At 41.9% G+C, this 288,358-nt stretch overlaps 4 protein-coding genes across 23 annotated transcripts; 2 read left to right on the forward strand and 2 right to left on the reverse strand.

Annotated features, from left to right (window-relative positions):
* Positions 1-20,170: 20,170 nt before the first annotated feature.
* LOC112225103 (ly6/PLAUR domain-containing protein 1) lies at positions 20,171-67,922 on the forward strand. The gene is made up of 3 exons (XM_024388743.2): positions 20,171-20,482; positions 24,497-24,631; positions 67,302-67,922. The coding sequence occupies exons 1-3, from the start codon at positions 20,434-20,436 to the stop codon at positions 67,556-67,558; spliced, it is 441 nt and encodes a 146-aa protein (XP_024244511.1). The 5' UTR covers positions 20,171-20,433; the 3' UTR covers positions 67,559-67,922.
* Positions 67,923-76,025: 8,103 nt separating this feature from the next.
* On the reverse strand, positions 76,026-104,967 carry LOC112225104 (G-protein coupled receptor 39). The gene is made up of 2 exons (XM_024388745.2): positions 103,631-104,967; positions 76,026-77,963 (listed from the first exon to the last, which is right to left on the reverse strand). The coding sequence occupies exons 1-2, from the start codon at positions 104,415-104,417 to the stop codon at positions 77,461-77,463; spliced, it is 1,290 nt and encodes a 429-aa protein (XP_024244513.1). The 5' UTR covers positions 104,418-104,967; the 3' UTR covers positions 76,026-77,460.
* A 1,928-nt stretch (positions 104,968-106,895) lies between these two features.
* Positions 106,896-144,262, reverse strand: LOC112225105 (solute carrier family 35 member F5). 20 transcript variants are annotated; one of them, XM_024388751.2, is made up of 17 exons: positions 143,225-143,504; positions 142,704-142,794; positions 142,201-142,273; positions 141,936-142,077; positions 141,272-141,421; positions 141,043-141,108; positions 140,809-140,890; positions 133,348-133,538; positions 132,672-132,753; positions 132,329-132,416; positions 132,177-132,241; positions 131,684-131,788; positions 112,339-112,498; positions 111,414-111,504; positions 111,064-111,221; positions 110,630-110,730; positions 106,896-109,652 (listed from the first exon to the last, which is right to left on the reverse strand). In XM_024388751.2, the coding sequence occupies exons 4-16, from the start codon at positions 142,068-142,070 to the stop codon at positions 110,649-110,651; spliced, it is 1,455 nt and encodes a 484-aa protein (XP_024244519.1). In that variant the 5' UTR covers positions 142,071-142,077; positions 142,201-142,273; positions 142,704-142,794; positions 143,225-143,504; the 3' UTR covers positions 106,896-109,652; positions 110,630-110,648. The 20 variants fall into 20 exon arrangements, with proteins under 20 accessions (XP_024244519.1, XP_024244522.1, XP_042162333.1 ...); XM_024388754.2 differs by lacking the exons at positions 142,704-142,794; positions 143,225-143,504 and adding an exon at positions 143,512-144,261; XM_042306399.1 differs by lacking the exon at positions 143,225-143,504 and adding an exon at positions 143,512-144,261 and having other exon boundaries at positions 141,936-142,273.
* A 49,814-nt stretch (positions 144,263-194,076) lies between these two features.
* On the forward strand, positions 194,077-215,840 carry LOC112225107 (actin-related protein 3). Its single transcript, XM_024388760.2, has 12 exons — positions 194,077-194,266; positions 197,512-197,567; positions 197,928-198,040; positions 199,282-199,392; positions 200,056-200,151; positions 200,377-200,484; positions 208,412-208,555; positions 210,985-211,158; positions 212,389-212,481; positions 212,697-212,822; positions 213,893-213,976; positions 214,762-215,840. Exons 1-12 carry the CDS (start codon positions 194,223-194,225, stop codon positions 214,855-214,857), a joined length of 1,245 nt encoding a protein of 414 aa, XP_024244528.1. The 5' UTR covers positions 194,077-194,222; the 3' UTR covers positions 214,858-215,840.
* Positions 215,841-288,358: the final 72,518 nt, after the last annotated feature.

Raw genomic sequence — 288,358 nt, forward strand, 5'->3', positions numbered from 1 at the left:
ATTGTTATAGTGTTATATTGACCAAAGAACATTTGTGTGTTGTGTAAAGTATTTATGTCTGTGTGTGAAGAGTCGATCTGGTTTGTGAGGGCATTAGTAGATACAATTGTGATATACTGTACTTACGGTGTAAACTGTGTGTATACTGTACATAAGACTTACAAAGCTGTCACATTGCCTTAAAATCATTGTTGAGCGTTAAGTCCATGGGTCAAATAATCATTGATCACCTAAGGCCACAAGTGACCCGAACCTCACCTTTGCAAAAACAACCTGTCTTTTCTCCCAACTCTGTCTCTGAATGTGGATCTACTGCACTTCCAACTAATCCTCCAAAAGTAAAGGTGCCTTTAACCTTGAGCAGTGAGCGCTGTCAACGTGTTATTAAGTGGATCTACCACTGATCGGATTGAATCTTGGCCTTAGTATCATTCTGCAGCATTAATAATAGGGATAATAAGACAAAGGACAACACCTCTACATTTCACAAAATGTTAAATATGAAGCGAAAGGTTCAAAACCCCGAGCTGACTAGGTGAAAAAATATGTTGATCTGCCCTTGAGCAAGGCACTTAACCCTAATTGCTCCCGGGTCTAAATAAAGGCTGATCCCTGGCTGTGACCCCACTCTCCGAAGGTGAGTGGGATATGCAAAAAACACATTTCCCATTTCACACCACACACAGGTTACACACTTGAGTTAGAGATGAGGTTATTTTAAACTTAATAAAACAATCTTATTTTTGTAATGCCCTAAGGGGTTTATTTCAAAAAGTAATATGAATCCCCCAAAATACCTTAACTTTTGTTCTGGCTTACTGGGGCTAATTAACAGATTTTGAGCTCTGCTGAAGCAGGGTACTCATAACAGTCTCTCGATGGGAATTGTGGAGGAATAAATAAAGGTAATTAACTAATCTCCGTAGCCTATGTCAAGAGTGAATCCTTGATAGCGCTCTGATCCTCTATGTCAAGAGGTTTAGATGGAGGAATGTTGGGAGTACGCTGTAGTCTGTCCCTGCCTCCACACTCCTCCCCCACATCACCATGGCAAGAGTGCGGTTGCCATGCTCACAGTTAAGTCAGGGGACACAAAATTTCCATGCCATTTCACCCAGTGGGCTGTGCTATACCTCACGGTGGGCGTAGATTTCAATGCGCACACGGGTGCCCACAGCTTCAAGAACAAGCCGAGCACTCACTCAAGGGTTAGTGCTATTGGAAATCCTTGGGACGTCCCTACCCTAAACCATAACCTAACCTTAAACCTTGCCTTACCCATTTTAAATTTAAACTTCAATGGGTGAGTGCATTCGGAAAGTATTCAGACCCCTTGACTCTTTCCATATTTTGTAACATTACAGCGTTATTCAAAAATGGATTAAATAGTTTTGTTTTTCCTCATCAATCTATACACAATACCCTATAATGACAAAGTAAAAACATTTTTTTTAACAAATAGAAAAAATAGAAAAAGCATTCAGACCCTTTACTCAAGTACCTTCGCAGCGATTACAGCCTCATCTTCTTGGGTATGACACTACAAGCGTGGCACACCTGTATTTGGGGAGTTTCTCCCATTCTTCTCTGCAGATCCTCTCAAACTCTGTCAGGTTGGATGGGGAGTATTGCTGCACAGCTATTTTCAGGTCTCTCCAGAGATGTTCGATCGGGTTCAAGTCCGGGCTCTGGCTGGGCCACTCAAGGACATTCAGAGACTTGTCCCAAAGCCAATCCTGTGTTGTCTTGGCTATATGCTTAGGGTAGTTGTCCTGTTGGAAGGTGAAACTTTGGCCCAGCCAAATAGTTGTGCAGCAACGCTCCCCATCCAACCTGACAGAGCTTGAGAGGATCTGCAGAGGAGAATGGGAGAAACCCCCCAAATACAGGTGTGCCAAGCTTGTAGCGTCATACCCAAGAAGACTCGATGCTGTAATTGTTGCCAAAGGTGCTTTAACAAAGTACTGAGGAAAGGGTCTGAATACTTATGTAAAGGTGATATTTCAGTTATTTATTTGTAGTAAATTTGCAAAAATATCTAAACTCTTTTTGTTTTGTCATGATGGGGTATTTTGTGTAGATTGATGAGGGGGGAAAAACTATTTAAAAGAATTTTAGAATAAGGCTGTAACATAACAAAAATGTGGATAAAGTCAAGGTGTCACGACTTCCGCCGAAGTTGGCTCCCCTGCCTGTTTGGGCGGTGCTCGGCGGTCGTCGTCACCGTCCTACTAGCCGCTACCGATCCCTTTTTCGTTTGTCTGTTGGTTTTGTCTTATTAGTTTCACCTGTGTGTATTTTGGTTTAATTAGCTTCCCTATATGTAGTAGTTTGATCCGCCCTTGTTTTGTGCGGGATTGTTTTTTGTTACTCTGTTGTTGGTTGTGGTTTCATGTTTGTATTCTCCGGACTGTTTGGTCCTGTGTTTGGGGCTGGTCTGTGTTATGCGCCCTGTATGTTGGCGTGACCGTTTTTTGCCGGAGAATAAATTACAATTTACCGAACCCTGTTCTCTGCGCCTGACTCCAACCCACCACTCCTAGTAGGCTGTGACAGAATCCCGCACCACTACATGGAATCAGCAGGAGCAGCCGCATCTCCTCTCCCATCGATGGAGGAAAGGGTCCTCCATCATACCAGCGTTCTCCATAGGATTGGTTCGGCCATGGACCAAATGATGGAGAGGATGGATCGATGGGAGAGGAGTGGCCATACCACCTCATCTCCAGCACCCCCTCCGCCAGCACCTCCTGTTCCTGCTACCGCATCTGGCTCCGGGGCTCTTCGGCTGACGCTCTCACGGGAGTATGATGGAACGGCGGCTGGGTGCCAGGGTTTCCTTCTACAATTGGAACTGTACCTGGCTACCGTGCGTCCTGCTCCCTCCGGAGAGGAGAGCGTAAGCGCCCTCTTCTCCTGTTTGACTGGGCGAGCTCTCGAGTGGGCCAACGCAGTGTGGAATGGTCCGGACTCGGCGAGGGATCATTACCCCGAGTTCACCCGCCGATTCCGAGCTGTGTTTGACAATCCACCAGAGGGTCGTGCGGCGGGTGAACGGCTGTTCCACCTGCGTCAGGAGACGAGGAGCACGCAGGACTTTGCCCTGGAGTTCAGGACCTTGGCCACAGGAGCAGGGTGGAACGACAGGGCCCTGATAGATAATTTCCGATGCAGTCTCAGGGAGGACTTCCGCAGGGAGCTAGCATGTCGGGACACCACCCTCACACTGGATGAACTCATTGACATGGCTATCCGTCTCGACAACCTGCTGGCTGCCCGCGGGCGTTCGGATCAGGTCCTGTCGTTTCCACTTCCCAGCCCTCCTGCCCCTATCCCTACGGAGTTAGGAGGGGCGGCTTCGAGGGGGACCGGAGGAGGAGTGTCTTCCTGCACCAGTTGTGGTCAGCGAGGGCACACGGCCAACCGGTGCTGGAGGAACTTGTCTGGGAGTCGGGAGGGCAGGCGGAGCACTACTCGATCACCCCCGGTGAGTAAGCACCAGACTCACCCAGAGCTTCCTGTCGGTCATATGTATGTGTTAACTTCTTTCCCTGGGTTTCTTCCCTCTCTACAGCATAAGGCGCTAGTCGATTCAGGCGCAGCTGGGAATTTCATGGATCGTGGGCTCGCGTTAAGGCTAGGGATTCCCCTGGTGTCGTTAGACCTACCTTTCCCCGTGCACTCCTTAGATAGCCGACCATTAGGGTCAGGAGTAGTTTGGGAGGCTACGGTGCCGCTGGACATGGTAACGCAGGGGGGTCATAAGGAGCAGTTTAGTCTGTTCCTTATAGATTCACCTGCGTTTCCAGTGGTGGTGGGCATTCCCTGGCTAGCTCAACACAACCCGGTGATTTCCTGGCGACAGGGGGCTCTTAAGGGGTGGTCAGAGGAGTGTTCAGGCAGGTGTATAGGAGCTGCCGTTGGTGCGACTACGGTGGAGAGTCCAGACCAGGTTTCCACCGTGCGCATTACCTCTGAATATGCCGATTTGGCTATCGCCTTCAGTAAAAAGAGAGCGACCCAATTACCACCCCATCGTCGAGAGGACTGCGCGATAAACCTTCTGGAGAACGCTGCACTTCCTAGTAGTCACGTGTATCCATTGTCCCAGGAGGAGACAGTAGCGATGGAAACATATGTTGCTGAATCGCTGGGACAGGGGTACATTCGGCCCTCCGCATCACCCGTCTCCTCAAGCTTCTTTTTTTGTGAAGAAGAAGGATGGAGGTCTGCGTCCGTGCATTGATTATAGAGGTCTAAATTCCATCACAGTGGGGTTTAGTTACCCACTACCTCTCATCGCTACGGCAGTGGAATCATTTCACGGGGCTCGCTTCTTCACAAAACTGGACCTGAAGAGTGCGTATAATCTGGTACTTTTTTGGTTTAATTATTTTGGTTTAATTAGCTTCCCTATACGTAATAGTTTGACCCGCCCTTGTTTTGTGCAGGATTGTTTTTTGTTACTCTGTTGGTTGTGGTTTCATGTTTGTATTCTCCGGACTGTTTGGTCCTGTGTTTGGGGCTGGTCTGTGTTATGCCCCTGTATGTTGGCGTGACCGTTTTTGCCAGAGAATAAATGACGATTTACTAAACCCTGCGCTCTGCGCCTGACTCCAACCCACCACTCCTAGTAGGCTGTGACACAAGGGGTCTGAATACTTTCCGAAGGCACTGTATGCTGCTGGTAGTTGCTCGCAAGTATATGGTAGTGTCTATAATGTTACCTCGTCAGTTATTATCTGACGATATTCATCGTTACTCATTGTCACTTCATTCTTAAGTTCTGCTTGCAATGTAGCCTTTCATAATGTAGCCTTTTTAGCGGCTATTGTGCCTGCACAATTCGATCTAATCAAATTGTATTGTCATATTTACAGGATAGATGTGGTGTAGGCTTCACAGTTCAATGACATGCTCTTTCCCCTTAACATGTTGTGCTGTTTCCTCTTCCCTCGCTATTGCTCTCTCCTCTCTATTAATTCTATTAGAATGCTATATAACACCGGAATGCAGAGTGCGGATTACACCATTACATTTGGGGGGAGGTGTCTCTACTGAGTGCACGTGCTAGCACAGCATTTTTTTCATGGGCCTAATAAAGATGTAATTTAAATGGTAAAAATGCATTACCTTTTAATGTTGCATGAACACAACCAGTTGTCAAACAAATCACTTCAAAAAGTACGTTTCCTGTGCATGTTCGTCCACTCCAAAATATTTCCAGCATCCAAACTACATGTATACTCTCAACATTCGATGAATGGAAATAGACATCTGGTACAAAACACCATAGTGTGCCTAATGACATTCCGCGATTGCCATTGATTAGCCATACATTAATTGATGAGTCTTGCTGACAAATTGACCTTTTTTTGTAGCCTGATAAGTCAGGATATCTGAAATGGGGCTGAAACTATCCCAGGAAAAACAGGATGTTCACCATAACACACAGTCAACTTACTAGACTCGTCTATAATGTGTATTACCATGAACTTCAAATGGACCTACTGGTAGTCAGTGATGTAGTGGTAAAAAATTAAAAAATAAAAAAATAGGTGTATAAACTCTGACTTCTGGTCGCTGTAAAAAAAAAAGTTACGCTCCCTATACTTTTTTTCAAAAACAAGGTGGGTCACCGGCATTTACTTGCATTTAATCTCCACGAGGCATACACCACTGCCTGTAGCCTACCCTCTCAGCCGAGCCAATTTCTATGATGGTAAATTAATGTCATAAGTGTACAAGCATGTAAAGTATGATTTGCATATGTAAAAGATGAGTTGCGCCTATAATAACATATAATATATTTGCAAACATGTAACTTTTGAGAATAAATGCAACATAACTAGCAAGCAGGTGATGCGTGAATATATACAACACTTGCAAAGATCTAACTTCATATGTGAATACAATAACATTTTGCAACTGGTAAATCTTCTGTGAATCAAAACTACAATTGTCTGTGTTGAATCTGTTTTGGCACAAATTTAGCGACTAAGCTGTGCCAAAAGTTTTGTAGTTGTCAACAACAACAAAAAATGCTTCTAAGAGCTGCTCTTGCAAGCAACAAATCGAGAAAAACATGAGAGCTCTGGTGGGTGGGCTTTTTCTTCCGATCAACCAGGTGAGGTGTTATTCTGGAACATTGTTTCAAACAGAGGGACAGGGCTCACCTTCAAAGCATGCTTTCCACTATGCTAAATATGGATCAAATCTGTTGAAATTACTAAATGATATTCACAGAATTTGAAAGTTACAGCAAGACATTGGTGAGGAAGATGAATTGAAAGAATTAATGTTTCTACATAGCTAGCATCACCTTTGTAGCAGTTATGCTAACGTTAGTTAGCTTGCTAGCGATGTTTTGAGGAGAACAGGCTATCTCTGTAGACATTCAATCATCTGTATCAGTTACATTCCATTTTATGTTTTAATCTACTTGTACTGTATTGCTATCTGTCTCGAGTTGTACCAATCATCAGCATGAATAATAATGAATTCTGTTTAATTTGTCAAGTGGACTGAATTCTCTTTCAAATAATGTTGTGCCTCTCTTTTAGATCTGCCAAGCACAACTCTGCCTCTGCTAGTCACACTACCACTGCCTCAGTGGTAGTGTTCCTCCTTCCTGGCTGGCCCAGTCCAGGGTTGACAGTGGACGGGAACAGAGTGTCTCCCAACTCCCCGGTCTCAGTCCCCAGTAATTATTCTGCAATTGCTTATGTGTCAGGGAGGGCTAGCATCAGCTTGTCAAATCTGGACCCAGTGCAGATCTAGAATGATGTAGGCTGTCCTGATTAATGTGAGACAATAGTCAAGCATTTGTAACAAGAACATTGAGTGTTGTGTTGGAGTTGAACATCCTTATTTTGCAAATGTGGATGTTTAGCTGATCTGCAGTGGACTACATTTCAATTTAAATGATTCTCTAGGACAGTGCTCAACATCCTTTTCTCAAGGTTGTCAAGATCACTTTCGCATTCAAAAAGCAAGCTGAAATCTACTGCTCAGATTTTTTATTTTACATGAACCAGACACAAACAGTTTTGTAGGAATGAGGTTCGGGCAGTAGGCCTAATACATTATCACAGCATGTTGGTTATATGATTGGCCTGCCAATATTGTTAATAGTATATTAATAGTATACTAGTATACTAATAGTATATTAGTATATAGGTCATAGTATATTTCAAAACTCAATCTTTGATAACAAAATAGATCAGTTGGTTTAGCACTGTGGAGCATGAATTGAAATAATTAGCATTTTCATTTTACTGGACTGATGGTACCTGTATCTGATGGTCAATAAGATCAAATTACGACGTCAGTGATTATCAGGTCGAAAAGTCGGAGCTCTAGAAAGATGCTGAGTTTCCGACTTGGAATTCCGAATTGGATGAAATTCCCAACTGCCTCTTGCGGTCCCTGCTCTCCTTCCTTTCCTCCGGTTAGACTGACCAGAGAGAGGGGACACCATCTTCCACCTGATGGCGAAACTCAACTCGCACCGCATCTGCCTCATGCACAAATTCATGTTGTTCCTATGACCAGAGAAAGTTCAATAATAATATTAAAGTGCACCTACCGGAAACAGCTCAACACGATTTTTAAAAAGGAGCACAAGCCTTTATCGTTCGTTGGCTTCTATACAGAAATATCTGGTGATCGACGAGGAATGCCTTAAAGATAGACCAGTTGATCACGATCGACCGGTTGGCGACCATTGCTCTAGGATGACTATCACCACTATCTATGACTAACCATGCACATGTAGTCCACCACCCCTTTTCTAATAAATAGACCTCAATCTATTGTAAATGGAACAACAAAGTTTTCCATGTATTTATGATTCATATTCCCTTTCGTCAATAACAGCTTCTAGACATTATGGCAATATGCTTGACTGAAAAATCTTGAAACATGTCTAGACTTTGAGGGTGATGTGGTTACCCATTTTTTCAGTGAGATGTTGACTGTCCCACCCCTATCCCAACCATTTTCTTTCCCTCTCAGGATCTTGTTTGACTTCTTCCTGGTTAACCTGATCTTGTGGGTGGAGGGCTTCAAGGCAGCCATCCCCTTCGGGCACGCTGGAGGCCATCTTGGCTTTGTGGTTTGGCATCTCCGTGCCCTTTACCTTTGTGGGCGGCTAGCCTACTTTGGCATCAAGAGGCCTGTGAGTTTCACCTATTAATAGGTCTGTATGAATAACTCTTTCAGGTCATCTTACATCATGTGCATTTCCCTCGTGTTTGCAACCTCTTTCAAACTGGCATAACAGAGAAAACATGGCACACTAAAAAGCGTCTAATGTGTTTCTATGCTACTCCCTGTGCTCAAGACGATTGAGCAGCCATTGAGAACCAAGGAGATCCCTTGGCAGGTCCATGAACATTCTTTCTTTACCAAGCCCGTGCCCAGTATCGTCATGGAGACATCCATCCCTTCGGCTACATCTTCATCCTCAACAGTATCTGGTTTGGGTTCCTGTTCCTGGTGTTCATAATTTTCCTCATCACCTACTCCAAGGGCACCATCCTGCTGTGCTACTTCCACTTGTGGGTGGAGCCATACATGCATGGATATGGTTATCACAATATTGGCATGCTGTGCTCTCTTTGCATGTAAATGCATTGTGTAATACCTGTAAAATGGATTTCCAACATTTCCAGTTTGACAGATTATCTGTGCATTTTATTTAAGATACCAAGTGTGAAGTCTTCGTGTTAACAGTAAATCTATTTTAGTTTTTTTGAAAACATACCAAATGATGCAACTGTTTCTTTCTCATATCACTCCAATTTCTCTGCTCATTGATCCATGCACTTAGACCTCACTAGTGTCAAAAATGTCTATTGAGCCAAACCTAAAGAGTGTGTTGTATAGGACTCACTGGTGGTGGCACTCCTTCCTGAACATCTCTTCATGGCAGTCTACCTGTTGGTACATGCACTACTTCTTCTCGATAACTGCAGATCATCAGTGCTGCCACTACCATCCTCTACTTCAACATGATCATCATCTTCACCACCACCACGAGGCTAGACAGTAACAGGTTTTTGCAAATGAGTTCAAACAAATGGGGTATCTACTGATTTTCAATTTAACAAACAAACTGGAACTTTTGGCAGACTTGGGTCAATTTGTCAGTTGTTTCCAGCCACCTTTCTCAATAGGAATTTTATCCACCTTTAATAAATAGAAATTGGTGGTGCTGTAATAACGAGCCGAGTCAGTTGAAAGTATTGATGACAAGGATATTTGTTGTGTCTGTTTACTCTTTCATTAGTTTCTGCTTTTATTTATTTATTTCTGGTACCCTCCAACCTGCGTTGCATTGCATTGTTAAAATCATCCCCGTGTTGAGATGAAACACATGTGTGTTGCAAAGCCATATGCTCTAAGTCCTCTCTGCTCTACCTAGGTGGTTTAATGGGTGGATGTGGGTAATACTTATACAGAGAACCATTATAAATATATTTTATCCTCTTTAATGCTTTTTAAACCATTGTTTACCATGTCAAAGCCCTTAAATCTGTAGTTTGAAGCATATTTAAAAACTTTGTTTCACTATTACATATCCAACAAACATATCACACAACACTTTTGCAAGGGTATCTGACAGAGGTGTGGACTCGAGTCTGACTCTATTGTGTAGGGCTCTTTAGGCCTACTGTCATTAACATACAGTAGTCTACTTGTTGGATGGGGTGGATGAAAATTGGTGTCAAGCTGTAGCCTAGTTGTCTAGTGATATTGTCGAACATCAGCTGATCCAGGAAAGAAAACAAATATTGATAGAAAACAATAAAGATAAATGGTCGACTACTTCTGGCCACTGATGGCACGGAGAACACCAGTACCTGCGCGCACCTGAAAAACAAATGAGTGCTCTAACAGCTGATTGACAAAAGCAAAGAATAATAAATCAACATATAAATCTAATGCATTGGAATGAAGTGGGGGTGTGCGTTTCAATTGAGAGGTTTTATTTTCATATTTACCACTGTATTTTGAAGTAGGAGAATAGGTAAATTAGCATTATTTAGCGACTCCACAAAGTTATACTTTTGTTGCATTTAGGGGAGGTAACATCTCATTCAGGGGAGCTGAGCCCCCCCACCGAATGACTTGTAACTAGGGTGCGGCAATTAACTAAGGCCATTAAAATTAACAAGTGTGCCCTCTGCGGTCAAGACGGGCAAAATCAACACCATTACAATGAATATCTTTAAATCGCTCCGCCATTTCCTGGTTGTTCAAATTCTAATAGTAAGCCAAATGGGAGTGTGAAAAAACAAGCAATTTATAGTGTAAAGAATCATTGTACCATCTAAATATAACTCACATTCCTATGTAAATTGGGTCGGGTTGCCCAAAAAGTTACATATTGCAGCTTTAATATGGCTGTTTGCTGAACAACATGTTGTCTTGTGTCAAACTTTCTTTTGCAATTTAGCTATCCTCTAGGGACAAGGGCACATCTATGCTGTTGGCAGTGGGTCACATATGGAATGCCATATAACAATGGCGTTTGAACTCTACTAAGGTGATCTCGAGAGCTCATTGAATGGCCTCTCCAACAATCCATTGCATGTATAATAATCAGAGACCACATGTTTCATAAGTCTGTAAGCTAGTAATTTATATTTGATATTAATTTGGCTGAAATAATCGTAGCCTTGCTCAAGTGATGCTTCGCAACATTAGTAATTTTATCAATTGATTCGTCAGTGATTTATATGGAATATGTCATCCATGCTTTATGAGCTCAGTAGACCTACTACTGCCTTTAAAACTCTTCACTCTTGGCATTATTATTTTATTTGTATTTCATCTCCTCATAAACAAAATGTATTCTGTTTACTTGATATGTCGTGTCAGTCACTGCAATCAGTTCTATCTCGAATAATGGCGATATTCTTTAGCAGCAAACTACTATACATGTATATGGCAGGGTGGTCATCAACAGTAATATGTCAATTAAGAACGGTGGCTTACAGCTTCAGTTATGTTGCGCGTAGCTTACTAATTCAATTTCACAGTTTTGTCATTATTTGTTACAGGTGGAGCTTCAGTCCCGTAAGAACAGGTGACACCTTGCCGAACTGATCAGGGCGAAATGCTTCTTTATGCAAGCTTCAAACATCCTGCCCTACTAACAACGGTTTGGTCCCATAGCCGCCACCTTAAAAATTAAGGCTATGTAGCAATGGGTCCACCATTTTGTTTCCTATACTGCTACTGCTCATCTGGCACCTGCACGGGTTTGGGTAGCACTCTGTTTTTTATATCACCTTTACTCAAGTGCCTTTTTTAAGGCTGGTCCCACAGTTTCTATGATCATGTTGCAATATCGCTTGATTTCAGATCTCATTATGGGTTAGACCACATGTGCCAAACTCATTCCATGGAGGGCCAAGTGTCTGCAGGTTCTCTCTCTTCCCTTATACTTGAATAATGGTCACTAATTAGTAAGGAACTCCCCTCACCTGGTTGGCTATGATAAGCCAACTGACAATTACTCTTGAGGTGCTGACCTGTTTCACCCTCTACAACCACTGTGATTATTATTTGACCCTGTTGGTCATCTATGAACGTTTGAACATCTTGAAGAACGATCTGGCCTTAATGGCCATGTACTCTTATAATCTCTTCTCGGCTCAGCCAGAAGAGGACTGGCCACCCCTCAGAGCCTGGTCCCTCTCTAGGTTACATCCTAGCTTCCTGCCTTTCTAGCGAGTTTTTCCTAGCCACCGTGCTTCTACATCTGCATTGCTTGCAGGGGTTGTAGACTGGGTTTCTGTATAACACTTTGACATCTGCTGATATAAAAAGGGCTTTATAAATACATTTGATTGATAGGTCTTAAGTGAAAGTAAAAACCCGCAGATACTCGGCCCTCCGTGGAATGATTTTCCCTAGTTTGGCTCTGAGTACGGTTTTACTACAGACGCTTCCCATCAATGTACATTTGGGGGAATTTTTAGACTAGTAGTCTGCAGTTAATCGGTTTTAGGTTACGGATAACTGGTTCATCTTTAGGGGTCCTGACTCATAGGCCCAGTGTCAGCATATCACACACTAGGCGAATCACATTAGTCAGGCACTATGTCTAGTTGCGTCGTCTCGTTCCCATTTATTTAATTTTCCCATTTATATCCAATCAGAACGACTGTTCATTGCAACAGAACAATTTTAAGGCAAAGGGTGGGTACTTTGAAGAATTGGATTAACACTTTTTTGCTTTCTACATGATTCCATATGTGTTATTTCATAGTTTTGATGTCTTCACTATTATTCTACAATGTAGACTTTTGAATAACTTAAAAAAAAAAAAAACATGAGCTGGCGCACACCCAGAATAATAGTTTGTGTTGAAGGTGCAGACTAACGGTGAATAAACTATAAACTATCAAAATAAAGTCACTCACTCCATGTATAATCTCCCAGCAATTTAATGGGTATTTACCAATGTTTTGGCATCACTGTGCCTTCCTCAGATCCTGATGCTGAAACGTTGGTAAATACCCATTAAAATTGTTGGTACTGTATAGTTGGTACTTTATACTGAACAAAAATATAAACACAACATGCAAAAATGTCAAAAATTTTACTGAGGCACAGTTCAAAGGAAATCAGTCAATTTCAAATTAATTAGGCCCTAATCTATGGATTTCACATGGCTGGGAATACAGATAAGCATCTGCAGGTCACAGATTCCTAAAAAAAAAATGGGCCTCGCAATGGGCCTCTGGATCTCATCATGGTATTTCTGTGCATTCAAATTGCCATCAATAAAATGCAATTGTGTTTATTGTCCGAAGCTTATACCTGCCCATACCATAAACCCACCGCCACCATGGGGCACTTTGTTCACAACGTTGACATCAGCAAACCGCTCGCCCACACAACACCATACACATGGTCTGCAGTTGAGAGGCCGTTTAGACGTACTACTAAATTCTCTAAAACAACGTTGAAGGCGGCTTTATGGTAGAGAAATTGACATTCAATTCTCTGGCAACATTATTAGTGAACATTCTTGCAGTCAGCAAGCCAATTGCACATTACCTCATCTTGAGACATCTGTGGCATTGGGTTGTGTGACAAAACTGCACATTTTAGTGTGGCCTTTTATTGTCCCCAGCACAAGGTGCACCTGTGTAACAATCATACTTTTTAATCAGCTTCTTGATTTGCCACTCCTGTTATGTGGATGGATTATCTTGGCAAAGGAGAAATGCACTTTGTGACATTGGCTGATGTAAAAAGGGCTTTATAAATACATTTGAATATAAATGCATTTGATTGAAATGCTCACCAACAGGGATGTAAAGAAATGTGTGCACAAAATGTGAGAAATAGCTTTTAGTGCATATGAAACATTTATTTTTTCTTTCAGCTCATGAAACATGGGACCAAACGGTTACATGTTATGTTTATATTTTTGTTCAGTGTAGTTACGAAAGTTCAAATCAGTAAGGCTGGTCTGAATGGATCGTCACTTTTCATTAATCTCGTAAAACTCATAATTTACATGACTTCCTATTTCACTCATCAGCATAGCTGGTATTTGTATGGTAGTGTCTATAATATTACCTCGTCAGCTTAGAATCACGTCTCTCTTCCTTCTTTCCTATTGCAAGCGTGTGGAATGTCATTCACATAATAAACTGCAGCCTATGAGAATGGCACACTAATGCAATTCTACCATGGTTGCTGATTAACCAATTGGCTCACTCGTGCAATAATCACTATCCTTTCTTTCAACCAATGGGCATGAATCTAGAGGAGTATTTATATGTCAACTCAAACCTTGTCTCCCACCTTGTTGTTTTGCAGCAACAGTCTTCCAATGACCTTCCACTTCCCCACTACCACCAGCATAATAACCTTAAGGCCTGACATTGGAACACCTTTCCCCCAGCGAGGGGGTTTCGATTCCAGCTGCCCAGCATAGGGCAACCTGTCATCAGCATCTGACTCGGAGGAGCATTCCTCAGAGACGAAGCCTACCCCAAACTATTCAATAAAATTCCTTATTATATACTGTCTCTTGTCATTCTCTTGTCATTCAGTTAAGCCTGTACTCGATTGAACTGTGGGACTAACTACCTCGACTAACTGGTACCGGTACCCCTTATATATATTCTCATTATTGTTATTTTATTGTGTTACTTTTTATTTTTGACTTTAGTTTATTTTGTAAATATTATCTTAACTCTATTTCTTGAATTGCATTGTTGGTTAAGGGCTTGTAAGTAAGCATTTCACGGTATTCGGCGCATTCAGCATTTGATACATTGGCGTCAACATGGGCCAGCATCCCTCTGGAAAGCTTTCGACCCTTTGTAGTCCATACTCCGACGAATCGAGGCTGTTCTGAGGGCAAAAGGGACACCATACAGCTTATGTAGATGGGTCTACTATAAAACTCACACCATATCATACACATCATAGATTTCTTCAGCTGGATAAAAGTCTGTTTTGATAGTTGAAGTTATTGTGTAGATAAATTAATATAGTTTAATAAAGGAAATCTGAGGAAAAATCTACCGAAGTTCTATCAACCCATCTCATGTTCTACTGACGCATCGAGCACTCTTGACCATTGCTACTCGCCCTTCCGGGATGGCTACAAGGACCTTCCCCGCCCTCATCAGATCACACCTCCATTTCTCTACTCCCCTCCTACAGCCAGAAACTTAAACAGGAAGTACCCGTGGTACACCATTGTTCCTGTACCCAAGAAAGCAAAGGTAGCTGAACTAAATGACTATTGCTGGAAAAAAGACTATCTCCAGGCCATCAGATTGTTAAATGTATTTTTTCTTTATTTAACTAGGCAAGTCAGTTAATAACAAATTCTAATTTTCAATGATGGCCTAGGAACAGTGGGTTAACTGCCTTGTTCAGGGCCAGAACAACAGACTTTTACCTTGTCAGCTCAGGGATTCGATCTTGCATCCTTTCAGTTACTAGTCCAATGCTGTAACCACTAGGCTACTTGCCACCCTAAATAGTCAACATTAGCCTAGTGTACCCTGCCCTGAACCTTAATCACTGATACTAGCCAACAGAGACTGCTGTCCTATGTATGTAGTCATTCAACACTGGTCAATTTTTACATACTGTTTTTCCCACGTATATACTGTTTTCTAGTCAGTGTTCATCTTATATAACTACTGCTGTACACACTTTTTCTATTCATATACTGTCTATTTCACACCATTATATATATATACAGAGCATTCAGAAAGTATTCAGACCCATTGACTTTTTCCACATTTTGTTACATTACAGCCTTATTCTAAAATCGATGAAATACTAATACATTCTTATTAATCTACACACAATACCCCATATTAACAAATTGAAAACAGGTGGAGTCCACTTGTGGTAAATTCAATTGATTGGACTTGATTTGGACAGGCACACACCTGTCTATTTAAGGTCCTACAGTTGACAGTGCATGTCAGAGCAAAAACCAAGCCATGATGCCGAAGGAATTGTCCATAGAGCTCCGAGACAGGATTGTGTCGAGGCACAGATCTGGGGGAAAAGAAATCTGTAGCAATGAAGGTCCCCTTGAACACAGTGGCCTCCATCATTCTTAAATGGAAGAAGTTTGGAACCACCAAGACTCTTCCTAGAGCTGGCCGCCTGGCCAAATTGAGCAATCGGGGGAGAACGCGATGGTCACTCTGACAGAGCTCCAGAGTTTCAAGATTCCCTGGTCTGATGCAAACAAGATTGAACTCTTCGAATGCCAAGCGCCATGTCTGGAGGAAACCTGGCACCATCCCTATGTTGAAGCATGGTGGTGACAGCATCATGCAGTGGGGATGTTTTTCAATGGCAGGGACTGGGAGAATAGTCACGATTGAGGGAAATATGAATGGAGCAAAGTTCAGAGAGATCCTGGATGAAAACCTGCTCCGGAGCGCTCAGGACCTCAGACTGGGCAAAGGTTCAACTTCCAACAAGACAACGACCCTAAGCACACAACCAAGACAACACAGGATTGGCTTCGGGACAAGTCTCTGAATTTCCTTGAGTGGCCCATCCAGAGCCCAGACTTGAACCCAATTGAACAGGTTCAGGTCTCTGGAGAGAACTGAAAATAGATGTGCTGTGATGTTCCCCATACAACCTGATAGAGCTTGAGAGGATCTTCAGAGAAGAATGGGAGAAACAGACCAAATACAGTTGTGCCAAGCTTGGAGCGTCATACTCAAGAAGACTCGAGGCTGTATTCACTGCCAAAGGTCCTTCAACAAGGTACTGAGTACTTATGTAAATTAGATTTCATTTTTGTAATTTTTATAAATTAGCATAAAAGTCTTAACTTTTTTTGCTTTGTCATTATGGGGTATTGTGTGTAGATTGATGAGGGGAAACATTAATTTAATCAATTTTAGAATAAGGCTGTAATGTATCAAAATTTGGAAAAAGTCAAGGGGTCTGAATACTTTCCGAATGCACTGTATTTCACCAGTATTACAGTGCCTTCAGAATGTATTCATACCCATTGACTAATTCCACATTTCGCTGTGTTACAGACTGAATTCCTTCTGTTTTAGGTTATCCTCCTGAAAGGTAAATTCATCTCCCTGTGTCTGGTGAAAGGCAGACTAAACCAGTTTTTACTCTGTTTATTCAGGACATAAAGTGAATTTCTTTGGCACATTTTTGGAAGTTTTACTTTAGTGCCTTATTGCAAACAGGATGCATGTTTCCAAACATGTTTTATTCTGTACAGGCTTCTTTTCACTCTGTCATTTAGGTTAGTATTGTGGAGTAACTACACTTTTGTTGATCCATCCTCAGTTTTCTCCTATCACAGCCATTAAACTCTAACTGTTTTAAAACCACCATTGGCCTGGTGAAAATCCCTGAGCGGTGTCCTTCCTCTCTGGCAACTGAGTTAGGAAGGACATCTGTATCTTTGTAGTGACTGGGTGTATTGATACACCATCCAAAGTGTAATTAATAACTTCACCATGCTGAAAGGGATATTCAATGGCTGCTTTTTTATTTTTACTCATCTACCAATTGGCGCCCTTCTTTGCGAGGAATTGGAAAACCTCCATGGTCTTTGTGGTTGAATCTGTTTAAAATTCGCTGCTCAACTGAGGGATCTTACTGATTTTATGTGGGGTACAGGAGGTAGTGTCGTGGAAATTTCCTCTATTGTAGTCATTAAAAACGCATGTTAAACACTATTATTGCCCACAGAGTGAGTCGATGCAACTTATTATGTAACTTGTTAAGCAAATTCTTACTCCTACATTTACTTAAGCTTGCCATAACAAAGGGACTAAATACTTATTGGCTCAAGATATTTTAGCTTTTGATTTTTTATTAATTTGTAGAACTTTCGAAAACCATAATTCCATTTTGACATTATGGGGTATTGTGTGTAGGCCACACAATCTAAATTTAATCCATTTTAAATTCAGGCTGTAACACAAAATGTGGAAAAGGACAAGGGGTTTGAATACTTTCTGAAGGCACTGTAAATACTGTTAATCCCAGTTGTTTGGTTACATAAATTTCTGTTAATGCATGTATTACTTAGTCATTTACCGTTCTCATTCTTGGAATGGAAACATTGGTTTCAGAGTTCACAACAAAACAAGTCTTGGTTTATTTCATAACCATCATTTACTAGATTTGTAAATGCTTTCATTGTCTTTTGTTTTGAGTGCATGTGAGCAATGAGCATATGTCTTGTTTCTCTGTCCTGATAATGTTGAGGGACTGCGTCCCTAGTAAGCTATTTGAAACATCTTTCCAGCAATCTCCCCTTCGACAATCAACCATCCTCGGTGTGAAAGAGCAATGGCCGGCAATTTATCACGTTGTATCAAAGTGTCAATATGGCAGAAGTTGATGATCTAGCAAAAGTGTACTTTTAACTTTGAGATTTGGGGCGGCAGGTGGTTAAAGCTTTGGGCCAATAACCAAAAGGTTGCTAGATCAAATCCCTGAGCTGACATCTGTCGTTCTGCCCCTGAACAAGGCAGTTAAACCACTGTTCCTAGGCTGTCATTGTAAATAAGAATTTGTTGTTAACTGACTTGCCTAGTTGAAAAAAAATCAGATTTTTTTGATTAAACACATGACAATGATTAACATTACGACCACAAGTGGTCACAAATGTATTTTCCCAACACTTTCCCTGGCTGCCACTGCTATTGCTCAACAAAAAGGTCCTCTGTGTCATCACAGTTTGTGGACAAAAATATAGTATTTACACTGAAATGTTAAACATGCTAATTGCTAACCCGTTAGCTAACATTTTAACGGACCAATAATCACAAAACGTTGATGGCTTGATTACAACATAACACTGTTGAAGGTAATGTATTTTTTAAACGCTGTTGAATAGGCCGATAATACGGGATGCTACGCTAGATAGCTAGCTACGTTTTGAAGACAGAGCTTTCAATTGGTATCGCTCCTCCTGTTTTCATTCACAGGTGGGGACTGGATTAGTTGTGAGCAGTGTAGTGGTGGACTCATGAGTTGGGATGAAAATTTACTGGGGATAGCTTTATTTGTAACCTATGTACAAATTAGCATCGTGCAATAGCAGAGCATAAGAGAGTTGCCACATCAATGTTACACTGAGTTAATTAGTTAAGTTATTGTTATTAAATGGTATTCCAATGTAATTTAATGCTATTAGTTATATTCTATTCCAATATTCTATTCCAATTAATATTTTTTTAATGAATTAAAAACAACTATTGGAAACATTTTGTTCCTGAACGTCATATTAAAGACGTCTGGATATAAACATTTTTGTCACGCCCTGATCTGTTTCACCTGTCCTTGTGCTTGTCTTCACCCTCATCCAGGTATCACCCATCTTCCCCATTATCCCCTGGGTACATACACCCGTGTTCTCTGTTTGTCTGTTGCCAGTTCATCTTGTTTGTCAAGTCAACCAGCGTTTTGTCTCAGGTCATGCTTTTCCACAGTCTCTCTTTTTCTTGCCCTCCTGGTTTCCACCCTTGCCTGTCCTGACTCTGAGCCCGCCTGCCTGACCTCTCTCATGGGAGGCCTTTGCAGAGCAAAAGGAACAACTACTTCAAGGTCTCAGAGCGAGTGACATCACCGATTGAAACGCTATTAGCGCGCACCCCGCTAACTCGCTAGCCATTTCACATCGGTTACATGTGCATAGCCTCCACGGGTAATAAGGATGCTGAGGGTGCTGCAGCACCCCCTGAAAATATGAATCAGAAAAAATGTATGTACTGTATATTAGAAAAAATCTATTTTCACAAATTTTCACTGGGCCTGTATTAGCAGAACGACGTAGCCATCTGTAGTGTGGGCAAATGTATTTTTTTGGGGTGCCCATTGTTGTGCCATTCATCTGCCGCCATTACCTCATGTTTCAGCATGATAATCCACGGCTCCATTTCGCAGGGATCTGTATACTCACCAGACATGTCACCCATTGAGCATGTTTAGGATGCTCTGGACTACATGTATGACAGCGTGTTTCAGTTCCCGCCAGTATCCAGCAACTTTGCACTGCCGTGTTAGAGGAGTGGGACAACATTCCACCGGCCACAATCAACAGCCAGATCAACTCTATGCAAAGGAGATGTGTTGCACTGCATGAGGGTCACACCAGATACTGACTGATTTTCTGATCCACGCCCTTACCTTTTTTAAAGGTATATGTGACCAAGAGATGCATATCTGTATACCCAGTCATGTGAAATCCATATAGATTAGGGCCTAATTTCTTTCTTTCATTGAATTGATTTCCTTATATAAACTGTAACTCAGTAAAATCTTTGAAATTGTTTCATGTAGCGTTTATTTTTGTTCAGTATATTACTGCATGTTGACTAACCAATTACAGTAAAATTAGATTAAATATAGTCATGATCAGTTTCATGTATTTCATTCGGGTAAATTTAGTAGATTGGCTTGATAGCAGCATTGACGTTGTTGGTTGGCTCGCATGCAAAACTTGATGTTTATACACATCGTTCACTTTTGGGAAAACGGGTCCAGCCACTTGGTAGCTATCGTTAGTTCAAATAAAGCTGAATTGTGTACTAATATTAAAAGTGCAACAGTAAACTATAAAGCATGAACCCACCATAATGATGTCGGTGAAAAAGTTAGGAAAGACCGCACAGTCAGAGGGTTCTAGGTTGAACGTGGACGCGCATCGGACAGTCCTTGCACTTTGAAACCCACGCCCATCGTGACGTGTGGCACCGCATGAAATGGAGTGAAAAGAGTGTGTCCCCTTAAAATCAGAGGTTTCCAGCGCTGGACGTGTATAGGAGGCTACCGTGGACCTTCGTCAGATCCATGTATGAACTCTAACTCTGAGCTCCTCGCAACTTTGCCAGGTCTAATGTTTCCTGACCAAGTGACACCAGCGAGAGAATGCGGCTGCTTACTTACGCAAGTTTGTTCTGGTTTATGCTCAAGTCAGGTATGTTACCCCCGGGATGTGTTAATTGCAATGACAAGCGCGTCTCTTGCAGTTTTGAAACACAATAGCTAGCCTACCTAAATTATTTGTAATAACATCAATGTACTAATTGTTTGTTTTAACGATCTAACAATATTTGGAGAGGAAGAGAAGCTCAGGGTGGGTTATTGATGGCCAGTAGGCTACCATGCAGGGCAGGCAATGCTACTTGGTTATTTGTTTAGATAAAACAACATTTGGGGGACATCCGTTGAAACCGTTATAACAGCAAACTTTTCGGTACTATTTTGTGACATTTCCTACTGCGTCTACGCACGGTTTGGAACGGTTGATGTGTGAACGCAAAATTATTTTTTCACACCAGCTTGTGGATGTGAAGAGAACCATGGGGGCTTGATTTCAGATGGAAACATTGTTCGAAAATGTTTCACAAATAAGGGTAAGCTACCCGTAGATTGAACGTGGTGTGTATTGATATGTACATGATGGTATATCTGTTTTTTTGTTTTGTTTGAGAATAGATTATGGGTAGTTCAACATATGAATGTGTTTTGCTCACAAATACAGAAGGAGTTTAATGCTAATAGAACTGCGCTGTGCTACATATGAAATAGTTCTGTCTGCCTGGCAATAATGTTTGATTTATCCCTGGAAGCTGGTTTGACTGATTTAGTTGAGGAATCCCCATGTACAGTGACATTTTGCCTACTGTCTGTCATTTACTAACAGTTTTTAAGATGTATGTTTACCCAAGCAGAGCTCCAGAATATGTGTGACATTTGGATTGGGTTTTGGCTACTGTTGCACACTGGATGATGGAAAGGAGGATACCTAGTCAGTTGTACAACTGAATGCATTCAACTGAAATGTGTCTTGCGCATTTAACCCAACTCCTCTTAGTCAGAGAGTTGCGGGGGGCTGCCATAATCGCATCAGGTAAATGTTTCTTTCCATGTCTGTCAGTGTCAAGGTATATGGTTTTGGTGAATTACAACAGATACTTTATGATTATGACTTAACCACAGTAATTGCAGCCACAGTTAAGTAATTCAGGAATATTGTCAACTCTAATAAGCCACTTGCACATTATCACCATTATCTATTCATCAACAGTGGTGTAAAGTACTTAAGTACTACACAAGTTGTTTTTGGGGTATCTGTACTTTACTATTTATATTTTTGACTACTTTTACTTCACTACATTACTTAAGAAAATATTGTACTTTTTACATGACACCCAAAAGTACTTGTTACATTTTGAATGCTTGGCTGGACACGAAAATATTTCAATTCACGCACTTATCAACCGAACATCCCTGGTCATACGTATTGCCTAAACACATGCTTCGTTTGTAAATTATGTCTAAATGTTAGTGTTCCCGTTGCTTTCCATTTTTTTTAAATGGTGCCATCTGAAATGATTAATACTTATGTATCAAAAGTACATTTTAAACCAAATACTTTTAGACTTTTACTCAAGTAGAATTTTACTGGGTGACTTTTTTACTTGAGTCATTTTCTATTAAGTTATTTTCTATTTACTCAAGTATGACAGTTGTGTACTTTTTCCACCACTGTTCATCAATAAGATTGTCCCTTAATTTCTTCATCAGCTATGAATCATATTATGAAAAGGTATGCCTACATGCATTCACCTAAAAGGGTTCTTCTGCTGTCCCCATAGGAGAACCCTTTGAAGAACCCTTTTTGGTTCAAATTAGAACCCTTTTTGGTTTCAATTTAGAACCCTGTTTAATGGGTTCTGGTATTTAATGGCGCCGAAGGAGATGGCCGCTACTTTACAATCCCGTAACCTATTGTGTATGTTTATTTTGAACATAATGTTTCTGCCACCATGTCTTATGACCAAAAAGAGCTTCTTGATATCAGGGCAGCGATTACTCACCCTGTACTGGAGGAATTCTTCTTCAACGAGTCGGACAGGAAGGATTTACACCAGACACCCAAAAAGGCCCTCATCCCCGTCATTTGCAGGAGGAAAAGATGAAGATATCATGGACGACGGTCCGGGTGCTTTGTAAGGATCTATCACAGAGAGGATAATCTACCTTTACCATTGGTCTTATTAGCCAATGTACAATCAATCGATAATAAAATAGACAAACTACGAGCACGTATATCCTACCAACGGGACATTAAAAACTGTAATATCTTATGTTTCACTGAGTCGTGGCTGAACGGTGACATGATTAACATACAGATGGCGGGTTTTAAGCTTTTCCGTCAGGATAGAACAGCGGCTGGTAAGACAAGGGGTGGGGGTCTGTTTATTTGTTTGCTGTTGCATGAAATCTAAAGAAGTCTCGAGGGTTTGTTCGCCTGAGGTAGAGTATCTCATGATAAGCTGTAGACCACACTATTTACCAAGAGTTTGCATCTGTAGTTTTCGTAGCGGTCTATATTACCACCGCAGACCAATGCTGGCACTAAGACTGCACTCAATGAGCTGTATACGGCCATAAGCAAACCGGAAAACGCTCATCCAGAGGTGGCACTCCTAGTGGTTGGGGACTTTAATGCAGGGAAACAAATCAGTTTTACATAATTTCGATCAGTCTGTTAAATGTGCAACTAGTGAAAAAACGAGGGAAAAAAACTCTAGACCAGCTTTACTCCACACAGAAATGTGTACAAAGCTCTCCCTCGCCCTCCATTGGGCAAATCTGACCACAATTCTATCTTCCTGATTCCTGCTTTCAAGCAAAAACTAAAGCAGGATGCACCAGTGAATCGGTCAATAAGAAAGTGGTCAGATGCTAAGATACTAGCACAGACTGGAATATGTTCCGGGACTCTTCCGATGGCATTGAGGAGTACGCCACAAGGCCTCCCGGGTGGCACAGTGGTCTAAGGGCACTGCATCGCAGCGCTAGCTGTGCCACCAGAGACTCTGGGTTTGCGACCGGGAGGTCCGTGGGTCGACGCACAATTGGCCTAGCGTCGTCCGGGTTAGGGAGGGTTTGGCCGGTATGGATATCCTTGTCTCATCGCGCACCAGCGATTCCTGTGGTGTGCCGGGCGCAGTACACGCTAACCAAGGTCACCAGGTGACACAACCAAGGTCCTCCGACACATTGGTGCGGCTGGCTTTCGGGTTGGATGCGCGCTGTGTTAAGAAGCAGTGCGGCTTGGTTGGGTTGTGTTTTGGAGGACGCATGGCTTTCAACCTTCGTCTCTCCCGAGCCCGAACGGGAGTTGTAGCGATGAGACAAGATAGTAATTACTAACAATTGGATACCACGAAATTGGGGAGAAAAGTAAAGTTTCTTTTGTTTACCTCATCTTGGGCAAATTTAGTGGGTGCCCATGGTGGGTCTCTTTTTTAAAATGTTTTATTTTTTTGTGGGTCCAGTTGTTGTTGCTAGTCAACTTTCAGTGGACACCCCATGAGTGTCTTTCAGATCCCCTTCTAAACCCCCATGTCACGTCCTGTCCTTAGTTGCTTTTGTATGTTTCTATTTTAGGTTGGTCAGGGCGTGAGTTGGGGTGGGCATTCTATGTTTTGTTCTTGTGTTCATATTTCTATGTGTTTGGCCTGGTATGGTTCCCAATCAGAGGCAGCTGTCAATCACTGTCCCTGATTGAGAACCATACTTAGGTAGCCTGTTTTCCCACTCTTGTTTGTGGGTGGTTATTTTACGTTTCAGTGTTTTTCACCATTCGGGACTGTTAAGGTTTTTATTTGTTCGTTTGTTTCCTGTGTTCAGTGTAATAAATATGCCGAACACTTACCACGCTGCACCTTGGGCCTCTCCTTCTTCCACCTACGAGAATCGTTACACCCCATCTGTTTCGTTTTGGTTGTTGGTCCACTGACCTTCAGATCATTAATCTGTTTGAGTGACAGTTTTTGCTTTTCTTGCTGGAGAATGTAACAATAGGTATACCAGTGTCTCACTTTATTACTTTTGTATTGTACTTTGTAATTCCTGCCGGTAAGTCAATTAAGAACAGATTCGGAATGACAACCTGTGTTACTCCTGTATGTTGTAGGGCTGGCTCTGCAGATCCAGTGTTATCACTGTGAAGAGGTCACTCAAAATGACTGCTCCACACCTGAGTTCATCGTCAACTGCACTGTCAACGTTCAGGACATGTGCCAGAAGGAGGTATTAGTGACAGAAGACGGTAAGCCAAATGTGATATGAATTTACTTGACTTAAACCCTTCCATTCTGTGAGGAACATACAATAGGTCTTCCAAGCTGAGAAAGAGTTGTTTTGGTGGTTTGTTCTTGCTGACGAATGTGTTGATCTTTCTGCAAGATGCCTTCTATCTGTAACCTGTACAAAAATTATACATAAATAGGTGGATATATGCTCTGTCTTGAATAAGAAATAAATGCATCCAAATGCAAGAACATGAAGGACTGTCCGGCCTCAACCTATCCACCTACTTCTATTGTTTATTGGGGTTCACAGACCCAGGATCAGCAGAGTTTGAATTAGCCCACGGTAGTCAATGGTTTTGATGAAAGGCAAAATGATTGCAATGCAGCATTAAATCAGTATTCAAAATCATAGTCAGTTAACCATAATGACTGTGATGAATGTGAAATTATAATATTAAAACATTCATCAGAGCTATTATGGCCAAGTCAGAGTTGTAATCTCAACTAACACATGACCCTTTGTATTCTTTAATTTGTGTTTTTATAGCTTTGAACAAAGAAACATTCTTAAAAACTAAGTAGTGAGTAGAAGGTAAATCATGTTTAACCTTTTCACGTGTGAGTTCCAAATTACTCTAACGGTCACCCCAGCGCTAGTTTTTTTTAATATATATGTGTGATGTCAATGCACTCGATGTTCCAAAATGTGTTTGTTATACAATGGGACAGTTAACCCGCACTGCTCTCAAACCAAGGTACGCTGCCTGCTAATTATCTATGTTTCAACTTGTCAATTTCAAATAATTTTCTAACAGTTTGAATTGAGGTGTGTTCCGCCTCATTAATTCACATAACAAGTATTCTATTCCACTGTTGTGGACCATTTATTTGATGCTTTACTGAGCCTGACAAACTTCTCTCTTCAACGATAGCCCAAGCACTTCCCAAGTGTTTCCAAAGATCAAATATGAAGACAATGCGCAATCTCCAGTCAAAACAGGCCTTGCACAAACTTTTTCCACCGGCACATTTTCTGGATGGCGCCCACATTGCTTTCATTGTTTTCCTTACAACCTGGACTTTGGCTGTGTGGTTCTATCAAAGTAAGAGGCTTATTTTCTGTATATCGTGTTGTCGTTTCTACAGTATCAAACCAAATGTATGTATGGATCATAATGTATTTGCTGTTTAATGCATGTGTTTTCAAGTACTGGTGACAAAGCATGCATTCCAATTCTTGCATAGATTGTAATGGACACGTGTGTGTGTGAGTGATACTTTTTTGAAAGTTGTACTGCTTATGATGAGCTAAGCTTTTTGCCAGCTATGTGCGGCGCCATGTTTGTTGACATTATACAATGCATTCTGGTTGTCACGCAAGCATCGGTCAGACCAAAGATGTTATAACAAGGGCTAGTTCACTCGACTGATATGGTGCATTTCAAGACAACTGGGAACTCAGAAAAATACTTGGTCAAATCATGACGTCCGTGATCGTCAGAGTTCTAGATTGTGGCCCGAGTTGGATGACTGTTCAATACAACCTTTCCCAGTCGGAGCTAGTTTTCAGATTTCCCAGTTGTCTTGAACCCACTGAAGTCAGATTTCCAAGTTCCCAGTTCTGAACGTGCCATCAGTCTAACTTTGGCACCTCAGAGTTACCAGCTTAGACCCTCCTTTATTTTATTTAGCATACACATTTGTGTTCGTACGCTACAGGGACCACTCAACAGTGATCACAAATATGTGATCGTATGCGTCAAAGGGTTAACAGTGAAAAAAAATTAAATGTTATTCGTATACACATGTGTAGACTAACAGGGAAATGCTTACTTACCAGCCAGTCCCAACAATGCAGAGTGGAATAAAATAGAGCAATAAGTAATATCCCTTTCTAAAACAAGTAGTAATACACAATGACTAACTCTGCTATATACACGGGATACCAGTACCGAGTCGCTGTGCAGGTGTATGAGGTAATTGAGGTAGATATGTACATAGGAATAAAGTGACTAGGCAACAGGGTAGATGATAAACAGTACCAGCAGTGTATGTGGTGAGTAAACAAGGTTCATTGCAGATAACCAAATATCTATACAGACTAACTATTTAGCAGCAGTCTTATGGCTTGGGGGTAGAAGCTGCTCAGGGTCCTGTTGGTTCCGATTGCCGTGCGTAGCATAGAGACCCATTTGTGGCTGGAGTCTTTGGCAATTTCTAGGGCCTTCCTCTGAAACTGTTACATCATTATCTCTGGTATAGAGGTCCAGGACGGCAGGGAGCTCGGCCCCAGTAATGTACTGAGCCATGCGCTCTACCCTCTGTAGCGCTTGAAATGGGTTCACCTAGGGGTCAGGATAGGGGCTGTACCAAATGTTTGATGTATTATAATAATTTGATTATGCTTATGTTGTATTCATAGAAGGGGAGGGGTTATAAGAGATATATATATATATATATATATACATTGAGGTTTAATATTGTTCCACAGTACTATTCTACTCTCTGACTATGATGAAACTGTCTGAGAAATGTGACTGTGAAGACACACTCCCCTGCAGAGTTCAAGAGATTATTAGTCAGACATTCCACTATAAATCAACTTGGACACTTACTGCTAACCTTTTAGATAACACTAAAACACTTATTTATATAGCTGAGTAGGCATGGTTTTGGTCTCATAAGTAGAAGATAATGACGTAAGCAGTGACATCACTAGGGCTGGACTTCGGGTATAATAAAATAACTTGACCTTTTCTTTGATGCAGAACTTGGAAACATGCGTTATGTTCCTGTTGTCAACTTCTGTCTGCAAGTCCATTAATTAAGGTTTTTGAATGATTTCATTAAAGATATTGTCATAATGCTAATTTCACCAATGAGCCAATGATTGACAACGAACAAGGAAAACGAACACCAACATGCTTTGTGGTTGGATGCCAAGCAGTTGACATACTGGCTGTTGATGCAGCCTGTCAAGATGCTCTCAATGATGCAGGTGTTTAACTTTTTGAGGATCTGCGGGCCCATGCCAGATCTTTTAAGCCTCCTGAGGGGGAAGAGGTGTGGTCGTGCCCTCTTCAAGACTGTGTTTGGTGTGTGTGTGTGGACCATGAGAGAGTAATGTGATGTGGACACAGAGGAACTTGAAGCTTCCGCTCCATTACAGCCCCGTCAATGTGAATGGGGGTGTGCTTGGCCCTCAGTTTCCATTTTTTTTCATAGCTGTTGCAACTCGAACATCTCATTTGTGCATCAGGTGGTTCCAATGCTTTGACTGAGTATAATAAACCCTGGCAAATGTTTAAAAAAAATATATATATATTATATTTTTCAAGTAAAAATATTTGTTGAAGTTAAAACGGAACCATGTTACAGTATTCAAAATTTAAACCACAGACACCAAAGGACTGGTTACAGGGCACCCAACGTGTTAAGAAAACATTATCTTCATGCAATGCAAACCAAATGGTATTTTTATTCAAGGACTTCCAATGTTTTATTGCTTTGTTGTTTGCCCCCTTGAACTAATTTTGCCACCACCTATCTGTGTACAAAGTCATTTACTGTATAACATAAGTCTTCTGAGCCACCTTGAGTATGCAGTACAAGTCAAAGGTTTGGCCACTTACTCAATGGTTTTTGTTTTTTCACTACTTTCTACTTTGTAGAATAATAGTGAAAATTGCAAAACTATGAAATAACACACATGGAATCATGTAGTAACTAAAAAAGTGTTAAACAATGGTGGGCTGTTTCTCGTTGCTTATTTGAGCTGTTCTTGGCATAATATGGACTTGGTCTTTTACCAAATAGGACTATCTTCTGTATACCACCCCTACCTTGTCACAACACAACTGATTAGCTCAAAGGCATTAAGAATGAAAGAAATTCCACAAATTAACATTTTATTAACAAGGCACACCTGTTAATTGAAATTCATTCCAGGTGACTACCTCAAGAAGCTGGTTGAGAGAATGCCAAGAGTGTGCAAAGCTGTCAAGGTGAAGAGTGGCTACGTTTTTGAAGAATCTCAAACAAATATTTTGAAATAAACAAACACTTCTTGGTTACTACATGATTCCATACAGTATGTTATTTCATAATTTTGATGTCTTCTACAATGTACAAATAAACAAAACAAAACAAAACTTGGGTAGGTGTCAACTTTTGACTGTGTGCTTTAAACAAATTCTTATTTACAATGATGGCCTACCAAAAGGCCTCCTGCGGGGACAGGGGCTGGGCAATTCTTTTTTTGACAAAACCCACCACGACAAGAGACACCACAACACTACATAGAGACCTAAGACGACAATAACACAGCATGTTAGCAACACAACATCACATCAATATGGTAGCAACACAACATGCCAGCAGCACAACATGGTAGCAGCACAAAACATGGTACAAACATTATTGGGCACAGACCACAGCACAAAGGGTAAGAAGGTAGAGACAACAATACATCACGTGAAGCAGCCACAACTGTCAGTAAGTGTCCATGATTGAGTCTTTGAATGAAGAGATTGAGATAGAACCGTCCAGTTTGAGTGTTTGCAGCTCGTTTCAGTCGCAAGCTTGAGAGAACTGAAAAGAGGAGCGGCCCAGGAATGTGTGTGCTTTGTGGACCTTTAACATAATGTTACTGGCAGAACGGGTGTTGTATGTGGATGATGAGGGCTGCAGTAGATATCTCAAATATGGGGGAGCATCAACCAGTGGGTCTTGCGACGGGTATACAGAGATGACCAGTTTACAGAGGAGTATAGAGTGCAGTGATGTGTCCTATAAGGGGCATCTGATGGCCGAATAGTAAAGAACATCTAGCCGTTCGAGAGCACCCTTACCTACCAATCTATAAATTACGTCTCCGTAATCTAGCATGGGTAGAATGGACATCTGGGTTAGTTTGACAGCTGGTGTGAAAGAGGAGCGATTTATGATAAATCTAGACTTGGTTTCCTCTAAATTTATCCTGCAGCTTTGATATGTGCTGAGAGCAGGATAGTGTACCATCTAGCCATACTCCCAAGTACTTGTATCAGGTGATTACCTCAAGCTCTAAACCCTCAGAGGTAGTAATCACACCTGTGGGTAGAGGGGCCTTATTCTTACCAAACCATATGACTTTTGTTTTGGAGGTTTTCAGGACAAGGTTAGGGCAGAGAAAGCTTGTTGTACACGAAGAAAGCTTTTTGTAGAGCATTTAACACAAAATTCAGGGAGGGGCCAGCTAAGACCCTATAATCTGCATATAAATGGGTGAGAGCTTCCTACTGCCTGTCACTATGTTGTTGATAGTGACAGGCAGTGGTGACAGGCAGTGGCTGAGACAGCAGATGTTCTGACTTTATACACTGCACTCTTTGAGAGAGCTAGTTAGCAAACCAGGCCAAAGACACCAATACTCCTTAACCGGCCGACAAGAATGTAATGGTCTACCGTATCAAAAGCTTTGGCCACGTCAATAAAAATAGCAGGGCAACATTGCTTAGAATCAAGAGCAATGGTGACATCATTGAGGAACTGAGGACCCCGGTTGGAGACCATGTCCACTGCGAGTCCATGGATCTGGAAGATGTGCTGCACCATGAGCTGGGCCATCCCTTTGGCAGAGGGTAGCTTGGAGAGAGGAATGAAGTGGACGGCTTTGGAAAACAGGTCCACTACTGTCAGGATGGGGATGTTGCCATCAGACGGGGGAATACTCGTGACAAAGTCCATGGATATGTGATACCAGGGACTGTGAGGAACAGGGAGAGGTTGAAGGAGACCAGCCAGGGAGTCTTGTTCTGCGCACAGATCGTGCATGCCGCGACGAACGCTGACACGTCAGGAACCTGGTAGGCCACCAAAAGCGTTGTCGCACAAAGGCCAGGGTCCGACAGGAGCCCGAGTGGCAGCAAGCTTGGAGGAGTGGGCCCACTCCAGAACCGAGGAGCGCACAGCGTCAGGAACAAACATCCGGTTAATAGGCCCTCCACCCCCCGGGGTTTGGCTGGGAATGCTGCGTCTCATGAACATGCTTCCCTATGCCAATACACCACCCAGGAACCCAGGAAGGGGATGATGGAGCGGTGGAATTTGCACTCCTCTGCTTTCACAAAAAGCTGGTTCACCAGGAGGCGTTGGAGAACCTGTCGGACGTGGCGCACGTGTTTTCGGAGAAAACGAGGATGTCGTCGAGGTAGACAAAAACGAACCGGGTCAAATTGCATGACGAGATACTTGTAGTGACCACTGGCCATGTTGAAGGAAGTCTTCCACTCATCCCCTTCTCATGTTCACACTAGGTGGTAGGCGTTCCATAGGTCCAGCTTGGAGAACACGGTGGCCCCCTGGAGCGGCTCGAAGGCAGAGGAGAAGAGTGGTAGAGAGTAGCGGTTGTTCACCGTGATGTCGTTGAGGTCCCGGTAGTCGATGCACGGGCGCAGGGTTTTGTTCTTTTCCACAAAGAAGAACCCTGTGCCGGCGGGGGAGGCAAAAGGACAATGAACCCTGCAACTAGGGAGTCCTCAGTGTAGTTCTCCATAGCCTTGGCCTCCGGACCCGACAGAGTACAGTCGTCCCCGGGGTGGAGTGGTGCCTGGGAGAAGGTTGATCCTGCAGTCATAGGGTCGGTGCGGCAGAAGCAAAGTGGCCCGGGCCTTACTAAACACCTCCGAGTTCCTGGAAAATCCCAATACCACGGCAACCTGAGGAGACTTAATAAACAGGAACTGGATTGTGGCCACAATGACCAGTAGTCCCGCAATACAGGCAACTCTTCGTGTGATGCCTGTATAGCCTTTCGGCTGTGGACAGTCTAGCTCTGTCTAGTTGCATCGGCTCAGGAAGAGGTACTTCGGAGACTCTCGGGGTAACTCGGGTAGCCTCGGATTCTCTCGGAAACGTAGACATCGGGGACTTCCGGGATGCCTCTGAGGCGAGGTGGAATACTTGGGTGGGCGAGGGGGACAGGAATCGGACCTCTTCTCCTTCCCATCTTCCCGTACCTGCCCACCGATCCGGATGGTCAAGGCGATGAGTGAGTAGAGGTCCGTCGCCAGTTCCCGGGCTGCGAGCAGGTTCTTAACTTCCTCCGACAATCCGTTTTAAGGATCATGTTGAACAGGGATTCTTGGTACCAGGCACTCTCGGCAGCCAACGTGAGGAAATCCACCGCATAGACTGCCAAACTGCAGGAGTCTTGCCAGAGTAACTTTCGTGCAGCCTGTCTACCGGACAACGGAGAATCAAAAACTTTCCCCTCAGCCACGAACTCCTCCAGACTGAAGCACACGGCAGACTGTTGTTCCCACACTGCTGTAGCCCAGACGAGAACCCTCCTGGTCATCAGCGAGATGAGGTATGCTATCTTCGAGCGGTCCGAGGAGACGGAGGGCTGCAGCTCGATGAGGGATCCCTGAGAGAGAAACTCCCGAGAGGTTCCCGACTCTCCAGCGATGTGTTCTAGGGGAGGTAAGCGGGGTTCTCAGGAAGCCCGGGTGGCCGGGAGAGACGAGCTGCTGACAGCTGGGTTACTGAGGGGCTGGGAGTTTACAGTCGTGGTAAGGTTACAGTCGTGTCTGACTAACAGACAACCCACGGAATTGCTCCAGCAAAGTATTCAACGCGAGGTCATGGCATTCTGCCAAGGTCTGGAAACCTTCCATAAGACAACGAAGCAAGTCCTCGTGCCTTCCAATAGTGGCTCCTTGGGAGGAGATGGCGTTGTGGAGCTGGTCCAAGTTTGCTGGGTCCGCCATGGCCAGTTCGTACTATCACGACTCAGGATAAGACCCAGATACAGACAGTTCAAATAACCAACGTTTATTATAAAACAGAGCAGGCAGAGTCCGTAAAATACAGAGTGGCAGGTAGGGTCAGGGAAGGCAGAGGTCAGTAATCCAAGGCAGTGTCAAAAGGTACAGATCAGCAGGGTCAGGGCAGGCAGAATGATCAAAACCAGGATAACTAGAAAACAGGGGCAGGAAACAGGAGTAGGAAAAACACTGGTATGCTTGACAAGACGGACTGGCAACAGACAGAGAACACATGTATGTTCGGACTGGCAACACACAGGGGATAATGGGGAAGATGGGTGACACCTGGAGGAGGGTGGAGACATGCACAAGACAGGTGAAACAGATCAGGGTGTGACACTAATCTCTTTTGACCTAAATTGAGTATTGAATTTCATGGCCTCTAATGGCACATTTAAAAGTATCCCATAAAAAAAGGGGATATACTGTACCTATGTTATGCAAGGAAAAGTCAGTTTATAAATGATTTTGTCTTGTTTAATTAAGTGCTGCTTGTCATCTAGTAGGCTTTGATCAAATTAAATTCCCCTACCCATGTGGAAATTCAATAACAGTTACAGTGCCTTCAGAAAGTATTCATACCCCTTGACTTATTCCACATTTTGTTGTATTAGAGCTTACATTCAAAATGGGTTGAATCTTCTTTTTTTCCCCCATCTACACACAATAACCTATAATGACAATGTAGAATTGTTTGCAAATGTATTGAAAATGAAATGCAGAAACATGCCATTTACATACGTATTCACACCCCTGAGTCAATTCATGTAAGAATCACCTTTGGCAACAATTACAGCTGTCTTTCTGGGTAAGTCTCTAAGAGCTTTGCACACCTGGATTGTACAATATTTGCACATTATTAAAAAATTCCTGTCAAGTTGGTGGTTGATCATTTGTAGACAGCCATTTTCAAGTCTTGCCATAGATTTTCAAGCAGATTTAAGTCAAAACTGTAACTCTGCCAGTCAGGAACACTGTTTTCTTGGTAAGCAACTCCAGTGTAGATTTGGCATTGTGTTTTAGGTTATTGTCCTGCTGAAAGGTAATTTCTTATCCAATGTTTTCCTCTAGGATTTTGCCTGTGCTAAGCTCTATTGCATTTTTCTTTTTTTATCCTGAAAAACTCCTCAGTCCTTAACGATTAAAAGCATACCAACAATTTGATGCAGCCACCACTATGCTGAAAATATGGAGAGTGATACTAAGTAATATGTTTGGGGCTAATCCAATACAACACTTTGTATTCAGGACAAAAAGTGAATTGCTTTGCCACATTTTGTGCAGTTCTACGTTAGGATGCGTGTTCCGGAATATTTTTATTCTGTAAAAACGTCCTTCTTTTCACTCTGTCAATTAGGTTATTATGGTTGAGTAACTATGTTGTCTATCCATCCTCAGTTTTCTCCTATCAGTCATTATACTCTGTTTTTAAAGTCTCAATTAGCGTCATGGTGAAATCCCTGAGTGGTTTCCTTCCTCTTCAGCCACATAACAAAATAAAGGAAAAGGGGGAATGAAGAAGTAAGAACCTATTAAATAGAGAAAAATAAATTAAATAGTATCGAGGACAATAACACCTAAACCAGATTCCAAGATGACTCCAACCCAATTTTTTTTGCTGTTATCTTTCCTATGGGTATGTTGTTCTTTTGGGTTGTTTGTTTCTCCCTGGTGTTTGGTCTATCATCTGTTTCTTAGCCTTGGGTCTGCTTTGTTATCACACTCCTTGAAATTGGGTAATTTTGTTAGGGGGCATTTTCCCCTCCAGATGAACAAAAGCAATAAGCGCCTGTCTTTGAATGTACAGATGTAGGATCTTAATTTGATCACTCTTTTTGGTGCTGAAAATGTCAGACTTGATTTGCCCTAATGAAAAATGTGTCAACCCCTACTGAAAATGTCCATTAATTATAATCTACATACTAATTCACATTTGCTGTTGCTGCAGGATTATTTTCCTGCTGTAGCAAACTGGCTCAAATTAAGATCCTACATCTATATGACGTGATTCCAGATCCAAAGGACATGAACATTGTACTGCGGAGTTGACAGCTCTTTTAATAAGAAAATGTCCACATGAAGGCTCATGTATATTTACGCTTTTATCATTATCGGCTCTGCTGTGCCACAAGGTTCGGGAATTCCTCTGACCAGCTTAAGCCTTATCACTGTTTGAAATGTAACACATACATTTCCAATTTTGTAGGACTCTCTGGGGCAACATTAATTAAAAACCACAATCAGTCTGTTTGAGTTAGGTAAGTTAACTTAGCTCCAGCATTTCATTGGCTTCCTAGAAAGAGCTTCATAGAAAGATGGAAGTGTCTGAAGTGTGTGTTCTAACATAGATTGAGTACCTGGCTTGGGATCTAGTCCTTAATCTGTCTACTTCCATGAACAATCCCAATTCTTCTCAGCCAAGTGGCTGATGGTAGAATATTGGACATCGCCCAAAAGAGCCATCTATGAAGAAAATCCATCTGAAGAAAAAATCAACACTTCATATTCAAAGGATGGTCATATTCAGCCATGCTCCCTCCTTGCCCACCTCTGATTAGGTCTTGAGAAATGACAGGGTGTGCGACTGCTTCACTTGGCCTGGAGTGCTTTCTCAACTCTCCTGGCTGGGATGATGATTGCTTGTCTCTGCTTGGTAGCAGTTAATTTCAATGGCTGCTTGTTCTTTTGTGGAGCGCTTCAGCCAAACAAGCATGGACTACTTGAGGACTTCAGTGGCTGAGAAATTGTCTCTCCCCTGCGTAGATGGTTTGTCATTAAGAATGTATAATATGGCCACCAGGGTTGATTCCATTAATTACATTCCCGCTCCATTTAATTCAATTCAATTTCCAGGTCAGTCTCAATAATTAAATTCCATTGTTAGGTAAATTCCAATAATTAAATTCCCAATTCAATATTTTCCCCAACAATTTCACAAATTCAAATAAAATTCCCTCAGGCTTTCAGGCTGATCATGTCACTAGACAGCCTAGCTATACAGGAAATATAGAAGTTTAAATTATTTAAAGTGACTCTTGCAGTCAATTTTTTGATACCAAGTGCATTCATTCCATTAAAGCTGCAATATGTAACTTTTTGTGCGACTCGACCAAATTCACATAGAAATGTGAGTTATAGTTCCGTCATTCTCATTGAAATGTAAGTCTTAGATGTTCTATGTGCTCTATTTCTAAGTTTCCTGTGTTTAAGTTTTGTTTTTGCGTCTTTTGGTTTTGTAACCCAGCTTCAAATGGCTAAAAATACTATATTTGGGGAAATGCACTCTGAAATGTGCAAAAATTGAATTCCAAAAATACAGATTTGTTTGTATTGGAAAAAATATAACTTAAATTCCATACCTTGAATATTATTGAAATTTTAATTGATTTCAACATTTTCCACTTCTTGGGTTAATTTAATTGGAATTTCTATTTAGGAGAAATGGCCACCCATCATACAGTATGTTGGCAGCCATCTTTACAATAGCTTGTAAATAATTCAGTATAATCATACAAACAGGATGGGAAATCAAGGCATAAATGTAAAATTGATGGACGCTGCCTGCCTCTCTCTGAGTGGGCATATTGTTAATAGTGGTTCCACACAGAATGCTCATATAGTGGGACATGTATGTATTATTTTTGGACAGTATACGACATTACTGAAAGATCATTTGATTGCCTTACTACAGGGTAAACATTCCTGACAACCATTCGGAGCTGTAGGCTACAGGTTTACTGATGTGGTCCATTAATTACTTTTATATGGTAGATCTTGCTATGTATGTACTCCACATGCAGTAAAGGTAGCATAACATATGAACATTAACGTGTCAACTCCTTAATTCATACAATGTGATTTAATGTACATGGTAAGCAGCAGTAACATAAATTACGGCTGTTTCATATACGTTTTATGACATACAGACCAGTGATATGCTTACAATTAGTCTGCCTTATTTGCTGTGTATACAGTATGTCACTTGTTCAGCTTGTCTATTCTAAGGGATCTGTTCATTCTATTGTCACTTGTGAATATTAACTGGGAGAGGCGGTGTGCTAAGCGCGGCTTTGATGACAAGACAAATAAGTTTAATGTTTCCCTTTCGATTTGGCTGAAGGACAATCTGAATACCAAGCAATAGCAGTGTGAATCACTTGTGCTTTGAGGCTTTCCAGGTGGTACCGGTATCCATAGAGAAGTACCGTGCCACCAGCCGAGCAGAAAAAAAACATGTTATAAAGATTTGCTCCATTCAATACGTTTTCAATGAAAATGATAGCTATTATGACATAGATTGTTCTGTCAATAATCAGCTGTAGGCTTACCTAAAAGGAGGCATTTTGGTTCAAAATACCATCTGATGTGAGAAAAGCTTCTGTATATTTTGTGTTGGTCCTGTAATCCGATCCAAGTAAAGAGTAATGCACAGAAGCGAAGGTCCCCTTGTTGATAGTTATGTATTTGGGGAAGCATACATCCTCTTTGTGTTAATACAATTTACTATGCACTCAGAAAATGTTGTATCAAATCAAATCAAATCAAATCATTGTTCCTGTTCCCAAGAAAGCTAAGGTAACTGAGCTAAACGACTACCGCCCCGTAGCACTCACATCCGTCATCATGAAGTGCTTTGAGAGACTAGTCAAGGACCATATCACCTCCACCCTACCTGACACCCTTGACCCACTCCAATTTGCTTACCGCCCAAATAGGTCCACAGACGATGCAATCTCAACCACACTGCACACTGCCCTAACCCATCTGGACAAGAGGAATACCTATGTGAGAATGCTGTTCATCGACTACAGCTCGGCATTCAACACCATAGTACCCTCCAAGCTCGTCATCAAGCTCGAGACCCTGGGTCTCGACCCCGCCCTGTGCAACTGGGTACTGGACTTCCTGACGGGCCGCCCCAGGTGGTGAGGGTAGGCAACAACATCTCCTCCCCGCTGATCCTCAACACTGGGGCCCCACAAGGGTGCGTTCTGAGCCCCCTCCTGTACTCCCTGTTCACCCACGACTGCGTGGCCATGCACGCCTCCAACTCAATCATCAAGTTTGCGGACGACACAACAGTGGTAGGCTTGATTACCAACAACGACGAGACGGCCTACAGGGAGGAGGTGAGGGCCCTCGGAGTGTGGTGTCAGGAAAATAACCTCACACTCAACGTCAACAAAACTAAGGAGATGATTGTGGACTTCAGGAAACAGCAGAGGGAACACCCCCATCCACATCGATGGAACAGTAGTGGAGAGGGTAGCAAGTTTTAAGTTCCTCGGCATACACATCACAGACAAACTGAATTGGTCCACTCACACAGACAGCATCGTGAGGAAGGCGCAGCAGCGCCTCTTCAACCTCAGGAGGCTGAAGAAATTCGGCTTGTCACCAAAAGCACTCACAAACTTCTACAGATGCACAATCGAGAGCATCCTGGCGGGCTGTATCACCGCCTGGTATGGCAACTGCACCGCCCTCAACCGTAAGGCTCTCCAGAGGGTAGTGAGGTCTGCACAACGCATCACCGGGGGCAAACTACCTGCCCTCCAGGACACCTACACCACCCGATGCTACAGGAAGGCCATAAAGATCATCAAGGACATCAACCACCCGAGCCACTGCCTGTTCACCCCGCTGTCATCCAGAAGGCGAGGCCAGTACAGGTGCATCAAAGCTGGGACCGAGAGACTGAAAAACAGCTTCTATCTCAAGGCCATCAGACTGTTAAACAGCCACCACTAACATTGAGTGGCTACTGCCAACACACTGTCAATGACACTGACTCTACTCCAGCCACTTTAATCATGGGAATTGATGGGAAATTATGTAAATATATCACTAGCCACTTTAAACAATGCTACCTTATATAATGTTACTTACCCTACATTGTTCATCTCATATGCATACGTTGATACTGTACTCTATATCATCGACTGCATCCTTATGTAATACATGTATCACTAGCCACTTTAACTATGCCACTTGGTTTACATACTTATCTCATATGTATATACTGTACTCGATATCATCTACTGTATCTTGCCTATGCTGCTCTGTACCATCACTCATTCATATATCCTTATGTACATATTCTTTATCCCCTTACACTGTGTATAAGACAGTAGTTTTTTTTTGGAATTGTTAGTTAGATTACTTGCTCGTTATTACTGCATTGTCGGAACTAGAAGCACAAGCATTTCGCTACACTCGCATTAACATCTGCTAACCATGTGTATGTGACAAATAAAATTTGATTTGATTTGATTTGATTTGATTTGATTTACAATTTACTATGCACTCAGAAAATGTTGTAGTTTGTGCCATTGTGAAATCGTAGACTCCTGGACAGAGCATGGACTAGCTTCTCAGCAGAAATACCCCACCTTATTTTGCAGTTTATCTAAATTAGGAATTACTATTCATAAGGATTCATTTACCGTATAAGTCAAATTAGAATGCAGTTAGTCACAAGGTGTCAAGTCCGCTGTTTACTTAGGTTGTAAAGACCTGAAATGATTATTAAAGTTCACCCTGTGGTAATGTGAGCACAGTACTTTGTAATTTAGTCTGGTTGAGATTCAGAATTCTATGTCCTTGTGAAGGTTGTTGATAAGTTGTTTTGGTATATTTGATTATTCAACTAATTCGCTGGGGTAGTTTGTTTGAAAAGAGTCATAGATAATACAAATACCTTTTTAAAGGGCGACTTTACTTCCTGATTTGGCCTTCTTTTTCATCAATGCTCACTAAGACATGCTAGCAGCCACGACTGACTACAAACCAGAGTTGTCTTGAATGTGTTTTGATGTGGGTTTTTCTAGGGTGTAACTTTGCCATTCAATCTCAACAAAAGTAGTAAGTACAGTACAGTACATCTTTGCTATGGAGAGAATTCAGTTTTGAAGTTGAGGACTTTCTCCTCCTGACTCGCCACCTCAAGATGGTCAGCTAATTCAATTCTATGAAGGCTCTAAAAGCATGCGCTGATCTTGTTTCGCCAAGTTGACTTCAGCTAGCTAGCATAGCTTGGTGATAGCTGCATCTAGCTATCCTAACTAGCTGATATCTGTCAAACCGTTATAACATTCATAAGACACTCGTTCTACAACACCTTGCTAAAAAAGTAATTTGCAACTTAGTTTCAATGTTTCATCACGTCACATGTTACTGTGGAAACGGTATAAACTGCAAATTGAATGCCCGCCCTTACCGAAAAAAACATGCTTCTTGGCAAACAGTCGTGGCAAACCTTTGGCCAATTTGCGGCAAGCTCATATTTTCGCATGCAAATTAGTTTTGTGGCAAACTGTTGCGGCAACTTGTGAACTTTTGGCAAACAATTCTGGGAAATTTGTGGCGAACATTCTGTTTGCTGCAAACGTAGTATGAATTTGCCAACAAAATCAGTGTGTTAACGACATTGAAATGTTGTATCTACATAAACCAAATTGCATAACTTTAAATTAATTTACACTACATGACCAAAAGTATGTGGATACATGCTCGGCGAACATCTCATTCCAAAATCATGGGAATTAATACGGAGTTGCTGTAGTGTTAAGTTTAATTTCACTGGAACTAAGGGGCCTAGCCCGAACCATGAAAACCAGCCCAAGACCATTATTCCTCCTCCACCAAACTTTACAGTTGGCACTATGTGTCACTGGTGTGTAAAGGAGAAGGCAAAAGGCAGTCGCACGTTTAGAACTACTGAATTTATTTAAGCACCATAGATCAAAGCGGGACGAAACCAAAACTCTGTTGTGCTCAAAATATATCTTCATAAACAAAAAGGCACAGGGTGAATGCAAAGTGCATATTATAAAATATTCAGGACATGGTAGGAGAGATTCCTCTCAGGAAAACAAGTAACATTTACAAAGACAAATGGCAGAGGGAGTACATATACAGTGATAGAGTGGGGATTGGAACCAGGTGTTTGTAATATGACGATCCAGGATATCCCGCTCGGGAACTCCATACCACTCTTCGGGACCGTACCCCTCCCAGTCGACCAGGTACTGGCGAAGCTCCCCACAACGCCGTGAGTCCGACATGCTGCGTACGTCATGGGGTCCAACACTAGCCAAGGGACCAGCTGCTACCGGCCTGAGAGATGCATGAAATGAGGGTGAGATACGGTAATTGACAGGGAGCTGTAATCTGTATGTCACCTCATTGGCTCTCCTCATGACTTTGAACAGCCCCACAAACTGCGGGCTCAGTTTCCGGCAGGGCAGGCGGAGGGGTATGTCCTTCATAGAAAGCCAGATCCTGTCACCGAGGTGAAAGACCTGGGCCGCCGGAGACGGGTGTCCGCGGTGCCAGGGCCGGCTGATAGCCTAGAACATACTGAAAGGGTGTGAGTTTAGTGGAGGAGTGACGGAGGGAGTTTTGTGTGTATTCTACCCAAGGTAGAATTGCAGGCCACTCCCTCAGCCGGTCCTGACAGTGACTACGAAGGTACCTACCCAGTTCTTGATGTACCCTTTCCACCTGCCCATTTGATTGGGGACGGTAACCAGAGGTGAGGCTGACCATGATCGCCAGTCGTTCCATGAAGTGAACTGAGGACCACGGTCAGTCCTCCGGGATCCCATAGTGCCGGAAGACGTGAGAGAAGAGAGCCTCTGCGTTCTGCAGGCGGCATAAGGAGACCAGGTAGAGGAATCAAACGACAGGCTTTGGAAAAACCGATCCACAACGGCATTGTGGTGTGCCCCTCCAAGGGGGTGAAGGTCTGTGACAAACCCGGATATCCCGGGCCAAGGTGGGTCACCAGTACTTGGTGGAGAGACCGTCGATAGCATGGGCTATACCCGGGTGCCCCAACACAGGTGCTGTGTGTGCCCAGGCAAGGAGACGGTCCCGCACATCAGAGGGCAGGTAGATACGCCCCTTGGGACAGTAGTCAGGTGAGGGCTCCTGTCGCAGGGCTCGACGGATGTCCACGTCCACATTCCACACAATAGGAGCCACAATGCGGGACAGGGGAATAATGGGTATGACTTTCTCCCTCCGATCCTCTGTGTCATGCACCCAGGACAATGCATCGTCCTTAACATTCTTTGATCCCCGGCCGGTAGGAGAGGGTACAGTAAAATTTGAATAGGGCCCACCTGGCCTGACACGGGTTCAGCCTCTTCGCTGCTCAAATGTACTCCAAGTTTCTGTGGTCCGTCCAGATAATGTATGGGTGTTTAGCACCCTCCAGCCAGTGCCACCATGCTTCCTGCGCCTTCTTGACTGCCAACGACTCACAATCCACCACGTCATAATTCCGCTCCGCAGGAGACAGCTTCCTTGAGTAGAAGGAGCGTAGATGGGGTTTAGGCGGTGATCCAGTGCATTGGGAGAGAACAGCCCCTACTCCAACCTTGGAGGCGTCCACCTCCACGATGAAGGGCAGAGACGGTTCAGGGTGAGCCAGAACAGGTGCGTTAGTAAAACGTTCCTTGAGCACACGGAAGGTTTCGTTGGCCTCCCTAGTCCAGCCCAGCTGTCAAAGACCTCCCTTCGGGAGGGAGGTGAGAGGGGCCACCACTGTGCTGAAGAAACCCCTAATGAAATGCCTGAAACATTTTGCAAAACCAAGGAAGCGCTGCACCGCCTTGATGTTGGATGGAACAGGCCAAGACCGTACTGCACTGACCCTCTGCTCTTCCATCTCCACTCCCGCAGTGGATATCCGATATACCAGGAAGGAGACTGCCTGCTGAAAGAAAAGGCACTTTTCCACCTTGCCGTACAGGTGATGCCTTATCAGCATCTCCAAAATGGACCAGGCATGAGTCATGTTGCTCGCATTTAGTGAAGCACACCAAGATGTCGTATATGTACACCACTACACAGCTACCCAACATGTCTCTAAACACCTCGTTAATTAATGATTGAAACATAGAGGGTGTACTTGTCAGGCCGTAGGGCATTACTCTGTATTCGTAGTGCCCGGTGCTGGTGCTGAAGGCGGTCTTCCGTTCATCCCCCTCTCTGATGCGCTTCCAGGTTGTAGGCACTGCGTAAGTCCAATTTAATAAAGTACTTACCCACTGTGATCGAATAGATGCACAATGCTATGAAAAGCAGGGGATAACTGAATGTAGCAGTAGCCTTATTCAGTGTCCGTTAATCGATACAGGGCGGAGACCTCCCTCCTTCATGACAAAGAAGCTGGAGGTGGTAGGAGAGTTGGACGGATGGATGAATCCTTGGGCCTGCGCCTCCTGGATGTAGGCATCCTGGCTTTGGTCTCTGCATGTGAGAGACGCCTGAGCTGGCCGGCGGGTGGGAGCCAAAGCGAAGGCTGGTGTGAAACTATGCATTGGGTCAGGTAGCGTTCTCCTGGCATCCGCCAATCCCAGATTTGTCCATCAGACTGCCAGGTGTGAAGCGTGATTCATCACTGCAGAGAACGCGTTTCCACTGCTCCAGAGTTCAATGGCAGCGAGCTTTACACCACTCCAGCAAAGACTTGGCATTGCCCATGGAAACAGCCATGGAAACCCATTGCATGAAGCTCCCCATGAACAGTTATTGTCCTGACGTTGCTTCCAGATGCAGTTTGGAACTCGGTAGTGAGTGTTGCAATCGAAGACTATTTTTACCAAAATGCGCTTCAGCACTTGGCGGTCCTGTTCTGTTAGCGTGTGTGACCGACAGTTGAAGTCGGAAGTTTACATAGAGTTAGGTTGGAGTCTTTAAAACTTGTTTTTCAACCACTGCACAAATGTCAACCACTCCACATAGTCAGTTAATAGAACTACCCATCCCGGATCCGGGAGAATTGTCATCAACTACACTAATTAGCATAGCTCTACAGTCAAAAAATATTACTAGAAAATATTCATATTCATGAAATCACAAGTGAAATATAGTGAAACACAGCTTAGCCTTTTGTTAATCACCCTGTCATCTCAGATTTGGAAATTATGCTTTACAGCCAAAGCAAGACAAGCGTTTGTGTAAGTTTATCGATAGCCCAGCATAGCATTATGTCCAGCTAGCAGCAGGAAGCTTGCTCACGAAAATCAGTAAAGCAAACAAATTAAATCGTTTAACTTTGATGAGCTTCGGATGATTTCACTCATGAGACTCCCAGTTAGACAGAAAATGTTCCTTTTGTTCCATAAAGATTATTCTTATAGCAGAAATACCTCTGTTTCTTGTCCACGATTTTTGAGAAATCCACCGGAAATTGCGGTCACGACAACGCCGAAAAAAACTCCAAATTAGATCCATAATATTGACAGAAACATGGCAAACGTTTTTTATAATCAACCCTCAAGGTGTTTTTCCAATATCTATTCGATAATAGTGGGCCAAAAAAGTATTTAGTCAGCCACCAATTGTGCAAGTTCTCCCACTTAATAAGATGAGAGAGGCCTGTAATTTTCATCATAGGTACACTTCAACTATGACAGACAAAATGAGAAAAAAAACCAGAAAATCACATTGTAGGATTTTTAATGAATTTATTTGGAAATTATGGTGGAAAATAAGTATTTGGTCACTTACAAACAAGCAAGATTTCTGGCTTTCACAGACCTGTAACTTCGTCTTTAAGAGGCTCCTCTATCCTCCACTCGTTACCTGTATTAATGGCACCTGTTTGAACTTGTTATCAGTATAAAAGACACCTGTCCACAACCTCAATCAGTCACACTCCAAACTCCACTATGGCCAAGACCAAAGAGCTGTCAAAGGACACCAGAAACAAAATTGTAGACCTGCACCAGGCTGGGAAGACTGAATCTGCAATAGGTAAGCAGCTTGGTTTGAAGAAATCAACTGTGGGAGCAAATATTAGGAAATGGACGACATACAAGACCACTGATAATCTCCCTCGATCTGGGGCTCCACGCAGATCTCACCCTGTGGGGTCAAAATGATCACAAGAACGGTGAGCAAAAATCCCAGAACCACACGGGGGGACCTAGTGAATGACCTGCAGAGAGCTGGGACCAAAGTAACAAAGCCTACCATCAGTAACACACTATGCCGCCAGGGACTCAAATCCTGCAGTGCCAGACGTGTCCCCCTGCTTAAGCCTGTACATGTCCAGGCCCGTCTGAAGTTTGCTAGAGAGCATTTGGATGATCCCGAAGAAGATTGGGAGAATGTCATATGGTCAGATTAAACCAAAATATAACTTTTTGGTAAAAACTCAACTCGTCGTGTTTGGAGGACAAAGAATGCTGAGTTGCAGCCAAAGAACACCATACCTACTGTGAAGCATGGGGGTGGAAACATAATGCTTTGGGGCTGTCTTTCTGCAAAGGGACCAGGACAACTGATCCGTGTAAAGGAAAGAATGAATGGGGCCATGTATCGTGAGATTTTGAGTGAAAACCTCCTTCCAATCAGCAAGGGCATTGAAGATGAAACGTGGCTGGGTCTTTCAGCATGACAATTATCCCAAACACACCGCCCGGGCAACGAAGGAGTGGCCTAGCCAGTCTCCAGATCTCAACCCCATAGAAAATCTTTGGAGGCAGTTGAAAGTCTGTGTTGGCCAGCAACAGCCCCAAAACATCACTGCTCTAGAGGAGATCTGCATGGAGGAATGGGCCAAAATACCAGCAACAGTGTGTGAAAACCTTGTGAAGACTTACAGAAAACATTTGACCTCTGTCATTGCCAACAAAGGGTATATAACAAAGTATTGAGAAACTTTTGTTATTGACCAAATACTTATTTTCCACCATAATTTGCAAATAAATTCATTAAAAATCCTACAATGTGATTTTCTGTTTTTTTTAATGAAAATGACAGGCCTCTCTCATCTTTTTAAGTGGGAGAACTTGCACAATTGGTGGCTGACCAAATATTTTTTTCCCCCACTGTAATTGCACAAAGTCTACTGTCTCAGTTTGTATGATGGCAATTTGCATATACTCCAGAATGCTATGAAGAGTGATCAGATGAATTGCAATTAATTGCAAAGTCCCTCTTTGCTATGCAAATGAACTGAACCCCCCCCCCCAAAAAAAATAATTCGCTGCATTTCAGCCCTGCCACAAAAGGACGAGCTGACATCATGTCAGTGATTCTCTCGTTAACACAGGTGTGAGTATTAATGAGGACAAGGACACTCTGTCATGCTGATTGAGTTCGAGTAACAGACTGGAAGCTACAAAAGTAGGGTGGTGCTTGGAATCATTGTTTTTCCTCTGTCAAACATGGTTACCTTCAAGGAAACATGTGCCGTCATCACTGCTTTGCACAAAAAGGGCTTCACGGGCAAGGATATTGCTGCCAGTAAGATTGCACCTAATTCAACCATTTATCGGATCATCGAGGAGAGCGGTTCAATTGTTGTGAAGAAGGCTTTAGGGCACCCAAGAAAGTCCAGCAAGTGCCAGGACCGTCTCCTGAAGTTGATTCAGCTGTGGGATCGGGGCACCACCAGAGCTTGCTCAGGAATGGCAGGTGTGAGTGCATCTGCACGCACAGTGAGGCGAAGACTTTTGGAGGATGGCCTGGTGTCAAGAAGGGCAGCAAAGAAGCTACTTCTCTCCAGGACAAACATCAGGAACAGACCGATATTCTGCAAAAGTTACAGGGATTGGACTGCTGAGGACTGGGGTAATCCCCTTTCCGATTGTTTGGGGCATCCGGAAAAAAGCTTGTCACGAGAAGACAAGGTGAGCGCTACCTTCAGTCCTGTGTCATGCCAACAATAAAGCATCCTGAGACTATTCATGTTTGGGGTTGCTTCTCGGCCAAGGGAGTGAGCTCACTCACAATTTTGCCTATTAACACAGCCATGAATAAAGAATGGTACCAACACATCCTCCGAGAGCAACTTCTCCCAACCATCCAGGAACAGTTTGGTGACAAACAATGCGCTTTCCAGCATGATGGAGCACCTTGCCATAAGGCAAAAGTGATAACTAAGTGGCTCGGGGGAACAAAACATCGATATTTTGGGTCCATGGCCAGGAAACTCCCCAGACCTTAATCCCATTGAGAACTTGTGGTCAATCCTCAAGAAGTGGGTGGACAAACAAAACCCCACAAATTCTGACAAACTCCAAGCATTGATTATGCAAGAATGGGCTGCCATCAGTCATGTGGCCCAGAAGTTAATTGTCAGCATGCTAGGGTGGATTCCAGAGGTCTTGAAAAAGGGTCAACGCTGCAAATTTTGACTCTTTGCATCAACTTCATGTAATTGTCAATAAAAGCCTTTGACACTTATGAAATGCTTGTAATTATACTTCAGTATTCCATAGTAACATCTGACAAAAATATCTAAAGACCCTGAGGCAGCAGACTTTGTGAAAATTAATATTTGTGTCATTCTCAAAACTTTTGTCCACGACTGTATAGTGAAAACATTAGTTTTCCTAGAACAGAATTTTGAGGAACACCAATGTACGTACCATCCACAAAGACAAACTTATTTTTTCAACAAATAAGATGTAAATCAGGGAAAAACAATTAGGGTTTCCAATCTCTCCAAAATAATGTGATCGACGGTGTTGAAAGCGGCACTAAGGACTAGGAGCACCAGGACGGACGCAGAGCCTTGGTCTGACGCCATTAAAAGGTCATTTACCACCTTCAAGAGTGCGGTCTCAGTGCTATAATGGGTTCTACAACCATACTGGAGCATTTCGTATTCATGATCTGTCTTCAGAAAGGCAGTAAGTTGCTTTTAAAAAGGGAGTTTGGTTACACATCTGGAGGATAAGAGAGCAGTTTTATGTTCAACATAGGAGGGCCAAGCACAGGAAGTAGCTCTTTCAAAAGTAGGTGTTGGAATAGTGTACAGTAGACTGGTAGGTTTAGAGGCCATGACTATTTTAGTTAATGTGTCGAGATATGCAGGACATTTTTTTAAACTTGTCTTCATTGATCCGTGTTCCTGGCAGTTCTGTGCAGACGCAATACAACTGAGTTTTAAAATATGCATATTCAAAGAGTCCGCAATTAGTTTTCTACTGATCATGATATTTTCGTCATTAATTCATCACTGCTGAAGTGAAGGCCATCTTCACTTGGGGAATGCTGCGTTTTAGTTAGCTTTGGGACAATATCAACATTTTAAGTTTTGAATTGTTTTTATCCTCCTCAATCAGGTTGGAAAAGTAGGCTGATCGAGCAGCAGTGAGTTTTCTTTTTAATTGCACGGTACGGGCTTTCCAAGCTAGCCGGAAGACTTCCAATTTGGTGGAGCACCATTTCCATTCCAATTTTCTGGAAGCTTTCTTATGGGCTCCTGAATTTTCTGTACACCAGGTAGCTTGTTTCTTGTGACCCTTTTTCTTTTGTTTTTAGCGATACAATCACATCTAGATTATTATGTTTATATCCTCGTTTAGATGGCTAACTGATTTTTCTACTCCAACGTCCTTGGGTAGCTGAAGGGAGTCTGGAAGGGCATCTATGATAATCCTTGGTTTGGGGTGTAAGCAAATGATTTGTTGCGATTGAAAAGATGGTTGTTCGATAGTCCAGGATTATGAGATTTTTTTTTTAGATCCACACTATCTATTCCACGGACACAACTAGATACAGAGTGATGGAATGATGGAAAATGATAGCTCTCAGCAACTAATATTGCATAACATGAACATTACAGTCAGCTCAACACAGATAAACGGACATGACAAATCAAGACACCGTAAAAAAAAGTCCAATCTTTTACAGTTAATTACTTTAAATGTACAGTATATTCACTGTCTCCAAAATTTACAGGATGATACTGTCAATATAAAAAACAGTAAGTTACAGTATTTTATGAATTTACAGTATTCCTGGCAGCACAGTATAACCTTTGTTTAGAATAACTACAGCGAAAATAGAGCACATGTACATATCAGTCTAATGTATTTTACCACACAAATATGGAGAGTCTGTGGACACGTGAATGACCGGTACATTTTTATTTAAGGCAAAAGGAATAGGCTGGACCACAAAATGAGCTATGCAAGAGGACTCTAGACAATAACATCCAGTTGAGCATATAATTACTTGTTTGCCTTCTCCTAAAATAATAAAATAGGATGTTGGCCTTTTCGAACATGCAATCATAACATAGGCATTAAAGTCACCCATTCCAAAACATGTAAATCTGTTTATCAGAACTAGAGTTAATACAGATGCAATGGTTGCCTCGCTCTTGCCTGCCCTCCTCCTCTCGTGTGTGTTTATATTCATCCTATTTCACAAGTTTGTAATTCATACATGTGTATTCGAAATGTGTTTTTTGCATCTCTCACTCTCCCTGAGACCCCCTCAGAGAGTGTGGTCATACCCAGGATCAGCCATTATGAACGGCACCACTGCAGAAATTAGGGTTAAGTGCCTCAAGGGCAGATCCTGGACAGATTTTTCACCTTGTCGGCTCAAGGATTTGAACAAGCAACCTTTCAGTTACTGGCCCGGCCCTTTAACTGGGTGCAAAAAAACACAAATGAAAAGGATAGAGGTTCCACTCTTGCGTCTTCAACAAACTGGGACGTCAAATGTTTTTTTTAAACATTTCGGTCCTTGAAGCCTTCAACCAAAATATAGAAGCCATTATGCAGGTAACTGAAATAGTCTGCTCTCAACATTGCAATTGTCCAAATGTATACTGTGTGTCATTCATACCTTCAGAACCACATAACAGAACTCCAGAACAGCATTCCAGAAGCGCCCCAGTCCGCCGATCCTTTTTGCCCAGGTCTCCCCTAAGTTCATCCCAAAAATTCAGGCACTGAGAGAAACAATAACAAATCATATACAGTATGTTACTTCAACCAATTACATTCAAATGAGCATACTGTATATAGTGCCTTCAAAAAGTATTCACACCCCTTTTTCCATATTTTGGTGTTACAGCCTTAATTTAAAATGGATTAATGTCGAAGTGAAATTTTTGTTTTTAGAATTTTAATAAAAAATCAAAAGCTGAAATGTCTTGCATAAATCAGTATTCAACCCCTTTGTTATGGCAAGCCTAAATAAGTACAGGAGTAAAAATGTGCTTAACAAGTCACAAGTTGCATGGACTCACTCTGTGTGCAATAATAGTAGTGGTTAACATGATCACCCTATCTCTGTACCAAACACATACAATTATGTGTAAGGTCCCTCAGTTGAGAAATTAATTTCTAGCACAGATTCAACCACAAAGACTAGGGAGATTTTCCAATGCCTCACAAAGGTCACCTATTGGTAGATGGGAGAAAGTAAAAAAGCAGACACTGAATATCCCTTTGAGCATGCCTGAGACGAAGGAAACCGCTCAGGGATTTCACCGTGATGTGAATCAATGGTGACTTTAAGAGTTCCAGAGTTTAATGGCTGTTATTGGAGAACTGAGGGTTGATCAACAACATTGCAGTTACTCCACAATGCTAAACTAAATGACAGCATGAAAAGGAAGCCTGAACAGAATGAATAAATATCATGCATCGTTTAATACTGCAAAGAAATGTACCTTTTTGTTCTGACTACAAAGTATTGTTTTTGGGGCAAGCACAACACATCACTGACTACCACTTTTCATATTTTCAAGCATAGTGGTGGCTGCGTTATTATGGTATGCTTGTCATCAAGGACTAGGTTGTCATTTTTTTAATGTATGTATGGAATAGAGTAGAGCTAAGCACAGGCAAAATCCTAGAGGAAAAACTGGTTGTTTGCTTTCCAACAGACAATGGGAGACAAGGACAATAATCTAAAACACAACGGCAAGTATACACTGGAGTAGCTTTCCAAGACAAAAGTTCCTGAGTGGCCTAGTTACAGGTTTGACTTACATCGGCTTGAAAATCTATGGCAAGACTTGAAAATGGCTGTCTAGCAATGATCAACAACCAGTTGGTCTAACCAACATGAATCACTCATGTCTATCAACCAAGATTGAGTGGCCCATAATGTTGGCTATATTTCTCAGACTAACTGACACTTCAGAAGGAAAACCAACAACAACCATTTACAAACAATAGAGGCACAAAAACCAGTATCTAGCTTGCTAGCTCAATAGCACAGCAGAGGGTAGCCAAATGTCAATCTAGCTAGTGATCATAAAACATGCATGCAAATCGATTGCATGCATGTATTTCAGCTTCCTGCGTATATGTATTTCAGCTTCCTGCATATACAGGCTTTTATAGGGGCTAGGGGCTTTTCAAAGGGTTAAAAAGGTTACTCCTCCCAAATTGTACATATTTGTGACCAGGGGACCCGACATATGACATTTTGAGAGCCTTGTTATGAAGAGGATATTGGCCACATTGTTTAAGACTGACTTGAAATTGTTTGCCTGTCTGTCTGGGAGAGGGGGGAGAGAGAGGAGGGGAGGGAGGGAGAGAAGAGAGGAGGAGAGAGACAAAAGTGAGAAGGGGGAGTGAGAGAGAAGACAATGAGGGGATAAAGAGGAGGGAGAGAGACTGACATGAGAAATGTAAACCATGTGACACTGATCTTTTCCAATTGACTTCAATGTATTGATAAAAATGTCAGATAATGTGCAAAAAACGTGCCAGGATGACATTTTCCTATGATATCATGTTGTGTTTTGTTGTTTACTTGAAGAGAACTATCAAAACTCGAAACCCGCCTTTTTATAAGTTTCCAATGCATTGTGTGGGTTTGAAATTCCCAAAATGTGTGCAGTGACTTCTACTAGCTGAAAAGCCGAAATGAGTATAACATACTGGCATTTTAAGCATACTCGATTTTTGAAATGTCACATACTATAAAACAAAAAATGTGTGTACCCAAAATGTCTACTATTTAGAATGCAAGTACGTGTATTCAGTCACGGCCACTATCTCTCTGCCTGGTAAAGAACCTTGAGCCAGGAAGTTTCCGACCCTTAAATTTGTTGAACAGTGACTGTAAGATATTAGCCAAGACCCTCTCCCCAAACCCTTAGAGACGATAATCCATCTAGACCAGTTTGGATTCATCCCAGGTCGTCTCTCTGCGAAAAACATTTGAAGGCTACTTCATGTCATGTCAAAGGCTAACTCTCTTAAAACCCCAGTGATGGCAGTATCCTTGCCGAGAAGACCTTTGGCAGGATAGAATGGCCGTACCGGTTTCATATGCTCACCAAATTTGGCTATGGTCCCATGTTCATTAGCTGGGTTAGGGCCTTATACAGCACCCATATTAAAAGATGGGCAACTATCCCCTTAACTTTATGGGGTAGAGCTGAAATCTTGATGATTAATGCATTGCCTAAGCTAGCCTATGTCATCTCTTCCATCCCTATCCAGTTCGGGCAAACTCTCTCCTTGCAGTTCTTATGGAAGAATCAGAAACCCAGGTTAAGGTATTGGAAAGTAACAACCTATATTCAAAGGTGGACAAGAGACCTATTCGCATGGGGCTAGTATTACTAAAACATGTTGGTTATGCAATTATTACTCCAGAGTGTTGCTATTCCAATTCGGATGGGACTTAAAAAATAAAAAATAAATGTACAACTATGACGAAAGCCTGGAGGTTTTTATTCTAGGCGTGAGGCTATTTCAGCATGTCCAACAGGCTACAAAGAACTCAAGCTTGTCTCCCAAGTATCTAAAACATACCAAACCATCTTTGGGAAAGTTTCGCCATAATAGTTGAATTGAAGAAGTGTGATCATAATCATTAGGATATTTTATCTATACACAATACCTCCATAATTGTAAAAAATTTATTCAATTAAATGCACGTCGCATTTACATACAGTGCATTCGGAAAGTATTCAGACCCCTTGACCTTTCCCACATTTTGTTACGTTACAGCCTTATTCTAAAATGTATTATATTGTTTTGTTTTCCTCATCAATCGACACATAATACCACATAATGACAAAGCAAACACAGGTTTTTAGAAATGTTAGAAAGTTATTAAAAAGAAAAGACTGAAATATCACATTTACATACAGTGGGGCAAAAAAGTATTTAGTCAGCCACCAATTGTGCAAGTTCTCCCACTTAAAAAGATGAGAGGCCTATAATTTTCATCATGGGTACACTTCAACTATGACAGACAAAATGAGAAAAAAATTCCCAGAAAATCACATTGTAGGATTCTTTTCTGAATTTATTTGCAAATGATGGTGGAAAATAAGTATTTGGTCAATAAGAAAAGTTTGTCTCAATACGTTGTTATATACCCTTTGTTGGCATTGACAGAGGTCAAACGTTTTCTGTAAGTCTTCACAAGGTTTTCACACACTGTTGCTGGTATTTTGGCCCATTCCTCCATGCAGATCTCCTCTAGAGCAGTGATGTTTTGGGGCTGTTGCTGGGCAACACGGACTTTCAACTCCCTCCAAAGATTTTCTATGGGGTTGAGATCTGGAGACTGGCTAGGCCACTCCAGGACCTTGAAATGCTTCTTACGAAGCCACTCCTTCGTTGCCCGGGCGGTGTGTTTGGGATCATTGTCATGCTGAAAGACCCAGCCACGTTTCATCTTCAATGCCCTTGCTGATTGGAAGGAGTTTTTCACTCAAAATCTCACGATACATGGCCCCATTCTTTCCTTTACACGGATCAGTGGTCCTGGTCCCTTTGCAGAAAAACAGCCCCAAAGCATGATGTTTCCACCCCCATGCTTCACAGTAGTTATGGTGTTCTTTGGATGCAACTCAGCATTCTTTGTCCTCCAAACACGACGAGATGAGTTTTTACCAAAACGTTACATTTTGGTTTCATCTGACCATATGACATTCTCCCAATCTTCTTCTGGATCATCCAAATCCTCTCTAGCAAACTTCAGACGGGCCTAGACATGTACTGGCTTAAGCAGGGGGACACGTCTGGCGCTGCAGGATTTGAGTCCCTGGCGGCGTAGTGTGTTACTGGTGGTAGGCTTTGTTACTTTGGTCCCAGCTCTCTGCAGGTCATTCACTAGGTCCCCCCGTGTGGTTCTGGGATTTTTGCTCACCGTTCTTGTGATCATTTTGACCCCACAGGGTGAGATCTTGCGTGGAGCCCCAGATCGAGGGAGATTATCAGTGGTCTTGTATGTCTTCCATTTCCTAATAATTGCTCCCACAGTTGATTTCTTCAAACCAAGCTTCTTGGTTGCAGATTCAGTCTTCCCAGCCTGGTGCAGGTCTACAATTTTGTTTCTGGTGTCCTTTGACAGCTCTTTGGTCTTGGCCATAGTGGAGTTTGGAGTGTGACTGTTTGAGGTTGTGGACAGGTGTCTTTTATACTGATAACAAGTTCAAACAGGTGCCATTAATACAGGTAACGAGTGGAGGACAGAGGAGCCTGTCCTCCACTCGTTACAGGTCTGTGAGGTCTGTGATAGCCAGAAATCTTGCTTGTTTGTAGGTGACCAAATACTTATTTTCCACCATAATTTCCAAATAAATTCATTAAAAATGCTACAATGTGATTTTCTGGATTTTTTTCTCATTTTGTCTGTCATAGTTGAAGTGTACCTATGATGAAAATTACAGGCCTCTCTCATTTTTTTAAGTGGGAGAACTTGCACAATTGGTGGCAGACTAAATGCTTTTTGGTCCCACTGTAGGTTTTCAGAGCCTTTACTCAGTATCTTGTTGAAGCTCCTTTTGGCAGCGATTACCGCCTCAATTCTTCTTGGGTATGACCATCAGACCAGAGAATCTTGTTTCTCGTGGTCTGAGAGTCTTCAGGTTTTGGGCCTTTTGGCCCTTTAGGCAAACTCCAAGCAGGCTGTCATGTGCATTTTACTGAGGAGTGGCATCCGTCTGGCCACTCTACCATAAAGGCCTAATTGGTGGAGTGCTGCAGAGATGGTTGTCCTTCTGGAAGGTTCTCCCATCTCCACAGAGGAACTCTACAACAGGTGTAGTAGACCTTACAGTGAAATGCTTACTTACAGGGTCTAACCAATAGTGCAAAAAAGGTATTAGGTAAACAATGGGTAAGTAAAGAAATAAAAACAACAGTAAAAAGACAGTATAAAAGAGTAGCGAGGCTTGATTCAGTAGCGAGGCTACATACAGACACCAGGTAGTCAGGCTGATTGAGGTAGTATGTACATGTAGATATGGTTAAAGTGACTATGCATATATGATGAACAGAGAATAGCTGTAGCGTAAAGAGGGGTTGGCGGGTGGCGGGACACAATGCAGATAGCCCGGTTAGCCAATGTGCAGAAGCACTGGTTGGTCGGGCCAATTGAGGTAGTATGTACATATGTACATGAATGTATAGTTAAAGTGACTGTGCATATATGATAAACAAAGAGTAGCAGCAGCGTAAAAGAGAGGTTGGGGGGGGGCACACAATTACAATCATGTCCTATCAATTGAATTTACCACAGGTGGACACCAATCAAGTTGTAGAAACATCTCAGGGATGGACAATGGAAAAGGGATGTACCTGAGCTCAATTTCGAGTCTCATAGTAAAGGGTCTGAATACATATGTTTATAAAGTATTTCTGTTTTTATTTTTAATAAATTCATGTCTAAAAACCTGTTTTTGCTTTGTCATTATGGCGTAATGTGTTGAGGAGGATTTTTTAAAACATTTAATCAATTTTAGAGTAAGGCTGTGACGTAACAACAAAATGTGGAAAAGGTCAAGGGGTCTGAATACTTTCTGAATGCACTGTAAATGTTATTCACACCCCTGAGTCAAATATATGTTAGAATTACGATAACAGCAGGAAGTCTTTCTGGGTAAGTCTCTAAGAGCTTTGCACACCTGGATTGTACAATATTTGCCCTTTTTTTAATTCTTAAAGCGGTTGATCATTGCTAGACAGCCATTTATGTCTTGCCATAGATTTTCACAACGATTTTAAGTCAAAATTGTAACTAGGCTACTCAGGAACATTCAATGTTGTCTTGGTAAGCAACTCCAGTGGATATTTGGCCTTGTGTTTTAGGTTATTGTCCTGCTGAAAGGTGAATTTGTCTCCCAGCGTCTGTTAGGAAAACAGACTGAACTAGGTTTTCCTCTAGTATTTTGCCTGTGCTTAGCTCTGTTCGGTTTCTTTTTATTATTAAAAAATCTTGCCGATGACAAGCATACCCATAACATGATGCAGCCACCACAATGCTTGAAAATATGAAGTGGTACTCAGTGATGTGTTCTTGGATTTGCCCCAAACATAACGCTTTGTATTCAGAACACAAAGTTAATTTCTTTGCCACATTCGTTGCAGTTTGACTTCAGTGCCTTATTGCAAAAAGGATGCATGTTTTGGAATCATTTTATTCAGCACACACTTCCTTTTCACTCTGTCATTAAGGTTAGCATTGTGGAGTAACTCCAATGTTGATCCATCCTCAGTTTTTGTCCTATCACATCCATTAAACTATAACTGTTTTAAAATCCCCATCGGCCTCATGGTGAAATCCCTGAGTGGTTTCCTTCCTCTCCATCAACTGAGTTAGGAAGGACGCCTGTATCTTTGTAGTGACTGGGTGTGTTGATACACCATCCAAAGTGTAATTACTTCACTATGCTCAACGGGATATTCAATGCCTCTTTTGTTTGTTTACCCATCTACCAATAGGTGACCTTCTTTGCGAGGCATTGGAAAAACTCCCTGATGTTTGGTTTAATCTGTGTTTGAAATTCACTGCTCGACAATTATCTGTATGTGTGGGGTACAGAGATGATGTAGTCATTAAAAATCATGTTGAACACTATTATTGTACATAGTGAGTCCATGCAGCTTATTATGTGACTTCTGAACTCACATTGGCTTGCAAAGGGGTTGAATACGTACATTTTTTAAGAGTTAGTAAACATTTCTACAAACTTAATTCCACTTTGACATTCTGGGGTATTGTGTGTAGGCCAGTGACACAATCTCAATGTAATACATTTTCAATTTAGGCTGTAACAACAAAATGTGGAAAAAGTCAAAGGGTGTGAATACTTTCTGAAGGCACTGTATAGGGCAGCACTTTGTTTTAAGCATCAATTTATCAAATCAGTTATTGTGTTCTTGCTCAAACCATGAGCAACACCTGTCAAACTGACATTTTCTCTTAAAACACAGGATGTAGATTCATATGGGACTAGTATTATCAGAGGACCTTGTAATTATTACTTTCCTGCTTTGTAAAAATGACTGTCATGGCAGATTCGGACAGGATATAAGTTACAGATATGGTGATTAGTGCTTGTGCACATACCGTAGTTACATAACCCTATCTCCCCCGGTAAAACTAATCCTCCCCGGGCGCTGAAGACTTGGATGTCGATTAAGGCAGGCCCCGAACTTCTCTGATTCAGGGAGGTTGGGTTAAATGCGGAAGACACATTTCAGTTGAATACATTGTTGGACAACTGTCTAGGTATCCCCTTTTCCCGAATAGGGTTTTAAGCCCCATTTTGGTCTGAAGTAATTTTAGTTTTGTCCGAAATGTTTGTTTTTTTCTCGAATTTCTACTGTCTTATTTCATGTTTACTCAGTCAATACCCAGAAAATATACTTTCTAACATCTCGTATCATTAGGTTGTCTTTCAGGCAAAATAATTATTCTCCACAACTGGAAGGAACGTAAGCCAACTTGCTATTCTGTTGATCATTGACTACTTAGACCTCTTATACATGGAACGTGCAGCCTGCCTGCTCAAGGACTTTGGTAGAGGTTTAGACACTGGGACACTGTATGCAAGTTCTTGGACTCTGGGAATGTACATTTGAAAGTTTCAATCCTCTAATCTCTACTTGAATATCGACCAAACTCAGTGACTCTGACACACCTTCCATTGACATGTGACTGTCCTAATATGGACACTGAACTCTGAAGATCTGAACGTGGTTGTTGTTCTTCCCTCAAATCTTAATAGGCAGCCATTGTCCCAGAGGAAGACCCATCTGTCTTCAAGTCTCAGGAGTAGGCAGTGCTCATAAGTGAACTTGACTATTTCAATACCTGCCTAAACCTTTGTAAAAAATCCCCTAATAACATCAATTAATGATTTATTTTAAAGTTTGAGTTGGCTACTGTGCTTGTTGTATATTCAGTCCTTATTGCTTTTTGTAGACTTAAATCTTTGCAGCCTTGTCCATCGTGTATGATTTACAATTGGCGGATCGATGTGCAGTTGGGTTGTGAAGTGTCTGGTCCCAGAGACAATGAAGCCTTATCAGCCTATTTGTGAACAAACCTTAATTTGGTCTAACTACAGAATGTGCCGCCCTCTTTTATTAATTCCCATACAGACTGTACATGTCAAGATTACAGATTTGTATTGATGTAATGTAATTAATGCTATATAATTTTAATGCTTTGTCAAGATTGATATAAAACTGATAGTAAACACTTGAAAGTGTGAAATATAGCCTTCCAAATAATTTCTGGGGTCCCTGCTCATCTGTGTGTACCTGCCTTAGGCATGCTGCAAGGAGGCATGAGGACTGCAGATGTGGCCAGGGCAATAAATTGCAATGTCCGTACTGTGAGACGCCTAAGACAGCGCTACAGGAAGACAGGACGGACAGTTGATCATCCTTGCAGTGGCAGACCATGTGTAACAACACCTGCACAGAATCGGTACATCCGAACATCACACCTGTAGGACAGGTACAGGATGGCAACAACAACTGCCCCAGTTACACCAGGAACGCACAATCCCTCCGTCAGTGCTCAGACTGTCCGTAATCAGCTGAGAGAGGCTGAACTGAGGGCTTGTAGGCCTGTTGTAAGGCAGGTCCTCACCAGACCTAACGGCAACAACGTTGCCTATGGGCACAAACCTACCGTCGCTGGACCAGACAGGTGTCACGCCCTGGTCTTAGTATTCTGTGTTTTCTTTATTATTTTGGTCAGGCCAGGGTGTGACATGGGTTTATTTATGTGGTGTGTTTTGTCTTGGGGTTTTCGTAGGTATTGGGATTGTGGCTTAGTGGTGTGTTCTAGCATAGTCTATGGCTATCTGGAGTGGTTCTCAATCAGTGGCAGGTGTTTATCGTTGTCTCTGATTGGGAACCATATTTAGGCAGAGACTGTGAAGGAGTTCATGGGGAAAGTGGAGGAGAGAGTTATGAGGGAGTTGCTGTGTTGGTGCTTTAGGTACGGAATTCGCCCGACGGAGCGTGTCGGGGATTTGATGGCACCTGGGTCAGCGCTCCATACTCGTCCTGAGGTGCGTGTTAGTCGGCTGGTGAAGATTGTGCCAGCCTCACGCACCAGGCCTCCTGTGCACCTCCCTAGCCTTGCACGTCCTGTGCCAGCCCTGCTCTCAAGCTCTCCAGTACGCCTTCACGGTCCGGTCCATCCTGTGCCACCTCCACACACCAGTCCTCCGGTGGCAGCTCCCCGCACCAGGCTTCCTGTGCGTGTTCTCGGCCCAGTACCCCCAGTACCAGCACCACGCACCAGGCCTTCAGTGCGCCTTGCCTGTCCAGCGCTGCCAGAGCCTTTCTCCTCTCCAGCGCTGCCGGAGTCTCCCGCCTGTTTAGCGCTGCCAGAGCTTTCCTCCTCTCCAGCGCTGTCGGAGTTTCCTGCCTGTTCAGCGCAGCCAGATCTGCCAGTCTGCATGGAGCAGCCAGAGCTGCCAGTCTGCATGGAGCAGCCAGAGCTGCCAGTCTGCATGGAGCAGCCAGAGCTGCCAGTCTGCATGGAGCAGCCAGAGTTGCCAGTCTGCATGGAGCAGCCAGAGTTGCCAGTCTGCATGGAGCAGCCAGAGTTGCCAGTCTGCATGGAGCAGCCAGAGTTGCCAGTCTGCATGGAGCAGCCAGAGTTGCCAGTCTGCATGGAGCAGCCAGAGTTGCCAGTCTGCATGGAGCAGCCAGAGTTGCCAGTCTGCATGGAGCAGCCAGAGTTGCCAGTCTGCATGGAGCAGCCAGAGTTGCCAGTCTGCATGGAGTTGCCAGTCTGCATGGAGCAGCCAGTCTGCATGGAGCAGCCAGAGTTGCCAGTCTGCATGGAGCAGCCAGTCTGCATGGAGCAGCCAGTCTGCATGGAGCAGCCAGAGCCGCCAGTCTGCATGGAGCAGCCAGAGCCGCCAGTCTGCATGGAGCAGCCAGAGTTGCCAGTCTGCATGGAGCAGCCAGAGTTGCCAGTCTGCATGGAGCAGCCAGAGTTGCCAGTCTGCATGGAGCAGCCAGAGTTGCCAGTCTGCATGGAGCAGCCAGAGTTGCCAGTCTGCATGGAGCAGCCAGAGTTGCCAGTCTGCATGGAGCAGCCAGAGTTGCCAGTCTGCATGGAGTTGCCAGTCTGCATGGAGCAGCCAGTCTGCATGGAGCAGCCAGAGTTGCCAGTCTGCATGGAGCAGCCAGTCTGCATGGAGCAGCCAGTCTGCATGGAGCAGCCAGTCTGCATGGAGCAGCCAGAGCCGCCAGTCTGCATGGAGCAGCCAGAGCCGCCAGTCTGCATGGAGCAGCCAGAGCCGCCAGTCTGCATGGAGCAGCCAGAGCCGCCAGTCTGCATGGAGCAGCCAGAGCCGCCAGTCTGCATGGAGCAGCCAGAGCCGCCAGTCTGCATGGAGCAGCCAGAGCCGCCAGTCTGCATGGAGCAGCCAGAGCCGCCAGTCTGCATGGAGCAGCCAGAGCCGCCAGTCTGCATGGAGCAGCCAGAGCCGCCAGTCTGCATGGAGCAGCCAGAGCCGCCAGTCTGCATGGAGCAGCCAGAGCCGCCAGTCTGCATGGAGCAGCCAGAGCCGCCAGTCTGCATGGAGCAGCCAGAGCCGCCAGTCTGCATGGAGCAGCCAGAGCCGCCAGTCTGCATGGAGCAGCCAGAGCCGCCAGTCTGCATGGAGCAGCCAGAGCCGCCAGTCTGCATGGAGCAGCCAGAGCCGCCAGTCAGCCAGAATCTTCCAGATCCGCCATTCAGCCAGGATCCGCCAGTCAGCCATGATCTTCCAGATCCGCCAGTCAGCCAGGATCCGCAAGTCAGCCATGATCTTCCAGATCCGCCAGTCAGCCAGGATCCGCCAGTCAGCCATGATCTTCCAGATCCGCCATTCAGCCAGGATCCGCCAGTCAGCCAGGATCCGCCAGTCAGCCAGGATCCGCCAGTCAGCCAGGATCTTCCGGATCCGCCAGTCAGCCAGGATCTTCCGGAACCGCCAGTCAGCCAGGATCTGCCAGAACCACCAGCTAGCCAGGATCTGCCAGAGCCAACTACCTGCCTGAGCTTCCTCTCAGTACTGGGCTTCCTCTCGGTACTAGGCTTCCTCTCAGTACTGGGCTTCCTCTCAGTGCTGAGCTTCCCCTCAGTCCCGAGCTACCCCTCAGTCCCGAGCTTCCCCTCAGTCCCGAGCTACCTCAGTCCCGAGCTGCCCCTCAGTCCAGTAGGGTCCTTGGTGAGGGTTATTAGGCCAAGGTCGGCGGCGAGGGTCGCCAATCTTAGGACGCGTTACAAGGGGACTAAGACTTGGTTGGAGTGGGGTCCACGTCCTGAGCCGGAGCCGCCACCATGGACAGACGCCCACCCGGACCCTCCCCTATGGGTTTAGGTGTGTGGCCGGGAGTCCGCACCTTGGGGGGGGTTCTGCCACGCCCTGGTCTTAGTATTCTGTGTTTTCTTTATTATTTTGGTCAGGTCAGGGTGTGACATGGGTTTATTTATGTGGTGTGTTTTGTCTTGGGGTTTTCGTAGGTATTGGGATTGTGGCTTAGTGGGGTGTTCTAGCATAGTCTATGGCTGTCTGGCGTGGTTCTCAATCAGAGGCAGGTGTTTATCGTTGTCTCTGATTGGGAACCATATTTAGGCAGCCATATTCTTTGAGTGTTTCGTGGGTGATTGTTCCTGTCTCTGTGTTTGTTGTCACAAGATAGGCTGTATAGGTTTTCACGTTCCGTTTGTTGTTTTTGTATTGTTCGTTTTTTTTCATCATTATTAAACATGTATGAAAATGACCACGCTGCATTTTGGTCCGAATCTCCTTCACTGGAAGAAAACCGTAACAACAGGACTGGAAAAAAGTGCTCTTCGCTGACGAGTCGCGGTTTTGTCTCACCGGGGGGATGGTTGTATTTGCGTTTATTGTCGAAATAATGAGCGTTACACCGAGGCCTATACTCAGGATTGGGATCGATTTGGAAGTGGAAGTTCCCTTATGGTCTGGGGCGGTGTGTCACAGCATCATCGGACTGAGCTTTTTGTCATTGCAGGCAATCTTAACGCTGTGAGCTACAGGGAAGACATCCTCCTCCCTCATGTGGTACCCTTCCTGCGTGCTCATTCTGACATGACCCTCCAGCATGACAATGCCACCACGCACAGAATGAGCAGTATGATTGATTTCCTGCAAGACAAGAATGTCGGTGTGCTGCCATGGCCAGCGAAGAGCCCGGATCTCAATCCCATTGAGCACATCTGGGACCCGCTGGATCGGAGGGCTTAGGGCCATTCCCCCCCCAGAAATGTCTGGGAACTTGCAGGTGCCTTGGTGGAAGAGTGGGGTAACATCTCACAGCAAGAACTGGCAAATCTGGTGCAGTCCGTGAGGAGGACATGCACTGCAGTACTTAATGCCTCTGGTGGCCATACCAGATACTGACTGTTGTGTTTGTGTTTGACCCCCCCCCCCTTTGTTCAGGCACACATTATTCCATTTCTGTTCGTCACATGTCTGTGGAACTTGTTCAGTTTGTCGCAGTTGTTGAATCTTATGTTCATACAAATATTTACAAATGTTAATTTTGCTGAAAAAAAGCAGTTGACAGTGAGAGGACGTTTTATTTTTTTTGCTGAATTTGTTTTTACACAGTGAGTCCTTCAAGGATGTCTCAGCCAGCTCAGAGATGACAGTTACTATAACTATTGAATATTGATTGTTTGTGCTGAAATACATTGCAGTGCCTTTATTAAACCACGGTAGATGTTCTAGCCACATGCTTTTTTTGGGGGGGGGGGCTAGTTTGGCCATTGAGTAGGGGTGTCTGCTTCTCTGCCTTAATGAAACAGCAGAACTCTCATGTAAAAGTTAAATCCTACCGATCTACACAAGGGTTGAGATGTATTGTTGTTTGCTGCTGTTCGCACAGCCAACCATAGCATTTCTCATTAGTGTTAGGGGGCACTTGGTTCATTTTTTTACTCTTTGCCAACAACACCTCAACATTATATTTTAGACTGGGTAGTGCTACAGACACTTTGGAGTTCCACTCTGAAATTGGAAAGAAATCCCTCTAGTGGAAAAATGGTCTAAACACGATTGCTTCTAAAATCTTTATGGTCATTCATGCAATATGAATTGAGTGTTTCACCGTTGCCTTGTGTTGTGAGATTTATTGTAATGATATTGACCAAACATACCCGGCTCATCAAACACACACTTTTTGAGTTACAACTGCATTACTGGTGGTATGGAATACAATCATAATGCATAATACATAAAGGTGTAGTGACTTTAAAGCGTGTTAACCTTCGCAAGGCTGCCAGCCCAGACGGCATCTCTAGTCGTGTCATCAGAGCATGCGCAGACCAGCTGGCTGGAGTGTTTACGGATATATTCAATGTCCCCACATATTTCAAGATGTCCACCATTATTTCTGTACCCAAGAAAGCAAGGGTAACTGAACTAAATGACTATCGCCCCATAGCACTCACCACTGTCATCATGAAGTGCTTTGAGAGACGAGTCAGGATCATATCACCTCTACCTTACCTGACACCCTAGAATCTCTTAAATTTGCTTGCCGCCCCAATAGATCCACAGACCATGCAATCACCATCTCACTGCCCTATCCCATCTGGACAAGGGGAATACCTATGTAAGAATGCTGTTCATTGACTATACATTTAGCTCAGCATTCAAAACTATAGTACTCATCATTAAGCTTGGGGCCCTGGGTATGATCCCCGCTATCTGCAACTGGGTCCTGGACTTTCTGACGAGCCGCCGCCAAGTGGTGAAGGTAGGAAACTAAAGCCAAATCCTCAACACAGGGGCACCACAAAGGTGTGTGCTCAGCCCTTTCCTGTACTCCTTGTTCACCCATGACTGCGTGACCACGCACGCCTCCAACTCATGAAGTTTACAGACGACGCAAAAGTAGTATGCCTGATTACCAACAATGATGAAACAGCCTACAAGGAGGAGGTGCCAGGAAATTAACGGCTCACTCAATGTCAACAAAACAAAGGAGCTGATCATGGACTTCAGGAAACAGCAGAGGTTGCACTCCCCTATCCACATCGACAGGACTGCCGTGCAGAAGGTGGAAAGCTTCAAGTTCCTTGGCGTGCACATCACTAACAAACTGAAATGGTCCACCCACACAGATAGTGTGGTGAAGAAGGCTCAACAGCACCTATTCAACCTCAGAGGCTGAATAAATTTGGCTTGGCACCTAAAACCCTCACAAACTTCTACAGATGCACAATTGAGAGCATCCTGTTGGGCTGTATCACCGCCTGGTACGGCAACTGCACCACCCGCAACCACAAGGCTCTCCAGAGGGTGGTGCGGTCTGTCCAACGCATAACGGGGGCAAACTACCTTCCCTCCAGGACACCAACAGCACCGGATGTCACAGAAAGGCCAAAAATACCAAGGAAAACAATCACCTGAGCCACTGCCTGTTCACCCTGCTATCATCCAGAAGGCGCGCTCAGTACAGGTGCATCCTAGCTGGGACCGAGAGAAGCTGCTTTTCAGTCTATGTCAAGGCCATCAGACTGTTAAATAGCCATCACTAGCACAGCGGGGCTGCTGTCTATATACACAGACTTGAAATCATAGGCCACTTTAATAAATGGAACACTAGTCACGTTGATGTCACTTTAATAATGTTTGCATATCTTGCATTACTCATCTAATATGTATATACAGTATTCTATACTATTGTACTGTAGCTTAGTCTATGACGCTCTGACATTGCTCGTCCATATATTTATATATTCTTAATTCCATTCCTTTACTTAGATTTGTGTGTTGGGTATATGTTATGAAATACTTAGATATTACTTGTTAGAAGCAGAAGCATTTCGCTACATCCGCAATAACCTCTGATAAACATGTGTATGTGACCAATAAAGTTTGATATGATTTGAATTCACCTTTCAGCAGGACAGTAACCTACAACACAGTCAAATCTACACTGGAGTTGCTTATCAAGAAGACAGTGGAGGTTCCTGAATGGTTACAGTTGTGACAAAAATCTGCTTGCTTTAAAATTGCTGTGTAGGCATGAGCACCAACATCTTGACAGAGCTTGAAGAATTATATTGCATAATCCAGGTGTGTAAAGCTCTTAGAGATTTACCCAAGATTTACCCAAGAAGACTCACTGATGTAATCGCTGCCGACGGTGTTTCTAGCATGTATGCAATGACAATTTTAGTTAGTTAATTTCTATCAATCTTTTAAAAAATAAATAGTAATCTTCCACTTTGACATTCAAGTATTTTTTTGTGTACATTGTTGACAAGAATTACAATTAAATTAATTTTAATCCAACTTTTTAACAACATTTGAATAAATCCAAGGCGTATGAATACTTTGGCAGGCACTGTACTTTCTGAATTCCTGTTCAGAGGAGGGCAGAGAAAGTTGACCGGTTGTTTATTGCACTCCTGAGAGTATACTTTTTCATATCTCAAGAAAATATACTTAAATATACTTTTTTGAAAGTATACTTAAATGTCCACTAAATATATTTAAAGTATATTTTCAGAAACGTATGTGCACAAAAATGAGCATATTCCCCAGCATCCTTTTCTGCAGCTGAAGTTTTTATTTATAATATATTGTTCCTCATATTTAGCTTATTCAATATATCGTAATAGGAATAGTTTCAAGTCTTAGTTAACCATTTGTCACTTTGCGAGACAGTGTTTTTTATGTGTCTTTTCTAACATATTGTCATCTGAAATGAAGTCTCCCTATAGGCATAGACATCAGTTCAACGTCTAGTTTTGATTTTTATTCGGTTGAGTTGTCAACTAATGTGAATTCAACATGAAATAACCAAAAAATATCAACATGTCATTGGATTTAGGCTAAAAGTTGGGTGAAAGAAAATACTAAATTCCTTTTACGTTGATTACTTTTTGCAAATCCAATCACTTTTCCAAGTTGATTCAACCATAACATTTCTTTTTTTTTTTAAATGACGTGGAAACAATGTTTGTGGTTCGTCAATAGATTGTGTAATGGTGACAGTCATAACAATTTAGGGCTTAGGACTTTAAATGAAAAGACATATCAAATGTTAGAAATTCACCCACTCAGCTGCTTTTGCCAGAATTGGAGTCCGAAATATGCCGCCACTAAGTACCACAGAACTTCTCTCTGTGAGTTAAATGTGAAGGTAAGTCAACAAGTTTTTCAAAAAGATGGTTTTAATAAACTGGGTCATCTTTGGTGTGGAGTCTGTAGCCGCAGGATACTTTCTATTCAGAAGAATAGATAACCATCAAATAAGAGCAAAAGATCTCATGATACGTTTTGACATACTTTTTTGGGAAGTGGAACAGGTCTGCTATAATGATAGGTAGCTGTAATGATATTCGTATTTGCAAAATAATGCTATTTTGAGACAATAAGGGGATATAGTGAACTGACAGGAATTTAAAAATGTTTTTTTTTTAGTAAAATGCATCTTTAAAGAATGTGAGTACTGGAATAAGAAATATCTATTGTTGCCTCTTTCAAGTCAATTTTCAGATGCCTTGTTTTACTTGACTGCCGTTTGCCACCGTTATAGTGCAATTAATATATTGTTTAGTGTTGTGTTGTGGCTTTGCTGGCATGCATCTCAAACCATTTTTTTTTTTAGATTTCCCCACGAAGATTTACATGCTAAAATCGCCACTTTCTAAAAGGAGAACGCTATTGTCTTGCATTTAAGCACAGCGTTCCACCACCTGACAGCTCTGCATGTAACTTACACTGATGTGTTCGTCCTGTTAAGATGTGAGTCAGGTTTGATGACCCAGTGTCTTTGTGTTGTCGTAGGATATCCACTTGTTTTTAGCCCACAAAGCCATAATGGTGTAGGCTATACTTCATTTGTTCAGAATTGAATGTTTGATACCAGTTGGGGAGATAAGTGGATTTACAATAGTATCTTTAAATATAGCTGCCAACTGTGAACCATTTCTTCATGACATTGTTTTGCGTTTTAGCAGTGGTGATTTTAGCATGTAAATCTTCGTGGGGCAAACCGATTACTGCATTTCATGCTTTGCATGTACTGTTAACACTGGTTATTCCCCCATAAGTATCAGTCTGATATGGCAAATTGTCTTCCCTACATTGTATGCCACAGGCCTACATGTACATTGAGGTCTAAAAGATAAGCATTGTCCTCTCACAAAATGATTATACTACAACTGACTATGTGTAGCAAATTAATCCTGACAAAATGTTTTACTAAATCATTCTCAAGAGCCCGATATCATGAACATTGCAACATCATTCTTGATAGCCGCAAGCCACTGGCAGCATCGGGGTAAATCTCTGGAATGTAGAATGCTGAAACATAAGTCATGTTGCGCTTGTTTGTAATTAGCATAGCCAGACACAGAACATAACATGGGCATGTGACAAAATTTAGAGAAATTTCCCCCAAAAATTGCCTAGAGAAGAAATTAGATTATTGTGTTGTAAAAGTAAACAATGCCATCATCCAAGTTTGTGGGCACGTCCCATCTAGGAGTGGTATATCTGCATTCGTTACAAATGCCGGACTTTGTGGTTCACTATGAGCAGCCAAATACCTAAAAAGTCGAAACATCTCGAATCTTGCAATGAAATGATAATGTGTTCGTTCTAGGTTGTGGTTACGATCATTTTTATGTTTATGATAACGTAATAATGTTAATATAGTAATGACTATATGCCGTGGCTGAGCCAGAGTGAAGTTTCCCTTTAAATAGTATTTATTAGTTTTACTAGCTCTGTGTATCCTCAAATTTAAAAAAGTGAGGGAGTGCCACTCCCCCGCGCTCTGGCAGCACTACACCCGTGCTGCGCAAACAGCATCTAATGGCTACGTTTCTGTTCTTGTTCCAGGGAAGCACTACCGCAAGTCCTGCGCATCGTCTGGGGCCTGCCTCATCGCCTCCTCTGGCTACCAGCAGTTCTGCACAGGGAAGCTCTACTCAGTGTGCATCAGCTGCTGCAACACTCCTCTCTGTAATGGACCCCGTCAGAAGAAACAGAGTTCCAGAAACAGAGTTCCCTCTGCCGCCTCGTCCCTAAGCCCACTACACAGCCTCTCCATCCTTTTTCTTCCCTTCCTCCTGCGCCCACCCTCCATATTCAGCTGAGAGGCTATGATTGGCTGGTTTGGTCTCATCAAGACTGTGGTTAAAATTTGAGGCTTGATACGGTGTCCATATCGTCAATGGATGTATGACGCTGTCCTAACATAGACACTGTATTTAGATGATGTCTTAATAAGGAAAGGTTCTGAAGGAATAAAGAAAGGTTCTGAAGGAACCTCCCAAATATGTTTATAGTGTCAGTCATATGCACCACAGGAAAGGACTTTGTAGAGTGAAAGTGAGGTGGCCATGGAGCAATATCACTTCTAATGGGTCACATTTTACCCCCTTTTTCCTCCTAACATAACGATGGTCATTATGGCCAAACTATTTTTGTTTGATCAGACCAGAGGACATTTCTCCAAAAAGTACGATCTTTGTCCCCATGTGCAGTTGCAAACTGTAGTCTGGCTTTTTTATGGCAGTTTTGAAGCAGTGGCTTCTTCCTTGCTGTCCGGCCTTTCAGGTTATATCAATGCAGGACTCATTTTATTGTGGATATAGATACTTTTGTACCTGTTTCCTCCAGCATCTTCACAAGGTCTTTTGCTGTTCTGGGATTGATTTTCACTTTTCGCACCAAAGTACGTTCATCTCTAGGAGACAGAACACGTTTCCTTCCTGAGAGGCATGAAGGCTGCGTGGACCCATGGTGTTTATACTTGCGTACTATTGTTTGTACAGATGAACGTGGTACCTTCAGGCATTTGGAAATTCCTCCCAAGGATGAACCAGACTTGTGGAGGTCTACAAAATAATGTCTGAGGTGTTGGCTGATTTCTTTTGATTTTCCCATGATGTCAAGCAAAGAGGCACTGAGTTTGAAGGTAGGCCTTGAAATACATCCACAGGTACACCTCCTATTGACTCAAATGGTGTCAATTAGCCTATCAGAAGCTTCTAAAGCCATGACATCATTTTCTGGAATGTTCCAAGCTGTTTAAAGGCACAGTCAACTTAGTGTATGTATACTTCTGACCCACTGGAATTTTGATTAAGTGAAATAATCTGTTTAAAAAATTGTTGGAAAAATTACTTGTCATGCAGAAAGTAGATGTCCTAACCGACTTGCCAAAACTATAGTTTGTTAACAAGAAATTTGAGGAGTGGTTGAAAAACGAGTTTTTATGACTCCAAGCTAAGTGTATGTAAACTTCCGACTTCAACTGTATATTTGTAGATGAGCTGGAAGAGGTATATTTGTACAGCAAGGGCTCTATTCAATCGGTATCGCTGAAGTGCTAAATTTTGCGTGCTACTGTACAAATGTTCATTTCTGATTGAGTCTCTGCGACAGCGGGAACGTTGTCTCTAATTGTGAATCATGCTTTAAAGCTGAACTGGACTACAGACACAATGAACAAAAACACAAATAAACCAACAAAGAGTAACTGACCATTTTTTGTATTACGACATCCATTTTAGGAAGTCGTTAACTCTGTCAGTTGTCAGTTATGGATGCCATGCAAATCAATGGAAAAGAATACTTTGGACACAATGTACAATGCAGTCACCAGGTCATGATGAACAGTGTTGAGAGAATTTTGTGAATGTGATAATATGAGTTACAGTATGGAGAAGTGTTTATCTCTTGTCAAGGAAACAAATCACTGTAATCAACACTTCCAATACGAACCTTTTCCAATGCTCCAACTTTTAAAATGTACAGTATGAGATGAAATTGGTAAAAATGATCCTGACTGTGCATGACTGCATGTAATATGTTAGACTCCTCACGTCTTTAGTCTGTAGAGGCACCACACTTATCAGCTTGTGACAGATTGTTGCAGTCTTTGTTGGAGGATATGCTGTATTCCTCTCCGATTGATTGATTGAATACTGTAATAGAGAAGACAGCTTAGTGGCTCTCCTTGGGTTCAATTTTCATGGTCACCTAGAAGTCATTCTTGACTGTGTTTGACTCACCCGATCAATTCTACTTCATAACCGAAGCCAAGAAGCATATTTTGTCACGTTTATCAAATCAAATTGTATTTGTCACATGCGCCAAATACAACATGAAATGCTTACTTACAAGCCCTTAACCAATAATGCAATTTTTTTGAAAATAAGAGTTAAGAAAATATTTACTGAAATAAACTAAATTTTAAAAAAGTTACAATAAAAGAACAATAACGAGGCTATGTACAGGGGGTACCGGTACTGAGTCAATGTGCGGGGGTACAGGTTAGTTGAAGTAATATGGGGGATCAATGCAAATTGTCCGTGTAGCCTTTTGATTAATTGTTCAGCAGTCTTATGGCTTGGGGGTATTTTGCAGCTATCAATAAAGTGCAGAAATTGTCCAAACTAATGCGTAAAAGCACATAGCTTTTTGTGAGCATGAGTGCGGCCACTGTCTAATATACGCTAATGTAGGCTTCAATATAAAGGAAACTTTAGATGACTTTTAGATTTACACTTTAATCCTTTTATAAATCCATTTGCAATGCATGCCTGCTCCTTTGCACTTTTTATCGATTTGACGCTACTTTCCATGCATTTTCATAATGTGACCACATGCCGACAGTAGGTTATCATATTAAGGTTCCGTTAGTGAATTATCAATGATTTGGAGGAAAGTAAAACCACGTCGTTCTCCCAACATGTCACTTTTTTTTCTTTCTTGTGGGTACTCTTTAGGTACAGTATATACTAAAGTTTATTCTCAAGACAAGATTACAATAATATAAAGACAACGTACACTACTGTTCAAAAGTTTGAGGTCACTTAGAAATGTCCTTGTTTTTGAAAGAAAAGCACATTTTTTTTGTCCATTGAAATAACATCAAATTGATACATTGTTAATGTTGTAAATGACTATTGTAGCTGGAAACGGCAGATTTTTTTAAATGGAATATCTACATAGGCGTACAGAGGCCCATTATCAGCAACCGGTGAAGAGGCGACTCCGGGATGCTGGCCTTCTAGGCAGAGTTCCTCTGTCCAGCATTCTTTTGTCAATCGTAATATTTTATTTTTATTGGCCAGTCTTTTTCTTTTTCTTTGCAACTCTGCCTAGAAGGCCAGCATCGCAGAGTTGCCTCTTCATTGTTGATGTTGAGACTGGTGTTTTGCTGGTACTATTTAATGAAGCTGCCAGTTGAGGACTTGTGAGTATCTTAAACTAGACACTCTAATGTACTTGTCCTCTTGCTCAGTTTTGCACCTGAGGCCTCCCACTCCTCTTTCTATTCTGCTTAAAGCCAGTTTGCTCTGTTCTATGAAGGGAGTAGAACACAGCGCTATACGAGATGTTCAGTTTCTTGGCAATTTCTCGCATGGAATAGCCTTAATTTCTCAGAACAAGAATAGACTGAGTTTCAGAAGAAAGTTATTTGTTTCTGGCATTTTGAGCATGTAATTGAACTCAAAAATGCTGATGCTCTAGATAATCAACTAGTCTAAAGAAGGCCAGTTTTATTGCTTCTTTAATGAGCACAGCAGTTTTCAGCTGTGCTAACATAATTGCAAAATGGTTTTCTAATTATCAATTAGACTTTTAAAATGATAAACTTGGATTAGCTAACACAACGTGGCACAGGAGTGATGGTTGCTGATAATGTAGATATTCCATAAAATATCTGCCGTTTCCAGCTACAATGCTAATTTATAACATTAAAGATGTTTACACTGTATCAATTTGATGTTATTTTAATGGACAAAACATGTGCTTTTCTTTCAAAAACAAGGACATTTCTAAGTGACCCCAAAATTTTGAACAGTAGTGTATGTAAACATACATGCGTAAAGAACAAACGTGTCCAGACCTGTTTGGATAATGCATTGCGTCATTTGGAGATACACTTTGTAGCCTATTCTACTCTGTGCATTAGGTCCTAAATGTCATTTTTATTTATACTGTGCAGTAAATTGTACTTTGTACACACACCAGATACTCAGCTCATCTGTGTGGTGAATTTTTTTATGGATGGGAGAGATACTCTGAATATTTATTTGCACGGCTGTGGACAGGTCGAGGTTATCGGGACAGTAGCCTCGCACTGGGCACAAACTGGTTGAATCAACATTGTTTGAAAGTAATTTGTCAACGCATTGTGACGTTGAATCTGCTTAGCAAATGTATTGGATTTGAAAAAAGTATATTTAGGCCTATAAAGCATTTGCACAGCCATCAACAGCTATTGTTTTAATTCACCCCAGAATTCAACTATAAATAAACAATACAATAGGCCTAGGGTTTCAAATTCTGGTTGATTTTAAATTGAAGGATATTTAATTATATTTAATTGTTTGGTTGTCACTGCAACCAAATATCAACAGTTAAAGAATAGCACTAAATCAAATCAACCTTTTATTTAAATTGCATTTCAAGTTTGATTTGACTTAGTCCGACTCCTTCAAATGTTGATATTTGGTTAAATTGACAAAACACAATTCAATATAACTTATGAAATTCAATAAATAGCCTACTAACTTGTTAACCAATTATTTGTTGGATTAACGTCTCCAATTTAGCCAAAAAACAAAGGTTAAAGAATGGGATTAAGCCAGTGCCTCAGATGGTACCATCTAAGCAGTAGATAAATCTTCTTTAAATGTTGATAGTTGGTTGTGTTAACCAAACGCAATTCAATATTACTTTTGTAATACAGAAAATAGTCTAAAGTTAAGACTAATGTAACATTCAACCTTAAAATGAGTAACACATCCATGGACACATTTTGAGGTCCCTCAAACTATTAATTTCTTCATAAAGCGTGCATGTTCACGATAGCATGCATAGGTCATCGCAGGTCTGTGGAGATCTTCACAATTGCTGTAATAATCTGTAGAGAATCTCAAAGGACAATGATCACTTGTACTATGTCATTTTAATTTAATCTCAACTGCAATCATGGTTCTGCTATTTGATGACCGCTTTGTTGTTGAATACTCGTTTCTGATTGGCTAGAACGGCAATCTAGAATGTACATTAAAGCAAGATAACAGGACAGTTCGAAGAGATATTGGGACATCTTGCAATCATGACGCAATAAGTGCCTACACGCAGACCGTACTTGCTACAAAATTACAGAAAGCTAAACCAACAATCACACAAACTGAAATTGGATACATTATAAACGCAGGTCCAACGACTAAAAAATGTAGCTAAGCTAACATAGATTTCGTTTTTGCAGAGACATTGTATCCATACATTTAGAACAAACGACTGGGTCACGTCTCAAGCAACCAAAAGATGAAAATATCAACGGAATGTTTTTATTTGTATTGGAAAATGTATGCTTATAATTTTGTTTTCTTTGGCAACTGTGTTATAAGCGGGATAAAAGCTTAAACAAACGCAACAGAATAAAATATACTGCTATTCTGGCTGAAGAAGTTGTGTAGCTGTAGCTAGCTAGCAGCAAGCAAGGGATATGAACATTGCCACTGAGCATGGCAATGGAACATACAGATCGAATGACTGGGTCGCATTCACAAATATCGAACGAATGACTGGGTCGCATCTCTAGCAACCAAAAGATAAGAAGGCATGAATTCGCTTATATAAATAAATAAAAAGTATTTCTACCAGTAAATGTGTGCTTTCATATTGTTTTATTTGGCAACTGTGGTACAAGCGTGATAAATGCCACCATTCTGTACATTACTTTAGAAAAATGAACTCCGCAAAGGGACGAGGCGGTCATCATCCATTATTTTCAAGGTAATGTAGGCATTTATCCCATAAATAAACAAAACATCTGACATTGTATTCCCATTTGAACTTTGATGTGCTTTTAAATGGTTGAAAGCACAAAAAATAAATATGAATTTGGTTGTGAACACTGCATACCATGTCACATATGTGCACCACGTCATTGCTCTCTCTCTCTCTCTGTTGTGTCCACTGAGCCGTTGGGTCCACCCTGCAACCTCATTGGATAACGCAGGGCAGGCCAACTTGTCACTCAAAATCGAGGTGCTGAAGCCCATTGGCTAGAACTGAAATTGCTAGGGGCTGGCCCACGTGTGGGGAAATGTAGGGAGAATGGCGTGGCACAGCTTCAAGAAAACATACTCTTTCAAACTAGGATTTTTGTGGCTAATTGAGATAAAACACTAATTCTGCTCATGGATTAGGCATGCATGTATGAACTACACATTGACACATCTAGCACAACGCAGGAGGTTTAAAAAAAAAAATTCTTAGACGCCGAAGTACCGGAGCAAGATTTTAGATTGGTATTTGGTATTTATTAGGATCCCCATTAGCCGCTGCAAAAACAGCAGCTACTCTTCCTGGTGTCCACATGAAACATGACAGTACAGAATATTATTAGTCAAGGACTGAACTATATACATTTAAAACATTTCACACAACCTACATATTTAGGCAGTCCCCTTTTTGTGCAGTAAGGTTCTTTTATCTGTTTTTTAAATCTGGTTTTATTGCTAGTTTGAGTTACCTGGGGTGGTAGAAAGTTACATATAGTCATGTCTCTATTTAATACTGTGCGTTTCCCAGCCTCTTCTGGACCTGGGGACTGTGAAGAGACCTCTGGTTGTATGTCATGTGTTGTACCAATGAGTGTCCAAACTGTGTGCTAACTGCTTGAGCAGAAAATTCGGTACCTTCAACACATCAAAACCTTGCACAGAGACCAATAGTGATGCAGTCAATCGCTTCACAACTTTGAGCAAGTAGAGACTGACATGTTCCCTTCGTGTACATCTAAGAGCGATATGTGCTGCTTTGATCTGAACCAACTGCAATTTACCTATGTTCCTTTTTGCTGCACAGTTGGGCAGTAGTCAAGGTAACAAAACTATGGCCTGTAGGACCTGTCTGGTCGACTGAGATGTCAAGAAGGCATCTACGCCCTAGGGTATCATGGACCAACCTCTTCCCATTTTAGCAACAATTGAGTCTATATGTTTTGAACATGATTGCTTGCTATCTAGGGTTACACCCAGCAGTTTAGTCTCCTCAACTTGCTCAATCGCCACATTATGCAATAACAGATCTAAATTAAGTGATTTATCCCCCAAAAATATGCTTCTAGTTTTAATTTAACACCAGCCGATTGTTAGTTACCCATTCTAAAACTGACTGGAGCTCTATTAAATTATTTATTTTACTTTTGCAGCCGACGTGTATACTGTTGAGTCGTCAGCATACATAGACACACAGGCTTTATTCAAGGTCAGTAGAAGGTCATTACTAAAAACAGACAACAATAATGGCCCTAGCTGGCTACCCTACGGTACACCACACTTAACTGAATTTACATGAGAGAGGCTTCCATAACGAAAAGCCTCTGTGTTCTATTAGATCGGTAACTCTCAATCCATAAGAAGGCAGAGTGTGCTCTGGGTGTTCGTAAACTCAGAGTGTTTCGCTCTTGGAGTGTTCAGAGCACACACTGGATGCTCTGGCCGAGGAGTAGGGTTGATCTGAGCGTTCTGACCAAACAGCAGTCAAGCACCCAAGCTAACTGGCTAACCTTAGCTAGCTTGATAGCTATTTCCAGACACAAATGAAAGAACAGCACAAGCTGACCATTTTACTCTCCCTAGCAGAGCTGGTTGGGTAGTTTATATGTTATCCAGAGCATTGGTGACTGTAACTGTGCTGCTGGCAACAATTTAATTACACTTTTTTTTTACAACGTTTACTGACACCGGCCATATTCAACAGGTGTTGAGCGTTCATAAATTCATCAGTTATTCTGTGCTCTGGCACACTCAGACGAGACTGCTCTTAGACTAGATAGCCAGAGTGAATTTACCAGCTACGTCTATCGACAGTTGTCGCAGTGACATCATGAACATTCTATTGAAATAGTTACTGTCATAGTGGAGTCTGTAAAAAAAATAGCTAGCTAGCTAAACAATGAACCATAATCCCAGCATGAATTTGCAGGTAACTAACCAACCAGGTTCAATGATAGCTAGCTATCTAACATTAGGCTATAACTAGCAATGCAAATGGCTCTGAGATAAGAATAATATTACTACACAGATCATACACGTAACGATAGCTAGTGAGCCAGTCAGCTAACGTTAGCTAGCTAGCTAACAGTACGCTTTAACTTGAAATGAAATAACTTTCTGACAAAATTAGAAATATGTAATATCTGAAAATGTTGCTAGCTAGTCTATCTTACCCGTTTACATGTGTGGACGCTTCTCCCCATCTGTCTCCGATGCCATGGTTGCCCTTAGTTTGAAGATGTAATCCGGAAACAGGTGTTTTATACAAGACAAGAACCTTCTATGTGTTCTATTTTCGACTCCCTCTGCATATTTGCAATCAAACGCCAGAATTTTCTCCATCTCCTTAGCTATCATACTCCAATTCCACTGATTTCAAAACTCATGGCTAGCAGGAAGGTTCTTGTCTTTTTCTGAAACTTGTAATTTAACAATTGTATTCGTATTTACAGATGGCATAAAAGTTTGTTATTAAGGCACACAAAAGTTCACATGTTCCAGAAGGCATTTCTGCCCAAAAACGCATTTTGATAAAAATTTAAAAAAGGTTTACATTCAAATGGCTCTCCTGTGAAGTAATGACATATGCCTAGTTTCCTGAAATTAATCACAATTTGAATTTAGCGAATCATCAGTCATTTGTGTCAGTTTGCTATGCACTTGTAACATGCTAATTGGTCAGCTGTTTGAACCATTAAAGGGTGTTCTGCTCTTCTTGAGTAGATGAGTGACCTTTTCCTCCCTCCATGTCTGAGTCTTCTTGGCTTAAATTGAAGATGTGGCAAACAGGAGTCACAATTTATTTTGCTACCAACCTCAGCAATTTACCATCCAGGTTGTCGGTACCAGGTGGTTTGTCCTTATTTATAGATAGGAACATTTCCCCCCCTCTTCCACACCCAAATTGTGGAACTCAAAACTACAGTGTTCATCTTTCATTATTTGGTCCATTATGCATGAATATGAAGGCTCAGCATTTGTTGTTTGTCATGCCTATGTTTGCTAATCTTTCAACAACAAAAAAGTTCTTACTGGTAGGTAATATCAAAAGGTTTTGCTATGAACAAGCCACCTGCCTCAATGAAGTATGGAGCCGAGTTTGCTATTTTGCCTAGAATTTCATTTTAAGTTCTCCAGAGCTTTTTACTATCATTCTTTATATCATTTATCTTTGTTCCATAGTATAGTTTATTTGTCTTTCGGTTTAGTTATGTGATTTCTCAATTTATTGTATGTTTGCCAGTCTTCTGTGTTGTCAGACTTATTTGCTATTCCCTTTGCCTCATCCCTCTCAGCCATACAGTTTTTCATTTAATCATCTAGCCATGGGGATTTATCAGTTCTAACAGTGTTTCTTGATGGGCCCATGCCTATCATTAACCAGAAGAAGTAGTTTCATAAATGCTTCAGGTGCATTACACTCATCAGACTAACAAATATTTTTAACATCTTTTCGATGTCATTGCAAAATTATAATTTATACACAATTTTAGGCCCAGGCTTTGTAACTCTGGTTGGTTGATTGATAACATGAACCCGATTGCAGATGGTTGAAACCATAGTGATAACACTGGAAATTCAACTGTCTTTGGAGTGGATGAATAAAGGTTGCAATCTCATTGTTCAACGTCTCAACCAAATATTACCCAATTATCCATGTTGAAATTACGTGGTTTGCCCAGTGGGCTATTACGCTCAGTCTTGAACTTTGGATAACAAAATTAGGCTGTAATGATGAGAGTATAAAACTATTGACTATAAAAGTGCGCTGTTTTGTCGATTTGTACAGTTTGTGTCATATCGGCAGGTTGGATTAATTTGCATACAGGGAGGGAACCAGGGAATCTGGTCACAATACGGACTAAATGTTATTACCATGTGTCGAAGCAACAAATCTCAATCAGATAGTGATCGGATCATCTCGTTCGGATTTGAATAATCTTCAAAGCACCGAATGCGTCCCCTTATATTTCAGTCTCATCAGGCTCATTTCCCTTTCGCACCGAAATCGAGCGTGATTCATCGGTTGTGGGAAGGGCCTCCTCAGGGCTGGGAGCTGGAGTGTCCTTAGGAATATGTAAGGTAGTGAACGTAGGCATCTTGAACTCCACGCTCTGAGTCTGAGTAGACCTGCCACCATGACCACAACGCAGCGACTTTAGCAGGGGCCGCAACGAGCGGGTCGAGTTTTCCTCTGAGCTCCTCAGAGTCCGTTTGTTGACATGCTCAATGGTGAGGCGGCAGCGCAGCATCTGGACAAAGACCTGTTGGAATTGGCTGGAGGAGAGGTTGTACAGGAAGGGGTTAAGCACGGAGCTGAGGTAAAAGAAGGTGTCGGCCACAGGGTGCAGCGCCACATAGCTGCGGAAGTAGGGCATGGTCCAGCTGGACTTGGGCATGGCGGCGGTCATCAGGCGACGCACCTGGTTGGGAAGCCAGCAGACGGTAAGGGAGCCCACAATTAAACCTGAGAAAAGAGGGATAGTGAGAGGGAGTGAGAGAGGGGGAAGAAGAGAGAGGGAGAGTAAAGTAATTAAGAATAGGGAAGTAGACTAATGAATAATGCTAATAAATGTCAGTGCATGGAGGTCTGTGCTGGTGTACAAAAATCAGCCAGTTAGTTCTTAGGGGATTGTGTTGATTTCAAATTACATTTCAATAATTTAGTTGTATTTATATTCATATTGGCATACTACTAAATGGTCCACTGATTATGAATTGAGGGCTTGAAATGCTGTGAAATCCGAAAATAAATTATGAGCTACGTAAATATTTTATTCAGCCCTGTGTCACAGTGAAGTGGAGTTGAGAGTAGAAGAGGTGCATTATAAGTCGACAGTGAGTAGTCCATTAGAGAGGGTAATTAGACATTCTTACTGACTCCTTGATTGTTTTAGTGAATCTCAAGACTACAACAGTACCCATTCTAATGGTAAAAATTATACAACATATAAAGAAAAAACATCAACGGGGAAATGTCTTTTTATCCAATTTATGTTTTCAGTCATGGGGCTGTTATTTGATGTGTAACAATTATTTTAAAAGAAAACCCCAGAATAAAGGCAACTGCTGAAAAACATTGTTTGAACATTATCGTTGCCAAAATAAATAAAATGGGGTTTTAATAAGAATGAAAAAAACAAACATTAATTGAGTGTATAAGTTCTCTGTGATGATGAGGTTCAGGTTCTAGAAACATTCCTCCCTGGCTAATGTTGTATGTACTCTTTGGGGAAAACACTGATGAATAGGTTATGCATGAAAAAGTGGTAGAATAACTCCCGCACACACAGTTACCTATCTTCATAATTGATTTTTTAGTGTTTCAATTAAATAAGTATTAAACATACTGTAGTCTAACTATTTTTAGGTGTTACAATGCATGTTTAACACTGTTTAATTAACTAACACTTTTTAAGTGTTGAAATAATTTAAACTGTTTAGTTTGCTTACCAACATGTACATGAAGTTGTTGATTCTAGACATACATATCTGCACTGTTCTTATTTCGAGTACATACTATGCTGCTTATCTAAAAATTCACATGCAAATTGGTCAAATCTCACTGCATATGGGTCCCTTTGGCTTATACATCTTTTTTTTGTGCAGACTTGAATGCAGATTGATCTTATAGAATTATTCCAAATTGTGAATCCACCATGAGGCAAAGTCATACAGTAGCAAGTGTCAGGAATGGGACAACATTCCTGTGTCCTCTCACTATGGAGAACCAACCTCAGAACATTAAACATGCAATAAAGGGACTTTGGAACAATGGTTTCCGTCAGCCACAATGGATAGATGGAATATGACAATGTATGTCATTTTTGTTTTGTTATTAAAGGTTAATAGATGACTTTATTGCGAAAACATTGTAACTGTAAGAGTTTTCCTAAGATATGCTTGATGTTTATACATTGTACGTTGTGTGTAAAATGTCCAAATCAAAGAGAATGTTTTGGTAAAGATGAAATGTGAAGTTAGTTGTCTAAAATTGGATTTGAGTCAAATCTAGACCTTGCCTATTAACTTGGTACGCCCAGAGAATTTCCCTAAAGGCGGTTACGCCCACTTCTGACCCGAGGGTATAAGTCTGCAGCCGAGGGTTAAAAACTCAACGAACCCAAAACTCAACCCAAGATTGAAGACAAAGAAATATTTTTCTACCCATGCTACTGATGAGTAGCTGTGTCTAAGCGAGTGAATTCAAGCCAGACCACCTAACCTCCACTATCCATCGAATCGTGGTGTCTACACTGTTTCATTCCTATGCTGTGAGCCCTGAGCTACAGAGCTGTCTGTCCTCAGAAGAGCCCTCCCGGAGAAAGGGTGAGGAATCAGACCAAAAGGACACTGACATTGTGAGGACGACCAGAGAGTTGCGCTGGAGAAGTGCGTCATTGAGAAGCCTAAACGGCCCGCGCGGAGCTTCCCATCTGAGACCTCCCACACGTAATTACATCATTATATTCTGACCCATAAGAGCGGCAGTTTGGGACAAGGCTAGGGTTAAAATAAGCGAAGCTGACAAATGCATCCAAATGTATATTTCTCTCGTGTACTTTCTCTTTTTCTCTCTCTTTTAAATCCCCATTTTGGGTAACACGCGCCATAGTGTGTCGGCCCATTATACTAAGTTCTAATCAATAGCCTAGAATGTGTTTTTGTGTATATGTATCTTTGATCATCATTTTAGCTTTCTAGTACATAAATACTCAACTAAGATTGGTGTGGTACGAACTCATTGGTGAGACCCGGGCCCGTGCAGATTCCCGGATTATGCAACGTTCAGAATGAGACTGTAGAGGAAACTGATTAATTAGCGACTGTTTTAAAATCGATATTCTGATATTCTTTGAGTTAATTTGGGAAATAGAAACTCAATAAAACTAATTTTCCCATGGTGCCCCAGGTTAATAATTGCTTGATTCAGTTAATCACGCAATTAGAAACCTTTAATCATTCGATGAGCAACAGTCGTCACATTAACTAATACAACGCCACGACAGCGGGAACATATGAATATCAAAACTTTCAAAGCAGGATTTGCTTATTTCATCAAAAAGACTCCAATGGTGTTAGAAACTTTCTTACATTTTGAATATACACATTATTAATGAATGGATATGAATGCTGTTATGAGTCCTAATGTAAGACAGTTTTGTCAAAATGTGTCAAGTTTTTCAGTGTGTACGGCTGTGCATTAATATTTAAGAGATATCTTGACATTATTATAACAAACATTATGTTACATTATATCCAAGGGTTTTGTGGTAATTTGACGATCAATAATAGATCTGGCTATTTGTTTTCCGCAGACCAAGTTGTTCTTGTGGAAATTGGCCTTTACTTCGTAATTTAAAATTAGCTTTATAATCCCGAGAGGCGTTTTTCATTCCTCTCATTCAACTGTCATGTGGTTTGAGCCAATTTTTACAGACAAGTAATGAAATTAGAGAACAATGCCTGAACTGGAACGAGTCTAATCTGCTCATAAAAGCCACTACTTGACTTATACTTTCCCTCCTAACAGCAAGGTCCTGAGCTAGTCAACAAACAACATGCAGACAGCTACCAAATGCCATCAGTGGCCACCCTTCCAACAATGCAGCAAAGGGACAAATGGGGCTGGAATTAAAGCACTGTATACACTGCTCCTGTGCTTTATTCCAACACATACACACATTACTCATCATACATTTGGGACTGGAGCTTGGCATAAGACCCAGTGAAACTGCTGGAGGTGGGTTTTGGGACATGGAAATGCACCACTCTGTGGTACATGTTTGATGGAACATAATTATTCATTTATTTGATTGTGGAGACATCTATGAAGTCTGAAAATGATTTAACCCCCTTTGTGTGGAATATTTGTTTTTGTTAGTTCTGCACAGGCTATGAAATACCAAGGCCACCTATTCAGAACAACATGGCTCTGCCAGTGCCAGGTCCAGGTGTTGGCACACTATTGTCAGACAGAGCCCCTTGGATGTCAACACTGGTTCTCCCTGACAGGTTTACCATTCTTGTAGAATCGATTAAGTCTATCCTTCGCATGACCTTTTAACTAATACCATGTCCAAATGTTGAGCAGAGAACCATGAAGACAATTCCCGACAGATATTTGCTCCAAATTCCCGGGGAGGAGATCGATTCGAGTTTGGTTCTTCCTATCCCAAGGCTTCCTCATTCTAGAGTGGCCAGTCACCTGGAAAATTGGCATTGGGCCAGCATGGATTGGTGCAGTAAAACCATAATAGAATTAAACTGTAAAACATTAAAATGTTATAGCTTCCATAATGGTAGTTGTCAATGACTGTTGATTGATGTTTTATTTTTATGTATTTTTTTGTTGTGAGTCTTTGGTTGAATACAGTGTCTAGTATCTGTCTTATGCCATAACAATATAACACATAATGCCAAAAACACACACACATACACCTCAAAACATTTGTAGTAAGATTTGGTTGTCAAGGCGCATACACACACACACACACACACACACACACACACACACACACACACACACACACACACACACACACACACACACACACACACACACACACACACACACCCTCCCCCCACACACTGTACACCACCACCATTCACCATTATCACCCTTTAAAAGCGAGTACTTGGCGAAACACACACTCATATTCTGGCTCAGGGTCTGTTTTTTCTTCAGCTATCTTGCTGGGCACTCCTGCTGCCTCACACTGCATATGAAAGAACAGTCTGGACAGCCTGGTCCCCTGACACACACACAGGCATGCACAGGGTTGGGGAGAAACGGATTACATGTAAGTAACTGATTTGCTAAAAAATTGTAATCCAATTACAGACACTTTTTAAAAACCAAATTATTACTTCTAGGATTACTTTTATATTCAGAATTTTTTTTCTCTCTCAATGACATTCAAATCAGCATAAAAAAGGTGCAAGTTTAAGTTTGTTCCAAGAGTGTGTTTTATATACTAGATGACTGATAGGGAGGTGCTGTGTTGAAGCCACAATGCCTCCATATTAGAAAATCAGTGTAAAAAAATATTTTGGAAGCTATAGAAATGCATTTATTGATGTCTACATTTGTTTTAGCCAAGCGCAACATTCAGCGTGTAACTTAGCTAGAAAGTTGTGTTGGCATCGAGTAATTGTTCTGGCCCCCTCCCAGTAAGAGGGAGTGGTGAGCTCTACAGCAGCTCAATCGCTGATTGAAAACTGTTTTTCTGTCCCTCCCAAAAGAGAGAATATGTAGATAACTGGCCTGCTGAGGAGTGACAGACTCCATCGCAGCTGGAGGGGTGTTCTCATCTTATCTATCAACATATATATGGGTCTAACTCCTATATGGGTCTAGCTCAACAATGATATAGGGTGCAGGCCAGGCAGCAGGCAGTTAGCCAGTCTGCCAGCTTAATGGAGCCTGCCACTAGCACAGTCAATGTAGTCAGCTCAGCTTTCCCCATTGAGACCGTGCCTAAGCCTCGATCTAGGTCGGCAAAACTAAACATGGCGGTGTTCGACCTTAACAATCACACTGGAATAAAGACCTCCTCCATTCCTGTCATTATTGAAAGAGATTGTGACAATATCTCACGTCTCAAAATAGGACTACTTAATGTTAGATCCCTAACTTCCAAGGCAGTCAGTCAATGAATTAATCACTGATCATAACCTGATGAGATTGGCCTGACTTGGTTCAAGCCTGATTTATTTACAGTGTTAATTGAGGCCTCCCCTCCTGGCTACACTAGTGACCATATCCCACAAAGGCGGAAGTATAATATTTACGCCAGTAATTTTTTTAATGGACGGTTTTCGTCTTTTGAGCTTCTAATCATAAAATCTATGCAGCCTACTCAATTACTTTTTATATCTACTGTTCAAAGGCCTCCTGGGCCGTATACAGCGTTCCTCACTTCTTCATGGACCTTGTAGTCATTTTGGTGACTTCAATATTCACATGGAAAGTCCACAGACCAACTGCAAAAGTTTTGGAGCCATCATCAATTCATTGGGTTTTGTCCAACATCTACTGTAGTTTTGTCCTGTGGAATAAATATTGTGTATTTAAATGTTTTTCTCATAATCCTGGACTATCGGATCACAAATAACAAATAATCCAACTAAGAATTATCAAAAGCTGGGACAACCAAATTCTTGACAACCTAAAGATTCCAAGATGCCCTCTTAGACTCCCTCCACCTACCCAAGGACGTCCACATACAAAAAATCAGTTAACCACATAACCAAGGATCCAAATTAAGCCTTGCGTAATACCCTAGATGCAGTCACACCTCTAAAAACAAAACATATGTCACAAGAGATTAGCTCCCTGGTATATAGAAAATAACCGAGCGCTGAGGCAAGCTTCCAGAAAATACTTTTAAAAAATGTTTTATTAGCTGTAGCCAGCTAAAAAAATTGAAAAACTAGCTGTAACGTCTGCTTCCAACTCACACTCTCAACAACGTAGATCCCCCGAACGCAGCTCACTTTCCAACCCACTTTCCAACTCACACTCTCAAATACATAGATCTCCTGAACGCAGCTCACTCTCCAGATCCCAATCAACTGAATTCTGATCACCTGTTCACACACCTGTATGTCATTATCACACACTATTTAGTTCAGTTCTTTGCACCCCATCATTGTGAGGTATTGTTTGTTTTGTGACACACTTCTATTTAAGGGCGCTGTTTTCCCCATAATATAATCTTCCTGTGTATGATAGTTTTTGCCGCCTCACTAATGATGCCTTTTGCCTATTCCCTGCCTGTACCATAGCCTATCGGATTTCCTGTTATCAACCTATTGCCTATTCTCCCGGACGACATTACTAGCCTTTCCCTGCCTGTACTGTGGCTTTGTTGTGTATGACCATCTGCCTGCCCCTGGACCCAGCTACCTGCCCCCTGTGGTCCTTTACAACATAGCTGCTGCGCCCTGCGCTTAAAACCAGCTCTCTGTCTCCCATCGTGTTCATTACACTAGCTTGATAAGACAGTACGTGCAATATCAACAAGCCCTCACTGCTGCTCGATCAGTCTACTTTTTCAACTTAATAAAACTTAATCAAATCAACAAAACATTTATTTTTGATACTGTCGCAAAGCTAACTAAAAAGCTGCATCCCCCAAGATATGATGGCCTTCACTTCAGCAGTGATGAATTCATTCATTTCTTTGATGAAAAGATCATGATTATTAGAAAGTTATGGACTCCTCTTTGAATCTGCATATGAATCCAAAACTGAGTGTCCTGAGTCTGCACAGAACTGCCAGGATCTAGAATCAATGGAGACACTCAAGTTTTTAAATTCTGTATCTCTCGACACATTCATGAAAATAGTCATGTCCTCTAAACCTTCCAGCTGCCTACTGGACCCTATTCCAACTAAACTACTGAGAGACTACCCTCCTATGTTGACGATAATAAACGGCTCCCTTCCTCCATATGTGTACTAAATTTGGCAGTAATAAAGCCTCTACTGAAAAAGCCAAACATTGACCCGGAATGTATTAAAAACCCCTATTTATTTACTTTTCTGCTCTTTTGCACACCAATATCTCTACCTGTACATGACCATCTGATCATTTATCACTCCAGTGTCTATCGGCAACTCACTGCCTTCCCTAAGACAAATAATGTATATGAAATGCTCCAGTCTGGTTTTAGACCCCATCATAATACTGAAACTGCTCTCACGAAGGTGATAAATTACTTTTTAATGGCTTCAGACCAAGGCTCTGCACCTGTGCTCGTAATCCTAGACCTTAGTGCCGCTTTCGACACCATCGATCACTTTATTCTTTTGGAGAGATTGAGAACCCTAATTGGTCTACGCGGACAAGTTCTTGCCTGGTTTTGATCTAGCATCATCACCCTGGATGGTTCCGACCCTAGAATATGTGGACATCTATAAGTACCTAGGTGTCTGGCTAGACTGTAAACTCTCCTTCCAGATTCATATCAAACATCTCCAATCTAAAATCAAATCTAGAGTCGGCTTTCTATTCCGCAACAAAGCCTCCTTCACTCACGCCGCCAAATTTACCCTAGTAAAACTGACTATCCTACCGATCCTCGACTTTGGCGATGTCATCTACAAAATAGCTTCCAACACTCTACTCAGCACAGCCCCCTCTGCTGCACACACACACACGACACCACAGAGCCCTGTAAATATGGACAATATGCCAAGCTACTAATTAGAAAGCAATTAAAGCTGATTATTCAACCAATTCATTCCATGTCTCTTCTGTAACTGGAATCTCTGATTGAGCCTTTTGTTTCTATTGTGTGGCCAGACATCGCTCTGTGGTGGTTACACCACTATTGTTACGTACTGCAAACAAGTTATAAAACCTGTAAGCAAATGTGAGGTGTAGAGATGCATGCAAATAACGGTTTGTGTTTAGGCCCTAAAGTTTGTAAGTGCTTGAGTATCACAGTGTAATAAAAAGCATAATATGATAATAAACAGCAAACTCACTGTGTGTGTGTGTGTGTGTGTGTGTGTGTGTGTGTGTGTGTGTGTGTGTGTGTGTGTGTGTGTGTGTGTGTGTGTGTGTGTGTGTGTGTGTGTGTGTGTGTGTGTGTGTGTGTGTGTGTGTGTGTGTGTGTGTGTGTGTGTGTGTGTGTGTGTGTGTGTGTGTGCGCGTGCCTGCCTGTGTGGGGAAGATAATATGTCTTCATTATATCTAAGTCTATGGATCCAGTAGGGACACTTATAAGCCTGGAAAAATCTCCAGTCTTTTTCAAGTCTGTCAGTCACAAATGTACTGGCTGCCCTAGCTACCGAGTGTGAGCAAATTAATTTGCTAGCTAGTAGAATATCCTCTGACGTTAAACCACTCCAGCAACTTCATTCATTCCGAAGAGGATATTAGTGATATTGTGCTGATCTTTTAAGAGATTTTCTCACGCAACTGTTTGTTTTGATAGACCATCACTTTTTGTTCTCTCTATGTTGCATCTTTTCTCCAGACTTACTCAAGCAATGATACTGGACTGCAACGTCCAGAGGCAAACAGAGTTTCTACATTTGCTTTGGCCATGTCCAAAATCTGTCTTGCCTACTACTTACTAAAACGGCATACTGTGCTGTGTAGTAATCGTGATACATATTATTTAGAATGTAATGCTTAGCAGAAAAACGAATACAGCTAGCAACAAATATCAACATGCTACGGTCATCCATACTGATAATTTGTATCTAGTGTGCAATTTAATTGATTCCCGCCATTCGTTCATTTTGAGAACCCTTCCCCCTCTCTGATTATCAGCTGTTTTCAAACATATGTGGGTCTGGAAAGATGATTCTCTTATTTTATAGTGTGCAGCGAATTTTACTTGATGAATAGCCGAACTGAGTATGACATCCTGGCATTTAAAGCATACTACATTTTTCAAATTTCATGCTACAAAACATTCTATTTTTGCATACCCAAAATGTCTACTATTCAGAACGAAAGTACTGGTATTTGGACACGGCCTGTGTGATTTCTTCGGAAGAATCACTAGGCATTGGAACATTTCAGAATCGGATCTGAAAAGACTGGTAGTGTCATGTCATAAAAGATGTCATACCACATTAAAGTGTTTTTGATCCAGTTTACAACTGGCATAGCAGGCAGGATGTGACTACATAAAAGGTATAATGACAATACTGTCTCATTACAATGCCACAAAGCTGTTTTGTCAAGTTGCCTCAAGCCAATCGAGTTTCCGTGGATTCGGTGGTGCAGCTATATAAAGAAGGGGTACCGGTAGTATCTGTGTCATAGGATCACCAATCACGGCTACTGGCACTGGCACTGACACCTAACTACCTCACACCTCCAAATGAACAGAGAGGAGTAATGGCTCTGTATTAATCATGCTAATGCTGTAGAGGGAAGCTGGGCCCTGGCTTCCATTGGTTTTACCCTGATTAAAACAGGAGGCCCATAACAATGCTTTATGGAAAACAATGACTGCGGGTTGCTGCAGTCCAGAGCAAAAAGAAGAATGCCTCCCTTGCTCCATCCATTCATCTCTCAATATGACTCATGCTGGTCCTCAAGGCATTTTACAGCTGAGTGGCAATAAGGAACAGATTCTTATTTCCAGGTCATTTCACAGTCACAGCCTGAAGGCGAAAGGGATGTCAGGAGCGAGAGAAGGAAAGAAATAAAGAGTGGATAAAAGTTGTTTGTAAGTTTATCTTGCTAGATGCTTCTGATATGCCAACTGGGAAGCTAAAGGCATACAACACACCTTTTGTCTGTTTAAAGCTTTGACTTCCAGAAGTGCTCTGGTAGGTATGATAAATCTCAACTATAAAGCTTTAGGACTAATTGAACATGCCAACAGAAAAATTAGCAAACACTCCTCAATGCTAAGCTACTAACACTGTGGACTGTTCCATGATGCAGAAAATTAGACTATGTTACCTGTTGCATGACTGGAGCTGTCCATCTGCCTCTCTTGACCATATTGATGTGTTTAGTCTCTATTATTTACTCCTTCATATCTGACTAGACGGGATTGATATTCTCAAAAATCTACCCACAAAGGAAAAGGCTTGAATCATCTCTAGGAAAAACACAGCAGGTATACAGGACCCTCCATTAAAAGAGAATATTAACATATAAGTGTATGTGTCGCCTTTAATAACAAGTGATACTTTTTTTCCCAAAAAGATAGGGGTCAAGATTATTGACACCCCATATGTCAATACTTTTCAATTCCTTCCAATGCTTGGATAACGGCCCTGTGCGTTTTTCTCAAATGAGTTGGAGAACACATTGGGAGATTTTAGACCATTTCTCCATACAAAATCCTTCCAGATGCTTGATATCCTTTGTCTGCGCTTATGGACTGCCCTCTTTAATTCAAACCACAGCTTTTCAGTGGGTTTCAAGTCCGGATACTGAGAGGGCCAATTATCAACTTCTTTGTGGATTTTGATTTGTGCTTGGAGTTATTGTTTTGCTGGAATAACCAGTTATTCTAAAACCAAGTTTCAGCTTCCTGGCAGAGGTAGGGTTGCAAAGGAAGGTTACAGTATATTACTGGAAATTGTATACATTTATAAGTAAACTACGAGAATGTTGGTAAATTTCAAGGAATATATGGAATTTTATTAGAGGACATCTAGTGACCTTTATAGGTACTTCAGAATTTCACTGGTGTCTGTAATTATCTCTGGCCCTCTGTGTGACCTTATCACATGTACAATATATATAGTACCAGTCAAAAGTTTGGACACACCTACTCATTCAAGGGTTTTTCTTTATTTTTTACTATTTTCTACATTGTAGAATAATAGTGAAGACATCAAAAGTATGAAATAACACATATGGAATCATGTAGTAACCAAAAAAGTGTTAAACAAATGTTATATTTGAGATTCTTCAAAGTAGCCACCCTTTTCCTTGACAGTCCATCATTACTCCATCAATGACAGTCCATCATTACTTTAAGAAATGAAGGTCAGTCAATCCGGATAAATTTTTTTATTTAATTTATTTAGCCTTTATTTAACCAGGAAGGGCTCACTGAGATTTTAAATATATTTTTCAAGAGTTTCCTGGCCAAGATAGGCAGCACCAAGTCATTACACAATTACAATTATTCTTATTTATCTTGCTCTTTTGCACCCCAGTATCTCTACTTGCACATCATCATCTGCACATCTATCACTCCAGTGTTAATGCTAAATCATAATTATTTTGCCTCTATGGCCTATTTATTGCTTTACCTCCCTACTCTCCTACATTTGCACACACTGTACATAGATTTGTTCTATTGTGTTATTGACTGTACGTTTGTTTATGTGCAACTTTGTGTTGTTGTTTTTGTCGCACTGCTTTGCTTTATCTTGGCCAGGTCGCAGTTGTAAATGAGAACTTATTCTCAACTGGCCTACCTGGTTAAATAAAGGTTAAATAAAATAAATAAAAATAAACAGACAGACAACATGAAAAACTACAAGTAATCTAGTAAAAACCATAGAAATCACAGGGAGCATAACGAAATACGTAAACAACAAATGAAAAACATTTTCCGGTCAAGGAATCAGCCTCAAAATCCTTCATCAATGATTTAAAAACATCAATCGGGACAAGTTCATCCAGTTTAAAACTATTTTGTAAGGCTTCCAAGCTGATGGCACAGAGTACATAAAAGCCCATTTACCAAATCTGGAAGTTTGGACATTTGAAACAGTTAGCAGGATAAAGTCCTGCGAACAAAGACAATACCCACCACATTTGTGAAGAATAAAAATGCCCAAATAAAATGGTAATAAACCAAATATGGCTTTGTAAATAAAATTATATCAGTGACTGAGCCTACGAGTGAGCCAACCCTGGTATATAAAGTGGAGTGGTGCGTAAGGGTTTTGCAGTTTAAAATAAATCTCAATGATCCATGGTAAAAGGTGTCAATTGATCTCAAACACTGAGCGGAATTGTTCATATATAAAATATCACCATAGTCTACAATAGGTATACATGTCCCTAATTACTAGCCTCCTTTTGGCTTCAAAAGAAAAACAGGCCTTATTTTTCAAAAACAGACCTCAAGTGCAGTTGCAAGAACCATTAAGTTCAATGATGAAACTAGCTCTCATTAGGACCACCACAGGAAAGGAAGACCCAGAGTTACTTCTGCTGCAGAGGATAAGTTCATTAGAGTCACCAGCTTCAGAAATCGCTGCCCAAATAAATGCTTCACAGAGTTCAGGTAACAGACACATCTCAACATCAACTGTTCAGAGGAGACGGCATGAATCAGGCCTTCATGGTCAAATTGCTGCAAAGAAACCACTACTAAAGGGTGTGCAAAGCTGTCATCAAGGCAAAGGGTGCTTTAGAGAATCTCAAATATGAAATAAGTTTTGATTTGTTTAACACTTTTTTTATGTGTTATTTCATAGTTTTGATGTCTTCTCTATTATTCTACAATGTAGAAAATAGTAAAAAATAAAGAAAAACCCTTAAATGAGCAGGCGTGTCCAAACGTTTTACTGGTACCGTAAATCGAAACACAATAATGTTGTAGTAAAGACCCCTGCCAACTAATATCTACACATTTAGTTTTGGGAAAATTATTCGCCTAAGAAACGTTGCCATGATATTCCGTTACCAAATACCCACATATCTTTAAAAATATCTGAAAGTGACTAGGCAACAAGATAGATAATAATTGTACTGTACTGTACATATCTACTTCCCTGTACTATACTCTACTCTAAGATTTGGTCTTGTCGTCTTGTTTGGGGGCTGAACTCATTAAAATAATTGCCAACGTGTTGAACAATACTCAAATATGCAAAAGAAGGATATTGCATATTTCTACCTTAGTGTACCTATTCAGGATACATCACCATGAAGAGAATGACATTCATATCCATAATTATGCATTTCTGTATAATACTGATCAGGGACCCATGATGAATTACATTATCTTAATTCTGTTACCGGATGTAAATCCACTTAGCCTACTTCAGTACAATAACCAAAATAAATGTTTTCTAACTTAAGGTGTCATGTCATCGCTGACACCTCATTCTTTCTGCAGACATCTTTGAATCCTAATTCAGAGTTTTTGGAAAATGTGGTTGCATAAAAAAACTGAGGGAGATTTTATCGTAATTCTGTTACCAAATTTGCATCTGCCCAGTTCTTCCAGTACATGTGTTTTTGTGACATTTTCTGTGTAAATTGTTCAAGGTAGTCCTTGTACATAGTTGGTATGGTTTGTTAAACTTTGAAATCATTGGGTTGTTGTTTAGCATACATTTAAATGGAAAAATTTGAGTCAACGTGTAATTTTGTTACCGTGGAATTGCCCTCTACTATAAAAATAATAATATTGAAGCCACCAACTGAGAGAAAGGAATCAAACCAACCACTCTGTATGTCTATGCCTCAAAGCACTTACAGCTTTCACCACTCCACATCTCTATTCGACCAGTGTGAGATAATACACAGAAAGAGAATGTTCACATCAGGGCATGTGTCAAAGGCTAAAGGCGGCAAAACAAAATTTATATTCGTTTCAGATAAGCAAGCTGCCTGTGACTGACAAAAAATATCTAAAGCAATTAACCTTGTGTCCTAGCTGTGATTTGTGGGCAACTTAACAAGGTGGCACACTGCTTTTAATTACTCTCCAAAGCCACAGTCGGCTTGAGATTAAAAGTTATTTTGTAGGTAAAGTGGCACAGTGACAGGGGCGTGACTCGCCCTTTCAGAGATAATTGACAACGGTAATCACCACAGCCAGGGTTTTTTCAGTGAGCTCTTCGAATAACCACTTACAGATACATTTTGACTACTCTCACCATCTGAGCTCTTATATAGGCCTTGCCTATTCAGTACACTGAGTGTACAAAACATTAAGAACACCTGCTCTTTCAATGACATAGACTGACCAGGTGAAAGCTATGATCCCTAATTGATGTCACTTGTTAAATCCACTTCAATCAGTGTAGATGAAGGGAAGGCAAGACAAAATATTTCAGCAACTCAATATTAGGAAGGTGTCCTTAAAGTTTTGTACACTCAGTGTATACTGTAGGTTCACTACTATCATCCCAAAGGCATTTAACCATATTGGACCAGTAGTAAGCAAGTTTGCCTACGAGATGGGAGAACTGCATTCGAAACCTGCATGCAGCATTGCGCTTTTACCATTCACTACAATATTGTCATGTCAGCTTGATTAACTTTAGTTGAAATCCTAGCAGAGAAATATACTATGATACACAAAGCTAAAACATATTTAAATGTGTAAGTCTCCTGTAGAAGGATGTCGCTTTGAGTTATAAAAAAAAAATCAACGCAAGCACAAAGTTGGCCCTAAACTCAATAACACTCGATAACACGGAGGGAAATGGTGCAATGCATCTCTGAATGTATTGCTGCTGCACTTCCTGTCTCTCAATATTAAGCAGTTATGAATTTTATAGTAGCTGAGAGTGATATGATAATTCTATGATGCTGAGGTGAGCGAGGAAAAGCCAGGTGAAGTAGATTGATTAAAATAAGCCGGAGGCAATGGCACCCATTTTTTTTACCCATGGCCATCATTTGCACTGAGGGTCTGTGTAGTGGCTCTTGTAATATTCCAGTTGCTTAATATTGCTTAGTTGCACTTAAGCTGTAAATCCAATTGAATTTCAGCAAAACTTGTTGGATTCAGTATCTTTCTAATTGGCTATGCATAATTTGATTGTTTTGTACTTTGATTCATGGGGAAGAAAGGTACAGATTAAGGCTATTGTAGGCCTATGTGCCACCCATTTAAAATTAAACAAATTACTATATACTGTTATCAACTAATATACAGTACATAGGGCTGTATATATGCCTACATCTTAGTAAAGTAGGCCTAGGAAAAGGCACTAATAAAGACCTACTGATAACATTCACACAAATACACATGCATAGACAATTTATATTTTTTCAATTGAAGTTTATTATAGGGAGTTTATTATATCTATTATATCTTCTGGTTAAAAGCAGTCGAGATTGACTAATGTACTATGTTAGTTTATAGGAGCAGAGTAAAGCAAGTCCCTCAACCGCTCAACACAAAACACAGTGATACAGCACAAAAAAAGCATTCTGAATGATTGATCAGTTTACAACGTAAGAGACAAGGATCAACATCTTTGCACAAGGCAAATTTACACGCAAAAAAGTCCAACAAATTCTAGTAAAGAATACAAACTTGGAAGATTTTTTTTCCATGCATGAGCTTGACAGAGTATATACAGTAAATAATTTAGCGTATCAGTGGAGAATACTAATGGAGAACTGTTTTGCTCCGGTGCTGTAAATCAAATATACTGAAAACACAACACACTTTAGGGGGAATACATGGTCATGACTTTGCACATATGGCCTATGACTTTTTGTGTGTGTGTGTGTGTGTGTGTATTTTTACAGTTTTCTTGCTATTTAAGAGTTAGGCAAACATTAACCCCACCATTTACAACATATAGCCAGGTAAAGAAACAATGGGACAGAAACAGTGCTCTTCCATGCATTAATTTCAAGGTATGGAACTATACGACTGAACTACAGTATCACTGTAAAAACTTGCTAAAAAGTGGCATAAAATCCTTTTCTAATTTGGTTAAGTGGGGTTTTGCATATTCTCAAACAAACGTCACACATAGCTGTGATTTGCCTGCTGTTCTCTCTCAAGTGGGGGACATTAGTCTGATTGAGTATCTGTTGTAATCTGAACGAGAACAACTGTTCATGTCTGATCTCCACTTGAGAGAATAGTGGTGCTTTTCGAACAATCTCAGAATTCATCAGCCCTAACAAACACTGAGGTTTTGTTAGATTAGATTTCCTGTGAAGTTGATCAGACAGCAATTAATGCAACATACTATTAGGCAACAATAATTGTGTATACTACTGTAATTTAATTTATACTCATAAAATTATCTTAAACGTGAAGCAGTACAATTAGACCTGCTAGATTAATCCAAAGTAAACATGCCCAATCTAAAATAAATATTTTACCAGGACTACACCGAACTCATTGACAAAGTTAGTTGTGTCAAAGAAGCATGACAAATGTACAGATCATCACTTAAAAAAGGGTTCCAGGTCATTTCTCCCCCCATGTCCATCCAACATACTCGTCAGGAGTATGAGTGCAAGAATTTGCCAGAGAGTCAGAGGGGCGATTTGCTTAAGGGACGAGGCTGGAGGCAAAGGCAGTGACTACGGTAAGAGAGGAAGAAGACAAAGGGGCATCATAAAACCGAGGTACCATGCAGGGGAAGAGCAGATTCACTGGCCTCCTCATCACAGCTACAGTATCTGTGGACTGGCCTCCGGTCTGGTGAGAGAGCTCTTCAACGTCAACACCCTGATGAACTGCACAGCTAGTCATAAATTCTACAGCGAGAGCACTGCACTGGCTTCCATCAAAAATGTAGCAGGTTTGGATGGATATTTGGATTTGTAATTCATAGTTAGCTGCTATGACTTTTAAGGCAATATATATATTCTTACTCATCATTTTCATTATTTGCTAATTATATAATTAAAATGTATAACAATCAATTTGACTGTAAAAACAAGAAATGTATCATTATGTAAAGATATTTGTATGAAATAGTTGATAGATATAGTTTAGTATAAATCATGATATCAGGGATATCATTATTAATACCTAGGGATGCAAAAGGGATGACAAGTTTGGTAATTTTGTAATTTCATATTTATTTTAATATGTATTCATATTTTTTTCATGATCTTTATATTTGTGTCCATGTTGTCCATGTATTTCTTATACATAGACCATGTGGTTCAGGAGAAAAAAGCCTAAATAATGAAAACAATTCTTTCTGCCACCAGTTCGGCCCCAAAACATTTACAACAAAGATTATGTTGACATAGTAAAATAAAGTTGTGGAAAGTTGATGGGTTATATTTAGGACAATGTTTTACAGCCTTGTGACTATTATTTATTATTACTAAGAATATATTATTTTATATATTTTACATCTTATGGAAACTTCACGTAGTGCATCCAAATTCCGATATATTTGCCTATTAACTTATGATTGGTTTATTATACTTAGAATAAATTAAAACTGGTGTCAATTTTATATTGTCACCCTTGTCTGTGTAGTAACTTACTGATAAGCAATATTATCTCTACTAACACCGATAATATACTGAAGAAAAATATAAACACAACATGTATAGTGTTGGTCCCATTTTTTCAAGAGCTGAAATAAAAGAAATTATCCATATGCAAAAAAAGCTTATTTCTCTCAAACGTTGTGCATACATCCATCCACCTGACAGGTGTGGCATATAAAGAAGCTGATTAAACAGCATGATCATTACAGAGGTGCACCTTTTGCTGAGGACAGTAAAAGCCACTCTAAAATGTGCAGTTTTGTCCCACAACACATTGCCACAGATGTCTCAAGTTTTGAGGGAGAATGCAATTGGCATGCTGACTGCAGGAATGTCCACCAGAGCTGTTGCCAGAGAATTTAATGGTAATTTCTTTACCATAAGATGCCTCCAACGTTGTTTTATAGAATTTGGCAGTACGTCCAACTGGCCTCAAAACCGCAGACCATCAATGCCCAGGATCTCCTGCGGGATCATCTGAGACCAGCCATCCGGACAGCTGATGAAACTGGGTTTGCACAATCGAAGAATTTCTTCACAAACGGTCAGAAACCGTCTCATGGAAGCCCATCTGCGTGCTCGTAGTCCTCACCAGGGTCTTGACCTGATTGCAGTTCGGCGTTGTAACCGACTTCAGTGAGCAAATGCTCACCTTCAATGGCCACTGGCATGCTGGAGAAGTGTGCTCTTCACGGATGAATCCCGGTTTCAACTATACTGGGCAGATGGCAGACAGTGTGTATGGTGTTGTGTGGGCGAGCGGTTTGCTGATGTCAAAGTTGTGAACAGATTGCCCTATGGTGGTGGTGGGGTTATGGTAAGGGCAGGCATAAGCAATGGACAACGAACACAATTACATTTTATTGATGGTAATGTGAATGCACAGAGATGTTTCAGCATGAAAATGCATGGCCCCATGTCGCAAGGATCCGTACACAATTCCTGGAATCTGAAAATGTCCCAGTTCGGTAGTCGAGCACGGTAGTCCTCACCATGGTACTTCCGGCGCCGACAGAGATGGCTGCCTCGCTTCGCGTTCCTAGGAGACTATGCAGTTTTTTTTTAACGTGTTATTTCTTACATTAGTAGTACCCCAGGTCATCTTAGGTTTCATTACATACAGTCGAGAAGAACTACTGAATATAAGATCAGCGTCAACTCACCATCAGTACGACCAAGAATAGGATTTTCACGAAGCGGATCCTGTGTTCTGCCTTTCAACCAGGACAACGGAATGGATCCCAGCCGGCGACCCAAAAAAACGACGCCGTAAAAGAGGGAAACGAGGCGGTCTTCTGGTCAGACTCCGGAGACGGGCACATCGTGCACCACTCCCTAGCATTCTTCTCGCCAATGTCCAGTCTCTTGACAACAAGGTTGATGAAATCCGAGCAAGGGTAGCATTCCAGAGGGACATCAGAGACTGTAACGTTCTTTGCTTCACGGAAACATGGCTCACTGGAGAGACGCTATCGGAGGCGGTGCAGCCAGCGGGTTTCTCCACGCATCGCGCCGACAGAAACAAACATCTTTCTGGTAAGAAGAGGGGCGGGGGCATATGCCTTATGGCTAACGAGACGTGGTGTGATCACAGAAATATACAGGAAGTCAAATCCTTCTGTTCACCTGATTTAGAATTCCTCACAATCAAATGTCGACCGCATTATCTACCAAGAGAATTCTCTTCGATTATAATCACAGCCGTATATATTCCCCCCCAAGCAGACACATCGATGGCTCTGAATGAACTTTATTTGACTCTTTGCAAACTGGAATCTCTACATCCTGAGGCTGCATTCATTGTAGCTGGGGATTTTAACAAGGCTAATCTGAAAACAAGACTCCCTAAATTGTATCAGCATATCGATTGCGCAACTAGGGCTGAAAAAACCTTGGATCATTGTTACTCTAACTTCCGCGACGCATATAAGGCCCTGCCCCGCCCTCCTTTCGGAAAAGCTGACCACGACTCCATTTTGCTGATCCCTGCCTACAGACAGAAACTAAAACAAGAAGCTCCCACGCTGAGGTCTGTCCAACGCTGGTCCGACCAAGCTGATTCCACACTCCAAGACTGCTTCCATCACGTGGACTGGGATATGTTTCGTATTGCGTCAGATAACAACATTGACGAATACGCTGATTCAGGGTGTGCGAGTTCAGAACGTGCGTTGAAGATGTCGTTCCCATAGCAATGATTAAAACATTCCCTAACCAGAAACCGTGGATTGATGGCAGCATTCGCATGAAACTGAAAGCGCAAACCACTGCTTTTAATCAGGGCAAGGTGACTGGTAACACGACCGAATACAAACAGTGCAGCTATTCCCTCCGCAAGGCTATCAAACAAGCTAAGCGTCAGTATAGAGACAAAGTAGAATCTCAATTCAACGGCTCAGACGCAAGAGGTATGTGGCAGGGTCTACAGTCAATCACGGACTACAAGAAGAAAACCAGCCCAGTCACGGACCAGGATGTCTTGCTCCCAGGCAGACTAAATAACTTTTTTGCCCGCTTTGAGGACAATACACGGCCTGCAACGAAAACATGCGAACTCTCCTTCACTGCAGCCGAGGTGAGTAAAACATTTAAACGTGTTAACCCTCGCAAGGCTGCAGGCCCAGACGGCATCCCCAGCCGCGCCCTCAGAGCATGCGCAGACCAGCTGGCCGGTGTGTTCACGGACATATTCAATCAATCCCTATGCCAGTCTGCTGTTCCCACATGCTTCAAGAGGGCCACCATTGTTCCTGTTCCCAAGAAAGCTAAGGTAACTGAGCTAAACGACTATCGCCCGTAGCACTCACTTCCAGTCATCATGAAGTGCTTTGAGAGACTAGTCAAGGACCATATCACCTCCACCCTACCTGACACCCTAGACCCACTCCAATTTGCTTACCGCCCAAATAGGTCCACAGACGATGCAATCTCAACCACATTGCACACTGCCCTACCCCATCTGGACAAGAGGAATACCTATGTGAGAATGCTGTTCATCGACTACAGCTCGGCATTCAACACCATAGTACCCTCCAAGCTCGTCATCAAGCTCGAGACCCTGGGTCTCGACCCCGCCCTGTGCAACCGGGTACTGGACTTCCTGACGGGCCGCCCCCAGGTGGTGAGGGTAGGCAACAACATCTCCACCCCGCTGATCCTCAACACTGGGGCCCCACAAGGGTGCGTTCTGAGCCCTCTCCTGTACTCCCTGTTCACCCACGACTGCGTGGCCACGCACGCCTCCAACTCAATCATCAAGTTTGCGGACGACACAACAGTGGTAGGCTTGATTACCAACAACGATGAGACGGCCTACAGGGAGGAGGTGAGGGCCCTCGGAGTGTGGTGTCAGGAAAATAACCTCACACTCAACGTCAACAAAACTAAGGAGATGATTGTGGACTTCAGGAAACAGCGGAGGGAACACCCCCCTGTCCACATCGATGGAACAGTAGTGGAGAGGGTAGTAAGTTTTAAGTTCCTCGGCATACACATCACAGACAAACTGAATTGGTCCACTCACACAGACAGCATCGTGAAGAAGGCGCAGCAGCGCCTCTTCAACCTCAGGAGGCTGAAGAAATTCTCACAAACTTATACAGATGCACAATCGAGAGCATCCTGGCGGGCTGTATCACCGCCTGGTACGGCAACTGCTCCGCCCACAACCATAAGGCTCTCCAGAGGGTAGTGAGGTCTGCACAACGCATCACCGGGGGCAAACTACCTGCCCTCCAGGACACCTACACCACCCGACGTTACAGGAAGGCCATAAAGATCATCAAGGACAACAACCACCCGAGCCACTGCCTGTTCACCCCGCTATCATCCAGAAGGCGAGGTCAGTACAGGTGCATCAAAGCTGGGACCGAGAAACTGAAAAACAGCTTCTATCTCAAGGCCATCAGACTGTTAAACAGCCACCACTAACATTGAGTGGCTGCTGCCAACACACTGACTCAACTCCAGCCACTTTAATAATGGGAATTGATGGGAAATGATGTAAAATATATCACTAGCCACTTTAAACAATGCTACCTAATATAATGTTTACATACCCTACATTATTCATCGCAAATGTATACGTATATACTGTACTCTATATCATCTACTGCATCCTTATGTAATACATGTATCACTAGCCACTTTAACTATGCCACTTTGTTTACATACTCATCTCATATGTATATATTGTACTCGATACCATCTACTGTATCTTGCCTAAGCTGCTCTGTACCATCACTCATTCATATATCTTTATGTACATATTCTTTATCCCCTTACACTGTGTATAAGACAGTAGTTTTTTTTTTTGGAATTGTTAGTTAGATTACTTGTTGGATTATTACTGCATTGTCGGAACTAGAAGCACAAGCATTCCGCTACACTCGCATTAACATCTGCTAACCATGTGTATGTGACAAATACATTTTGATTTGATTTGATTTGATTTCTTCCATGGCCTGCATACTCACCAAACATGTTTGGTGAGTATGTTTGGAATGCTCTGGATTAACATGTACGACAGCGTATTCCAGTTCCTGCCAATATCCAGCAACTTCGCACAGCCATTGATGAGGAGTGGGACAACATTCCACGGGCCACAATCAACAGCTTGATCAACTCTACGCATTGGAGATGTTATTCGTTGCATGAGGCAAATGCTGGTCACACCAGATACGGACTGATTTTCTGATCTCTACGTCTCTCCTTTTTTAAGGTATCTGTGACCAACAGATGCATATCTGTATTCACAGTCATGTGAAATCCATACATTAGGGCCTGATGAATTTATATCAATTGACTGATTTCCTTATATGAACTGTAACTAATTTTTGATCAGTGTAATAAGATACTGGTAAGAAAGCCCCATCCTGTTTCAAAAGGTCGTTATCAATAAAAAAGTCACAATAGCATTCAATTTGGCTGCTGGGGGGCATTGAGACCACCAACTCCATTAAAACCATTGACAACTATGTGCCATTTTCAAGGGATGGTTAAATAAATCGCATAAATATTTGGTTTTAATATCATCACCTCTTGAAGAGAATAGTCAGAAGTACACATTCCCAATTGAAAAATAAAAAATAATATAATAATAATAAAATATACTATTATATATTGCATAATGCATGTGATATGTGCACATATGAGTGAGCTTGGGGGAAGCTGCTAATACATTTATATTTTTTGCTGAATTAGCTGCACAAGTTTAGGATAAGGTTTTAAAAGAGGATGCAACTGTTAAAACCAATGTGCTACTGTACATCAATGTGTCTGTCTTGTGTTAATACAGTAAAAGCACAAGTGTTTGATACGACAGCATCTTGTTACAGGTAAAGTGGCTAGAAATGGTAGCATTGCACCCTCTACTTAAATCAGCAGGCTGGTTGCATTAGTTATTCTCTCACATTAGCCTAGTTCGTGAGAAACACTGTTGTAGACTGGCTGAGGAATTCTTCCTTCCCCAACTTACTGGGAGGCTGATAAATTACTGAAGCTACTGGCTAAATTGCAGTCAAGCTAATGGAACATTATGTAGTCGAGCCCTTTCTAATGAAAAGAGGGAGCAGATGGTACAAATCCTGACAGGATAAATCATCCCACACAATTAAGACTAGATGAGACAATGAGGGTTTTATGAACACAACAATTTTACCCAAGACCAGCAACCATCAACCAGGGACTGTTTTACAGTTTTTCCCAAAATGGCACTTACTCTATGACACTGTTTATTTATTTTGACCATAGACTGGTACATAAGCTAACTACATTCTGAGTGGAATACAAACTCAAGGATGCTGTTGCAATACTAGCTGCTGAATACAACCGCACCACTCTGAAAACAAATGCACAGTGAGACCTGTCACTTGTCAAGAGGCAGCAGACCAGCTAGGCACTGAAATCTATACCTTGCAATCAGTTGAAACACAGCTCTTCAGGCACCACTCAATGAGCTGTTAAACCTTCAAGTAGTGATCACTGGGCTAGTAGTGGAATGGAAGCCGAGATGGCACCACCAATTGTGGAGATTGCTGTCGCCTGAAAGGGCTGTGATGGGATTTAGGAATGGAGAAGCCTTAGGATAAACAGGTACAAGGTAACTAAAGAGAATACTAATTTATAATGTGAATACAATGATGATTTAGCATGGCTGGTTTACAAGCTTACACAATATGGTTAGCTTGGATGCTACTGTAAGCATAGGCTACATTTGATTTCTTAGAATATTGGACATCCTGCAAACAGATTTAGTTGATTAATTTATAATAGATAAGTGGACAAATATGTTGACACACCGAAACGCAAAATATGCAGGGATATGTTTTCTGCATTTTAAATATTAATATTTCCACTCTGAATGGGTCAAATAGGTGGTTGAGAAGAGTAGAGAGCAGTTATGAGGAGATATGAGGTTAACAATTCTCTGTCTACATTATCAAGTGCCAAATTGAAGTAAATCTGCCCATTTTCATTTAGATTACACAGCAAGTACCCCCATAGAGAACTACTGAACCTGTAATTTCATACATTATGTTCACATTGGCTTCCGATTCTCTTCGCCATGCGGTAATATTTGCTGTTGGGATAAACTATTGCCTGAAAACCCTGTAACCAATTTAGAGCAAACAGTTTACATTTAAGTACATGCTGATTTGACTGCACGTAGCCGCACATGTTAATCCTATAGACATTGTTAACCTCTAAGGGATCGGTGTCCTTTCAAATGGTATAAAGAATATGCATATCCTTGCTCCAGGTTCAGAGCTACAGGCAGTTAGATTTGGATATGTCATTTTAGGCGAAAATTGAAAAAAAAGTTTGAATCCTTAAGAGGTTGGATTTACAGGCCTCCCATTCTAGACAAATGTCTCGGTCTTTGTGAACAAATGTATACAAGGCTACCTGCTACCAATACCCAAGTACTTTACAACAATTCAACACAAGGAAATACAATAATGCAGCCCAGAAAAAAATAAGAAATAACTTTGAATACTAAATGTTGTGTAGTATTTACAGTGCATTCGGAAATAATTCAGATCCCTTGACTTTTTCCACATTTGTTATGTTATGTCTTATTTGTTATGTCTTTTTCCACATTTTGTTACAAAGCAAAAACACGTTTTTAGATTGTTTTTGCAAATGGATTAAACCCTAAAAAACTGAAATACCTTATTTACAGAAGTATTCAGACCCTTTGCTATGAGACTCAAAATTGAGCTCAGGTGCATCCTACTTCCATTGATCATCATTGTTATGTTTCTACAACTTGGAGTCCACCTGTGGTAAATTCAATTGATTGGACATGATTTGGAAAGGCTCACACCTGCCTATGTAAGGTCTCACAGTTGACAGTGCATGTCAGGACAAAAACCAAGCCATGAGGTCAAAGGAGCAAAGTACATAGAAATCCTTTATGAAAACTTGCTCCAGAGCGCTCAGGACCTCAGACTGGGGCAAAGGTTCAACAGGACAACAACCCTAAGCACACAGCCAAGACAATGTAGGACTGGCTTCGGGACAAATCTCAATGTCCTGAAGTGGCCCAGCCAGATCCCGGACTTGAACCCGATCCAACATCTCTGGAGAGACCTGAAAATAGTTGTGCAGCGACGTTCCCCATCCAACCTGGAAGAGCTTGAGAGGATCTGCAGAGAAAATGAGAGAAACTCCCCAAATACAGGTGTGCCAAGCTTGTAGCTTCATACCCGGGAAGACTTGAGGTTGTAATTGCTGCTAAAGGTGCTTCAACGAAGTACTGAGTAAAGGGTCTGAATAGTTATGTAAATTTAATATTTCAGTTAGTTATTTTTATACATTTGCAAAAATGTATAAAAACCTGTTTTTGCTGAGTCATTATGGGGTATTGTGTGTAGATTGATGAGTGGGAAAAAATATTTAATCCATTTTAGATTTAAGGCTGTAACGTCACAAAATGTGGAAAAAGTTTCGGGGTCTGAATAATTTCCGAATGCACTATATTTATTTCCACATGTGAAATCAATATAACATGACCAAAACAAAGAATGTTCTTTGTGTGAGTTCTCTTGAGATTATCTGTGGACGGTAATGGCACAGACCACCCCAAACAGAAGACGTGTGGGAAATCAATCATTTGAATGGTCATAACATTTCAAAATGGTTTGTTTCAACATGTGTCTTGTGGAGTCAATCAGAGGTATGGCCCAGAGTGGTGTTTCCACTGTTAGGTAAACAAAGGTGAAGTCAGACAGACATATCTCAACAACTCCAGTTGGAATGCAATGGTGTACACCCCCTTTGTAACACAAACATGTACACGCACTCACACACATTGTGGCCACCAGCTGGCTTAACAAAATGTATCAACATCCATTCCAAATTGCAATCGGCAGCTGGCTTAACAAAATGTATCAACATCCATTCCAAATTGCAATCGTTTTAGATATTTTGGGTAGAGTATATACTGCAAGTGTTAACATACCTAGAAAAAGTATGGTTTGCTTCTTGGCGGCTTTGACCCGGGCACTCTCGTGTTTTGGTGTGCCCTCTGCTCCGTTGACCCCTCCTCCCATGGGCCTCATGGTTTTCTGAAGGACCAGGATCATGCCCCGACACATGACCCCAACGCTGACCAGCACCACTATGTACAAGATGAACGCCACAAAGATACTGGCTCTGTACACCCCCCACCTCTCCCTCAGGTTGGTGCAGAATGTCAGGTTCTGGACCGGCCCAACGTCTGGCTCTATGACGTGGCCCTCCATTCCCGTGGTGAACAGCAGCGGGATAGCCACGAACACAGACGTGACCCAGGCGAGAGCAATGAGGCACCCTGTTCGCTCTCCTGCCAGGGCCTTAAAGCGGAATGGGTGGCAAATGGCCATGTAGCGTTCAAAGCTGAGTGTCGCCACGTTCAAGATGGTGGCATAACTGCAGGCTTCGAACAGGAAATTGTAGATCTTGCAGGAAGCGTCACCTGAGGTGGAGGTGAAGGGGAACCATGTGGCGCTGTAGAGCTCCACGGGCATGCCTATGAGGAGGACCAGAAGGTCGGAGCACGCCAGGCTCACCAGGTGGTCCGTCACGTACTTCTGCATGTAGCCATTATGCTGCAGCACCTGCATCACCTGGATGGTGACTCCATTACCCACAATGCCTGTGAGCAGGATGAGGCTGTACAGGACGGTGAGGAAGATTTTAATGGCATAGTTGGGCTCCAGATCTTTCCAGTCTTTCTCCTTATAAATCTCGGCCTCCCCCTCATTCATAGTAACGGATTTATCTGTTAGAGTTTCGATTTCCAAATATATACTTTAAAAAAAAAGCTTTTCAGATCAGCAGGGCAGAGTCTTTGTAATGAATTCCAAGAGGAAATCCAATCCAAACAGCCAGGGAGAAATGTATTTTTCAGAGATAAAATAATAGATTTCAGACAACTTTGTCTAAAACTGTGATTGATTCTAAAAGTAGATTATCCCACGTTTGTTGCGACACAACACATTTCTCACCACGGACCAATTGGTTGCCCAGACAAACTATATCACAGAAGAATATTAGGATCACATTAGCCATACCAGAAAGTTTCTTCCTCGTTTCAGGTTTTCCCGAGAAACACCCCTGTGAATAAGCCCTCAAAGTGGCAGGACTTGAGTTTTGTAGGCAGCCATAGGTGCAGTTCTTCCGTGCAGTTCTTCTTCCAGAAAGCGGATTTACATGGCTTGGACCATGCTTCAAGCTGCACTCTGACAGCAGGCACTGATCTCCTCCCTCCTACTAGTTAAACATTAAACTTCAGAGCAGGGGAGATAGATCACAGCCCTGTTCTGTTATCACTACTCAAGTCTAGTATGGCTCTACTTCAAGGTAAAGGGTGATTGTGTGTAGGCGGGACCAAGGGTTTCTACACATCTTTTTAGTCATACAGAGTTGTTCCTTACCCAAACATTATCACCTCCCATTTGGGTGAATAGGCCTTAGCCTATATGTAGAGGAGACTTACGGGCCAGAACAACTCAACTAAGGTCATGTCATTATTCTTAGGCTTATTTACATACATTTAAACTATACTGAAAAAAAGATATAAATGCAACATGCAACAACTTCAAAGATATTACTGAGTTACAGTTCATATGAGTAAATCAGTCAAATGAAATAAATTCATTAGGCTCTAATCTATGGATTTCTCATGACTGGGGGAAAAAAATGGGCCTCAGGATCTCTTCAAGGTACACTACATGACCAAAAGTATGTGACCACCTGCTTGTTGAACATCTCATTCCAAAATCATTGGCATTAATATTGAGATGCCCCCCTTTACTGAATTAACAGCCTCCCCTCTTCTGGGAAGGCTTTCTCAACAGTTTTTACCCCCAAGCCATAAGTGTCCTGAACAGGTAATCAAATGGCTACCCGGACTATTTGCATTGTGTGCCCCCCCAACCCCTCTTTTTACACTGCTGCTACTCTCTGTTTATCATATATGCATAGTCACATTAACTATACATTCATGTACATACTACCTCAATCAGCCTGACTAACCGGTGTCTGTTTGTAGCCTCGCTACTGTATATAGCCTGTCTTTTTACTGTTGTACCTATTGTTCACCTAATACCTTTTTTGCACTATTGGTTAGAGCCTGTAAGTAAGCATTTCACTGTATGAGCTACACCTGTTGTATTCAGCGCACGTGGATGGATTAGATTGGATTTGATCGTTTTTTTGTTAACAGTAATATTAAAATGCCTAAGTTCTTGATTAATACCATATAATTTTATTTTATTTATTTAGTCAGGAGAAATCAGACTAGGGTCTCATTATCAAAGGTGCCCAAGCAGAGCAATACAACTGTAAAATTATGAAATAAAATAAACAAAAGTTACAACTTTCAACATAATTTTTTATTTAACTAGGCAAGTCAGTTAAGAACAAATTCTTATTCACAATGACAACCTAGGAACAGTGGGTTAACTGCCTTGTTCAGGGATTCGTTCTAGCAACCTTTCGGTTACTGGCCCAACACTCTAACCACTAGGCTACCTGCCACCCCAAATTACAACCACAATTTCTTAATTCAGTCAAAACATATGCACCTCTCATTCAACAAATCTAATACTAGTCTCAAATTGCCCTGGCAGTAACAAGGAATCAAGATGCAAGGAGTTCTGCAGGCTATTCCAAGATGAGTCGTCTTCCCCATGAAGGGAATGATGACGCAATCATTGCGAGACAGAGGGAATGTTGGTCCTCAACTCGTGGCTCAGATACTTCTTTCAGGGTAAATGGGGTTAGCCCTGAGTTAGCCTGCCGCGGAGCAGGTTAGTTCTGAAGGATTCGTTGCCATATAAAAATGTCTAAAAGGTAAACCACTTTCGTGTCACCAGCTATCCCGAGTTAAAGTCAGTTGACCAAAGTTAGCTCGCTATGACTCTTCTATCTTGTGTACAACACTCGTCCTGAGTTGAGCCTTGGGTCTTTTGTAGGCCGCCCTGTGTCCAATAACAGATACAGAACACCTCACACACAAAATTGAAAAGTGTGAACCAACACACACAACACAAAACTGTGGCTAACAAATCCTAAGCAACCTGCCATGTAGTGAGTACATGTTGTTTGAAGCACAGTAGACCAATATAACTCAGTAATTTAGCAGGTGTCAAAGCTGCTGGAAAACCTTCCTAGTGCATAATGTGAATTTCAGGATGTGATGCTCATTTGAATTTCTTAGCTTTTCCAGCTTTTGACCAGTCAACATTTTTTGTGATTTTATTTAAATAAGTTTATATTTTAAGATCACAATAGTAAATGATATGGCAAAAATAAGTATCTTCATTTAGGGAGAAGGTGGGGATACCAGGACAAAAATCACTATTAAAGACATCATTCTTACAAAAGAAATAGCACTGGCGTCATGCCCACATTGAAAAGATAATTATGGCAGAGACAAGAATGAAAATATACCTTCACAAAGTTTTAATAGTGCAGCATAACATTGAAAAGGGACTTACGGAACAACAAAGACAAAAGAAAGATTCACCTTCACCCATTTATTATTATTTTATTTTTTTTACATTGTTTTTGTGCATGATCCCAAGAATAAATAGAACATCGCTCAGAGATGCACAAAAACAATATAAGATTCAAAATGGGTGAATCTTCCCATCAAAAGAGCTTGTGATGATACAGTAAACTATGATAATCACACTTTTATAAATCAGCATACATCTTTTAAAAAGAGATCCATTAATAAAGGAAGGGACATTATCAAAACAAAATCTGATTGGACAAAGGAAAATAAAGTAAAAGTACCTGAGAAAAAAACACTTTATACGATATATGCACATTCCATTCCGTAAGCACCATTGATTGTTTTTTTTTCGATTTTTGAAAACACACACATTTTAAAAACATGAGTTTTGAAAAAATGACAAACAATGCACTTATGTATCTGGCACCCTGCCCATCGATAAGAAACTCCATAAATGGATGATATGATCATTTGTTTTCATATGTACATTTTAGCTTACCAATTATTATAGGATGTACAGTTCCAGAGTTCCTGTTTTTGCAAATATAGACTACAGGAACCCCATGAATTAAACAACCAAATACATCTCACAGCTGATTTCCTTTGTGCATTAATCACAGCTGATAGTGACAAAAGCTATTGGCTAAGGTATACATTTTTTTTTTGACAATGTGAAAGTAAAAACTGAGTTAGACAAAGTTAAAGATGGCTCAAGGGGCTGAACTTTAAAAAAAATTTTTTACAGGGCAAGTAATTACTTCCTGCAATTATCGCCAGTCATAAAATGTGTCCTATCCACACCCAGCACTGGGAAAACACTCCATAAAGTTCTGTACACAGGTTGACAGTTGATGGAAAAATATTGATAACATGCTCCTTGTCATGGTGTACATCAAGGGTTACAGAGACAAAAAAACTAAAGATATATGCTTTTACTCATCAAATTAAATCAGCAGCAGAATAAGAGTGGGTGATTGATTTGCATTGTAGGTGCTGATCAAACAAAATGTGTCTAAAATACAATTGTTGGACATACAAACATTATCATGGCATAAATTTGACCATGAAACATAATTGTTGGAAGATAATCAAATCAGATAAAGTCTCCATTCATGGCTCCTAATGCCCACCGAGGAGTGGTAGAAATGATAAAACAGATCATTATTAGGTAATGGTCTCTATTAAGACTAAGGGAACTTAATTGGATGGCAAATAGTGCTTTTGTTAAACATACTGCAAAATCTACTTACTTGGTCTGTCTTAAATCCATGCCACCTTTTTTAGTGTCATAACATAGTTAAGATTTACAAAAACAAGTGGAGTAAAACATCTGAGAACATCTAAGCTATTATTTGTATAGAAGGGTCATTATGTGAAATACAAACTAAAGTAACAATTTATTTGCATTTCATGGCGTAGTACAGTATTTACACCTGTTTGGAGATGGCATCTGTTTTCAGTTGAAAAGGCAGCAGCATTATAACTTTTGTATTGCAGCTTAGTTTAGGGGTTAGTCTTAGTTCACATTAGAACGCATACAAACGTCTTCATCACAGATTTCCTTCATGATCCAGCCTGGCTGCCAGGGGCCAGAGATAGAGGGATGTAGAGTATGGGGGAGAAATCAAAGGCGGTAGTCAACAGCTGTGCTCAGCTCTCTTCTAATCTCAAACGTCAGATACTGCTTGTTCACAGTGATTCTGAGCAGGCACTGCACAAATGGGCCTGTATTAAAAAAAGTGTCCTAGAGTAGCATTGCTGATATAATGCAAGTCCCCTGTGTCCATATAATCATAGTCATTATGATCTAAAAGGCTAAACAAATCCTATATCAATACTCCTACTCTGAGACCATTTATGAATATGGACAGATCAGTAAATCGGATTCGTAAATCACCTAAACAGCCTGATAATGAAGTACATGACCAACTTTTTCCACCCATACTATTTCTAGATTAACAGGTCTGAATTGTGCTTGCTCCAAACCCACACCCGTGAACAAGCAGTGAGGCTATAGAAAACCAACAAGAGGATACATCTACATTAGCCAACCAACAAGAGGATACATCTACATTAGCCAATCAGAGCACTTTTCCCCTCACAACAAAAACAATACCTTTGCTTTTCTCCTTATGGTCTGACTGAAGCCTCTGTCTCATTATTTAAACTTGTACCATTTCAAGAGGCCACATGACAGTATTGAGCCATTGATAAAAGGCTGGCACTTTCAGTACCATAAAGTCCTTCTTTTTACACAACGAAATCCGACATAACAAAACACACACGGTCTCAGTCGACGACGAGTCGCGTCAACGTTGTACAAAGGAAAACGAGTTCATCTTGTAGAGATGGATCGGTCATCTCCACACTGCAGAGAATATATAGGTTGAATGAGAGGCACTGGGGGTAAGGTCTCTGTTTGGTCGTTTTGAGATTGTCACTTCACCTTCCGCGCGCTGCTCTGCGCTGTATTCACAATCTGGTGAGAGAAAGACACACATTTGAGGAGTATACCTAGTTTTCTCTATTGGAGACCAATATAAACAGACTCACCCATGCACCGCACATTTTTCTGTAATGGACTTTACTCTGTTATAAAATGGGCGAGATGAGAGACAGCCATTTCGTGTGTCCGTTATTCACTCAAATGATCACATTTTTCATCTTGCCGGTGGTTGGGCTGTTTGATGCCCCAAGAAGGGTACAAATGGATGTACTCCTACATTTTGATCATAATCATAAGTCATCATTTTTGCTATGGAAACCACTGACAGCCTTCAGCTGGTTTCTTTGATAAAAACCTAGCTACATCATTATCAGCATAAATCCAGCAGAATACTAGGAGGGTACTTATCAGACAAATCCTGGATAAGCCTGGAACCTCAGAATAGGATAGGAATAAGTACTCAATATCCTTGGGTAGCTCTAATACAGCATTCACCAATGGCACATCTATGAGACACCATGTCTTCATTTACAATGTATCGAAAACCAACAGGGAAAACAAATAATATTTTTTTTCTTCATGGTAAAATCCAGATTCCTTGGAGTGGGTGGGCGATGGTCTAATCTAAAATATTTACATTATGAACATCCTCTACGTCATGTCCTACCTCTCACTCGACACTATGTATAAACATTTAATAAAGTAGGCCTAGATAAATGCATAACAGATGCTCAAAGACAAACAAGTTGTGATTATAAGAAGCGAGTTAATCCAGTGTTTTCCTGATGATGTGGCAAATAGCATTGGACAAGAATAGATCATGTTTGTGTCTCTTATGCAGCTATTCATCAATACTGTAAATGGACCATTCTCTGTATACTACTTGATTGGAAACACTAGTTTGTAAATAACAGTTCTAAATAAAAAATAAAAAACATTCATTATTATTTCACAGGTAACCTCAGATTGTAACAGGACGTAAAAAAACAGGAAGTTGGATGTCTCCTTACCTTGTGATTGGCTGGTGCATCACAAGCAGAAGCTTTCATTGTCATGGGAGACGGTGTGTAAGGGAATAAGGCTTTCACACTGTTCGCAGTCTTCTGGCAATCTGACGGAAGAGGATTATCATGATCATAATCACTACCTGAATGGGAACAACTAGCATTCAGTTTAAAATTGGAAGGCCATCATAATAATGCAAATAAATTAACGTCATAAAGGCAAACAAATTGAAATACAACGATCTCCACAAGCCTAAAAGTAACCAACGCTATCCATTGTCCTTGATTCAATGTCAGGGAAGAGACTTTATAACAAAGATTTGGATAATATAAGAGTGATTCTGTGTGTGTGTTTACAATTATTGTGAAAGTAAAACCTTGCATAGCATCGGCCAAGTTAACAGCACAATATAAAGAGTAGCAAGTGGTTTCCCTAGTACCTTTGAATCCGGTGTTTCGAGCGGCATATAAAGGCAAACACTCTTCGTAGCGCCACCATAACAGGGTCCCAGTTATTGTAGTGACATAAAAGAGTGGCGATGAAGAAGGAGAGGAATACGGGAACCGCTCCAGCGAAAAACAGCCAGGAGAAACGCACCTGGGGACAGAAACATAGCAGTGATAGCTGCTTAAATAGCACATTTATAGGGCGGCAGGGTAGCCTAGTGGTTAGAGCATTGGACTAGTAACCGAAAGGTTGCAAGTTCAAATCCCCGAGCTGACAAGGTACAAAATCTGTTGTTCTGCCACTGAACAGGCAGTGTCCGGCAATAATAGTGCCCCCTCTTACCTTCTGCATGCATATGTCTGCTATGATGGAGAGTGGGATAGTGAGGCTGAGGGCCAGTGTGCCTATTAGGGAGGAGGTGAGAAAGCAGCCCCTATGGAAAGAAGTAACAGACAACATCATAAAGAACACAAGCAATTCAATCAAATGCTAGCCTTAAGCAATAAATCTAATGTTTATGCACAACTCTGCATAACATCCTATAGCAGTCTTCAACCTTTTCTTGGCCAGGGACCCCTTCCCAGGCACACCGGCGAACCACATACATTAGCAAAAATAAAACATTCCCGCATCTTGTCTTATCAGGTGAAATGAGCAGAGGGGCAGCCTAGTGGTTAGAGCGTTGGACTAATAACCGGAAGGTTGCAAGTTCAAACCCCCAAGCTGACAAGGTACAAATCTGTTGTTCTGCCCCTGAACAGGCAGTTAACCCACAGTTCCTAGGCCATCATTGAAAATAAGAATTTGTTCTTAACTGACTTGCCTAGTTAAAGAAAGGTAAAATAAGATACATTTGGTAGATAATTTTGACCTCCAAGAAAGGGAACTCCAAACACATTTTCGCTAAGAGCAGCTGTTTATCTGGTTAAACAAAGCCCATGTAGTGGGTGTAATAGGCTCCAATTGGGGGCCCCAAGGGCTCTCTTGTGGGCCGCAGACCCCCGGTTGAATACCCCTGCCCTATAGACATGGGGCTGAATCTTAACTCGAGATCTGTCCGGGTAACTCTAATTTTCGTGAATATCTCCCATTGAAATCAATGCATGATTGACATGCAAGGCCAATTTATGCACACAAATATCAAGTTTGGATTAAAGAAACAGGTTTTTGAACAGTGTGTGGAAACACACAGTGTGAATAGCAGAGCGGACAAGGTGTAGTACACATAATATGTGGCCGTTCAATCCATCCATCAACCGACACGCACCAGAGCCAGAGGAACTCGGAGAGCACGGTACCGATGAGGCCGTTGATGAGGATGTAGATCCACACTAGCTTGCTGGGCAGCTCGAAGGCCTCGAAGCCTGTGTAGTGAAGCACAAGGAACCCTGGCCACAGGAGGAGCAGGTTGAACAAACCCACAAACCCTAAGAGACACAGATAACAGAAAATAACAACTATATTACTACTTATATGTTATTAACATTTAGCACTAGTCGCAGGTAAAAATGTTACAAGTTACATATTACTAACATTCAATAATATAATTAGGGCTGCCATAGGATTTTTAAAAAAGTATCTAGTTAATCACATGCTTTTCTGTGCGATTAACTCCATCATCCCATCTCTTTTTTTAAATTGTTAAAATTTGACCCTAATTAAAGATGTTTAAAAAAAAAAAAATTAAACATCCCATTGAGTTGTAGGTACACTGCATTTGGAAAGTATTCAGACCCCTTGTTTGACTATTTAATAAATGTTATTTATTTAACCTTTATTTAACCAGGTAGGGAAGTTGAGAACAAGTTCTCATTTACAACTGCGACCTGGCCAAGATAAAGCAAAGCAGTTTGACACATATAACAACAGAGAGTTACACATGGAGTAAAGCAAACATACAGTCAATAATACAGTAGAAAAATAAGTCTATATACAATGTGAGCAAATGAGGTGAGATAAGGGAGGTAAAAGGCAATAAATAGGCCATGGTGGCGAACTAAATACAATATAGCAATTAAAACACTGGAATGGTAGATTTGACAGTAGATGAGTGTGCAAGTAGAAATAGAAATACTGAGGTGCAAAGGAGCTAAATAAATAAATACAGTAGGGGGAAGAGGTAGTTGTTTGGGCTATTTATAGGTGGGCTATGTACAGGTGCAGTAATCTGTGAGCTGCCCTGACAGCTGGTGCTTAAAGCTAGTGAGAGAGATAAGTGTTTCCAGTTTCAGAGATTTTTGTAGTTCGTTCCAGTCATTGGCAGCAGAAAACTGGAAGGAGAGGCGGCCAAAGGAGGAATTGGCTTTGGGGGTGACAAGTGAGATATACCTGCTGGAACGTGTGCTACGGGTGGGTGCAGCTATGGTGACCAGCGAGCAGAGATAAGACGGGACTTTACCTAGCCGGGTCTTGTAGATGACCTGGAGCCAGTGGGTTTGGCGACGAGTATGAAGCGAGGGCCAGCCAACGAGAGCGTACAGGTCGCAGTGGTGGGTAGTATATGGAGCTTTGGTGACAAAACAGATGGCACTGTGATAGACCGCATCCAATTTGTTGAGTAGGGTGTTGGAGGCTATTTTGTAAATGACATCGCCAAAGTCGAGGATCGGTAAGATGGTCAGTTTGGCAGCATGAGTGAAGGATGCTTTGTTGGGAAATAGGAAGCCAATTCTAGATTTAACTTTGAATTGGAGATGTTTTATGTGAGTCTGGAAGGAGAGTTTACAGTCTAACCAGACACCTACGTATTTGTAGTTGTCCACATATTCTAAGTCAGAACAGGTAGTGATGCTGGACGGGTGGGCAGGTGCAGGCAGGTTGAAGAGCATGCATTTAGTTTTACTTGTATTTAACAGCAGTTGGAGGCCACGGAAGGAGAGTTGTAATGGCACTGAAGCTCGTCTGGAGGATTGTTAACACAGTGTCCAAAAAACGGCCAAAAGTATACCGAATGGTGACGTCTGCGTAGAGGTGGATCAGACTCTCACCAGCAGCAAGAGCGACATCATTGATATATACAGAGAAGAGAGTCGACCCAAGAATTGAACCCTGTGGCACCCCCATAGAGACTGCCAGAGGCCCGGACAACAGGCCCTCAGATTTGACACACTGAACTCTGTTGGAGAAGTAGTTGGTGAACCAGGCGAGGCAATCATTTGAGAAACCAAGGGTGTTGAGTCTGCCGATGAGGATGTGGTGATTGACAGAGTCGAAAGCCTAGGCCAGGTCAATGAATACGGCTGCACAGTATTGTTTCTTATCGATGGTGGTTAATGTGTTGTTTAGAACGTTGAGCGTGGCTGAGGTGCACCCATGACCAGCTCTGAAACCAGATTGCATAGCGGAGAAGGTATGGTGGGATTCGAAATGGTCGATGATCTGTTTGTTAACTTGGCTTTCGAAGACCTTAGAAAGGCAGGGTAGGATAGATATAGGTCTGTAGCAGTTTGGGCCAAGAGTGTCCCCCCCCTTTGAAGAGGGGGATGACCGCAGCAGCTTTCCAATCTTTGGGAATCTCAGACGTCACGAGAGGTTGAACAGGCTAAGCTTGATGCCCTCAATCTCACACAAATGATCAGGGGTTGAAACAATTTCGGGGGTTGTTGGGGGTTGCAACAATTTCGGCAGATAATTTTTTAGAATTAAAGGGTCCAGATTGTCTAGCCCGGCTGATTTGTGGGGGTACAGATTTTGCCGCTCTTTCTGAACATCAGCTGCCTGGATTTGGGAGAAGGAGAAGTGGGGAAGGCTTGGGCAAGTTGCTGTAGGGGGGGGCAGTGCTGTTGACCGGAGTAGGGGTGGCCAGGTGGAAAGCATGGCCAGCCGTAGAAAAATGCTTATCAAAACTCTCAATTATAGTGGATTTATCGGTGGTGACAGAGTTTCCTATCCTCAGTGGGCAGCTGGGAAGAGGTGCTCTTATTCTCCATGGACTTTACAATGTTCCAGAACGTTTTTTTTAGTTTGTGTTTTTAGGAGCAAATGTATGCTTGAAAAAGCTAGCCTTGGCTTTTCTTACTGCCTGTGTATATTGGTTTCTAACTTCCCTAAAAAGTTACATTTCACGGGGGCTGTTCGATGCTAATGCAGAACGCCACAGGATGTTTTTGTGTTGGTTAAGGGCAGTCAGGTCTGGAGAGAACCAAGGGCTATATCTGTTCCTGGTTCTAAATTTCTTGATGAGATCGATATCCTTCCAGGATATGGTCGATTAGAAAGGCCTTCTCGCTGAAGTGTTTCAGGGAGCGTTTGATAGTGATGAGTGGAGGTCGTTTGACCACTGACCCATTACGGATGCAGGCAATGAGGCAGTGATTGCTGAGATCTTGGTTGAAAACAGCAGAGGTGTATTTAGAGGGCAAGTTGGTTAGGATTATATCTATGAGGGTGCCCATGTTTACGGCTTTAGGGTTGTACCTGGTAGGTTCATTGATAATTTGTGTGAGATTGAGGGTATCACAGTTTAGGTCACCTACCAGCATGACACAATACCCCTTAATGACAAAGCGAAAACAGTTTTTTGAAATTTTAGCAAATTTATAAAAAATGAAAACATACCTTATTTAAATAAGTAAATTAGACCATTTGCCATTAGACTCTAAATTGAGCTGAGGTGCATCCTGTTTCCATTGATCATCCTTGATGTTTCTACAACTTGATTGGAGTCCACCTGTGGTACATTCAATTGATTGGATACGATTTGGAAAGGCACACAACTGTCTATAAAAAGGTCCCACAGTTGACAGTGCCTGTCACAGCAAAAATCAAGCCATAAGGTTGAAGGAATTGTCCATAGAATAAAAAAGAGGATAGTGTCAAAGCACAGAACTGAGGAAGGGTACCAAATATTCTGCAGAATTGGACAGAGCTCCAGAGTTCCTCTGCTGAGATGGGAGAACCTTCCAGAAGGACAGACAACCATCTTTGCAGCACTCCACCAATCAGGCCTTTATGGCCAGACAGTAGCCACTCCTCAGTAAAAGGCACGACAGGCCACTTGATGTTTGCCAAATCACACCTAAAGGACTCTCAGACCATGAGAAACATGATTTTCTGGTCTGATGAAACCAATATTAAACTCTTTGGCCTGAATGCCATGTCTGGAGGAAACCTGGCACCATCCCCAAAGTGAAGCATGAGTGGCAGCACCATGCTGTGGGATTGTTTTTCAGCGGCAGGGACAGTCAGGATAGCGGGTAAGATGAACAGAGCAAAGTACCGAGAGATACTTGATGAAAACCTCTTCCAGAGCGCTCAGAACCTCAAAACTGGGGCGAAGGTTCACCTTCCAACAGGACAACAACCCTAAGCACACAGCCAAGACAACACAGGAGTGGCTTTGGGACAAGTCTCTGAAGGTCCTTAAGTGGCCCAGCCAGAGCTCAGACTTGAAACCGATCCAACATCTCTGGAGAGACCTGAAAATAGCTGTGCAGCAACTCTCCCCATCTAACCTGACAGAGAATGGGAGAAACTCCCCAAACACACGCTTGTAACGTCATTCCCAAGAAGACTTGAGGCTGTAATCGCTGCCAAAGGTGCTTCAACAAAGTACTGAGTAAAGATTCTGAATACTTTTGTAAATGTGAAATCAGTTCTTTATTTTTAATACATTTGCAAAAAAAAAAAAAAAAAAAAAAAACGTTTTTCTTTGTCATTATGGGGTATTGTGGAGATTGATTAAAAAAAAATGTAAACAATTTAATCCATTCTACAATAAGGCTCCAACGTAACAAAATGTGGAAAAAGCATTAGAAACACCTGCTCTTTCCATGACAGACTGACCAGGTGAATCCAGGTGAAAGCTATGATCTCTTATTGATGTCACCTGTTAAATCCACAAAAATCAGCGTAGATGAAGGGGAGGAGACAGGTTAAAGAATGATTTTTAAGCTTTCAGACATGGATTGTGTACGTGTGCCATTCAGAGGGTGAATGGGCATGACAAAATATCGGTTTGTGTGTGTAAAGAACTGCAACACTGCTGGGTTATTCATGCTCAACAGTTTCCTGTGTGTATCAAGAATGGTCCACAACCCAAAGAACAACCAGTCAACTTGACACAACTGTGGGAAGCATTGGAGTCAACATGGGCAAGCATCCCTATGGAATGCTTTCGACACCTTGTAGTCCATGCCCCGACGAATTGAGGCTGTTCTGAGGGCAAGTGGGTGCAACTCAATATTAGAAAGGTGTCCCTAATGTTTTGTACACTGTGTCTTTTGATTATAGGGGAAGAAAACACCAAATAAACTCTATTCTAAGACAATAACAACAGATCAGGTGTAAGTTCTTGTAAAATATCATACAACTATTAATAGATCTAGCCTACTTATCCATGTTCTTCAACATGCACTAGTTGCAAGATGATACTACTATAACTGGGATAATTGGCTTAAATCATTTGACATGAGAACTACAACAAAAAAATGTAGCTAAATGGAATGGATATTCTGATTAAAATCATTGTGGGAAATTTAGTTGTGACAAGAGGATTTCAAAAGTATTGCTGTTATCTAAAGAAATGCCTGGGAATGTGCTGATGGATGAACTTTCTGTATGTTTTCGTTCAAGATTGTTGCTCAAAGCTGCACGCATAGTGGATGTTTAAGCATCACAAGAGAAACTGACAGCTATACAGCAGCTGTTAGTTGCTGAGACCGAGCGCACACAGCAGAGACGGAAGAGAGATATTCCACTCATCACATCTGGTTACATTTACAGCACGTGAGCTATAAGCAGACCAGACCCAGCTGCTAATGCATTGGTGTCTTTCCTTACGTTGCCATGTGCATAATAGCAAAGTTAACCAGTATATTGGGATTGAGAACAGTGAGGAGGAGGAAGAGCAGCACAGGCAAGGAAACAGCTCGACTTAGCCTGTCTAAGAAAATGTAGGAAAACCAAACTTAATTAGGTCTATAATCAATAGCCTAACTGGTAAATATGCCTGGCTTAATGATCATCCATATATATCTACAAAAATAAGACAGATCTTGCACCTGTTGCCTGTTTGAGTCGTTGTTTAATAGCCTACTGATTCCGAGAGTACCAGGCCTCATGCAACGGTATAATGTATGATAAAGCAATTTCACAGATTTGGCTGTTTTTGCTCTATGCTATGCTGTAATAAAGGCTTTCATTAGAACAAACTGGTAATACTTGTAAAAGCACGCAGCTCTCACTCTTATACCCTCCTTTTTCTCGATCTCCTTCTTATTGTTATTACAATTATTATTATGATCATCATTATAATAATAAGTAATGTTGTTGTCATTAGTAAGCTTTGTATAGTAGCCTTGTATAACCACCATCGAGCTGTAGGCGTGTCCTGTTCAGTCTTAGTACCGTAACTTACTTATTTATATATTTCAATACATAGGCTACTGTATCAACTAAATCATCAAATCAAATCGTATTGGTCACATACACATGTTTAGCAGATGTTAATGCGAGTGTAGTGAAATGTTGTGCATCTAGTTCCAATAGTGTTGTAATATCTAACAATTTCCCAACAACTACCTAATACACACAAATCTAAAAGGGGTGTACGTACATATAAATATATGGATGAGCAATGGCCGAGCGGCATAGGCAAGGTGCAGTAGATTGTATAAAATACAGTATATACATATGATATGAGTAATGTAATATATGTAAACATTATTAAAGTGCCATTATTTAAAGTGACTAGTGATCCATTTATTAAAGTGGCCAGTGATTGGGTCTCAATGTAGGCAGCAGCCCCTCTGAGTTAGTGATCACTGTTTAGCAGACTGATGGCCTTGAGATTGCTGTTTTTCAGACTTTCGGTCCCAGCTTTGATGCACCTGTACTGACCTCGCCTTCTGGATGGTAGTGGTGTGAACAAGCAGTGGCTCGGGTGGTTGTTGTCCTTGATGATCTTTTTGGCCTTCCTGTGACATCGGGTGGTGTAGGCGTCTTGGAGGGCAGGTAGTTTGCCCCCGGTGATGCGTTGTGCAGACCGCACCACCCTCTGGAGAGCTGTTGCGCCTTCTTCACCACACTGTCTGTGTGGGTGGACCATTTCAGTTTGTCTGTAATGGTCCACTGAAATGGTCCATCCACACAGACAGTGTGGTGAAGAAGGCGCAACAGCTCTCCAGAGGGTGGTGCGGTCTGCACAACGCATCACCGGGGGCAAACTACCTGCCCTCCATGCCGAGAAACTTAAAATCTTTCCAACTTCTCCACTGCTGTCCCTTCGATGTGTCATCTCCTTTGTTTTGTTGACGTTGAGTGAGAGACTGACACACTTCCTGACACCACACTCTGAGTGCCCTCACCTCCTCTCTGTAGGCTGCCTCGTCATTGTTGGTAATCAAGCCCACTACTGTTGTGTCGTCTGCAAACTTGATGACCGAGTTGGAGGCGGGCATGGCCACGCAGTCGTGGGTGAACAGGGAGTACAGGAGAGAGCTGAGCACGCACCCTTGTGGGGCCCCAGTGTTGAGGATCAGCAAAGTGGAAATGTTGTTTCCTACCTTCAACACCTGGGGCGGCTCGTCAGAAAGTCTAGGACCCAATTGCACAGGGAGGGTTTGAGACCAAGGGCCTCCAGATTGATGAGCTTGGGAGGGTACTATGATGTTGAATGCTGAGCTGTTGTCAATGAACAGCATTCTTACGTAGGTATTCCTCTTGTCCAGATGGGATAGGGCAGTGTGCAGTGTGATGGCGATTGGCGGTGATGGCGGTACGCAAACTGAAGTGGGTCTAGAGAGGCCGGCAAGGTGGAGGTGATATGATCCTTGACTAGTCTCTCAAAGCACTTCATGATGACAGAAGTGAGTGCTACAGGTGTAGTTAGTTCAGTTATCTTTGCCTTCCTGGGTACAGGAACAAAGATGGCCATCTTGAAGCATGTGTGACTGGGATAAGGAGTGATTGAATATGTCCGTAAACACACCAGCCAGCTGGTCTGCACATGCTCTGAGAATGCGGGCAAGGGCTGCTGTCTGGGCCAGAAGCCTTGCGAGGTTTGAAATGTTTACATGTTTTACTCACATCGGCCACGGAGGGTGGGCGCAGTCCTTGTTTGTGAGCCACAACAGTGGCACTGTATTATCCTCAGAGTAGGGCAAATAGGGTTTTTAGTTTGTCTGGAAGCATGACGTTGGTGTCCGTGACATGGCTGGTTTTCTTTGTGTAGTCCGTTATTTCCTGCAGACCCTGAATTACGACTCCACTTTGTTCCTGCACCGGCATTTCGCTTGTCTGATTGCCTTGCGTAGGGAATAACTACACTGTTTATATTCAGCCATATTTGCAGACCTCTTTCCATGGTTAAATGCGGTGGTTTGCACTTTCAGTTTTGCGCGAATGCACGGTTTCTGATTAGGGTAGGTTAAATAGTCACAGTGGGTACAACATCCCCAATGCACTTCTTTATAAACTCACTCTAAGTTAGCGTATAGATCGAGGCTGACCGGAACAATATCCCAGTCTGCATGATCAAAACAAACTTGAAGCGTGGATTCCGCTTGGTCAGACCAGCATTGAATGGTTCTAGTCACTGGCACAGCCTGTTTGAGTTTCTGCCTATAAGACGGTAGGAGCAAAATGGCGTCGTGGTCAGATTTGCCAAAGGGAGGGTGGGGGAGGGCTGTGTATGCATCGTGGAAGTTAGAGTAGCAGTGATCGAGTGCATTAGACACGCGCGTAGTGCAATCAATAAACTGATCAAATTTAGGTAGCTTTGTTCTCAATTTTGCTTTGTTAAAATCCCCAGCTACAATATATGCAACCTCAGGATATATGGTTTCCAGTTTACATAGAGTCCAGTGAAGTTCCTTGGTGTCTGCTTGAAGGGAAATGTAGACCACTGTAACGTAACTGACGATAATTCTCTTGGAAAATAATATGGCCGGCATTTGATTGTAAGGAATTCTAGGTCAGGTGAGCAGAAGGACTTGAGTTCCTGTGTTGTTATGATTACACCATGAGTTGTTAATCATGAAGCATTTACCCCTGCCCTTCCTATTCCCAGAGAAGAGTTTCTCTCTGTCGGCACGATGCATGGAGAAGCCCGGTGGCTGAACCGATTCCGACAACATATTCTGAGAGAGCCATGTTTCCGTGAAACAGAGGATGTTACAATCTCTGATGTCTCCCTGGAAGGCAATCCTTGCTCAAATATCTTCTACATTGTTGTCAAGAGACTGGATATTGGCGAGTAGTATACTCGCGGTGAGCAATGTGCACGTCTATGGAGCCTGACTAGGAGGCCGCTCTGTCTGCGGCACCGTTGTTTTGGGGTCGGCTTCTGGGATTAGGTCCATTGTCCTGGGTGGTGGTCAAAACAGAGGATCCGCTTCGGGAAAGTCGTATTCATGGTCGTAATGTTGGTAAGTTGACGGTCTTATATCCAATAGTTCTTACCGGCTATATGTAAAAACACTTCCATTGTTACCCCAGGAAATCTTAAGAAATAATACATTAAAAAACTAAATACTGCATAGTTTCCTAAGGACTCGAAGCGAGGTGACCATCTCTGTCGGTGCCCTCTTGCTCACTCATTCATTCGTTCATGCCATCACACAGCATACGAGATTCATGATTTGAAATGTAATCAAGCATTTTAGTTTTAAAATTAAATAACAAAAAGGGAGCTTTGAATAATTAGCCTAAACAATAAATAAACCACAATTCATGAATGCATGCAACTGTTTTTAGTCTGCTGTAATCAAGGCTTTTTTTTTTCATCATTAGAACAGACTCCGGTACACTAATTTATTTAGTGTTGTTTACAATATTATTCTGACATTTTGGAACAGTGTAATCTAACAGCAACTGTTTGGCACGCATAATACTCAAACGCTTACTCCTGTACCCTCCTTTTTATTGACTACCAGTAGTTTCCACAACTAAGTCAGACGTCTTCCACAGATGACTTCCCCTTACCCTCCTGATCAACCAGTAAACATTCTCCCATTGAGTTTATTTTTCACGTCCTCCGCATCCATTTTGCTTTCACGTTACGGTGTTCGGAATTTGTTATAACCAATTTATTGATGTGATATGATAGGCTATAGGTCAGGTCCTATTAGGTCAGGTCCTATTAAATCACATAAATGTGATTATTGCATGCTTCATGGAGAAAGAGCAAGGGTTGAGGGTTTAGGGAAAATGGCGCCAATAGATATGGAAGCCGTGTTTCTAGCCCCTAGGCAACTTTGCAGCATTTTGATTTTTAATGTGTTATTTCTTACATCATTAGACCAGAATTGTTTTTGTGTTATTACATACAGCCGGATATCAAAGAGGCGATAACTCACCAGCATTACGACCAGGAATACGACTTTCCCGAATCAGATCCTTTGTTTGCACTCCCCAGGGCAATTGAACTGATTCCAGAGGCTGATCCAAAACTCTGCCGGCGGAGAAGAGATATTTGGAGTGGACTTCTAGTCCGACTCAGGAGGCGTGCACACCACCAACCGCTTCAGAGTATATTGATCGCTAATGTTGAGTCTCTGGATAATAAAGTTGACGAGCTCAGGGCGAGGATTTCCTTCCAGAAAGACATCAAGGATGGTAAAATACTCAGTTTCACAAACACATGACTCCCTTGGGGTATACTGTCTGAGTCCATACAGCCAGTTGGGTTCTCAGTTCAGTGCGACTGACAGGCATAAATATCTCTCCGGGAAAAAGGGTGGGGGTGTATGTTTCATGATTAACTTCTCATGGTGTGATTGTGATAACATACAGGAACCCTAGAATACATCACAATCAAATGCTGTATTACTTCCCAAGAGAATTATCTTTGGTTATATTCACAGCCAAGTATATTCCCCCTGAAGCAGAAAACACAACGTCCCTCAAAATAACTTCACCTGACTTTATGCAAACTGGAAACCACATATCCTGAGGCCGCATTTATTGTAGCTGGAGAGTTTAACAAAGCAAATGGGGAAATGCTACCGCAGTTCTATCAACACATTGACTGTAGTACTCGCGCTGCTTAAACACTCGATCACTGCTACTCCAACTTCCGAGATGCCTAAGGCCCTCCCTGCGGCAAATCTGATCACAACTCCATTTTTCTCCTCCCTTCTATAGGCAATAACTCAAACAGGAAGTACAAGTGCTAAGGACTAGTCAACACTGGTCAGATCAATCAGAATCCAAGCTTCAAGATTGTTTTGATCACGCGGACTGATATATGTTCCGGGTAGCCTCCGAGAATAACATCGACGAATACACTAACACGTTGACTATCAGGAAGTGTATAGGAGATGTTGTACCCACTGTGAATATTAAAACCTAACCTAACCAAAAACCATGGATAGATGGCAGCATTCGCGCAAAACTGAAAGCGCGAACCACGACATTTAAAAATGGCAAAGTGACTGGGAATATGGCCGAATACAAACAGTGTAGTTATTCCCTCTGTAAGGCAATCAAACCGTACCCTCTGAAAGGTAAAAAAAAACTCAGTATAGTGACAAAGTGAAGTCTCAGTTCAACGGCTCAGACACGAACTACAAAGAAAACCAGCCACGTCACGGACACCGACATCTTGCTCCCGGACAAGCTAAACACCTTCTCCCACTTTGAGGAGAACACAGTGCCCCCGACGCTACCTGCTATCAAGGACTGTGGGCTCTCCTCCGATGCGAGTAAGACATCTAAGTGTGTTAACCCTCGCAAGGCTACCGGCCCAGATGGCAGCCCTAGCCGCGTTCTCAGAGCATGCGCAGACCAGCTGGCTGGAGTGTTTAGGGACATATGTGATCTCTCCCTATCCCAGTCTAATGTCCCCACATGCTTCCAGGTGGCCACCATTGGTCCTGTACCCACAAAAGACCAAAGGTAACTTGAAATAATTGACTATTGCCCAGTAGCACTCACTTCTGTCATCATGAAGTGCTCTGAAAGACTAGCCAAGGATCATATCACCTCTACCTTACCTGACACCCTAGAACCACTTCAATTTGCTTACCATCCCAATAGATCCACAGACAATGCATAAAGCCAATCACACTGCATAATGCCCTATCCCATCTGGACAAGAGGAATACCTATGTAAGAATGCTGTTCATTGACCATAGGTCAGCATTCAAAGCCATACTACTGTCGTGAATTTACTTTCTTTAATCTGATGACTGTTAATATATTAAATCCACTAACTATGTTTAATTGTTACCCAATTTAAATGAATCATGTAACAACTAACTCATTAGGGATTTGGAGCACCACAGAAGAGGTTGTTTAAAGAGTTACCATCTCCCGAATTAAACTTTTCCTATTACAATCGATAAACAGTCATCTTATTAATCATTACCTCTTATCATAATTCTGAACAGTCGTAACCTCATGCATCTGCAAAAAACCCAGCCTTAATCATGAATCAGTAGTACACAAATTGGTTGAATTATTTATTTACTAGCTAACTAAATAATAACACAGAATAAACATACACCTTTTACATGAGACAAAGGTCCCTAGTGGACTGACAACATGTGACGGCTTGATACAAAAAGATGAAGGGGAGCGGGGGAGAAAAGGGCACACTTATCGTTGATAAATTCTAGAACCATTCTCACAATAATATACTTTGCACACGAACCGCCGCCCGTTTAGAATAAGAAATCATGAAGGTTTTTGAATTTACGTGCGAGAGCCTGTTAGATCGGAACCAACCCTCTTTATGAAGATTGTTGGCATTTCAGCGGCAATCTGTATGGCACTGATTGCCAGAAAGAGATCTCCCCTTTCCCGTCTTCTATGGTTGTTCACTCTGGAAGATAGCCAGCCATGTCGACGGTTCCCATTGGTGATGAGCATAGTAGGATAGTTTCACTTAGATTCGCTTTTCTTGATATGACTTAGGACAGCTAATCAGCTGTACCAGCGATTGTCTGAGGTGAGCTTCTTGCCTCTTCCGCCTCATGTTGATAGTCAGGATTTAAACCACTTTAGACGTGGGCTGCAGCTCCCAGTCTTTCCTGGTCTAAAGGAAGGTGAGTTTACTTCTTCACCCCGTGTTGAGATTCAAAGTTCCAACCATTTCAAAAACGTAGCTCTCCCCTCACGTTTCCTGGTTTAACGTTCATTTCGTTACCAAGGCTTTTTACGCACTCTGGCCGATGGGGACAGCTCCATCCGTCTGACACGCTCGCCGACCTCACTCAGGGCGTGGCTACTTACTTACAGTTGAAGTCGGAGGTTTACATACACTTATGTTGGAGTCATTAAAACTCGTTTATCAACGACTCCACAAAATTCTTGTTAACAAACTATAGTTTTAGCAAGTCAGTTAGGACATTTACAAGTCTGGTTCGTCCTTGGGAACAATTTTCAAATGCCTGAAAGTACCACATTCATCTGTACAAACAATAGTACACAAGTATAAACACCATGAGACCACGCAGCCGTCATACCACTCAGGAAGGAGACGCATTCTGTCTCCTAGAGATGAACGTACTTTGGTGTGAAAAGTGCAAATCAATCCCAGAACAGCAGCAAAAGGACCTTGTGAAGATGCTGGAGGAAACAGGTACAAAAGTATCTATTTCCACAGTAAAACAAGTCCTATACTGACATAACCTGAAAGGCCGCTCAAAAACCGGCATAAAAAAAGCCAGACTACGGTTTGCAACTGCACATTGGGACAAAGCTCGTACTTTTTGGAGAAATGTCCTCTGGTCTGATGAAACAACAATATAACTGTTTGGCCATACTGACCATCAATACGTTTGTAGGAAAAAGGGGGAGGCTTGCAAGCCGAAGAGCACCATCCCAACCGTGAAGCACGGGGGTGGCAGCATCATGTTGTGGGGGTGCTTTGCTGCAGGAGGATCTGGTGCACTTCACAAAATAGATGGCATCATGAGGAAGTAAAATTATGTGGATATATTGAAGCAACATCTCAAGACATCAGTCAGCAAGTTAAAGCTGGACGTAAATGGGTCTTCCAAATGGACAATAACCCCAAGCATACTTCCAAAGTTGTGGCAAAATGGCTTAAGGACAACAAAGTCAAGGTATTGGAGAGGCCATCACAAAGCCCTGACCTTAATCCTATAGAACATTTGTGTGCATAATTGAGAAAGCGTGTGTGAGCAAGGAGGCCGATAAACCTGGCTCAGTTATACCAGCTGTCAGGAGGAATGGGTCTAAACGTTTGAACCAAGTTAAACAATTTAAAGGCAATGCTACCAAATGCTAATTGAGTGTATGTAAGCTTCTGACCCACTGGGAATGTGATAATAAAATCTGAAATAAATCACTACTATTATTCTGATATTTCATTCTTTAAAAAAATAATTTTAACCCGTTTTCTCCTCAATTTCATGGTATCCAATTGTTAGTAGTTACTATTGCTACATTTCACATTCTTAAAATGAAATGGTGATCCTAACTGACCTAAGACAGGGAATTTTTACTCAGTATAAATGTCAGGAACTGTGAAAAACTGAGTTTAAATGTATTTGGCTAAGGTGTATGCAAACTTCTGACTTTATGTACAGTTAAAAGGAGATATATTCTCTCATACCTCCTAAAATCACATTCCTATCTTTACAAAATACTTTAATTTTTCATATTATATGCACAACGTATTGGTTGGAAACTTCACAGATAAAGGGGGATATACTTTCCAAGTTAAAGTATTTAATTCATACAGTTTTTAATCACAAAATAAAAAGCAATATTACATTCATAGCTCCCCACTGACCATTCCCCACAATGTTATAAATATTGTTCCAGTATTCACATTTGACCGTGTTAGAGTTTAAGAGGGAAAACTGTCTGTCAAACAAATATATTCCTTTGGTTGATACTGTCCTCCTGTGATTTACAACAGAGTGTGAACTGTCAAACAGGCCCAGTTCCCTCTTCCTATTTTCTGTGAGTGAGAGGTGGTCTGGTTATTGTCAATTGTGATCCTCACAGGACAGTCATGCCAGTACCCTCCAAGGTCATCATTAAGCTCGAGGCCTGGGTCTGAACCCCACCCTGTGCAACTGGTTTCTGGACTTCCTGACGGGCCGCCCCCAGGTGGTGAAGGTAGGAAACAACACCTCCACTTCGCTGATCCTCAACACTGGGGCCCCACAAGGTGAGTCCTCAGCCCCCTCCTGTACTCCCTGTGCACCCATGGCTGAGTGGCCACACATACCTCCAACTCAATCATCAAGTTTGCAGACAACAACAGTGGTAGGCCTGATTACCAACAATGAGACAGCCTACAGGGAGGCGGTGAGGGTCTTGGGTGTGTGGTTCCAGGAAAATAACCTTACTCATCTTCAACAAAGCAAAGGAGCTGTTCGTGGACTTCAGGAAACCCCCCTATCAAAATTGGCGGGACAGCAGTGGAGAAGGTGGAAGTTCCTTGGCGCATTAAGTACTGCAATGCATCTCCTCCTCATGGACTGCACCAGTTTTGCCAGTTCTGGCTGTGAGATGTTACCCCACTCTTCCACCAAGGCACCTGTAAGTTCTCTGACATTTCTGGTGGGGGAAATGGCCCTAGACCTCACCGTCCGATCCAACAGGTTCCAGACGTGCTCAATGGGATTGAGATCCCGCTGGCCATGGCAGAACACTGACATTCATGTCTTGCAGGAAATCATGCACAGAACGAGCAGTATGGCTGGTGGCATTGTCTGTCAGGATGAGCCTGCAGGAAGGGTACCACATGAGGGAGAAGAATGTCTTCCCTGTAACGCACAGCGTTGAGATTGCCTGCAATGACAACAAGCTCAGTCCGATGATGCTGTGAGAGACCGCCCCAGACCATGACGGACCCTCCACCTCCAAATCGATCCCGCTCCAGAGTACAGGCCTCGGTGTAATGCTCATTCCTTCGACGATAAACGCGAAAGCTGTCAAGGCAAAGGATGGCTACTTTGAAGAATCTCAAATATAAATATATTTAGATTTGTTTAACACTTTTTTGTTTACTACATATTCCATATATATTCTTTCATAGTTGTGACGTCTTCACTATTATTCTACAATGTAGAAAATAGTCAAATAAAGAAAAACCCTTGAATGAGTAGGTGTGTCCAAACTTCGGATTGGTACTGTACATACAGAAGCAGAGATATTTACGTATATGGGGATCTTAACACTCCAATTGGGAGGTTAGCTGACTATAAATTATATTGATAATATTCCATTGCGTGTTGCTTTGGATGACATTGTTAATCATCATGGGCAAACCCTAATAGAATTCCTTCAGGACACTAAAATGTGTATCATTAATGGAAGGATATGCCCCTGAAGCAATAACTTTACATCCATATCTGGCAAAGGAAAGCTGTGGTGGAGTATATACACTGCTCAAAAAAAATCAAGGGAACACTTAAACAACACAATGTAACTCCAAGTCAATCACACTTCTGTGAAATCAAACTGTCCACTTAGGAAGCAACACTGATTGACAATAAATTTCACATGCTGTTGTGCAAATGGAATAGACAACAGGTGGAAATTATAGGCAATTAGCAAGACACCCCCAATAAAGGAGTGGTTCTGCAGGTGGTGACCACAGACCACTTCCCAGTTCCTATGCTTCCTGGCTGATGTTTTGGTCACTTTTGAATGCTGGTGGTGCTTTCACTCTAGTGGTAGCATGAGACGGAGTCTACAACCCACACAAGTGGCTCAGGTAGTGCAGCTCATCCAGGATGGCACATCAATGTGAGCTGTGGCAAGAAGGTTTGCTGTGTCTGTCAGCGTAGTGTCCAGAGCATGGAGGCGCTACCAGGAGACAGGTCAGTACATCAGGAGACGTGGAGGAGGCCGTAGGAGGGCAACAACCCAGCAGCAGATCCCTCAGTACACCATCCGCCACCTCATCAGGTGCATGCCCAGGCATTGTAGGGAGGTCATACAGGCACGTGGAGGCCACACACACTACTGAACCTCATTTTGACTTGTTTTAAGGACATTACATCAAAGTTGGATCAGCCTGTAGTGTGGTTTTCCACTTTAATTTAGAGTGCGACTCCAAATCCAGACCTCCATGGGTTGATAAATTTGATTTCCATTGATAATTTGTGTGATTTTGTTGTCAGCACATTCAACTATGTAAAGAGAAAAGTATTTAATAAGAATATTTCATTCATTCAGATCTAGGATGTGTTATTTTAGTGTTCCCTTTATTTTTTTGAGCAGTGTAGTTATTACCCCCCACAACTATCTAAAGTTGTTTAATTTAAGGTGTTACCCCCTACACAGATGGTTGAAGAATGCGGATGTTTTGACTTAATTGGAGAGAAAAAAAAAGAAGTTTGACTTCCTGATCATTCTCGTTTATTATTATTATTTTGTGTTGGCCACAAACTTTATCAACCAGGTACTACTGTGCATTATTTGGGGCAACAGATACATACCCCGTACAGGCCTACATTTAAGAAAATAAATGTGCCAAATTACTATGTTCTGAAATGTAGAGCTCTGGTGGAACTCATCAAAACTCTAGATGTGTGGTATGAAACATTTTGTGATATTGTATATTCTGAAATGGGGAAAAATGATGCGAATAAAGAATACACCCCCAAGTCCAGGAAAGTTTACAAGCCGAACAAGCCTTATTGGAATGATGAGTTACGGTACCTACGGTCTGTAATGCGCAAGGCTGAGTACTTATTTTTTACAGTGTGAAGGTATGAATACAACAAAACAGCGTAGGAAGGAATTCAAGAAAAAACAGCATGTGTTTGATAAAAGACTGTGCCTATTGAAACGGAGATATCAGAGAGGGCAGTTATTGCAGCTTGAGGAGATACAGACAAGAAATCCTCAACAGTTTGAGCCAAATAAACAAGTTAGGTCCAAAACGACATAAGAAAATAGCTAAACTCTCATATTACGCAGGTTCTTAAGGAGTGGGAGAAGGGGATTGTTAGTTCTCAGGTAACGAAAATGTGGCATATTTTGGAGGAAGAATTTTTATAAAGACATATGTTACCTGAGAACTAAACTGGAAAATACAATGTTAGAAGCCTCTTATATATGTAACCCGTACTTAAATGAGGCGCTGTCTGTGGCAGAAGTTAAGGTGATTAACCCTGCAAAAAATGGGAACACATTTGGCATTGATGAACAGCCTAATGAAGTTTTAAAATCCCCTGAATTAAATGACGTCCTATATGATTTGCTCCAAATTTGTTTTGAGTACAGTATGCTGCCATCCACTTGGTATAAGTCTGTAGTGAATCACATTCCCAAATCTTTAAAAAAAAAAGACCCTAAATTGCCACTGAACAATTGATGCATAAGTTTATTAAGTACGGTATATAAACTATATTCATCGATCCCCATTCTAGTGGAAGAACAAAATGGTTTTCGTCAATCCAGAGTATGTATAGATCATATCTTCTCGGTCTGTACAATAATCAGAAATAGATTACATGAAGAGAAGCCTACTTTTGCATTCTTAATTGATTTCCCAATAGCTTTTGATTTTGTAAATAGGGATATTTTAGCCTAGAATTTGTTAAAGGTAGGGGTTGATGGGAAATTTTATCACGCACTCCAGTCTCTTTACAAAGTACCAATTGCTTGTGTGCATGTAAATTAATATCATACAGATTGGTTTCCCACTCCCTCGAGTGTAAAACAAGGAGACACATTCAGACTTCTAACACATTTTTGTTACGTTACAGCCTTACTATAAAATGGATAAAAAAATATATTTATGAAAAATCCTCAATCTACGCACTACCACATACTGACAAAGCAAAAATAGTTTAGAAATTATTGCAAATTTATAAGAATAAAAAAATGAAATATTACATTTACATAAGTATTCAAACCCTTTTACTCAATACTTTGTTGAAGCACCTTTGGCAGTGACTACAGCCTTGAGTCTTCTTGGGTATGACGCTACAAGCTTGGCACACCTTTATTTGGAGAGTTTCTCCCATTCTTCTCTGCAGATCCTCTCAATCTCTGTCAGGTTGGATGGGGAGCGTCGCTACACAGCTATTTTCAGCTATCTCCAAAGATGTTCGATCGGGTTCAAGTCCAGACATTTTTGTTTTGGTACCCTTCCCCAGATCTGTGCCTCGAAACAATCGGGGGTTGGAGCTCTACGGACAATTCCTTCGACCTTATGGCTTGGATTTTGCTGTGACATGCACTATCAACTGTGGGACCTTTTATAGGCAGTTGTTTGCCTTTCCAAATCATGTCCAATTAATTGAATTTACCACAGGTGGAAAATCCAATCAAGTTGTAGAAACATCTCAAGGATGATCAATGGAAACAGGATGCATCTGAGCTCAATTTCGAGTCTCAAAGCAAAGGGTCTGAAAACTTAGGTATTTCTGTTTTCTATTTTTAATACATTTGGTATAATTTCCAAAAACTTGTTTTTGCATTGTCATTATGGGGTATTGTGTGTAGATTGCTGAGGATTTTTATTTATTAAATCCGTTTTAGAATAAGGCTGTAACATTACATTTTGAAAAAATCCTGGGGTCTGAATACTTTCCGAAGGCACTGTATATACCTATAATTAATTCAGGATCATTACATAGTTATATCAGGAAATAAAAGAGCATCTGAAAATCAGCAGCAGACCAAGTTGACTCTAGTAAGAAAGGTTATAGATATAACTATGATCTACATACCAAAGAACATGGGGATGTCCAGCTTGTCTTCCCGGTCCACCTTTCTCTTGATCATGACGATGTAGACTGCGTACAGAGCAGCCCCAGCCAATGACCACAGAGAGCCTGAACACAACATGACTTCATCATCACGTTACCTTACGCTAATACATCCCTGTATCATGAGTTACAACTCTCATGGTTACACTCCAAAGGGTTTTTCTGCTAGCAATGCAAGCAAACGTGACATCGTGGCATGGCTTGCACTTTCAGAGTAGATTTAATGGTTTAATAATACATTGTTTTATATAGCATATTAATTATGACACAAGGACACGTTAAAGTAGTACATCAAGTACAGTACAAGACATGACAAATACAACCAATATGAAGTGGGATAGGAGGGTAACAGGAGGCAGGAATAAGGAATATAGTGGGGAAAAAAGCCTAACAAAAACAAAATATTTTGAGGAAAGAAGTTTATCATCTGCAGCATTTTTATCTCCCTGGTTACCTATAGTGCCTTTTCCGTCAGGGCTGTCCATGCTGGAGAAACTGACAAGAACCACTCCTCCCATGCTACAGGGAAAGAGACCAGAGAAACAGTGTAACTACAGAGTAGCAACCCAGAGTAACTACAATAATTCAGCTGATGTCAAGGCTTACCTCAGAGCCACAGCTAAGAGCTTGGACAGAGTAAAGCGGTCGCTGCTATTACTGGGAAATATGGCCGCCAGGATGAGGGTGAAGAGACCTGGTGAGGAGGACAATAACAGCGAGACTGTTCACAACACGTCCTGTACAGAGTTCAACCTGTTCAAGGTGAAATGTTTAAATGCACATGCTGTGATTTTCCAAGATTGGAACATTTATTTGCAACAATGTTATTAAAAAGGCCCATAATGATTGTATTATAAAAAAGTAATAATCATCAGTGTTTTTTATATTCATTGTAAGATCCTACATGTACATTTCGCTGAGTAAAATCACATTTAGTATTTGGACTCACCTGAAGTGGAGGACAGAATGTTCACTATGGCAACCTGCGTGTCCGACAGGGCCTCTTGGTAGGAGAGGTTTGCTAGGAACCACTGGGAGGGAGAGAAGTAGGAGAGGGAGAAGTGTCAGCATGACACCTCTGATTTGTACCAAAGATGGTAGTTTACTTACTATTACTCATCGTGTGTGTAGTCTACCCTCAGTTCTGGGTCATTGCTCATGTGGGAAATGAGTTATGATACAAAGATTTGTTTACAAGCCCAAAGTTAGTAAGACAAACGAGTTGAAGATTCTACATGTATAATGTGTTAATTTATACTCATTTACACTATTCATGAAGGGAGAAGTCCAAAGCCATGACTTGTTGAGCATAAAGCAAACACGAGTGTAGCAAAATGAGTAGTATTACCAGCAATAACTCAATGACAATAACAGAAAGGTTTTGATTAACTTACCTAGCAAATTGACAGTAATGTCAGTAATGAGAGACATCATCAAAAAGCTCCCAAATGCAGGTACTCCAAAGACTCATTTTAGATATAATTTGTCCCCACTCCAACTTAATACGGAAGTTCCAAGCTAGTATACAGAATGTCTGAGAGTCTAACAAGTCATATGTCTACACACACTGACAAAAAAAGTTCCCCTCAAACGGATAAAAAATTAAGTTATTTGAATTAACTTACCACAAAGCAGAAGAAGAAGCTGATCTTGGCCACATCGGTGACGGTGAGCTTTCCCACTGTGCGGAGCATGGACTCGTGGTCCTTGGCGGCGGGGTAGGACATGCGCGATAGCTTGGCCTCCAGGGCCTGTGTGGACGGGAGCTGGCGCACCTCCATGATGTTGCTGAAGCGCACCCGTTGCTTTTTAGAGGCTGAGAGGTTGGAGGGAAAGGACAGGGGGTAAAGTGGTAGATGGGTCACAGCATGACCAATAGAATGAACCAGACAATGAAAACTTTAAGTAGAAATAAAGCATGCGTTAGCTTATGTCATTGTTTTAGGAACCAAAACCATGAGAAAATTTTGCGCAGTCATTCTCTGAAAAGCATCTCATACCCTATACTGTGCTTTAGGCACAATAGTCTGGGATTGAATAAGGCAGCTTTCGAATTAAAACCACAATTACCACTTTCCTCAAAATGTGACCCATCAGGTAAACTCAGCCAAAACAGAGATGCTAGTTCTAGGTCCAAACAAAGATCTTGCTGTTGGATCTGACAATAAATCGATGGTTGTATAGTCGTCTTAAATAAAACTGAAGGACCTCTGCGTTACTCTTGACCCTGATCTCTCCTTTTTTCATCTTCGTAGCACCCCGGAAAAAGCTAATCCATTCTTTTGTCACTTCAAGATTAGACTATGTCAATGCTCTACTCATGGCTACCTGGATAAGGCACTAAATAAACCTGTTAGTGCTAAAAATGGCTGCTAGAATGTTAACTAGAAACCAAAAAGATGATCATATTACTCCAGTGCTAGCCTCTCTACACTGGGTTCCTGTTAAGGTTAGGGCTGATTTCAAGGTTTTACTGCTAACCTACACAGACTTACTCCTACCTATCTCGCCAAATTGGTTCTGCCGTACATACCTACAGGTCACAAGACGCAAGACGGTCACAAGACACAAGACGCTCCTTATTGTTCCTAGAATTTCTACGCAAACAGCTGGGGGCAGGACTTTCTCCTATTGAGCTCAATTTTTATGGAATAGTCTGCCGATCCATGTTAGAAATGCAAACGCGGTTTCAACCTTTAAGTATTGAGTGAAGACTCATCTCTTTAGTCAAATAAAATATAATTGTATTTGTCACATGCCGAATACAACAGGTGTATACCTTACAGTGAAATGCTTACTTACAAGCCCTTAACCAACAATGCAGCTTTAATAAAATACCCCCCAAAAAAGTAAGGGATAAGAATAACAAATTATTAAAGAGCAGCAGTAAATAACAATAGTGGGGCTATATACAGGGGGTACCGGTACAGAGTCAATGTGCGGGGCACCTGTGTCCAGGTAATTGAGGTAATATGTACGTGGTAGAGTTATTTAAGTGACTATGCATAGATAATAACAGAGTAGCAGCAGTGTAGAAGGGGGGGGGGTGATGCAAATAGTCTGGGTAGCCCTTTGATTAGCTGTTCAGAGGTCTATTGGCTTGGGGGTAGAAGCTATTTCGAAGCCTCTTGGACCTAGACTTGGCACTCCGGTACTGCTTGCCGTGCGGTAGCAGAGAGAACAGTCTATGACTAGGGTGGCTGGAGTCTGACTATTTTTAGGGCATTCCTCTGCCACCGCCTGGTATGGAGGTCTTGGATGGCAGTAAGCTTGGCCCTGGTGATGTACTGGGTCGTAAAGCACTACCCTCTGTAGTGCCATGCGATCGGAGGCAGAGTAGTTGCCATACCAGGCAGTGATTGCAACCCGTCAGGATGCAGCTGTAAAACCTTTTGAGGATCTGAGGACCCATGCCAAATTTTTCAGCCTCCGAGGGTTAATAGGTTTTATCGTGCCCTCTTCAAGACTGTCTGTCTGGTGTGCTTGAACCATGCTAGTCTGTTGGTGATGTAGACACCAAGAAACTTAAAGATCTCAACCTGCTCCACTACAGCCCCGTCAATGAGAAGAGGGGCGTGATTGGTCCTCCTTTTCCTGTAGTCCACAATCATCTCCTTTGTCTTGATCACGATGAGGGGGAGGTTGTTGTCCTTGCACAACACGGTCAGGTCTCTGACCACCTCCCCATAGGCTGTCTCATTGTTGTCGGTGATCAGGCCTACCACTGTTGCTTCATCAGAAAACTTAATGATGGTGATGGAGTCATGTCTGGCCATGCAGTCATGAGTGAACAGGGAGTACAGGAGGGGACTGAGCACGCACCCCTGAGGTGCCCCCGTGTTGAGGATCAGTGTGGCGGATGTGTTGTTACCCACCCTTACCACCTGGGGGCGGCCAGTCAGGAAATTAAGGATCCAGTTGCAGAGGGAGGTGTTTAGTCCCAGGGGCCTTAGCTTAATGATGAGCTTTGAGGGCACTATGGTGTTGAACACTGAGCTGTAGTCAATGAATAGCATTCTCACATAGGTGTTCCTTTTGTCCAGGTGTGAAGGGCAGTGTGGAGTGCAATACAGATTGCATCTGTGGATCTGATGGTGCGGTATGCAAATTAGTGTGGGTCTAGGGTTTCCGGGATAATGGTGTTGATGTGAGCCATGACCAGCCTTTCAAAGCATTTCATGGCTACAGACGCGAGTGCTACGGGACGGTAGTCATTTAGGCTGGTTACCTTCGTGTTCTTAGGCACAGGCACCTATGGTGGTCTGCTTGAAACATTTTGGTATTACAGAGAGAGGTTGAAAATGTCAGTGAAGACACTTGCCAGTTGGTCAGCACATGCTCGGAGTACACATCCTGGTAATCCGTCTGGCCCTGCGGCCTTGTGAATGTTGACCTGTTTAAAGGTCTTACTTAGATCGGCTGCAGAGAGCATGATAACACAGTCGTCCGGAACAGACGAAGTCCTCAATGCACTTATTGATAAAGCCAGTGACTGATGTGGTGTACTCCTAAATGCCATCGGAAGAATCCCAGAACATATTCCAATCTGTACTAGCAAAACAGTCCTGTAGCTTAGTATCTGCTTCATCTGACTACTTTTTTTATAGACCGAGTCACTGGTGCTTCCTGCTTTAAATTGTTGCTTGTAAGCAGGAATCAGGAGGATAGAATTATGGTCAGATTTGCCAAATGGAGGGCAAAGGAGAGCGTTGTACGTGTCTCTGTGTGTGGAGTAAAGGTGGTCTAGAATTTTTTACCTCTGGTTGCACATTTAACATGCTGATAGAAATGAGGTGAAACTGATTTAAGTTTCCCTGCATTAAAGTCCATGGCCACTAGGAGCTCCGCCTCTGGATGAGCGTTTTCCTGTTTGCTTATGGCGGTATACAGCTCATTGAGTGTGGTTTTAGTGCCAGCATCGATCTGTAGTGGTATGTAGACAGCTACGGAAAATACAGATGAAAACTCTCTAGGTAGATAGTGTGGTTCGTCCTATTTATTGTCCAGTGATTGAACGTTGGCTAGCAGGACGAAAGGCAAAGGCAGATTAGCCACTCCCTGGCTGATCCTCATAAGGCACCCTGATCTTTATACGCAAAATCTCAATTTCTTCCTCCAGCGAATGACGGGGTTCTGGGCCTGGTCGGGTGTCTGTAGTATATCCTTCCCGTCTGACTCATTGAAGAAAAACTGTCTAATCTGAAGTAAGTAATCACAGTTCTGATGACCAGAAGCTCTTTTAGGTCATAAGAGATGGTAGCAGCAACATTATGTACAAAACAAGTTACGAACACGAAAAAACTAACAAAATAGCATGGTTGGTTGGTTAAGAGCCAATAAGACTGCAGCCATCCCCTCCAGCACCCTCAAACATTTGTAGTAGGTCCTATGATTGAGTGCAGTATGGCCCAGGGGTACGAAGGTGAACGGCAAGGCACTAAAGTGACGAACCACCCTTGCTGTTTCTGCCTGGCCGGCTCCCCTCGGATTCTCTGACCCTATTACAAGAGTCACTGGCTTGCTCGTGCTCTCCCATACTTCCTGTCCTCAGGTTTGTGCGGTGGGGGAGATCTTTGTGGGCTATAGTCGGCCTTGTCTCAGGGTAGTAAGTTAGTGTGTTGATCCCTTTGGTGGTGTGTGGGGCTGTGCTTTGGCAAGTGGTGGGGTTATATCGTGCCGGGTTACCCTGTCCGGGGTTAACTTTGGATGGGGCCAGTGTCCTCCGACCACCCCTGTCTCAGTCCCCAGTACCTATGTTTTAATACTGTCATATCTGGTGTAATTCTCCCGGAGATCCTGAGCCCTAGGACCATTCCTCAGGACAACCTGGCCAGACGACTCCTGGCTGTCCCCAGTCCACCTGGTTGTGCTGCTGATCCAGTTTCTGCTGTTCTGCCTGTGGCTATGGAACCCTGACCAGTTCACCGGTCGTGCTACCTTGTCCTGGACCAGCTGTTTACGACCCTCCTTTCTGCTGGTCATCTATGTATGTTTGAACATCTTGAAGAACGATCTGGCCTTAATGGCCATGTACTCTTATAATCTCCACCTCAGCACACCCAGAAGAGGACTGACCACCCCTCAGAGCCTGGTTCCTCTCTCGGTTTCATCCTTGGTTCCTGCCTTTCTAGGGAGTTTTTCCTAGCCACTGTGCTTCTACATCTTCATTGCTTGCTCTTTGGGGGTTTTAAGGCTCAGTTTATGTATAAGCACTTGGCGACAACTGCTGATGTGAAAAGGTATTTATAAATAAATGTGAATTGATTGATTGACTTGAATATGTGAGACCCCTAGAGGTCTTTGCGGGACTGATTGCTTCCTGCAGCTTTTCATACATCACCCGCCTGCTCCCGATGGCTTTTTGTCTGACTTGCACCCACACCCACAAAAACAGGTTTCACAGTCCTGCAAATGTTATTTTAGGTGTATCTGACTCAGCTCGCTTGGCAGCTTTGGTCCCAGCAATTTTGGGCCTTATATGCGCAAACATAACTTAAGAAACACAAGAATTACCAGAGATTATCGCTCAGCCCATTGTATTAGGCTATCGGTATTAGGCCTAATGGGCTATATCAGCCAATAGGCTAAACATAGTTCGAAAGAGAGCCAAAGTTGGAGGAGAGCGGACATTTGCACTTTCTCTTGAGCTACGTTTTGCATATAGCCTACCTTTTAGGAGTGGGATGATTTAGCCTAATCAAGTTTATGAAGTACATGGAAAGATAACTGTCCCGTGCTTCACCACCCATACATAGCCTAGTGCCGATAGGTCTATTCTATTCAATTACGACCCAGTACATCACCAGGGCCAAGCTTACTGCCATCCAAGACCTCCATACCAGGCGGTGGCAGAGGAAGGCCCTAAAAATAGTCAGACTCCAGCCACCCTAGTCATAGACTGTTCTCTCTGCTACCGCACGGCAAGCAGTACCGGTCTCGCCTGTAGCATGAAAAAATATTGACCGCGCCACAATGATCTCTGTCAGGGCAGCCCTCTAGCGACATACTGTAATCAGCCTATATCGATCAGCAAAGACAGAGAAATATGAAATCCTGTCATTGTCTCATAGAAAACTAAGCTCCAGTGTCACTCAATGGTCAGACAGAGTTCTCATGAGACAACCTTTCCTTTCACATTGTTTATCGACTCACTCTCCTGAGTCAAACCTGGGAGGGCCATCACATCGAACAGCTCAACAGCCCCCTCTGTTGGTCAACACCGCAAAGTGTATTTTCCATTCTACAACTTCATTATTTGCTAAGGTCTTTACATGTTTTTTCCTAGGAAAACCTATAATTTTTTATGCTTGCATGAAATGTTATGAAATAAATCAAATACCAAGACAGTTCACAGGATTCCTATTCTCCAACGTGATAAAAAATTGATTATTGAAGGGTTTCTTTCAACAACACTCATTATTTCTATCTGGTAAATGTAAGTGCCTTCAGAAAGTGTTTAACCCCAGTACCTTTTCCACATTGGCTTGACGACTTCTAAAGCTTGAATTTAAAATGGATTAAATTGAGATTGTATATCACTAATCTACACACAATATCCAATTATGTCAAAGTGGGTTTTGTTTTGACAAATTTTTACAAATTAAGTAAAAATGAAAAGATGAAATGTCTTGAGTCAATAAGTATTCAACCCCTCTTATGGCAAGAAATATGTTCTAAAATATGAAATATATGTCCTAAATATGTTCAGGAGTAAAAATTTGCTTTAAGGTCCCTCAGTCGCATAGTGACCAGGGAGGTTTTCCAATGCCTCGCAAAGAAGGGCACCGTAAAAAAATATATTAAAAAGTAACAGACAGTGAATATCCCTTTCAGCATGGTGAAGTTATTAATTGGGCTTTGGATGGTGCATCAATAGACCCAGCCACTAAAGATACAGGTGTCATTCCTAACTCAGTTGCCTGAGAGGAAGGAAACTGCTCAGGGATTTTACGATGCGCCAAAAGTAATTGTAAAACAGTTACATCGCTTAATGGCTATGATAGGACAAAACTGAGGGTGGATCATGAACATTGTAGTTACTCCACAATACTAACCTAAAAGACAGACTGAAAATAAGGAAGCCTACACAGAATAAAAATATTCCAAAAACACACATCCTGTTTGCAACAAGGCAGTAAAGTAATACTGCAAAGAATGTGGCAAAAGAAGTGACCTTTTATCCCGAATACAAAACATTGAAAGACGGATCCAGAATTCTAAATAATGTCACGGGTCTGTGTCGGATCTGATTGTCACGGGTATCGGGTATGTGGAATTTTAACTGACTTGTCCAGAAGGGCCCGTACAGATCCGAACAAGACTGCTGCAGTAGACAGAGATGCTCTTGCTTTTCAAGAGAGTGAAGTGTGGCGCGTGTAGCTTGTTGTTGGCTAATCATAAAGCAGCAATAGGCTACAGTCACAGACAGGTACTACATAATTATATTTGATTATAAATAACCTATGGCAGCTATTAGTCTAGTATAGTGCTAATCGGCTTGGTTGGTTGCTGTCTCTTGTCTCTCCCTCCTCCCTGTGTCACTCACTCACAGTTCGGCCCCTCCCCCACATGCTTGAGTGGCACCTCTCTCCCTCCTCTCGCACTTTATCAGCTCCTATTCATAAAGTAGCTTTAAAAAATTACTTTTCTGCTCCTTCCCGCACTTGGATCAGGTCTGGATCTGACAAGGTCTATACGGAACAGGTCTAGTTGTCACCTCTAGTCCAAAGCTCTGAGAGAGACTTACCAAAAAAGACTTACACCTATAATTGCTGCCAAATGTGTTTCTAACATGTATTGACTCTGGGGGCTGAATACTAATCAAGTTATATGAGTGTTACTTTTATTTTTTCCCACTTTGACATTTTGTGTATATCGTTGACAAAAAAATGACAATTAAATCCATTTCAATCCAGCTTTGTAACAAAAACAAAAGGGGTTGAATGCTTTCCGAATGCACTGTATCAGTTTGAAAGCTTCATTGACCAGCAGAAAAAGGCAATACATTGCATTATTTATAGATCAGTCTGTTGGTTAGTCTTCTAAAGATGTTATTTCTCTATTTTTTTAAAAGTTGTAATACTCACTGGAATCACAATCTCCAATGGCACAGTTTGTCTGTTCAGTCGGAAGATCCTGAAACTTCACTGGAACATACAAGGGTTCACTCTGAAGAAAGAAATATAGAGTTCAACTAATGCACTCAACTAAAAGCATTACTTATCATCCCATTTATTTTCATTACAGTATTTTCAGCCAGCCAACAGTAAAATCAAATTGAGAGTAAGAGAGAATACAAAAAGCAAATCAATTATACTCACTAGGGTATGGTCATTCAAACTGGTGTCATTGATACAGGGGGTAAAGTAGGCCTCGGCATCAGCAAACTGTGGAGAGAGGCGCTATAGATTAGACTGGGCTGTTTTATCATAGCAAATCAACATAGTATCAACGACCACTACTAAGATACTGCATTAAGCAACAATTAATCTTTAGATGGAAACAACAATGTATCGTTGCCCCCCCCCGAGACATCAGTGCTAGACGTACAAAGGCTGCGTGTCGTCCCCGGAGACTGCCCGTGCACTGCTGCCTCCATGGCCGCCACAGCAGGAACCCCAGCAGGTACAGCACAAACATGGAGGTCTTGGTGAACGTGCTGAAGAAGGGCTTGTTATACTCCTGCCGCTTGAATATGTACTGGGGGGGGGAATAGAGAAAATACTCATGACTTACTGTATGAATGGCTTTTTTTTCTCTTTTTTTTTAAATAAATAGAGAGGTCACTTTGAAACTAATGAGATGTGACTAATCCAAGTACTCAAAACTGCCACCTAGTCTCTACTTGTGTAGTTCTGCAAAGGCTGGACAGATATTATTAGCAACATAGTGAAACCATGACCCCACTGGAAGGCAAGGTGAAGCTACTACCATATTCTTATTCAACCCTTTTAAATCTATCAGGTAGGGGTTAGGGGTCAAGCATTGTCTTATAATTGAGCACTAGTCTTAAGCTTTAGCATATTAGCCAAAATAAGGGTTGCCTAACCCAGGCCATCCAGTTCTGCAGTGTTGCTGGTTTTCACGTCTCCCTGTGCACCCTCTGTCTGGAGAGTGCCCCTGACAATCAGTTCCAAGCTAAAATGCAAATACAAGAATAAGTAGGCCTGTGGCCTGCGGAACCAGGGGACTACAGGAAGTGCTAGTGTCTTACTGAGGTGAGCTCAGAGGAGACAACCCAGATGATGTCCACCAGCAGGAGGATGACTACCCCCAGGGCCATGCGTCTCCGCTGGGCCACTGTGCTGCCCTGAGACCCCATGCGGTTCATGAGGAACACCCACACCATCTGGACACTGCTTGACAAACACACAAACTCATTATCGCACAAACACATGTAAAAAAACTGTTCACAAACTGTTATACCAAAAACCAAAATCTTAGATGTTTTTCAGATGTGACAGACACAGTGACAGTACCCGGAAATCCTAATACAGGATTTTTCAGCGTTTTGGACGTTCTGACTCTCCTCAGTCAGGCAGGAATCTGAAACTGTGTCAAAGTAGATAATGAGAAAAATTGTGCAACAGTCCTCCTATCTGCTGTGCACAGAGCTCATGACCTGCAATCTCTTATCAATGAATATTGTTATGTAACGCTGAACGTTGCTGTTGGGGTGAAAATCCATATGGACATCTGGAAACCAGAAAGATGACATAGGCTAGGCCTAACTGTTTGGTGAAAACAGTTTCCCAGGACACACAAAATGTGGCTTTTGTTCAGAGCAACATCAACCAAAGCTACTGTCTTTTTTGTGACATTACAAACTCAATTTAAGTCATTATTTTCACATATATTCAATTGCTCTTTTGAACTGGTTTCCCCACAAATAAATACATGGTCCTAAGTGAGGAACGCCCAGACCCCACTCTATCCCTGTCAGGCGGCATATCACATTTAGAACCTTTGTACACTTTCTCACCAGTCTCTCGATGCGTTCTGCCCAGGTTGGCCTAGTGTCAAAGTACACCTCTAGGAACCCGATCGTCTCCACCCTCAGGCGTACCTTCAGTCTGATAAAGAACACTGTCTGGGTTATCTATAGAAAACCTGATTCTCCACTTCAACGATTGCTTCCTGTACCTCCCTGACAGCGTATGGTACATGTATTCCCTTCTAACCATAAGGCCGCATCATCTTCAAATTAAGACCTTTCGATACCTAACGTGAGCTAGCAAGAGCAACAATTTCTTCCTCTGCTCACCACGACTCACAAGCTTGTTAGCATCTGTCTAATTTGCATGTAGCTAACTAGCTAGTTTACAATATAGCTAGCAATGTCTTTTTTGTTGCAATATAGGACCTGTAGTACTGTAGAAATATACGGAGGCCATTGTTAGATAGCTAATGTTAGCTATCTCGAAGTTTAACGTTACAGCTAACTTAGCAGGCTAAATTGGCTAGCTTAGCCGACAACATCAACAACAAACCATTCGTATTTACCTAGCTACCGTTAGATGGAAGTAGGCTTCGTTCTTTTTGACGTGGTCGTTACTTCTTCGCCTTTGCAGAAAAATACAACTGCTGGATCATCAGTAATAAACGTACAGTATGCGATGATAACACAAATATCTAAACTGGTTTGGCTGTAAACATGAACGCTCCATCTCTTCTTCTATGGTATATTATTGGCGATCACAGAATGTCATGTGCATCCCGCCATCTACTATGCGGGATGGAAACAGGATTCCCCTTCTGTTAATTAAAAAAAATAAAAACAGATCGGATACCTACACAGGCTCAAGGGGAACCTGGGAGTGCAGTTTTTCCGGTCTTCAAATGTAAAATCCTTAAATCCCCAAAACGTTTCTGCTGCAGCCACAATATTGTCCAGTTTTTAGACTCATTTGAGACTTGATATACAGTTTAGAACTGTAGCGAAATTCTTATTGTGGCTTTCCGGCAGACTAGACGCTGTGTTGCATATTGCTGTCTTTCGCAGGTCAGAGTGCGAATTGCACATTTCGGTCACATTTCAGTCCTCTACCCTCTTCACTGCCTCAGCATAGGAAACGTACCCTCTCAAACTCTGGTAATCTCAACCTGTCTCTCTCACAGGGCACTTTGGATCCCCAGCTTCATGGGCACGCCAACAGTTGACACACGTGCTTTCTCATTCCAACTGTAATGTTCCTCTAACTATGCCCTCCTGCACATTTCTCACATCGTGGGAACCTAATGCACCGTAGCCAGTTCGGAACATAGGACCTGACAGAATAGAAAATATAACCTAACCTGACTTTATCGGGGTAAAAACTCTCTGTCAACGCTCAACAAGAGAGACGGTATTCTCAGTTGCGCCATTGCCACCGGGTCTACATCTCACCAAACGGCAGGTGTCACAAACACTAGGAATATTCCTTTTCATTTGATCCACTCAACGCTATGGTCTGGGACCCAGCAGAATCACACTACTACACCCTGTCTCTCGATTCTTCATAACATTAATGCCTCCCATTAACACTCCTAATTCTTCTTCTTGTTCTATGATATTATGGCAGTCCCCAAGCATACGTTAGAGGTGCATGTCGCCAACCTGTGTGGGCTGTGTGTCCGCCTACCGTTCTGGAGTGTGGAATTAGTTCATTACACTTTGTGACACAAAAAGGGTAGGGAAATTTTTTTTTTTTTTTTTTAAATCCCTACCAACTAACCCTACATCCATTAAAACCTCACCACTATTCCACTACTTTGGCCCTTCTGATCCTAGGACACTATCATTCAATACAACTTGTCATTAAAGGTAGATTAGGCAGAATTACGTTGCCACGAGCAGCACCGCAGATATTGAGATGAGCAAGATGCAAGACTTCGCTCTCATTAGCTAGGTTTCCATCCAATTTGAAACAGAATATGTGAATATTGAAAAATAAAACAACATGCCCATTTTCCACCAGAGATGTTTTTCCATCCAACTGGCTTTTTGCGGTTAACGGATAAAACGCTGTGCGTGATGACGTAGTGCATTAAATTCCCATGTACTAAATGAAAAATACAAGTTATATGGATTTCCATCACATTTTCAAATCTACTGATGGTTTTGTCACAAAAACGGTTGCGTTATATAGCAAATGTGCCCACTCTGGTCTTGGCACATGCGCTTTAAACAACAGCTCGCATGTACAGTGCAGGTAGGCTACCTACATTATGAGATATTAAGGATAAGAGCGATATTATTTGTATTTGTCAAACTGCAGCCAAGCATCGATCATCATGTCACCAGAATAAGACCCTCAATATTTATTGGAAAGGAGCATCAAACTCATCACCTTGCACATTTATCTCATCAGGTCATCATAATTGGTTTAATCTGTAGTTTAAAGGAAAACTTCACAAAAAAACGATCTTTTGGTATTTATTTAATTAGACCATTGTTGACATAGTCTTGCAGTATTATATGATGCAAAATGCATCATACAGGGATGATTTCTGTATGTTCAAAGTTACGTATCTTGAAAACTTGATTGCTGGCAAGCAAAACATTTTGGGACTATGTCAACAATGGACTAATGAAACAAATACCAAATTATAGTTTTGGGTTGAGTTTTCCTTTAATAAAGGCATGCTTTCCAAAGTCATAGTGACCCTACAACATATCACCATTTCTTGCATTATACATTTTACCGACACAAAAAGATCCCACCATATCAAATTAACAAATGTTCTGTCGGCATTTAATGTTTACATCAGCCCGATCCTTACTTTTTTCATGTGTTAGGTAACTCATCCGCATGAAATGGTTGGATGGAAACATGGTTACAGTAACACACAGGTTCGCTTCATGCTGTTCACAGCGTGAACAGGGCACCAAAACAGCAGAGAAGCTGAGCTTTGCGCTTCAACGATCTTAGTGGTTGCAGAAATTTACCCACTATGCTGTTTACTTCCTGCAGCTACATCATTCTTCTTCTTCTTTGAAGTTTAACGGCAGTTGGCATAAAAATATGTTGCATTACCGCAACGAACTAGAGAATAATATAAATATATTATACTTTGTGATACCAAATGTCGAAAGGGAAAAATAAAACCAAAACCAAAGAACTGGGAGGATGGGACACCATCACTCAACACACCCTGTAACTCTTCTGAAGTCTTCTGAACTCATCCCATCCTGGCCCATCCTCCTCTACTTTCTTCACGGCCTCAGCATGTGACACCTTCTGCACTACTCTGACTGCCACCTGTGATAGAAAAATTACACATTTACCTAATTTGTTTTAAATGAATAGTTAGCGATTAATACTTACCAAGTAGGGGGATATGTCTGTCCTGTTAGTGTCTGTGTTTATATGGTCTCCACTCTAGTTCCCTGCAGCTTATCTGGGCGTATGGTCACTAGAGATGGCTTGAGCTGACAAATGAGTTAAAGACTGAATTACATAGACAAGATGTGGTGGGTGTGATAGAGATAGCCAGGAGGAGTTTAGAGAAATTCCTCATTGTCTCTAAATCATTCTTGCATTTGGGAAACTAAGCCAGGGTGGGGTTTAGATGACAACCCATGTGCAGATAATGACATGATGAACCCAGAGTGGCTAATGATGCTCCTTGGTCTGCATAAGGGGGTTGAACCAACCATGACTGAGCATTGTTAGTGTCAGCTATATATAGTATTCTGCATTTGTGTAAAGGTTAGGTTACTCGGTCCAACACTCAAGGGTGGGGGGGTCAACCAGCCTCATTATTGCAATAATTAATCGATATTAAATATAGATGATTGTTTGAAGAAATTACACACTTTTTCTCAGTACTGAATTCCCACAACACACCTCAACCTGCGTCTCCCTCACCGGACACTTCCAATCCCCAGCAACATAGGCACCCCTACAGTTGACACACACAACTTTATCCACCAAAACTACACAATCCTATATCCCATGGCCTCCTGAACACTTCCCACATCTTGGAATCTCCCTCCTACAAACTGCTGAGACATGACCATAAAACGTTGCACCAGAAGCAGCGCAGGGGATTTGGCACAAAAGCTCTAACATGACACTTGATATATCCTAACATGATTTTGTCGGTTAAAGACTCTGCCTCAAAACTCAAAGGGACTGACAGTGACTATGTTTCACCACGCTCACCACCGGGTCTGTGTTTGCACCAAACGGCGAGCATCAAATACACCAGGAATATTCAACTTCAATTGCCCCACCTCCACACTTAACGCTACCCTAGAAAGCACTTATTTCAATGGTGCCCTGTTCCTAAGAGCAAAGCAAGAAACAGCAAAGCATGAAACAGATCTTGACCCAAGTTGCATGACACAGAGCGCCCGCTCCCTCTGGTCAGAAGAAACACAAACAAATATCACAAGTCCACTACAGGTTACCTTCACTCCTCTCTTCTATCTTATGCTGTCTTCCTCCCATCCCTAACTTTTCTCTGTATTTAAAAGAGATGCCTGCCAATAGTGTCTTGATCTATTCCACTGCTCCTGCCATCTCTGTAACACCACTGCCCATATCAGGCAATTTGCCTTTGCCTTGCTCAGGGTTGCATGTTTAGTAACCTCCTGTACTCCCTGTTCACCCACGACTGCATGGCCGCACACGATTAGGTTTGCAGATGACACAATGGTGGTAGGCCTGATCACTGACTACGATGAGACAGCCTATATCGAGGAGGTCAGAAACCTGGCAGTGTGGTGCCAGGACAACAACCTCTCCCTCAACATCAGTAAAACAAAGGAGCTGATTATGGACTACAGGAAACGGATGGCCGATCACACCCCCATTCACACCGATGAGGCTGTAGTGGAGCGGGTCGAGAGCTTCAAGTTCTTTCGGTGTCGACATCACTAAGGAATTATCATGGTCCAAACACACCAACACAGTCGTGAGAAGGGCACAACAACGCCTCTTCCCCCTCAGGAGGCTGAAAAGATTTGACATGGGACCTCAGAACCTCAAAAAGACACACACATACACTACATATGCTCACACACACACATAAATTCATATTGATGCCACACACACAATCAATCAAATGTATTTTTAATGCCCTTTTTACATCAGCCAATGTCACAAAGTGATAAACAGAAACCTAGCCTAAAGCCCCAAACAGCAAGCAATGCAGATGTAGAAGCACAGTGGCTATTAAAAACTCCATAGAAAGGTAGGAACCAAGGAAGAAACCTAGAGAGGAACCAGACTCTGAGGGGTGGCCAGTCCTCTTCTGGCTGTGCCGGGTTGAGATTATAAGAGTACATGGCCAAGATGTTCAAACGTTCATAGATGACCAGCAGGATCAAATAATAATCACATTGGTTGTATAGTACTTCCGGCGCCGACAGAGATGGCCGCCTCGCTTCGCGTTCCTAGGAAACTATGCAGTTTTTTGTTTTTTTACGTGTTATTTCTTACACTAGTACCCCAGGTCATCTTAGGTTTCATTACATACAGCCGAGAAGAACTACTGAATATAAGATCAGCGTCAACTCACCATCAGTACGACCAAGAATATGTTTTTCGCGATGCGGATCCTGTGTTCTGCCTTACAACCAGTGTAACGGAGTGGATTACATGCAGCGACCCAAAAAACGACTCAGAAAAAGAGGGAAACGAAGCGGTCTTCTGGTCAGACTCCGGAGACGGGCACATCGTGCACCACTCCCTAGCATTCTTCTCGCCAATGTCCAGTCTCTTGACAACAAGGTTGATGAAATCCGAGCAAGGGTAGCATTCCAGAGGGACATCAGAGACTGCAACGTTCTCTGCTTCACGGAAACATGGCTAACCGGAGAGACGCTATCCGAAGCGGTGCAGCCAGCGGGTTTCTCCACGCATCGCGCCGACAGAAACGAACATCTTTCTGGTAAGAAGAGGGGCGGGGGCGTATGCCTTATGACTAACGTGACATGGTGTGATGACAGAAACATACAGGAACTCAAATCCTTCTGTTCACCTGATTTAGAATTCCTCACAATCAAATGTAGACCGCATTATCTACCAAGAGAATTCTCTTCGATTATAATCACAGCCGTATATATCCCCCCCCAAGCAGACACATCGATGGCTCTGAACGAACTTTATTTAACTCTCTGCAAACTGGAAACGATTTATCCGGAGGCTGCATTCATTGTAGCTGGGGATTTTAACAAGGCTAATCTGAAAACAAGACTCCCTAAATTTATCAGCATATCGATTGCGCAACCAGGGGTGGAAAGACCCTGGATCATTGTTACTCTAACTTCCGCGACGCATATAAGGCCCTGCCCCGCCCCCCTTTCGGAAAAGCTGACCACGACTCCATTTTGTTGATCCCTGCCTACAGACAGAAACTAAAAAAAGAGGCTCCCACGCTGAGGTCTGTCCAACGCTGGTCCGACCAAGCTGACTCCACACTCCAAGACTGCTTCCATCACGTGGACTGGGAGATGTTTCGTATTGCGTCAGACAACAACATTGGCGAATACGCTGATTCGGTGTGCGAGTTCATTAGAACGTGCGTTGAAGATGTCGTTCCCATAGCAACGATTAAAACATTCCCTAACCAGAAACCTTGGATTGATGGCAGCATTCGTGTGAAACTGAAGGCACGAACCACTGCTTTTAATCAGGGCAAGGTGTCTGGTAACATGACTGAATACAAACAGTGCAGCTATTCCCTCCGCAAGGCTATCAAACAAGCTAAGCGCCAGTACAGAGACAAAGTAGAATCTCAATTCAACGGCTCAGACACAAGAGGCATGTGGCAGGGTCTACAGTCAATCACAGACTACAGGAAGAAACCCAGCCCAGTCACGGACCAGGATGTCTTGCTCCCAGGCAGACTAAATAACTTTTTGCCCGCTTTGAGGACAATACAGTGCCACTGACACGGCCTGCAACGAAAACATGCGGTCTCTCCTTCACTGCAGCCGAAGTGAGTAAGACATTTAAACGTGTTAACCCTCGCAAGGCTGCAGGCCCAGACGGCATCCCCAGCCGCGCCCTCAGAGCATGCGCAGACCAGCTGGCCGGTGTGTTTACGGACATATTCAATCAATCCCTATACCAGTCTGCTGTTCCCACATGCTTCAAGAGGGCCACCATTGTTCCTGTTCCCAAGAAAGCTAAGGTAACTGAGCTAAACGACTACCGCCCCGTAGCACTCACATCCGTCATCATGAAGTGCTTTGAGAGACTAGTCAAGGACCATATCACCTCCACCCTACCTGACACCCTAGACCCACTCCAATTTGCTTACCGCCCAAATAGGTCCACAGACGATGCAATCTCAACCACACTGCACACTGCCCTAAACCCATCTGGACAAGAGGAATACCTATGTGAGAATGCTGTTCATCGACTACAGCTCGGCATTCAACACCATAGTACCCTCCAAGCTCGTCATCAAGCTCGAGACCCTGGGTCTCGACCCCGCCCTGTGCAACTGGGTACTGGACTTCCTGACGGGCCGCCCCCAGGTGGTGAGGGTAGGCAACAACATCTCCTCCCCGCTGATCCTCAACACTGGGGCCCCACAAGGGTGCGTTCTGAGCCCTCTCCTGTACTCCCTGTTCACCCACGACTGCGTGGCCATGCACGCTCCAACTCAATCATCAAGTTTGCGGACGACACAACAGTGGTAGGCTTGATTACCAACAACGACGAGACGGCCTACAGGGAGGAGGTGAGGGCCCTCGGAGTGTGGTGTCAGGAAAATAACCTCACACTCAACGTCAACAAAACTAAGGAGATGATTGTGGACTTGAGGGAACACCCCCCCATCCACATCGATGGAACAGTAGTGGAGAGGGTAGCAAGTTTTAAGTTCCTCGGCATACACATCACAGACAAACTGAATTGGTCCACTCACACAGACAGCATCGTGAGGAAGGCGCAGCAGCGCCTCTTCAACCTCAGGAGGCTGAATAAATTCGGCTTGTCACCAAAAGCACTCACAAACTTCTACAGATGCACAATCGAGAGCATCCTGGCGGGCTGTATCACCGCCTGGTATGGCAACTGCACCGCCCTCAACCGTAAGGCTCTCCAGAGGGTAGTGAGGTCTGCACAACGCATCACCGGGGGCAAACTACCTGCCCTCCAGGACACCTACACCACCCGATGCTACAGGAAGGCCATAAAGATCATCAAGGACATCAACCACCCGAGCCACTGCCTGTTCACCCCGCTGTCATCCAGAAGGCGAGGTCAGTACAGGTGCATCAAAGCTGGGACCGAGAGACTGAAAAACAGCTTCTATCTCAAGGCCATCAGACTGTTAAACAGCCACCACTAACATTGAGTGGCTACTGCCAACACACTGTCAATGACACTGACTCTACTCCAGCCACTTTAATAATGGGAATTGATGGGAAATTATGTAAATATATCACTAGCCACTTTAAACAATGCTACCTTATATAATGTTACTTACCCTACATTATTCATCTCATATGCATACGTAGATACTGTACTCTATATCATCGACTGCATCCTTATGTAATACATGTATCACTAGCCACTTTAACTATGCCACTTGGTTTACATACTCATCTCATATGTATATACTGTACTCGATATCATCTACTGTATCTTGCCTATGCTGCTCTGTACCATCACTCATTCATATATCCTTATGTACATATTCTTTATCCCCTTACACTGTGTATAAGACAGTAGTTTTTTTGGAATTGTTAGTTAGATTACTTGTTCGTTATTACTGCATTGTCGGAACTAGAAGCACAAGCATTTCGCTACACTCGCATTAACATCTGCTAACCATGTGTATGTGACAAATACAATTTGATTTGATTTGATTTGATAGAGGGTGCAACAGGTCAGCACCTCAGGAGTAAATGTCCGTTGGCTTTTCATAGCCGAGCATTCAGAGTTAGAGACAGCAGGTGTGGTAGAGAGAGACAGTCGAAAACAACAGGTCCGGGGCAAGGTAGCACGTCCGGTGAACAGATCAGGGTTCCATAGCCGCAGAAGGAACAGTTGAAACTGGAGCAGCAGCACGACCAGGTGGACTGGGGACAGCAAGGAGTCATCAGGCCAGGTAGTCCTGAGGCATTTGGTCCTCCGGGAGGGGAGGGAGAGGAAGAGAGAATTAAAGGGAGCATACTTAAATTCACACAGGACACCGGATAAGACAAGAGAAATACTCCGCATATAACATATTGAACCTAGCCCCCCAACACGTAAACTATTGCAGCATAAATACTTGAGGCTGAGACAGGAGGGGTCGGAAAACACTGTGGCCCCATCCGACGATACCCCCGGACAGGGCCAAATAGGCAGGATATAACCCCACCCACTTGCCAAAGCACAGCCCCCACACCACTAGAGGGATATCTTCAAACCACCAACTTACTACCCTGAGACAAGCTGAGTAAGGGACGAAACCGAGAGAGGCGCCAAACCCGGACAGGAAGATCACATCAGTGACTCATCCCACTCAAGTGAGGCACCCCTCCTAGGGACGGAATGGAAGAGCACCAGTAAGCCAGTGACTCAGCCCCTGTAATAGGATTAGAGGCAGAGAATCCCAGTGGAGAGAGGGGAACCGGCCAGGCAAAGTTTGTTGCTCCAGTGCCTTTCCGTTCACCTTCACACCCCTGGACCAGACTACACTCAATCTTAGGACCTACTGAAGAGATGAGTCTTCAGTAAAGACTTAAAGGTTGAGACCGAGTCTGCATCTTTCACATGGATAGACAGACCATTCCACAGAGATCAGGGTCCAGAGTAACGCCGAAGTCCTTCACAGTTTTATTTGAGACGACTGTCAGATCCAACAGAAGTTCTCCTTGTTTCTTGGGACCTAGAACTAGCATCTCGGTTTTGTCCCAATTTAAAAGTAAAACATTTTCCCCCATCCACTTCCTTATGTCTGAAACACAGGCCTCCTGGGAGGGAACTTTTGGGGCTTCACCATGTTTCATCAAAATGTACAGCTGTGTATCGTTCACATAGCAGTGAAAGTTAACATTATGTTTCCGAAACATTACCAAGAGGTAAAATATATATTGAAAACAATAGTGGTCCAGAACCTTGAGGAACACCGAAACTTACAGTTGATTTGTTAGAGGACAAACCATCCACAGAGACAAACTAATATATTTTCGACAAATACGATCTAAACCAGGCCAGAACTTGTCCATGTAGACCAATTTGGGTTTCCAATCTCTCCAAAACAATCTGGTGATGGGTTGTGTCAAAAGGTCTAGGAGCACGAGGACAGATGCGGAGCCTTGGTCTGACACCATTAAAAGGTAATTTACCACCTTCCCGAGGGCAGTCTCAGTGCTCTGATGGGGTCTAAAACCCCATCAGTTGGATGGTTGGAATAGTTGGAATAGGGTCCAGTATGCAGCTTGAAGGTTTAGGCCATGACTATTTTCATGAATGTATCAAGAGATATAGGATTAAAAAACTTGAGTGTCTCCCTTGATCCTAGGTCTTGGCAGTGTTGTGCAGACTCAGGACAACTGAGCTTTGCAGAAATACTAATGATTCTAATGATCATGATCTTTTTGTCAAAATTGAAAGCCATCCTCTCTTGGGGAATGCTTTTTAGTTAGCTTTGCGACAGTATCAAAAATACATTTTGGATTGTTCTTTTTCTCTTCAATTAAGTTGGAAAAATAGGTTGATCGATATTGCACTGTACTGTCTTTTCATGCTAGTCGGGAAGACTTCCAGTTTGGTAGAGCGCCATTTCCATTCCAATTTTCTGGAAGCTTGCTTCAGGGCTTGGCTATTTTCTGTATACCAGGGAGATAGTTTCTTATAACAAATGTTTTTTTGTTTTTAGGGGTGCGACTACATCTATGGTATTACGCAAGGTTACATTTAGTTCCTCAGTTAGGTCGCTTGGAACTACCCCTCCCTGATCTGGGAGAATTGTCATCAACTACACTAATTAGCATAGCGCAACGGTCAAAAAATATTCCTAGAAAATATTAATATTCACAAGTGAAATATTGTGAAACACAGCTTAGCCTTTTGTTAATCACCCTGTCATCTTAGATTTTGAAATTATGCTTTACAGCCAAAGCAAGACAAGCATTTGTGTAAGTTTATCGATAGCCTAGCATAGCATTATGTCCAGCTAGCAGCAGGAAGCTTGGTCACGAAAATCAGAAAAGCAATCAAATTAACCGTTTACCTTTGATGATCTTCGGATGTTTTCACTGACGAGACTCCCAGTTAGACAGCAAATGTTCCTTTTGTTCGATAAAGATTATTTTAATCCACCGGAAATAGCGGTCACGACGACCCCGAAAAAAATTCCAAATTATATCCATAATATCGACAGAAACATGGCAAACGTTTTTTATAATCAATCCTCAAGGTGTTTTTCAAATATCTATTCGATAATATATCAACCGGGACAATTGGCTTTTCAGTAGGAGCGAGAGGAAAAATGACTACCTCTGTCTTTTACGCAAGAATCACTCTGAGAGCCCTCAGCTGGCCACTTATGCAATGTAGTCGTTTTCGCTCATTCTTCAACATATAGGCGTGAAACTACGTCAAAATGCTGTAGACACATTAGGGAATACATAGAAAAAGGAATCTGGTTGATAACGCTTTCAATGGCCAATAGGGATGCATAGGAACACAACGGTTTCAATAGAGTCACTTCCTGATTGGATTTTTCTAAGGCTTTCACCTGCAATATCAGTTCTGTTATACTCAGACAATATTTTTACAGTTTTGGAAACTTTAGAGTGTTTTCTATCCTAAGCTGTCAATTATATGCATATTCTAGCATCTGGTCCTGAGAAATAGGCCGTTTACTTTGGGCATGTTATTTTTCCAAAAATGAAAATAGTGCCCCCTAGCTTAACCGATTTTTGTACTGCAACCTCCTTGGGTAGGTGGAGGGAGTCTGGAAGGGCATCTGGGAATCTTTCGCTTGTCCGAGAATTTATAGCATGGCTTTTTAATGATCCTTGGTTGGGTTTAAGCAGATTATTTGTTGTGATTGCAAACGTAATAAATTGGTGGTCCGATAGTCCAGGATTATGAGGAAAAACATTAAGATCTGCAGTATTTATTCCACGGGACAAAACTAGGTGCAGAGTATGACTATGGCAGTGAGTAGGTTTGGAGACAAGTTGGACAAAACCCACTGAGTCAATGATGGCTCCGAAAGCCTTTTGGAGTGGGTCTGTTGGCTTTTCCATGTGAATTTTAAAGTCACCAAAAATGTGAATATTATCTGCCATGACTACCTGGTCAGGAATTCAGGGAACTCAGTGGGGAATTCAGGGAACTCAGTGAGGATCGCTGTATACGGCCCAGGAGGCATGTAAACAGTAGCTATAGAAAGTGATTGAGTAGGCTGCATAGATTCCGACTGAAAAACAGCTTCTATCTCAAGGCCATCAGACTGTTAAACAGCCATCACTAACATTGAGTGTCTGCTACCAATATACTGACTCAAATCTCTAGCCACTTTAATAATTAATAATGGGACGTAATAAATCTATCACAAGTCACTTTAAACAATGCCACTTTATATAATGATTACAAACCCTACATTACTATGTGACCAATTAAATTTGATTTGATTTGAAGAGGTCTCTTCACTGTCCCCAGAACAGACTATGGGAGGCGCACAGTACTACATAGGGCCATGTCTACATGGAACTCTATTCCACATCAAGTAACTGACGCAAGCAGAAAATTTATTTAAAAAACAGATAAAAAACCACCTAATGGAACAGCGGGGACTGTGAAGCAACACAAACATGGGCACAAACACACACACACACACACACACACGATAACATACGCACTATACATACACATGGATTTAGTACTGTAAATATGTGGTAGTGGTGGAGTAGGGGCCTGAGGGCACACAGTGTGTTGTGAAATCTGTGAATGTATTGTAATGTTTTTAAAATTGTATAAACTGCCTTAATTTTGCTGGACCCCAGGAAGAGTGGAGATTCATAATAAATGCAAATACAAATACAAATTTCATGACTAGAAGCTCAAAAGACAAAAACGCAGTCATTTTTAGTGGGGAATTGAAATGTTCTATCGTAAATGTTAGCAACACCTCCGCCTTTGCAGGATGTGCAAGGGATATTGTCACACCCTGACCATAATTTGCTTTGTATGTTTCTATGTTTTGTTTGGTCAGGGTGTGATCTGAGTGGGCATTCTATGTTACATGTCTAGTTTGTCTATTTCTATGTTTGGCCTGATATGGTTCTCAATCAGAGGCAGGTGTTAGTCATTGTCTCTGATTGGGAACCATATTTAGGTAGCCTGTTTGGTGTTGGGTTTTGTGGGTGATTGTTCCTGTCTCTGTGTTTACCAAATAGGCTGTTTAGGTTTTCGCACGTTTATTGTTTTGTTAGTCTATTCATGTATAGTTTCTTTATTAAAGAACCATGAATAATAACCATGCTGCGTTTTGGTCCGCCTCTCCTTCAACTCAAGAAAACCGTTACAGATATGGTCACTCGTGTAACCAGGAGGAGAGGCCTCATTTAACCAAGTTCATCAGGCTTAAGCCATGTTTCAGTCAGGCCAATCACATCAAGATGATGACTTGCCTAGTTAAATGAAGGTGAGAAAATTAAATGTAAAAAATTAAATGATCAGTAATTAGTTCACTAACTATAACTGCCTTGGAAGTGAGGGATCTAAGATTAAGTAGCCCTATTTTAAGTGAGATATTTCAATCTCTTTCAATAATGAAAGGAATGGAGTAGGTCTTTATTCCAGTGAGATTGCGTAGGCGAACACCGCCATGTTTAGTTTTGCCCAACCTAGATCGAGGCACAGACACGGTCTCAATTGGGATAGCTGAGCTGACTATACTGACTGTGCTAGTGGCAGACTCAGCCAGCCTGGCAGCTTAGTGAACAGCCTGCTACCTAGCCTGCACCCTATCTCATTGTGTAGCTAAAGGAGTTAGAGCCCTGTCTCTCACACTCTTTCACACACGCAGCGGCTAATCAGTTTATTATCTATCCTGATTGTCTAGTCACGTTTACCCCCTTTTACCCCTCCATGTACATATTACCTCAATTACCACAACTACCTCGTACCCCCGCACATTGACTCAGTACCGGTACTCCTTGTATATAGCCTCGTTATTGTTATTTTATTGTGTTACTATTTCCTTTTATTTAGCACATTTTGCTTAACTTTTTAACTCGCATTGTTGGGAAAGGACTTGTAAGTAAGCATTTCATGGTAAAGTCTACAACTGTGACAAATAACATTTGATTTGATTTCAAACTTTAAAGTCCACCTCCTAACTGTTGAGGGCCTATTTAGCTAGTACATCAGCTGCCTCATTCCCCTCTACGAACACATAGGCTGGGACCCAAGTAAATCTTGTCTGTATACTCATCTGTCTCATCCAGCCTTGGGTTTGTAGTACCTCATAAAGCAGGTATTGTCTGCTACGAGTACTAAAGGACTGCATACTCATCAATACTGCACGAGTCAGAGCAAATAACTACTATGTCCAGCTTGACTTCCTCCACCCACTGCAAGGCCAACAGTGCGGCCATTAGAGCTGTCCAGAATGTCTCTTATGCTGAGGTGGCAAAAGAGTGAAAGAAAGTGGGAGTGTGTCGGTTGCCATGGTGAAGGCAGGTGCAGGATCCAGAAACCCTTGGAATTTATTGCTATGGCGATCAACTGCACTGCTGGAGTGGATAAGAATTCAAGAAAGATTTATACCATCATATCTGCAGCTGCTCTTCTTGGGTTTGAAGAATGTCACAGGCGAGGAGCTACATGGAATACTGGCTGGAGCAGTTTAGTCCTCTCAGGTACCTAGATCTGTGTAGGGCTATGAGTGAATTTCAATGACAGAATTACTTTTGGGGTTTTGTTTTGTATGATGTTTTTCCGATGTTTGATGGGTTAAACTTCATAGTTTTTCACTCTCTTAGATTTCCCCCCTTTTGTTTTTGACATCCAATAGATGCAGTCTGCCCTAAAATTCCATCAAAGAAGAAAACCATTCGAAGACGAAGACTGAGTGAGCTTGCTGGTGAACTACTATAATATAGATATTGGACCTGGAAGTGCTGGGGATTTTAATTCCAACAATTCTGCACTGTGGGGGGGGATGGAAATGGCCAAGTGATGGAAAATCTGATAGAAATTAAAGATCTGGTGTGCCTGTATGATGGCAGAGGGACCAGGATTGATGTAGCCACAGGGAAAGACTGCCTTGGACCTCATTCTGGTATCTAGTGTCTGTCAGTTGGAGGTCAGGCAGTCTGTCAGTTGGAGGTCATTCTGTCAGTTGGGGGTATGGGAGAAGTCGACAGTAGGGAGTGACCATTACCCCATAGTATGCACAGTAGGCCGGAGGGAGGAAGAAGGAGGAAGTGTCAGTGGATAGAGTAGGCAGGTGAGTGTTTGGAAGGGCAAATTGGGATCATTTTCAGGAGTTGGGTGAGCAGGTGATGGCTCGTGTGGATATGAGAGGAGATGTGGATAGTATGAATAACTGGGTGAGAACACCAGACCCTGGTGGGGAGAACTATTCGTCAGGCAAAGAGGTCATGTTGGCATTGGTTTTGTGACACCATTGGAATTGCGACACCTGTGGGAGAAGTGTGGGGAATGATTAAGAGGATGAGTGGGGTCAGAGGGGAGTGGGATTATCCAGTGTTGACGAGTGGGAAGGATGTGGCAGTAACAGATGAGGAAAATGCAGAGATGATGGCCAAAGCGTTTGTCCAAGGGCATAGCTCGGCAAATTTGTGGCAGAGGGTGAGAGAGAGAATGAAAGAGGAGCATCCTGGAGTGCTGGAGAGGAGGGAGGATGTAAATGATGCGTTGAATTCACCATTTACCATGGCAGAGGTGAAAAGGGCAATAGGTAAGGCAGGGTTAACTTCACCTAGGAAAGATGAAGTGTGCTATGTTATGTTGGCCCATCTTAGTGATGAGGCACTGGATAAGGTATTGGTGTGGTACAACAGAGTGTGGGAGGAGGGGAAATTACCAGGCAGCTGGAAGAAGGCAGTAGTTGTACCAATCCGGGAGCCAGGGAAGGATCCAACAAGGTCAACAAGCTATCGACAAATAGCTTTAACATCACATGTACTGTATGTAAGATTATGGAATGTATGATTACGGCGAGGCTAACTTACTTCCTGGAGAGAGGGGAGCTAGTATCTCCACATCAGAGTGGGTTCAGGAAGGGGAGGGGAACTATGGACCCAGTACTCTGCTTAGAAGCAGAGGTCAGGAAGACTCAGGTGAACAAGGAGACTGTTGTAGCTTTTTTGATGTGGAGAAGGCATATGATATGATGTGGAATGGGGGGTTGTTATTCAAGCTTGATATTATGGGGGTAGGAGGAAGGATTTCCTGTTTGGAAATCTGCTATTATCCTGCTACCTGGTGGATAACCGTACAGGGGAGCGTGATTAGTCCTCTGTTTTTCTCAATCATGATCAATAATGTTTACTCTCAGGTACGGTCGGATATTGGGAGGTTGTTATTTGCAGATGATGGGGCCTTATGGAAGTGGGGAAGAAATATGCCATACATAGTCAGGAAGGTACAGAAAGCAATTGATGAGGTAGAGCGGTAGGCATTAATGTGGGGATCCAGGTTCTCTGTAGAGAAAACTCAGACTTCTTTACCAGAAGGAAGGTGGGAGATGAGGTATGCTTGAGGTTATATGGGAGAAACTTGGAGAGCATGGGGGCCTTCAGGTTCCTTGGGGTAAACTTTGTTACTAGACTGACCTGGGCAGCACACATAGAGAGAATGGTGGGCAAGTGTAAGAAGGTGCTAAATGTGATGTGCTGTCTGATGGGGAAGGAGTGGAGGGCTGGGTGTTCCTCATTGAGGACCATGTATGTTGCATTGATCCGATCTGTAATAGACTATGGCAGTATAGCGTATGGTTGGGCACCCCGGACCTCATTGGAAAGACTAGAAGTCATAAAGGGGCAAGGACTCAGAATATGTAGTGGGGCGTTTCAGACTTCCCCAGTTGATGCGCTATAGGTGGACATAGGGGATATGCCATTGCAGATTAGGAGACAGCAGCTGGCAATTAATTATTGGGTTAACCTTAAGGGACATGCGGTGTCTCATCCTGCGAAAGGGATTTTACAGGAATGCTGGCTACATGAGAGAAGACAGAACGCAAGCTTTGGGTGGGTGGGTAATACCCAGGCGAAGGAGACGGGACCGTATGGAAGGGAGTTTAGTCCAATTGTAGCTATTCCTGTAAATCTACCATGGCTACTCCTGCCTCCAGTAGTTGATCTATAAGTGTTGGAGAGACTAAAAAAAGATATGAAGGGTGTTGATCCACCTGATTTGTTTAAGAGACGTCTGGATACTGTGTATCAGGATGTTGTGGCCATTTACACAGATGGTTCAAAAGATCCAAGGACAGGACGTACTGGGTCAGCATTTGTAGTGCAAGAATGTAGGGTGGCAGTCAGGAAACGTATTACAGATAATCTGGCTGTAGATACGGCGGAGCTGATGGCCATACTGTTGGCCTTGCAGTGGGTAGAGGAAGTCAAGACAGACAGATAAGTTATTTGCTCTAATTCATGTGCAGTGTTGATGAGTCTCCAGTCCTTTAGCTCACATAGCAGACAAGACCTGCTTTATGATGCGCTACAAGAGTAGGTGGCGGTAATGCACCATAACATTGGTTGCCAACCACCGATATACCCCACCGAAGAAAAAGAGCTTGCTGGTGGCACACGTTTCGAATAAGCAAACAATCATACTAGCAAACATTACTCGGTGCGGCGTCAGTTTGGCACGGCAGTGCTGTGACTGAGTCAGAGGTAGATTATAGTGATAGAGTAAACAAAGCCAGTATGTAGCATAGTGGTACAAGTATAAATGGGGGAATGGGAAACAGAAAAAGAAAAAGAAAGAGGGAGCGAGAGGTCTATGGAAGCGGAGATATTGAAGACAGCAACGTAGTTTCACCTGCCAGCAGATGCAATTTGGAGGTAGAGAGTGGCAAGGAGGAAGGGCAAGGTATGCCAAGAGGAGATCAATCAAGTGAGCACAAAGTGACTGAAGTTCATGGAGGAAGGGGCAGGGAGTTGGGGATCTGAATCTGATTAGGTTGATGAATGTGATAAAAGAACTGATTGGGGAAGTTGTAAATGCTAGTGTTAAGAAATGGGAGCTTTTTGGTGTAAGGACAAGGTGCATAGGGGAAAAGCCCTCAAAGTAAAGCAAGTAGGGAAGAAAAAGGTGTTTAACAGAGGGGTGATAACACTTAGACTTCAGCTTATACATACTATATACATTTTACAGACACAGTACATTTTACAATAGTTCTCTTTTGTTTGTTTTTAGTCCCATCCTTCAGCTCCACTCAAGCCCTCCCATCTATTTTTGAGTTCTATTTGCCATATATTTTTCAGCTGTGATATTTCACAAAGAGTTCTGAACCTTTCTATTCTCATAGATTCTACATATTGTAAATAAAAAATAAACTTTTTTGCTAAGAGTTATTATATCATTGATTGACTATGACTTTTAAAATCACCAACCAGTGCTATTTGCAGATGGGGACATAACATGGCAGGGGATCTGGGGGCCCTAACATTTCTTTGGGCATCTAAAACACATTTCTTGCATTTCTACACAATCTAATATGACCAATGGCCCTTCTGGCTGTCTCTATTTAGAACAACAAAAAGTAAGCAAAAATTCCCACAGTCGTCAAGCTAGGTAAGAGATTATTAAATATTTGTAGGTGATTGATAAGACTGAACTAGATCCATGATAATTAAATAATCACTATTGTGTTTCACCTTTAACAAATAGTCTAACAAATGAACAACTCTTACAAATAAAGTACAAAGACAATTTTTCATTTACTTTAAGGCATCCTCTATATCAAATTTCAGCCAGACCGCCCACCCAACCTGAGCCGCCTACACGCCTGACCCCCACCATTCAATAACTCAACTCTCTCCCCGAGACAATTTCCTTCCCATCTTTGAAAAACAAAATTTGAATGAAAACACACATACAGCAGTTCTTCCTTTAAAAGTTGTGTCGTATTGCAGCACAGCTTGCGGGTTGCCACAGAATTCTATGGCACGTTATTTAAGTGTCAGCCATTGTTGCCATTAATGCTACTTAGTGCTAGTTGACCACCAGGGGGCATCTTTGAGAAGCATTTGACTGTTTTTAATATTGGCTGTACTAGAGAATTTAAAACCTTTTTTGTAAGAACATAGTGTATGGGATAGATTTTTAGAAATGTAGTTTAATTAATTTTATTAATATTATGGTGTTTCTATTCCAAGAAAAACATAAATGCATTTTACAGTAGCCTATATACAGTAGCCCTCAGGGATTCCGTTAGGAAAACATGATGCTGTACAACGTGACCGGTCGGGATAGGCCTAGGCTACTAAGTGACTGCGAGTGAAGAGCAAAATAATCCTCACATTTCAAACCCTAATTGTAGACTAACCAATATCCAAACGAGGATTCAGTGAAAATAAAAATATAGTTGATTTATCAAGACCAGTCCCCATGTTTATCTCAGAGCAGTGCAAAACGGTGCTGAAATAGTTGACCACATGCGGGTATGCTATTGCTTCAAATCCTATTATAATAATTGGATGACTTTGGGTGTTCCAGTAAGCAACAATTTGTTGCCTTCATTAGCCTACTTTATTCCAATATTTCTGTCATTCAGTGATATTTATTCCCAAAGTAATTAATTATGGATCCATCCAGAGGTGGTTAGAAAACAATGCATTTGGTGGGCTATGCAAAAGCGATGGAGTAGTAACATGCCTCGCAAACATCCATCAATACGTTTAAAGTCCCTAAACTCAGTAAGAGTCTATTGTCCTGCTGATAGCCCATCAAGGGTGGATGGCTTCTTTTGTATTCTTAAAATAACTCCAGCACAGAGAAGAGAAAGCACCCTTGTGCTTAATAATTAAACATGTCGGTAAAATACTGTTAGATTTAGGGATTATGGTCACGAACAGTGCAATTTGCAAACACTTTCATCAGGTGCCTGTGTTACACCGAACGCAAAAGCCCAGGAAAATGAACAGGTACAGTAGCCTGCAAAACTGTAAAGTAGGCCTAATAATGCAAAAAAATAATGCTTAGATAAATCTACTGCTGGTCATTACTGTATGCTGCACATTTTTACATTGTATTCCATTTCCAGCGAGACTATTCAAGCCATCGACTCACTGATGGTTGAAGATGATGAGCGATCGGCAAAGGCCATCGAACCTGCTGGCATCACGGCACAACATCAACATCGCTCTAATCACAGTCAGAAGACAGTTGAAGAGGGGCCTCCCGGGTGGCGCAGTTGTCTAGGGCACTGCATTGCCACCAGAGACCCTGGTTCGCACCCCGGCTCTGTCGCAGCCGGCCTAGCGTTGTCCTGGTTAGGGATTTGACCGGTAGGGATATCCTTGTCTCATCGCGTACTAGCAACTCCCGTGGTGGTCTGTGCGCAGTGCATGCTAACCAGGTTGCCAGGTCACATTGGTGCAGCTGGCTTCCGGGTTGGGTTGTGTTTCGACCTTCAAATCAAATCAAATCAAATTTATTTATATAGCCCTTCGTACATCAGCTGATATCTCAAAGTGCTGTACAGAAACCCAGCCTAAAACCCCAAACAGCAAGCAATGCAGGTGTAGAAGCACGGTGGCTAGGAAAAACTCCCTAGAAAGGCCAAAACCTAGGAAGAAACCTAGAGAGGAACCAGGCTATGTGGGGTGGCCAGTCCTCTTCTGGCTGTGCCGGGTGGAGATTATAACAGAACGTGGCCAAGATGTTCAAATGTTCATAAATGACCAGCATGGTCGAATAATAATAAGGCAGAACAGTTGAAACTGGAGCAGCAGCACAGTCAGGTGGAAGTTGAAACTGGAGCAGCAGCATGGCCAGGTGGACTGGGGACAGCAAGGAGTCATCATGTCAGGTAGTCCTGGGGAATGGTCCTAGGGCTCAGGTCCTCCGAGAGAGAGAAAGAAAGAGAGAAGGAGAGAATTAGAGAATGCACACTTAGATTCACACAGGACACCGAATAGGACAGGAGAAGTACTCCAGATATAACAAACTGACCCCAGCCCCCGAAACATAAACTACTGCAGCATAAATACTGGAGGCTGAGACAGGAGGGGTCAGGAGACACTGTGGCCCCATCCGAGGACACCCCGGACAGGGCCAAACAGGAAGGATATAACCCCACCCACTTTGCCAAAGCACAGCCCCCACACCACTAGAGGGATATCTTCAACCACCAACTTACCATCCTGAGACAAGGCTGAGTATAGCCCACAAAGATCTCCGCCACGGCACAACCCAAGGGGGGGGGCGCCAACCCAGACAGGATGACCACAACAGTGAATCAACCCACTCAGGTGATGCACCCCCTCCAGGGACGGCATGAGAGAGCCCCAGTAAGCCAGTGACTCAGCCCCTGTAATAGGGTTAGAGGCAGAGAATCCCAGTGGAAAGAGGGGAACCGGCCAGGCAGAGACAGCAAGGGCGGTTCGTTGCTCCAGAGCCTTTCCGTTCACCTTCCCACTCCTGGGCCAGACTACACTCAATCATATGACCCACTGAAGAGATGAGTCTTCAGTAAAGACTTAAAGGTTGAGACCGAGTTTGCGTCTCTGACATGGGTAGGCAGACCGTTCCATAAAAATGGAGCTCTATAGGAGAAAGCCCTGCCTCCAGCTGTTTGCTTAGAAATTCTAGGGACAATTAGGAGGCCTGCGTCTTGTGACCGTAGCGTACGTGTAGGTATGTACGGCAGGACCAAATCAGAGAGATAGGTAGGAGCAAGCCCATGTAATGCTTTGTAGGTTAGCAGTAAAACCTTGAAATCAGCCCTTGCTTTGACAGGAAGCCAGTGTAGAGAGGCTAGCACTGGAGTAATATGATCAAATTTTTTGGTTCTAGTCAGGATTCTAGCAGCCGTATTTAGCACTAACTGAAGTTTATTTAGTGCTTTATCCGGGTAGCCGGAAAATAGAGCATTGCAGTAGTCTAACCTAGAAGTGACAAAAGCATGGATTAATTTTTCTGCATAATTTTTGGACAGAAAGTTTCTGATTTTTGCAATGTTACGTAGATGGAAAAAAGCTGTCCTCGAAATGGTCTTGATATGTTCTTCAAAAGAGAGATCAGGGTCCAGAGTAACGCCGAGGTCCTGCACAGTTTTATTTGAGACGACTGTACAACCATTAAGATTAATTGTCAGATTCAACAGAAGATCTCTTTGTTTCTTGGGACCTAGAACAAGCATCTCTGTTTTGTCTGAGTTTAATAGTAGAAAGTTTGCAGCCATCCACTTCCTTATGTCTGAAACACATGCTTCTAGCGAGGGCAATTTTGGGGCTTCACCATGTTTCATTGAAATGTACAGCTGTGTGTCATCCGCATAGCAGTGAAAGTTTACATTATGTTTTCGAATAACATCCCCAAGAGGTAAAATATATAGTGAAAACAATAGTGGTCCTAAAACGGAACCTTGAGGAACACCGAAATTTACAGTTGATTTGTCAGAGGACAAACCATTCACAGAGACAAACTGATATCTTTCCGACAAATAAGATCTAAACCAGGCCAGAACCTGTCCGTGTAGACCAATTTGGGTTTCCAATCTCTCCAAAAGAATGTGGTGATCGATGGTATCAAAAGCAGCACTAAGGTCTAGGAGCACGAGGACAGATGCAGAGCCTCGGTCCGATGCCATTAAAATGTCATTTACCACCTTCACAAGTGCCGTCTCAGTGCTATGATGGGGTCTAAAACCAGACTGAAGCATTTCGTATACATTGTTTGTCTTCATGAAGGCAGTGAGTTGCTGAGCAACAGCCTTCTCTAAAATTGTTGAGAGGAATGGAAGATTCGATATAGGCCGATAGTTTTTTATATTTTCTGGGTCAAGGTTTGGCTTTTTCAAGAGAGGCTTTATTACTGCCACTTTTAGTGAGTTTGGTACACATCCAGTGGATAGAGAGCCGTTTATTATGTTCAACATAGGAGGGCCAAGCACAGGAAGCAGCTCTTTCAGTAGTTTAGTTGGAATAGGGTCCAGTATGCAGCTTGAAGGTTTAGAGGCCATGATTATTTTCATCATTGTGTCAAGAGATATAGTACTAAAACACTTGAGCGTCTCTCTTGATCCTAGGTCCTGGCAGAGTTGTGCAGACTCAGGACAACTGAGGTTTGGAGGAATACGCAGGTTTAAAGAGGAGTCCGTAATTTGCTTTCTAATAATCATAATCTTTTCCTCAAAGAAGTTCATGAATTTATCACTGCTAAAGTGAAAGTCATCCTCTCTTGGGGAATGCTGCTTTTTAGTTAGCTTTGCGACAGTATCAAAAAGGAATTTCGGATTGTTCTTATTTTCCTCAATTAAGTTAGAAAAATAGGATGATCGAGCAGCAGTAAGGGCTCTTCGGTACTGCACGGTACCGTCCTTCCAAGCTAGTCGGAAGACTTCCAGTTTGGTGTGGCGCCATTTCCGTTCCAATTTTCTGGAAGCTTGCTTCAGAGCTCGGGTATTTTCTGTGTACCAGGGAGCTAGTTTCTTATGAGACATTTTTTTAGTTTTTAGGGGTGCAACTGCATCTAGGGTATTGCGCAAGGTTAAATTGAGATCCTCAGTTAGGTGGTTAACTGATTTTTGTCCTCTGGCGTCCTTGGGTAGGCAGAGGGAGTCTGGAAGGGCATCAAGGAATCTTTGTGTTGTCTGTGAATTTATAGCACGACTTTTGATGTTCCTTGGTTGGGGTCTGAGCAGATTATTTGTTGCAATTGCAAACGTAATAAAATGGTGGTCCGATAGTCCAGGATTATGAGGAAAAACATTAAGATCCACCACATTTATTCCATGGGACAAAACTAGGTCCAGCGTATGACTGTGACAGTGAGTGGGTCCAGAGACATGGACTGTGCCAGGTGATTTATACTACTATCTGTACTTACTGGTGGCACAGACGCTGTTTCATCCTTTCCTACACTGAAATTACCCTTGCCTAACGATTGCGTCTGAAGCTGGGCTTGCAGCACAGCTATCCTCGCCGTAAGGCGAGTACAGCAGCTGCAATTAGAAGGCATCATGTTAATGTTACTACTTAGCTTCGGCTGTTGGAGGTCCTGACGAATCGTGTCCAGATAAAGCGTCCGGAGTGAAAAAGTTGAGGAAAAAATAAATAAATATATGAACGGTAATTAAAAAGTGAAAACCGTAAAGTTGTCAGGTAGCAAAACAGGTTGGCAACAAAACGCACAGCAACTCGAAAACAAGCCTGCAAGTTGTGACCGGACCTTCATCTCTCCCGAGCCCGTATGGGAGTTGTAGTTGTAACTACTAAGAATTGGGGAGAAAAGGGGGTAAAAAAAGAAGACTGAGTTATGGAAGACATTTTTTTCCCCCCAGAACACTAACCATATGGAAGACATGGAAGACATTCAGTCTTCTTCTTTTTTTTTTACCCCCTTTTCTCCCCAATTCTTAGTAGTTACTATCTTGTCTCATCGCTACAACTCCCATACGGGCTCGGGAGAGATGAAGGTCGAAACACAACCCAACCCGGAAGCCAGCTGCACTGTTCTGTAGTTTCGACACAATGATTTGTCTGACAACCAAAGAACTACCAAAGAACTTTGCGTAAAGTGCAGGCCCAGGCATGGATCAAAGCTGGTGAGACATTCAATGACATCATCAAGAGATATGCTGGACCATATGTCAGAGAAGTGTTTTTGGGACCACATTGTTTCTTTCAAGGTAGATTTATGTTATGTTATGTTTAGGCCTATTTATTTATTTACATTTACATGTATATTTCTATTATTTTACCTAATGTTGACTATTAGGCTAATGTCATTTTTTTAATCTCCAAATGACAATGACCCAAAACACACTGCCGCCCGGGTTTGCATTGCAAATGAGTGCATAAACTGGGTCAAGACGCCAGCAGAGTAAGTAGACGTACAACACTTTTAACAGGACATTACTCAACACTAGTGAGACTCACAGCACCTACAGTAGGCCTACAGTATATCTAAAATTAGTTTTTTTTCATATCTACATGTAGTTCTCATGATTTAAACCCGATCTAATTTGTTTGGCATCAGCTGAAAACATTCATCTCTGCCAAACCTACAAGCAAAGATGAACTGGTGAAGGCCATAAAGACTTTTTGGCTTGAGAAACTGTTGATACAACAATGCAACAAATACATTGATCATTTCAGAAAGGTTTTACATGTGGAGCAACTAAAATGTAGCTGAAATGTAAAGTAGTTGAAATAAACATCTACATTTTGAAATAGTATTTTTATAATTATTTTATTAACGAAAGAATAAATGATATGCCTTGTCCGACATTTTGCAGTTGCATGAGGTTTGGAGAAAACTTGTAAATTGGGGGGATTTTTTTTCACACCTAGCAAGGTGAGAATCCTTTAGTAAATAAATGGAGGTATGAAGAGTCTATTGCTTGCTAGTAGCCCATCATCGGAACGTTATTTGCAGAGTTCACAACCTGCTACACTTGTGAAAAACAAGTGTTTGAAAACATGTTTTCAAAATGCCTTCGGCTGTCACTACTGTAAATAAAAACAGCATCTACAGTGATACAAGTATGTTATTGAATTCGATATAGAAAAAAATCTGTTATACTAACAAGTGGTTGCCATGGTGAATAAATCCAATTATATTTGGTATGACACGGCTCTTAAGAGGCGGCTTCTAAATGAAAATCAATAAAATGTTCCTGTAGATATAATTACATTTAGAGAATTGGAGGATTCTAAATTAATATCAAAGAGGATTTTATACAATAATAATGCAGAGTTAATAATAATAATAATTGTTGGATAACAAATCGGCACTCGGAACTCAATAAGACGTGGCTTCTAGCTTCAAAAGAACCTGCAGAGCTGGGAAGGTTGTATCCCCCATATATATAAACATTCTATTGGTTGCAAGAATGTTGTATAATAAAATTCTGAGTTTTAAATCCTGTGTCATTTTGCGTGTCAATTCATGTAACCTTTATTTATTAACTAGGCAAGTCAGTTAAGAACAAATTCTCATTTACAATGATGGCATACACCAACCAAACCCAGACGACGCTGGGCCAATTGTGTGCCGCCCTATGGGACTCCCAATCATGGCCGGGTTGGGGTACAGCCTGTGCCATGAAATCGGTACATCGAAAATCTCTTCCCAACTATTTTGCAATCTACATGGCACAACTGTCCATTTTTTGGTCCTTGAATGAACTGGTATATATTTTTATTCAACACAATTTTCTTAAACAATTTTGGTCTTTAATGCAAGGACGACAGACAAGTTCCTTACTTTTCCCCCCTTCCACTTTCCTCTTCCATTTTTGCGGTAATGCTGCAATTAGTTGGTTATAACTTTGGGTAGAGCAGACATTTCCATATATTTGTGTTAGCTGTATGTGTGACATAACTCCACCAGTCCTACATATGATATCATTTACAAAGATTATACCTTCTTTCTTTTTTTTATAAAAAAATGATGTTTTTTTTAATCAATTTGTGTATTTGAGTTTAACCACAAGTATTTTATGTATTATTTGTTCTGTCTTTTCTGGTGGATTAAACTGAAACGGCAATCAAGTTTCTATGGCTTGTTTAAAAAATAACGATATTTTGGAGCTTATTTAGTTTTCAAATAACGAAAGTGAGTGATTGTTATCTGAATAAAGGGAAAAAGGCCTTTCTTGAACATAGGGTGAGACATTCTTACCAATTTGCTAGAGAACCAGTTCGGATTTAAGTATAACTTTTGTATGACTGACACCTTTAGTGAGAGGTCAAATCAATCAATGATGATGAGAGGTCAAATGCTTCAATATTTAATAATTTTTGCCCTCAGAATTAATATTCATTATATAAATAGTCCCTTTTCATTTTGTCTGGCTTGCCATTCCAAATAAAATTGAATATTTTTTGCTCATATAATTTAGACAGGTCGCTAGGTGTAGGCAAAACCGTAAGCAAATAGGGAAACTGTGATGTGACTAAAGAGTTTTCCACAAATAGGCAGGTATTTTCCTTTCCATGGTAGCAAGATCTTAACTATTTTTGCTAACTTTCTATAAAAATGTATTGGAGTGAGATCATTTCAGTCCATTTTAAAGGTAAACTACACGGTTATGTAAAATTTATATTTTTTTGTGATATAGTAAGTAAAAAATATATATAATAAAGCTGGCAACACGTGTCTGATTATTCCTTATGAATAGGATTTATTTGACTTATTTTGTTTACATTCTTCATTGTAACCACAATGTCACAAATAATTGAACACACACAGCATGAGCAGATTAATTTGGTCAAAACAGTCAAAGTATTTCTTTATTAAAGACTATCAGAAAGGCTGTTTGGACTTATTTATTTTGATCCAAAGCCATGAATGAGTGAGTCACTCAGCTTTATGCTGACAAATCCTCGCTGGACTCTCTTTCATTCCATTTCTTCTTCACATCAGCAAAGAAGGACTCCATGTTTCAGAAACTAACTTTATATAGAGGGGCTATCACTCTTTCCCACTGGTAAATAAATCCAGTTTGTTATTTACAATTATTGTTTTTAGAGGGAGAGAAACCAAAAGCCCAAGGTGCCTATTTTTCGAATTATCGTCAGTCCACATGTCAAGTGTAATTCCCCCATTTGTGTTTACCTAAGTCTCTCTCAACCGCCAACGTTTTTTGTTGTTGCCTGATTCAGGACCAGTGCCAGAGAAGAGAGACTCTCGGACTGAAAACACCTCCATTAATTTACGAAAAGATAGTCAATTTGTGCCACAGTTTAGACTACCGATAGATCAGCATTCTAACTCCCCCTTGTGATAGTGTGGTGCAATGACAGAACGATGCAATCTGCCACCATCAACCACAAACGGTCGCGGCATAAACTTAAAACTTTTAAAGGAAGAACCACTGTACACCTACAGAGTAACACACCGAAGCAGTACACCCTCCATATAATTCATATTGTAGGCCTAATAGTACTGTAGAGCTTTTTTACTTGCAAACAATATAGCTGGGTAATCCCGTCCTGCCCTTAGGGGTCCACGGCCCTATAGTGCCCCAACACAACACATCCCACTCAGCTTTAGGATCTTAGTGAAACATTCATTATTGGTTTCAGATGTGTTAGGCCAAGGCCAGAGTGACAACAGTACATCAGACCCCCAGGGCCAGGACTGAGCAGCCCAGCAGCTAGGGATTGCTTAAATCTCCCCTAACGTGGGCATGTTTTCAATACGACTTCTTTTGTCTTACAGTATTCAATATAAGGCATCCAGACCTTATGAAATTTGCACAGTATACCCTTAATCTTAAAACAGATCTAGTGAAACTGTACATAACTTGACATTTCTTCCATACATTGTGGGAGGATAACCAACCTTCCAATTAAGGGCAATGCATTTATTAGCCATTATAAATGCTAGGTTACACAGTTTCTTCTGATAACAGTTTCCAGTATTAATATTTCCAAGCAAGCAATAACAGGGAGAAGGATGAATCTGTAGACATGCTGAGATAAAAGATACTATTTGCCAGAATTCAGCCAGCCTTCAAGACCACAGCATATGCAAATATGTCCCCTTTTGTGCTTTACCCCTCATGCAGAGTAATACAATTTCAGAGTGCATGATATTCAGTTTCACTGGCATATAGCACTTTCTATGGATGGTCTTAAACTGCAGTAATTTATGTCTGAGATTATATGAACATGACTGGGCATTCTAACATCTGTACCCATTCGTCACTATCAATTGCGTCTCCCAGGTCTTCCTTACATTTTTGTTTTATATGTTTTGTGTCATCGGGAAAATCCTCTATCAACCTTTATTACAGTTTGGAAATCGCTTTGGAGGTGTGTCAGACTGCCTTAAAATAGCATCTGGCTTGTCCAGTGTTCTCTAGACAGAGAGAATAAAGTGTTGTATCTGTAAATTTTCACATCACGTCTGTCACAGACTGGTCTTTCATGGCTGCCTGACTCTGCGGAGACCCCTGTCACCATCTGATCCTCCTAAAATGAGTCATGACAAAGAATTACCTTGGTGTACATTTATACATTATATTATCCAAGAAAATAATCAATGCTTCAATGATTTAAGTTACCATTATTCCCAGATCCCAGACTGTAGCTTTAAGCTGAAGCTGCTGTCCTGTAGCTACTGTAGGTCTACCCATCAATTCAAGATGGAACACTGAATATACTGCAAAATTCACCTGAGCTCTGTAGACTGGTCTTCCTCGGCTGTCTGATCGTGCTGGGACCCCTGTCCCCATCTGATCCTGCTAAGACATGATAAGCATAGTGTTGTGCACTAGACGGCTGCATTCCCACGGGACGCCTGAGGGTCCTGACAGATATCATTGCTGCGTAGTCTGTATTTTACATGCTGCAGACGGGAACGGGCGGGCGGTCAGACAGACGACTTTAGGATGAAAATATGTTTTGTTGTCCCACAGATTATTTTGAAACAGTCCTCTTTCTGCTTTGTATGCGTTAGCCTACCTATTGTATTAAAAGCATATATTTTTTGCATTATTCGCACACTCAGAATTTGCTGCTTCAACTTCAGTAGCCTACCTCTCCTAGTTGGGTGTGAAAGTTCATGTGCGCCTAGTATCTGTGGTATTATTGAAATAGTGTAGACTGCCTACATGGGTGGAGAATCATGTGGCAGTTGACTTTTGAATATGAAATTAACTTAAATATGATTAGACTGTAGTTTACTACAGTGTCTGTAAATAAATATTGATAATGAAAAGTGGAGGGCGCTCAACCTACATGAGTCGAAGTGCAATCAAAGAATGTAATCATGATTGAAAAGGCACAACGTGCCCATAGGTTAGGCTACTATCCTGAGCGAGTGTATGGATTACCCATTTATTTGTTTCTGCCTGCAAACATCCTCTTAAAAGGTAGGCTACATCCTATAGGATTACGAAAAATGAGTTTGGTAGCCAGATCTGCAAGATCAGGTGCACGTGTGATCTCAATTAAGTAGAGTAGGCTATAGCTTATGTATCCATGGGCGGAGAAGCACCGGACAGTTATCTTTCCAAGGAAATGTTCTTCCTAAATAGGCCTATGATTAGGCTTTAGTTTACTACATTGCCTAGAAATAGGCCTAAATATTGATAACCCATAGTTCTCCATCTGAATATCTTCCCAGTCCTAAAAGATAGGATATAAAATTAGCTTAAGGGGATCGGTGTCCCTTCCATGGGACGGTTGAGCTAATGTTGGCTAATGCAATTAGCATGAGGTTGTAAATAACAGGAACATTTCCCAGGACATAGACATATCTGATATTGGCAGAAAGCTTAAATTCTTATTAATCTAACTGCACTGTCCCATTTACAGTAGCTATTACAGTGAACTAATACCATGCTATTGTTTGAGGAGAGTTATTAATTTATTAATAAACAAATTAGGCAGATTTGGGCCGTCTTGCTACAAAATTTGAACTGAAATGCTATAGTTCATTGGATCAGTCTAAAATGTTGCAAATACACTCCATCTAGTGGCCAACATCTAAACTGCAGCTAGGTTGGAATAATACATTATGGCCTTCCTCTTGCATTTCAAAGATGATGGTACAAAAAAAATACAAAAGAACCGTTTGTTTTTTCTTTGTATTATTTTTTTGCCAGATCTATTGTGTTATTTTCTCCAACATTCCCTTCACATTTCCACAAAGTTAAAAATTTTCCTTTCAAATGGTACCAAGAATATGCATATTGTAACGGTTCTCTTGTGGTGAAGGAGAGTCGGACCAAAATGCAGCGTGTAGATTGCGATCCATGTTTATTAAACTGAAGCAACACGAATCTAAATACAAACACTACAAAACAAAACGAAAACCGAAACAGCCTAATACTGGTGCACATACACACAGAACAAGGACATCAAGACACTAAGGACAATCACCCACAAAACCCAACACAAAACAGGCTACCTAAATATGGTTCCCAATCAGAGACAATGACTAACACCTGTCTCTGATTGAGAACCATATCAGGCCAAACATAGAAATAGACAAACCAGACACACAACATAGAATGCCCACCCAGCTCACGTCCTGACCAACACAAAAACAAGGAAAACACATACGAACGATGTTCAGAACGTGACACATATCCTTGCTTCAGGACCTGAGTTACAGACAGTTAGATTTTGGTTTGTCATTTTAGGCAAAAATGGAAAAAAGGGCAAGATCTTTAAGCATTTGTGCAAGTCTCTCCAACTCTGCTCTCTTCAAACTACATCTAGCACATTGACTGATATAGCCCAGTAATACAATGTAAGGGCCATGTGAGAATCTGTAGTAATAAAAACTATTTCTTAAGTTATTTTTGCGCATTTGATATTGCCTATAGGGTGCAAAATTGCTGGGACCATGGCTAGCAAGTGAGCTGCTTCACATATGCCTAAAATAACATTGCGGAACTGCAGTTGGGTTTGGGACCAGTTATTACGGTAGCGGGTGGAAGTCAAACAGAAAGCCAGCAGGTGAGGTGGGGAGCGGGATGAAGAAACCAGTCCTGTGCTGACCTCTACTCTGCACCATGACAGTGAAGCCTGTAATGTCAAAGCTGATAATTACTGTGTCCATTATAGTGACCTTTTTTCCGCTGCCCCTGTTTCGAGACAGGTGCATGACAATGGTCCATTCTGAATCAAAACAAATTTCACACCTACAGTACAGTATATTTTAGAGTATAGCTGTCATCATGGCAGAGGGCGGCTACTTTGAAGAATCTCAAATATAAAATGTATTTTGATTTGTATAAAACTTTTCTGTCTAGCCCCGGTCCGCTAACTGCTACCTTGTTTAGCCCCGGCCTACGAACTGTTAGCTTGTTAGCACAGGCCTGCTAACCGTCTGAATCGCCGCGTCCCAAACACGCACCGGACCCATATTCACTTTCTATCTCTTTTGATTTTTAATCTGTTTATACCTTTCCGGAAACCTGCCTCACCCAATGTGACACGGAATCGCTATTATTTTAAATTTTTAGAACACACTCAAGAACCTCCAGAAGCCAACCAGCTAACTAGCTACAAGCTATTTAGTCATTATTAACTTTTTTTCAACCTGGATAACACTCGCCAGTCCAGCTCCCCTGCCCCATCCACCGCTGCCCCCTGGACACTGATCTCTTGGCTACATAGCTGATGCACGCTGGACTGTCCATTAATCACGGTACTCCATTCTGCTTGTTTATGTTTTATCTGTCGGCCCCGTTGCCTAGTCAACGCCATTTTACCTGCTGTTGTTGTGCTAGCTGATTAGCTGTTGTCTCACCTACTGTTTTAGCTAGCTTTCCCAATTCAACACCTGTGATTACTGTATGCCTCGCTGTATGTCTCTCTCAAATGTCAATATGCCTTGTATCCTGTTGCTCAGGTTAGTTATCATTGTTTTAGTTCACAATGGAGCCCCTAGTTCTACTCTTCATACCCCTGATAACTCCTTTGTCCCACCTCCCACACATGCGGTGACCTCACCCATTACAACCAGCATGTCCAGAGATACAACCTCTCTCATCATCACCCAGTGCCTGGGCTTACCTCCGCTGTACCCGCACCCCACCATACCCCTGTCTGCGCATTATGCCCTGAATATATTCTACCATGCCCAGAAACCTGCTCCTCTTATTCTCTGTCCCCAACGCTCTAGGCGACCAGTTTTGATAGCCTTTAGCTGCACCCGTATACTACTCCTTCTCTGTTCCGCGGGTGATGTGGAGGTAAACCCAGGCCCTGCATGTCCCCAGGCACCCTCATTTGTTGACTTCTGTGATCGTAAAAGCCTTGGTTTCATGCATGTCAACATCAGAAGCCTCCTCCCTAAGTTTGTTTTACTCACTGCTCTAGCACACTCTGCTAACCCTGATGTCCTTGCTGTGTCTGAATCCTGGCTCAGGAAGGCCACCAAAAATTCAGAGATTTCCATACCCAACTATAACATCTTCCGTCAAGATAGATCTGCCAAAGGGGGAGGAGTTGCAGTCTACTGCAGAGATAGCCTGCAAAGTAATGTCATACTTTCCAGGTCCATACCCAAACAGTTCGAACTACTAATTTTGAAAATTACTCTCTCCAGAAATAAGTCTCTCACTGTTGCCGCCTGCTACCGACCCCCCTCAGCTCCCAGCTGTGCCCTGGACACCATTTGGTAATTGATCGCCCCCCATCTAGCCTCAGAGTTTGTTCTGTTAGGTGACCTAAACTGGGATATGCTTAACACCCCGCCAGTCCTACAATCTAAGCTAGATGCCCTCAATCTCACACAAATCATCAAGGAACCCACCAGGTACAACCCTAACTCTGTAAACAAGGGCACCCTCATAGACGTCATCCTGACCAACTGGCCCTCCAAATACACCTCCGCTGTCTTCAACCAGGATCTCAGCGATCACTGCCTCATTGCCTGTATCCGCTACGGAGCCGCAGTCAAACGACCACCCCTCATCACGGTCAAACGCTCCCTAAAACACTTCTGTGAGCAGGCCTTTCTAATCGACCTGGCCCGGGTATCCTGGAAGGACATTGACCTCATCCCGTCAGTTGAGGATGCCTGGTCATTCTTTAAAAGTAACTTCCTCACCATTTTAGATAAGCATGCTCCGTTCAAAAAATGCAGAACTAAGAACAGATACAGTCCTTGGTTCACCCCAGACCTGACTGCCCTCGACCAGCACAAAAACATCCTGTGGCGGACTGCAATAGCATCGAATAGTCCCCGTGATATGCAACTGTTCAGGGAAGTCCGGAACCAATACACGCAGTCAGTCAGGAAAGCTAAGGCCAGCTTCTTCAGGCAGAAGTTTGCATCCTGTAGCTCCAACTCCAAAAAGTTCTGGGACACTGTGAAGTCCATGGAGAACAAGAGCACCTCCTCCCAGCTGCCCACTGCACTGAGGCTAGGTAACACGGTCACCACCGATAAATCCATGATTATCGAAAACTTCAATAAGCATTTCTCAACGGCTGGCCATGCCTTCCGCCTGGCTACTCCAACCTCGGCCAACAGCTCCTCCCCCGGCAGCTCCTCGCCCAAGCCTCTCCAAGTTCTCCTTTACCCAAATTCAGATAGCAGATGTTCTGAAAGAGCTGCAAAACCTGGACCCGTACAAATCAGCTGGGCTTGACAATCTGGACCCCCTATTTCTGAAACTATCCGCCGCCATTGTCGCAACCCCTATTACCAGCCTGTTCAACCTCTCTTTCATATCGTCTGAGATCCCCAAGGATTGGAAAGCTGCCGCAGTCATCCCCCTCTTCAAAGGGGAGACACCCTGGACCCAAACTGTTACAGACCTATATCCATCCTGCCCTGCCTATCTAAGGTCTTCGAAAGCCAAGTCAACAAACAGGTCACTGACCATCTCAAATCCCACCGTACCTTCTCCGCTGTGCAATCTGGCTTCCGAGCCGGTCACGGGTGCACCTCAGCCACACTCAAGGTACTAAACGATATCATAACCGCCATCGATAAAAGACAGTACTGTGCAGCCGTCTTCATCGACCTTGCCAAGGCTTTCGACTCTGTCAATCACCATATTCTCATCGGCAGACTCAGTAGCCTCGGTTTTTCGGATGACTGCCTTGCCTGGTTCACCAATTACTTTGCAGACAGAGTTGAGTGTGTCAAATCGGAGGGCATGCTGTCCGGCCCTCTGGCAGTCTCTATGGGGGTGCCACAGGGTTCAATTCTCGGGCCGACTCTTTTCTCTGTATATATCAATGATGTTGCTCTTGCTGCGGGCGATTCCCTGATCCACCTCTACGCAGACGACACCATTCTATATACTTTCGGCCCGTCATTGGACACTGTGCTATCTAACCTCCAAACAAGCTTCAATGCCATACAACACTCCTTCCGTGGCCTCCAACTGCTCTTAAACGCTAGTAAAACCAAATGCATGCTTTTCAACCGATCGCTGCCTGCACCCGCATGCCCGAATAGCATCACCACCCTGGATGGTTCCGACCTTGAATATGTGGACATCTATAAGTACCTAGGTGTCTGGCTAGACTGCAAACTCTCCTTCCAGACTCATATCAAACATCTCCAATCAAAAATCAAATCAAGAGTCGGCTTTCTATTCCGCAACAAAGCCTCCTTCACTCACGCCGCCAAGCTTACCCTAGTAAAACTGACTATCCTACCAATCCTCGACTTCGGCGATGTCATCTACAAAATGGCTTCCAACACTCTACTCAGCAAACTGGATGCAGTATATCACAGTGCCATCCGTTTTGTCACTAAAGCACCTTATACCACCCACCACTGCGACTTGTATGCTCTAGTCGGCTGGCCCTCGCTACATATTCGTCGCCAGACCCACTGGCTCCAGGTCATCTACAAGTCCATGCTAGGTAAAGCTCCGCCTTATCTCAGTTCACTGGTCACGATGGCAACACCCATCCGTAGCACGCGCTCCAGCAGGTGTATCTCACTGATCATCCCTAAAGCCAACACCTCATTTGGCCGCCTTTCGTTCCAGTACTCTGCTGCCTGTGACTGGAACGAATTGCAAAATCGCTGAAGTTGGAGACTTTTATCTCCCTCACCAACTTCAAACATCAGCTATCTGAGCAGCTAACCGATCGCTGCAGCTGTACATAGTCTATTGGTAAATAGCCCACCCATTTTCACCTACCTCATCCCCATACTGTTCTTATTTACTTACTTTTCTGCTCTTTTGCACACCAATATCTCTACCTGTACATGACCGTCTGATCATTTATCACTCCAGTGTTAATCTGCAAAATTGTAACTATTCGTCTACCTCCTCATGCCTTTTGCACACATTGTATATAGACTCCCCCTTTGTTTTCTACTGTGTTATTGACTTGTTAATTGTTTATTCCATGTGTAACTCTGTGTTGTCTGCTCACACTGCTATGCTTTATCTTGGCCAGGTCGCAGTTGTAAATGAGAACTTGTTCTCAACTAGCCTACCTGGTTAAATAAAGGTGAAATAAAAAAATTTAAAAAATTAAAAATGTGGTTACTACATGATTCCATATGTGTTATTTCATAGTTTTAATGTCTTCACTATCATTCTACAATGTAGAAAATAGTAAAAATAAAGAAAAACCCATGGAATAAGTAGGTGTGTCCAAACATTTGACTATTGTGTTCTTACCTTCGATGGTGGGGTCACATTACTGGGTAGCCCAAAACTGTTTGGAAGCTACAGACAGAAATTCAAAGATCGGTGGTACCGACTTTAGACGAGTCCGGTGATGTTTATGCTGGGAATACCATTGTGTTTCTGAGAATATTATCTTCCACAGATTGGTCATATTAGTTTGTAGGCCAAACCGTTCGGACGCTGCAGACGTTTTCGTGACAAGAACGTCTCCTGGTCTGACAAACACAGCTGTAGCTCTGCCACTTTCCACAGCAGGTACGGAAGGCCAACATTGTTGGATGCCGTGGATTTGGATGCTGCCCATGCAAAAAAAACATATACAGTGGGGCAAAAAAGTATTTAGTCAGCCACCAATTGTGCAAGTTCTCCCACTTAAAAAGATGAGAGAGGCCTGTAATTTTCATCATAGGTACACTTCAACTATGACAGACAAAATGAGAAAAAAAATCCAGAAAATCACATATCACATACATATTAATGGCACCTGTTTGAACTTGTTATCAGTATAAAAGACACCTGTCCACAACCTCAAACAGTCACACTCCAAACTCCACTATGGCCAAGACCAAAGAGCTGTCAAAGGACACCAGAAACAAAATTGTAGACCTGCACCAGGCTGGGAAGACTGAATCTGCAATAGGTAAGTAGCTTGGTTTGAAGAAATCAACTGTAGGGGGCAATTATTAGGAAATGGAAGACATACAAGAGTACTGATAGTCTCCCTCGGTCTGGGGCTCCACGCAAGATCTCACCCCGTGGGGTCAAAATGATCACAAGAACGGTGAGCAAAAATCCCAGAACCACACAGGGGGACCTAGTGAATGACCTACAGAGAGCTGGGACCAAAGTAACAACGCCGCCAGGGACTCAAATCCTGCAGTGCCAGACGTGTCCCCCTGCTTAAGCTAGTACATGTCCAGACCCATCTGAAGTTTGCTCGAGAGCATTTGGATGACCCAGAAGAAGATTGGGAGAATGTCATATGGTCAGATGAAACCAAAATAGACCTTTTTGGTAAAAACTCAACTCGTCGTGTTTGGAGGACAAAGAATGCTGAGTTGCATCCAAAGAACACCATACCTACTGTGAAGCAATGGGGGTGGAAACATCATGCTTTGGGGCTGTTTTTCTGCAAAGGGACCAGGACGACTGATCTGTGTAAAGGAAAGAATGAATGGGGCAATGTATCGTGAGATTTTGAGTGAAAACCTCCTTCCATCAGCAAGGGCATTGACGATGAAACGTGGCTGGGTCTTTCAGCATGACAATGATCCCAAACACACCGCCCGGGCAACGAAGGAGTGGCTTCGTAAGAAGCATTTCAAGGTCCTAGAGTGGCCTAGCCAGTCTCCAGATCTCAACCCCATAGAAAATCTTTGGAGGGAGTTGAAAGTCCGTGTTGCCCAGCATCAACAGCCCCCAAAACATCACTGCTCTAGAGGAGATCTGCATGGAGGAATGGGCCAAAATACCAGTAACAGTGTGTGAAAACCTTGTGAAGACTTACAGAAAACGTTTGACCTCTGTCATTGCCAACAAAGGGTATATAACAAAGTATTGAGATAAACTTTTGTTATTGACCAAATACTTATTTTCCACCATAATTTGCAAATAAATTCATAAAAAATCCTATAATGTGATTTTCTATATTTTTTTCATAGTTGAAGTGTACCTATGATGAAAATTATAGGCCTCTCTCATCTTTTTAAGTGGGAGAACTTGCACAATTGGTGGCTGACTAAATACTTTTTTGCTGCACTGTATCTAGCTGAAACAGAAGGATTTTGATGAGGATTTGTTTATTATGCTAATTAGATTACCATGGGGGCATATACTTTTGCGGAATTTCATAAAACATCCCAGGAAAACTTTCAGGAAACCATTGTAAAATGTTCTCAGAACCTCGCTGCAGCCAAAAATATTATGTTCTGGAAATGTTCACTTCTGTTCTCAGAATGTTTCAAAAGAAAATTTTTACCAGTCAGGAAACTTATGGCTAATAGAACCAATAGGAAACTAAAAACATACGTTCCCACAACCAAATGTGCTAGCTGGTTAGTTATGGTGGTTATACTACAATGGGCAGGCTATGTTGGCCTATGGGCAAGAGTTCCAGTAGTTTATTGTGGATATGCCCGCTAAACCTGATGTGATTTGTCTTCAGGAAACATGGATCAAACTGACCTTGGAGTTCATCATACAGGGATTTGTAGTGATTTGTAGGGACAGACACGTAGGGGGGTGGGGGGGATGTGCCACCTCCATATAGCAAGGACTTTCTTACAGGATGCTGGGGAAAGGTACTGAAAAGGAATATGTGGGAGTGGAGGTGTGGCTGAGAGAGACAGGGGGTGCGAGTGGTAGTCAGGACCATTCGCAGATATTCAGGGGCAAGTGCCTCCCCCCCAAAAAAACATTTATAATTCATATCTCGAAATTCATAACAATTTTAAAAATGTTTTAGCACAGGCCTATTTATTTCTGCAACAACACACACATCACAAAATGTAAGTGAGCTAGTTACAGTGCATCCTAACATGAGACATTATACTTGCCTTTTCCTCAATTGTATAATGCAATATTCAAAAAGAATCTAACCGCTCATGCAATGAGAACCAGAAGCACCAACTGCTAGGGGAGAGTAGACGATTGTAAGTGGAACCTTTAGTGGAAGACTATTGGAGAGAAATGGAGGGAGTGATGGAGGGGCATCTTATGGACTGTGCCAAACTGCACTGTCCCACTGCAAGAGAATTGACAGCGCAGACTGCTATGGAAGGTTGACTGGAAGGCAAGAGGTCGGGAGTTGTGATCGCGTGCTGCTAAAGACACACTCGTTGGTTTATCTAGATAGATGTATAGCTAACGAGGTAACTGTAGCTATGCTAACATTAGCTAGCTAAACTAGCTAGCTAGCTAGATTACATTCAACTCGGCTCCATTGTGGCTAGATTGCTCTCTGCCACGAACGTTAGTAAGCTATTTGTCCCTGGCTTTATTTGTAACCTAAAAGGGTTCTGTTTAGGCTGGCTGAGTCCATAGGACTGTGGTCAATTTATAACTTAGCTATACCTAATAAGTGTCCCCATGAATCAATTACAATATCGTGGTAATCAGATTCCATGCTAGCTAGTAACTTTTTTGTCAGGCCAGCATCTAAAATAGCTAGCTAGTGAGTGAGTGAGAGCTAGCTAGTTACAATAGAACTGAATTGTATGTAAATCTAGCTAGCTAGTTTAGCTAGCTAAAGTTTGCATAGCTACAGTTAGCTCATTAGTTAAATACACTATATTTATGTAAATATATATAGATAAAGATATATATACACTACTGTTCAAAGGTTTGGGGTCGCTTAGAAATGTCCTTGTATTTTAAAGAAAAGCCAGCATCCCAGAGTTGCCTCTTCACTGTTGACGTTGAGATTGGTGTTTTGCAGGTACTATTTAATGAAGCTGCCAGTTGAGGACTTGTGAGGCATCTGTTTCTCAAACTAGACACTCTAATGTACCTGTCCTCTTGCTCAGTTGTGCACCGGGGCCTCCGGGGCCTTTCTATTCTGGTTAGAGACAGTTTGCACTGTTCTATGAAGGGAGTAGTACACAGCGTTGTATGAGATCTTAAGTTTCTTGGCAATTTCTCGAATGGAATAGCCTTAATTTCTTAGAACAAGATTACACTGACAAGTTTCAGAAGATAGGTCTTTGTTTCTAGCCATTTTGAGCCTATATTCGAACCCACAAATGCTGATGCTCCAGATACTCAACTAGTCTAAAGAAGGCCAATTTTCAGCTATGCTAACATAATTGCAAAAGGACTTTCTAATGATCAATTAGCCCTTTAAAATTATAAACTTGGATTAGCTAACACAACGTGCCATTGGAATACAGGAGTGATGGTTGCTGATAATGGGCCTCTGTATGCCTACGTAGATATTCCAGTTACAATAGTCATTCACAACATTAACAAAGTCTACACTATATTTCTGATCAATTTGATGTTATTTTAATGGACAAAAAATGACATTTTCTTTCAAAAACAAGGACATTTCTAAGTGACCCCAAACTTTTGAACAGGAGGGTATATACATTAACAGTCAAAAGTATGGACACACCTACTCATTCAAGGGTTTTTCTTGATTTTTACAATTTTCTACATTTTAGAATAATAGTGAAGACATCAAAACTATGAAATAACACAATAACCACGCATTGATGACAGCTAGGCGCACTCTTAGGATTCTCTCAACCATCTTCACCTGGAACATTTCCACATATGCTGAGCACTTGTTGGCTGTTTCACTCTGCGGTCCAATTCATTCCAAATGTTCTCAATTAGGTTGAGGTCAGGTGAGTGTGGAGGCCAGGTCATCTGATGCAGCACTCCATCCCGCTCTTTCTTCGTCAAATAGCCCTTACACAGCTGGCGCCAGAGAGGATGGTTGCCGTTTCATGGGTTCTTATTAACCAACCCTGCTATTTTGTTATTATTATTACTTTTAGAAAAAAACTTATTTTGTATATAATGTTGCTGCTACCATCACTTGGACCTGGATGAAGAATTTCTCTTTAATGAGTCGAGAGGGATTTACTCCAGATACCCGAACAGGCCCTATTCCCCGTCTCAGAGAGAGAGACGGAAAAGATATTGTGAAAAGATATCGGGGTACCTTGTGATGATCTGCAGACGAGTGGCTAATCTTTCCTTGCCATCTGGCCAACGTACAATCGCTGGAAAATACATTGGACAAGCTAAAAACACAAAAACCTACCAATGGGACATTAAAAACTGTATCCTAGGTTTCAACGAGTAGTGGCTGAATGACGACGTGAATAACATACAGTACAGTTGGCGGGTTACACACTTATTACCTTTATTTAACTAGGCAAGTCAGTTAAGAACAAATTCTTATTTTACACTGCATCGACAGGATAGAACAGCAGCCTCTGGTAAGACACGGGGTGGCAGTCTATGTATATTTGTAAATAATAGCTGGTGCACTATATCTAAGGAAGTCTCAAGGTTTTACTCGCCTGAGTATCTCATGATAAGCTGTAGACCACACTATCTACCTAGAGAGTTTTCATCTGTATTTTTTGTAGCTGTCTTACATACCACCACAGACCGATGCTGGCACTAAGACCACACTCAATGAGCTGTATATAAGCCAACATGAAAACGCCCATCCAGAGGCGTCGCTCCTAGTGGCCAGGGACTTTAATGCAGGGACACTTAAATCTGTATTACCTCATTTCTATCAGCATTTTAAATGTCCAACCAGAGGGGGAAAAAACTCTAGACCCCCCTTTACTCCACACACAGAGACGCTCTCCCTCGCCCTCCATTTGGCAAATCTGACCATAATTATATCCTCCAGATTCCTGCTCACAAGCAACAATTAAAGCCGGAAGCACCAGTGACTCGGTCAATAAAAAAGTGGTCAAATAATGCAGATGCTAAGCTACAGGACTGTTTTGTTAGCACAGACGGGAATATGTTCTAAGGAGTACACCACTTCAGTCACTGGCTTCATCAATAAGTGCATCGATGACATCGTTCCCACAGTGACTGTACGTACATACCCCAACCAGAAGCTATGGATTACAGGCAACATCCGCACTGAGCTAAAGGGTAGAGCTGCCGCTTTTAAGGAGCTGGACTCAAACCTGGAAGCTTATAATAAATCCTGATATTTCCTCCAACGAACCATCAAACAGGCAAAGCGTCAATACAGGACTAAGATCGAATCGTACTACACCGACTCCGATGCTCATCGGATGTGGCAGGGTTCGCAAAACTATTACAGACTACAAATGGAAGTACACCCGAGAGCTGTCCAGTGAGACGAGCCTACCAAACAAACTAAATCACTTCAATGCTCGCGTCGAGGCAAGTAACAATGAAACAATCAGTTGTTCTGGACAACTGTGTGATCACACTCTCCGCAGCCGATACAAGTAATACCTTTAAACAAGTCAACTTTCACAAGGCTGCAGAGCCAGACGGATTACCAGGATGTGTACTCCGAACTCAAAGCTCAACACTAAGCTAAGGACCCTGGGATGAAACACCTCCCTCTGCAACTGGATCCTTGACTTCCGGATTGGCTGCCCCCAGGTGGTAAGGGTAGGTAACAGCACATCCGCCACGCTGATCCGTAACACAGGGGCCCATCAGGGATGCATGCTCCCTGTTCACTCATGACTGCATGGCCAGGCACGACTCCAGCACCATCATTAAGTTTGCCGATGACACAACAGCGGTAGGCCTGATCACCAACAGCAACGAGACGGAGACGACATATAGGGAGGAGGTCAGAGATCTGGCCATGTGATGCCAGGACAACAACCTCAACATGATCAAGACAAAGGAGATTATTGTGGACTACAGGAAAAGGAGGACCGAGCATGCCCCCATTCTCATCGACGGGGCTGTCGTGAAGCAGGTTGAGAGCTTCAAGTTCCTTGGTGTCCACATCACCAACAAACTAGCATGGTCCAAGCACATCAAGACAGTCGTGAAAAGGGCACGATAAAACCTATTCCCCCTCAGGAGACTGAAAAGATTTAGCATTGGTCCTCAGATCCTCAAAAGGTTGTACAGCTGCACCATCGAGAGCATCCTGATTGTTTGCATCACTGCCTGGTATGGCAACTACTCGGCCTCCGACCGCAAGGCTCTACACGGGGTAGTGCGTACGGCCCAGTCCATCACTGGGGCCAAGCTTCTTGCCATCCAGGACCTCTATACCAGGCGGTGGCAGAGGAAGGCCCTAAAAATAGTCAAAGACTCCAGCCACCCTAGTCATAGACTGTTCTCTCTGCTACCGCATGTCAAGCGGTACCGGAGTGCAAAGTCTAGGTCCAAGAGGCTTCTAATCAGCTTCTACCCTGAAGCTATTAGACTCCTGAACATCTAATCAAATGGCTACCCAGACTATTTGCATTGTCCCCCCCTCTTGTACACTTCTGCTTCTCTCTGTATCTATGCATAAGTCACTTTAATAACTCTACCTACATATCTATTACCTCGTCTAACCGGTGCCCCCGCACATTGACTCTGTACCAGTACCCCCTGTATGTTGACTTGCTATTGTTATGTTACTGCTGCTCTGTAATTATTTGTCCTTTTTTTTCTTTTTTTTCTTTCTGTATTTTTCTTAAAACTTCATTTTTGGTTACTAGCTTGTAAGGAAGCATTTCACAGTAAGGACCACACCTGTTTTATTTGGCGTTGGTGAGGAGGACTATACATCAGGCAAAGAGGGCATGTTGGCATCATTTCTGTGATACCATTGGAAGGGTGACATCTGTGGGAGCAGTGTGAGATGATCAAGAGGTTGAGTGGGGTCCGAAGGGAATACGATTATCTTGTGTTGACAAAATTGGGGGATATGACAGTAACAGATGAGGAGAAGGTTGGAGATGATGGACAAAGCATTTGTCCAAGTGCAAAGCTCTGTTAATCTGTCAGAGGAAGGGGAGAGCAAGAATGAGAGAGGAGCACCCTGGAGTGCTGGAAAGGGGGGAGGATGTAAATTATGTGGTGTTGAATGCACCATTTACCATGGCAGAGATGAAGAGGGCAATAGACAAGGCTGGGTTAACACCTGGGGAAGACGAGGTGTACTATGTCATGTTGGCTCATCTCATTGATGAGGCCCTGGAGAAGGTATTGGGTCTGTACAAGTGTGGGAGGAAGGGAAAGTAGTGGGCAGCCGGAAGGAGGCATTAGTGGTGCCGATCCGGAAGACTGGGAAGGACCCAACGAGGCCTACAAGCTATCGGCCAATAGCCCTAACATCACATGTATGTAAGATTACGGAACGTATGATTACAGAGAGACTAACTTACTTCCTGGAGAGCAGGGGGCTAGTGTCAACACATCAATCAATCAAATGTATTTCTAAAGCCCTTTTTGACATCAGCAGATGTCACAAAGTGCTTATACAGAAACAGCATGCAACACATCAGAGTGGGTTTAGGAAGGGGAACTATGGACCCAGTGCTCTGCTTAGAAGCAGAGGTCAGGAAGGCCCAGGTTGTCTTGAAGCACCTTTGGCAGCGATTACAGCCTCAATTTTTCTTGGGTATGACACGACAAGCTTGGCACGCCTGTATTTGGGAAGTTTCTCCCATCCATTCTTCTCTGCATATCCTCTCAAGCTCTATTAGGTTGGATGGGGAGCGTTGCTGGCCAGCTATTTTCAGGTCTCTCCAGAGATGTTCAATCAGGTTCATGTCCAGTTTCTGACCGGGCCACTCAATGACATTAAGAGACTTGTCCCGAAGCCACTCCTGCATTGTCTTGGCTGTGTGCTTAGTGTTGTTGTCCTGTGGGAAGGTGAACCTTCACCCCAGTCTGAGGTCCTGAGCACCCTGGAGCAGGTTTTCATCAAGGATCTCTCTGTACTTTGCTCTGTTCATCTTTGCCTCGATCCTGACTAGTGTCCCAGTCCCTGCAGCTGAAAAATATCCCCACAGAGCAAGAAGCTGCCACCACCATGCTTTACCGTAGGGACGGTGCCAGGTTTCATTCAGACGTGACGCTTCGCATTCAGGCCAAAGAGTTCAGACTAGAGAATTTCATAGTCGGAGAGTCCTTTAGGCAGCTTATGGTAAACTCCAAACAGGGTGTTATGAGCCTTTTACAGAGGTGTGGCTTCTAAAGGCCTGATTGGTAGAGTGCTGCAGAGGTGGTTGTCCTTCTGGAAGGTTCTCCCATCTCCACAGAGGAACTCTGGAGCTCTGTCAGAGTGACCAACCGGTTCTTGGTCACCTCCATGTGTTCTTGGGGGCCTTCAATGCTGCAATTTTTTTGGGGGGTATCCTTCCCCAGATCTGTGCCTCGACAGAATCCTGTCTCGGAGCACTAATCAAATCAAATCAAATTGTATTGGCCACATACAATTTGCCGTCTGGATGGTAGCGGGGTGAACAGGCAGTGCCTCGGGTGGTTATTTTCCTTGATGATATTTTCGGCCTTCCTGTGACATCGGGTGCTGTAGGTGTCCTGGTCAGGTAGTTTGCACCCGGTGATGCGTTGTGCAGACCGCACCACCCTCTGGAGACCACCCTGCCATTGTGGGCGGTGCAGTTGCCGTACCAGGCCTAGTTTATACAGACTTATTTTGTAACATCTCTTGGTTTGAACAGAACTTAATTGGTAGAAAACCATAAAACAGCCTGACCGAATGCTCTCAATTGTACATCTGTAAAAGTTTGTGAGGGTTTTAGGTGACAAGCCACATTTCTTCAGGTTCCTGAGGTTAGAGGCGCTGTTGCGCCTTCTTCACCACACTGTCTGTGTGGGTGGACCATTTCAGTTTGTCTGTGATGTGTACGCCGGCGAGGAACTTACAATCTTTACACCTTCTCCACTGCTGTCCCGTTGAGGATAGGTGTGTGCTCCCTCTGCTGTGTCCTGAAGTCCACAATCATCTCCTTTGTCTTGTTGACATTGAGTGAGAGGTTGTTTTCCTGACACCACACTCCGAGTGCCCTCACCTCCTCCCTATAGGCTGTCTCGCAGTTATTGGTGATCAAGCCTACCACTGTTGTGTTGTCTGCAAACTTGATGATCGAGTTGGAGGCGTGCATGGCCATGCAGTCATGGGTGAACAGGGATTACATGAGGGGGCTGATCATGCACCCTTGTGGGGCGCCAGTGTTGAGGATCAGCGAAATGGAGATGTTGTTTCCTACCTTCACCACCTGGGGTCGGCCCGTCAGGAAGTCCAGGACCCAGTCGCACAGGGCGGGGTTGAGACCCAGGGCCTCAAGCTTAATGATGAGCTTGAAGGGTGTTATGGTGTTGAATGCTGAGCTGTAGTCAGTGAACAGCATTCTTACATAGGTATTCCTCTTGTCCAGATGGGATAGGGCAGTGTGCAGTGTGATGGTGATTGCATCATCTGTGGACCTATTGGGGTGGTATGCAAACTGCAGTGGTGACAGGTAAGATGGAGGTGATATAATTCTTGACTAGTCTCTCAAAACACTTCATGATGACATAAGTGAGTGTATGGGACAACAGTCATTCAGATCAGTTACCTTTACCTTCTTGGGTACAGGAACAATGATGGCCATCTTGTAGCATGTGGGGACAGCAGACTGGGATAGGGAGAGATTGAATATGTCCATAAACACACTAGCCAGCTGGTCTGTGCATGCTCTGAGGACCTAGGGTTGCCATCTGGGCCGGAAGTCTTGTGAGGCTTAACATGTTTAAATGTCTTACTCAAATCGGCCACAGAGAAGGAGAGCCCACAGTCCTTGGTAGTAGGCTGCATCGGTGGCACTGTGTTATCCTCAAAGCGTGCAAAGAAGGTGTTTAGTTTGTCTGGAAGGAAGACGTCGGTGTCCATGACGTGGCTGATTTTCTTTTTGTAGTCCGTGATTGTCTGTAGATCCTGCCACATATGTCTCCTCTCTGAGCTGTTGAATTGCGACCTCACTTTGTCTCTATACTGACATTTCGCTTGTTTGATTGACTTGCGGAGGGAATAACTACACTGTTTGTATTCGTCAATTTACCCTGTCGTCTTTCCATGGTTAAATGCGGCGGTTTGCGATTTCAGTTTTGTGCAAATGCCACCATCTATCCACGGTTTCTGGTTAGGGAAAGTTTTAATTGTCACAGTGGGTACATGTCCTATGCACTTCCTTATAAACTCACTTGTCGAATTGGCGTATAAATCTATATTATTCTTTGAGGCTACCCAGAATAATGTCCCAGTCTGCGTGATCAAAGCAAACTAGAAGCGTGGATTCGGATTTGACAGACCAGCATTGAATGGCCGTTGTCACGATACATCCTGTTTGAGTTTCTGCCTATAGGAGGGGAGAAGTAAAATTGAGCCGTGTTCAGATTTGCCGAAAGGAGGGCAGGGGAGGTCCTTGTATGGATTGTGAAAGTTAGAGCAGCAGTGATCCAGTGTTTTGCCAGCCCGGGTACTACAATTAATATGCTGCTAGAATTAGGTAGCCATGTTCTCAAATTTGCTTTGTTAAAATACCCAGCTACAATAAATGCAGCCTCCGGATACAGTTGAAGTCAGAAGTTTACATACACTTAGGTTGGAGTCATTAAAACTCATTTTTCAACCACTCCACAAATTCCTTGTTAACAAACTATAGTTCTGGCAAGTCGGTTAGGACATCTACTTTATGCACGACACAAGTAATTTTTCCAATAATTGTTTACAGACAGATTATTTCACTTATAATTCACTGTATCACAATTCCAGTGGGTCAGAAGTTTACATACACTAAGTTGACTGTGCCTTTAAACAGCTTGGAAAATTCTAGAAAATGATGTCATGGCTTTAGAAGCTTCTGATAGGCTAATTGAAATCATTTGAGTCAATTGGAGGTGTACCTGTAGATGTATTTTAAGGCCTACCTTCTAACTCAATGCCTCTTTGCTTGACACCATGGGAAAATCAAAGGAAATCAGCCAAGACCTCAGAAAATAATTGTAGACCCCTGTTTCATCCTTGAGAGCAATTTCCAAACGCGTGAAGGTACCACGTTCATCTGTTCAAACAATAGTACGCAAGTATAAACACCATGGGACCACGCAGCCGTCATACCGCTCAGGAAGGAGACGCATTCTGTCTCCTAGAGATGAACGTACTTTGGTGCGAAAAGTGAAAATCAATCCCAGAAAAACAGCAAAGGACCTTGTGAAGATGCTGGAGGAAACAGGTACAAAAGTATCTATATCCACAGTAAAAACGAGTCGTATATCGACCTAACCTGAAAGGCTGATCAGCAAGGAAGAAGCCACTGCTCTAAAACCGCCATAAAAAAAGCCAGACTACGGTTTGCAACTGCACATGTGGACAAAGATCGTACTTTTTGGGGAAATGTCCTCTGGTCTGATGAAACCAAAATAGAACTGTTTGGCCATACTGACCATCATTATGTTTGGAGGGGGAGGCTTTCAAGCTGAACAACACCATCCCAACCGTGATGCACGGGGGTGGCAGCATCATGTTGTGGGGGTGCTTTGCTGCAGGAGGATCTGGTGCACTTCACAAAATAGATGGCATCATGAGGAAGTAAAATTATGTGGATATATTGATATAGCATCTCAAGACATCAGTCAGGAATTTAAAGCTTGGTTGCAAATGGGTCTTCCAAATGGACAATGACCCAAGCATACTTCCAAAATTGTGGCAAAATGGCTTAAGGACAACAAAGTCAAGGTATTGGAATGGCCATCACAAAGCCCTGACCTTAATCCTATAGAAAATGTGTGTGCAGAACTGAAAAAGCGTGTGTGAGCAAGGCAGCCTACAACATGACTCAGTTACACCAGCTCTGTCAGGAGGAATGGGACAAAATTCACCCAACTTATTGTGGGAAGGTTGTGGAAGGCTACCTGAAATGTTTGACCCAAGTTAAACAATTGAAAGGCAATGCTGCCAAATACTAATTGAGCGTATGTAAACTTCTGACCCACTGGGAATGTGATGAAAGAAATTAAAGCTGAAAGAAATCATTCTCTCTACTATTATTCTGACATTTCACATTCTTAAAATAGTGGTGATCCTAACTGACCTAAGACAGGGAATTTTTACTAGGATTAAATGTCAGGAGTGTGAAAAACTGAGTTTAAATGTATTTGGCTAAGGTGTATGTAAACTCCCGACTTCAGCTGTATATGACTTCCTGTTTACATGGAGAATATTGGAGTTCCTTGAGGGCTGTCGTGGTATCGGCTTGAGGGGTATCGGCTTGACCATATATAAACAGTCGTGTGCCTTTCCAAATTTTTATTTTTAATTTTTTTATTTCACCTTTATTTAACCAGGTAGGCTAGTTGAGAACAAGTTCTCATTTGCAACTGTGACCTGGCCAAGATAAAGCATAGCAGTGTGAACAGACAACACAGAGTTACTCATGGAGTAAACAATTAACAAGTCAATAACACAGTAGGGGAAAATAAGGGGAGTCTATATACATTGTGTGCAAAAGGCATGAGGAGGTAGGCGAATAATTACAATTTTGCAGATTAACACTGGAGTGATAAATGATCAGATGGTCATGTACAGGTAGAGATATTGGTGTGCAAAAGAGCAGAAAAGTAAATAAATAAAAACAGTATGGGGATGAGGTAGGTAAAAATGGGTGGGCTATTTACCGATAGACTATGTACAGCTGCAGTGATCGGTTAGCTGCTCAGATAGCAGATGTTTGAAGTTGGTGAGGGAGATAAAAGTCTCCAACTTCAGCGATTTTTGCAATTCGTTCCAGTCACAGGCAGCAAAGAACTGGAACGAAAGGCGGCCAAATGAGGTGTTGGCTTTAGGGATGATCAGTGAGATACACCTGCTGGAGCGCGTGCTACGGATGGGTGTTGCCATCGTGACCAGTGAACTGAGATAAGGCGGAGCTTTACCTAGCATGGACTTGTAGATGACCTGGAGCCAGTGGGTATGGCGACGAATATGTAGCAAGGGCCAGCCGACTAGAGCATACAGGTCGCAGTGGTGGGTGGTATAAGGTGCTTTAGTGACAAAACGGATGGCACTGTGATAAACTGCATCCAGTTTGCTGAGTAGAGTGTTGGAAGCTATTTTGTAGATGACATCGCCGAAGTCGAGGATCGGTAGGATAGTCAGTTTTACTAGGGTAAGTTTGGCGGCGTGAGTGAAGGAGGCTTTGTTGCGGAATAGAAAGCCGACTCTAGATTTGATTTTCGATTGGAGATGTTTGATATGAGTCTGGGAGGAGAGTTTACAGTCTAGCCAGACACCTAGGTACTTATAGATGTCCAAACAATTGAATTTACCACAGGTGGACTCCAATCAAGAAGTCGAAACATCTCAAGGATGATCAATGTAAATAGGATGGACCCGAGCTCAGCTCTAAGCAAAACATATAGGCCTATGGGCTAGGCTACATGAGGTGTGCGACTATGACTTGAAAATGTCAATGTCAATGTCAAAATAATTCTCAGTGCTGAATGTTTTTTTCTTGCCTGAACCTGGGCATCATTCACAAGTGATCATAAATAATTCACAAGTGGTAGGCTAATATTGTCAACCATCAGAATATTATTGATTTAATCTTGTCTTTACATACACTAAATAATATGTGGGAAATGTGTATATATTTAGAATGGACAATTCTCCTGCACCTGTCTCGAAGCAGGGGGAAAAAATACATGTCATCTATGCACTTAAATAGCGAATGGGGGACACTTTTCTCATGGTTCATTTTCATGCCAGCCAGGTAGGCTATACTCCTGTTGTAAAGCGAAGCAATGTGCTTAATATTAGGAGCAGCATCAGAGCTTGGAGAAGCCTAATTACCTTGACTAAACGGTCACGTGGAATTTGACTGCCGTCATTACCCGTGTCCGCTGGTGTGGCGGTAATACAGTCACCGTAACAGCCCTAAGCGCAGCTCATATTAAGAAATCCAGACTCATAATCCATGCCCTTTTGCTTGGATTTGTCAGAAAAACAGAGACAGTGGGAACCAGACAGATCATTTGGGGATATTCTCAGTGCTGAATGACATACTGTATCTGTCTGATGATGATGATGATGATATGATGGTCATGATGATGACCCATTGTATCTGATGACAATTTTGGAAAGGGCTAAGAAATTAAGAATTAAGAAATTGTGTAGAATTGTTTGGTTGATTTATGGAATCTGATGGAATTATATGGAAATTGAGTGAACAACATGCATCACACATCAGTATATGGCAACATAGATAATTTGGAAGGAAATTAAATGTATGTTGACATAATACTGTAGATTCATGAATTTCAGGCTGTCTAATGCATATTTGAATAAGAATGCACTTGGTTAATTGTATAGCACTGTAAAACTCAAAATTCTGGATTTGATCTCAATCCTGGTCCAGAGAATTTGCCCATTTAAATTGATGTGCCCTAGGCCAGTATTGACCATTGCAGCATTATATTATTTTATTAGTTCTAATAAAGTTAGATGGATTTTATTTAGGCACAACCACCTATTGTGTCACGTTTTATTCCCCTGGCAGTGTTGATGCTTTACTCTCAGGGGCCACTGTGATTGACAGCTGTGAAGCTGACTCTGCCTGCTTCACTCAAGCGCTCCCCGGCGTCAGCCATCTTGCCTGCCCTAGACCGATTGCGGAAGTAACGTTAGAAACTGTACTTTGTGCAGGTTCAGGTTTCCGCCTGTGGACGGTTTGCAATATCCTCCAGCCGACACAGACAGCTATCGATTAACAGAAAACATTTGTGATTACCAGAAGCACACGAGATGGCAGGACGATTACCGGCGTGTGTTGTCGACTGCGGTACAGGGTAAGCTATTCAAACTAGACCGCCTTGCAGATAGCGCACCGAGATTTTGGGTGTCACCGACTCGGAGCCCATCGCTGTCAGCAACTGTGTGTGTGTGCTAGCTATAGCTTGCTAATACATTGAATCAATGTAACCTTGGGCCATTTATTACAAAACTAACGTTTTTTTATTAGGCTGTTACTGTACTGCTGTTTAACATACATTTATGCTGTATTCACTAGATGGCTAGCTATACGCCTGCTATTTGCTTTCATCATCACAAAATGTTTTCTTCCTGTTGGAAAGGCATTTTCAATACAACATATCCACCCAATCTGTTCTTCATTGCTGGGGATCTAATATATTGCATTTCGGAAATACTTTGAATGGACAGTATAAAGGGTCTTCCATGTTTATTGTAAAGTTGAATTTTGTATCGTTAATGGTATTCATTTCATAAGTAATTGTACAGTGCTTGCTTACTAGTGATGCCCGGCTTTGAGCATGCGCAGAGCGACTTCCTACATTGTCGACTTCCTCATTCAGGGTTTTTAGTCCATATATGGTCGTTTTCGGCAACTGAACATGTTTTTTTTATTAGCATACTTCTCTAATTTCCTAAATTTAGCCGTTCCTTTACCATCTTAAATGAAACCATACATTAATAAATGTCTGAATAACAAAGACTGTTTTGTATTCAATAGAAAAGTTCGAGGATTCTCATTTGCGTGACCTCACAGTTCTACAGCACTTTGTTGTGATTGTGCATACTTCTGCTTCATGCCCATCCTTTTTTATCATCTGTAAATATTGTAAATGCCAATATGCTGTTTGCACGTCCCAAGATCTATTTTAAGCCAGTGAATGAATAACAGTTGGACCTAAGCTAATCCCTCATTATTGAGCTGTGCAATACACCACATCATTCTAGTTGCCTGCAATAATGTGTTCTTAATAGTTAAATAAAGGGTGTTTTGGCAGTTAATCACGTTGGTAAATGTTATTCAGCGACAATGTTTTTGTGCATTTCGTTACAAGTAACGGGGGGGAACAGTTATGTATCAGGATATATATTTTTGACGATATATCGTTTTGACATGATCGCAATATTATTTTTTGCGCTAGTCAACTATACCTGCACCAAAACTCCAGTATTTTCATTTCATAGCTTGTTCTCCGTCTTCTTTTTAATCAAATTGGGTGCCAATTTGATTTCAGCCCTTTTATTTACATGACTGATCAAAACTTGTTTTCTCATGGCTCTCTCTTGTCCCTCTGCAACAAACATTTGGTGAGCGATATGTTTGGAACATCGAATCGCAATAAATTCACAGTATCGAGTATCGATACATATAGAATCGTGAGAATCACAATACACATCATATTGGTACCTAAGTATCGTGATAATGTCTTTTTGGCTTCCCAGCCCTAATTGTTACTCTTACTTGCTGTCTATTAATGCACAGATTGTAATCTAAGGAGCGATATCTAATGTAGGCATTAGCCGAGACCTAGATTTATGTTTATTACTATAGTTGGGGTTATTGCCTAACTAAATATGCTACGTTGTTTGCAATCCATACAGAGATTTGAATTCTTCACTCTGCATGTTTCCTTACATACCTCTCCACTTATCTTCCCCGCTCCCTTTGGGCTATTAGTTAGGCTAGTGCATCTGGTCCACACTGGGAGGGAGGACTGGAAAACTACAGCTGAGGATGGAGAATGAGGCTAACTCCTTTGTAGAGCAGATGTTTGAAACTGCTATAAAAGCCAAGTTGCTAAAGTACCAGGCCAGCAGAAGTCTGGTTGAGTAGGCTACACCACCACACAGCTCATGAGTCATGCTCACGACAGCCAAAATATTTGAAATGAACTCTACATCCTCTTACCTCAAGCACAAGTGGGCCGCTATTCTTAGAACTCAACAGTGAAATGGAGCAGCAGAGTTATTGTACTGCTTATTTTGTTCACTTCTCTATAACAGTTTTGTTGGGAGGTCTGTGAAGAGCCACTGTTTTATGTAGGCTACTGTATGTTTTTTTATTTTGTAGGGGTCAGTTTTGGTCTAAACAAATGTTTCAAATGCAGGTGTTAGCTGCAAGCCTGGCCTGTAAGTGTAGTACCTGGGGCTATGGTGGAGTTGAAATTTGCTTATCATGCTCAGCAAACAGTTTTGATTTCACACAGTAAGGCCATTATCATTATTAAAACTTGGCCTTTACCAGGCCATGATTCACATTGTAGTCTTTCTTCAAACACAGCAATAAGGTAGCCTAGCTTACATTTCAGGCCTTGCCTAATGCCCAATCAACCTCTATTCCCTACCCTCCATTTTAGGCACTTGCAGAGACCTATTTCTAAGAATACTGAATGGATGTTGCCTAAGCATTGTCATATTTTGTAGGCTATACTTATCTGATCCTCTCAGTGAGGAGGGGCTTGAGGATCGATTTGTATTTGAGTACTCCTGTGGTTATGTCCACTGGTAAGAGTGTAGTGAAACAGGCTTGTTGAAGCAGGTAGCTGCCCCAGACAAGCTAGGACTGTTCTGTGGAATGAAGCCCCAAGCCTACGTCTTCCACGTGCAGCTACTAAAATGTTAATCCTTACCAGCTCTGTTATTCCTCACTCATTGGGTAGGCCTTGTTATATTTACAATGCGGTTAAAATAGGACTTAAAAGCAACTAGGCTTACTTTCTATAGGCTAACCTACTGCACTGAAACGATGGTATTGAAAAGCATCTCAGGCAATGTGTCTTATATCCTTATGGTAGTAGCTTATGTTTCAACTACGATGAGCTGGGCTGAGATTTCTAGGCTACCCATTTACAGTAAACACAAACTTAACTGTTGTATGCAGCTTATCTTTCTGCGATAAGGCTTTAGCCGTGTGTAAGTGAACCTTATTTGCAACACTTCTGGCACTCTGACCAGTTGTAGGATGATGCTATGCTAAGGTTTCTACTCAAAGTGGTGGATTTGGGGAAATGTATGAATAGCCCCTTAGATTCCAAATGCCCTTTTACACTCTTCCTATTGAAGGGTAGGCTATTCAGAGTTGAGCTGCAGTTGTTGGCACTATACTGATCTGTGGAAGAACAGGGGTTTTATTGATAAAAATCACAGAAGCTAGGCCTAACCAAAAATATAGGCTATGCCTGCTAATCAATTTGTATTATTTTCTCCTTTTACAAAGTGTCACCCATACAAAAAAATGTGATCAGGTGATGTTCAATCTAATGGTGTGCCTTCTCTCTTTCAGATACACTAAGCTGGGGTATGCGGGGAACACAGAGCCACAGTTCATTGTTCCGTCATGTGGGTATAAGTTTCCATTCACCTCACATTGAGGATAGGCTAACTGTTGCCTAGACAAAAGTAATTTTAATAAGCAGAGCCCTAACACGGTTTCAAAGAGTCTAGGTTATGATCTGATATCATTGATGCTAAAAGTATTTTCAGGCCTGTTTTTCTATTTTAGAGCTCTTTGGGGCAATGCTTTGGAAATACAAGGCTGGATAGTGAACAGTGAGGGCATACTGTAGGTCATTCTTGCACTTGGTGTTTGACTGGATTTGTGTCTTAAGCCCTTTCATCAAACACGGCCTTAGTCTAATTGATTCTCTCTGTCTCTGTGTGTGTTTCTTTCTTCCTCTATCCATCTCTCATCCCTACCAGGTATTGCAATCAAAGAGTCGGCCAAGGTTGGATCAAGGACGGTCAAGGGGGTGGACGACCTGGACTTCTTCATCGGAGATGAGGGGATAGACAAGCCCAATTATGCCACAAAGGTACCAAACCCATGACTCAAAAAGGCTACAGGGCCACCCAATACAGTATATTAAAACTCACATATACCACAAGTAAACCTGTCCAATGCCAAACATGACAGCCCTGAAGAGCCATTTGTATGTGACCAATACAAAGTACAAACCTACCAATTGAACATGACAAATGGCCTACAAGTTGTCATATGAACTTGCATACTGTGCATTTCAAAGATACCTCTCTGGTGCAGTATACTGGTTTCCGTATTTCCTTGGAATAGGTGTCTGTCAACGGCCAGTCACTCTCATTTCACATGACTATTTGTCACTATGCAATGCACTCAATGTTTGTTAGTGCACATTATGTGCTACTAGGCCATGCAGGCCTACTCATTATGGTCTTGTACTTGATGTGTCATTCAACCATGCACTAAAATGTATGTTGGTGTACTTAGTCGCAAAGTAATTTACAAGCCAAGGCCTAGTTTCCCAAAAGTGTATTAAGGCTGCTTTCATAGTTAGAACCTTCATAGGAGCATCGTTAAATCTCTGAGCTGTTTTCAAAAACCATCGTTACTAACATAGCACTTGAAAATGCTTGTTATTTACCGACTACCTCAGACCTCTCGTAGAACAGCTAAGTGCATCATTATATGCGGTTTTTCCTCCTACGGAGTCACTTTATGCACAGATGAGATCCACTAAACATAGATTCAAAATGTTTATTTGTCTCTCTGTGACCACTGGTAGCTTCACAAAGAAGTTAACTATGAGTACAAAGTTGCCAATGTCTTCGAAATTGTTACGAACAAGAGAAGGATGAAAAGATGTTTCAAATGAAAACCGAGATGACTGCATTAAAAGATAAATATACTACATTATAGGATACATACGGATGTATAATTCATTAATATTCAAATCAATTTCATGTTCATTCAATTGAGTTATATTTTGCTAATTGTAGGCTACTGTTTAATTTTGATTCAACATGTGGGCAGTAGTGTGCCAAATCTTGATTTTAGTGCATTATTGTAGGGTAAGTATTAGAATAACCCACCTCAATATTTGCAGGCAGGGATTATATGTTTTTCGGAGCTGATCCGTCATCAGTATTGTGGAATAATTTGAATGTTAAGGTAAGATTTTAATGGAGAAAGCTGATCCGAGGACATTGATGTCTTTTGATCGTATCAGTATCGACACATGCCTCAAACCGGGCCCTGTATGTTTGCCAGTGTGATTGATCTTTGACCTCTCGCCCACAGTGGCCCATCCGTCATGGCATTGTCGAGGACTGGGACCTGATGGAGAGGTTCATGGAACAGGTGATCTTCAAGTACCTGAGGGCGGAGCCTGAGGACCACTACTTTCTGTTGGTAAGTGGACCATGGTCCAAATGGGACATTTACAGGATAGAAAGACACCATACAGATGGATAGAGGGCACACTTGTCAAAGAGGGTGAGCTCTCTTTACAATCTGATGGGTGAAATGAAAACCAATGGGTCTGCGGAACTGGAGGTACTGAGTTGTGCGCCCCTGGATTAAAAGTGCTGTCATGAATGCCAGTACACTTGAGGAAGTAGGACTATATCAGCACTGTGAGCCAAGTAAAATAGAACACCCAGTGAAGGGAACTAAAACGAAATGGTTATAACAGTGGGCTAAAAACCTTGGGTCTTTCTGGGGCATACATCTATACATCTATTAATAGGGTTGGCAACACTTCCAGGTTTACAAGCTCGCTATCTGGAGGTTTCTTGGACGGTCTGATGTAAGTTGTTACTCTGATCTTAAAAGCGCGTCTCAGGAGAATAAAAATATACATTTTTTTTTCCAATTTTAAGCTGCTGATAAATTAATGTATGGCGAACACTAAGGCTGTTGTAATACATTGTAACTAAAACCTTTTCTGTAGGTACATAGCATAGACTTTTACCTGTAATTGAGGGTGATGTGGTTGTTAATAAATCTGATGCTGGTTGGATTAGTGTGTCTGTGTTGAAGTCTAACTCCCAGTACTGTGGTGTCCTCTTGCAGACAGAGCCTCCTCTGAACACACCAGAGAACCGAGAGTATACAGCAGAGATCATGTTTGAGTCCTTCAACGTCCCAGGGCTCTACATTGCAGTGCAGGTATGGCCTCATCATCCCTGGGAACACTATTTATATCTATCAGAAACAAACACTTGCACACACAGCCTTTATGCTTTTATGTAAAACACAGACTTCCTCACTGCCCCCTGCTGTTTAATGTTGTTTAAATAATGTGGTCAATGACATCATGGACACCCTCAGTATTGTTTTACTGTTGTTGTTTTACAATGGTGTCATATTGACCTTGTGTTCTCTATACCCAAGGCTGTCCTGGCGCTGGCTGCCTCCTGGACATCCAGACAGGTGGGGGAGAGGACACTGACGGGGACGGTCATCGACAGCGGAGATGGAGTCACCCACGTTATCCCTGTGGTGAGTGACAAACACACCTGATCTGAGGAAAGCCTTATCACGTCTGACAGAAAAGACTGATCTATTACACACATTCACTCATGTGCACACACTATACAATCTCACACACACACACACACACACACACACACACACACAGTGTTTCTCAAAATGCATACTACTGTGCTCATGGGAGGGTCGGAGTATTAGTCCAAATTAAAGTATGCGAAACGGAGCATGGAGGGCACTTATCAAATGCGTACGCCGTTTGTACATATTTTGAAGCATGCATAGATGCAAGCCTCAACGGAAAGTATGCAAAGAAATATGACGCAACCACGTAAAAAATCATGCAAAATTTCTTGAAATCAATTTTGGCCATTATTTGAGTTTAAGCGAGAGAAAATACAAGGAGAGAAAAATTTTTTTTCTTCACCTTTATTTAACCAGGTAGGCAAGTTGAGGACAAGTTCTCATTTACAATTGCGACCTGGCCAAGATAAAGCAATGCAGTTCGACACACAACGACACAGAGTTACACATGGAGTAAAACAAACATACAGTCAATAATACAGTATAAACAAGTCTATATACGATGTGAGCAAATGAGGTGAGATAAGGGAGGTAAAGGCAAAAAAAGGCCATGGTGGCAAAGTAAATACAATATAGCAAGTAAAACACTGGAATGGTAGATTTGCAATGGAAGAATGTGCAAAGTAGAAATAAAAATAATGGGGTGCAAAGGAGCAAAATAAATTAATTAAATACAGTAGGGAAAGAGGTAGTTGTTTGGGCTAAATTATAGGTGGGCTATGTACAGGTGCAGTAATCTGTGAGCTGCTCTGACAGTTGGTGCTTAAAGCTAGTGAGGGAGATAAGTGTTTCCAGTTTCAGAGATTTTTGTAGTTCGTTCCAGTCATTGGCAGCAGAGAACTGGAAGGAGAGGCGGCCAAAGAAAGAATTGGTTTTGGGGGTGACTAGAGGGATATACCTGCTGGAGCGTGTGCTACAGGTGGGAGATGCTATGGTGACCAGCGAGCTGAGATAAGGGGGACTTTACCTAGCAGGGTCTTGTAGATGACATGGAGCCAGTGGGTTTGGCGACGAGTATGAAGCGAGGGCCAGCCAACGAGAGCGTACAGGTCGCAATGGTGGGTAGTATATGGGGCTTTGGTGACAAAACGGATTGCACTGTGATAGACTGCATCCAATTTGTTGAGTAGGGTATTGGAGGCTATTTTGTAAATGACATCGCCAAAGTCGAGGATTGGTAGGATGGTCAGTTTTACAAGGGTATGTTTGGCAGCATGAGTGAAGGATGCTTTGTTGCGAAATAGGAAGCCAATTCTAGATTTAACTTTGGATTGGAGATGTTTGATATGGGTCTGGAAGGAGAGTTTACAGTCTAACCAGACACCTAAGTATTTGTAGTTGTCCACGTATTCTAAGTCACAGCCGTCCAGAGTAGTGATGTTGGATAGGCGGGTAGGTGCAGGTAGCGATCGGTTGAAGAGCATGCATTTAGTTTTACTTGTATTTAAAGAGCAATTGGAGGCCACGGAAGGAGAGTTGTATGGCATTGAAGCTTGCCTGGAGGGTTGTTAAACACAGTGTCCAAAGAAGGGCCAGAAGTATACAGAATGGTGTCGTCTGCGTAGAGGTGGATCAGAGACTCACCAGCAGCAAGAGCGACCTCATTGATGTATACAGAGAAGAGAGTCGGTCCAAGAATTGAACCCTGTTGCACCCCCATAGAGACTGCCAGAGGTCCGGACAGCAGACCCTCCGATTTGACACACTGAACTCTATCAGAGAAGTAGTTGGTGAACCAGGCGAGGCAATCATTTGAGAAACCAAGGCTGTCGAGTCTGCTGATGAGGATGTGGTGATTGACAGAGTCGAAAGCCTTGGCCAGATCAATGAATACGGCTGCACAGAAATGATTCTTATCGATGGCGGTTAAGATATCGTTTAGGACCTTGAGCGTGGCTGAGGTGCACCCATGACCAGCTCTGAAACCAGATTGCATAGCAGAGAAGGTATGGTGAGATTCGAAATGGTCGGTAATCTGTTTGTTGACTTGGCTTTCAAAGACCTTAGAAAGGCATGGTCGGATAAATATAGGTCTGTAGCAGTTTGGGTCAAGAGTGTCCCCCCCTTTGAAGAGGGGGATGACCGCAGCTGCTTTCCAATCTTTGGGAATCTCAGACGACACGAAAGAGAGGTTGAACAGGCTAGTAATAAGGGGTGGCAACAATTTCGGCAGATAATTTTAGAAAGAAAGGGTCCAGATTGTCTAGCCCGGCTGATTTGTAGGGGTCCAGATTTTGCAGCTCTTTCAGAACATCAGCTGAACGGATTTGGGAGAAGGAGAAATGGGGAAGGCTTGGGCGAGTTGCTGTGGGGGGTGCAGTGCTGTTGACCGGGGCAGGAGTAGCCAGGTGGAAAGCATGGCCAGCCGTAGAAAAATGCTTATTGAAATTCTCAATTATGGTGGATTTATCAGTGGTGACAGTGTTTCCTATCTTCAGTGCAGTGGGCAGCTGGGAGGAGGTGTTCTTATTCTCCAAGGACTTTACAGTGTCCCAGAACTTTTTTGAGTTAGTGTTGCAGGAAGCAAATTTCTGCTTGAAAAAGCTAGCCTTGGCTTTTCTAACTGCCTGTGTATAATGGTTTCTAGCTTCCCTGAACAGCTGCATATCACGGGGCTGTTCGATGCTAATGCAGAACGCCATAGGATGTTTTTGTGTTGGTTAAGGGCAGTCAGGTCTGGGGAGAACCAAGGGCTATATCTGTTCCTGGTTCTAAATTTCTTGAATGGGGCATGTTTATTTAAGATGGTTAGGAAGGCATTTAAAAAAAATATCCAGGCATCCTCTACTGACGGGATGAGATCAATATCCTTCCAGGATACCCCGGCCAGGTCGATTAGAAAGGCGTGCTCGCTGAAGTATTTCAGGGAGAGTTTTACAGTGATGAGTGGAGGTCGTTTGACCGCTGACCCATTACGGATGCAGGCAATGAGGCAGTGATCGCTGAGATCTTGGTTGAAGACAGCAGTTGTGTATTTAGAGGGCAAGTTGGTTAGGATGATATCTCTGAGGGTGCCCGTGTTTAAGGCTTTGGGGAGGTACCTGGTAGGTTCATTGATAATTTGTGTGAGATTGAGGACATCAAGTTTAGATTGCATGGTGTCCAGAGCACAGCAGGCGGCAACGGTGAGAGACTTGTTTTTAGAGAGGTGGATTTTTAAAAGTAGAAGTTCAAATTGTTTGGGTACAGACCTGGATAGTAGGACAGAACTCTGCAGGCTATCTTTGCAGTAAATTGCAACACCGCCCCCTTTGGCAGTTCTATCTTGTCTGAAAATGTTGTAGTTCGGAATTAACATTTCAGAGTTTTTGGTGGTCTTCCTAAGCCAGGATTCAGACACAGCTAGAACATCCGGGTTGGCGGAGTGTGCTAAAGCAGTGAATAGAACAAACTTAGGGAGGAGGCTTCTAATGTTAACATGCATGAAACCAAGGCTATTACGGTTACAGAAGTCGTCAAAAGAGAGCGCTTGGGGAATAGGAGTGGAGCTAGGCACTGCAGGGCCTGGATTCACCTCTACATCGCCAGAGGAACAGAGGAGGAGTAGAATAAGGGTGCGGCTAAAAGCAATAAGAATTGGTCGTCTAGAACGTCTGGAACAGAGAGTAAAAGGAGGTTTCTGGGGGCGATAAAATAGCATCAAGGATGTGAATACAGTGGAGGTAAACCTAGGTATTGAGTGATGAAGAGAGATATTGTCTCTAGAAACGTCATTGAAACCAGGAGATGTCATTGCATGTGTGGGTGGTGGAACTAATAGGTTGGATAAGGTGTAGTGAGCAGGACTAGAGGCTCTACAGTGAAATAAGCCAATAAACACTAACCAGAACAGCAAAGGACAAGGCATATTGACATTAAGGAGAGGCATGCTTAGTCGAGTGATCAAAAGGGTCCGGTGAGTGGAGAGGTTGGTTGGGGGTCACGGCGATTTAGACAGCTAGCCAGGCCATCGGTAGCAAGCTAGCATAGGATGGAGGTCTGTTATTAGCCACCTCTTGCGTTCGTCAGTAGATTAGTGGGGTTCCGTGTGGTAGAGGGGATTAATCCAAATCACACAACAAAAATAAAAACAATAGATATAGTTATAGAGGCCCCAAAAAATAAAAATAATAATAATATGGACATGGAGAGAAATTGGTCCGGTATGTTCCGTTCCGAGCCGCGCTGCGCCGTACAAAACTGGCGATAGATTTTCGAGCTAAAGGACAGCTGATGACCACAAACCGTGCTTAGCTGAATACTAACGATTTGCCAGTAAAGAAGCTAACTGCTTCTGAACTAGCTTCTGAACTAGCTTCTGGCTAGCTTCTTGGAGGATTACAGATTTGAGGTAAATAATACTTTTTTATAAATATAAATTGATGAGGCAGGTTGCAGGAGAGTGTTTTGAAGATGAGTTTATGGAAAAATAAAAAAATGTATGTGAAAAAAGTTGTAAATATATATATATATATATATGTGTGTATATGTATATATATGTGTGTATATGTATATATACATACATACATACATATACGGGACAAGACGAGGACAAAAGACGTCTGAACTGCTATGCCATCTTGGTGCAAGTTGAAATGTTGCCTATTCACATCTCATATGTTGCTTGACTACAATATTTTATCTTGATACGTTAATAAATAAATACTGTGTTAATTTTGTCATGTTTATCTCCCTACGTACCATAGATCGCAAGCCCATAATAAGTCAAATGGGCGAGCTACTAGTACTGTTAGCTAGCCAGAGGTTAAATTCTTCATGGCTATCTTGCATAATATTAGTTTTAGGTCATTTTTGCCAGTTAAACTATCTGGTTACCTACATTATTACGATTCATATAAAGTGCATTCTGAAAGTATTCAGAACCCCTTGACTTTTTTCACATACAAATACAGCCTTATTCTAAAATTGATTTAAATATTATTTTCCCTCAATCTACACACAATACCCCATAATGACAAAGTATAAACAGGTTTTTAGAAATCTGTCTGGGCTACTCAGACATTCAGAGACTTGTCCCGAAGCCACTCCTGTGTTGTCTTGGCTGTGTGCTTAGGGTCATTGTCCTGTTGGAAGGGGAATATTCGCCCCAGTCTGAGCGCTCTGAAGCAGGTTTTCATCAAGAATCTCTCTGTACTTTGCTCTGTGCATCTTTCCCTCGATCCTGACTAGACTCCCAGTCCCATGAAGTCTCCCAGTCCCTGCTGCTGAAAAACATCCCCACAGCATGATGATGCTGCCACCATGCTTCACCTTAGGGATGGTGCTAGGTTTCCTCTAGACGTGATGCTTGGCATTTAGGACAAAGAGTTGAATCTAGGCTTCATCAGACCAGAGAATCTTGTTTCTCATGGTCTAACAGTCCTTTAGGTGCCTTTTGGCCAACTCCAAGTGGGCTGTCATGTGCCTTTTTACTGAGTAGTGGCTTCCGTCTGGCCACTCTACCATAAAGGCCTGATTGGTGGAGTGCTGCAGAGATGGTTGTCCTTCTGGAAGGTTTGCCCATCTCCAAGGTGGATCTCTGTCAGAGTGACCATCGGGTTCTTTGTCACCTTCCTGATCAAGGCCCTTCTCCCCCAATTGCTCAGTTTGGCTGGGCCGCCAGCTCTAGGAATAGTCTTGGTGATTCCAAACTTCTTCCATTTTTAAGAATGATGGTGTCCACTGTGTTCTTGGGGACCTTCAATGCAGCAAAAAAAATGTTGTACACTTCCCCAGATCTATGCCTCGACACAATCCTGTCTCGGAGCTCTACGGTCAATTCCTTTGACCACATGGCTTGGTTTTTGCTCTGACATGCACTCCAACCAAGTTGTAGAAACATCTCAAGGATGATCAATAGAAACAGGATGCCCTTGAGCTTAATTTCGAGTCTCATAGCAAAGGGTCTGAATACTTATGTAAATAAGGTATTTCTGTTTTTTAATATTTTAATTTCTAAAAGCCTGTTTTAGGGTATTGTGTTTAGGATTTTTTCAAATTTAATCAATATTTGAGTAAGCCTCTACCGTAACAAAATGTGGAAAAGGGGTCTAAATACTTTCTGAATGCACTGTATCTAGCTGATAATTATCAAGTAAAACACTTGCTTTGTGTATATCTTGGAAGAAGGCTCAGTGAATGGGGAGATGAATTGTGAGGTAACACAGTAGGGGGAGTGTGTGCTTCATATTGTTTTATGCATTCTCTACACTCATCCTCACAAGAATGTACTCAAGAGAACGTGGTCGAGAGAATGCACTCTGAGCATGAGTGTGGAGTCATGGTAGTATGCATATTGAGAAACACCCAGAGAGTATAAGGATTTTTTTTTTAACAGAGACGGATGTACAACCTGAACTTGTCCAATAGGAACACAGATTGTTGTGTTCCATTGCTAAATGTTTTTCTACTGCGTGTCATACTTAACACAAACATGGTCCCAGCGAAAGGCTCCCTCAGCCAGACCCCTGATCCTGCATGTGTCTCAATACTTCTTAGTGGCCTCCTTTCCCTGTTTCCTTCCCCGTTACTAAAGAAATCTATACTGAACAAAAATATAAATGCAACAATTTCAATGATTTTTACTGAGTTATAGTTCATATAAGGAAATGAGTAAATGTAAATAAATTAATTAGGAGCTAATCTATGGATTTCACATGACCGGGGAGGGGCACAGTCATGGGTGGGCCTTGGAGGGCATAGGCCCACCCACTGGGGTGCCAAGCCCAGCCACTGAGGAGCCAGGCCCAGCCAATCAGAATTAGTTTTTTCCCAACAAATGGTCTTTATTACAGACAGAAATACTCCTCAGTTTCATCAGCTGTCTGGGTGGCTGGTCTCGGGCGATCCCGCAGGATAAGAAGCCACATGTGGAGGTCCTGGGGAAGGTCCTGGGCTGGCGTTGTTTTTGAGGCCAGTTGGACATACTGCCAAATTCTCTAAAATGACATTGGAGACGGCTTATGGTAGAGAAATGAACATTCAATTATCTGGAAACGGCTCTGGTGGACATTCCTGCAGTCGGCATGCCAATTGCACACTACCTCAACTTGAGACATCTCTGGCATTATTCTGTGCCAAAACTGCACATTTTAGTGCCCATTTTATTGTCCCAAGCCCCATGTGCACCTGTGTTATGATCATGCCATTTAATCAGTTTCTTGACATGCCACACTCAGATGGATGGATTGTCTTGGCAAAGGAGTAATTACAGGGATATAAACAAATTTGTGCACTAAATGTGAGAGAAAAGCTTTGTGCGTAAGGAACATTTCTGGGATCTTTTATTTCAGCTCATGAAACATGTGTTTATTTTTGTTCAGTATTTTCTCTTGTCCATTTCTTTTCAATCAGTGCAGATGAAGGCAACTATCAAAGTAGGCCACTATGCTTTTGACACACAGCCTTAGATACAGGAGCAATTGCCTGGCAAGTAAATGTATTGCAAGAACACACGTTGTGTGCACAGTGGAGATTAAGTCAGCATCTTGTAGGATGTACAAGCCACTGCTTAACATACAGAAAGTCAGCCAAACATAATTCAGGATGTGAGCATCTATGATAGAAAAATATGCCTTCAATGTTGCTAAAAGAATAGTCAGTTATATATTAACTGATCCCTTTTTCTAACTACTGAGCCGAACTATACTGGGCTGGCTTGACTACACATCCACCATAGTTGTTGGAAAGGACAATGTGAAAAGAAAATAACCAGGCCAGCACAGTACGGTTTAGTTCAGCACAATGGTGTAAATCTGGCATGAGCGTTATTTAAACACGTGCATCTACTTTGACCTATTTATTCTTATATGCTGTGATGTCACCTCACCCTAGACATTGTGAGCTCTGAACCATCTTTCTTTTTGTGTTGCTGTAGGCTGAGGGCTACGTCATCGGCAGCTGTATAAAGCACATCCCCATCGCGGGTCGTGACATCACCTACTTCACCCAGCAGCTTCTGAGGGAGCGGGAGGTGGGCATCCCCCCAGAGCAGTCCCTGGAAACGGCCAAGGCAGTCAAGGTAGGTCACAGTGAACTATGTTTCCCGTCAACCACTACTCCACTCACCAACCACTGTGGTTCATAGTACAGTCAAGGAGCCAATTCTAGACCAAATTCTCAACCGTATCCCTGGTTCTCTGAGGCAAGGTTTTCCAGAATGTTGATTTTAAATTGAAACTATCCTGTGTTGCCTAAGGGCATTTTCACACAGGAATAATGTACTCTGTTGCGGTTCCCTAAGCCATTTTGTGAGAATTCAACAAAATATCTTCTGCTTTCACAAGAACTGTTTTGGAGTGCGATTTACAAGGTGAAGTCTACATTGCAGTAGCATACTAGCTTGGCTTGATTAACAACAGTCAGACAGTTCCTCATAACTCGCGCTACTGCATCATAACACTTGTCACTCTGGTCCTGGGTCCTGGACCGACCACTTTGGCAGAAGTCCCACTGTTTTGTCTTTCTCCAACAACTAGTCTACCGCTCTCATTATTGTCCAGCACTTTCATTCAATGAAGGTATGCGCCCCAACAGCATTCCTCTACCAACACTCACCCAGTTCAGATTTTGTCACTGTTTGCATTGGAAGTTGACTGAGTATTTGAACATTGCTAACACAACTCTGATTTTTTTCTGAAATATAAATGAAGAAATAAATGAACCAAGATTTCTACAATTGGGAATGTGTAATTCTGACCGTGTCTGTAGTTTGACTATAACACTAGGTGGCGCCAATGTTCTACCCTGTAAGTTTAATACCTCCTGCTAAGAACATCACTTGATGTTCAGTCTTCTCTTTTGTAAGGTAGTTTGAAATGTGGGACACAGATGCAGTTCTGTTTTTGATTTTTTAAGTTTACACTTCAAGATGGACAACTTGACTCCCCAGGTGGTTCAAAGGGTGTGTGGTGTTCCCATTAACACCAAGCTTGTAAATTGCCCCTTGTTTTCACCAGAATCAATTGGGATTCACCTCCCTTCCCTTCTTGATCCAAAGCAGTACATTTTTATTGAAAGGCTCACCTAACTCCTTTTGGGGCGTACTGTTGAAGGTCACATTGTTTTTCAACCCGAGGCAACCATACACTCTTTTCATCCCACAGACTTGATCACTGACTGCAATTGGTAGCTTGATTTGTATGCTATGTTCTTGCTCTTAAAAAATAGCTGTCCAATCATTTGCATTTGTCTCTACCAAAATCTGTGTTTTGTAGAATTGTTTTAAGTGGAGTCCTGTGTTGTTGGAAAGTCTTAAAATAATTTAGAATGTAATTGGGGCCAAAATCATGGTCAAAACAGGGACGGAATCATGCAGGTACTAGTGTTGAGCAAATTAATGGTTTTGGTTCGATTACATGTTTTAAAACATTAAATGCACTATGCATTATGTGGGTTGAATGCTGTAACAACACAGAATACAGCAATACACCATGATGGTAGTGACTTCATTACCGCGTATCACAGGTAATCACTATTTTAGTAGTTCTTCAAAGAAAATAAGACATACTTTTATGACTGCTGAATACCAGCTATCAATCACTTAGATCAGGTATTTTCAGGCGACGCTTTCTATCCCTCTCGATTGCACATTTTCTGTCTATTCTCTCCCTTTCTGTGTCTGCCCTAAACTAACTTAGCACGTGTAAAAGAAACCCAGACCAGACAAGTAGGTGCACAATTGATTATGGTCATTGTAAGTAAATTACCATGTTTTCTGCACTAACAGTGTAGAATATTGGCCTGTTGGAAACTACAACTCCCTACTACATCGCCCATTTTGGCCTTGATCTGATTTCTCTCTAGAGATTTTTATTTATTTATTTTATTTTACCTTTATTTAACCAGGTAGGCAAGTTGAGAACAAGTTCTCATTTACAATTGTGACCTGGCCAAGATAAAGCAAAGCAGTTCGACAGATACAACGACAGATACTGTGGAATGAATTACTTCCTGAGTTGTATTGCTCACCAAGATCAAAGACCTTTACACATGTGTACTAAAACAAAAGAAATGGAAATAAATTACTCTTGAACTTTAAAAAAAGTTTCAGTCCAGCTCTAAGTTCTGTGGACCACACTGACCCTACAGAATGTAACGTACAGTATGTAACCAGTTACACTGTACTTCAGCATCCACTCACGCTTTGTCCTCCACACCTTGCTCCCGAATGGCACAGCGGTCTAAGGCATTGCATCTCAGTGCAAGAGGCATCACCAGAGTCTCTAGTTTGTATCCAGGCTGTATCACATCCAGCCAAGATTGGGAGTCCCATAAGGCGGCGCAGAATTGGCCCAGCATCGACCGGGTTTTGCCGGGGTAGGCCGTCATTGTAAATAAGAATTTGTTCTCAACTGAAGTCAGTTGAGAACAAATTCTTATTTACAATGACGGCCTACCCCGGCAAAACCTGCCTAGGTTAAATAAAAAATACATGTATTTTTCCACCAGGAGCGTTTCAGCTACGTGTGTCCTGACCTAGTGAAAGAGTTCAACAAGTACGACACGGATGGCTCCAAGTGGATCAAACAGTACACTGGAATTAACAACATAAGCAAGAAGGAGTTCACTGTTGACGTGGGCTACGAGCGTTTCCTTGGCCCTGAGATCTTCTTCCACCCAGAGGTAAGCAGTTATCACTATGCTGTTAAACTGCTTTATAGCAAGAGGTTAGCGCTATGCTAATTAGACTAGCATAACATGAGTGGGAAATGTTCTCTTCAGTGTCATCGAACATTAGCATAATGTTAACTCTGACCTATAGGTCCTAGGTTACAGTAGCTAAACATTTGTGGTAAGACCATCATAAGTAGAATAATCCTATATCAGGGATCATCAGCTAGATTCAGCCGCGGGTCAATTTCTTCTTGAGCAGATGGTATGCGGCCGGAACATAATTACAAATAATTTGTAGACTGCAAATTGACCTCAAGAAGCCCAAACAGATAAAATATTTGACAAAAAAAAAATCATAATTTAAAACCTGGCTTACATTTGTATACGATCACATGTACTCTTACCTGCAAAAAAAAGTAAACAAGGGATACAGGGTGTGGTTCCTGAGTTAATTAAGCAGTTCACATCCCATCATGCTTAGGGTCATGTTTAAAAATGTTGAGCAGGCCATTATTTTTTCTACCATGGCTATGTTCCCATAGGATGACAATGCCCCCACATCCACAGCCCACTAATGATCACTGAATGGTTTGATGAGCATGAAAACAATGTAAACCATATGGCATGACTGTCTCAGTCACCAGATCTCAACCCAATTGCTCACTAATGGAAGATTCTGGGGCAGCGCATGAGACAGCGTTTTCCACCATCAACAAAACACCAAATGGTAGAATTTACCATCTAAGAATTGTCTCATCCCTCCATTAGAGTTCCAGACACTTGTAAAATCTATGCCAATGTGCATTGAAGCTGTTGTCACTTGCCCTTTTAAGACACTTTATTTAGGTGTTTTCTTTATTTGGCAGTTACTTGTATCTCTTACGTGTGGGAGTACTTTGGAACAGATTTCCAAAATGTAAATCACTTGGAGCTGATTTTCTGGTGTTTTTAGTTTTATATTCAACAATAAACATTTTTAAATATATATTTTTTTTTTCACCGAAAAATGTGGGGTGGGCAGTTGGGGAACCCTGTCCTACAATGTCCTAGAATTACAGGCAGAAGAGGAGTTGTGCAGAACAGGGCTGCAGAGGCTGGAGTGAATGATGGAGATAGACATCTTTAAAATGGTTAAGATATTCTGAAAGATATGTTTCTGTGAACGTGGATGTGTATACAATTATAAATTCTTTCTCTCATACTTTTCTTCCCCCTTCACTCTTCCTTAAAATCCCCCAGTTTGCCAATCCTGACTTCACCCAGCCCATCTCTGAAGTTGTGGACGAGGTTATCCAGAACTGCCCCATTGATGTCAGACGTCCTCTTTACAAGGTAATCCTATCCCTGGAACTACATAGATCTTGGTTAAAACCACATCCCATTAATGTCCAATAAGCATTTTGGATTTGACTTGAACAGACTTATCAGCTCTCTGGTCTGCAACTCCTTTCAATATCAAAATGTTCTGTATGTGCGTGTGAACAAGTTGAACCCTCTTTATTTGCCACAATATCTGACAATATCCGTCCCACTGTGTTCCTCTCCAGAACATTGTCCTGTCAGGCGGCTCCACCATGTTCAGGGACTTTGGGCGGCGCCTGCAGAGGGACCTGAAGAGGACTGTGGACGCCAGGCTGAAGATGAGTGAGGAGCTGAGTGGGGGCAAGCTCAAGGTGAGAGCAGTACCTAGTTATGGTAACCTTACCAGAGCTGTTCCTGTTTCCTTACGGAACTGGTCCCGTCAAGCTCTGAATCCCTGCTGTTATTAGTCAGAGCTTGTAACCGGCTACTGTTTTGGCAGAGAAATGTATCATCCAGAGACTTTTCAGCCATTGAAATCCTTGGCTTGACCACCTAAAGTGATTTTTTTTTTGGGATGCCTAGTTCCAAGCATTTTTAAAACATTATTAAAGGCCCAGTGCAGTCAACTTGTTTTATATCAAATTGAGGTTGGAATAATACTGTGAAAATGTTATTTTAATGTTAGAGCTTTTTTTAAAGACTTAGTTAATAGACCAATAAGAAAGAGTTCCAAGCCTTTGCCAGTAACGGCTAGTTTCCTATGCCCCAGCACTGCTCTATGCTAACAAACAATTTGTCACTTTTTCACTATTTTAATTGAAACCAGTAAGGTAATTCATTGTTACCCAGAAATTATTTCATAATAGAGATTTTAAAAAATTGCTACATTGGACCTTATGCTTTCAGTGTAAACTTAAACAAATAAAATCCAGATATTAAGTACAGTGCATTTGGAAAGTTTTCAGACCCCTTCCCCTTTCCATATTTTGTTACATTGCAGCATCATTCTAAAATGGATTAAATACAAACATTCCTCATCAATCTACACACAATACCCCATAATGAAAACTGTTTTTTCAAAAATAATAATTAAAAATAATTATAATTACAATGAGAACTAACAATCATCAAAATTAAAGCTATACAGTCACACGGGAATTGAAAATTCAAAAACAATCTATTTAGCAATATTGATTTAGTCATTTTTGAGCAAATGAACACACCATTAGCCATGGCAAAATGCATGGAATAGCAGGAAATTAGCTTTGAAACTGGCTAAATGTGTAGAATTGCATTAAATTGGCTTTACACCGCCAAGATGGGGGCCTCTAAAATTTTCTCTAAAATTCAGTTGTGCCGATCGTGCCCATTGCCATGCCTATTTGATCCAGAAAAATCCCTAACATCGATTTATTTCTGGTTTTTGCTTTTGCCTTCTCAGCCCAAACCAATTGATGTGCAAGTCATCACTCATCATATGCAGAGATATGCAGTGTGGTTCGGAGGATCCATGTTAGCCTCAACTGTAAGTATTGCTATTCTGTGGGGGAAAACAGTATTATAAGTGGAATTGTAGAAATTCTGTCGTGTTCTTTGGAACAAAATTCATATGATAAGGACACATCTAACTTGTCACATAGTAAAACAATTTTAATGATTTTAAATGTAATTCAGAAAATATTCTATGTGCCAACTGCATAACTACCTTCTTAGAATGTAGTCCAAGATAATGCAATAAAAGGTTACTGTCAGCACTTTAGCTGAATATCAGTGATTTGCATTGTCAGCATGATTACTGCCATTTTGTGTTTACTCTAAGGGCATATTATCTTCCAGTTTCCAGGTAACCCGATTGAAATGCCAAAGTAATTGTGTATAATTCCAATGTCAAATCAGGGGCATCCATTGATGATGTTCATTGTGATTGTTGCGAGTTTACAACATTGCATTAGTCATGATGAGTCAACTGAATAACACCTTTTTAGAACAGGAACTCCGGTACTGTAGGTTGTGACTGTAAAGTGGGTTGTGTCATCACTGACATTTTACAGCACTGCATTAAATGCTTTTAGTCTTTGGTTAATAAGGACATATACTGTAGATATTTTTTTTTACGGAACGTCCTTTGATTTGTATGGTAGAGACGGGCATCTTAAACATGTATTTTAAGATAAAGAGAATGAAAAACTCTAACCCACACTCTTTGACTTGAAAAAAAAATGTTTTTAAGATCATTTGTTCTCAACTTTTAAATGTTTTCTATTTTATTCAAATATGCCAAATGTCAACACATTGCTTTCTCTTTTCTAGCCTGAGTTCTACCAGGTATGCCACACCAAAAAGGACTATGAGGAGATTGGGCCTAGCATCTGTCGTCACAACCCTGTGTTCGGAGTCATGTCTTAACTGTGGCCCTCCAATATCTAATGGTTAGATGGGGTGGGTTGGGTTGGGAGAATAGGGGGTGGTCATGGGAAGGGGATGCTGCGGGTCAGGGTTGGTGCGTTTGCGATTTTTGATTGCTCGTTCATTGTACAGAACGAGAAGGCGATACAGAATTTTAAAAAAGGAAAAAAAGAGACCAGACCAAACACAGTCCGGCTGGAAAATTCATTGGAAATGTTTTGTTTTTTTTGTTTCATTTTCCAAAATGAGGGAAATATGGTTTCTAAACCAAAACAATAAAAGATCATTTCTGGATCTGTCGAGCAACATACTGAAAGCGGGATGGTGGTGGGGGATTTGATGGTGACGTTGATGACGACAATAACATCGATGATGATAATAAAACCAGAAGTCATAAAACATTATTTATGTTTGTAGAACTTGAGTCCAGGGAATATCTGGCAACTCAAGCTATTGTTGATCATGGCAAGGTTATAGAACATATTAATGTCTCCTTTACATAATTTTTTTTTCTGCTTCAAATGCACTTCACTTTATGTACCACAGCAAGAGCTTGTTTATATTTCATACAAAGGTTTTTTATATGTAAAACTTGGGATATCCGGGGAGAAAAATGTAAATGCATACCAGTATCAGCAAGTGACCATTTTAACCCACAATGCAGCTTTGATACACAGTATTTTTTTAAGTTAGAAAACTTTGGCTCTCCCTCATTATTCTACCCATGTCTGTCCTTGCTATTTCCCTTTTAATTCTATATTAACACGCCTCTGCTTTTATTTTCGACCATTCCAGGTTTCCTCTTCTATATTGCAGTGAAAGAAAAGCAAACTATTCATAAAATAATTATGACATTGAAAGAGAATGACTGTAGGACCAGTATTGTTAGCCTTTTCTTTTTTTAAATTAAATGCCAAATTATCAAAAAATGTGGGATTTGTGTATTTAATGCCTTACAACATTCCAATAAAGGCTCAAATTTGTTTCTCGGTGCTTGACTGGACTATTGTTTTTACAGCAACAAACACAATCAACACCACACAATGTCATATAAAGAGCTCCAGCCCATGATAAAACAAAACTAGAACACATTTCTGACTGGGTTCTTGTTTGCCTTGTCTCTAATTGTCCAGTGATTTGATAATTCACTGTTTCATGTGCAATGATTTCTCAGATATCGTAAATAAGAACATCTAGCCTATACAGTTGAAGTCTGGAGTTTATATACTTAGGTTGGAGTAACTAAAACTCATTTTTCAACTGCTCCACAAATTTCTTGTTAACAAACTATAGTTTTGGCAAGTCAGTTGTGTCATGCACAAAGTAGATGTCCTAAGTAATTTTTACAACAATTGTTTACAGATGGATTATTTCACTTATCACTGTATCACAAATCCAGTGGGTCAGAAGTTTACATACACTAGAGTTGACTCTGCCTTTAAACAGCTTGGAAAATTCCAGAAAATGATGTCATGGCTTTATAAGCTTCTGACAGGCTAATTGACATAATTTGAGGCAATTGGAGGTTTTTCTGTAGATGTATTTCAAGGCCTACCTTCAAACTCTGTACCTCTTAGCTTGACATTGGAAAATCAAAGGAAATCAGCCAAGACCTCAGAAGAAAAAAATGGTAGACCTCAACAAGTCTGGTTCATCCTTTGGAGCAATTTCCAAACGCCTGAAGGTATCACATTCAGCTGTACTAACAATAGTATGCAAGTATAAACACCATGGGACCACGCAGCCGTCATACCGCTCAGGAAGGAGACTCGTTCTGTCTCCTAGAGATGAATGTACTTCAGTGCGAAAAGTGCAAATCAATCCCAGAACAACAGCAAAGAACCCTGTGAAGATGCTGGAGGAAACCGGTACAAATATATCTATATCCACAGTAAAACGAGTCCTATATCGACCTAACCTGAAAGGCCGCTCAGCAAGGAAGAAGCCACTGCTCTAAAACCACAATCAGAAAGCCAGACTATGGTTTGCAACTGCACATTGGGACAAAGATTGTACTTTTTAGAGAATTGTCCTCTGGTCTGATGAAAGAAAAATAGAACTGTTTGGCCATAATGACCATCGTTATGTTTGGAGGAAATAGGGGGAAGCTTGCAAGCCGAAGAGCACCATCCCAACCGTGAAGCACAAGGGTGGCATTTTGTGGGGGTGCTTTGCTGCAGGAGGGACTGGTGCACTTCACAAAATAGATGGTATCATGAGGAAGTAAAATTATGTGGATATATTGAAGCAACATCGCAAGACATCAGTCAGGAAGTTAAAGCTTGGTTGCAAATGGGTCTTCCAAATGGACAATGACCCCAAGCATACTTCCACAGTTGTGACAAAATGGTTTAAGGACCGCAAAGTCAAGGTATTGGAGTGGCCATCACAAAGCCCTGACCTCAATCCTACAGAACATTTGTGGGCAGAACTGAAAAAGCGTGTGCGAGCAAGGAGGCCTTACAACCTGACTCAGTTACACCATCTCTGTCAGGAGGGATGGGCCAAAATTCACGCAACTTAATGTGGGATGCTTGTGGAAGGCTACCCGAAACATTTAACCCAAGTTAAAGAATTGAAAGGCAATGCTACCAAATACTAATTGAGTGTATGTAAACTTCTGACGCACTGGGAATGTGATGAAAGAAATTAAAGCTGAAATAAATCATTCTCTCTACTATTGTTCTGATATTTCACATTAAAATAAAGTGGCGACCCTAACTTACTACAATTAAATGTCAGGAATTGTGAAAAACTGAGTTTAAATGTAGTTGGCTAGGGTGTATGTAAACTTCTGACTTCAACTGTGGAGGGCAATCAATTAAGCAATCATACATGAGGCCATGTATTATGACATTTCTATCATGGCTGTGATGTGGACATAGCCAGGAGGCAAAGCCACTGTGTCCCAGATCTAATTTTAATATTTTAATATTGCAACAATGTTGCAAGGGTCAGAGATGATGTCGAGATACTTTTTACGGTGGAGATCAAGTTTATAAATTGCATGGCTGGACAATGGATCTCTAAAAGTAGTAGTGTGTTGCTAGGGATTGACGCAAAAGATGACACTTTTTACAAGTGTTCCGGCCATGTGTATGTTGTCTAGTATATCATGGGCACGATAGGCTCTAACAATGGGAATTCCAAATCACTCTTTGTATAATTCATTGTTAAGTATGGGATGTGACTGACATGCAAAACAGTCTTCACACCTTGTAGTTTTACTCATAAGTCCATATTTTCATTGGAGTTACGGATACCCATTCCCCCCACCAGAAACTTTTTCAAACATGCGTTCAGAGACCGCAAAACAGGAGAATGGGACGAGGCATAGGTCTCCATCGGGAAGTGATACCGCATCAGAAAGTTATGTCAAACGGACAACAGGTGATGATGCCAGCATTAGCCACATAGGGATTTTTTTCCAAGAATTTTGGATGGAGCCAATGCTTTTTCAACAGGAGTTATCCGTTGCCAGACAACAGTGATGATTGTCTGACAATCACAATATTTTTACGTATGCAACATGCTGCGAACTTGTACGAAAAAAGTAGAAATTAGTTGTACTTTTGACAGACAATGATGTAGAGGCAATAATCTCCATTGTCGTTCATCCAGCAACAGCTGACTCTCATTTAAAAAGCATTGGCTCCATCCGAAATACTCAGACACAAAGTCCCAATGGCTTTACTGACTGCTGGAGGAAACCTTTTTCCTACCTCTATTTCTGTCCTTCAGGAGAATTGAAGCCACCAGAAACTATCAATGTCTGTGTGTACATGGTCACATAGTCCTCTTGACAAGTGAGGACATAGTCCTCAAGACAATTTGGAACCAGACCACTTACACACGAGTGGGAAAGAGGGGATTGAGACTGCAGAGGTGATGTCTACTGAAACAGTGTACTAGTGCCTGATTTGTCACTTGGGTGAGGTAGTTAGTCTTGGTCTCAAATTATTTAGCTATTATCAAAGGGGGAGCACAATTTGGTGCACCACTTGGTGTTTGTAGATTTTGCCCTAATGTAGATACCTTCGACACAAGGAAATTAGACCACAATTCAAAATAGAAAGTCAATATCAGCTCTCATGCATTAGTTATTTTTGTTGTTGTAATTTTCACCCCCTTTTTCGTGATATGGTCTCATCGCTGCAACTCCCCAAAGGGCTTGGAAGAGGCAAATGTCGAGTCATGCGTCCTCCGAAACATTACCCGCCAAGCCGTGCTTCTTAACACCCGCTTGCTTAACCCGGAAGCCAGCTACACCAATGTGTCAGAGGAAACACTGTTTAACTGATGACCGAAGTCAGCCTGCAGGCGCCTGGCCTGCCACAAGGAGTGGCTAGGCCACTAACCCAATTGTGCACCGCCCTATGGGACTCCCAGTCACGGCCCGGTTGTGGGATCGAACCCCAGGTTGTAGTGATGACGCAACACTGCGATACAGTGCCTTGGGAGGCCTCATGCATAAGTTCTTTAAAAACAAATCTGAGCTATTTTGAGTTTGCACCTGTTCTTCTCCAATGGAAATGGTTGGAAAGGAAATCCTTGCTGTTCAAGAGACCTATAACTGGTTGTAGTTATGCTGAAGAAAATATGGAGGGAAGGCAGCATTTTGGTAGCACTTTACATTATGGCTTGGAATAAGAATGTTATGTAAAGTGTTACCAGGATTTCCTTAGCTATCTTGCTCCAAATCTTGCTCACCAACCATACAAGTTTGGAAGCCTGGCATTTGAGGGTAAATCTACCTCAATAGGCAGGGTTTCATGATATTTCTGGGTTTTGCCATTTGTGTAATGGCCCCAATTACACCTGTGAATGGCTCTTAAGTGCTTCAGTTTTGCTTGGTAGGTAGCTAGGTCGTCGTTGGCCAATTGATTGAGAAAACCCCCCTGAGCATTCAGATTCCCCCAACACTGTAAGCAGGACAAATAGAGAGTGTGCTGAGAAACGATAGCCTCATTTATATGGAAAAGAGGTTTCTTCTTTGAGCACAGGTAATAGGTTCCTGCTTGAAAAAAAGAACCTACCCAAAACAAACAATAAATACAGCACTAGAAGATGCCAATGGAGATTCAAACAGCCTTATTCCACCAACAGAAAATCTATTTCAGGGACCGGCACTTAAATTACCAATTTTAGTATGGTATTGTTTGGGAAAACTGGGACAAAACAAGGCTCTGACTTATACATTTACTGTGACAGAAGGAACAGATTTGTTTTGTTGACATTGCAGGAATTCTGTGTGGGGTAAGAAATTAAAAAATGTTATCGGAAATAACTAAATGTTTTGTGTTGGTTTTTATTTTAAGGGGACTTATATCTAAAATTCATTTGAAACAACTTGATGTATGTGATTGATTGTATACATTATATGCCTAAAAGTAAGTACAAACCATGTTGATGTTCCATGGAATCTAGTTTCAGGCTTGGTAGTTTACTCCTGCAAAATTATCCATAATTATTTGTTTTAAGTGTTTTTAATGTGCATTGTATTTAATAACAATTCTTTTGATAACTTGTCAAGTATAGAACACAGGAATCTAGTTTTTGGTTTGGATTAAATTACCAGCCTAGCTAGATCTTCATCTCAAAAGATACAGATATAGCAGCAACCTTCTTTCATTATACAGAAGGATTCCTCAGACATTTTTCACAGATTAAAACAACCCTGTGTAAGCAGCTCAAGAAAAGCCTTGTTCAATTGGGGATCCTACGGAAAAAAATGCAGATGACAAGAAGGTACGAGACTATTAAACAAACTAAAGTCTATTACGTGCACTCCCAATGAGTGCAGCACAACATGAACACATGAGAAGGATGATAAAGGACACTTGCCAGTTCTGCAGGCGGCGCATCAGGCAACCCCCAAAGTCATTAAAGAAGGATATCAGCAAGGGAAAAATGATGTGCGTGTGAGATACGTTTATAACCTCTTGAACCTAGGGGGCACTATTTTTATGTTTGGAAAAATAATGTTCCCAAAGTAAACGGCCTATTTCTCAGGACCAGATGCTAGAATATACATATAATTGACAGATTAGGATAGAAAACACTCTAAAGTTTCCAAAACTGTCAATATTTTGTCTGTGAGTTAAACATCACTGATATTGCATGCTAAAACCTGAGGAAAATTCAATCAGGAAGTGCCCCTGTTTTTGAAACCTCTCTGTTGTTATGCATCCCTATTGCCCATTTAAAGGGATATAAACCAGATTCCTTTTTCTATGGCTTCCCTAAGGTGTCAACAGCCTTTAGACATAGTTTCAGGCTTTTATTTTAAAGAAAGAGTGTGAACGACCACATTGCGTAAGTGGATAGGTGGGAGCTCTCAGAGTGAGTTGTGAGCAAAAGAGAAAAACACCCTGAGGATTGATTATAAAAAACGTTTGACATTTTTCTGTGGTCATTATGGATATAATTTGGAATTTTTGTCTGCGTTGACGTGACCGTTCTTTCCTGTGGATTCCTGGGCATAACGCACCAAACTAACGGAGGTATTTGGATATAACAAATATCTTTATGGAACAAAAGGAACATTTGTTGTCTAAGTGTTCCCTGTATTTTCCATTTTTTTTATTCAAATGGAATAGAGTAGAACAGCAAACACACACATGGCCACTGCGCATGCTACTCCTCTCTATTTCCATATGAAATAGCCATTGGGTGCTGTTCGGGGGAGGGCAGGCCCACAACAATGGCCAGAGTTGATTGGAACACCATTTCACCTTAGTGACTGTTCCCTCTGCTCTATACAATACATATCTGTTTATTTTATGTGATGATAAAAGGCTCATACAATACAAATATTTTTTTACATGTTTTCTTTCACAGTGATAGCGACTCCGACTGGGAGCCCCCGGTGACAAACTGCCCGCTCTACTTCTGCCCCCTCTACTCCTGCCTCCAGTGGTGTTCATATGCCACAGTTCATTACTGCAGGCATGACTGTGCCTCAGGGCCAAAAGGGCACAGCATGGAGATGTTGTTGTGTTCTGTGTCACATGACCTGCACCACTTGTTCAGTTTGCCTCTGCTTTACATCAGAAAGAGACTGCTATGGGACATGGCACAGGCAGCAAAATATTGTGTAGAGGACTTCCAAAGGGTGTACTGTTTTTTAAAATATTTATTTTCTAACATGTTTTTTTTTGTGTGTGTTAGAATTGCTTTTTGATATGTTGTATATAGTTATTTGCACTGTTGTATATAGTTATAGGTCATTTCACCAATTCGGCCACTTGGGTACATTTGGGCAACTTGTGTGGGACACCTGGTTGACTTCATGCTAAATGTCATGTAGCTCACCCATTCCTGAATTTATCAGTCTGAAACTTTGCACACCTACAGTTGCCCTCTTGTGTTATCCAAAAAACTATCATCCTATCTGACTGTGTGTCTATTCTAGTACATGTCAAAGATGATGCTACAACAATAAAAAACAGAAAACGTATGCTCTTTCTTTCTATTTTCTTCCACCAGATCTACTGTGTTATATTCTCCCGCATTCAATTAACATTTCCACAAACTTCAGAATGTTTCCATTCAAATGATACCAAGAAAATGCATATCCCTACCTCTGGGGCTGAACTACAGGCAGTTAGATTAGGGTATGTCTTCAGGCGGAAATTGAGAACAAGGGATGCAGCCTTATTAAATTTACTCTCACCCTTTCGCTACTCAGTAATTTCGGTGGTTGTCTCCTACTCGGTCACAATGTTTACAGGGAACCTTACACTCCCGGGCAACATGTCCTGTCTCATCGCAATTAAAACATTTTCTATCTCTTTTTTTTCTTTTTTTTCTTCTCTCTTAGGTCCCTTCCTCGCTTTGGCTAACCACATACGAGCAGTGTCGAGCCCTTCTGTCCGTTGCTTCTCTACCTTGTCCCCACAAACCCTATTTATTTGTTTTTCATTGATCCCAGTTTTTCTATATTTAAAAGTCCATCAAATTCGTACTTACTCCTCCATGTCATAGGTGTTTCTCTTATCTCTTCCCTGCATAATTTCTCATCTCCCGTTAATTCCGGGACCTCCTTTGAGGATTTACTGCCCATTGCTAGTTAACTTTGTAGTTACTCTGCTTATTTTCCCTATCTAGGTGTATGTGCTTCTATGATCTATGTTTGTGCTTTTTTACTATAGTTTTGTTTCTCCTTCCTGAAACCTTTTGTCTATAGATTTGGCTTTTATCTCACTCCTCTAGATTAGGTTTCCCTCCTCCTGTTTGGATATTAATTTATTTTAGTATTGGTTAGGTTAAGTTATCCTGTTCGCATATTATTACCTTCCTTTCTCACCAAGCCTAGTTTATATTCTCACCTATTTTAATATATCTATCACTCTACACATATAGACCATTTAGGTATTAGGACTTTATTTAGGTATGTCTTTTAAATTTATAGCTGTCCTATTTGTACTAAACGACCATCCTATGTAACAACACCTACTATATCCCGTCCTTCCTTCCTTCCGTTATTTTTTATTTGTGGTAGTGCACGTTACCTCAGGTCTTTTCGGGACCTGCCTTTCTTCCTATCGATTTTGGTTAACTTTTTATGGCAGCACGGGCATTATTGAGTAGCTTGGATGAAAAGGTGCCCATTGTAAATGGCCAGCTCATCAGTCTCAGTTGCTAATATATGCATAGTATTATTAGTATTGGATAGAAAGCACTCTGAAGTTTCTAAAACTGTTTGAATTATGTCTGTGAGTATAACAGAAATCATATTGCAGGCAAAAACTTGAAAAATTCCACTTCCTGCTTGTATTTTTTGGGAGGGTGGCAGATTTTCAACCAAGCTCTCATTGAAATTACAGCGAGATATGGATGAGTTTTCACCTCTTACGCCTTCCACGAGATGTCAACAGTCAATAGAACTTTGTCTGATGACTCTAATGTGAAGGAGGGTCGAATGAGACAGGAAATAGTCACCACTGCCACAAGTTGACCATGCTTTCACCATGCGCATTCACAGGGGAAGGACCTGCGTTCCACCGGTCATCTGAAGTCATTCTAATTCTCCGGTTGGAATGTTATTCAAGATATATGTAAACAACATTCTAAAGATTGATTCAGTACATCGTTTGACATGTTTCTACTGACTGTTATGGAACTTCTGGACATTTCGTCACGTTATAGTGGACGCGCTTTGTGACTTTGGAATTGTTTACCAAACGCGCTAACCAAAGTAGCTAATTGGACATAAATAACGGACATTTTTGAACAAATCAAGCATTTATTGTGGACCTGGGATTCCTAGGACTGCATTCTGATGAAGTTCATCAAAGGTAAGGAAACATTTATCATGTATTTTCGTGTTTCTGTTGACTCCAACATGGCTGCTAATTTGGCTACCGTTCTGAGCTCCGTCTCAGATTATTGCATGGGTTGCTTTTTTAAAAACTTTTTTTGAAATCTGACACAGCGGTTGCATTATGGAGAGGTATATCTATAATTCCATGTGTATTATCATCTACATTTATTATGAGTATTTCTGTTGAAACGATGTGGCTAAGCAAAATCACTTGATGTTTTTGGAACTAGTGAATCTAATACGCCAATGTAAACTCAGATTTAAAAAAATATAAATATGAACTTTATCAAACAAAATATGCATGTATTGTGTAACATGAAGTCCTATGAGTGTCATCTGATGAAGATAATTCAAGGTTAGTGATTCATTTTATCTCTATTTCTGCTTTTTGTGAATTATATTTTGCTGGAAAATGGCTATGCTTATTGTGGTTTGGTGGAAACCTAACATAATCGTTTGTAGTACTTTTGCTTAAAAGCATATTTGAAATCAGACACTTTGGTGGGATTAACAACAAGATTAACTTTAAAATGATATAAAACACATGTTTTAGGAATTGTAATTATAAGATTTCTGTGGTTTGAATTTGGCGCCCTCTATTTTCCCGTTAGCGGGATTGCAGCCATAACAAGTTAAACTACCAAGTAGAAACCTCGTGAATCTGTTTGGAATGCTCAAACTCCTATTATTGATCAATTCTAAGCATTTTTAGAACATCAAATCAAAGATATCTTTAATCATTCCCCCCAAATTCGAGAATAAACATTACCGACCTTAACTTGAAGACTGGGAAAAGCAATATAGGTTGAATCTCGTCACCACCTCTATCGTGTACCAGTTCCCCACTGGCCTGAAATAAACACTCAAGTCAGAGGTCAGGTCTTTGTCTTACGGATCCTGGATCCGCCCGTGCACGGTTTTCAGCAGTTCCTTGGAACGACAGAGGCAGGTCTTAAGATCCGGTTCGAAGGACCAAATTGTTAGATGAATTTAGTTCTTATGTGTTCATTAACCAATTCAGTTTAAAACACTCTATAGATGAAAAACACTCTATAAAACTCAGACCTGTCTATCAAAATTAGCCAATAGTGTTTATTCTCGAGAGCACTATACTTAAAATACCATGTACATCAGTTTATATACCACAAAGACAACGCAGAATCAAAAGTCCATTCCAACCCACTAACAAACATACATTACACATAATGCCTGGATTATCTCCTGAAGTCTCACCACAGTTTATTACCACTTAGCTGACAGTTCCAGTCTCCCCCAGATACAGAAAACCTGGAGGGGCTCTCGTTGTCTTATTTTATACCCACAGAGTTATAGCTGGGTCGGTTCAAACATCACAGGTTAAGGATCCTCTTTGTTTTCGTTAAGCACACACATGCATTCCTCTCTTCCCCCCTCCAAGCTAGTTGGAGCTGTGTTTATTATTTTTAATTACTCCTTGTTCATGCTACATAACCTCTAATCCTAATGGTTAAGTTTCTGGGTAGAATTATTTAATCATTTATCTTAAACCTTGATAAAATATCTCAACATCCCCCTTTGGCAGTTCTATCTTGATGGAAAAAGTTGTAGTTGGGTATGGAAATCTCAGAATTTTTGGTGGCCTTCCTATGCCAGGATTCAGACATGGCAAGGACATCAGGGTTGGTGGAGTGTGCTAAAGCAGTGAGTAAAACAAACTTAGTAAGGAGGTTTCCGATGTTAACATGCATGAAACCAAGGCTTTTTCGATCACAAAAGTCAACAAATGAGGGTGCCTGGGGACAGGCAGGGCCTGGGTTTATCTCCACATCACCCGAGGAACAGAGGAGGAGTAGGATGAGGGTACGGCTAAAGGCTATCAAAACTGCTCGCCTAGAGCGTTGGTGACAAAGATTTAAAGGAGCAGATTTCTGGGCGTGGTATAATAGATTCAGGGCATAATGTGCAGACAGGGGTATGGTGGGGAGCGGGTACAGTGGAGGTAAGCCCAGAGACTGAATGATGATAAGAGAGGTTGTATCCCTGGACATGCTGGTTATAATGGGTGAGGTCACCGCATGTGTGGGAGGAGGGACAAAGGAGGTGTTAGAGGTAGGATGAGTGGAACTAGGGGCTCCATTGTAAACTAAAACAATGATAACTAACCTAAACAACAGTACACAAGGCATATTGACATTTGAGAGAGACATTCAGCGAGGCTGAAGAAGTAATCACAGGTGTTCATTAGGAGAGCTAATCAGCTAAAACAACAACAACAGGTAAAACGGAGATGAATGGGCAGAGAGGGTCAAAATATAAAAATAAACAGAATGGAGTACCGTGATTAATGGACAGTCCAGGATGCATCAGATATGTAGCCAAGTAATCATAGGGTCCAGGGGGCAGCAATAGAGGGAACAGGGAAGCCGCGGAGTAGTCGCTACTATGCTAACACGCAGGCGACACAGCGTTTAAAGTTAGTAGCTAGTAGAAGAATCTGCTCAGACGGAGGCCGATTGAAGGCACAGCGGATGGAGTATTTGTCGGCAGACCAGTCGTGGTGGTGCGGCGGGGCGCCGTGTTGACAAAGGATCCAAGCCAGATGGAGAAAGAGGTATTGTAGTTGTAGTAATTTAGTTTGCTAGCCAGGAGATGCTGGCTCACGGCTAACTGGTGCTAGCTTCGGGGCAGGGGCGTTAGCCACTATAGCCACTCGGTAGCAGCAGTGATCCGGTGCCAAGGTCCAGAGCTTACGGCAAGGATCCGGTGGAGTAGTGGGTTCTAGCCGTGTTTGGGTGGAGCCTAGATGAACAACTGAGTAGGCCGGGAGGTGGGTCTCAGGGATAGCTTCAGTACTGGGTAACTCAGTGGGTGCTAGCTAGCTGTGAAGATCAGGAGTATTGGTCCAGGGATTACGGCAGGAATCCGGCGTTGTAGTGGAGAAACAGTCCGATACTGGTAGGCTGGCTAGTATTATCCAGGCTAAAAAAGGGCTGGTTTCTGTGTAGAAGGTAAAGGCCGCTAGCAGTGGCTAACAATGACTAAATAGCTTGTAGCTAATTAGCTGGTTAGCTTCTGATGGCTAGGTGGTTCTTGCTATAAGGTCTAAAAATTAAAAATAATAGCAGTTCCGTATCACGTTGGGTGAGGCGTGTTACCTGAAGGTATAATTGAATTAAAATGGAAAAGATATTGAAAATAAAATTGAAATATATACAAAAAAAGATGAAAAATATTTACTATTATGAATTGATGTATTTTATTATAATTTTTCTTTTTTTCACTCTTTATGTGATGCGCAATGCAGAGAATGCCGGAAGAATTATCATTTAATTACCATAGTGAATTATTGTAATTGTCACGAGTCCGACCGAGGGTGTTTCCTTTTCCCGGGCGGGTGGCGCTCTGCGGTCGTCGTCACCGGCCTATTAGCTGCCACTGATTGTTTTTCCTCCCCCTCCTTGTATGTTTAGTGGTAGCACCTGTGTAGGGTTAATTAGTTTGTCTTTATTAGACAGCCGGCCCGCCTGGTTGTTGTGCGGGATTATTTCTATGTAACCTTCGGCTCTGTTGTGTTTGGAACGTTACTTTTGTGAGCACCCTGTGGTGTGTTAAGCGCTATTAAAAGACGCACAGCATTGAAATCTCTGTTTCCTGCATTTGACTCCACACCCACGACACCCGGAGCATTACAGTAATGTTTGTTTATGTGTCAATTAATCCCATAAGGGATGGGTTGCCAATTGACGATTTCATAAAATGTTAACTAAATAAACATAGACATTTTGAAAGAGTATTTTCATCATGATTTTATTAACAAAAGCATAAAGATGCTGATGAAGAAATATAGTACTGTACAATATATGCTTTTACATTTGGATAATAATGCATTTAAAGCATTTTGAAGATACAGTGGGGAGAACAATTATTTGATACACTGCCGATTTTGCAGGTTTTCCTTACTTACAAAGCATGCAGAGGTCTGTAATTTTTATCATAGGTACACTTCAACTGTGAGAGACAGAATCTAAAACAAAAATCCAGAAGATCACATTTCATGATTTTTAAGTAATTAATTTGCATTTTAATGCATGACATAAGTATTTGATACATCAGAAAAGCAGAACTTAATATTTGGTACAGAAACCTTTATTTGCAATTACAGAGATCATAGGTTTCCTGTAGTTCTTGACCAGGTTTGCACACACTGCAGCAAGGATTTTGGCCCGCTCCTCCATACAGACCTTCTCCAGATCCTTCAGGTTTCGGGGTTGTCGCTGGGCAATACAGACTTTCAACTCCCTCCAAAGATGTTCTATTGGGTTCAGGTCTGGAGACTGGCTCACCCTGGCCTAACCAAAATAGAGAATAAAAGCCTCTCTATGGCCAGAGCGTGACAATCTCATTTTTCATTAAATTCAGTTCAAGTATAACTTAATGGGCTCTGCGGCCCATCCCGTGCTCCCTGCCCTCGTGCCTTGAACCTCGCAATATTTTGGAGATTATTTAGTTTACAAATAACTTAAATGAGGTATTTCTTGAACATGGGGTGAGACGTTAATACTAATTTGTAAATAAAGCCAGTTTGTTATTTGGAACTATTTATTTCAGTTTTTGGAGGGAGAGAAACCAAAACCTACAGTCATCTCACAGTACAGTTATTGAACCAGCATATATAGCAACATAGCTTGCACTTCAATGCAGTGTCTTAGACCACTGCACCACTAAGGCACTGTACAACGTAACCGGTCGGGAGTAGGCTACAGTACTACAGAGACACAGTAGCACCTTGGGACCCAAAAGCATAATCAGTGCTCTATATCCAAAGAGAGCAATGATTCCGTGAAACAGAGTATGTTAGAGTCCCTGATGTCTCTCTGGAAGGAGATCCTCGCCCTGAGCTCATCTATTTTATTGTCCAAGGACTGAACAGTAGTGCGTAAAAAATTCTGAAGTAGTGGCTGATGTGCACGCCTCCTGAGTCGGAGTAGAAATCCACTCTGAATACCTCTTCTCCGCCTGCGGCATCTTGTGGAGCAGCCTCTTGGATAAGATCAATTTCCCTCGGAGGTAGCAAAAAAGGATCCAGTTTGGGAAAGTCGCATTTCTGGTCGTAATGCTGGTGAGTTAACTGAGCTCTGATATCTAAAAGTTTCTAAAAGTTTCCGGCTGTATGTAATAACACAAAAAAACGTTTTGGGCTAATAATGTAAGAAATAACACAAAAAAACAAAATACTGCAAAGTTGATAAGAGCTAGAAGCAGAGCTGCCATGTCTGCCGGCACCATCTTCAAGTGACAAATCTACAGTGGATACTGGATTACTCGGCCAGGTATATGACATGCCAAACTGAGGTTAGAGAAATATATTATTTGTAACTCTTAATTGTAAGGGTAGAAGTTAACATGTAGTTAGATTCAAAGTTAACTTTTCTGTCACTATCAAATCCATGGTCCAAAGATGTGCATACAATAGCCTTACATCAGGCATTTTTGTGAGAAAACTGAAATTCTATTGTGTTTTCTATACTGCATATTCTGGATGTATTTTTCATGTTGACATATACCCCTGTTTTCTGTTGAAAAGGTTGTTAAAGGAAGGTGTCCTTGCAGTGTCTCTCTCACCTTTTATACGTTCAGGGTGATGTGGTCATTTCCAAAGTATCTATAAGCATTTCTTTGTCAGATGTCTTCCTGTTTAGGTTCTACATAGTGCTGTGTAAACTCATAAAAAACTTATGTTATACAGTTTCACCCCTGAACCATAAAACATTCTATACATTTATAATCCCTTGATAGTTTATAACACTGCCATTTCTAGCCTGTGTATAATAATTGGATATGACTGTCAAGGGAAATGCTTTGTATCGAATGACTAATACTGTACTTCTACATTTTAAAGGATCACTCCACCCATTACAGAATTAATATAGGAATGATATTATTGTTACAAAAACATGATTTAGGCTTGTTTTGACATTTTTGGTCTTCGGGAAGTTATCAAAAAAGTTATCTAAACTTAGAAACTTACCTTGCTCCCTAAATTGTCAGGATTTGAAAGCTGGAACCACCCTTCTTCCTTTACAGTGTAGGTATATTTAATAATTTGCTGAAGACTGACACCTATTCAGCCATACCTGTTTGAGATGGGGTCTGACTCTGAGGAATAGGCACTTAGTAGTCGTCAAAATGATGTCCTGAATGTGGCATACCTCAACCAACATGCATCTCAATATCAAGCTATCTTATATCTATGTCTAAGTCCAGCTTTGTTAGATGGAATGTGTGCACTGAACAACAGCTAGCTATCTGTAACTAGAATATCTTTCTCCTGAGTGTTTTGAACACGACAGTACTTCATCCAGGGCAAGTTTCAAATACATTTTCAAAATGCTTTCATAGACATTGTAATATAAAATATATTAACAACATAGATCACCCTGAACAATAGGCCTATTGTGAGTTGAACATATATTTTTACAATTTCTGAGCAAGTCTTAAACTATAATGGATGCCACGATTATATAAGTCATGGGTCATGTTCATATGTCCAAGCGAGACTCATTTAATAGAATCTCCTCCTCACTCCCCTTTTTCCCAGCCAGATGCCTATCAGCTCCAACTGAATGAACAGTTATGGGCCACAGGGATGGTTTGAATCTCATCTTGAGGCTCGAGGCAGAGCCCTAAGGTGGATTGATTTGAGAAAGAAAGGAAAATCAATTGCTGCAAGTTGCCAGAGATGTAGGCTGTTTATTCTTGGAGAAAGGGAAATAAAATAAGTCTTAATAAAATAAGATACAAAACAGTCTTCGGGCCCTTTGAAATGATACACTTGCAAGGTCCTGAACCAGACTTTTTAAAATTTATTTTACCTTCTCTCAAACATTGTATGCAAGAAGGGTTAATATTTTAGGTTAGTTTCATAGTCCAATTTTTAATAAATTATCTAATAAATTGGTGGTATAAATAAATTATAATCTAGTTGATAAATACATCATTCTGAATGCCCATTATTAACCATACTATTAATCAACAAAAAGTGTAAATATCAGTAACAACAAACAACCTCATAATTGTTTATAAAACATTAGTTAGGCCATATTACCAGTGATAATGCAATGCAATGTTAGAATAACATTTTATGTTTTTTATTTATTTGTACTTTTACCCCTTTTTCGTGATATCCAAGTGGTAGCTACAGTCTTGTCCCATTGCTGCAACTCCTGTACGGACTCGTGAGAGGCGAAGGTCGAGAGCCATTTGTCCTCCAAAACACGACCCTGCCAAGCCATACTACTTCTTGACACTCTGCTCGCTTAACCTGGATGCCAGCCGCACCAATGTGTCGGAGGAAACACCGTACAACTGGGGACCGAAGTCTGCTTACAGGCACCAGGTCCGCCACACGGAGTCGCTAGAGTGCGATGGGACAAGGACATCCCGGTTGGCCAAACCCTCCCCTAACCCGGACAACGCTGGGCCAATTGTGTGCCATCTCATGGGTTTCCCACTCACGACTGGCTGTGATATAGCCTGGGATTGAACCCAGGGCTGTAGAACCGCCTGCAATGCAGTGCCTTAGACAGCTGCTCCACTCAGGAGGTCCAAAACTGTATTTTTAATAACCCAGAAGGTAGTGGTATCTATTTCATCAAGGCCTACCTCCCCAGGTCTCTGAAGTAATAAAGCATTCACTGTCCATATTGTTGCTGAGAGGGGAGCCTCTCAGATCAGCTTGTCATCTGAGTCCATCCCTCTCTCATGGTTTACTGAAATACTGATTAAATGAACAAAGATATCTTCCTCTTGAAGGACCACAAACTCAACTCAGGAATGGTGGTGTGTTTGATATTGGCAAGGCTCTTTGTTTCAGAGCTAGCATGCTCAGTGTGGTTCTGCTTGCAGTTCTTTAACATTTGACTGTGTAAACCCTTGCATTGCTACCTTTTTCTCTGAGAGTGAGGCGGATATATCTCGTTTTGCAACAAAATGTGATTGTTTGTCTCTCTGAAATAAAATGATCTATTAATAGGTTCCAAACAAATACAGTGCCTTACAAAAGTATTTATTCAAATTGTATTGCCTTACAAAGTGGGATTAAAATGGATTTCATTGTAATGTTTTCCATCGATCTACTCAATATATATTTTTTAATACAATCGGACAGGTCTGAAGTTTCACATGTTCATATTTCATGTGTTTTTCACTCATGTAGAAAAAAATCCCCTCGTGATATTCATTTTCTACATGTTTATTTTTCACAACTTCCAGCTACATCTGGAAGGAACGACCAGGACCAACTCTGCTATATACTGTAGCTCCTTCTATAGCTTCAGAGGAAATCCAACAGTGGGATGCAGCATTCTATGTTGCTGGAATAAATGTACCGAAACCAAGACTTTGAAAATTGCAGGAAAGAGGGAAGAATTTTTTTAACCGTGTAATTTAAATAAAGGTTTCACCCCAAAAACATTTTTGCATCCATTTACAGTTAATTTGTTCTACAGTTTAAAAAAATATATTTCCTTGCTATATTTTGTTTTTCTTTAAATACATTGTTTTGCTTGATATTAATGGCACAAAAGTAACTCACTCACCAGAAGGTTGCACCATGTAATAAAACTATTACTCTATTAAAGGTGTTTAAAGTGTTAAACCTTAACACATTGTACTCTCTTCCCCAGTTTCAGTAAAAAGCTAAGGGATAGGGCTGCAGATATGCAACTGCTCTCAAATCCAGAGACTACGCAATGGATGCAAGGACTGACCATCCATGATATCAAATTATAGTTTTACCATGTTTTTAGGCTATAGAGTCGTTGTTTACATTTACTGTGTTTACAAACATTGGAGTAAAACAAGTTTATATTTTGGGCTCTGATAGGGTATGGAAGTTGAAATAAGCTCATGGGGAATTTATACTTTGTTATTAACTTCAAGAATTAATGGGTACATATCCTTAATTTATAAGTCTAAAATTGATGTAGCAAGTAAGGATGGCTCTTTAACAGGCAGTGACCTTTGTATAGCATAACTATGTCACCATTTGAATGTGATCCATTAAATTATTCTGTCCATTGTTCTGCGTATGTCCCGAAAAATCGTTGCCTTGTCCCGCTCTCAGGCTTTTTAAATGTGATCACCCCAATTCCACTGGGGGAAACATTGCTACAGCATCTTTTCACATGTGAGGGGAATAACATTATTTCAACTCCACATGTGAATCTGCAATTCCACATATGAAAGGGAGATTTTCACAGTTGGAGTTTTTTTTACATGTGAAACAGCAAATGTGTTTTTCACATGTGAATGTTTTTTGTTGTTGTAAAGGCCACAGACATTAGCATGCATATTTTCTTCCAGCCTCAGGTAAATGTGGGTTCATTAGCATAGCCATGAGGCATCTGCTTAGAATTCCCTCTCTCATAATCATTTCAGAGCGAGCACATCGCGGTAGCAAATTCTGCCTCTCCTACCCGGAACTAAATGTTCATTAGGAACAAGTCTATCTCCCTGAGCAGACGCTCCTCAGGACTGTAGGCTGGACTGACTCACCTCCATCTCCCAACAATCATCTGGGAAAATGCAGTTAGTGCCAGAAAAATATAAATCAGTTTTGTGTCAAAACACCCTCACGTCAATCAGGGGTTGGAAGAGCAATGAAACCTGGTGGACTGTTAATGCACTCAACTTAAAGGATTCACTTAATTTTCCCTATCATCCTATATGCGCTTGAATCAAACCTGTTTGCCTTCTGTTCGAAAGTAAGGGGATGAATAGGCGAAACGCAAATTGAAATCATGAAACCAAAATGGTTTTCTTGTGGTTGTGGTTTCCAATGGGCAAAAGATATTCAGCTGACATACTGGTCCCCCTACCTATAAGTTGGATTGTAGCATGGAAGCATTGAATGTTCAACCTCAACAAACTGAAATGCAAGTCAATGATACCACAAAGACTTGTTGTATTCAAACATTGCACTGTGTTGTGTAGAGTAACAAAATTGCTGCAACATTCACTAAACTGTTCATTAATCTATTTGAATAATAATTTGACACATTGCCTGAACATTAGATGTATCAGGTCTGATACAAAAAAGTTAAGTATCAAGCAATCGGTCAATCATGTTGATCGTTAGATTACAGAATTGATGGGAATATGATTTATTGCTTATGTGCGAAACAATTGATACTGCCTTAAATTATGATGCTAGAACCAGGCAAGCATTTAGGCCTGATGCAAGGTTTTAGCCAGCATTTTAAGTGCATAAATAAAGCTAGGGTAGAAATGTGATTGTGTAAAAACAAGTAAAGTGTTTTGTGAAAAATGCTAGAGCTAGATATGTAGCAATGCATGCTGTTTTTTGCTCTGATCTCATCTGGTCTCCTTACCCTTAAAAAAATGTTCACAAGTCAGACACAATATTTTTGGAAATGTGTGAAGTTTCAAACATGTATTTTCCCCTCCTTCGAGTCTCCCATCCAGGGACTGACAAGGATCAACCCTACTTAGCTTCAAAGGCAAAACAGCAGTGGGATGCAGGGTGCTATGTTTCTGGAATGAATGTGCCAAAATTTGCAAACTGGGAAAAAGGCAGTGACAGCAAATGCCAGGGTAGGATATCCAAAGATAGAGAAAATCATTTTTTACATCCATCCATTCATTTGTTCTCACATTTTGAAATGATTTCAATGTAAGGTTTTGTTTTGCTGTTAATACTTTGGGGTTTACGTTTTGCTTTCAATATCATTATTTTTGTTTGCAATACTAAAAATGTTGTTCTTGACCTAAGAAGTTTGCTTGATATTAATGGCACAAAAGTAACTCACTCATTAAAGGATTGATCCATTTACCTGCCTCACAAAAATCGATTCTATCCACTGTACCTTGAATGTCCTGCAAAATCATTCCCTTATCTCGCATTTGGGCTTTTTAGATTTGTTCACCCTAATTCCACCGGTGGAAACATTGCTACTGCAACATGTTAATGTAGCGTGGTTCATTCTGCATTTAACTACTTTTAATTAGGACGCTGCCACAACTGAAGGTCTGCTAGTTGAATTATTTTTATTTGCCTTGCACACGAAGAGACAACACACATGATGTTGACCCTTGGCGCAGTCCTAGCTCTCAGGCACCTTGCTAGCCGAAAGTCAGGCAAAAGAGAGCAATAAGGGGGTACGGAAATACAGATAACCCGCAATGGGCCAAACCAAAATATAAAAAACTTTTACAATCACATGTATGTACAATATTGAGAAGAAAAAGTGTTTGTACACCAAAGAAAAACATTAGCTATGCAGCTGTAATTAACTAAAAAAATACACTGAATTGTTATTATCAAATTATTAACATCCCCTCTTGACCTGGTCTATTTGAATTGGTCCTTGTGTGCAACTTGGTGCATAATCTAGGGGAACAACATCACACTGCTACATTAACACCGTGTAAGGAGAATAATATTATTTTAACCCAACATGTGAATCTGCAATTCCACATGATAAAGTGAGATTTTTACAGTTGGAGTTTTCTTACATGTGAAACTGCAAAGTTGATTTTACTTTCACATGTGGAATTGCAAGTTCACACATGTGAAAAACATTTCAAGTTTAATTGGAATGTGCACAAGTACAGAGAAAATTCTTTCTTTCTTGCTCTTTCCAAAAATGTGCACATCTTATTTTCACATATGAAACATTAAATGTGATTTTCACATGTAATTGTTTTGCACGTGAAAATTCTATTCCACATATAAAAGTGATATTTTCACGTGAATGTTTAACATGTGAAACAGCAAATTTCAATGAAAACATATTATTCTCAGATGTGAAAAGGTGGTGTTAAGTTAGGGATAGGCGGGACGCAAATATCTCAACTGGCCAATTGCCAGGGAAAATGCAGAGCGCCAGATTCAAATAAAATACTATAAAATTCAAACTTTCATTAAATCACACATGTAAGATACTCAATTAAAGCTAAAGTGAATCCAGCCAACATGTCAGATTTAAAAAATGCTTTTCGGCAAAAGCATAAGAAGCTATTATCTGATGGCCTGCACCATCTGCACCAGCAGTAAACAAAGAAGTTAGCATATTTCAACCCTGCAGGCGCTACACAAAACGCTGAAATAAAACATAAAACATGCATTACCTTTGACAAGCTTCTTTTGTTGGCACTCCAATATTTCCCATAAACATCACAATTGGTCCTTTTGTTCGATTAATTCTGTCCATATATATCCAAAATGTCCATTTATAAAGCGCGTTTGATCCAGAAAAAAAACAGCTTACAAAAAACACAACGTGACTACAAAATATTTCAAAAGTTGCCTATAAACTTTGCCAAAATATTTCCAACTACTTTTGTAATACAACTTTAGGTATTTTTAAACATTAATAATCGATCAAATTGTAGACGGGGCAATCTGTGTTCAATACAGGAATGAAAACAAACCAGCACCACTTTTCACATCTTGCGCAACTCACAAAAGTGTACCCAGTTCCTAGTTGGCCTATTTCTTCATTGCACAAACGAATAACCTCAACCAAATTCCAAGTACTGGTGTCATCCAGTGTAAGTGGTAGGAACTGAAACCAGGTTCCTAAGAAATATCTCTTGGCAATAACAAGTCAGGGAACAGAGAGAGGCAAAACAAATAATAATTCTGAACAGTTAGTCCTCCGGTGTCACGCCCTGGCCTTAGTTCTTTGTTTTCTTTATTATTTTGGTTAGGTCAGGGTGTGACATGGGGGATTTATGGGTTTGTCTTGTCTAGGGGTTTTGTAAGTTTATGGGGCTATCTCCTTTCTAGGGGTTTTGTAAGTTTATGAGGCTGTTTCCGTTCTAGGTAATTGTATGTTTATGGTTGCCTAGATTGGTTCTCAATTAGAGGCAGCTGTCTATCATTGTCTCTGATTGGGAACCATATTTAGGCAGCCATATTCTTTGGGTATTTTGTGGGTGATTGTTTCCTGTGTCAGTGTTTGTGCCACACAGGACTAGTTTGGTTAGGTTCACGGTTAATTTATTTTTTTTGTATTTGTGTTCATGTTGAGTTTTTCGTATTAAGACCATGGACACCTACCACGCTGCATTTTGGTCCGTTCCTTGTTTCACCTCTTCAGAAGAAGAGGAAATCAACCGTGACATCTGGGTTTTGCCTGCTACATAAGTTCTGTTATAGTCACAGACATGAATCAAACAGTTTTAGAAACTTCAGAGTGTTTTCTATCCAAATATATGAATGATATGCATATCTTATATTCTTGGCATGAGTAGCAGGAAGTTGAAATTGGTCACGCTATTTATCCAAAAGTGAAAATTCTGCCCCCTAGACCCAAGAACTTAAAATGTAGTACATGTGAAACTACCTTGTGAAAGCAGCTATTTCACATACTGCAAGTTAGATGTTTTGTTGTTGTAAGGGTAGTTTGCACTACACTGAAGATAGCAGTTAGAAAAAATGAAAGGACATTCAACAGAATTCAATTTAACTTCCATGAGCATCCAAGGACTACTGGGAGAAAATTACTTTTTCATTTCCAACAACAAAACAAACATGTGCACAAAATGATGATTAGCTTCACTAAAAATGTTATTGCTGTAATACTATTACATTCCCATGGTGATTGCATGGTGTTTTACAGAGAGAGAGAGAAAGTGTGTGTGTGTGTGTATGTGTGCAAGCGCATGTGTGAAAGTGCACTTTTTTATTGGGCTTAATAGGACACAGAGGAAATGTAAGCACACACCTTATTCAAGATATTTGTTCATAGTCATAAATATTCATGTTCCTTTGTTTTAGGCCTATTACCTGACTTCTATTAGCATGTACAGTCTGAGCATATCCACAAAAGCTTTCCATGGCAGAGCAAAGATAACGAGATAATGGTGGTCCTGCCAATTGCTGTGTCTTACAAGAATTGACCTTCTCTGAGATTTTGAATTTTCAAATTTAACAAGAAGTTACTGTTTATTATAGTATTAATTTGATACTCCAGTGGTGTGTGTCACAGTGAACCTCTCATTATATTAAATACAGTTTGTGTTTGCAAGGGTTTCTAATGATTAATACGCAATGTGCCAGAAGAGTAATGAGTAAGCTGGCAACACACAGGGGTCAAATATGTGTTTCAATTAATATCTAATGGACATTCTTTCAGCATAGGGTTGTACATTTCCCATAACTTTTCCAGAATTTGCTGTTTTTTTCAGAAATCCCAGTTAGAAGATTAGCATAATGGAAATAAGGAGGGAATAAGCAGGAAATCCTGGATCTAACCAGGATTTTTCGAAAACCTGGGGCATTGGGAAAGTTACCAACATTTTGCAATTCCATTTCAACATAACAATTGTTTTGTATACACCATTCAAGATACGGGACAAACCTGCAGATCACTTTTGACCCATACAACAGGCTTATCCTGTTTCCGTCTGACTTATACTTTGCTCTCCATCAAAAGGAAAGGAAGCATAGAAGCACTTCCAAAAATAGAGCGCTTGAACTTAATACCCTTTGACCACAGCTTTCAAAGGTCGATTTCAGGTCAGAGGAGCTGAATGCTTGTCTACAGGTGTACGTGTGTGCGTGTGTGCGTGCGTGTATGTGTGAGGATGTGCCGTGTGTGCCTTTAATCTGTACTTGAGCATGGCAGATAGAGATGTAACAGCTAAACAGTAGACAGCATCTGGGAACACCCACACATTTTCAACAATGAAGCATTAGTGTCTGAATGGACTTGAGAGGAATCACAGTTTTTTTCTTATTGTTTGATTAATGTCTCGTAAACAAACACAAATCCCACAAAATGTCACATACAATTTTGATGTACTTTACGTAACAACAATATTCTTGCCTGTCATGTAACTGTGAAAAAGAAGGTGAACATTATTGTAGATGCACCAAAGTGGAAGAAAGCATCCAAACTCATTTGAATGTATTCTGGTGAGAACCACTAAAATGATAATCAGCTTAATATATTAGGTAGTTCACTGCATGTTTCCCTCATGCTTCCATCACTATCAAAATACACAGATGCACCATGATGTTGTTGAATTGTAATTATGGAAATGTGCTTTTGAGAGATTTACCTGTTCTCACATTTTACTAAATCTATGATGGGTTCATTAAGATGTTCAGTATGATGCTCATTATCATACTGCAGAGATCATCAGCAATGGACTCCTCTCAGGGAAACTACACTGTACCTCTTCCCCTCTCTAAGTGGTGCTAATGTCCTTTCCCTCTGCCTAATGCCTAACGAGAAATGCTAAATGTTTTTAATATCTTAGCTGCTATGTTCCCTGTTTAGCGGTTCTGGACCGACTGACATTTTGGTGTACCAAGCGCTCTGTGAATATTATACGGTTCTGTGCCTTATAGTGCCAGAAAGCCCCATCTGTTTGCTCTCCACTACCACTCTCTCAGCGGAGCTGACTTGAAGTGTCAGGTTTCACACCCCACATTTGCATCGGGAGTGACGTGTCACATTTTGTGTTCTATCTAGACAAATAATAGATTTCCTCTGCCTCTGAGCGATGGAGCCAAGGAGACGACATGTTCATAGGGACAGTCTAGCAAATCCAGCAATCATTGTTTCATCTCGCTGTGATATTGTCCGGTGGATTTAGAGCTCTCAACATGAAAAAATACAAAATCATTTAGTAGAATTGAAACATGACCACTTTCTTTTGGTCGCAGAAGGACAAAATCACTTTGTGCGTAAAGTTGAAGTTGTATCAAGTCTGCAGACATTCCAATGTTGTGTCACTCAGAGGACGCTTGGCAGAAAATGCTCTGTCGTCAGTTATATGAAAGGGGGACAAATTTGTCAAGAAATATCATCATATTTATTTTACAGTTATAAGAAAGGTGAAATCTTATAGTAAGTCATTTACATTTGTATTGTTACTACATTTAGAAAGCATTTCAGTAATTGAGCTTTTGAGCTTGTGTCCTCAAGCTTTGAGCTTGTGTCCTCAAAAGTGAATATAATTCAGCAATTTATAACAATTTTTTTTACCAGAAAGGTGAGTTCTAGACCTTTCTAGAACAAGTTATTATTTATGGCCATCTCAGGAAAGATTATTACTTTTGGGTATGTATATTTAGGCATAAATCTACAATTTACCATAAGGGCTTTTCTGTGCATTCTCCACTGTTCAATTCTATTATGTTCGGTGGAGCGAGGCAAAGGGAAAATTTACAGAGATAGGTTAGAGGTATAAATTAATACACCCAAACACAATCACCGGGTCACCTGACCTGTGTCACCTGGCTGCTATAGGGGAAAGAATTTACGTGCAACACCTGTAAGAGGTACAGTAAACCGGTAAACCGTTCTTCCAAATAGGTGAAACCGGGTGAAAAAAAAGATTGTCTTTGGCTCACAACTGTGCCTCAAACTACGTAATATCTGAAAGAGGAATTAGGAGATATGGTGGTAGTATTGGTGGTGGGTGGGGTGAGAGGGGGTAGTGATGGGAAGAAAATGTTATTGCTTGCAGCTGCTCTCCAGGCCATTTTAATTTCATCAGAGATTACAAAGTGTGAAGAGCTCCGTTGTCGTAATACAAAGCCTCGACGCCGTGGCGTGCATCGCCGGCGCTGTTGCTGGGGTAACAAACTGCTGGAGCTGTTGAATTCCCCTTTTTATTATTTAATGGAGTTGGGAACCCAAACAAATGAGCAGCCTTTGCCTGGCTCAGCACTACAGGCCCTCATTAATCTAGATGTGGAGACGCTGATGGTACTAATTTCTCAGCCTCCGAGGTGTCTGTGTATCTACCCCCGTCACGGCCTAGCACAACAAATCGACCTCAATCAGACACAGCCTCAAAGGCATGACACGTTATGTTCATATCTCACCTGGATGCCCTCAATGTGCTCCCTCACTGTCCCTCCCCAGGGTCATGTGTCCATCCGTCTCTGTGGTAAAACGGAAAGACGGAGAGCTGGTTAGGTGACGCCCTTGATATTGGAGAGAAAAAATGTAATGTTGAAGTTCATTTCCTGCAATTCTACACATTTTGTCATGGGGCGTAGAGAACATTTTTCAGTTTTATAAAACATGTCATGCAATTCTACGCATTTGCCATGGGGTGAAGAAAAATGTTTCCATTTTTAAAGATAATTTCCTGCAATTCTACACATTTTGCAATGACTTATGCCATAGTTAATATGATATCTGAGTGAGAATGACTAACAATATCAAAGGGGGGCCCTGGAAGTCAGGGATCCAAGACACGCACCCTGTGTTTCCGGTCAGTATTCGGACATGACTCCTGCAAGTTTCGAAAGCTGGCTAGACTAACTACCAATCTAAAAATTGTTAGCTGACATGGCTAATTGAGTGACTGACATAACAAGAGAACAACTGCTGATGTGTAACCAAATTTCGAAATTGCTCCTGGTGTTTTCCAGTATTCTTACTCTCAATAATAAATTGAGGGGGACCCTAATGGCCCAGGACCCTAAGTGACTGCTTACGTCACTTATGCCTGGAACTGGCACTGGGTCACGGTGTATTTGTATTTGTGGTCATGGTTCTATGTAGTACTGTGCGCCTCCCATAGTCTGTTCTGGATTTGAGGACTGTGAAGAGACCTCTTGTGGCATGTCTTGTGGGGTATGCATGGGTGTCCAAGCTGTGTGCCAGTAGTTCAGACAGACAGCTCAGTGCATTCAACATGTCAATACCTCTCATAAATACAAGTAGTGATGAAGTCAATCTCTCCTCCACTTTGAGCCAGGAAAGATTGACATGCATATTATTAATATTAGCTCTCTGTGTACATTAAAGGGCCAGCCGTTGGGCCATCCAAGGGCCAGCCAAGTTATTTTTTTGTGGCAACTGAATACACGACTGAAGGAGCGACAAAACTAGGGCCTGTACGACCCGCCTTGTTGACAGTGTTGTTAATAAGGCAATAGCAGTGCTTATTATAGACATACTTCTCCCCATATTAGCTACTGTTGAATCAATATGTTTTAACCATGACAGTTTACAATCCAGGGTTACTCCAAGCAGTTTATTAATCTCAATTTGCTCAATTTCCACTAGTGACGTGTCTTTGTGCACTGCTAGCTCTGCTCCGTTGTCAGTCAAAGACTGACAAAGTCATTGTTTTATTGAAAGTGCCGACTACTTTTGACCAAAAATTATTGCAATTATTTATATCTTAATTTTATGTGGCCGACTGCAACAACAGTAGAGAAAGGTAACAACTACGCCTGTGCACTCTTGTGGGGGAATCCCTTTATGTAAATACTGCACATAAGGCACTTATTCACGATCACAGAAGCTATTTTTTTCAGGGGAGAAGTGAAGACAGTAGCCTAGCATTACAGATTAGTTATAGGAAGTAAACAACAACCTACAGTGCCTTGCGAAAGTATTCGGCCCCCTTGAACTTTGCGACCTTTTGCCACATTTCAGGCTTCAAACATAAAGATATAAAACTGTATTTTTTTGTGAAGTATCAACAACAAGTGGGACACAATCATGAAGTGGAACGACATTTATTGGATATTTCAAACTTTTTTAACAAATCAAAAACTGAAAATTGGGCGTGCAAAATTATTCAGCCCCTTTACTTTCAGTGCAGCAAACTCTCTCCAGAAGTTCAGTGAGGATCTCTGAATGATCCAATGTTGACCTAAATGACTAATGATGATAAATGCAATCCACCTAATCAAGTCTCCGTATAAATGCACCTGCACTGTGATAGTCTCAGAGGTCCGTTAAAAGCGCAGAGAGCATCATGAAGAACAAGGAACACACCAGGCAGGTCCGAGATACTGTTGTGAAGAAGTTTAAAGCCGGATTTGGATACAAAAGATTCCCCAAGCTTTAAACATCCCAAGGAGCACTGTGCAAGCGATAATATTGAAATGGAAGGAGTATCAGACCACTGCAAATCTACCAAGACCTGGCCGTCCCTCTAAACTTTCAGCTCATACAAGGAGAAGACTGATCAGAGATGCAGCCAAGAGGCCCATGATCACTCTGGATGAACTGCAGAGATCTACAGCTGAGGTGGGAGACTCTGTCCATAGGACAACAATCAGTCGTATATTGCACAAATCTGGCCTTTATGGAAGAGTGGCAAGAAGAAAGCCATATCTTAAAGATATCCATAAAAAGTGTTGTTTAAAGTTTGCCACAAGCCACCTGGGAGACACACCAAACGTGGAAGAAGGTGCTCTGGTCAGATGAAACCAAAATGGAACTTTTTGGCAACAATGCAAAACGTTATGTTTGGCGTAAAAGCAACACAGCTCACCACCCTGAACACACCATCCCCACTGTCAAACATGGTGGTGGCAGCATCATGGTTTTGGCCTACTTTTCTTCAGCAGGGACAGGGAAGATGGTTAAAATTGATGGGAAGATGGATGGAGCCAAATACAGGACCATTCTGGAAGAAAACCTGATGGTGTCTGCAAAAGACCTGAGACTGGGACGGAGATTTGTCTTCCAACAAGACAATGATCCAAAACATAAAGCAAAATCTACAATGGAATGGTTCAAAAATAAACATATCCAGGTGTTAAAATGGCCAAGTCAAAGTCCAGACCTGAATCCAATCGAGAATCTGTGGAAAGAACTGAAAACTGCTGTTCACAAATGCTCTCCATCCAACCTCACTGAGCTCGAGCTGTTTTGCAAGGAGGAATGGGAAAAATTTCAGTCTCTCGATGTGCAAAACTGATAGAGACATACCCCAAGCGACTTACAGCTGTAATAGGAAAAGGTGGTGCTACAAAGTATTAACTTAAGGGGCTGAATAATTTTGCACGCCCAATTTTTCAGTTTTTGATTTGTTAAAAAAGTTTGAAATATCCAATAAATGTCATTCCACTTCATGATTGTGTCCCACTTGTTGTTGATTCTTCACAAAAAAATACAGTTTTATATCTTTATGTTTGAAGCCTGAAATGTGGCAAAAGGTTGCAAAGTTCAAGGGGGCCGAATACTTTCGCAAGGCACTGTACATGTCTGATGACTAAATACTAGCGAGTGATGAAGGAAACTACTGGAGGGGCGCAGATGGTGTCCTCAAAACATATTTATTTGAGCCTGCGTCCACTGTTTTGCAGTTGGCCACATAAAATAATGATATAAAAATAACCGTCTTTGTTTTATAAGTACACATTTCCTGAGTCAAAACCAATAGCACTTTTGAATAAAAATGTTTTGCTAATTCGGACATATGCATTCAATAAAACAAAGAATTTGGCCACAATTCGTCTCAAAAGCTCTTTGACTGACGAGCAGAGCTAGTAGTGCACTAAGACATGTCACTAGTTACGTGACCTGTTTTTGCAGCTTTACAGTTTTAGACTGCAGGGAGAGAGAGGAGGAGAAGGCAAACTACTGAACAAAAATACAAACTTATTGGCCCAGCCAATAATAATGAGTTTTTCTCCAAAGAATGGCTTTATTACAGACAGAAATACTCCTCAGTTTCATTAGCTGTCCGGTTGGCTAGTCTCAGACAATCCCGCAAGTGAAGAAGCTGGATGTGGAGGTTCCGGGCTGGCGTGGTTACACGTGGTCTGGACGTACTGCCAAATTCTCTAAAATGACATTGGAGGCGGCTTATGGTAGAGAAATAAACATTAAATTCTCAGGCAACAGCTCTGGGGGACATTTCTCCGGTCAGTATGCCAATTGCACAATCCCTCAAAACTTGAGATATCTGTGGCATTGTGTTGTGTGACAAAACTGCACATTTTAGAGTGACCTTTTATGGTACCCAGCACAAGGTGCACCTGTGTAATGATCATGCTGTTTAATGAGCTTCTTGATACACCTGTCAGGTGGATGGAATATCTTGGCAAAGAAGAAATGCTCACTAACAGGGATGTAAACAAATTTTTGCACAGCATTTGAGAAAAATCTGCATATGGAACATTTCTGGTATCTTTTAATTCAGCTAATGGGACCAACACTTTACATGTTGCATTTATATTTTTTGTTCAATGGAACCACTTGGGAAATTTTGAAATTTTAAGTAAACTTCCCCTTTAAATGCTTCACAGACCGTGAGCTGGGGATTCCCTCCGGGATAAAGAGCATGGATGGTGTCTGTGTAATGGATTATGTGATGCAGATTTATCATGCATTTGCATAGAGTTCAAAATTATACTCTGTGATATAACCTACTTTAGATTTTCAAAATTCCTCTCCACGAATGAGAATTTGAAATGTTGATGTTTTGCAAAACCGAGGTGTTAGCAAAAATCTATGCGTCAGCATGAAACTATACTTGATTTATCCTACTACCTAAGGGATTGAGATCTGGTGATGGATTCTCAGTCTTGAGGAAGCAGATTTATGTTCATTTTGGTATGCATGCTTCTTACTGGCTGACCATGAGAGTACTCGAGAGTGCGCCCATCAATATTGATGAAATACAAATGCTAAAACATGATCCAATTACATGGGAGTACTAGAAGTGGAAGTGTAAGCCTACATTTTTTAAATACGTGTCTAATGGATGTTCCTTATGAGCCTTTTATACATTTGCGTAATGTTATTTCAGGTGGGATGTGAATTTCCCACCATGAAATATCATGCTGTGTTGCTATGTCAACCATGTCTTCTAATTTTAGGTGTTTCTCATTTTCGCCTGTCTTCTACAATTGTAAGCTACTGGCATGTTGTATAAGATGGCATCACAAAACACCTCCCCAACAAAACATCTCCCCAACATACGCTGCTGTACAACAGTGTACAGCAATACCAAATGGTGCTACCATTCTTCCTAACTCTGTATGCTTATTCAGTCAAACCTAATGAGCTTGAAGTGAAGGGATCATTTTTGGCTTTGATGTCTCTGGTTAGCTAATTAAACTCATGAAAATCTGGAATTTGTTCTGAATTAGATATAGTAGAGTGTATGCGGACATCACTGCTAAAGAAGTAGACAGGAGAGTGAATGTTTGGGGATGAATCTCAAACTTAGAACATCCTGAGAAATTAGTTGCACTGTATATGGCTCATGAGCCATGTAGGACACGACTTAGGAAAGAATAGGAAAACAACAACATATCTTGTGGCTGCCATGGGTTTTCTTCCATGCAACCTCTTCGGGTTCCACTCTCTTCATGACCAGCTGTTGATATTGAAGCCTGTACCAAAATTAGGAGGAAAGGAAGTCCAAGGACACCAGGCTTCCCACCATTGTGACTAGTGATCTAGATGGCTCAGCTGGTTGGACCATGGATTTAGCATCACCACAATGGTGGGTTCCATGCCTGCATTGGTTTCATAAAAAAGGGGCTTCTGCTCCTTGACCATAATGTAATGTAATGTATGAAAAGATGTAAGTACAATTTATAATCATGTATTCTTAATGACGATTCAAGTCAAATCAAATGAAAGCTTATTCCTCACATGCATAGTACACAGAGGGTCTAAAAGGTACAGTGAAATGCTTACTTGCTGCTCTTCCCCAAACAACGCAGAATAATATAAAGTAGTAAAGCTAATCAATGGACAATAAGTAGATGAATAAAGTTGAATACAAAATATTTATAGTCTTCATTAAATAACATTTTATATAAAAAAGAAGATGGAGAGTAAAATGTAGCACAAAGACGACCAACTCTTGTATTTTAAATGCCTTTTGAAATGGGAGAGTTTGTTTGAACCCTCTCTCAGGACAGAGCCTCCCATTTAGATTATCACCCTCAATACAAGAGAAAGGCAACAAAATGGTTTCCAGATAGCAGTGGTCCCTTGAGACATCACAGGCCTGCTTTGTATAAGGATTTGTTATTGCAGACAAGCATTGAAACACTGATAGATGTGACGCTATCCGGGGACATACTTAATAACCATTTTATTAGCTTTCGATGATGGTCTACAGAAGATCAAAGACAAGCTTGTTTGACATTCGGATGCATTTAGCTGATTGGCAATTCATCATTTTCCCTATAATTCACAAGCCCAGCCCTCTGTAAATTGTCATATTCAATTTTTTTTTTTGAAATACTCACAAAAATGTGTTGACGAAAATCATAAAATCAGTCATTATTTTCCCATGTTTGAGAAATGAATGAATATTAGTTTAATCAAATGTTTGTAATTATAATACATTACATTTGTTTTGGATCTGTTTGTAGATGTCGAAGATTACCATTCCTTAATTAAATGTCAAGTGGATTTGATTTGTCATGGTGATGCTGGTGCATGTCAGGATGTTTTGCCAGTAATTTAGTAAACCTAATTGACATAAATTATTCTTTCACAACGACAGAAATGTCTTAGACTGCAGACATGATACATTGAAAAACCGTTTCAGCTATATACACTACCATTCAAAAGTTTTGGGTCACTTAGAAATGCCGTTGTCTTTTAAAGAAAGCAAAACCTTTTTGTCCATTAAATGGACATCAAATTGATCAGAAATACAGCGTAGACATTGTTAATGTTGTAAATGACTATTGTAGACTATCTGGAAACGGCAGATTTTTAAAATTGGAATATCTACATAGGCGTACAGAGGCCCATTATCAGCAACCATCACTCCTGTGTTCCAATGGCACGTTGTGTTAGCTAATCCAAGTTTATCAATCAGTTTATAAATGATCCAAGACCAGCTCAGTTAATCCCTACAATTGTGATAATGAGTCGTCATAATGCTGCATCAAATGTACATGATCTTAGGGGCATTGGAAAACACAATGTAAGTAATTTAATTTATGTACCCCTAATTGCACCGGATATAACTGTTTATCCTACAGCTATTGTAAGCAATAATCATGAGCCCATTAACCAGAGTTACAGTGTTAGCACTGAGGCGGTGTGCAATAGTAGGAAGACCACTTTATGCAGCTCACCCTACACGATCAGCTCCAATGTAAATAACATGAGTAAGTCTACCTCTGGTAAGCTTCCCAGTAAAGCATTAAAAACAATCAAGCACCCAGAAAAGTGCTAAAAATAGCCCATATTAACATATGTAGCCTAAGAAACAAGGTCCATGAAGTCAATAACTTGCTTGTATAACAGATGACATTCATATTCTGACAATCTGAAACTCACTTAGATAATACCTTTGATGATACAGTGGTAGCAATACATGGTTATAAGATCTACCGAAAAGACAGAAATGTCAAATTCAAATTCTGCCTCACCTAAAGCCCATGCTTGTGGGAAGCTGCTATAGCTGCTATACCACCAAGTGCTAACAGTTAATATCTGGATAATATGTGTGAAATGCTTGATAATGGATGTGATATCAACAGAGAAGTATATTTTCTGGGTGATTTAAATATTGACTGGCTCTCATCAAGGTTCCCACTTCAAACTTCAAACTGTAACCAGTGCCTGCAACCTGGATCATGTTGTCAGTCAACCTACCAGCGTAGTTTCAAACAGCACAGGAATTAAATCATCAACATGCATTGATCACATCTTTACTAATGCTGCAGATATTTTCAAATCCATAGGATCTAGTGATCACAATATAATAGCCATATCTAGGAAAACAAAAGTTGCAAAAACTGGGCCTAATATAGTGTATAAGAGGTCATACAATAAGTTTTGTAGTGATTCATATGTTGATGATGAAAATAATATTTGGTGGTCTGTGGTGTATAATGAGGAGCAACCAGACGCTGCACTTGACACATTTATGAAACTACTTATTCCAGTTACTAATAAGCACGCACACATTAAGAAAACTGTAAAAACTGTTAAATCCCCTTGGATTGAAGGGGAATTGAAAAATTGTATAGTTGAGAGGGATGAGGCAAAAGGTATTAAGTCTGGCAGCCCAACTGATTGGCAAACGTACTGCAAACGTACTGAAATCATGTGACTAAACAAAAAAAAAGAAACTACAATATGAAACTAAGATAAATGATCTAAAGAATGATAGTAAAAAGCTTTGGGGTACCTTAAATGACATTTTGGGGAAAAAAGCGAATTCGGCTCCTACAACATTCATCACAAAGTCCACTGATATTGAAAACAACTTACTTGACTTTTTCATTGGCAAGATAAGCAAACTTAGGGAAGACATGCCAGCAACAAACGCTAACACTAAACATCCAAGTATATCATACCAAATTATGAAAGTCAAGAATTGTACTTTTGAATTCTGTGACGTCAGTGTGGAAGAGGTGCAACAATTATTGTTATCTATCTACAATGACAAGCCCCCGGGGTCTGACAATCTGGATGGAAAATTACTGAGGCAGACGACATTGCTATTCTTATTTGCCACATCATCAATTTAAGCCTACTAGTGAGCATGTGCCCTCAGGCCTGGAGGGAAGCTAAAGTTATTCCACAACCCAAGAATAGTAAAGCCCCCTTTACTGGCTCAAATAGCCGACCAATCAGCCTGTTACCAACCCTTAGCAAACTTCTGTAAAAAAATTAGTTTGACCAGATACAATGCTAATTCACAGTAAACAAATTGACAACAGAATTTCAGCATGCTTATGGGGAATGGACAATCAACAAGCACAGCACTTACACAAGTGATTGATGATTGGCTGATGATAAAATTATTGTGGGGTCTGTCTTGTTAGACTTCAGTGCAGCTTTTGACATTATTGATCATAGTCTGCTGCTGGAAAAATGTATGTGTTATGGCTTTACACCCCCTGCTATAATGTGGATAAAAGTTACTTGTCTAACAGAACACAGAGGGTGTTCTTTAATGGAAGCCTCTCAAATATAATGCATTAGAATCAGGAATTCCCCAGGGTAGCTGGTTAGGCCCCTTGCTTTTTTCAATTTTTACTAATGACATGCCACTGACTATGAGTAAAGCCAGAGTGTCTTTGTATGCGGATGACTCAACACTATACACGTCAGCTACTACAGCGACTGAAATGACTGCAACACTGAACAAAGAGCTGCAGTTAGTTTCTGAGTGGGTGGTAAGGAATAAGTTAGCCCTAAATATTTCTAAAACTAAAAGCATTCTATTTGGAACAAAACACTCACTAAACCCTAAACCTCAACTAAATCTTGTAATAAATCATGTGGAAATTGAGCAAGTTATGATGAATAAACTGCTTGGAATAACCCTAGATTGTAAACTGTCATGGTCAAAACATATTGATGTATTAGTAGCTAAGATGGGGAGAAGTCTGTCTATAATAAGCAATGCTCTGCCTTCTTAACAACACTATCAACAAGGCAGGTCCTAAAGGCCCGAGTTTTGTCGCTGCTTAACTACTGTTCATTCGTGTGGTCAGGTGCCACAAAAAAGGACTTAGGAAAATTGCAATTTGCTCAGAACAGGGCAGCACGGCTGGCCCTTGGATGTACACAGAGAGCTAATATTAATAATATACATGTCAGTCTCTCCTGGCTGAAAGTGGAGGAGAGATTGACTTCATCACTACTTTTTTATGAGAGGTATTGACATGTTGAATGCACCGGGCTGTCTGTCTGAACTACTGGCACACAGCTTGGACACCCATGCATACCCCACAAGACATGCCACAAGAGGTCTCTTCACAGTCCCTAAGTCAAGAACAGACTATGGGAGGTACACAGTACTCCATAGAGCCATGACTACATGGAACTCAATTCCACATCATGTAACTGCAAGATTGCCAGAGTTCTCCTTGCTGAGCAGCCTTTCAGGTTATGTCAATATAGGACTTGTTTTACTGTGGATATAGATACTTTTGTACCTGTTTCCTCCAGCATCATCACAAGGTTCTTTGCTGTTGTTCTGGGATTGATTTGCACTTTTCACGCCAAAGTACGTTTGTCTCTCGGAGACAGGACGCATCTCCTTCCTGAGCGGTATGACAGCTGTGTGAACCCATGGTGTTTATACTTGCGTACTATTGTTTGTACAGATGAACTTGGTACCTTCAGGCATTTGGAATTTACTGGCAAGGATGAACCAGACTTGTGGATGTCTACAATTCTTATTTCTGAGGCTGATTTGTTTTGATTTTCCCATGATGTCAAGCAAAAGAGGCACTGAGTTTGAAGGTAGGCCTTGAAATACATCCACAGGTACACCACCAATTGACTCAAATTATGTCAATTAGCCTATCAGAAGCTTCTAAAGCCATGAAATCATTATCTGGAATTTTACAAGCTGTTTATAGGCACTGTCAACTTAGTGTATGTAAACCTCTGACCCACTGGAATTGTGGTACAGTGAAATATAAGTGAAATCATCTGTCTGTAAACAAGTGTTGGAAAAATAGTGTTGCACAAAGTAGATGTCCTAACCGACATGTCAAAACTGTATGTAAAAAGTGTATGTAAACTTAGAACTTCAACTGTACGTACATCCTCACACAAAGTCATCATGTCCTTAGCTATAATGAAGCTTTCTTCCAACATGGTAAAGTATTACATTCACCTTGACATGGCATGCCGAGCAAACAATCACATGCTTTTCTAAGAACTACTGATTCAAATGACTAATACCCACTGTTTGTGTCATACCCTGACCATAGTTTGCTTTGTATGTTTCTATGTTTTGTTTGGTCAGGGTGTGATCTGAGTGGGCATTCTATGTTGTGTGTCTAGTTTGTCTGTTTCTGTGTTTGGCCTGATATGGTTCTCAATCAGAGGCAGGTGTTAGTCATTGTCTCTGATTGGGAACCATATTTAGGTAGCTTGTTTGGTATTGGGTTTTGTGGGTGATTGTTCATGTCTCTGTGTTTGCACCAGATAGGGCTGTTTTGGTTTTTCACATTTCTTGGTTTTGTTAGTCTATTCATGTATAGTTTCTTTATTAAAGAACCATGAATAATAACCACGCTGCGTTTTGGTCCGCCTCTCCTTCGACACAAGAAAACCGTTAGTTTGTGCGTTCACAAAGAAGTACAAAGGGATTTGGTGGTCCTAAAGGAGAGGTGCCATGTTCTATTGTTTTTCAGTATAGTCCAGTTTATATGAGTTGTATCGTATTTTTTGTCCTCGACTCACATTTCATGTCCCTCAGCAGCAGTAGCAAATTTGAAACCCCCCCCTGACCTTTTATTTTTCTTCACATTCAATGTGTTTTTCAGTTAAAAAGCAATCCTGTGACATGGCAATCAAGTGTCATAACCACTTCAGTTGGCCTTAAACGAAGCACAGTCTTTTTCATTTCTGTGTTCAGAACACTTATTGCTCAGAATAATACTGTCTGGGATCTGAGGGACTGTGAGACATTGTTCGACCGTAAAAATGTATGATTTGAGCAGGGTTTTCTGTATTTCTTGTTGGCAGAAAGATATGGATGCAGTTCAATGCATGATCACTATAATTCACCATTACATTTCTTGGTAGTCAAAAAAATCTTGCTATCAGGTTGTAAATCACAGCTGGCCAGGTACATTGTTTGCTGCCACAACTCATTCGGGATGCACTGTTTCAGTTTCAATGACTCAATATTTTGAACAGAAAACAGACAACTGTAGCTAAGGCTGGGAATTTCAATACAATCGAATTAGCAAGGTCAATGATCTCAAGTCTGTCATAAAGTGGCTAATATGCTAGCGCACATGTGTCAAATACAAGCCCCGTGGGTGGAATAGGACACACAAGTGAGAATAAATTAATCAACAGTTGAGTCATCTAGTTTATGAAATTACTGCCTGATGCGCTCACATCCGGGAATTCAACTTCAAATGCGTTGCTTTAGTGTGTCCCTTTTACAATGCACAGTGGAGGGAAAGTGTACAGACAAATGCCACTGTCCTAGCTAGGCTACTAAAATGTTGACGTCTGGCTTCGGTTTTTATTAAAGCGTGGCAATTTATAACCAAAAAACAGAGCCCCATACAAAAGAGAAATATGTAGGCTTATTACAGCAACATTTGAGCAGTAGCCTAGGTTGGCTCCTCAACCACAATCGCTACATTTTGAGTGAACCATACAACAATGCTGTATATAACCACACTGGTGATCCATGTAGTGCAAAAAAATGAAAAACATGTTTTACGTTTAAATGTTACAAAAACCTATAGCTACATTTTTGTTACATGGAGTCATGAAATACTTTTTGATTAGGTTCGCAGCATATTATGCACATCTGCAAGCATAGCAGCAAAGGCTGGACAAATATTACTTATCTATTTTGTTTTGATATGTTCAAATGCTATTTACGGCATCATATGTACATACTGTAAGTGGACATTATAAAGGGTCATATTTTATCTAATTAAACAAATTACCAGTTTGGGCCGCAGTTGTATCTTTTCTTTGTAGAAACAAATAGGCTATATCTGGCCTGCAATTTCTTTGTGTTTTTTTCCTATATGGTCTGTGCACTGATTGAGTTTGACACCCCTGGGTTAGTGTATCTATTTATGTAGCTAGCTATTTATTTAGCACAAACAAGAGCCTAATGTTAGCTAGCTAGCTGCTGTGAGGATGTCATGTTATTGGAGGAGTGTATGAGTGACCAACTTTTTTCCCTCATATTGGTTTTTGTTGGCAACAGCTAGAGATGCTACTGGCTAGCTAGCTAGCTATGCTGAACTTTAACAATTGTTATCCACAGCTAGCATATATCGTAGTTGTTTTGGGACAAGCATGCATTGGCAGGCAAGCTGCAACTGAGGGAGAGATAGCATACCTTTTTATGGTTGTTTGATAAATAGGATTGTGAATTTCCCAAATGTCAGTCTCCCATGGTATTTACATATTTGCAGAAATCCATTCATGTATTTTGTGGCTTTTGGCGAATACATTCTTATGATCTCATTCACTGAGTTCAAAGTGAATGATGGAAGGTCCGTGTGGCAAATGGCTTATTTGCATATAGGCATACTGTAGCTCTGATTGGCTATGGAACACCGGTCTGCGTAGAATTTGGTCCTGGTCAGGACAGATGTTTTTATTCTGCGTTATTTACTGCAGTACCTATTAATTGTCCAAACGTATGGCCGCTTTCCCACTTTATATCACTATAGAATTTTCACAAATGCCTTAGTATACGTTATTCCCAAACCTTCCATGAATTTATGGAAATGACCCCCCCCCCAAAAGTGCAATATTCTTCCTGGGGGTGTATATGAACTGATTTCTATAAAATTTCTTGTTCCTAAAATGCTGTCAGTTTTACTATAAATGGTAATTAGATTTCCGGTTAGTTAAAGGAATAATGCATGCTAGGTAACTGAACCTTAGTCCAATTTCACTCACAGATGGGTCAAGGCCATGTGATTTGTTGTGTAGTGTCACGTCACGGTCCTTTCCAACAATACTCACGGAACCAAGGAAAAGTAGAGGCCTCAATGTCTACTTTCTAAGGTTAAATAATGTCCTGCTGTCGTCAAGGCCTGTGTTGTACACTATTGCCACAGATAGAACAATGAGCCAGATATTTCACTGGATGTATAAATGTTGAACATTGGGTTGGCGTTTCCAATCAATACCAAATATGGTGATGAGAGTAAGCCCAGTGGCCGGCAGCGGGAGAAGATGCAGCAAGACGGATTTATGCCGAAATTCTGCAAAATTTCTCATCGATTAAACATTTGATCTCCATACAGTTTTCTGTTTCTAAAACTATAATCTGTAACAAACATAGTGGACTGCATTTTGTAGACTTTACCCTTTGCCAGAGTTGTAAAAAATTGCATTGTTTAGGAGTGCAAGGGCAAATTGAGTTATTGCACACCAGGGGCGTAGCCAGATATTTGTTTTGGGGATAGGCCTAGAAAAATTTGGATAGGTATTTTTCTACTTGTTTATTACATTTATTTTGCAATGTGCACTGTATATTATTTCATAAAACAATCATTTTATACTAGTGCATAGTACTTGGAGCATATTAAAATAAGACAGTAGACCAGTTGCCAACAACATAAAACTCTTCTTCAGGTGCACTTTAATCTCGATGGGCAAACCAGCATATATTTGATATTACCATTTATACCACGGCAGGCAGTAGTACTATAAAAAGGTACCTTACCTTTAGTAGACGTATCATAAGGCGTGACCTAAATCACAAGGCGCAGACGGCGAGGCTTTGAGTTGAATATGGTGATGATTTCATCATAATCCAATGTATCTGTCAGTTCACACTCAAAAGACAGCAAACTGAAGTGGTTCAGCTGGGCGCTTGTCATTGATGTGCGAAGATGACTTTTTTATCCTAGTTGTTGTACTGCATGATGTCATTGGAAATGTGACAATGATCCTTAACAGAGAGTTTATATTATGGAAAATATCATCAAGGCACACCCATTATGGAGGAAAAGTCACTCTTTCCATGTTCATTTTGAGACTCAACTGCAGAATAAAAAGAGTGAATTCAGCATCCTCAATTGATATTGCATAATGATCGCATGTTGTCTTCAGCTGATCTTTAAGGCCGCAGGTTTGGGATTCTTTGGAAAAGGAGGTTGCCGCTTGCATGATCCCATATGTGTCTTCTTGAAATCTCGAGTTTAACTCAGTAATCTGTCTGTCTAGAATTTTGTTCCAAAGTTGCCTCAGGTCACTGTCACTCTTAATGCTGGATGTTTTCCCTAATGAAGTTGTGACTACACTGTCTGCCAATTTTAATTTTAGGCAGTTTTCGCTCCTCCTCACATCCCAATCACTAATATCATGCTTAATCATCATCTCTTCAGTTATCTTGAGAACTTTATCAAAGTCTCCCCCTGAGTTATCTCTGAACGTAGAAAAGCTGCTTTTGAGGATTTCAATTAAACCAATACTGTCCATCACATATAATGCAGAGCTTTGAAACCCCTTCGTAGCAAAATCACTAGTGTCAAACAATTTACTAAACGCGACTAACAGGAATAAAAACTTCTTGTTCTGGATTTGTTGTAAGGAGGGCACCAGCTTCTAATTTGGTTTGTCTATAAATCTGAAAGAACTTCTAAAATGACATCTAGCAGTAACAGCACTTTACTGATAGACCCTGATTTTGAACTCCAATGTACATCCGTGGATCTTTCTATGTTGATACATGGTCTATTAGGATCCAACTCTATCTGTACTTCTATGAATCGAGCATCTCTGTGGGATCCCCTCATACATGTGTGTAGCTGGTTTAATGTGTCAAAAAAAGTACTGACATGTCCCGACACTTTTGCCGCAGTGCACAGAACCAAATTCAAATGGTCGGAGTTGCAATGCACATATACCGCTTGCTTAAATGTTTGCTTTAGTAGGACATGTACCCCTCCTCTGTTCCCTGACATGACTGAAGCGCCTTCGGTGTGGGATCCAACTCCAGGGGTTGCAACACAGACAAATCAGCGGTTTCCATAAACCCAACAGCCCTTTCTTTAATCATTCCAGCATGAAAGTATTGGATGCACACAGCAATAAGTTCTCGTTTAGATTGATATTTATTTTCATCTGCTAGTATGGCAAAATATGTGGAAGGTGCAGAATGAACTTAATATTTTATCCTGCACAGTAACAATGATGCTGCACATTCCAGCAACTTGTTCTGAATTTCGGGGCTCATAAGTGTGGCATTGTGAGGTAGCTCATTAAGCCTGTTTTGTATTTCTGAGTCATACTTTGACATGAAATTTAAGATTTCTAAAAAGTTACCTTTGTTGATTGCCTCTTCGGTTTCTCTATGCCCTCTGAGTGGATTATCCTGCTTTGCACACATTCGAACAATATCTATGACCACTTTAACATGTGCATGGTTTCTTTCTATAAAATCCATGTTTGCATCACCATGTATTTGGTTCAACACAGTCCCACGACTTCTAGGCTCATGAGTCGCCTTGTAGGATTCAAATTTTGCAAGGGCAACTAGCATGTAATTTGCTATTCTCATGTTTGCAGCAAGCATTTCTTGTGAGTTTCCAGTTTTTAAATCCATCTCGTACAAATCTGAATTTGACATTTTCCCCAGGAAAGTGCCTAAAAAACAATAAATTGCATCTTTTACTTTACTATACCCAATCCACACAAACTGGTCATACCACCTTGAAGAGAAGCAGAGTGATTTGCTATTTATCAAACTTGAAGGGAACTTGCTAGCTTTGGTTGACAAGCTGGTTCATCAACGGCAGACAAATCTGTCGGTGGACCTACTGCAGGTTCACCCCCGCCCGCAGCATCAAGAATGAGAGGAGACGGTAGGGTAGGCAAGCGTGCCTGGCTCAATGTGGAATTGGCGGTTGTGATGCCGATTGTGGTTATTTCTATCCTGGCACCACCTGTTAATGTCTCATTCTGGAAGCTATCGGTAGTTTGATCAAAATTATTTTCTGGCACACACTCCAGACATCCTCCAGACATCTATGTTTGAAAATCCTAGCGATGGACATTTGGTTTACCATTGCCTGAATTACTAAATGACCTTAGCTGGTGAGTCAATTCGAGTAAGCTTGCGTGGTAGAGCTCGTGATCTTATGCCCTACAAAGTTTATCCACGTGACGTTGTTCAGGTAAACAACTGTATGATTTAAAAAAATAAATGTAACCAATAGTCGGAAGCCAACTTGATTGTCACAGACTATTTCTTTGTTACATTATATTTCATTTACCCATAGAAAATAAATCTCACAGGCATTTCTTTTAAAACATGTAATAAATAAATAAAAATGTGTATTGAAAATGTTTAATAACTTTGTGGGGTAGGCCTGAGATACCCGTGGCTATGCCACTGTTGTACGCACACACAGTAGGTGTTCCCTAATGGAAATATGCAAATAAATGCTAGAACCCGCCAATAGGATCTCACTAGCTCGTGTTTGGCTCTTCTCACTTCCTTGCTTGTTCTGCCGACTATGATTCATTTTCTCCCATTGGCTCTGGTCTATCTTGGGTTAGTTACACAAATCTTTGCTATTCCTGCAAGGAAGGGAAGTTCCATCCTTCCTTGGCTGCAAGAAAAACACATACAGTATATACTGCAAGAGTGCACACACACACACTTTTAACTTGAGTTTGAATGAACCTACAAATCCCTGTGCTGTTCTTGCCAGTAAATGAGCCAAATTATAACTTTAAAAAACCCCATGAAGTCCTCACTTCTTTCAAATTTGCATATCTCAAACCTGTATGTGTGTTCCTATTTGTGTGTGTGTGTGTGCATATTTGTGTGTGTGTGTGTGTGCGGCAGCACGCACGTGTGTGTGTGTATTTCTCTGTGTGTGTGCGCGCGCTGGATTTTCTCTTCAGTTGGTTAATTAATGCCCTTCATTTGTCATGCCACCCCTTTTCCTCCTCTTAAAACCAATTTTGGTCCTGGGTTTCTCTCTTTCCACGCGATGACACACACACACACACACACACACACACACACACACACACACACACACACACACATACACAGAAACACACATACACACAAGGACACCCACGCTCCATCGCCTTGATCTGCTTCCAACAGAGACCTCTTTTAAAGAGCTCTTAATGGGCTGAGGAGAAATTGTAATACATCTGGATTCATTATTGCAAATGTACTGGCTTCTTATTTGTAACCCTTTCTACCATTTTAATAGTCCCAGACAGTGTTCCAGATCAATCCACTATAATACTAAGGCACATTCAATATATTGTAATGGTAAGATTGGAAATAAGATTTCTGAGGAATAATGAGACAGGAAGTGAGAACATATTCGTTTTCATACACCAATTTGACATTGATGTATAATGTGCCTATTACGATCATCACTGATAATACTGGATAGATGAATATAGTTATGCAAATATAAGATTTGTAAAAATGCTAATGTGCAACATATTTATTTAACCTTTATTTGACCAGAGAGTCATACTGAGACCAAGGTCTATTTTACAGATGAGCTCTGAATTACTTAAATTACACATTTTGTTACACTACAGTTCAAAAGTTTGGGGTCACTTAGAAATGTTCTTGTTTTCCATGATAACATACATGAAATGAGTGAATAGGAAATAAAGTAAAGGCGTTGAAGTTGAAGTCGAAGATTACATAGACCTTAGCCAAATACATTTAAACTCAGTTTTTCACAATTCCTGGCATGTACCTAGTAAAAATTCCCTGTCTTAGGTCAGTTAGGATCACCACTTTATTTTAAGAATGTGAAATGTCAGAATAATAGTAGAAAGAATGATTATTTCAGCTTTCATTTATTTCAGCACATTTCTAGTGGGTCAGAAGTTAACATACACTCAATTAGTATTTGGTAGCACTGCCTTTAAATTCTTTAACTTGGGTCAAGCATTTTGGGTAGCCTTCCACAAGCTTCACACAATAGGTTGGGTGAATTTTGGCCCATTCCTCCTGACAGAGCTGGTGTGACCGAGTCAGGTTTGTAGGCCTCCTTGCTCACAGACGCTTTCTCCGTTTGGCCCACAAATTTTCTATAGGATTGAGGTCAGGGCTTTGCGATGGCCACACGAATACTTTGACTTTGTTGTCCTTAAGCCAGTTTGCCACAACTTTGGAAGTATGCTTGAGGTCATTGTCTATTTGGAAGACCCATTTGCAACCAAGCTTTAGCTTCCTGACTGATGTCTTGAGATGTAGCTTCAATATATCCACATCATTTTACTTCCTCGTGATGCCATCTAGTTTGTGAGGTGCACCAGTCCCTCCTGCAGCAAAGCACCCCCACAACATGATGCTGCCACCCTTGTGCTTCAGGGTTGGGATGGTGTTCTTCAGCTTGCAAGCTTCCCCCTTTTTCCTCCTAACAAAACAATGGTCATTATGGCCAAACAGTTCAATTTTTGTTTCATCATCAGAGGACATTTCTCCAAAAAGTACGATCTTTGTCCCCATGCAAACCGTAGTCTGGATTTTTTATGGTGGTTTTGGAGCAATGGCTTCTTCCATGCTGAGCGGACTTTCAGGTTAGGTCGATATAGGACTCGTTTTACTGTGGATATAGATACTTTTGTACCTGTTCCTCCAGCATCTTCACAAGGACTTTTGCTGTTGTTCTGGGATTGATTTGCACTTTTCAAACCAAAGTACGTTCATCTCTAGGAGACAGAACGCATCTCCTTCCTGAGCGGTATGACGGCTGCATGGTACCATGGTGTTTATACTTGCGTACTATTGTTTGTACAGATTAATTTGGTACCTTCAGGCGTTTGGCTCCCAGGGATGAACCAGACTTGTGGAGGTCTACATTTTTTTCTGAGGTCTTGGCCGATTTCTTTTGATTTTCCCATAATGTCAAGCAAAGAGGCACTGAGTTTGAAAGTAGCCCTTGAAATACATCCACAGGTACACCACCAATTGACTCAAATTATGTAATGTAGCCTATCAGAAGCTTCTAAAGCCATGACATCACTTTCTGGAATTTTCCAAGCTGTTTAAAGGCACGTTCAACTTACTGTATGTAAACTTCTGACTCACTGGAATTGTGATACAGTGAATTGTAAGTGAAATAGTCTTTATGTAAACAATTGTTGGAAGAATTACTTGTGTCATACACAAAGTAGATGTCGTAACCAAAACTATAGTTTGTTGACAAGAAATTTGTGGAGTGGTTGAAAAATTAGTTTTAATGACTCCAACCTAAGTGTATGTAAACTTCCAACTTCAACTGTACATATGATATGAATAAAGCAGTATGTAAACATTATTAATGTGACTAGTGTTCCATTATTAAAGTTACTAGTGATTCCAGGTCTATGTATACAGGGCAGCAGCATCTAAGGTGCAGGGCTGAGTAACCGGGTGGTAGCCGGCTAGTGATGGCCATATAACAATCTGATGGCCTTGAGATAGAAGCTGCTTTTCAGTCTCTCGGTCCCAGCTTTGATGCACCTCTACTGACCTTGACTTCTGTATGGTAGTGGGGTGAACTTGCCGTGGCTCGGGTGGTTGATGTACTTGATGATCTTTTGGCCTTCCTATGACATCGACTCCTGTAGGTGTCCTGGATGGCAAGCAGTGTGACCCCGGAGATGTGTATAGACACCATCTAAAGTATATATATGCTGAAATCCTTAGAGTTATTTTTATGCGCTCTATAGAACAACATATACTTAGTTTTACCTGCATTCAATACTAATTTCAGGTCAATAAAGTTTGTCTGTAATACAAGGAAGGCAGGCTGTAGTTCAGATAGATTCTGGTCAATTGTGGGGGCTATATACACCAGTATCATCGGCATACTGCATGTTACATTTTTTACAGACAAGTCGACATTGTTAATGTAAACAGTAAAAAGCATAGGACCCAAAATCGACCCCTGCAGGACACATTTCGTAATATCCAGGAAACATGATTTAACAACATCAGTACATACACATTGAGTTATGTCTCTCAAGTAATTTCTAAACCAGTTAACATGCAGCCTGGTCTAGGCCATTTGAGGAAATCCTCTGAATTAGCAATGAGTGATCAACAGTATTGAACGCCTTTGACAGGTCAATGAAGAGTGCAGCAAAATGTTGCCTTTTAGCCATACAGTTAATCACATAATTTATAACTAGGAATGCAGCAGAAGTAGTGCTATGACCTGGTCTAAAACCTGACTGATGTACATTTAGAATACATTTCAAAGAAAAGAAAGATCGTAGGTGAGAATTAATCAAACAAATGATCCTCTCTTGGGTAGGGGGCAGTATTTTGAAGTTTGGATGACAAACGTGCTCAATGTAAACTGCCTGTTACTCAGGTCCAGAAGATAGGATATGCATATAATATTATTGGTATTGGATAGAAAACACTCTAAAATTTCAAAAACTGTTAAAATAATGTCTGTGAGTATAAAATAACTGATATGGCAGGTGAAAACCTAAGGAAAATCCATCCAGGAAGTGGGATATTTTTGATGAGGGTACTTTTCTATTGAATGCATGTACAGTATGTATTTGGATAGGACCCAAATTGCAGTTCCTATGGCTTCCATTAGATGTCAACAGTCTTTAGACATTGTTTCAGGCTTGTATTCTGAAAAACAAGGAAGAATGAGAACATTGTTTCAGTAGTCTAAATAGTCTAAATAATTTATATTATTTGAAATCTGACAAAGCGGCTGGATTAACAAGAAGTTAAGCTTTTAAACGATGTCAGACACTTGTATTTTCATGAATGTTGTAATGCTCCGGGTGTCGTGGGTGTGGAGTCAACTGCAGGAAACAGAATTTCAATGCTGTGCGTCTTTTTAATCGCGCTTAACACACCACAGGGTGCTCACAAAAGTAACATACAAAACACAACAGAGCCGAAGGTTACAATGAAATAATCCCGCACAACAACCAGGCGGGCCGGCTGTCTAATAAAGACAAACTAATTAACCCTACACAGGTGCTACCACTAAACATACAAGGAGGGGGAGGAAAAAACAATCAGTGGCAGCTAATAGGCCGGTGACGACGACCGCCGAGCGCCACCCGCCCGGGAAAAGGAAACACCCTCGGTCGGACTCGTGACAGTACCCCCCCCCTGACGCGCGGCTCCCGCAGCGCGCCGACACCGGCCTCGAGGTCGCCCCGGAGGACGAGGTGCAGGGCGATCCGGATGGAGGCGATGGAAATCCTTCAACATGGAGGGATCCAAGATGTCTCTCACCGGTACCCAGCACCTCTCCTCCGGACCGTACCCCTCCCAGTCCACGAGGTACTGCAGGCCCCTCACCCGGCGCCTTGAGTCCAGAATGGCCCGGATCCTGTACGCCGGGGTCCCCTCGATGTCCAGAGGGGGGGGAGGGACCTCCGGTACCTCACTGTCCTGCAGGGGACCAGCCACCACCGGCCTGAGGAGAGACACATGAAACGAGGGGTTAATACGATAATAGGAAGGGAGTTGTAATCGATAACACACCTCGTTTATTCTCCTCAGGACTTTAAAGGGCCCTACACACTGCGGACCCAGCTTCCGGCAGGGCAAGCGGAGAGGTAGGTTTCGGGTCGAGAGCCAGACCCTGTCCCCCGGTACAAACACGGGGGCCTCACTGCGGTGGCGGTCAGCACTCCTCTTCTGCCGTCCACTCGCTTGTCGTAGAGAGTCCTGGACGGCCCTCCAGGTCTCCTTGGAGCGCTGTACCCATTCCTCCACCGCAGGAGCCTCGGTCTGGCTCGGATGCCATGGTGCCAGGACCGGCTGGTACCCCAACACACACTGAAAAGGGGACACGTTAGTAGAGGAGTGGCGTAGTGAGTTCTGAGCCATTTCAGCCCAGGGAATGTATCGTGCCCACTCCCCTGGCCGATCCTGGCAATACGACCGCAGAAACCTGCCCACCTCCTGGTTCACTCTCTCCACCTGCCCATTACTCTCGGGGTGATAACCGGAGGTCAGGCTGACGGAGACCCCCAAGCGTTCCATGAACGCTCTCCATACCCGAGACGTGAATTGGGGGCCCCGATCAGAAACGATGTCCTCCGGCACCCCGTAGTGCCGAAAGACATGGGTGAATAACGCCTCCGCAGTCTGTAGGGCTGTAGGGATACCGGGCAACGGGAGGAGACGGCAGGACTTAGAGAACCGATCCACAATCACTAGAACCGTGGTGTTCCCCTGAGACGGCGGAAGATCGGTCAGGAAATCTATGGACAGATGTGACCATGGCCGCTGTGGAACGGGGAGGGGTTGTAGCTTCCCTCTAGGAAGGTGCCTAGGAGCCTTACTCTGAGCGCACACTGAACAGGAGGAGACATAACCCTTAACGTCTTTAGCCAACGTAGGCCACCAATACCTCCCCGAAGGCTCCCACTGTCCTCGTCACCCCAGGGTGACCCGAGGAGGGTAGGACGTGAGCCCACCGAATCAGTTTGTCCCGAACACCAAGCGGCACGTACCTTCGCCCCGCTGGACACTGAGGAGGCGCGGGTTCAGCCCGTAACGCCCGCTCGATGTCCGAGTCCACCTCCCATACCACTGGGGCTACCAACTTTGAGGCGGGAAGGATGGGAGTTGGTTCGGTGGACCCATCCTCCGTGTCGTAAAGGCGGGACAGTGCGTCAGCCTTTACGTTCTGGGAGCCCGGTCTATAAGACAAAGTAAACCGGAACCGGGTGAAGAAGATGGCCCACCTTGCCTGACGTGGGTTAAGTCTCCTAGCTGCCCGAATATACTCCAGATTCTGGTGGTCGGTCCAGATGAGAAAGGGGTGCTTAGCCCCCTCAAGCCAGTGTCTCCACACCTTCAGTGCCTTAACCACCGCTAGCAACTCCCGGTCCCCCACATCATAGTTACGCTCCGCTGGGCTGAGCTTCCTTGAGAAGAAAGCGCAGGGGCAGAGTTTGGTGGCGTACCCGAGCGCTGTGATAGCACGGCACCCACCCCAGCCTCGGACGCGTCCACCTCCACTATGAATGCTAGAGAGGGGTCCGGATGCGCCAACACGGGCGCCTCAGTGAACAGCGCCTTCAACCTGTTGAATGCTCCGTCCGCCTCGGCTGACCACTGCAAACGCACCGGGCCACCCTTCAGCAGTGAGGTAATGGGAGCCGCTACCTGGCCAAAACCCCGGATAAACCTCCGGTAGTAGTTGGCAAAACCCAAAAACCGCTGCACCTCCTTTACCGTGGTCGGAGTCGGCCAATTACGCACGGCACTAATGCGGTCACCCTCCATCACTACCCCCGAGGTGGAAATGCGATATCCCAGAAAAGAGACGGCTCGTTTAGAGAACACGCATTTCTCAGCCTTGACGTATAGGTCATGCTCCAGCAGTCTACCAAGCACTTTGCGCACCAGAGACACATGCGCGGTGTGAGTAGCCGAGTAGATCAGAATGTCATCGATATAAACAACCACTCCCTGCCCGCACAGGTCCCTGAGAATCTCGTCTACAAAGGATTGGAAAACGGCTGGAGCATTTTTTAACCCATACGGCATGACGAGGTACTCATAGTGGCCTGATGTAGTACTAAATGCGGTTTTCCACTCGTCTCCCTTCCGAATACGCACCAGACTATACGCGCTCCTGAGATCCAGTTTTGTGAAGAACTGCGCTCCGTGGAACGATTCCACCGCCGTAGCGATGAGAGGTAGAGGGTAACTATACCCCACTGTGATGGCGTTTAGACCTCTATAATCGATACACGGACGCAAACCTCCCTCCTTTTTCCTCACAAAAAGAAACTCGAGGAGACGGGTGAAATGGAGGGCCGAATGTACCCCTGTCCCAGCGACTCCGTGACATATGTCTCCATTGCCAACGTCTCCTCCTGGGACAGCGGGTACACGTGACTCTTGGGAAGCGCAGCGTCTACCTGGAGATCTATCGTACAATCCCTTCCCGGTCGATAAGGTGGTAATTTAGTCGCTTTCACTTTACTGAAAGCGATTGCCAAATCGGCATACTCGGGGGGAATGCACACCGTGGAACCCTGGTCTGGACTCTCCACCGACGTGGCACCGATGGAAACTCCCAAACACCTTCCAGAACACTCCTCTGACCACCCCTGGAGAACCCCTGTCTCCACGAAATTTTAGGATTGTGCCGGGCCAACCAGGGAGTCCCCAGCACCACTGGAAACGCAGGCGAATCAATAATAAAGAAACTGATACGCTCCCTATGATTCCCCTGCGTCACCATGTCCAGTGGGACCGTGGTCTCCCTGACCATCCCTGACCCTAATGGCCGGCTATCTAGGGAGTGCACGGGGAAGGGAGAATCTATCGGCACCAGCGGAACCCCTAACTTAAGGGCGAGTCCGCGATCCATAAAGTTCCCAGCTGCGCCTGAATCGACTAGCGCCCTATGCTGGGAAGAGGGAAAAAGTAAAGGGAAAAAGTTAAGACAAACATGTGGCCAACAAGGGGTTCTGGGTGAGTTTGATGCTGACTCACCTGGGGTGACCGAGAAGCGTTCCGCCTGCCATCTCTACTCCCAGACGGACCCCCAGCACCGATCAGACGTGTGTCCTCTCCGACCACAGTTGGTGCAGGGAAGGCCTCCTCCTCCGGTACCCCTCGGCGCAGCCCCTCCCAACTCCATCGGAATGGGAGCGGAGGGGCTGGGTGGTGGAACGCACAGGACCCTCTCTGAACGCCCGCGGGCAGCCAGCAGATTATCCAGTCGAATGGACATGTCAATCAGCTGATCCAGTGACAGAGTGGTGTCCCGACACGCTAACTCCCGGCGGACGTCCTCTCGGAGACTACACCTGTAGTGGTCCATGAGGGCCCTGTCGTTCCACCCAGATCCGGCTGCCAAGGTCCGGAACTCCAGCGCGTAATCCTGGGCGCTCCTCCTCTCCTGCCTGAGATGAAATAGTCGTTCTCCCACCGCTCGGCCGTCTAGAGGGTGATCAAACACGGCACGGAAGCGGCGGGAAAACTCTGGGTAGTGCTCCCCGCTGAGTCTGGGCCATTCCAGACTGCGTTCGCCCACTCCAGAGCACGACCCGTGAGGCAGGAGATGAGGACACTCACCCTCTCTGCTCCTGAGGGAGTGGGTCTGATGGTGGCCAGGTATAGCTCCAGCTGAAGCAGAAACCCCTGGCAACCCGCCGCAGCTCCATCATAAGCCTTCGGTAGCGTCAGACGGAGGGTGCTGGAGTCGGGAGATGGAGAGTCCGGAACCGTGGGTGCCGAAGGTGGAGAGAGGAGACCACTCCTCTCCCATCGGTCCATTCTCTCCATCACTTGATCCATCGCGGTTCCGATCCGATGGAGGACGGTGGTGTGGTGGAGAACCCGTTCCTCCATCGATGGGAGAGGGTTGGCTGCTGCTCCTGCTGACTCCATTCAATTTGATAGGTGCGGGATTCTGTAATGCTCCGGGTGTCGTGGGTGTGGAGTCAACTGCAGGAAACAGAATTTCAATGCTGTGCGTCTTTTTAATCGCGCTTAACACACCACAGGGTGCTCACAAAAGTAACATACAAAACACAACAGAGCCGAAGGTTACAATGAAATAATCCCGCACAACAACCAGGCGGGCCGGCTGTCTAATAAAGACAAACTAATTAACCCTACACAGGTGCTACCACTAAACATACAAGGAGGGGGAGGAAAAAACAATCAGTGGCAGCTAATAGGCCGGTGACGACGACCGCCGAGCGCCACCCGCCCGGGAAAAGGAAACACCCTCGGTCGGACTCGTGACAAATGTTTAATATTGCGAATTTTGTATTTTGAATTTCGCGCTCTGCAATTTCACCGGATGTTGTCAATGTGGGGGGCGCTAGCTGCACGCCTATCCCAGCTAGCCAAGACAAACAACACAAACAAATGGACCATACAGCTACAAGAAGTGAGTGTAGTTTTCCATGTTACATGTTACCTACTTGGACAGACAGTCAAGTAGGTTTTGTAGGTTTCAGTTTTGTTGGAGCGTTTTGTTCAGTAATCCACTGGCTCAAAGGCGATCACGACATGCAGATGAAAACATCCTAATAGTACCTGTAAAGTTCGTCGAAACATGTCAAACGATGTTTATAATTAATCCTTAGGTTGTCTATAGTCTAAATTATTGATAATATTTAAACGGGACAACAGCGTCTTCAATAGAAAAGAAAAACAACGAACAGCATGCAATCGGTCATGCGCTCAAAACAGTTCAGAGCTGTTTACAGGTACTATTAGGATTGTTTTCATCTGCATGTCGTGACCGCCTTTGAGCCAGTGGATTACTGAACAAAACGCGCCAATAAAACTGGATTCTTGTGACTGCAAACATATGAAGATCATCAAAGGTAGGTGATTAATTTTATCGCTATTTCTGACTTTTGTAATTCCTTTACTTGGCTGTGAAATGTTTGTATGCTTTTGTAAGTGGGGCATTGGTATGCTTTCGCCGTAAAGCCTTTTTGAAATCTGACACAGCGCCAGCAAAGCCTTTAAAGTCGTAAAGACAATGACAACTTGGCAGAAACTGTACAGTTTATTAGAGGCGACCTACAGGGCTTGAGAGCTTAGCACGGGTACCGGTGGATGTACAATAAGTGCAAAGAAAGGGAGTTGAACGGAAAGGAGACATACACTTAATCTTACCCACACTTGACCCAACTGGTACAGAGATTCACAGGAGCAGAAGACTTACAAGGCGAACATACTCTGCCAATGGACCTAACTTTGTGTGGCATGTTGATTCCTATGATAAATTGACGCCATTTGGGATCTGCATTAACCGTGCCATCGACAGGTTCTCATGAAAAAAACTCCAACACCAGCAGCAACCCCAAAGCTATTGGTGACTATTTCCTTGATACGGTTGGGGAAGTGGGGGACTGTGCCTGTATTGTAAGTGTCCGGGACATGCAACAGTATTTATGACGCAATGATGATGATGCTTATGGGGGTTAGAGAAGCTTCTTATACTGTTGATTCGACAGCAATCAGAGAATCAAAAGCTGGTGGGGGACTGAAATATGAAGGTGATTTCGACAGGGACTTCTTGGACAATAACATAATGCTGTTCTGCTTCCTGTGCCTGGTATGTACCACTATTGTGGTAAACTTGTGCTTGTGCTAAACTTTTCATTTTTCCTTGCCCATGTACCTGACCGATACTGCAATTACAAGCAGTACAAGCAATTTAATCACGTACAGTTTGGGGCAGACAAGCGTCCAACTTCAAGTTCAATGAATAGACCCCACCCCCGAGTTTCAGTCATATAGACCTAGTTAAATAAAGGTTGAATAAAACATGTAAATCTGTTAATCTCTATGGCCTGTAGCCAACAATCTTTCAGGGTATTTACAATTTTACAATTCTAAAGTTCAGGGGAATGGGAACATCATAGCAATCTCTCAGCCATGAGGCCTTCCACATGCCAACACACTAGCAATGCCAATGCCAACTCCAAAGAACCATAGGTTTAGAATCTTCTCATGAGCTCTGAGTTTAGCGGATGCGTTGCCCCTGGTGCCCCTTTCTTAATTTCTTAATTTTTATTGTTTGGATTTGTGTGTATTGTAAGGTATTACTGCACTTTTGGAACTAGAAACACAAGCATTTTGCTGCACCTGCGATAACATCTGTAAATATGTGTATGCGACCAATAAAATTGTATTTGATGCATTGCTGTCAAGCAAATGATGGTGCTGTTTATTTGGTGCAAATTTGTGCCACTGTTCATTGTCCTGAATCAATACGTGTCTGCTTTTTTAACTTCTTAGTGATCCCTTTGCGTGCCAATCACGTTAACGGGATTGATTTGACAACACCCAGTGAAATGGCAGCGAGCCAAATTCAAAAACAGAAATACTCATAATAATAATCCTTAAATCATACAAGTGTTATATATCGGTTTAAAGATTAACGTCTTGTTAATCCAGCCACAGTGTCAGATTTTAAAAAGGCTTTACGGCGAAAGCAAACCATGCTATTATCTGAGGACAGTACCCCATCAAACATACACATGAAAATCATAATTCAACCCGCCAGGCACAACACAAAAGTCAGAAATAACATATAATTCGTGCCTTACCTTTGAAAATCTTCTTCTGTTGGCACCAATATGTCCATTAACAAATGGTCCTTTTTTAAATTTATTCTGTCGTTATATCCCCAAAATGTCAATTTATTTGATGCGTTTGGTACTGAAAATAAACCGGTTCCAACTCGCGCAACATGACTACAAAGTATCCAATAAGTTACATGTAAATTTGATCCAGACATTTCAAACAAGTCTCCTAATACAACTTTAGGTATGTTTTAACGTAAATAATCAATAACATTTGAGACAGGATAAACTGCGTTCAATAGCGGATAAAAACAATGTGCAGTGAGCTTTCAGGTCACACGCGTCTCTAACAAACAGTATACACTTCACTCGACCCTCGTTCTGAACAGCGCTACTTCTTCATTTCTCAAAGAAAAACATCAATCAATTTCTAAAGACTGTTGATATCCAGTGGAAGCGATATAGGAACTGCAAGCAAATGGCTTAGAACTCTAGATCCTCATAGAAAGCCCATTGAAAAGAGAGTGACCTCAAAAAACAAATTCCTGGATGGTTTGTCCTCAGGGTTTCATCTGCCAAATAAGTTCTGTTATACTCACAGACATCATTGAAACCGTTTTAGAAACTTCAGAGTGGGTTCTATCCACATCTACTAATAATATGCATATCCTAGCTTCTGAGCCTGAGTAGCAGGCAGTTTACTTTGGGCACACTTTTCATCCGGACGTGAAAATAGTGCCTCCTAGCCTTAAGAAGTTCAAAACTAAAACAGAACATCCGCTCTGTTTCCTGGCTCCATGTAGACTGAAAGTACATGCTGTTCATTAGCTTTTCAGTCACCATTTCACAATCAATAATATTGTCACCCATCAGAGTAGTCTCAATTTAATATAGCATTATGTGTGTGAAAATAGTTTTGATTGTGTAGGTGTAGTTTTGATGGGCATGTTGGGTGAAGGGGCAGGGAGGTAAAAAACATATACTCCCAAATATTGCTTATAACATCAATTCTGCGTGTGTTTTGTGATATTGAATTGTAACATCTTCCGTGTTTTAAAGAAAAGTCAAGGATGGGGAGAACAACGACACTGTGTACAGCGTGTGTGTTCTTCAGCAGTCTTGGAGCCTTCTTCCAAAGTCACTCTTGATCTCAAAACAAGGACATTTGTACCTTACTAAGAATGTAAGACAGGGTAAACATAACATTGTGAATGTGTTGTCAACATAAACTCAGCAAAAAAAGAAACGTCCTCTCACTGTCAACTGAGTTTATTTTCAGCAAACTCAACATGTGTAAATATTTGTATGAACATAACAAGATTCAACAACTGAGACATAAACTGAACAAATTCCACAGACATGTGACTAACAGAAATGGAATAATGTGTCCCTGAACAAAGGGGGGGGGGGTCAAAATCAAAAGTAACAGTCAGTATCTGCTGTGGCAATCAGCTGCATTTAAGTACAGCAGTGCATCTCCTTCTCATGGACCAGATTTGCCAGTTCTTGCTGTGAGATGTTACCCCACTCTTTGTCATACTGGAGGGTCATGTCAGGGTCAGGATGAGCCCGCAGGAAGAGTACCACATGAGGGAGGAGGATGTCTTCCCTGTAACGCACAGTGTTGAGATTGCCTGCAATGACAACAAGCTCAGTCCGATGATGCTGTGACACACCACCCAGACCATGATGGACCCTCTACCTCCAAATCGATCCCGCTCCAGAGTACAGGCCTCGGTGTAGCGCTCATTCCTTCAACGATAAACGCAAATCCGACCATCACCCATGGTGAGACAAAACCGCTGTCAGTGAAGAGTACTTTTTGCCAGTGCTGTCTGGTCCAGCGACGGTGGGTTTGTGTCCATAGGCGACGTTGTTGTCGGTGATGTCTGGTGAGGACCTGGCTTTACAACAGGCCTACAAGCCCTGAGTCCAGCCTCTCTCAGCCTATTGCAGACAGTCTGAGCACTGATGGAGGGATTGTGCGTTCCTGGTGTAACTCGGTCAATTGTTGTTGCCATCCTGTACCTGTCCCGCAGGTGTGATGTTCGGATGTACCGATCCTGTGCAGGTGTTGTTACATGTGGTCTGCCACTGCGAGGACAATCAGCTGTGCTGTAGCGCTGTCTTAGGCTTCTCACAGTATGGACATTGCAATTTATTTCCCTAGCCACATCTGCAGTCCTCATGCCTCCTTGCAGCAAGCATAAGTCACGTTAGTGTATATGAGCAGGGACCCTGGGCATCTTTCTTTTGGTGTTTTTCAGAGTTAGTAGAAAGGCTTCTTTAGTGTCCTAAGTTTTCATAACTGTGACCTTAGTTGCCTACCGTCTGTAAGCTGTTAGTGTCGTAACGACCGGTCCACAGGTGCATGTTCATTAATTGTTTATGGTTCATTGAACAAGCATGGGAAACAGTGTTTAAACCCTTTAAAATTAAGATCTGTGAAGTTATTTGGATTTTTACGAATTATCTTTGAAATACAGGGTCCTGAAAAAGGGACATTTCTTTATTTGCTGAGTTTACATGTACCTATACTGCCAATTCACTTTTCTGGACAATGGAGGAAGTCAGTATATTTTGGGGGGCTTTCATTTGAAAAAGACAATCTCAGCCAATAGCTTCACCCACGACTGCCTCATGTGAACTCCAATCCCGATGCTGTTTTTTTAACATTTAGAGAAACATAAAAAATCATTGCTTGCAATTCAGATTTCGAAAACATATGGCCCTCATCTTTCATCAGCGAGAAAGAATCTTATTAAAAAAATACATTTGCTGTAGCAGTTTTGCACGGATCCATACGGCTATGCGTGCCTCCATCTGATGAAACTACATTCCGCTACATTTGACGAGTTATTTTCTTTATTTTACATTTATTTTCACAGGGAAGACATATTGAGACCTAAGTGTCTTTTCCAAATGTGCTCTGTATAATACAATATAAAAATACACATTAACTTCTTGCGTCGAGCCATCCCGGATCCGGGATCGTGAATACAGCCTCAAGCTCATTACCATAACGCAACGTTAACTATTCATGAAAATCGCAAATGAAATGAAATTAATATGCTAGCTCTCAAGCTTAGCCTTTTGTTAACAACACTGTCATCTCAGATTTTCAAAATATGCTTCTCAACCATAGCAAAACAAGCATTTGTGTAACAGCTAGCACAGCTAGCGTAGCATTTAGCGTTAGCATCAGCAGGCAACATTTTCACAAAAACCAGAAAATCATTCAAATAAAATCATTTACCTTTGAAGAACTTCAGATGTTTTCAATGAGGAGACTCTCAGTTAGATAGCAAATGCTCAGTTTTTCCTGAGAGATTATTTGTTTAGGAGAAATCGCTCCGTTTGGTGCGTCACATTTAGCTACGAAAAAAACCTGTATCCAGGAGTGTAATTATCCCCGCAGCTCATTAGCATAACACAACGTTAACTATTCATGAAAATCGCAAATTAAATGAAATTAATATGCTAGCTCTCAAGCTTAGCCTTTTGTTAACAACACTGCCATCTTAGATTTTCAAAATATGCTCCTCAACCATAGCAAAACAAGCATTTGTGTAACAGCTAGCGCAGCTAGCGTAGCATTTAGCGTTAGCATCAGCAGGCAACATTTTCACAAAAACCAGAAAATCATTCAAATAAAATCATTACCTTTGAAGAACTTCAGATGTTTTCAATGAGGAGACTCTCAGTTAGATAGCAAATGCTCAGTTTTTCCTGAAAGATTATTTGTTTAGGAGAAATTGCTCCGTTTGGCTACCAAAAAAACCTGAAAATTCAGTCTTCGAAACGCCAAACTTTTTTCCAAATTAACTCCATAATATCGACTGAAACATGGTAAACGTTGTTTAGAATCAATCCTCAAGGTGTTTTTCACATATCTCTTCATGATATATCGTTCGCTGAAAGCCTCCTCTCTCCTCTCAATCACTGGATGACTGCGTGCAGCTTGTAGATTACGCACCAATTTAGACAAAGGACACCGGGCGGACCCCTGGTAAATGTAGTCTCTTATGGCCAATCTTCCAATGATATGCCTACAAATACGTCACAATGCTGCAGACACCTTGGAGAAACGATAGAAATGGCAGACTCATTCCCGGCGCATTCACAGCCATATAAGGAGACAATGGAAAACAGAGCTTCAAAAATTCTGCCCATTTCCTGGTTGAAGTTTCATCTTGGTTTCGCCTGTAGCATGAGTTCTGTGGCACTCACAGATAATATCTTTGCAGTTTTGGAAACCTTAGAGTGTTTTCTTTCCAAAGGTGCCAATTTTATGCATAGTCGAGCATCTTTTCATGACAAAATATTGCGCTTAAAACGGGCACGTTTTTTATCCATAAATTAAAAGAGCGCCCCCTATATCCAAGAAGTTAAACTATATTATATATTTAAGTGAAAATGCCGAGAAGCCATGCCAAAATATTCTCCAAGCACCGGCTTCAAGGGCAATATCACTTTTATACCAGGGTTACCAACATATTCAAATAAAGACTGACATATTTTCATTAAAAACATTATTTTGATGAATTTCTTAATTCTATTTCATCCTTCCACAAAATATGGTCCCGACACAAATCTAGGGTTGCTACCTAAGCCGGCTGGTTGTTCGTTCTATCGGTTCGGTTGCTAGAGACGTGACCCAGTCGTTCGTTCTAAGTGTTCCATTGCCATACTGGCTGGCAACGTTCTTATCCTTTCTTGCTAGCTAGCCAATTACAGTTAACTTACAGTCACATCAAAAAGTGCAGCCAGAATAACAGCAAAGTAGCTTCATTTGCATTTGTTTAAGCTGTTTTCTAGTGACATTTATTTGAATACATCCCTAACAATGAGCTAATGAAGTGCGATTTCACCTGGCATAAAAAATGTGCTCACTCGTCAGGACACTGTTGTTCAGTGGTCAACACAGCTAACACAATCACTTCAAACTAAAGCTGGAAAGACTGCAAACTTGTTTTTTCCTTTTTTCAATTGAAATTTCTTTGTATATATCCATAAAAATGATGCCAGCTGATTCATGATTTCGACTGGCTGAGAAACGCTGCCTGCCTGTCTGTCTCCTCCCGACTCAAGACACGTCCTTTACTATGGGACAGCTGGAGATCGAATTTAAATATTGAAACAATGTTGCAAATGTCGGAGAGACAGACAGCAAGGCTTATACAAATCTCCGCTGTTGAAAACAAAATGTTAGTCTGAAAGAAATGTGAGATAATGTCTAGATGCTTTTTATAGTGGAGAAGTTTATAAATTGCTTGGCTGGGCTGATGACACAGTGGATTGCGCATTCAGATTGAACAGAGTAAATAGGCATTTTAACGTCAAATATTTAGCCTGTGATAACTTGTGGAATAGACGCCGGCAGGAATGCGGTTTTAACCAATCGGTATTCAGGATTAGACCCACCCATTGTATAATAAAGCAATACGGCCTGGGGGGGTGTGGTATATGGCCAATATACCACGGCTAAGGGCTGGACACAGCCAGTGCTCAGACCTATCGAGGACAACTTATTCCATGAAATAGCATAAAAAAAGCTTTTGACAGGTCCACAAACAAAGCAGCACATTTCATTTTAGTGTCTAAAGCAATGACAAAATCATTATCAACTAAAGTGGTTGCTGTAATAGTGATATGCTCAGGCCCTAAACCTGATTGATTTACATTCAAAATAGATTGCTCAGATAAAAAAAATCATTTTACCAATGATACGAGAATCTTAGCTAGACAAGGAAGTCTTGAAATGGGGCAATACTGATTAAGATCACTACTGTCCCCGCCCTTATGGAGTGGCAGCACAAGAGCTGATTTCCATACTTTTTGAATAGTTTTCCTGATAACAATGTTAATTAAAAATGTGGGTTATTGAGCCAAAGATGATGGCGCTGCACAATTAAGCATACCAGGATCCAACTAGTTGATCCCTGTGTATTTCTTGTGTATTTCTAGCAAAGCATCCATGACTTGTTTTTCTGTAAATAGCTTAAAATAATAGCTTTGACTATCATTTTACTGATTTTTCAGCAAGTTTCCCTTATCAGCATCCAGCCCAATATCATTGTGAAAAGGCTTAGAAATAATTTCAAAGAGAATAAAATTGTGATAAAATGCATCAATGATGGCAGCTTTTTCCGTAATGAGGCCAGTGTCTGGACTCATTTGTTGTGGCAGAGAGGAGGAAGTCGAACCCTTCAGATATTTGACAGTTTTCCAGAATTTAGCCATGTTCCCATTACAATCTGAAAGAGCAGTTACATAATAATAATAATAAGGTTCAGCATTTCTGATTTGTTTTACACAATGATTCCTCAGTTGCTTAAAAACTTGCCAGTCTGGGCCTATACCTGTACTCCTGGCCGTGTTCCTGGACTTGACCCAAGCATCATCTCTTTTAAGAATGACTTCTGATAATTCCGAGTTGAAAGTCCGTGTTGCCCAGCAACAGCCCCAAAACATCACTGCTCTAGAGGAGATCTGCATGGAGGAATGGGACAAAATACCAGCAACAGTGTGTGAGAACCTTGTGAAGAGACGTTTGACCTCTGTCATTGCCAACAAAGGGTATATAACAAAGTATTGAGATAAACTTTTGTTATTCACCAAATACTTATTTTCCACCATAATTTGCAAATAAATTCATTAAAAATCCTACAATGTGATTATCTGGATTTTTTTTCTCATTTTGTCTGTCATAGTTGAAGTGTACCTATGATGAAAATTACAGGCCTCTCTCATTATTTTAAGTGGGAGAACTTGCACAATTGGTGGCTGAATAAATACTTTTTTGTCCCACTGTATATAGACTCTTAAAAAAAAATCTACTCTGTTATTGACTTGTTTTATTGTTTACTCCATGTGTAACTATGTGTTGTTGTCTGTTCACACTGCTATGCTTTATCTTGGCCAGGTCACAGTTGTAAATGAGAACTTGTTCTCAACTAGCCTACCTGTTTAAATAAAAATATATTTTTAAATGTATATCCAAGTAGGCCTCAAGAGTATTGTATTTATCCTTATAAACTCTGTATTGCACTTTTGTGCAATGTGTTTACAGCCAAATGAAACAAAGGTAAATGGAGACAAAAATCCACTAAAAGCTTTTCAGCTACAAACATTGATCATCAAAAAAAGACATGCTTGCAGCCATCTTGAAAGGTGGTTGTTATGCTTACCACACAGGTGTTCGGAGCATGCTAGATGCTAGATAATTAGCACAGGTGGTCGCCTCTTGTTTACCGCGGTGTAACATGGAGATATGGGAACACTAACCCTATCAAACTTTGTATCAATTTAACCTTTTGTTTAATTTTTTTTAAATTTCTCCATAATATGAAAGATAAGGTCCTTTTGCTTCCAATACCGTACCACTCGTGTTAATGTTCAGATTGAGCGTCGGGGATCTTAGCAAGACTCACCTGTACTGAAGACGCCTTCGTCCAATGACTGATGTGTAATGTAATGGATCTGAGATTCATGATCAAGGGCTATCCAGGACTATACACATAATGTTGATAAACACTCTTTTTATCTTTCTAATGCTAGCTAGAATAAGTCATTTTCAAGATATCAGCAAATGCCCCCCGTATTGCTTCATTAACTATGTTTTTCATGTGATTTATAGCTACAATGTGCATTTGTACTAGGACACAACTGTTTACGACCATGAATAAGATAAAGGAGGACATGGATACACTTCAGGGTGTGTATAGCGCTTCCATCTGTGTCTTGGAAGATAAGTTGTTTCTTAAAAAAATCTATTTAGGACAACCGATTCGGAGCAATCACAATCAAGCCACACAACCCCCCCCACTCACCACAGCTGAGGATGAGTGTCTGCGTTGTCTGTCTGACTGTGATATGAGATGTTCAGTGAAAATGTGTCAACTAGAGGGGGAGTACACAAAGGCATCTCAGTCATTGAGGAACGGGAAAACTGTGACTATGAAATTGGTGCTCTGTTCTCTAAGCACTGCCTCTGAAATATCCATCATATGTAACTTCAGAAAAGCATTCACTGTACCTGGCTTTCACACATTCACATCAAACGGTGACTGGCATTACAAAACCAATTTGATCTAAAATAGAGAATGGACAACATTTTGCAAACAGAAGTCCAATACATGTGGTCCTGACAGGTAATATTGTGGTAATGGTGATGTGAAGCCTCATGAAATGGGTTGCGCTGTCCTGTCAGTTTTTGTAATTCCATGACAGCTTTTCAAGGACACTGCCCGCATATGAAATTAATATTAAGTAGCCCTACACAGTACAATAGTTTCCAAGTTTCCATAACATAAACCCTTTATTTGTGCACTTCAAGTCTTATTAGAACTCTCTTTGTACCCATCTAAAAAGCTAGACTTCACATGCCGACAGATAGACCCGTCTCATTTGAGTTGGCAGTGAGTTAAGTGTATACATTCATAGTGTGGACTTGTGGTCGGGGACTATCAGTTTGAGATACAGCTGGGATGCAAGGAGATGGAACTTGATAAGGGGGTCTCCTATGGAAATCTGCAGGGGGGAGCTCACCTGGAGCTTCTTGAAGGAGTGTTTGATAGGGTCTATTCATCAGCCTGCCACTCTCTGAAGTATAGCTCTAAAAGGCCTTTCCTCCCCTCACCACCAGATACCCCAAATAACTGTGTGATGTGATGTGTGCGAGTGAGCAAGCACAACTGCAACAGGATTGGGAAATAGAAAAAGGATCCCATGTCGATTAGCTGTAGGCAAGTGGCAACTAAACAATGAAATATTTGTGTCATAAGGCTATACGTGATGATGTGATTGAAGCCTTTACTAGAGCCTAGGTACAGTCCAGGTCTTTCAGTTAATCATGTTATAACTAGGTTATTACATAGAACTAAACCTTTTTTAATGTTTTCCATTTCAAACTTGAAACTTGTGAGGCAGGTTATGATGTCTCCATGCATGAAGTGTTTAAAGAATATTGTGGAAAAGAGCTATCTGAGACTGTAAAAGCTGTGATCTGGAAAATAATGTTGACTTCCCAGGAGGAGGGAGATAGAGTATGGTGTCATTCATTTTCAGCCAGAAAAAAATGGAAATGATCTCAGTATGCACTCAGTATGCACCCTTGTGTAAGACAATGCATGAAGAAGTAACCAATCAAAACACGCTGTGCATAGACAGGACAACAAACCTAAATTGAAAGTAAATTGCTCCTAGGTAAAAAACACATTCTCCTCAAGATTGAAACACTGAACTTTGCATATATTAGTTTGAGGTGACAACCTCAGAAAACCTAGAAAATCAAACCTGTTCAAACTGGTGGTTGAGTGTTTTAATTCTGCTGCCTTTGTCTAACCTAACACCTCCAAGGCATACATCAGTTAACCTATTGTAACAGCAGATCCCTTACAAAAAAAACACATGAACAAATCACATGAAATGTTTTTGTTTGAAATTTTCATATGACACAGACAAGTGGTTTTTGGACACGTGTGAAGTTTCACATGTACATTTTCATGTATTTTTCACAAATCCCCACGTGACATGTTTATTTTTCACTACGTACAGCTACACTGAACAAAAATATAAACGCAATATGAACAACTTCAAGGATTTTACTGAGTTACAATTCAAAGAAGGAAATCAGTCAATTGAAATAAATACATTTGGTCCTAATCTATGGATTTGACATGACTGGGCAGGGGCGCAGCCATGGGTAGGGCTAGGATCTCATAGGCTAACCCACTTGGGAGCCAAGCTCACCCACTGGGGAGCCAGGCCCAGCCAATCAGGATGAGCTTTTCCCCACAAAAGGGCTTTATTATAGACATGAATAATCCTCCTCATTATAGTTTCAACCATGTTTTTAATCTATACAGTGGTTACATTTATTTTGTTTACAAACATTGGAGTAAAAACAAGTTTATATTTTGAGTTCTGATGAGGTTATAACAGTTGAACTAAGTTCATGAGTCATTTATTGGTTATATCCTTCAAGAATCATTGGCTACATATCATTAATTTATAAGTACAACAATGTAGGTAACAACTAAGGATTGCCCATTTAACAGGCAGTGCCCTTCAAACAGCAGAACTGTGTCGCCATTTGAACGTGATCCATGCCCCCAAAAAATGTATTCTGCCCACTGTTATGCAAATGTCCTGCTAAATCGTTCCCTTTTTTGGCCTTTTTAGATGTGGTCACCCTAATTTCGCTGGTGGAAACATTGCTACTACTGCAACATTTATATCGTATGTAAAAGCTGGAAGTAGAGGCCTAAGCATTGTTGTTAACTAGTTTACTGCAATTAGTGAAGGGGTGGTAGGGTTAGACAGTAATACAGGAAAATAAAGTAAATACAGAAAGTTTGGACACACCTGCTCATTCAAGGGTTTTGATTTATTTTTTGTTGTTGTAGAAAATAGTAAAAATAAAGAAAACCCCTTCAATGAGTAGGTGTGTCCAAACTTTGGCTGGTACTGTATTTACACATATACATACATACACACACACACATACATACACACATATACATACACATATGAACACACATATACATACACATATAAATACATACATATATATATATATATACATAGATATATACAGTACCAGTCAGAAGTTTGGACACACCTACTCATTCAAGGGTTTTTCTTTATGTTGACTATTTTTTACATTGTAGAAAAATAGTGAAGACATCAAAACTATGAAATACACAAATACAATCATGTGGTGGAAATCTGTCCTTTGGGTCCAAATTTGAGATGTTTGGTTCCAACCGCCGTGTCTTTGTGAGACGCAGAGTAGGTGAAAGGATGATCTCCGCATGTGTGAGTCCCACTGTGAAGCATGGAGGAGGAGGTGTGATGGTGCTTTGCTGGTGACAGTGTCAGTGAGTTATTTAGAATTCAAGGCACACTTAACCAGCATGGCTACCACAGCATTCTGCAGCGATATGCCATCCGATCTGGTTTGCGCTTAGTGGGACTGTCACGTTCTGACCTTTATTTCCTTTGTTTTGTATTTATTTAGTATGGTCAGGGCGTGAGTTGGGTGGGCAGTCTATGTTTGTTTTTCTATGTTTTGGGGCATTTCTATGTTTCGGCCTAGTATGGTTCTCAATCAGAGGCAGGTGTCATTAGTTGTCTCTGATTGAGAATCATACTTAGGTAGCCTGGGTTGCACTGTTTGTTTGTGGGTGATTGTCTATGTTGTAGCTTCACGGTTGTCATTTGTTTATTGTTTTGTATACAGTGTCAGTATTTTCTTTATTAAAGATTTACCATGGACACTTACCACGCCGCATATTGGTCCTCTGATCCGTTTCGCCTCTCCTCTTCAGATGAAGGTGTAGTGCGTCCTCTGCCTGCGCTCCGCTCGTGTCGGGCGAATGTGGGAGTGGAGCCTAAGGGAGAGGTGCGTGTAGTAAGCACTAGATCTCCCATGCTTACCCACAGCCCGTTTCAACCTGTGCCTGCACTCTGGAGGGTCCGGGCTAGAGTAGTTGTCCAGCCTGGGGAAGTGGTGCCAAGGTTGCGCACCAGAGCTCCAGTGCTCCCCCACAGCCCGGTCCTTCAGGTGCCTCCTAACACCAAGCCTCCTGAGGGTCTCCCCAGCCTGGTGGTTCCTGTGGCAGCCCCACACACCAGGCTGTCTCTCTGTCTCCTCCCTGCAGGTGGTCCTGTCTGTCCGGCGCCGCTGCCGGAGTCTCCCGCCTGTCCGGCGCTGCTGCCGGAGTCTCCCGCCTGTCCGGCGCTGCTGCCGGAGTCTCCCGCCTGTCCGGCGCTGCTGCCGGAGTCTCCCGCCTGTCCGGCGCCGCTGCCGGAGCCTCCCGCCTGTCCGGCGCCGCTGCCGGAGCCTCCCGCCTGTCCGGCGCCGCTGCCGCTGCCGGAGCCTCCCGCCTGTCCGGAGCCTCCCGCCTGTCCGGCGCTGCTGCCGGAGTCTCCCGCCTGTCCGGCGCTGCTGCCGGAGCCTCCCGCCTGTCCAGCGCCGCTGCCGGAGCCTCCCGCCTGTCCGGCGACGCTGCCGGAGCCTCCCGCCTGTCCGGAGCCTCCCGCCTGTCCGGCGCCGCTGCCGGAGCCTCCCGCCTGTCCGGCGCCGCTGCCGGAGCCTCCCGCCTGTCCGGAGCCTCCCGCCTGTCCGGCGCCGCTGCCGCTGCCGGAGCCTCCCGCCTGTCCGGAGCCTCCCGCCTGTCCGGCGCTGCTGCCGGAGCCTCCCGCCTGTCCGGAGCCTCCCGCCTGTCCGGCGCCGCTGCCGGAGTCTGAGGCGCCAGAGCCCGTCAGCCCAGAGGCGCCAGAGCCCCTCTGTCCAGAGGTTCTGCCCCTCTGTCCAGAGCTTCTGCCCCTCTGTCCAGAGCTTCTGCCCCTCTGTCCAGAGCTTCTGCCCCTCTGTCCAGAGCTTCTGCCCCTCTGTCCAGAGCTTCTGCCCCTCTGTCCAGTGGGGTCATTGAGAGGGGTGGCCATGGTGAGAAAGCCACGGAGGCGGACAATAAGGCGGACTAAGACAATGGTGAAGTGGGGTCCGCGTCCTGCGCCAGAGCCGCCGCCGCGGACAGACGCCCACCCAGACCCTCCCCTATAGGTCAAGGTTTTGCGGCCGGAGTCCGCACCTTTGGGGGGGGGTACTGTCACGTTCTGACCTTTATTTCCTTTGTTTTGTATTTATTTAGTATGGTCAGGGCGTGAGTTGGGTGGGCAGTCTATGTTTGTTTTTCTATGTTTTGGGGCATTTCTATGTTTCGGCCTAGTATGGTTCTCAATCAGAGGCAGGTGTCATTAGTTGTCTCTGATTGAGAATCATACTTAGGTAGCCTGGGTTGCACTGTTTGTTTGTGGGTGATTGTCTATGTTGTAGCTTCACGGTTGTCATTTGTTTATTGTTTTGTATACAGTGTCAGTATTTTCTTTATTAAATATTTACCATGGACACTTACCACGCCGCATATTGGTCCTCTGATCCGTTTCGCCTCTCCTCTTCAGATGAAGAGGAGGACGGCCGTGACAGGGTCTATAATTGGATTTTCGACAGGACAATGACCCAGCACACCTCCAGGCTATATGACCAAGAAGGAGAGTGACGGAGTGCTGCATCAGATGACCTGGCCTCCACAATAACCCAACATCAACCCAATTGAGATGGTTTAGGGTGAGTTGGACCGCAGAGTGAAGGAAAAGCAGCAAACAAGTGCTCAGCATATGTGGGAACTCCTTCAAGACTGTTGGAAAACATTCCAGGTGAAACTGGTTGAGAGTGTGCAAAGCTGTCATCAAAGCAAAGTGGGGCTACTTTGAAGAATACAAAATATAAAATATTTTTTGGTTACTACATTATATCATATGTGTTATTTCATATTTTGTGATGCTTCACTATTATTCTACAATGTAGAAAATAGTACAAATAAAGACATCCTTGAATGAGTAGGTGTGTCCAAACTTTTGACTGGTACTGTATATTTGCAAAATAATTTGGAAGTGATGCAGACAATTATATTGATGGAAGCTTCAATCTAACTGCAATATTAAACCTGATCTACCCCCTAATAAAAACAATTTTAAAATCATTGCTAACACAACGTGAAGGTTTTTCGCATATGAAACTACATATCTAATTTTCACATGTGAACATCTGAAAGTTTTTACATGTGAAACTGCAATTCACATGTGAGATGAAAACAGGTTATTCTCCTCGCATGTGAAAACATGGTCTTAAAATGTGGTCTGTAAATGTAATACATGTGAAATTTAAGATCAAATTGTAAAAACAGATACACTACATTACCAAAAGTATGTGGACACCTGCTCATCAAACGTCTCGTTCCAAAATCATGGGCATTGATATGGAGTTGGTCCACCCTTTGCTGCTATAACAGACTTCACTCTTCTGGGAAGGCTTTCCACTAGATGTTAGAACATTGCTGCGGGGACTTGCTTCCATTCAGCCACAAGAGCATTAGTGAGGTCGGGCACTGATGTTGGGCGATTAGGTCTTCGATGGGGTTGAGGTCAGGGCTCTGTGCAGGCCAGTCAACCTCTTCCACACTGATCTTGACAAATAATTTCGATATGGACCTTGCTTTCTGCACATGAGCATTTTCATGCTGAAACAGGAAAGGGCCTTCCCCAAACTTTTGGCACAAAGTTGGAAGCACACAATTGTCTAGAATGTCATTGTAAGATTTGCCTTCGCTGGAACTAAGGGACCTAGACCGAAACATTAAAAACAGCCCTTCACCATTACTCCTCCTCCACAAAACTTTACAGTTGTCTATTCTTTGGGGCAGGCAGGTAGTGTTATCCTGGCATCTGCCAAACCCAGATGGTGTAGCGTGATTCATCACTCGAGAGAACTCGTTTCCACTGCTCTGAGTCCAATGGCGGCAAGCTTTACATCACAGCCGATGCTTGGCATTGTGCATGGTAATCTTAGGCTTGTGCACGGCTGCTCGGCCAGGGAAACCCATTTCATGAAGCTTCCAACTAACAGTTCTTGTTCTGATGTTGCTTCCAGAGACAGTTTGGAACTCGGTAGAGAGTGTTGCATCCGAGGACAGATGATTTTTATGCGCTACCTGCTTCAACACTTGGCGGCCCCGTTCTATGAGCTTGTGTGACCTACCACTTTGCGCCTGAGCCATTTGTTGCTCCTAGACATTTCCACTTCACAATAACAGCACTTACAGTTGACCGGGGCAGCTCTATCAAGGCAGAAATTTGACGGTGCCACGTTGAAAGTCACTAAGCTCTTCAGTAAGGTCATTCTATTGTGAATAGATTGCATGGATGTGTGCTCGATTTTATACACCTGTCAGCAACTGGTGTGGCTGAAATAGCCAAACCCACTAATTTGAAGGAATGTCCACATACTTTTGTATATAGTGTGTATTTCACAAGTGAGGTTTGATGTGTTTTTTTTCTGAGGGATATGCACAATATAAATTCACATCCCGATTTTGGTCCATTAGAAGAAAAAAAACACATATGCCTACATACAATCTGCAATACTTTGATGAAGTCTGTTTTGTGTTTCAGGATATTGGCTTGTACTCCTCAGACCTCGCCAACCTCTTTCAAAATATCAGCTCAATGTGCAGTATGCAAGACTTCTGAGAATACAAAACATTAAGAACACCTGTCTTTTCCATGATATAGACTGAGCAGGTGAATCCAGGTGAAAGTTATGAACCCTTACTGATGTCACTTGTTAAATCCACATCAATCAGTGTAGATGAAGGGGAGGAGACAGGTTAAATTAGCATTTTTAAGTTAAATAAGGATTTCTAAGCCTTGAAACAATTCAGCCATGGATTGTGTATGTGTGCCATTCAGTTGGCGAATGGGCAAGACAAAATATTTAAGTGCCTTTGAACATGGTATGGTGGAAGGTGCCAGGTGCACTGGTTTGTGTCAAAAACTGCAATGCTGCTGGGTTTGTTACACTTTGGTATGGTTTGTTAAACTTTGCAATCAATGGTTTTTGCTTGGCATACATTTTAAAGTGCAAAAGTGAGTCTCAGCATCACTCTGTTACCATGGAATTGCCCAGGACAGACTTAATAAACAATGACAGATGGCACCGGCTCTCCCTCCTACTTCTGAAGAAAATGAAGAGCTTTACAAGTTGCATGTTAATGGCCTTACACTAGAGTAGCACTCATATCACATCCCCCAAGTGACTGTGATATTCACAGTGAACAAACAACCAACAAGGGACAGAGATGAGGCGTGCTAATGTTTTATTTCACCATCTGAGCATAGGATCTGGGAAAATGTTTGTTGCAAGCTCTGTTTGAGTATTTGCTCTTTGTAATATACGAGATGCATTCAGTATTTTATTTATTGCGTATCTTTAACCCAAAAAATAAACTAAAAGTTGATTTGTTTGTACTTTGATTGATGTGCTCCATTGAAACCCTGATTGCCTTCTAACTTCATTGGAAGAAAGTGCAGAAATGCTTATGCAACGGGCCATAGAAAGAGAAGGATCCACCTCATCAGAAAATTCTGGCTCACATGAATGTCTGCAGATTAATTTGAACACTTGTAGTTCTTCGACTGTATTCAACAGGAGAAAAATTCCACTGTCGTTCCAATCCAATTACAACATTGACATTTTCCCTTTTGCTGATAGTGCTAATATGACACATCTGTTCTGTTTAAATTTCAAATGGAAAATACTGCGGAAATGACGGGGTAATTTTTGATTCTGAATGGAAACGTCCCTAGCGTCCTACTTTTAATTAAAAGTAAATCCCCCACAATTGAATAGAAACCGCACATTGACTTGAGCTATGCTAACAACAACGACACCCTAGCCATGAATACGCTGTGTTTGCCTGCCTTCTGCTTTTGATTCCTGGCTGCCTGCGCCTCGCTGTGGTCCTCAGTGTGACGCTGTAGCTCCATGAATTATGTAGAGGCCCTCACATAAAGGGGAACGACGGATGATAGACAGTGCTCGCACTCTACGCCGCTGAAAAATACATTAAAGCCACAGTGGTGGCGCCAGGGTTCCAGGGATAGCCCTGGCTAGGAGTGCCACAGGTAATCAAAGAGGGTGTCTCTTCCTGTCTGTCAGTGGCATAGGACGTGCATGATCATGCAGGACGGTGATGTGGTTAAAGATGATGAAGCGTTCGAGAAATGGAAATAAGTCAATCATCTGGCAGCCATGCACAGGTTTGAAGACTGTAGAGGGTTATGCATCTGGGAGCCAGGTCATGTTCTCTGCATGGTTATCAACATGGGTTTTATGAATTCACAGGCCTACCCTTTGGGTTCATGTCAGGCACATGTAAACAAATATGTTGTTCATAAAAGATTGAAATGTAAACATTTTGATTCTGAATTACTAGCATGTTGATAAGTCTGAGATCAAATCATCACATAATTAGAGCTTTATGACAGACAGTTTACAGAAGCAAATACTTTTATTTGACCATTTTAAAAACAAAGTTCAACCACATGTTGATAAAATGCATGAACAAAATCATTGACGATAAAACAAAAATGTTTAAAAATGTATTTCCATTGTGGTCCACTTCGATTGTAAGGGAGTTGAGGCAGTATGGGCTGGAATGGCAGTATAGATTGAGTGGAGGGGGCATTGATGGTACAGACCAGGAGAAACATAGACAGTCTGACAAACAGGCCCGGAGCTCTTCATCAGTGAACCACACCTGCTTTTTGACTGCCATGGTTCCTACACAGGACCCAAAACAAGACACCAGACTAGAAAAAAATAAGTGTCAGTGCATGGCACAATTGCTTATTTCAGGATGATGTACCTTAATAAAATGTCTTCCGAAAAGTATTCAGAACCCTTGATTTTTTCCACATTTTGTTATGTTACAGCCTTATTCTAACATGGATTAAATACATTTTTTCACTCAGCAATCTACACACAATACCCCATAACGACAAAGCAACTCTCAGACCATGAGAAACAAGATTCTCTGGTCTGATGAAACCACTATTGAACTCTGGCCTGAATGCCAAAGGTCACGTCTGGAGGAAACCTGGCACCATCCCTACGGGGAAGCATGGAGGTGGCAGCATCATGCTGCAGGGATGGTTTTCAGCGGCAGGGATTGGGAGATACCCGCAGCCTGTATTTGGGGAGTTTCGGGTTCTTTTACACAGTACAGTTAATCTTAAATTGGGACAAGATGAACTCAATGACGCAAGCCATACGTGCATACTAAATGCGTGAAATTATTTAATTGATTTTTTCATGTTTCAGTATCGATACAATCTCAAGCAACTGTCAAAGGTTATTTAAGTTGGAAGTTAGTATTCAATATCTCTAAGGAGCAGTTTATGCACTGGGGTGTATTTTACGCTGTAATTTCAAAGAAGTTAATGAATTTGACAAGACATTTTATGAAGAATAATCTTTGAAGATATCTCCATGAGTAAAGTTAATTATTCAGGATGCTGTGATCAAACGCTTGTTGTCTCAGGATGACATATATTAAGCTTTAAAGAGACACTTCATAACAAATACATAATCTGCTCAGTAATGTAGTGGTGACTCCAATAAAAAAAGTTAAAAGATACTATCTCTTAATGAGAATCAGTTTTGGTAGGTCAACACTTAACAAGTCAACGGCCTAGATTTGAGGAAAAATGTGGAGCCTTCCCCTAATACTGTCCTGAAAAACATCTGCAGGCATTTTTTTGCGTTGACCTGATTTACACTTTTCTTGGACACTTTTGGGGTCTTTCTCTTAGAAGTGTATTTATTTTTTAACATTGGGCTCACATATTGATGATATGATGTATTGGTAACTGCCAAAATAAAGCAAACATCAACTTAGTGTCATAATAGGGCAGTGGACGACCACGAGCTGCCAGAACAGCTTCAATGCATCTTGGCATAGAGTCAACAAATGTCTGGAACTATATTGGAGGGATACAACACCATTCTTCAACAATAAATTCCACAATTTAGTGTTTTGTTGATGGTGACTGAAAATACAGTCTCGGGAGCTGCTCCAGAATCTCCCATAAGTGTTCAAATGGGTTGAGATCGGGTGACTGAGACGTGCACACGCGCACACACACACACTTTAACCCTCTAAACCTCTTTCAAAATCACTGAGATCTCTTCTTCGAGCCACGGTAGCCAAAATAATGGGTAACTGGGCATTTTCATACATGACCGTAAGCACGATGAGATGCTAATTGCTTAAATAACTCAGTAACCACACCTGTGTGGAAGCACCTGCATTCAATATACTTTGTATCCTTCATTTGCTCAAGTGTTTCCTTTATTTCTGAAGTTACTGTACCTGTAGTCCCTATTTGCTCACTACAGATTGTTTAAGTGTTTTGCCTCTTGCTACACTCAGATTTACAGTTTATCCTGAATTTCAGTGGTTACTGACAATCCTAGTTCAGCAGCAAACATAGACTTAACTGCATAGCAAAACACTTCCACTGATGCTAATGACTAATCTATTGTACCCCAAACTTTTCATGT

This window comes from Oncorhynchus tshawytscha, linkage group LG26 (assembly GCF_018296145.1).
Source record: "Oncorhynchus tshawytscha isolate Ot180627B linkage group LG26, Otsh_v2.0, whole genome shotgun sequence".
Lineage (NCBI taxonomy): Eukaryota > Metazoa > Chordata > Actinopteri > Salmoniformes > Salmonidae > Oncorhynchus > Oncorhynchus tshawytscha.

Coding starts and splice junctions, on each gene's coding strand:
- LOC112225104 (XM_024388745.2), bottom strand. CDS start 104,417: ATGAATGAGGGGGAGGCCGAGATTTATAAGGAGAAAGACTGGAAAGAT. Junction 77,964..103,630: donor GCAAACCATACTTTTTCTAG/GTATGTTAACAC, acceptor CTCTTTTCTCAG/GTTTAATTGTGGGCTCCCTT.
- LOC112225105 (XM_042306402.1), bottom strand. CDS start 142,118: ATGTGTTTGTGCGATAATGAGTTTGTGTGTTTGTCAAGCAGTGTCCAG. Junction 141,109..141,271: donor GGGGACGACACGCAGCCTTT/GTACGTCTAGCA, acceptor CTCTCTCCACAG/TTTGCTGATGCCGAGGCCTA. Junction 111,222..111,413: donor CAGACATATGCATGCAGAAG/GTAAGAGGGGGC, acceptor TTCTGTCCCCAG/GTGCGTTTCTCCTGGCTGTT.
- LOC112225107 (XM_024388760.2), top strand. CDS start 194,223: ATGGCAGGACGATTACCGGCGTGTGTTGTCGACTGCGGTACAGG. Junction 200,152..200,376: donor GGCTCTACATTGCAGTGCAG/GTATGGCCTCAT, acceptor TCTATACCCAAG/GCTGTCCTGGCGCTGGCTGC. Junction 212,823..213,892: donor TGAGTGGGGGCAAGCTCAAG/GTGAGAGCAGTA, acceptor TTGCCTTCTCAG/CCCAAACCAATTGATGTGCA.
- LOC112225103 (XM_024388743.2), top strand. CDS start 20,434: ATGCGGCTGCTTACTTACGCAAGTTTGTTCTGGTTTATGCTCAAGTCA. Junction 20,483..24,496: donor CTGGTTTATGCTCAAGTCAG/GTATGTTACCCC, acceptor TGTATGTTGTAG/GGCTGGCTCTGCAGATCCAG. Junction 24,632..67,301: donor GGTATTAGTGACAGAAGACG/GTAAGCCAAATG, acceptor TTCTTGTTCCAG/GGAAGCACTACCGCAAGTCC.